This window comes from Corella eumyota, chromosome 5, assembly GCF_963082875.1.
Source record: "Corella eumyota chromosome 5, kaCorEumy4.1, whole genome shotgun sequence".
Classification (NCBI taxonomy): Eukaryota; Metazoa; Chordata; class Ascidiacea; order Phlebobranchia; family Corellidae; genus Corella; species Corella eumyota.
Window position 1 is genome coordinate 917 of NC_137494.1, and position 243793 is coordinate 244709.

The window sequence follows — 243793 nt, forward strand, 5'->3', positions numbered from 1 at the left end:
TAACCCTAACCCTAACCCTAACCCTAACCCTAACCCTAACCCTAACCCTAACCCTAACCCTAACCCTAACCCTAACCCTAACCCTAACCCTAACCCTAACCCTAACCCTAACCCTAACCCTAACCCTAACCCTAACCCTAACCCTAACCCTAACCCTAACCCTAACCCTAACCCTAACCCTAACCCTAACCCTAACCCTAACCCTAACCCTAACCCTAACCCTAACCCTAACCCTAACCCTAACCCTAACCCTAACCCTAACCCTAACCCTAACCCTAACCCTAACCCTAACCCTAACCCTAACCCTAACCCTAACCCTAACCCTAACCCTAACCCTAACCCTAACCCTAACCCTAACCCTAACCCTAACCCTAACCCTAACCCTAACCCTAACCCTAACCCTAACCCTAACCCTAACCCTAACCCTAACCCTAACCCTAACCCTAACCCTAACCCTAACCCTAACCCTAACCCTAACCCTAACCCTAACCCTAACCCTAACCCTAACCCTAACCCTAACCCTAACCCTAACCCTAACCCTAACCCTAACCCTAACCCTAACCCTAACCCTAACCCTAACCCTAACCCTAACCCTAACCCTAACCCTAACCCTAACCCTAACCCTAACCCTAACCCTAACCCTAACCCTAACCCTAACCCTAACCCTAACCCTAACCCTAACCCTAACCCTAACCCTAACCCTAACCCTAACCCTAACCCTAACCCTAACCCTAACCCTAACCCTAACCCTAACCCTAACCCTAACCCTAACCCTAACCCTAACCCTAACCCTAACCCTAACCCTAACCCTAACCCTAACCCTAACCCTAACCCTAACCCTAACCCTAACCCTAACCCTAACCCTAACCCTAACCCTAACCCTAACCCTAACCCTAACCCTAACCCTAACCCTAACCCTAACCCTAACCCTAACCCTAACCCTAACCCTAACCCTAACCCTAACCCTAACCCTAACCCTAACCCTAACCCTAACCCTAACCCTAACCCTAACCCTAACCCTAACCCTAACCCTAACCCTAACCCTAACCCTAACCCTAACCCTAACCCTAACCCTAACCCTAACCCTAACCCTAACCCTAACCCTAACCCTAACCCTAACCCTAACCCTAACCCTAACCCTAACCCTAACCCTAACCCTAACCCTAACCCTAACCCTAACCCTAACCCTAACCCTAACCCTAACCCTAACCCTAACCCTAACCCTAACCCTAACCCTAACCCTAACCCTAACCCTAACCCTAACCCTAACCCTAACCCTAACCCTAACCCTAACCCTAACCCTAACCCTAACCCTAACCCTAACCCTAACCCTAACCCTAACCCTAACCCTAACCCTAACCCTAACCCTAACCCTAACCCTAACCCTAACCCTAACCCTAACCCTAACCCTAACCCTAACCCTAACCCTAACCCTAACCCTAACCCTAACCCTAACCCTAACCCTAACCCTAACCCTAACCCTAACCCTAACCCTAACCCTAACCCTAACCCTAACCCTAACCCTAACCCTAACCCTAACCCTAACCCTAACCCTAACCCTAACCCTAACCCTAACCCTAACCCTAACCCTAACCCTAACCCTAACCCTAACCCTAACCCTAACCCTAACCCTAACCCTAACCCTAACCCTAACCCTAACCCTAACCCTAACCCTAACCCTAACCCTAACCCTAACCCTAACCCTAACCCTAACCCTAACCCTAACCCTAACCCTAACCCTAACCCTAACCCTAACCCTAACCCTAACCCTAACCCTAACCCTAACCCTAACCCTAACCCTAACCCTAACCCTAACCCTAACCCTAACCCTAACCCTAACCCTAACCCTAACCCTAACCCTAACCCTAACCCTAACCCTAACCCTAACCCTAACCCTAACCCTAACCCTAACCCTAACCCTAACCCTAACCCTAACCCTAACCCTAACCCTAACCCTAACCCTAACCCTAACCCTAACCCTAACCCTAACCCTAACCCTAACCCTAACCCTAACCCTAACCCTAACCCTAACCCTAACCCTAACCCTAACCCTAACCCTAACCCTAACCCTAACCCTAACCCTAACCCTAACCCTAACCCTAACCCTAACCCTAACCCTAACCCTAACCCTAACCCTAACCCTAACCCTAACCCTAACCCTAACCCTAACCCTAACCCTAACCCTAACCCTAACCCTAACCCTAACCCTAACCCTAACCCTAACCCTAACCCTAACCCTAACCCTAACCCTAACCCTAACCCTAACCCTAACCCTAACCCTAACCCTAACCCTAACCCTAACCCTAACCCTAACCCTAACCCTAACCCTAACCCTAACCCTAACCCTAACCCTAACCCTAACCCTAACCCTAACCCTAACCCTAACCCTAACCCTAACCCTAACCCTAACCCTAACCCTAACCCTAACCCTAACCCTAACCCTAACCCTAACCCTAACCCTAACCCTAACCCTAACCCTAACCCTAACCCTAACCCTAACCCTAACCCTAACCCTAACCCTAACCCTAACCCTAACCCTAACCCTAACCCTAACCCTAACCCTAACCCTAACCCTAACCCTAACCCTAACCCTAACCCTAGCCCTAGCCCTAGCCCTAGCCCTAGCCCTAGCCCTAGCCCTAGCCCTAGCCCTAGCCCTAGCCCTAGCCCTAGCCCTAGCCCTAGCCCTAGCCCTAGCCCTAGCCCTAGCCCTAGCCCTAGCCCTAGCCCTAGCCCTAGCCCTAGCCCTAGCCCTAGCCCTAGCCCTAGCCCTAGCCCTAGCCCTAGCCCTAGCCCTAGCCCTAGCCCTAGCCCTAGCCCTAGCCCTAGCCCTAGCCCTAGCCCTAGCCCTAGCCCTAGCCCTAGCCCTAGCCCTAGCCCTAGCCCTAGCCCTAGCCCTAGCCCTAGCCCTAGCCCTAGCCCTAGCCCTAGCCCTAGCCCTAGCCCTAGCCCTAGCCCTAGCCCTAGCCCTAGCCCTAGCCCTAGCCCTAGCCCTAGCCCTAGCCCTAGCCCTAGCCCTAGCCCTAGCCCTAGCCCTAGCCCTAGCCCTAGCCCTAGCCCTAGCCCTAGCCCTAGCCCTAGCCCTAGCCCTAGCCCTAGCCCTAGCCCTAGCCCTAGCCCTAGCCCTAGCCCTAGCCCTAGCCCTAGCCCTAGCCCTAGCCCTAGCCCTAGCCCTAGCCCTAGCCCTAGCCCTAGCCCTAGCCCTAGCCCTAGCCCTAGCCCTAGCCCTAGCCCTAGCCCTAGCCCTAGCCCTAGCCCTAGCCCTAGCCCTAGCCCTAGCCCTAGCCCTAGCCCTAGCCCTAGCCCTAGCCCTAGCCCTAGCCCTAGCCCTAGCCCTAGCCCTAGCCCTAGCCCTAGCCCTAGCCCTAGCCCTAGCCCTAGCCCTAGCCCTAGCCCTAGCCCTAGCCCTAGCCCTAGCCCTAGCCCTAGCCCTAGCCCTAGCCCTAGCCCTAGCCCTAGCCCTAGCCCTAGCCCTAGCCCTAGCCCTAGCCCTAGCCCTAGCCCTAGCCCTAGCCCTAGCCCTAGCCCTAGCCCTAGCCCTAGCCCTAGCCCTAGCCCTAGCCCTAGCCCTAGCCCTAGCCCTAGCCCTAGCCCTAGCCCTAGCCCTAGCCCTAGCCCTAGCCCTAGCCCTAGCCCTAGCCCTAGCCCTAGCCCTAGCCCTAGCCCTAGCCCTAGCCCTAGCCCTAGCCCTAGCCCTAGCCCTAGCCCTAGCCCTAGCCCTAGCCCTAGCCCTAGCCCTAGCCCTAGCCCTAGCCCTAGCCCTAGCCCTAGCCCTAGCCCTAGCCCTAGCCCTAGCCCTAGCCCTAGCCCTAGCCCTAGCCCTAGCCCTAGCCCTAGCCCTAGCCCTAGCCCTAGCCCTAGCCCTAGCCCTAGCCCTAGCCCTAGCCCTAGCCCTAGCCCTAGCCCTAGCCCTAGCCCTAGCCCTAGCCCTAGCCCTAGCCCTAGCCCTAGCCCTAGCCCTAGCCCTAGCCCTAGCCCTAGCCCTAGCCCTAGCCCTAGCCCTAGCCCTAGCCCTAGCCCTAGCCCTAGCCCTAAGCCCTAGCCCTAGCCCTAGCCCTAGCCCTAGCCCTAGCCCTAGCCCTAAGCCCTAGCCCTAGCCCTAGCCCTAACCCTAACCACTTTAAAGACAACCAAACCTGTAATTGACGGCTTAAAGCCACGCCACTTTAAAGACAACTAACTCATTAATTGACGGCTTAAGGCCACGCCACTTTAAAGACAACTAATCCATTAATTGACGGCTTAAGGACACCCTTTTTAAATGCAAGTTACCCACTGATTGACGGCTTAAGGACACCCTTTTTAAATGCAAGTTACCCACTGATTGACGGCTTAAGGCGAGGCAAATTCGAAGAAAACTAACCCGTTAAACGATGGCTTACAGCTAGGCCACTTTAAAGACAACTAACCCATTAATCGACGGCTTAAGGCCGCGCCCCTTTAAAGGAAAGTTTCTCCCTGATTGACGGCTCAAGGCCACGCCATTTTGAATTCAAGTTACCCACTGATCGACAACTTAAGGCCAGGCCATTTTGAATGCAATTTACCCACTGATTGACGGCTTAAGGCCAGGCCACTTTGAAGACAACTAAACCATTAATCGACGACTTAAGGCCGCGCCCCTTTAAAGGCAAGTTTCTCCCTGATTGACGGCTCAAGGCCACGCCATTTTGAATTCAAGTTACCCACTGATTGACAACTTAAGGCCAGGCCATTTTGAATGAAAGTTACCCACTGATTGACAACTCAAGGCCAGGCCACTTTGAAGACAACTAACCCATTAATCGACGGCTTAAAGCAGCGCCCGTTTAAAGGCAAGTTACCCCCTGATTGACGGCTTAAGGCCAGGCCACTTTGAAGACAACTAACCCGTTCATTGACGGCTTAAGGCCAGGCCACTTTGAAGACAACTAACCCGTTCATTGACGGCTTAAGGCCAGGCCACTTTGAGGACAAATACAAATGGTCCCGTTGAGTTTGATTCACTTAACACGCACTGGTGGGTAGTCCACCTACCCACCGATAACAATGTTATATTATATGCGAAACAACACAAAAAAATCAATAAATAACGAGTATAAATTTGCTTCGCGGTATACCGCATTTTTTGCGCCCGCACGTGGGCGCAACGACACCAGTCGCACGTAGACAAAACGACGTAAGCCAAGCGCCGGCGGTGAAACGACCGACTTCGGTTTTGCAGGAAACTACTCCCGCTTTGGTTTGGCGGAAAAGACCCAATTCGTCCAATTTTTCTTACTTCACCCGTTCTCGACTATCACCCGCGCCAAAAATACGCCAACATCTCAATCGTAGTATTCATCCACAAATCACTGCTTCCGTTTACCTCTTTCCCAACAGATAAACACCTCGTAAACATAAAAAAAGCGTAGGAATATTAAATTTTATTTTTTAACACTTTTAACATCAACTGTCGAACCATAAATCCAAAAAAGCAAATTTAAAAACTACGAATCAATATAGCTATCTATTTTTATATTTTTCCACTTTATTTACACAAACTGTTACTATGAACAGTGTAATCTTTATTCGAATAAATATAAATCAAAATTAACGTACCTTGCCATTTTCTACGGCTTTCCGCATTTTTTCAACAATATTTCCTCGTAAACTCTTAATAAAAACACACTAATTAATTGGCTGAAGCTAACATTAAAGCATTAGTTTTAAGTTAAAAATCAATAAATTTAACAAAATAACGTTTGAAAACCAACAAACAAACATTAAACTATATTTAAACATTTAATATACTAAAACACTTTAGTTAACCACTACATTTATTTAACACTGCGATCACTGCTTAAAATTAGCTTAAATTTACTAAATATAAGTTAAAATAACTTGAAATAACGCCAAAAAATGAACTTATCTTAGAAAAGCTGCTTTCTTGTCGGACTTGTCCAAAAAATGATCAAATCCGCCATTAAACAGCTCACGTGAGCTTTCTGCCTAATTTAATTGGATAAAAACCTTCTACAGTTCGTGCCGTAAAAGAGAATAAAAGAAAGACAAAGCGAGCGATCCGCCACCTCACTCCCGCCTATAACGCATGCGAAAAGAGAAAGAAAGAGAGAAATCAATTACAAAGGTCAATTTTAGTCGAACGCTTATTATGAGAGATGTATAAAACGAGAAAGCGAAAACAACTTGTGCGGAACGAAGGCAAATCCAAAACGGCACTTCTCCATTATATTGTAGAATCAATTGTAATAAGCCTATTACAATCAATTCTAAGTTCAAGCTAGTTCAATGTCATTGACCGGACACGTACAACAATTATTCTCGTTACAACGGGCGTCAACTTCAAACAATGCACTCTAAAATCGCCCTTAACGAGAATTAGCCACGTAACCTGTCGTAGAAGGCCAGCGGCTTTACAACGAACGAACTTTTATTGCCTTTCGGTTGTGCTATAAATACTGGAACAATTTAAACATTCTTCACCAATCTACCGATAGTTGGTCATCGTTACATCGTCGGGCCAATCTAGCGATAGTTGGCCACCGTCGCATCTCGCAATAACTGGACCTACAAACCGTACTTTAACTTTAACGTCAGTCTAGCAATCTAGCTGATCTTATAACGTAACTTTTAATCAAACCGTGTAAGTGTTTTGCCGTATTACAATAAAAGTATTACTGTTAACGTCTTGTCGTTTATAACTAAAACTTAAACAAAATACCAAACCAAATATAACTAGATTTATTTGATAAATAAAATATGGTTCGAAATTGTTTGATTCTTTTTAATGAATATAATTTATTTAGTAGGTTTATTAATTAAATTATAAATTTAAATATGAACTTTTTTATATTTAAACCTAATTTTAACAAGCGAACACGCACTCATTGATATTGTAATATAAAAGTAAACTAAATTTAAAAGCAAAATACCGATCTTAATTTTTAGTAATCAAACAAGTATTAAAATATAATAATAACAAAACAATTGAAACAAAAATTTTACACATTTTTTACTTATATTTTAACATTTTACTTAAATTTTCAACCAATATTTTTTACTTTAATGGACAGCGAAAAGGACGATTTTTGACGGCGACCAGAACGCTATTAAATTATTCAAGCGTTAAACTCACACTGATTCATTATTTTATAATTAGACTCCCTTAATGTAGGAAACCTGATGGAGTCACCACACTTTTTCTTGATCCTTAAAAACCCACACTCTGACTCAATGGAGTAGGAAGATTGACAATCATTAGACTCCCTTAATGTAGGAAACCTGATGGAGTCACCACACTTTTTCTTAATCCTTAAAATCCCACACTCTGACTCAATGGAGTAGGAAGATTGACAATCATTAGACTCCCTTAATGTAGGAAACCTGATGGAGTCACCACACTTTTTCTTGATCCTTAAAAACCCACACTTTGACTCAATGGAGTAGGAAGATTGACAATCATTAGACTCCCTTAATGTAGGAAACCTGATGGAGTCACCACACTTTTTCTTGATCCTTAAAAACCCACACTCTGACTCAATGGAGTAGGAAGATTGACAATCATTAGACTCCCTTAATGTAGGAAACCTGATGGAGTCACCACACTTTTTCTTGATCCTTAAAAACCCACACTCTGACTCAATGGAGTAGGAAGATTGACAATCATTAGACTCCCTTAATGTAGGAAACCTGATAGAGTCACCACACTTTTTCTTGATCCTTAAAAACCCACACTCTGACTCAATGGAGTAGGAAGATTGACAATCATTAGACTCCCTTAATGTAGGAAACCTGATGGAGTCACCACACTTTTTCTTAATCCTTAAAAACCCACACTCTGACTCAATGGAGTAGGAAGATTGACAATCATTAGACTCCCTTAATGTAGGAAACCTGATGGAGTCACCACACTTTTTCTTAATCCTTAAAAACCCACACTCTGACTCAATGGAGTAGGAAGATTGACAATCATTAGACTCCCTTAATGTAGGAAACCTGATGGAGTCACCACACTTTTTCTTGATCCTTAAAAACCCACACTCTGACTCAATGGAGTAGGAAGATTGACAATCATTAGACTCCCTTAATGTAGGAAACCTGATGGAGTCACCACACTTTTTCTTGATCCTTAAAAACCCACACTCTGACTCAATGGAGTAGGAAGATTGACAATCATTAGACTCCCTTAATGTAGGAAACCTGATGGAGTCACCACACTTTTTCTTGATCCTTAAAAACCCACACTCTGACTCAATGGAGTAGGAAGATTGACAATCATTAGACTCCCTTAATGTAGGAAACCTGATGGAGTCACCACACTTTTTCTTGATCCTTAAAAACCCACACTCTGACTCAATGGAGTAGGAAGATTGACAATCATTAGACTCCCTTAATGTAGGTAAACTCGATGGAGTCACAAGTTTATTGTTTAACAACAGATTCAACAAAATGGGATTGGGTCATTTCACCTGATGTCACAATTTTACTTGACCTACTGCTGCTTCTGGTGTTAGACAATGAGCTATGCTTATTGGTTCTGTTCTTGTTTCTTTGTGGTGCAAGAGAAACATTTGTCATCGAACAAAAATGAATAAGATACCTCTAAACATAAATTAAAATGATTTTAACTGAAGTAAGGAATGTTTAACACAAGTCAGTAAAATAATTACTCTGTAAAACAGATCTGGGTTTTAGCGACTATAGTAATAAAGTCAACACAGGCCAGACTTGACTGTTATCGCCGCATAGGGGTAAGTGTCTGAAAACTCCAAAGTTAAATGATGTTCTAAGCAATGGCAAATCTGTAATAAGAAAAAGAAAACAAGATGATGATCATGTTACCTCAACATACAAAATTGTGTAAGCTTCTTGTCCCACACAGTGCCGAAGTACATTTATAGTTGTTTGTGCATTATTTCTTACTATATACAATAATTATCCCATATATTTACAGATAACTTTATACAATTGTTATTTCAAATAATTACACTATATAACTTTCAGTTTTTTATCGATACTTCTCCAAAATATAAATATTACATAAAAAAACAGCTCTTAGCTTAATCAATGTGTTTACACTAATATGACATCAACATTTTTTATATTTACTTATGATAGTATTTATGCAAATTGATCATGTTTTAAATTTAAATAAATTTAAAATTAAACAAAATATTGAACAGTTGGCTAGTTAAAATACTACACACCACTACAATGAAATTAAAAGACACCAAAACATAAAAAAATTGCAAAATATTAAAAATATTACCCGAGATTATTAATTTCCACACTTTTCTCTAAATCAAAGCCATGACCCTGTCAATCCCACACCCTGACTCAATGGAGTAGAAAGATTAACAATCATTAGACTCCCTTAATGTAGGGAAACCCAATTGAGTCACAAGTTTATTGTTTAACATGATGGCCATGTCTCTGGGTTGCTTAGCAACAGATTCGATGCAATAGGATTGGGTCATTTCAGCTGATGATGTCACAAATTCACATGACCCACTGCTGCTTCTGGTGTTGGACAATGTGCTATCCTTTTTAGCTCTGTTCTTGTTTCCTTGTGGTGCAAGGAAAACATTTGTCACCGAACAAAAATGAATAAGGCAACTAACTCTAAACATAAATTAAAATGATTTTAACTGAAGTAAGGAATGTTTAACACAAGTCAGTAAATTAATTACTCTGTAAAACGAACTAGGTTTTAGAGGCTATAGTAATAAAGTCAACCTGGGCCAGACATAAGGCTGAGACAAAGAAGCCCAGTTTTAAGGTCTTATTACATCACACAAGTGATGATGATCAATGGTGGACCTTCCCCACAACTATTCCAATTTTTTTCTTACAGGCTGTGTATAATTATCATGCCATTTGTGGTGCCACAATACATTTCAAGGGCTAGTTAAACAATTGGTTAAGATAACTAACAAAAAATAATTTAGAAACTTGGTCTTGTTTAGCATAATTTATGACTTATTTTAATAAAATTTCTCAAGAGATGTGAGATAGTGCTGTACAGTTATTTTTTTGATTATGCTATCAGGTTGTGATCTAATTAATAATAAAAGATCACAACCGATTTCAATCATAAAAACAATAACAGGCACATCAATATAACATACATCATGATAACTGTATATACCAAAATTTGAAATTGAAAAATATTTGAAAAATTACCTGAGGTAATCAATTTCCATACTTTTCTCTAAATCAAAGCCATGATCCTGTCAATCTCACACTCTGACTCAGTAAGGAAAGAAGGTCAACAATCATTAGACTCCCTTAATTTAGGAAAACCCGATGGAGTCACAAGTTTATTGTTTAACATGATGGCCATGTCACTGGGTTGCTTAGCAACAAATTCGACCAAATGGCATGGGGTCATTTCAGCTGATGATGTCATAATCTGACTTGACCCACTACTGCATCTGGTGTTGGACAATGTGCTATTCTTTTTGTTACTGTTTCTTTGTGGTGCAAGGAAAACATTTGTCACCGAACAAAAATGAATAAGGCGACTCTAAACATAAATTAAAATGATTTTAACTGAAATAAGTAATGTTTAGCACAAGTCAGTAAATTAATCACTCTGTAAAACGAACTGGGTTATAGAGACTATAGTAATTAAGTCAACACAGGCCAGACATAAGGCTGAGGCAAAGAAGCCCAGTTTTAAGGTCTTATTACATCACACAAGTTATGATGATTAATGGTGGACCTTTCCAACAACTATTCCAATTTTTTCCTTACAGGCTGTGTATAATTACCATGCCATTTGTGGTGCCTAATACATTTCAAGGGCTAGTTAAAATTGTTGCAAAAACCTAACAAAAAATAACTTAATTACCTAGTCTTGATTAGCTTTTCAGTGTCAGAAAGCGTGTTTTTGAGTTTTATTCCTGCTTCTACAAGGAGCATACATTTGTCACCGAAGATAATCGGAAACTGTTCTTAAAATGGAAAGCTTTTATATAACAAATATAAACAAGAATTAAGTAGAATTTTAAACCAGTGTGTAGATTTAAAACACCTTCCATTAATTTAAGTTTAATTATAAACTAACTTACGCATAAAAATATATATTTTTACAAACTTACCAATATCACTCTTAAAACTCCAAACGTCAAAAAGCTCGCCATATCTTTTCACTACACCTCCAGTGTTTTCTTAAAAATATGTTGACTTGACAACTTCGGGTTCACTCAAGCAAATCAAAAATTATTGAATTTTAAACAAAGTCACGACTCGTCCAGTTTGGTGAGTCAGCGGTACTAAGTGACGAGCTGAATTGTTGCTGTTGTTGATATCATCCACAAAAATTATATTCTGAAAACATAAAGTAGTGATGTTTAACACGCTAGAATAGCTTGTTTAAGCTGGTTGTCAATATTGGGTTCTAAAGATGAAATATAATAGTTTTAAGATAAAGTAAAAATTTTAACATAAATAAGTAGATTGTATATTAAGGGCGTTGTCACTATTGGGTTTTTAACCCCAAATAAAATAGTTTAAGATAAGGAAGAAATGCTTAACATGCATTAGTAGCTAGTTTAAGGAATTGTCATTATTGGGTTTTTTAAAGAATTGTCATTATTGGTAAAATGGTTTTAACATAAAGTAGAAATGCCTAACATGCATTAGTAGCTTGTACATTTAAGAGGTTGTCATTAATGAGCAATAACCATGAATAAAAGCGGTTTAAGAAAAACACAACTCACTGGGTAGAAAGGATGGATTGTAAAGACTATTGTTTGAACCTTGTACAATGCCGCCACTTTTCTTTAAGAATTACAAGACAAATATTTTCCTGGGCATCAACATTGGTGTGAAAACATGGGGTTGAAAACGTGACTGTTATCACCTCATAGGGGTAAGTGTCTGAAAACTCCAAAGTTAAATGATGTTCTAAGCAATGGTAAACCTGTAATAAGAAAAAGAAAACAAGATGATGATCAAGTTACCTCAACATACAAAAAAAAAAAAAAAGCTACTTGTCCCACACAGTGCTGAAGTACATTTATAGTTGTTTGTGCATTATTCCTTACTATATACAATAATTATCTCAAATATTTACAGATAACTTTATACAATTGTTATTTCAAATAATTACACTATATAACTTTCAGTTTTTTATCGATAGTTCTCCAAAATATAAATATTACATGAAAAAACAGCTCTTAGCTTAATCAATGAGTTTACACTAATATGACATCAACATTTTTTATATTTACTTATGATAGCATTTATGCAAATTGATCATGTTTTAAATTTAAATAAATTTAAAATTGGACAAAATATTGAACAGTTGGCTAGTTGAAATACTACACACCACTACAATGAAATTAAAAGACACCAAAACATAAAAAAATTGCAAAATATTAAAAATATTACCCGAGATTATTAATTTCCACACCTTTCTCTAAATCAAAGCCATGACCCTGTCAATCCCACACTCTGACTCAATGGAGTAGGAAGATTAACAATCATTAGACTCCCTTAATGTAGAAAACCTAATGGAGTCACAAGTTTATTGTTTAACATGATGGCCATGTCACTGGGTTGCTTAGCAACAAATTCGACGAAATGGGATTGAGTCATTTCAGCTGATGTCACAAATTCACTTGACCCACTGCTGCTTCTGGTGTTGGACAATGTGTTATGCTTTTTAGCTCTGTTCTTGTTTCTTTGTGGTGCAAGGAAAACATTTGTCACTGAACAAAAATAAATAAGGCAACTCTAAACATAAATTAAAATGATTTTAACTGAAGTAAGAAATGTTTAACACAAGTCAGTAAAATAATTACTCTGTAAAACGAACTAGGTTTTAGAGGCTATAGTAATAAAGTCAACCTGGGCCAGACATAAGGCTGAGGCAAAGAAGCCCAGTTTTAAGGTCTTATTACATCACACAAGTTATGATAATTAATGGTGGACCTTCCCCACAACTATTCCAATATTTTCCTTACAGGCTGTGTTTAATTATCATGTCATTTGTGGTGCCTAATACATTTCAAAGGCTAGTTAAAATTGTTGCAAAAACTTAACAAAAAATAACTTAATTACCTAGTCTTGATTAGCTTTTCAGTGTCAGAAAGCATGTTTTTAAGTTCTATTCCTGCTTCTACAAGGTGCATACATTCGTCACTGATAATAATTGGAAACTGTTTAAAATGGAAATGCTTTTATATAACAAGTACAAACAAGAATTAAGTAGAATTTTAAACCAGTGTGTAGATTTAAAACACCTTCCATTAATTTGAGTTTAATTATAAACTCACTCACACATAAAAATATATATTTTTACAAACTTACCAATATCACCCTTAAAACTCCAAATGTCACAAGGCTCGCCATATCTTTTGACTGCACCTCCAGTATTCCCGTAAAAATATGAAGACTTGACAACTTAGAATGCAGCATATTGTAAAGTAAACACAAAAGTTTTACGCAACTTTTCCAAGCCAAGCAAATTAGAAATTAATGAATTTTAAACAAAATCACAACTTGTCTAGTTAAAGTGACTCAACGGTTCTAAGTAACAAAGTGAATGGTTGCTGTTGTTGATATCATCCATAAAAATTATATTCTGAATACATAAAAGAGTGATGTTTAACACGCAAGAATAGCTTGTTTAAGCTGGTTGTCATTATTGGGTTCTAAAGATATTATATAATAGTTTTAAGATAAAGTAAAAATGTTTAACATAAATAAGTAAATTGTATATTAGGGGTTGTCACTATTGGGTTCTTAACCCCAAATAAAATGGTTTTAAGATAAAGTAGAAATGCTTAACATGCATTAGTAGCTTGTACGTTTAAAAGGTTGTCATTATTGGGCCTTAAACATAAATAAAAATGGTTTAAGAACAACACAACTCACCGGGTAGAACGGATGGATTGTAATAAGTTTTGTTTGAACCTTGTACAATGCCGCCACTTTTCTTTAAGAATTACAAGACAAATATTTTCCTGGGCATCAACATTGGTGTGAGAACATGGGGTTGAAAACTTGACCGTTATCGCCTCATAGGAGTAAGTGTCTGAAAACTCCAAAGTTAAATGATGTTCTAAGCAATGGTAAACCTGTAATAAGAAAAAGAAAACAAGATGATGATCAAGTTACCTCAACATACAAAATTGTGTAAGCTACTTGTCCCACACAGTGCCGAAGTACATTTATAGTTGTTTGTGCATTATTCCTTACTATACATATGTTTTTTCAAATATTTACAGTATATAACTTTTAGTCTTTTTATCGTTCCAATTCTATAAAGCAAATTATTACCGCCTGAAAATCCCGATTTCCCTTCCTCTGGGTTTATCTGATCTGATTTTTGAGATTTTAGTTCATTATAATTAAATTTTAACATTAACTTCATTAATTCTTGCTAAAGTACGTTAAAATAAAAAAACAACTGAAAAATCAAAGTTTTAATTAAATTTAAATAAGTCGATAAATTTACCCTTTATTTAAATTATATGTAAATAAAGGAAACTTTTTCTGCAGTGATTAAAATATGAAAACCTTAGTGTTTAAAAAATAATCCTCGGCCGAAACAAATGACAGCTTTTCTAATAATACTATCTGACGAAATATTTTTGTTGCTAAAGGAAATAACAAACAAAATAAAGCAAATATTTTAAACCGCTGTCAGTCCAACTAACTGTCGTTTAAACACAAAAAAGCACAATCTGCTAATTAATACGCATAACCAGCTAACTAAAATTTTACAATCGTTAAATTGGAATGTAATCCTGGGAGCTCTATTAGCGTCGTTCGCCAAGTTTATAAAATGCGAAATAGGCAAAATTTTTATAACCTCACCCTAATCTTCTTTTGTACATTTCGCCCTTTTTGCATTCATCTAAGTACTACTCGTTAAACAGGCGGACGACGGTAATAAAGCTCCAAAATTTTAATTCAACTGTTCGAATACCAACCACAAACAAACAATGTCAATAAATATAACAAAGTCTAACAAAACCTTCTTTTCATTGCTTAAGTTCGATTATATCTTACAATAAATGCTTCTTTAAACAATTGAAAAGAAGTAAATTAATTCTAAAACAACGATGCTACAAAAAATAAGGTTAAAAATAGGATTAAACAGTTTTTTAAATTTTTTTAGTTAAAAAAACATGGCCTCTTAATCAAAACAATTCAAATTACGAACCAGATGCAGTAAACACTTTTTCTATTCCAACACAGAAAAAGTGTTCACCTTTAAACTATATCGAATTTACGATCTGTTTTGTTTATCATCAGTTAATAAATTATTACAAATATAGCACTAATTTAAACAAACTTACTTAATATATAAATAAATATTTTACTCATGTTAAAACAAACAATATAACCATAATAATAAGCTTTAATAATGTTACTACTAGCAGTAAACACTTTTTTCTAGTTCAACACCGAAAAAGTGTTCACCTTCAAACTATTTTCAAATTTACGGTCTGTTTTAGTTTATCCTCAGTTAATATATATTTAGAAATATATATTAATTTAAACTACTTTACCTGATCTACGAATAAATATTTTACTCATGTTAAAACAAGCAATATAGCCATAATAAAAAGCTTTAATAAAGTTAAATATAAGCTCCGCCTATTTCCGACTTATCACCGCTACGCGAATTTGATTGGCTAATTATTTGCTCTTATTTTAGCCAAGATCACAGTTGAAAACATACTATGAAGAATAAGGGCAGCGAATTTAAATCAATATTAATTTATCCTCGATTGTTTTAGTAGTTTAGAAGCACTAAAGGCCCCTGTCACCACCATACGCCCATTAATGATGCTATGGCCCTTGATAAATACCTTCGGCCTACACACTTCATGGTTTTCTCAAATACCCAGTCTTTTTTTTTAAAGCAGGAGTTACCAATAAATATAACCATTTGATTAGCATTTTACATCTGTTATTTTGGGTTTGGTGACCATGCCATAACATACTTAAAATCTTTATGTAAACATTAATACTTTTGGCATGTTTTAAATTATTAAATTAATTTTGTCATTTTTTCCCGTCGCATTGTTGTAATATTAATTGTATATCGTATTTATTATGGTTCGAAATCTTAGATTTCGAAACATATTGTTATTGTCATTATATTTATTATGGTTCGAAATCTTAGATTTCGAAACATATTGTTATTGTCCGTATATTTATTCTTATTTTTATTCTTACTAATCCGAATTTTGAAATCGAATAACTTTTGATTTTGTGTATATTAATTTTTAAAATTTTAGTATGTTGTTTATTATCATATTGTGTTTCAATCCTCCTATTTTGATAATTTAAATATTATTAATTAGTAATTAATAGGTGTTTGTTTATTAAAATTTAGAGATCGTTATTAAGTTTTCAAATTTTAGTCAGTTATATATCATAATATTAATAACTCGAAAATGGATTAAAAATTTAATTTTTGTTTGTTTTTTATATTTAAATTCTTGTTTGTTTATTAAAAATTAAAGTTTGATATTAAGCATTTAAAATTTAATATAATGTATTTTATGATATTAGTAATTAAAATACATGTTTAAAAAATAATTTTTGTTTGTTTATTTTATTTAAATGCTTGTTTATTTATTAAAAATCAAAAATCAATTTTGGGAATTTAAAATTTAGTAAAATGTATATCTTGATATTAACAACATAGAACTGGGTTAAAAAATTAATTTTTTTTGTATAATATATATAAATGCTTGTTTGTTTATTAAAAATTAAAGATATGTAAAATTCTTAGTTAAGGTGTAAGTATATTTTTTTTGTTTATAAAAATTTATGCTAAACATAATCAAATAATTTCGAACCATATTTTATTTATCAAATAAATCTAGTTTTTATTTTTATTCTTACTAATCCGAATTTTGAAATCGAATAACTTTTGATTTTGTGTATATTAATTTTTAAAATTTTAGTATGTTGTTTATTATCATATTGTGTTTCAATCCTCCTATTTTGATAATTTAAATATTATTAATTAGTAATTAATAGGTGTGTGTTTATTAAAATTTAGAGATCGTTATTAAGTTTTCAAATTTTAGTCAGTTATATATCATAATATTAATAACTCGAAAATGGATTAAAAATTTAATTTTTGTTTGTTTTTTATATTTAAATTCTTGTTTGTTTATTAAAAATTAAAGTTTGATATTAAGCATTTAAAATTTAATATAATGTATTTTATGATATTAGTAATTAAAATACATGTTTAAAAAATAATTTTTGTTTGTTTATTTTATTTAAATGCTTGTTTATTTATTAAAAATCAAAAATCAATTTTGGGAATTTAAAATTTAGTAAAATGTATATCTTGATATTAACAACATAAAACTGGGTTAAAAAATTAATTTTATTTGTATAATATATATAAATGCTTGTTTGTTTATTAAAAATCAAAGATATGTAATATTCTTAGATAAGGTGTAATTATTTTTTTTTTTATAAAATAACGAATCAGTGTGAGTTTAACGCTTGAATAATTTAATAGCGTTCTGGTCGCCGTCAAAAATCGTCCTTTTCGCTGTCCATTAAAGTAAAAAATATTGGTTGAAAATTTAAGTAAAATGTTAAAATATAAGTAAAAAATGTGTAAAATTTTTGTTTTAATTGTTTTGTTATTATTATATTTTAATACTTGTTTGATTACTAAAAAATTAAGATCGGTATTTTGCTTTTAAATTTAGTTTACTTTTATATTACAATATCAATGAGTGCGTGTTCGCTTGTTAAAATTAGGTTTAAATATAAAAAAGTTCATATTTAAATTTATAATTTAATTAATAAACCTACTAAATAAATTATATTTATAAAAAAAATCAAACAATTTCGAACCATATTTTATTTATCAAATAAATCTAGTTATTTACTTTTATCAATGTGCGAAAAAACCAAAATAAATAAATAAATAAAAAAACTCCATTATTTTTATGTAAACCATACGCCCAGTACAAACTTTAAACAACCCGGTCCCTCATTAACACCCAATGCTTATATATACATAATGAACAGCTTTAATAAAACCCAATCTCTTTTAAATAACCCAGACCATTCAAAACATCCCTGATCTTTTATTTCTAAGTCAACCAACTTGCTGGAGTCTTATGCTTGTAACAAACCTTTTGCAACTACACCGACTGTATTTCAGTAAAACCTTACACTAAGTCACCTTTGCAGTTTAAAATGCAAGTAAATAAAATCAAAAAATCTGTTTCGAAGAATCAAAAGAAATGATAAAAATTGTAACAATAAATATAAGCAAAGATTTCAATAGATTCAACCACATAAAATATAAATAAATACGACACTGACAAACAAATTTACATTATTAGATACTTTAAATTATTGTCATTTAAGTTTAATTTAACTAATTTTTTCATTTTACAAGAGCATTTAGACCCCACTTTTGCTTACCAAACCCAGTACAAATAATCTTCACGTACATTAATATGGTTTTTGTAACATTTTGCAAAACAAGTTATCACAAATAACACTTTTTAAACAACCTAACATACTCGACTTTTTATAAGAAAAATTACTTAATTTGATTTATTAAGTTACCGGTATATAATGAAAACACATCAAGATTATAACCCCAATTCTTCAAAAAATGTATCATAGTAATTAACTGTGCCTAATTCTTTCCCTTCATGTTAAGAAAGTTTAAGAAATGGTCATATGCACTGTCAAAATAAAATCAAGAAAACTAAAATTAATACAGTTTATATAAAAAAGTTGAAAATACTTTTTAAATCAGAAAATTTAATTCCAATATGCCCCGAGTTTATAAACGTTTTTTAAATAAATAAACCTTTTATTTTATATAGTCATTAGCTTAAATGCAATAAAATAAAAGTTTGTTGCCTATAGACCAAATTTTTGTTTTAAAACTGTGTTTAAGTTTCAAAACCAACATACTCGAACGCATTTAAAATTAGGATTTAAAATGTATTAGCTATTTTACAAATACGGCTAAAACAGGGGAACTTATTTTCCACATAGATACCCTTTTTTTCACATAATAAAAACAAGAGAACTAAATCCAAACCTGGTTTGTAGCACAGTTTAAGCAGTTATGTAATCAGGTTTGTGCTAGTACAAAATATCCTTAAAGTCTTATTAACCTGTAGATGCAGATTATCACAGAGCTCGTAAAGTCAATTGTGGACTTGATCTTTACCTGCTCTCCAGCTTGCTTCGCAATTATTTGTCTACACTTTACCCTGACATAAACAACATGCATTAAACAAACAGTATAACAAAAGGACATACCATTAAACAAACAGGTAAGCTGAGTGGTAGATGATGTCGAAGGATACATAATTCTTGGCTCAGTGCCACCCTTCTTAAGAATCAACATTAGAAACCCCTAGTTGGTTGGCAGACTTAAACTCTGTCATAGTTGACACTCCCCAGAGTTGACATTAGGCTAAGTTGTCGCCTCATCTTGACATCACAGATCATTGTTTGGCCTTAACTTACAACCGGGGTTGTTAAACAATGCTGCAAAAATAGACTCCGTATTTTGGAATGGTCAAATTCGATTGGTGTGTTCAGTCACAGTTAAGCGATCATCAGGGCTCTGTAACAACAAGATTAAACAATTACAACACTTTAGCCACAAAATGTTAGAAAGCAAGGTTAAAGTAGAACAAAAATAAGATCCATTTAGATAAAAATGCCAAAGCTAAGTACAAACTAAAACATAAACAACAAATTGTCCTGGAAAAATACAAATCAACTGTTATTTAATGACAAAAAATTTTTTGTAAATTTGATAACAAAATTTCTAATATAAAATAGACGTTAAACATGTGTTTAATAATAGTAACAAGCTCAGTATTCAAAAAAGTTTCCACTAAATAATTTACCTCATTGTAAAAACAACATAAAAACCAACAGACAAGAATACCAAAACAAAAATATATTTTAATCGAATATTGAATGTAAGAATTTTTGGTTAGACAACGTTACAAGGGGATTAACCTTGGGGATTTCCCATAATATGTTTATCATAATGTAAATTAATTATTTGATATTAAATAACCACAAATTATACTAACATACACCCAGAGGGGCCAATGTACCCCCAGTGAGCACCTATAACTTCTAAAAGTGGGTACAGAAAGCCTGATGAAAACCGACAAGTTTATAAGCAATTCCTGTTTAAAAGTTAACCTATTATAAACAGGTTTCTAAAGTGATATTAAAAGTAAAACTTACTTATATCCAGTGAATAAATCCTGTCTTTAACTTTGTTCTTTACTTAATATAAAGACCACTGACCCATGCAGGCAACTAGTTTAAGTCCTTCTAAATCAAAGCCATGACTCTTGTCAATCTCATACCCTGACCCAATGTCCGAAGATTGTCCATTCAACATGGCGTACTAAAAGAAAAAATCAGACACAAAAATTAGTAGCTTACATGATTAAGGGGTTTTATTAAATGACCTTGGAGTGGTTAGAACCTATAAAAAGAGAATTGTTGTTTAAGTTGAATATAAATATCCCGCTTCAAAGAATTAGTAATAAAAACTGACAAGTATCCAGTAAAATTTAAGAAGCTCTATTAGCGTCGTTCGCCAAGTTCATAAAATCTTTGCTTATATTTATTGTTACAATTTTTATCATTTCTTTTGATTCTTCGAAACAGATTTTTTGATTTTATTTACTTGCATTTTAAACTGCAAAGGTGACTTAGTGTAAGGTTTTACTTAAATACAGTCGGTGTAGTTGCAAAAGGTTTGTTACAAGCATAAGACTCCAGCAAGTTGGTTGGCTTAGAAATAAAAGATCAGGGATGTTTTGAATGGTCTGGGTTATTTAAAAGGTGGTGTTAGACAATGAGCTATGCCTTTTGGTTCTGTTTCTGTTTCTTTGTGGTGCAATGGAAACATTCACCGAAGATAAATGAATAAGGCGACTCTAAACATAAATTAAAATAATTTTAACTGAAATTACAAATGTTTAACACAAGTCAGTAAATTAATTATTCTGTTAAACTGACTGGGTTATAGAGACTATAGTAAAAAAGTCAACATAGGTCAGATAAAGACTGAGGTAAAGAAGCCCAGTTCTAAGGTATTATTACATCACACAAGTGATGATGATCAATGGTGGACCGTGCCCACAGCTATTCCAATTTTCCCCTTACACCCTGTATATAATTATCATGCCATTTATGGTGCCTAATACTTTTAAAAGACTTAGGAAAAAATTGTTGCAAAACCTAACAAAAAATAACTTAATTACCTAGTCTTGTTCAGCTTTTCAGTGTCAGACACCAAGCATGTTTTTGAGTTCTATTCCCACTTCTACAAAGTGCATACATTCGTCACGGAAGATAGTTTGAAACCGTCCTTGAAATAAAAAGCTTTTATATGACAAATTTTATAAATAACAGATATATTAAGTTGTATAAAAGAACTTAGCAACACAATGTAGAAATCAAAGGTAAACACAAAAAATGCAAGAAGCCTACCTAAGTTGCAAGCTATAAATCTGTCAGGGTCACAAAAAATAAGGTTGAGTAACCTGGGTCCTGGAGACTAAAGGAAGAAACATGTGGACATCCTCCCAATTTTTACCAGAATAAAATGAGTAGTCAAGCTTCAGCCTTTTTTATAAGGCAATCGTCAGAGAACCTGTGAGTAGGAATTTAGAATAAATAAGATAAATTAAGTAAAGACAGATAAAAATGACAAATATCCAGTAGAAGTTTAGAAGCTCTATTAGCATTGTTCGCCGGTTCATAAAAATGTGAAAAAAATTGCGGAGTTTTTATAACCATACCCCAATCTTTTTATGTACATTCTGCCCTTTCTGCATTTGTTTTAGGACTACTTGTTTCAACCTGCGGACCAAGCTAATAGAGATTCGAATTTTAAACCAGTGTGTATGTTTAAAACATTTTTAACCTTCCATCAATTCAAGCTTAGTTATTAAACTAACTTACACATGAAAATATATATATTTTCACAAACTTACCAATATCACCCTCTAAACTCTAAGTTCATAAGGCTCGCTATAACTTTTAACTACACCTCAAGTGTTCCCTTAAAAATATATAGTCTCAAGAACTTCGAGTGCAGCATATTGTAAGGTAAACTCCAGAGTTTTAAGCAAAATTTCGGAACCAGGTTTCGCAAAGCAAAAGTTGATAAGTTTTAAATAAAGCCACGACTCGTCCAGTGAAAGTGAGTCAGCAGTACTAAGTGACGAGCAGCTCCGTTGCTGTTGTAGATATCAATTACAAAAGTGTTATTCTGAAAACATAAAGTAGTGATGTTTAACACGCTAGAATAGCTTGTTTAAGCTGGTTGTCATTATTGGGTTCTAAAGATGAGATATAATGGTTTTAAGATAAAGTAAAAATGTTTAACATAAATAAGTAGATTGTATATTAAGAGAGTTGTCTCTATTGGGTTCTTAACCCCAAATAAAATGGTTTTAAGATAAAGTAGAAATGCCTAACATGCCTAACACAAGTAGCTTGTACATTTAAGAGATTGTCATTATTGGACCTTAAACATAAATAAAAATGGTTTAAGAAAAACACAACTCACCGGGTAGAAAGGATGGATTGTAAAGACTATTGTTCAAAACTCGTACAATGCCGCCACTTTTTTTTAAGAGTTACAAGACAAATATTTTCCTGGGCATCAACATTGGTGTGAAAACATGGGGTTGAAAACGTGACTGTTATCGTCTCATAGGAGTAAGTGTCTGAAAACTCCATAGTTAAATGATGTTCTAAGCAATGCTAAACCTGTAATAAGAAAAAGAAAACAAGATGATGATCAAGTTACCTCAACATACAAAATTGTGTAAGCTACTTGTCCCACACAGTGCTGAAGTACATTTATAGTTGTTTGTGCATTATTCCTTACTATATACAATAATTATCCCATATATATACAGATAACTTTATACAATTGTTATTTCAAATAATTACACTATATAACTTTTAGTCTTTTTATCGTTCCAATTCAATAAAACAAATTATTACCGCCTGAAAATGCCGACTTCCCCTCCTCTGGGTTTATCTGATCTGATTTTTGAGATTTTAGTAAAAACAAGTTTTCATTATAATTAAATCTTAACATTAACTTCATTAATTCTTGCTAAAGGACGTTAAAATAAAAAAACAACTGAAAAATCAAAGGTTTAATTGAATTTAAATAGGTGGATAAATTTACCTTTTATTTAAATTGTACGTAAATACATGAAAACTTTTTCTGCAGTGATTAAAATATAAAAACCTTAGTGTTTAAAGAAGAATCCTTGGCCGAAACAAATGACAGCTTTTCTAATAATACCATCTGACAAAATATTTTTGTTTCTAAAGGAAATAACAAACAAAATAAAACAAATAGTTTGGACCACTGTCAGTCTAACAAATTGTTGTTTAAACACAAAAAAGCACAATCTGCTAATTAATAGGCATAGCCAGCTAACTAAAATTAAACAATCGTTAATTTGGAATGTAATCTTGGGAGCTCTATTAGTTCGCCAAGTTTATAAAATGCGGAATAGGCAAAATTTTGATAATCTCACTCTAATCTTCTTTTGTACATTTTGCATTTATTTTGGTACTACCCGTTTACTACCCAGGGAGCAGGAAATACTGACAGACTGACGCCGAATAAAAACGTTAACAAACAGTCGCTGAATGCGAAAAAGAACGAGATTTTTATACACTTAGCCTAATCTTCTTCTGCGATTTATAGTCCATCCCGCATCATTCCTTGACTTTTAAAGTCAATTCCGCATCATTCCATACCCCCTAAGGTAAATTTTTTCTGTAGAAAAGTACAAAAATTCCATCCCTTTCCGCATTCCGCAAAATTAACATTTACATACGGTCCCGCACTATCCCGCATCCCTTACTTTAGTATTGTCCTTTTAATTCAACTGTTTGAATACCAACCACAAACAAACAATAAATATAACCTATAACGAAGTCTAACAAAACCTTCTTTTCATTGCTCAAGTTCGATTATTTCTTACAATAAATGCTCCTTTAGACAATCGAAAAAAAGTCAATCAATTCTAAAACTCCGGTGCTACATGAAATAGGTTAAAAATGGGATTAAACGTTTTTTTAAACTTTTTTTAGTTAAAAAAAACATGGCCTCTTAATCAAAACTATTCAAATTACGAACCACATGCAGTAAACACTTTTTTTTATTCCAACACAGAAAAAGTGTTCACCTTCAAACTATTTCCGAACCCACGGTCTTTTTTTGTTTATCCTCAGTTAATAAATATTTAGAAATACAGCATTAATTTAAACAACTTTACCTAATTTATAAATAAATATTTTACTCATGTTAAAAAAACAAAATAACTATAATAAAAACCTTTAATAATATTAAATATAAGCTCCGCCCATTTCTGACTTATTAATGCGCTAATTTTGATTGGCTAATTATTTGCACTTATTTTAGCCAAGATCACAGTTAAAAACATACTATGAAGAATAAGGGCAGCGGATTTAAACTATTTATTAACTTATCCTCAATTGTTTTAGTAATTTATATATCTAAATTTTTGTATTAGAATAAGCACGAATATATGTGTCATTAAATAATTATAGTAAATATTAAAATTACATCAAATATCTAAAATTTGTTTGTCAAAAATTATTTTTCAATTTGTCCTCAATCAAAAAACACTCAAAGCTGTTGTCACTTCGGGGATTTTTGAATGACCTACTTTTAAAAAATCAATAATTAGTAAAAGCTAACATTTTAAACTTTTCTGCTACGACATTAAGTTAAATTAAAGACATGTCCGCGTATTTTAAAAGTTTTTATAACATTTTAATTAGCGGAGAAGACGAAAAGAAGCGAATTGACTTATTTGCTGGGATTTTAATTGGAATTTCACCAATTATTCATATTTTACTAACTCAAGGTTACAAAGCCGCATATGGAAGATATTCATCCGCCAATTGGGGCTACTTAATTAATGCCAAAGCCGCTTGGCTTTTTCAGGTATTTGTTGTAAAAATATTTTAGTTTTTAGATTGTCTATTGGTTGTTAGTCGGTTTGTCTGTTTGTGTAAAAAAACTTTTTTTTCTAACTTTTTATTTGCAAACCAGAGAAATGAATATAACAAATATTAAAGATTTGAAATAAATTTTGGGGTAAATATTTTTAGGAGTTGCCGTCGTTTATGATCCCAACTTACATGTTGCTAACTAATCATGATTCCCTTTCTGTTCCTGCCACCATCTTACTACTTTTATTCATCGCCCATTATTTCAACCGAACTTTTGTCTACCCTGCTTCAATAAAGGGGGGCAAACCTACCCCCATGTCTATCTTCTTAATGGCAACATTCTTCACTTCGTTTAATGGATATATGCAGGTAACATTCTAAAGTTGATAATACAAATTTTATATAAGATTTCAACTCAACTTTATTATTTCAGGCAATATTTTTGGTGAGATTTTCAAACTACGACATTGAGTATTTGCTGGAATGGAACTTTGTTGTCGGGGTATCTTTGTTTTTTATAGGAAGCTATATAAATCGAAAATGTGACAACATTCTTCGAAATTTGAGAAACCCAGGGGAGAGTGGGTACAAAATACCACATGGGTCGATGTTTGAATATGTTAGTGGGGGTAACTTGTTGGGTGAAGCATTAGAATGGGTGGGTTGGGGTTTAGCGTGTTGGTCGTTGCAGGGTTTTGCTTTTGCTGTTTTTGCCATCATGTATTTGTCAGGACGAAGTTATTCCCATCATGTTTGGTATTTAAAGAAATTTGAAGATTACCCAAAAGAACGTTGTATTTTTATTCCATTTATTTTGTAAACAAATACCTTTTAAATATAGATTACTTATTCTAAATTTTTAAATTAGTATTTAAATTTGGTGTTCTCTTGCAAATTAATAACACAGTTTTCTTTTGTTTATATTTTTAAAGTGTTTATTACTTTAATAATGCTGTTGAATTTGTTCCTAGTTGCAGTACGATGTTCTACATTATGTGTGCTGTTAAAAATCATAATTCAAATTAAAACGCTGAATAAAATTATTTACAACAAATGAATGACAATGTCAAGTAACAGGAGGGTTAACAACATACATGTTCAAAGTTGTGTGGCCATTAATGGACTCCTTTATTAAGTAGAAAATTTAAAAAAATTTTCAGTACGAAAACTAAACATGGGTAAAATATAAAAGTTTAATTGCGTTGGGAGAGTAAATTGTTGAGGCTATGCCTTCTGTACAGTTTAACAAGATCCACTTTTGCGTAAGTGAGGTCGACACTTTTAATACCGTGCACAAATGTCGGTGAACTATGAAGTTGGTATAATAAACTCTTAAAATTTGCGATCCTTAGGTCTGAAATGATAAAGTTCAACCCGATATCAAACTTGTTGTTACAAGTCCTGTTGTTCAAACCACAAGTTTACTGCACAATTGGTCAAGTTAAACAACCAGTTTTCCCGTACTGCAACAACAAGACAATAAATGTCACAAACCAGAAATTAACTTATAAACTTTTCATTAAATTTCAATTTTGAAGCGCAATTTTCACTCAAACCTGACTTGCACAAGTGCCACTAATGCTAAGTCACATGACATACTGGTCACATTTAGTGTTAACATCTTCTAGATTTGTTTAAACTCGCTGTATTGGGGACTTCAAAACTAATGTCAAACATTTTGGAAAAGTTTTGTCCAGTATGATGTGATGTCCCACCTTGAAAAAAGTGTTTTAAGAAGGTTTATAATATAAGTTTTCATCTTAAATATTTCTAGATAAAACAAGACCAACTTATAAACCATTACCTAAAGTTGCATTTGTCCTGGCTCATCTTGTAGGTCACTTTTAGACTCTTGAGGACCCATATTATTTGGGGAATCGTTCAATCAAATCTGCTTAAAAAGTAACAATCTTGCTCAGCTGAGTTGATCTTTAAGATCATTGGCCCCCAGGTTATTTAACTCGGTTGCTAGTCAATCTGTAATCAGGTTGATGCACACAAGAAAATCCATACTCGGGCGCATATAAGTGTCAAATTGGTTTATTAAACATGACTTGTCATAAATAGTTGTAAAATGCGATAAGTCTTACATCTGGCACATTGCTTTGAATCAACTGACATTTTGTTGTCAGTTAGTTGGTCTTAAACTAAAAATAAAATTCATTGCATATATATAACTTTTTAACTAGAGGTAATCTATTAACATAATTTAAAAAAACTAAAAACAAAAGCTTTTTTTTAAACTCAAGTTCGTTTCATTAAAATATCAACAAAGATCTGAAAATATAAACTAATGTTTTTGTAAAAAAAAATAGGAAATAGAGCTGTCTTTTTGCTTGTTTTATTTAAATTTTAACTCTAATTTTATTATTAAATATCGGTAAAATATGGTCTTACGCTGACTTAAAGTGACTTTATACAAGGAAATTTTGTCGCCAACCAGTCTGGAAAGTAGGGCAGTTTTCGACGAAATCTCGTGTGTGCAAGCGTAAAAAAATGCGTGACCGCGCGTGCACGCGTACCAAAATTTCCGGTCTAGGCGTGCACGCGTGATTTATGTTAACGTGTTTTAGGCATTAGTACTGCGCGTGCACATTTTTTTTTAAAAACCAGGCGTGCATTTTTTTTAATAAAAAAAATCTCGTGCGTGCACAGTGCCGTACTTTCCAGACTGGGTCGCCGACTTTCTGCCGTTTTTTTGCAGGCCGAATCTTCTCACGACCAAATCTTTTGGTTCCCCTGGAAGTGAGGCAGTTTTTGACAAGATTTACGTACAGACTGTCAGTCTGTCTTAACTATCTGTACTGCGAGACTGTATACGCAGCCACCTTTGTTTTTTACCCTGTTCTGACAGTTAAATAGACCAGTTTTAATAAGCCCACAAGCAGACCAGTCACAAACAACTTAAACTAATTATATAATAGTAAGTTTAAAACCAAAAATTTAAGTTAAATTGTAAACAAATACCTCTAATATATTTTTAATGTGAGCAAGTGTTGTTGCAGAAACAGGAACAATGTCATTTCAAATAACAAGAAAAAGTAAACTTTTAAAGTTATCCTCAATTACTCTCTTTCATATCTTAATAAAATAAAATCCACCAGGCAACCTTAAAAAATAAGTTTAAAAATTTTTCTTGTATCAAATATCTAAAAATTTAATAAGAATATATAAAACAAACATTATTATAAAGATTTTAAAGTAAGTTAAATATCATGGGGTGTTAAATTAAAAGTTTAATATAATTTTACCCTAATTGTTTTAAAAATTGAAAATATATATTAACAAATATGCCTGTTCTAAAAATGATTTTCATATTGACAATACAACTTGCATATTTCACTAAAACATCGGCTTTCATGTAAATGTATCCATAATAAAATATCATAAAATATTAAACTAATTAGTTGCTTTGGTGAACCTAAACCCACTTTAAATTTTTTTGTTTTATTTAAAACAATAAATTTATTGAAAAAAGCAGAATTTGCTCTTAGTAATAGAAAAATATCTTAAGCAGAAAATGTACAAAAATAAAAGATAAATAAACGAGATTTTGAAATAAAAGCATAAGTGCCATATCTTAAATTTAAAAACCCCATTACGTCATATGATTGACAAAGATGACGTCACAAGTTGGCAATTTCTGGTGACGACTTTTTGATGCGACCCGCGCCCAATATGACGTCATAACCAAATACAGAATTACATTATCTGCAAATTTTGCAACATTGTTTTTTGTAAAATCTGCAAAGTTTTCTTTGTCTTATAAGAATGCACCTCGATCTGCTTGCACATGCCAATCCTTAACATAAAATCAAATTAAAATCACTTTAATGAAGTTTGACTTTTAAACTAAAACTTGTGACTCACTTTGTGTTCTTGCAGGAGTCACTGTCGCTGATTTATTCGCGCATGAACTTCGGTTGCACGGCATCGAAACTGGAGGTCTGCGTCGAGCATTGCATTGATTTCCCGCCGACTGCCTTCTTCTGCCCCGATAGACGCAGTTTAGAATTCGGGTTCGAATCCCGCTGTTGCCACACGAGTTCGAACAAACTGACCATTTGCTGGCCCTCCAAACCGGCTCACAACGTCTGTTCGGACAATAGGATCGCCTGCAATATAAATATATTTAGCTCTATGCTAGCTTGAAATTGATCGGTTTCGTGCAAAACATATTCAACAACTGATTACCGTTTCGGTCTTGGAAGATGTTGACACGAGGTCCTAGGTTCGATTCTGGACCCATTCCCAGAAACGCAAAAAGCTTTTCGTGTTTTGACTCCGACACCGCGGCCAGCACATCGACGTGTGCACTGCAAGAAACAAGTTTTGTCGTTAAAGCATGATTTGTAAACAATCGAGTTCAAAAGTTTTAACCAATAGAGATGTGCCTCACTTTCTGCCAAGTTCCAAGCTTCCACCAGGGACAACTTTGTTCGTGGCATTTTTCAACCTTTGTTAGAATACTGTCTTGGCACTCCTCTGCTGCCACCTCGCGTACGCTTCCGTCAGACATCAATATCGAACAAGAGGTGCTCCTAGTTCTGGTTCCGTTCCCGCAGGTGACCGAACATTGGCCCCAAGGTCCCGGCATATATCTTAAGAATATTAGGTAAAAAAACTTTTAATAAATACAGAACACAACCGCACAAAATCTGATCAAAGTTTTTAATGTACCTAGGTGGACAATCGACTCGGTTGCACGGTTGAATAATCACAAATGGTTTGTTGACCCCAATGCAATACCATTCATCTACTTCTTTAGCGCCATCTTCCAGACAAATTAAATTCCTGTACTGTGTCCCAGAGTCCCCACACAAGCTGCTACACTCTCTCATTTCGCCATATTGGTAGGAGTAAACTGCAACAAGAAAGTGGTTTAAAATAGTCAACCAAAAAAAAACAATTGTTAATTAGTAGCTTACCGATTAAGCCCAAATCTAGACTCGTGTTTAAGGTCCCTCCTTCGTTCGTAGCTATACAAGAATAACGACCTTTTGTTTCAGGGTCAGCGTTAGCCAGTTGTAGAACTTTATTATTTAAAAGTAATTGGTAATCTGGAGCGTTTTCTAACATTGTCAGCAGTTCGTTGTTGAAATACCATTTAATATCTGGCTCTGGAAAGCCCGTCACAGGACAACCTAAACCATATATTGGAGTTATAGCAAGAATACAACAAGTATCTGATTATCGCCAATCTATTTATAACACATTAAATATTGAAAAAGTTACCGATTCATTGTTGCACTTAGAGCAAACATAAGTTTATTGCTAAATAAATATTGCTTTAAAAGCTTTTAAAAAGCTAAAATCGGCGTGATGTCTTAGTTAAACTCTTGAATTTACTATATGAGGTCAATTAAAATCCAAACGGCAACTCAGTTATATAATCTTTAACAAGCAAAGTTGTTTTAAAATAAGAGACTTCGATCTTTTGAATTAAAAAAAAAATCAAAGCATTAAAGTTTACCCATCATAACACTTGAGTTCACTTTAACTTTGTAATTCTCGATATCCAATCCAGTCATTAAAAGTTCAGGTAATCCAATAACCCCCTCAATGTTTGGAACAACGTTTAGCTCCTCGGATACGCGCGGTGGCTCTATTAGTTAAATACAGTTGTTACCTTTACAAATGAAAGCCCAATATTTATCAAACTTTAAACTATGCCATCAACTTACCGATAAGAACGAGCGACGAGGCTTGGTAATAAGTCCCAGCTGGATTGGAGGCTTCACAACCGAACAAACCTTGATCTGCTTCAGTTGTTGGAAATATTTCGATGGAATTGTCTGGAAGAAGTTTGCTGTTTTGTCGCAAGCCTGTACTGTCCTTGTGCCACAACACATAGGGGTCGGGAAAACCTAGAACAACATTTAAATTATTAATGTTTTGTTCGGTATTAACCAAAGTAGAGAATGTGTTAGAACCAACCTTCTGTTGGGCATTGGATGGTCACCTTAGATCCAAGTTTTGCCCGAATTTTCCCGCCCACTGTTGCTACCACGTGGTCGGAAGTAAAATTCTCCAAAACAGCAGTTGTTGCTAAAATGCGAGGTGCTTGTGCCACACTAAGTGACGTCACTTGGGAGTCGTTGCCATGGAGATTAGAGGCAACGCACATGTAATTTCCAGAATCAGTTGTTTGTGGGTAAAGCAGCCTCAAAGATCCATCTTGAAGAACAAATTGCCTGAAAATATAAAATTAAATTTAGAATACAAAGCAAGAAGTTTTACTTCTGCCAACAACGAGCTCCCACCTTCGATTTTCTGGCAATCTGACGTCATCACGGAACCATGCATACGTAGGAGGCGGGGAGCCTTTTGCCTCACAAAGAATCGTAATTCTGTCAGCTTCCGCAACAATAAGACTTCCCCCTACGTAGACATCCACCACGCGGCCAAGCTGAAGAGGAGCCAGAGTGGGGTGAGGGGTGATACGGGGTCGAAGATCGGATGAAGTCGTTGTTTTCAAGGAGTTTCCATTTAATATTCCGAGTAAATTATGAATGTCCGAATCGCTCGGAGAGTGAATATCAATTTCCTCGGGGATTCCCCCAATAGAATTTACTTGGTCAATCAAATCCTCGTATCCTTCACTATGGACCAACTGCGACTTCTAAATAATAAACATGTATGACGTAACGATTTGTAAACAGACATAACATAGAGAAGCCAAATTAAACAAACCTCCGTTTCATCTTGATTGTTGTTTTCGAACCTTGGGATATAATTATTTATGTCGTCATAATCCTCTTGTTTAGTGATGAACACAGGCCTTTGTTCAGTGTAGGAGATCTCATAAGGATCAAACCTGGGAATCGGTTCAGGTCTGGGCGCCATGGAAACGACCTTCCTGGTTTGAAGACTTGATCTCGAGGTCGGCAATCTAGAATTCGGTCCAATCACCTGGTGAGCGCCAACTGGTGGGAAGTTATTTTGAAGAGGAGAATCAGGGATTGACATCGAAGGTTCAGGAATGTTAGCTCCTGAAGTAAAAAGTTATTTAATTATCAAAGTTCTTAAAGTATTGCAAATAAGTTCAAACTCACTGGAAGTATTGTTAGTCACAGTCAGATAGAAGTTCGCCCGAGATGAGCCAGCTAAGCAAGTGTAGGTTCCACTATCAGATGATTGGCTGTGCAACAAGCGAAGTGAACCATCTGGCATGACTGAAACTCGCTCATCAGAGATCGGCTGGTCGTTGCGTTTCCATTGAATTAAATCCTTGCGAAATCTGAAAATTATTTATCGTTATTTTGATGCAAACTTTAAAATGGATAATTAAAATATTTTTACCTTTCCACCCTGCACTTTACGATAATAGTGGTCCGCGGATGAATATATGCGTTATTCCCAACTTGAAGTTGTATTTTTCTTTGCCTTCTTTTTTGAATAAAAACGTCGTCAGATGAGTGTATAAGTGGGGCTAAACAAAAAAAGATTTTTAAACAAAAGTTAACCCAAAGTTAACCCAAAGTTGACCCAAAGTTGACCCAGTTCTTAACAACAAATCAAACTTACGGCATTTTCCAAGATAGCAGCTCTTTTGTGACGTAGGCCGCATTAACTGATGACACCTCACACGAGAAACCTTCTGGGGTTTGTATTTGCCAGCCAATACTTGAACGCAGTGGCTGAAACGAGTTTGCGTCCCTTTACCACAAGTAACGTTGCACTGTAAACAAAAACAAAAACATATTCAATGCTTGTTCAACAAAACATATTCAATGCTTGTTCAACAAAACATATTCAATGCTTGTTCAACAAAACATATTCAATGCTTGTTCAACAAAACATATTTAGTAGTTGTTCAACAAAACATTTTTAATATAGTAGTGGTTCAACAAAACATATTCAATACAGTAATAATGGTTCAACAAAACATATTTAATACAATGCTTGTTCAACAAAACATATTTAGTAGTTGTTCAACAAAACATATTTAATACAGTAGTGGTGGTTCAACAAAAACATATTTAATACAATAGTGCTTGTTCGTTCAAGGCCAAATTCTTTGTCTTCTAACATACCCAACAAAATTGTTGGTAATCGATAAAAAATGTGACAAAATATTAACAAGGCCATGCGCTTATTGACTGAACGTGACTTTTAACTTAGTTGCGAAAAAGTAAACTTTAACATTATCAAAGCACCTTTCTGTCCAATTGTGTTTAAACAAAGGGCAGTACTTTGACGTCACATGCAAACATCATAAATCATTTGAACTTGTGATTAATTGTCGCAAAAACAATGCCCTATTATGAACGAAAGGGATGTTGGTTTTGCAATTCTTAAAGTGGTTTAATTTTAACAATAATATGACATGCGCGATAGTTTCCTCTTATTACTAAACAAAGGGCTAACAATCAGCATTGTTATACGATGCAGCATTTCTCCAAATCAGAAGAAACTTCGCGCATATTTCGTCCTTATTTGTCGAGCGCAAATTATGTCTGGCAGACGCCTTTGTGTTGGGTGGAAAAATTAAAGGATTAAAAACTGTTGGGTTTTGCTAAAATTGTGCAGACTTTAAAATTACTTTAGTCAATAAACTTAATATTAAGCAAACATTTTAAGTCGATGCCATAAACTCAAATTGACAATTGGAAACAATGACGGACAATGGTTTCGGCGCCACTGTAATATTAACTTGTTTACGCAAACCAAAACAAACACATAAAGTGCCATTGTTAAAAACTCGACTAACAATAAAGAGATTAGTACCTCGGACCACTTCTTTGTGACGTATCTAGCCGGACAATTACGGACGTTGCACGGGCTTCTGGTCATGGGGGTCTCTTTGGGGCAAAAGTGGGACGGAACCTCGACAGTCTCACCTGACCCCAACTTCTGGAAACAGCGAAGTTTTCTGGATTGAAATCCGCGTCCGCACGGCCTCGAACACTAAACATTAAAGTTGCAATTGTGACGTCGTGTAGATACAACAATGTGTAAAATATAAAGAAAAGTCTTACCTTCCCCCACAGCTGAGGCACCCACTTGGGGGGGCACTCCACCTGGGAGCAAATCATTTTGTCGGTGGGTTTGGGAGCCGGGCACATGACGTCAGGCATTCTCCTCCCGTTGACCCTTCGCGAGGAATTCGAGTAATCTTCACCTTCCGGCATCTGACGACAAACGACCGATCTTACTTGTAAGCCACGTCCACATGTCACATTGCAGTCGCGATACGGCGTTAGATCCCATCTGTGACGTAATAATAGGATTACTATATGACGTAACAAGCTCCTTAAAAAGGATTTACCCCTTTTCGTGGTTGGGTAAACGTGATTTTATTAAGCTTTACAAGATTACAACGACACACCGCAAAGTTACGTCACGCATTATGACATCATAGACCAAACAAACAGCGTTTTGTTAATACATCGTACACGGAAATCCTATTGTTTATTTAAGTGACGTCACAAACGTTTTGTGTATTCCCAATTATGATCCAATGATCCGAGGAATGAAATTTCATCGGATTGAAGCTGAGAACAATAATTCTTTGTCTTCAAGTGCAAAACCACTTCAAACAACAACAACAATGCGCGTTTGTTATGTGACGTCACAACCCAATTAACCCAGGGCCCCACTTTGTCCGAATACCGAGATCGCATGGCGTGAAAAGTGGACGGAAACCGAAATAGTTTCATTTCAATAAAATATCTTATTATAGCCCTCTATGATGTCACAATCCGAAAATAATATACGTCTCGGCGTCGAATCGTTTAGAACCGATTAAAGTTTCGTCTTACACATATTTACGGGCCGATGATCTCACAAATCAAATTGTTTACGAACAATGCCTCAACAATTCATGTTTGATGTTCAAGTTAATTGGGATCGCGTTAAAACAACAATGCTTAATTATCCGTCACAATGCTCAGTCACGTGGTTCAAGACAAAAATATTTGCTCTTGTCATGATTAATTAAACTTCAATTTTTACTATCAACAACGTAGTATTCGACAATATGATGACGTAGTGTCGACATTATTATGACGTTATCATTTCACATATTGGAATGTTTGACTCTGATAATAATTTATTATTTGATATTTCGCGACATTATCTGAAGTGAATTGTGGTCGAATATTTTGAATATTTCAAATCTAATAACTTTGCTACGTTTGACAAAAATATTCCCTTATTTCAATCACTTTTAACCACTAATGTTTGCTTACCGTATGGGTAAACCATCCACAGCTCGGGGTTGTAAAGAGGAAAACAAAATTGCGACAAGAAAAAAACTTCGAATATTTTTCCCCCAACCGCCTCGACTTAAATTAAATTTAAATTTTTCCAGCCCGAACATTTCCGGAAAGTGAAAAGTTTGGTGATTGCGGCAATACAGTCTTGAAGGTGCCAGCGAGGTTTGATTTGTTTTATTAGAAAGTCGATAACGAAAAGAACTTTCCTCCAAGGTGTCATTTAAAAGCTCGTAGCTGGTTGTTTTATGTTGAAGAATAGGTGAGAGCCCTTTAGTTGTTGAACAGACAGGTTCAATGGGGTTGAATGGTTTGTTGTCGCATGTTCCAGTATAATTAGCTAACTTAGTTTCCATTGAATATTTCTGCCCAATCTCGTTTACTTTAATGCTGCGGTAATGTTTTTCAGTTGGTGGCATTTTTAAAGAAAAACTTAATCCTCAAGAATTTTGTTACTTTTAAACATTTTAAAGTCTTTGATCTGATCTGTAAACTGCAAAATAAGTTTTAGATTACATTCCTCATATATTAAAACAACTTTGAACTTAGCAACTTTAGATGCAACGCTCAGCTGCTTGGCCCAATTAGGCCCTGAACTGAAACACTTCGACGTTCTAAGCTTCTTATATAAACCCCCTTACGTATTTAGGGATCAATCGATGTGAGAATTACGCGAGCTTCCGTATTGACATTCAGGGATGCAAACAAGCAACTTTTATTTGTCGAACGTGGCATTCTACTACGTCACAAAGGAATCGATTGTCCACACAACAATGATCCTTATGATCCGCATGTAAACAATATCCATAAATGCGAGCATTGTTGTGCAGCTAATTTACACAAGTCGAAATCAAATAAAAGATAAGAGCTAATATCGATTAGCGAATTCTCCCCAAACTTATTTTAAGTGATTGGCAAACTAGCAACAACTTCCTCAATCAACCACAAAGTCCTTTTAGACACAATTATTATCACTGCGTATTAAGCGACAATTACGACAAATGTTAAAGCGGCAATTAATAAAAGTCAAGCATGTGGTTCACGTCATCTATGATTATGATGTCATACAGGTAGTGGAAACGATGACGTATCAACTAGCCACAAGTTTTATTTTTGGTAAATTTCTAAAACCTTAAACTTATCTTTCGAAGTATCTGGGATCGAGACCGAGCATAAAAATAAATTATGACATCACACTGGACCTTTCTTTCATCTTTAAATAACTCAATAGTAAAGCGCTAGAACATATTGTTACATAAATTCCCCAAATATTTGAAGAGAAACAAATTTGTGCTCAGAACTAACTTAGGGTTGGGGTGACCAACTCGTTCATCAACCTTTTAACAAGGAGCGGGGTTTAGAAACGCTCAATTAGCTCATGTTCGTTTTGGGGTCATTTCAACCGTAACGACACCTCATGACGTCATCACTCTTTGTTACAACTCATCATATACGTCATACGAAACATGTACGTCACCTAAAATTTACTGATATTTCGACTAAGTTTATTTACTCGCAAACTTGTAAAATCGAATAAAAAACTTAAAAAAGTGTTTTTGGTTGTTTTGTCAAATGAGGAAATATTAGGTCCTTTCATCTACTAATCGTTATACGAGTGCTTTTCGTTACGCTCTGTTGAAAGCAAAAACCGTAAATTAACTTGTTGATTTACTTGCAAAAAGGGGGCACGTGACTCAACAAACCAGGGGATTAAGAAAACTTATAAACCCCATTTAAGGAAAGAGTTTTATCAAAAGTTGATTAACAACATCGGAAATACGATCCGGTTAATAAGGCAGATTTGCCCACTTCAAACGCTGCCAATTGTTTTGCCTAGAAAGTTAACCGCAAAATAAAGAAACAATTCTATAGTAGAATGTGCTAATACCAATGGGAGTTAAGGAACGTTGAAACATTATTAAGGTTCGCAATATACAAGAAAAATGTTTCGCGAAGAAAAATCGAAAATTGCCTAAAATAACCAGGTAAGGCCTATAAGTTGAGCGATTTAGATCTAAGGATAAACTTTAATAAATTTTAGCTTTCATTCAACGAATTCAAAAATAACACCAAATTGAAAAGGAAATAAGACCGAAAATAAAAATAATAGAGCCTGCCAAAATCCACTAAGCCAATAAAATTTCGGGCTTTAGTGAGCTTGTGATTTACTTTAAAGTTCCGACCCTTCTAGTGAAGAGTAAACATCCATACACGCCAGCTAAAAGCATTTCAACAAAGTGGTAGCGATATAGCATTAAAAAACCAATATAACGGAGGAATAACAGTTATAATGAAAACCACGAAATAAAACAATTTACTTGCGCGCTCTGACCACAAATTATTCGCTAAATTTAACTTCATTTTCACTCACAAATTTAACAATCACACGCTTTCAGTATGTAGGCAGGAATACTGGATATAAATCAGGCCACGAACCAAACAAATATTGACTTAAACTTTAATATGTTAAACCTTTAACTTGTATTGGCTTCACATATTCGCGGTTCAAAACCTATTTACACAACTATCAACGATCAGACAACTAAAACTTTTTAGTAAAACTGATTCTGCTCACAACTCATCTACGTTTCTAAATTGTTGGCAACTTTAAGTCTTATTCTCGTTTTATACAAGACTCTCGTACCGCCAACTTTTTTCTTTCGTCAACAATCGTCGTCGCGATTGGTTGATGTTAAATGACGTCACAAAAAGCCGGCGTTTAATAAAGTGACAATCTAAATCTTTTAACGAGTTCTTAAACAATTTCTACGAAATTAAGTTGAAGTCTCTTACATTGCTTAAGTTAGTGATAAAAAAACTTAAAAAATACTTTAGAAAAATTTATGAATAAAATAAACTATAAAAAAATTCTATGTAACAACGAATAAAATTATTAAATAATACGAAGTGCCATCAGTTTATTAGGAAATTGTGAGATTTACGACCAATATATTTCATAGCAATAAGACATTAAAGTTATAGAGAAATTGATTGGTTTGCACAGCTAACAATAAAACCTGAGCAAGTTGAACAATTCGCAATAAACTTGTTAACCCAACAAAGCAGGCACGATATGAGACCCACGCGAAGTTTAAGGTCATCACCACTTTTAGGGTTAATTCAACGAACTGGGGAACTTAAAACATTTTCTCCCCAGATGACGTCATTAAACAGTCGAAAACACGAGCGTATTGTGACGTCATATCCAATTTGTCCAACAAGTGGCTGAGAACAAAGCACCATTATTGAAACTTGACTTCAATGCTTAGGCCTGATTAAACATAAAGCAACCACCTAGGACCAGACAGCCCTGGGACCAAGCCCTTTGCACCAAAACAACACCAGCCCATCCCTACATGACAATTAGAACCACAACTTAAACAGGTTTCACAACAGACAATAAGTTTTCCTTGTCGAGGTTTAATACACAACAACGCCTGTGTTCGAGCCCCTACAAGGGCCTTAACAGCGCGGGAGACAACCCCACACAATTACAAAGGTAGAATACAATTTACGACCACATCGTGATTTTATGACTTTTGGTAACCAGACCTCCTACAAAGAAGTGACGTCATCAAGTACTCAAAACGTAATTTTTGTTAATAATTAATAAAATTTCCCTGACATCATAACTATGACGTCATAAAAAGAATAGTTTTAATAAAACCAACTTATAATTAAAATAACATCTAACAGCTTTTTCATAAACCTTAATTGCGTTTGATCATTTTGTGGTTTTGGGTAATTTAAATTAAATTAACAATATTTAATTAAATTAACAATATTTAATTTAAGCAATAAAACAAAGCTAGCAAACAGTTTATGTTTGCGAACTTGCGCAAATTCACAGGTGAACAAATTAATAAGTTGGCCTGATTACAATTCGACAACTTCAAATATACGACAACACAAAAGCAAATACAATTCATCGCTCTTAGTTTAGAATTAAGCGAGAAATCTCACAGAGTTTCTACAGCTTTTATATAAACCAAGTAGTTCCATTAAATCAATTCACAACTTAAACAATCCGGAAAATTTACAAAAACTTGTATTAATTGAAGAACCGTTATCCAAACTTTAAGAAGCAAAAACAACAAATTTAGAACTAAGTTGTCTTAAAACAGGAAACTCTTTTATTAAACGACTTTCGGTATTAATTAAACGAACAAATAACAAAAATTTATCAGATATAATTTGACCTTTAAGTATTTTGACAACCACGTGACAACAAAAGCCCACAATGCAATGTGGACAAAGTATTAATGTGACGTAACAATAGTAAGGACAACAACACTTCAAATACTTCCTCAATTTGTAACAATTTTTGTAAATTGAACAAAAAAATTTCATATCAGTAGATTCGGTGTTTACTTTGCGACAATTTAACTTAAAATCACGTGACCTGTCAATCAACAACGTAATCACGTGACAAAACTTACTGAACACTGAAGTTTGCTTCGACAACGAACAAAAGCGCAGTAGCGACACTTTGTGACCGAACATTCAGTTGATTCGTGTACGCTGGAGGGTGGTGTTCACATGTTACCAATAACAACCACGAAAAAACAAGAAAAAAAATTGATTTCCACATTTAAAAAAATTCTAAAATAAAAAAAGCTCAGAGTCAGACTCCTTTACTTAAGCGTAACTAATTATCAACGTAATTTTCCGCCTGCCAATCAAATTTCTAGAATAAATTTCAACCCAGTTTTTACTTCTAACCACTGACATTAAATTTGACAATTTAATTTTTTTAACTTTTTTTGCAAACAAACTTTACCTGAACGCCCTGAAAATTAAACCAAAAAAGTTAACTAAAATAAGTATCACGCAAACCTTTCATTAAATCTCGCATACTTTGTCTAATTATTACCTTAAAACCTATCTTTAAACATCCAGTTATTTTCCTTTAGCCGAAATTGACATTTTTTAAGATTTAAACAACTTTCCACAAAACCTATCCCTGTACAATAATCCTAAAGCCCCTCTGTCAGCGAACCTTACGTCATGCTACCCTGCACAAAAAACTATTTTACAATTTAAAAAAAACATTTGTAATTCATCAAATATTTGGTCATTGAAGCGTAAACAATCCTGTTTCCTATCAAGTAATTTACCGAAACAAAATCTTTAAATTTGAGTTAATCTGAGGATGTAATCTTCGATTGAAACATGAAACCTCGCCTTTAAAAAGGAATAACCTCAAGTTATTGCCAACTAAAACTTTAAATCATTTTTTAAATAATATCACCAACTTTCCTGCACTAAAAACTAAAATAAAGTCGACCAAAGTTAATAATTTTACCCCAATTTAAACTAAGGCCTCTTGAGAATTTAAAACCATGACTCAAACATGGACACGGGAAAATATTTTCGGTCTACGGCTTAACGAATTTTGATTGTTTTAAACACGATTATCGCGTTTAATAACTTAATATTCGCGGTCTAATCTTGTTAAAAAATATGCTGAAATATTGTGACGTCATAACAATCATGACGTCATGTGCAACCCTCCAATCACCAGGGTTTAAAATTAAAAATGTTGACCTTTTTAATGACCCCTACCTTGTGCGGTTCTGGGTAATTGGGCCGAATTGGCAAGGTCCTCCAAAACATTTCTCGACACGCGACGCGGGTCTAGCTATTACGTCACAATGATCAGAAGATGCTAAAGCGTTTGTTGCTTTGTGACGACATAAAGGAATAGAAGTTCGGGATCCTGGAACAATATTAAAGTTGAAATCTGCAATGTTTTTGTTTAAACAACGAAGTTTCTGGTAAACCGACAGGAATGTAACTTAAAAACAAATTTGTTTTACCGTTGCCGCAAGATGGTACACAAGAGCTAAAATTTCCAAATCTCCAACCAAACTCTGAAGATTCTAAAAACTCGTATTTATCCACCTCCTCTTCGTCAGTGACGTAATAATCGTCGTATGCAACATCATAATTAACTCTAGTGACATCATTATCCGGACACAAGCCAACTGAACAAGCCTTAAACAAAACAAAAATTAAACAAAAGTCAATTGATCAACAACAACAATGACTTACTTGTGACGTAACCGGTTTATCTCCGTCGCAAATGACGTCATCAAGATCTTGTATAGTCCCAGTTTCGAGAACAACTTTTTTACATCTAACCTCCCTCACGGTGATTCCCCTTCCACAAGTTGTCGAACATCCGCCCCAGTTTCCAGATACCCAGCTGTATACATGTATTGTTAAAGGATTGTTACGTCATAATAATAAATACAAAGTACCTTGGTTCGGGCGAGATTGAGGTCACGGTGTTGCCATGTTGAGCCAAATAATTGTGATGGCGAACAACTAAAAATAAACGACAAAGATTTTATTTAGGTTTAAATGTGAGGTTGAAACCAATCAACTGGGGACTCTACCTCGGCACACCATTTAACTGAGGGCTTTATCTCGGTACACCATTTAACTGAGGGCTTTATCTCGGTACACCATTTAACTGGGGGCTCTATCTCGGCACACCATTTAACTGGGGGCTCTATCTCGGCACAGCATTTAACTGGGGGCTTTATCTCGGCACACCATTTAACTGGGGGCTTTATCTCGGCACACCATTTAACTGGGGGCTCTATCTCGGCACAGCATTTAACTGGGGGCTTTATCTCGGCACACCATCTAACTGGGGGCTTTATCTCGGCACACCATTTAACTGGGGGCTCTATCTCGGCACACCATTTAACTGGGGGCTCTATCTCGGCACACCATTTAACTGGGGGTTTATCTCGGCACACCATTTAACTGGGGGCTTTATCTCGGCACACCATTTAACTGGGGGCTTTATCTCGGCACAGCATTCAACTGGGGGCTCTATCTCGGCACACCATTTAACTGGGGGTTTTATCTCGGCACAGCATTTAACTGGGGGCTTTATCTCGGCACACCATTTAACTGGGGGCTCTATCTCGGCACACCATTTAACTGGGGGCTTTATCTCGGCACACCATTTAACCGGGGGCTTTATCTCGGCACACCATTTAACTGGGGGTTTATCTCGGCACAGCATTTAACTGGGGGTTTATCTCGGCACACCATTTAACTGGGGGCTTTATCTCGGCACACCATTTAACTGGGGGCTTTATCTCGGCACACCATTTAACTGGGGGCTTTATCTCGGCACACCATCTAACTGGGGGCTCTATCTCGGCACAGCATTTAACTGGGGGCTTTATCTCGGCACACCATCTAACTGGGGGCTTTATCTCGGCACACCATCTAACTGGGGGCTTTATCTCGGCACACCATTTAACTGGGGGCTTTATCTCGGCACACCATCTAACTGGGGGCTTTATCTCGGCACACCATTTAACTGGGGGCTCTATCTCGGCACACCATTTAACTGGGGGCTCTATCTCGGCACACCATTTAACTGGGGGTTTATCTCGGCACACCATTTAACTGGGGGCTTTATCTCGGCACACCATTTAACTGGGGGCTTTATCTCGGCACAGCATTCAACTGGGGGCTCTATCTCGGCACACCATTTAACTGGGGGTTTTATCTCGGCACAGCATTTAACTGGGGGCTTTATCTCGGCACACCATTTAACTGGGGGCTCTATCTCGGCACACCATTTAACTGGGGGCTTTATCTCGGCACACCATTTAACCGGGGGCTTTATCTCGGCACACCATTTAACTGGGGGTTTATCTCGGCACAGCATTTAACTGGGGGTTTATCTCGGCACACCATTTAACTGGGGGCTTTATCTCGGCACACCATTTAACTGGGGGCTTTATCTCGGCACACCATTTAACTGGGGGCTTTATCTCGGCACACCATTTAACTGGGGCTTTATCTCGGCACACCATTTAACTGGGGGCTTTATCTCGGCACACCATTTAACTGGGGGCTTTATCTCGGCACACCATTTAACTGGGGGCTCTACCTCGGCACACCATTTAACTGGGGGCTTTACCTCAACACACCATTTAACTGGGGGCTTTATCTCGGCACACCATCTAACTGGGGACTTTATCTCGGCACACCATTTAACTGGGGGCTCTACCTCGGCACACCATTTAACTGGGGGCTTTACCTCAACACACCATTTAACTGGGGGTTTTATCTCGGCACAGCATTCAACTGGGGGCTTTATCTCGGCACACCATTTAACTGGGGGCTTTATCTCGGCACACCATTTAACTGGGGGCTTTATCTCGGCACACCATTTAACTGGGGACTTTATCTCGGCACACCATTTAACTGGGGGCTTTACCTCAACACACCATTTAACTGGGGGCTTTATCTCGGCACACCATTTAACTGGGGGCTTTATCTCGGCACACCATTTAACTGGGGGCTTTATCTCGGCACACCATTTAACTGGGGGCTTTACCTCAACACACCATTTAACTGGGGGTTTTATCTCGGCACACCATTTAACTGAGGGCTCTATCTCGGCACACCATTTAACTGGGGGCTTTATCTCGGCACACCATTTAACTGGGGGTTTATCTCGGCACACCATTTAACCGGGGGTTTATCTCGGCACCCCATTTAACTGGGGGCTCTACCTCGGCACACCATTTAACTGGGGCTTTATCTCGGCACACCATTAAACTGGGGGCTTTATCTCGGCACACCATCTAACTGGGGGCTTTATCTCGGCACACCATTTAACTGGGGGCTCTATCTCGGCACACCATTTAACTGGGGGCTTTATCTCGGCACACCATTTAACTTGGGGCTTTATCTCGGCACACCATTTAACTGGGGGCTTTATCTCGGCACACCATTTAACTGGGGGTTTTATCTCGGCACACCATTTAACTGAGGGCTCTATCTCGGCACACCATTAAACTGGGGGCTTTATCTCGGCACACCATCTAACTGGGGGCTTTATCTCGGCACACCATTTAACTTGGGGCTTTATCTCGGCACACCATTAAACTGGGGGCTTTATCTCGGCACACCATCTAACTGGGGGCTTTATCTCGGCACACCATTTAACTGGGGGCTCTATCTCGGCACACCATTTAACTGGGGGCTTTATCTCGGCACACCATTTAACTTGGGGCTTTATCTCGGCACACCATTTAACTGAGGGCTTTATCTCGGCACACCATTTAACTGGGGGTTTATCTCGGCACACCATTTAACTGGGGGCTTTATCTCGGCACACCATTTAACTGGGGGCTTTATCTCGGCACACCATTTAACTTGGGGCTTTATCTCGGCACACCATTTAACTGGGGGCTCTATCTCGGCACACCATTTAACTGGGGGCTTTATCTCGGCACACCATTTAACTTGGGGCTTTATCTCGGCACACCATTAAACTGGGGGCTTTATCTCGGCACACCATCTAACTGGGGGCTCTATCTCGGCACACCATTTAACTGGGGGTTTATCTCGGCACACCATTTAACTGGGGGCTTTATCTCGGCACACCATTTAACTGGGGGCTTTATCTCGGCACACCATTCAACTGGGGGCTTTATCTCGGCACACCATTTAACTGAGGGCTTTATCTCGGTACACCATTTAACTGGGGGCTCTATCTCGGCACACCATTTAACTGGGGGCTTTATCTCGGCACACCATTTAACTTGGGGCTTTATCTCGGCACACCATTTAACTGGGGGCTCTATCTCGGCACACCATCTAACTGGGGGCTCTATCTCGGCACACCATTTAACTGGGGGTTTATCTCGGCACACCATTTAACTGGGGGCTTTATCTCGGCACACCATTTAACTGGGGGCTTTATCTCGGCACACCATTTAACTGTGGGCTCTATCTCGGCACACCATTTAACTGGGGGCTTTATCTCGGCACACCATTTAACTGGGGGCTTTATCTCGGCACACCATTTAACTGGGGACTTTATCTCGGCACACCATTTAACTGGGGGCTTTATCTCGGCACACCATTTAACTGGGGGTTTATCTCGGCACACCATTTAACTGGGGGCTTTATCTCGGCACACCATTTAACTGGGGGCTTTATCTCGGCACACCATTTAACTGGGGGCTTTATCTCGGCACACCATTTAACTGGGGGCTTTATCTCGGCACACCATTTAACTGGGGGCTCTATCTCGGCACACCATTTAACTGGGGGCTTTATCTCGGCACACCATTTAACTGGGGGCTTTATCTCGGCACACCATTTAACTGGGGGCTTTATCTCGGCACACCATTTAACTGGGGGCTCTATCTCGGCACACCATTTAACTGGGGGCTCTATCTCGGCACACCATTTAACTGGGGGCTTTATCTCGGCACACCATTTAACTGGGGCTTTATCTCGGCACACCATTTAACTGGGGGTTTATCTCGGCACACCATTTAACTGGGGGTTTATCTCGGCACACCATTTAACTGGGGGTTTATCTCGGCACACCATTTAACTGGGGGTTTATCTCGGCACACCATTTAACTGGGGGCTCTATCTCGGCACACCATCTAACTGGGGGCTTTATCTCGGCACACCATTTAACTGGGGGCTTTATCTCGGCACACCATTTAACTGGGGGCTTTATCTCGGCACACCATTTAACTGGGGGTTTATCTCGGCACACCATTTAACTGGGGGTTTATCTCGGCACACCATTTAACTGGGGGTTTATCTCGGCACACCATTTAACTGGGGGCTTTATCTCGGCACACCATTTAACTGGGGGCTCTATCTCGGCACACCATTTAACTGGGGGCTTTATCTCGGCACACCATTTAACTGGGGGCTTTATCTCGGCACACCATTTAACTGGGGGTTTATCTCGGCACACCATTTAACTGGGGGCTTTATCTCGGCACACCATTTAACTGGGGGTTTATCTCGGCACACCATTTAACTGGGGGCTTTATCTCGGCACACCATTTAACTGGGGGCTTTATCTCGGCACACCATTTAACTGGGGGCTTTATCTCGGCACACCATTTAATTGGGGGCTTTATCTCGGCACAGCATTTAACTTGGGGCTTTATCTCGGCACACCATTTAATTGGGGGCTTTATCTCGGCACACCATTTAACTTGGGGCTTTATCTCGGCACACCATTAAACTGGGGGCTTTATCTCGGCACACCATTTAACTGGGGGCTCTATCTCGGCACACCATTTAACTGGGGGCTTTATCTCGGCACAGCATTTAACTTGGGGCTTTATCTCGGCACACCATTAAACTGGGGGCTTTATCTCGGCACACCATTTAACTGGGGGCTTTATCTCGGCACACCATTCAACTGGGGGCTTTATCTCGGCACACCATTTAACTGAGGGCTTTATCTCGGTACACCATTTAACTGGGGGCTCTATCTCGGCACACCATTTAACTGGGGGTTTATCTCGGCACAGCATTTAACTGGGGGCTTTATCTCGGCACACCATTTAACTGGGGACTCTACCTCGGCACACCATCTAACTGGGGGCTTTATCTCGGCACACCATTTAACTGGGGGCTTTATCTCGGCACACCATTTAACTGGGGGCTTTATCTCGGCACACCATTTAACCGGGGGCTTTATCTCGGCACACCATTTAACTGGGGGCTTTATCTCGGCACACCATTTAACCGGGGGCTCTATCTCGGCACAGCATTTAACTGGGGGCTCTATCTCGGCACACCATTTAACTGGGGGCTTTATCTCGGCACACCATTTAACTGGGGGCTTTATCTCGGCACACCATTTAACCGGGGGCTTTATCTCGGCACACCATTTAACTGGGGGCTTTATCTCGGCACACCATTTAACCGGGGGCTCTATCTCGGCACAGCATTTAACTGGGGGCTCTATCTCGGCACACCATTTAACTAAGAATTTTACCTCGAGACATTTAAGAGAATCAAATTCTCATTTTGTTCAAAAACATTAAATAAATCCTTTATTGGAAAACAATTTTAACTCACTTCGTTTAAGCGCACAACTTCGCACGTTTATCGGTTTTGTTGTGACGTCACAATCATATGCAGGGGCGCCTTCTGGTGTCTGACATTGAACTATTCTGTTTTGATATCCAAGACCTTTCGATTCTAGACACTGTTCAACAAACATTATTAACATCACATAATTTAAGAATAATTAGCCTTGTTACGTCATATAAGTTTACCTTGTTCCACGGTTGAGCGACCCAGACGGGACAAAGATGTTCGTTACATTTTCTCCAAGTTTCTGGGGCTTGGATTCCAACACAAAGTTTTTCATCCGATGGTAAATATTCTCCGTTTAAAGTTTCTTTCGCGCACGAAATTGTCCGTATTTGATATCCGCCCGAGCACTCCGCCGAACATAAAGTCCACGGATCCTCAATCCACAAATGTCGTTGATAAAACTCAAAACTTGGTTCGATTCGTTTGAACACCGTTGAACTGTGCTGACAATAAGCATAACTTTGTGACGTCACAATTAATTAAACATAAATTAACGACTTCCATACCGACGTTTACGATTAACACCAATATTTAATGACGTCATAGCGTACCTTGCAGGGCACTTGATGTCGTTACAGCGATGAACTTGGGGAGAGGGTGGAATCAAACCCTGAGCCTCGCAGACTTGATCTTCAACCACTTCATTGCTTGAAACATCCACACAGATCGGCCGAATAAACATTAAACCTAAAAGGTTGGTTAATTACGTCACAGTGGCATTGTTTTATCATTATTACTCTATTGTGTCGCAAGGTTAACAGTTATGCTTCTTACCACCGCCACAAGTGCTTGAACACGTGACCTCGGCTGTGTTGTGTTTCCACGTGGCCGTCAGTGGGCGGTAGAACTCGTATCTTAGGTACTTTCGTAGCTCGCTCTTGTCAACTGCCTAGGTCGTTAATAATACACTTATTACGTCATAATAATTTATTAAATAAATTAACTTACCATAACTTCAATGTCACTAGCAATTGGTCCTTTTATGACGAATTTTAATTTTCCATTGTAACCATATGTGACGTCATAATTGAATGATGTTATGTGGTTATTATCAAAATCATTTAATTTGAGCAATTCTGATGATTGATTGATTTTTAAACCTAAAAAATTAAATCTGTAAGTACCTACAATTTTAATTACTATAATTAATTAAACTGACCGATGTGTCCGACTCCCGATCCTGACAAACTGACAAACTGACTGTTTTTGGGAATCGTAATCACGTGATCTTGTCCTAAAAAAAAACAAAGTTATTAAATATTCAAAATCAGAGTTTGTTAAGTTTGTTACCTTGTATTTTGTTTTTGTTGAAAACATAAATTCCTGTCACTAGGTGGCACAAGAATCCACATTTACCGCAAACTTTAGACGACTCTTCAATGCAGCCTAGTGGCTAAAAGTTTAATTGTAAATAAATTTAAATTTTGCAAAAAATCCATCAACAGAGGTTGAGCTAAAAGAATATTCTTTATTTTCTCTAAAAACGCTGAAAAGTAATTCCAAAAATTTTAAAAGTTTCAGGTTTTTACGATGTCTTGAAATTTAAGCCCGTTGTGTTAACGATTTACCTTATTAGGTGACATAACAATGATAACTGTGACGTAACAAAGCCCATATTTGGTTAAATGTTTTTTCTAAACTTTGCAAGTTCCTCGAAAAATTAATTTTAAACATTTTAAAGTCGGCCGCGATTATTGTTTATAAAACACGAAATTATTGGATCAAATGACATTTAGGATTCGCGCAACACTGATTTCACAATAAACTTACTATTACGTCATAAGTAAACTCTTTGTTTTCTAGAATTCTTATCAATTGTTTCCGATTGTTTTAAAAATAAATGCTCTGTGATGAGATCATTATTACGTCATATTCTGTTTATTGTCACACGACACACTTTATCAGTGCAACCAATTGTTACCATAGCAACCGAAGTTGTGTTACCATAGCAACCTATTGCTAGGTTAGCGTAGAAACTGTGACGTAACAAGGGTAACATCAATTTGTATCACTTTAAATGCAAAAAAACTCAAAATTTGATTATTACGTCACAAAATCAACTTATAAGATATTCTACGTAAAAGGACTTCGGACCCAACAATCAAATAATTATGGCAAACAAAAAACAATGCCCCATTATAAACAAACAAACGACCATTGTCTTACCTCGCATTTTCCTTTCGCACAAATATCATTAACTCCACATCTAGTACCGTCTGTAACGTCCATTATACGGACCTTGTCCAAAATAGGGGCGGATGTTTGACAACGTATCACACAGGGGGAACTACCTTCAGGGAATTCCCCGGGGACCCATGATATATTGTTTGTGACGTCATTTAACGATGAACATTGTAATTGTGCTTGACTTTTAATTTCTGTTTTAATGTCAGGTAAAAGCTAGAAAAAAAAAAAATTTTGCTTTGAGCTCTTATTATGACGTAATAACAAACAAGACTTAATTAAAACAAAAGTGATTAATGTTAAAGCTTTTAACTGTATGACGTAACAATCATCGTGTGAGTTCCACTTACCTCTAAGTTTTCTGACTTTTCGAACTTGAGAAAAATCTGAACAAAAAAAACAAATATTTGTTTTCTGATAAAAAATTTTTGCGATTCGGAAATTGTTTGAAATTATTGTCATTCGATCCCACGTGACAATACTGGAGCTATTATAGATCGCAAACAATTATGACGTCACTATAAAAATATTTTCATTTTAATTCTGACATTCTTTATTAACCTTGGCACGCTTATAAAGATTTGTAGTGACGCGCGTGCCAATAAACAAGGCTTAATGACGTCATAAAAAGATTTGGCGCCTTAAAAATGATAAACATGCAATCGCACGCATGACCAATCACGACCTTATAGGTATGTGACGTCACAAACTTGGAACCTTATAGGACACACCCACGTGTGATAATCTCTTAATCACGGAATAATACACCCTTGTTACGTCACACATGAAAGATTAAAAGCTGCGATGTGCATGTGGTTTGCAAGCCAGAAATAAACCGACAACAACCCTCCCTGCGAACAAACGATTAACCGCATCTTAATTACACTGCGACCGAGCCCTTTGTGGTGAAAGAGTTGTGTGTTAACATGGGTTAGTTCCTTGTTATAGGAAGTCAGATTAGCAGTGAATTAATGATTCTACGTCACAGAAACTAACAAACCACAATTAATTAACACAATGCCCCATTGTCTTTTTAATTAATTGTTTTCGCGTTTGTTTTTAACTTGTTAACTATTTATTTACATTTCCGAGGGAGATTCTTCGTATAATAATATTCATCACAGTCGACCCACTCTGAAACAAACAGCACGCGTCGCTGATTATGACGTAACAGAAGCGTGTCATTGAGGGGCAAATATAATTGTGCGAATATTTTGATAAATGAGGGGCGGAAAGTCAAACAAAAAATGAAAGCAAATAAAAAATAATTAAGAAAACGAAACTCAGTCTTTCATAAAAATTTGTTTTTAAGAAAATAGAAACATTTAAAAAATATTTTAATAATTTTGTTTACACTAAATCGATAACGTCATGTGACTCACAGGTGTAGTAAGGCCTTTATTTGCGCTATAGTGACGTCATAGTTACCCATTGTTGTCCGTGGCACGCAATGCTTATTGTAGGAAGCTACCTGGCCAAACAATTCGCTAAAAACTTGAAAACTTTAACAAACTGTAACTTTCTCGCAGTTACCGTCACCATAAAATATCTAGTTCAGCTAAAATATTTCTCTTTAAACAAAACTAGAACTTACCAGTTGTAATATCCAAGCTATTCGAACCAACTTCATTGTAAAACTTTTAACTAACAAATGTGCAGGCCTAGGTTAAAGCTGCTGTTTGCTGGAGGTCTTTTTCGCCTTTGCGCGCATCGAGGCTCTCGTCTCGCTTTTATATCAAATTTTTGCCCGCTCTTGGTGAACTTGTTTGCTTTTACGAGAGAAGCAAATCTATAAAATATTCCGTGTTGCTCGATAAAACTTAAACTGGAATTTGGGCGTTGTTATAATAGTCTACACTTGACCTTTGAAATATATATTTTGGGTAAACAAATGTCCTTGTGACGTCAGAACTATCTGGTGACGTAACGTGGGTTCGGTGAGAAAATTAATGGTATTTTACAGCGGCGCCATAGTGACATGTTTATGACGTCATAAGCAAGTAAAAGTGATAAAACAAACTTAAACCTTACTTATACGTGGTTCGGTTGAAAATTCTTTAAAAATTGGGCTTTTAACTCAAATTAAAGCTAATTAAATTAAACTTTATTAAACTTCGAGGTTTTCGCGCTCCTAAATTTATTCTTAGCCTCGAATTCCCACAAATTAAAAAACAAACAACATTAAAAGTCAAACTTTGAAGGTCAAAAATTTCTGAAAAAAACAAATATTTGGGAATTCCCCCTTCAATATTTAGTTATTATGACGTCATCTGTTCTTTATAACGCCATTGAAGCGATTCTAAATATTTTATTTAAAATAATTTTTGTTTTCGTAGAAATTTTGCGGCGGGCAAGATGGTCACGTGATTAATATCCGCCGATTAATTAACCACGAGGAAACAATTTAAACCCTTAATTGATTATGACGTCACTTTGCATTGATAATGACAAACCACGAGGTATGACGTAACAAAGGTGGGAAGAAACCTCGGTAACAAATAAGGATGACACTTTCTCTTATTCTAGTTTTTTTGTAATTAAAGAGAATAGTTTAATTTAGTTTTTGATAACCTTTGTGACGTCAAAAAACAAAAAATTTACAGAATTTTAATTAAAAAAACTTTAAACCATCGCTCCATGAAAACCTAATGACGTCATACGTCCACGTGATTTGAAAACAACCATTGACCTTTAATATTATGACGTCACACATATCATATTTAAGATACTTGTTGAGATTGTGACGTCACACAGGTTGGTAAGTAGAAGCACTTGACATTTATAGATTTTGCAAGTTTTAACAATGAGATATTCTAGAACATCTTTCAACGACCGCTCAAGTACAACTTGAAATTTCTTCAAAGCCAAGTTTGTGCAACGTCATAATTACTTGCTGGTCACGTGACACTCCGGGAGTATTGGCCCCTGTTAAACACGATCATTGTGACATAACAAAACTTGCATCGATTGTCATCTTATTGTCATAAACAACCTCGTCGAATAATAAGGTAAATCCCCCGACGTGATAATTTGCACGAACGCAAATTAAAAGCTTTCCAGATCAAGATTCGCGGTTTGGCAGCTTACCTTGTTTTCATCAGTCGCGTGCTTACCTCTATTACGTCACAAAGAAATTCGAAATTAAACGAGCTACAACTTCCGGCGGTCAATTCCAGAATCGATAATAAATCGGTCACGTGGCACCCAGGCGCCAGTGTTTTCACAACGATTCAAACATGACCTCGAGGTCAACTCCGCCGGTGTCAACTGTTACGTCACAAATCTTGGACAAACTGTCATTTAATCGAATAAACTTTCTTGCGGAAACAATTCAATGTCTACGTCACAATAGGTTAACAATCACTTAAAGACGAAGTGGTTACTTGAAACGCTTTTCCACTCCAGGATATTTCAAATCATGCAAAAATATTTATTAACAAAAAAATAAAAACTACAACAATAAATATTTATCCGCAGAATATGGAACTACAACAATAAATATTCATCCGCGGAATATGCTTCAAATTATTTTACATAACCATGTGGTCGATAACACTGCTGGCAAAGACGTCCAAATACGGCAGATTATAACATTCCTCGTAAGACAACTGTATAGTGGCCTTATTGGAACACACAACGTCACAACTAATGACGTCATCATAGTGGAACGTTAGGCGTGGGGACAGGAACGAGATTGTTTGCATTTTTCGTCGACTTCTTTCGCAGTCGGTTCTTGGGTCTAATCGTACAAAAGTTGTGCTCATTGTCCACCATGCGGTTCCTTTTAACATAACTATCGTCCACACTGCGGCGCCCAAACGTTCCCAACACAGGTCGTTGTAAGTCGTTGCTGTATTCTATCTCCTCCCAACCTTCCACCTGAGGGACAACTGGATCTTCATCGTACGCAGGACTTATAAAGCTTTCCTCATCCACAATAACCCCCTGCGTCATAATATCCTTTCTTCTTTTTCGCTTGAAGAACGTTTTTTTCTCCTTTAACGAAGTTTGTTCTTCTTCAGAAGAAGATGCTGATCCAGGAGTAGCTGGGAAGTTGCGAAGTTGTTCCTCGAAGTCCTCATCTGAGCTCTCTTCGACTTGTGACGTCATAACAGGAGAGGTCACGTGCAAAGTTTGCTCAAACACGTCATCAGCAAAGTTTTGAGAGATAATGCAAGAAATCTTTTTCTTTTTTGACCCAACGATCGACTGAGCCGACAAAATTCCTTTCGCGACGATAAAAGCGTTCTTTCGCGATCCTCCTTTGTCTTTTGATTGTTTAAAACTCGACTGTGACGAACTCTTTGAACAACTCACAAATCCACTTGTCGTCGAATCTCCCGATGTCGACTCTTTAACGCTCTTTAGTGGCGTTTTTTCATTGGTCGGCGGTACAAGCATTGTGACGTCAGTGTCTGGTGGAGAAGGACGCCATGACGTATTAGCAAAAGAAGATAAATTTTGTTCACTTGAAGGCGATATTGCACAAGAAGGCGGCGGGGGAAACCCCATTGAATCACTTTCATTTATTGAGCAAAGGAAATCCCCACCTGGTTCATTCCCGGGAAGCAGGTTAAAGGAGGATTCGTCGTCTGGGGAAAAAGTTTCCATTTTGGGGAAAACGAAATTCTCGTTTTCGACTAAGAAAGGAGAAATCGGAAGATAATTCGGGTTCGTCATAATCCGGGATGACGTCATTGGTGTGCTATTACGCAGCTCGGTCTGGTGGTTGGAATTTATCGAACCGTAACTCGACTGTCCCATCATCGGTTCCACGATTTGGGACAACTTTCCCGGATGTCGGTGTCCCGGATGTTTGATCGGATGGGCAACTCCAATTGTTTTATTGTTGTTTGAGTTGTGCGCGCCACCTAGCAGATCAAAGTTAGGTAGGTTGTTAGGCTCGCTAGGTGTCCCAGTTTCAAAAATATCATCACTCCACGTTGTCTCTTCGCTACTTAAATGTTGTACAACGTGGCGCGTGGAGTTTGCCACATTGTGGTTACTATTGTTGTTCTCGGTGCGCAGTGAGGCCTCTAGTGGCAAAGTTGCCTCGACCGAGACCCTGAGAGGAGGTGGACAATCTCGCGATTGGGTCAGCAAGACTTCGTTGTTTTTAGCATTTCTCGAAGTTCTCTGAAAAATTACAAAAAAAAACAATTTTAAAATTATCGTTAAAAGTTTAAAAACAATTTTAATTTCATCTACCTCTTCTTCTCTGCTAGTGAAAAGCCAAGAACATCTTCTAAACAAAACAAAACTTAATTCAGCAAAAACGTAAAAGTAATAATTTAATTACGCTTAAATTCACAACTCACCCGTTTTTAGTCCCATATCTCACAGCAATACAGAAGATCAACAACACTAGAGTAAATGATCCAATTAACCCGAGTGTTAAAGGAAGGACGATGTTGGTAGAATATGAACAAGCCTCGTCTACAATAGATGACTCTAAACATTAAAATCGTTACACAGGAATCTTTAAAACTTTTTAATCGACTTTAAAATTTGTTTTACCTTTCGAAGACAAACAAGCATCTCTATCGCCATCCTCTGTTGAAAACAAGTCTTGTTCGATGACGTCACGATTGTATGACGTCACTGGAACACATTTTCCATCCAGCCAGCCACAGTAAGGATTGCCGGAACTGACGCAAGAACTTAATAAGACAAAGTTAGTTTTATCAATTTTTAACAAACATTTTTGGGTTGTGTTTAATTCTCTTACCTCTTACAAGCGTAACTCTGACAAACTTGCTTGGGGAGACTGATGACGCAATATTTAAACGTCACCAACATTGCGTCACTGCCGTCAACCAACGTCACTTTGCGAACCCGTTTGGCACCTAAAGGTTCTTTCCCAGACCCAATCGTGCACCGACCAGGTTGAAAAACGTTCCATTCCTCGGTGAAAGAAATCTGAGGTTTCTTTGATTGATCGGAAACAACTTTCAACAACTTTCCGTCGGTCGTGCCTGGAATATTTCAGTGTTACTTTATAAAACTTAAAAAGTTGTCATTAATCCAATATTTAAACCTACCGTAAAGTTATTATTTATTATTACAGAAACACCAAACTACTGAAACGCCCTGTTAAACCAATAGTACCGCCCCACTAAGCCTACATTGACGTTTTACAGTAAAGTCAATCTCATGCTTGTTTACACCCCTCACCAATATAAAGGACCGTGACGTTCTGTTTTCCCGCAGTTAAAATATTTGTCTCAGCGGTGAGTGCCGTAAACCTCGAAGTTCCTTGAGTCTGGGTGAAGATTGGGTTTCCAGTCAGCATTTGCACAGCTTCGTCCATGATCGGATGTTCTTCGATGAACTGAAGAGTCCGAGTTGAGGGTTCTATAATACAACAGGGTTAAGTAGTTGGAAAACAGTTGATCAACATATAATTTGGTGCAATCCTAGATTTTAAATAATCATAGAATAACAAATTCTCACGATTTTGCGGGTAGCTTCCACAAACAGTTGGATGGGGTGAAATATTGCTCGAAACTTTATTATTCCAGCACCAAGAAGTTTTGCTTTGTTCTTTAAAGCTGCCCGCCATCGCTATTGCAATGTCAAACATGGTGTAAGCGCAAACAGCGGATCCTGCGATGCTATTCCTGAAACAACCAAATATTAGTGACAACACACTTGACTTATGTTTACCACCTAGCTATACCAAATTATCTAGTTCTCATTAAAGAATAATTCGGTTAAAAAATAACTTAAATTATTCAAAGTTAACCTCGGGGTTGTAAACGTAGCAAACACGGTCAACTTTCCGTTCAACTCCAAGGTTTCGGTCACATCTTGTATTTCATTAAAGTAAAAGGGGCGACTTCCAGGAATTGAACAATTTAGCCTAAAATTCAACAAATTGAGTTAATTTCGAAGCCACTCGACAGTTTATTAGGACAATAGCACAATGAAACAGCTTTATTGCTACATTGTTATCTAATTTATGTTAATATGGAACCTGGCTTTAAAAAACGAAGTCCACTGGCTTTTAAGTAAACTGGAGCTTCCCCCTTCGTCTTTCTTGCATACTTGGGCCACCCGGGAGTAGACCACCTTTAAAGTTGTTGGTTTCAACAAAACGTTAAACATTTTAACCGAGATATAAAAGTTACATAAATACAAAAAAACTACTTTGTCTGTCGTATCTGAAGCCTCGATCGCCTCTTCGCGGAAGAATATAAACATTTTTTCGGATGTCTCCGCCATCCCAACAAAATAAGGATTAGTGTTGGACATTGTTGTTGAACTTGTTAAAGTGGGAAGAGGAGGATTTGAACCCACGACGGCTGGCTTCGGGATTTTTTGTTGCGTCACTGGGGTCCGAATTATTGCGGGATTTTTAACCAATCTAATGCTCGTTGCAGTAAACATATAGCCCCCTAAATATTAAAAATACAGCCCCCTGAATAATAAACATACAGCCCCCTAAATATTGAACATATAGCCCCCTAAACAATAAACATATAGCCCCTCTAAATATTGAACATATAGCCCCCTAAACAATAAACATGTAACCCCCTAAACAATAAACATGTAGCCCCCTAAACAATAAACATGTAGACCCCTAAACAATAAACATGTAGCCCCCTAAACAATAAACATATAGCCTCCTAAGTATTAAACATGTAGCCCCCTAAACAATAAACATATAGCCTCCTAAGTATTAAACATGTAGCCCCCTAAACAATAAACATATAGCCCCCTAAACAATAAACATATAGCCCCCTAAACAATAAACATATAGCCCCCTAAATATTAAACATATAGCCTCCTAAATATTAAACATGTAGCCCCCTAAACAATAAACATGTAACCCTAAACAATAAACATGTAGCCCCCTAAACAATAAACATATAGCCCCCTAAACAATAAACATGTAGCCCCCTAAATATTAAACATATAGCCTCCTAAATATTAAACATGTAGCCCCCTAAACAATAAACAAATAGCCCCCTAAACAATAAACATATAGCCCCCTGAATAATAAACATACAGCCCCCTAAATAATAAACATACAGCCCCCTAAATATTAAACATATAGCCTCCTAAATATTAAACATGTAGCCCCCTAAACAATAAACATATAGCCCCCTAAACAATAAACATGTAGCCCCCTAAATATTAAACATATAGCCTCCTAAATATTGAACATATAGCCCCCTAAACAATAAACATGTAGCCCCCTAAACAATAAACATGTAGCCCCCTAAACAATAAACATGTAGCCCCCTAAACAATAAACATGTAGCCCCCTAAACAATAAACATATAGCCTCCTAAGTATTAAACATATAGCCCCCTAAACAATAAACATATAACCCCCTAAATAATAAACATACAGCCCCCTAAATATTGAACATACAGCCCCTTAAATATTAAACATATAGCCCCCTAAATATTGAACATATAGCCCCCTAAACAATAAACATATAACCCCCTAAATATTGAACATATAGCCCCCTAAACAATAAACATGTAGCCCCCTAAACAATAAACATGTAGCCCCCTAAACAATAAACATATAGCCTCCTAAACAATAAACATGTAGCCCCCTAAACAATAAACATATAGCCTCCTAAACAATAAACATGTAGCCCCCTAAACAATAAACATATAGCCCCCTAAACAATAAACATATAGCCCCCTAAACATTGAACATATAACCTCCTAAGTATTAAATATGTAGCCCCCTAAACAATAAACATGTAGCCCCCTAAACAATAAACATGTAGCCCCCTAAACATTGAACATATAGCCTCCTAACTATTAAACATGTAGCCCCCTAAACAATAAACATGTAGCCCCCTAAACATTGAACATATAGCCTCCTAAGTATTAAACATGTAGCCCCCTAAACATTGAACATATAGCCTCCTAAGTATTAAACATGTAGCCCCCTAAACAATAAACATATAGCCTCCTAAGTATTAAACATGTACTTCTTAAGTATTGATACTACTTTCACTCTTAGACACCCTAAAACTGGTGAAAATAAAACGTATACACAAAACTGTTTCGAACCTGAATATTTGTAAACCAAGGATGGAACTTGATCGGATGGAACTTTATATCTTTCCAACTTTCCCGAATCTTCGAACTTTCCTGTGAACGTTGAACCGTCCCACTAAAAATAAAACAAAATTGTTAAAAAGAACAAAGATAAAGAAATAAAAACAAAACAATTTTAAAACACAAAAGTAACCTCATATTCTCGGCAATTTGGCCTCGCTGCATTTGTCCCACACAACAGAATTGAAGTTGGACTCAATGGCGCCACCACACGGATGTAATTTTGGCAAGTTAATTCGGAACCAATTATTTCGTCGCATCGAGTTTCATTTTGTTGAAACCAATACAAGATCTTTAAATAACAATAAATCAATTAAATATTTAACTCGTGATAAATGATATTAGCTGGAAACAAATATAAGAATGATTAACAATCACTGAATCTTTTTTTCTAGTTTTACAAACTTTAAACCTGTTCAAACGGAATTTGTCCGGTTTTTCGTTCTAACGAATAACGACTTAATACGTAAACAGCATTCCTGCAAAATAATTCACCCAGTTAATATTGGTCAAGTTTAAGACAAAATTATAAACGCAAGAGATCGATCCACATATGCCGTGCGTTCTTTAATCGATATTCGAATTTAAAAGTAAAGGAAGCGCACGCGGAAGTTGTACATTATTACGTCATAATAACAACAATGAGAACAAACCTTGCAGTTATTAATAATTTGTTTCCAACGAAAGTCAAATCCTGGACGTCGATTAACTTTCCGATCCCTTCATTATTCTGACCGCTAAATACTGGAAACTCGGACGTTTCTGCGTCATAAAAGTTCGGTTATGACGTCATTAAAAAAAGGAAAAACAACTTGAACTTACCTTGCTCGGTCAAATATAATTTTGGTTTCAAATTTTCAGGAAAACTAAAAGAATTTCCAACAAATAAAAACAATAAAAACAACTTCACTGTAAGTCCTATAATACACATTTTCAACTAAAAGTAAAAATATTATTTTTTCCAAACTAACTTGCTGTTATAACACAGGAAACATAATACCAGGAAATGACGTCATTTGAGTGACGTGTTCCGGGTAAAAAGTTTTCCATAGAAGCCATTATGGCAACATTGTAGGTAATTGTTACCGAATAAAAGCAAATTACTCAATCTATTATCTCAATAACTGTTTTGCATTAACACAATTAAAACAATTGCTGATTGTTTAAATTCTTTTCCTCAAAATCTAAAAAAGCTTTTCTAGAATCGACTTCAAACTTTCTTGCCCGTCGCGACGCTGTGCACTGCAAGCATTGTGACGTCACGAAGGCACGCCAGCTGGCATGTGCAAATCAATTATTGATGTTTTGGTCCTCAAAAGATCTCGCGCGACAACGAGGTTGTGACGTCATAATAGCATAAAGTATTTATTAAAATATGTCGTTTATGTTACTAATTAGAAACTAATTATTTTTAATTAACTTGTGAGTTTAATTAAGTTTACAAAAAACAAAGACATTTACATATTATGACGTATTCGTTGTGTTACGTATAAGAGTTATGACGTATAGGAGTTATGACGTATACGGGTATAACGTATGGGAGTTATGACGTATTCATTTGACGCTTAGCAAGATCGGTCACGTGATCAAGAACGCGCATGGAAACAAAAGCTGGTTCGTTGCTTAGCAACAAAATGGAACTTGGCGAAAGTTGGCGACGTTTCCGCTTCAGTCGTTTCCACTTGTCACCCACTGATAACGTCATATCATGACGTAACAACCCTCTATAATCCTCCATCTTCCTGAGGAAAAACAACCTAGTATCCCCCTCCTTGAGGAAAGTTCCACAAAGTTTGGAGTTCCACAAACCGTGAAGTTTCAGCACTTTACCGCCACCTTGCGTCGTCCGTGCCAGCTTCACATTTTCTCGGGTGAGGAACTTCACCTGCTTGGAGGCGCCTTCTAGTGACCGAATAACAACTTTCTTCTCCTTTTTTCTTCCACCTGTGAGCAATTAACATTTTTAATTAACTACACGGAATTTTTAAATAAAATTTGTGGTCGGAAGTGACGTCAGCTTCCTATGTAAAAATATCAACCGCGTCGTTCATTAAAACCCGAACATGTAAGTATGACGTCATTGGCTCAAGCAATTGTAATAAATATAGCATAATGACGTCATAAATTACCCCGAGTTTGTCTTCGTAATTTCTTGCTTTCCAGTTTTGCGCTCAAAACGCCCTCTAGCGAACCTTTCATCACCCGCCATGGTTTCACGTGAGCTGTGATCGTGATGTTTTCGTGAACTAGATCTCGTGATGAACCCACATGAACCTCGGGAACCAACTTCACGATTGTTCCTGTCACTATGACGTCACTTTTGTAATAATTCGACTCAACCAGATCTAAAATTTGCCGGGTTGAAATATTTTGGGTAAAACTGAAAACTTTAAGAATTTCAAACTTACCGATTTCGTTCTGTTCGCTGCATTGTTGGTTTTCAAAGCTGTATTGTGACGTAACATGTCTTTTTTGTTTTATAGATTCAACAAGCAGGGACGTCAGAGCAATAAAAGTTAAAATACGAAGAAACATCTGAGCAACAAATTGTGATTTAAACTAAAGTCTGCTCTGAGAACAATTAAGGTTCCTTACTCTAAAAACTTTTATTTATTTAAAAAACATTTACACAAGGGAACCTTAACATACTGAACATATAACTTTAATAATAATAAAAACAGGTTCTAACTTTTATTTCCTGCTGTTTTTCCAATAAAATCATAAAGCGCGTGGGATTAACTCCTACTGGTTAAACTCCTGCTGATATTTAACTTCACTGTGATTTAACCATGTTGTTCTTATTACGTCACAATATCCACTTGTTTGCCCGCGACAAACAGACGTATTAGACACGTAAGGTCCAAATTACGGGAGAAATTTAAACAAAATGTTAATAAGGGAAACACGAGGTTTAAACAATCAATTCAAAACTTATTAAAAAGTTCAAAATTTATTATTTCAAAACAAAACGAATTTTTGGCCTTTTAACTGTTTTAAATATTAATGACGTCATAAATATTTACGTCACAGTCTCAAGACTTTTTATAACCGAGTCGATGTAAAGGTTTTTGGTTTCTAACATCTCTGATTTTAAATTATTAAATTTTTGAATTTGTTGGTCACGTGACATCTCGCTCCACTTGAGTGATTTTACATCCTCGAGAAATTGTTGGATTTTAATTTCTCCTTCCTTAAAAAAAATAAAATTTAAAATTAAATAAAAAGAAAAATATTTGAAATATTCACTTTTTTAATCTTTTTCTTTTTTTCAAACTCGTTTTTGTCTTCTTCTTGTGACGTCATAAAGTAATGCTCCAGTTCATCGGCCTTTCGTTTGGCTGATTTGATCACGTGAGGGGGAAATCCCACGCACTCGGCGACGTGAATTCCAAAACTTCGATCACAAGAACCTATGACGTCATAATTAAACATTTAATACAGGCTGGTGTAATGCCAATATTGAATACGTCATTATTGATGACATCATAACAAACGATGACGTCACTTACCAGGTTGAACTTGATAAAGCATCGTTAAATTAGTTTCACCATTGTCGTCCTCATCAGTTAAAGCGGTCACGTGATAATTAACTGCTGACGTCACCTCGTTGATCAGTGACGTCATCTCGTGAAAGTGAGTGGCAAACAAACAGGCTGCTTTGAGATTAAGGGCGATGTGACGTGAAATCGACCAAGCGAGACCGAACCCATCGTACGTTGATGTTCCCCGACCTGTGACGTCATATAAGAATTAGTGACGTCATAATGGCATCGAAAATAAAAAAACAAACCAAGTTCGTCGACGATGATCAAAGAATTCGAAGTCGACGATCTCAAAATCGAAGCAGTCTCCAACATTTCAGCCATAAACGTCGACACTCCTTGCCCCTGTGACGTCATACTTATAAGCAATGTGACGTCATATACAAAACCACACACGTACCTGTGAGTCCCCGGCGCCCACCCTCGCAAGAATTGCATCAACCAGTGTGATTTCAGCAGATTGGCAAGGAACAAAACAACCAATCTGTGCCATAAGGATACAGACCCCAACTTGTCGAATATAAGTCGATTTGCCGCCCATATTTGGACCTAAACAAACAATGTTTGTTTCAAATTGTTCAAAACAACACACAAAACAGTTTACAGCTTACCAGTTACTATAATAAAGTTGTGGTGTTCCTTCTCGAAAGTGACGTCATTCGGAATAAACGAAACGTTGTCCTGTCTTTCCACACACGGGTGCCTGCTTTGAACCAGTTTGATCTGGTTTGAACCGGTTTTAAAAAGTTTTGGCCGCACATAAGGCTCTGGAGCAGACAAGCTAGCCTGTAATAAAGAAGTTAGTTATATACCTTAACATATATATTGGGTTAAACAGTTGTTTAATGTATCCTTCACCCTCGCAAAGCTAACAATAACATCAAGTTTTGCGATCAATTCTCCCACGATGTGCATGCTCTCCACATATCCTGCTGCTATGGCAACAATCTCCATGACAACCGCATCTTGTTGTTGCTCGTAGTTACTTTTACAATCTTCTAATTCTTGGTTTAAACTTTCGATTTCGCTCGTCACAAATCTACATGGAATCCAACAAAAGTCTAGTTCAGCCCAGTTGTATTTTAAATGACCCGACATGCAAGAATTTCTTACAAGAATTAACTTTTATATCGACCTGGGGCAATATTTAATGAACTCACCTGACTCCAGCCTTGTTCGTGTCCAAATGTCGATATTTTTTGTTGTTTCTCAAACTTTTTTCCTCTTTGCAGGTAATCCTGAAGACCAAACCAAACGGACTCTGCTCCAACTTTAAACAATTTTTGTTTCAATAAAATTTTTACAAAAAAAATGCGGCGAAAAAGAAAAATACAATTAACAAAAAAAAGATAAAAAATGCCAAAATTGTTGAATATTTAGCAAAAGATTTTACATTAAGGTCAATGCACCACAATGGTAACTATAAAAGAGTACTGTGCTCAATAAGTGGCAAAAGTAACAATATATTAAGACAAACTAACAGTGGAATTGCTATAAAGTGTAAAACACAAAAAGTTAATATTTTACCGTACCTTGATTGTTTTTCCCATCTCCAAGTTAAGATCTTGAGCAGCTATCTCAAAACAATTTTCAATTTCATTTTCAATTTTGTTCATTTTAGTTTTTAATCTTTGAAGTTCGGGATCGAAATCACATTTCACCAAGAATTCATGTTTTTCCAGCTAGAACAATCCACAGTAAAATCAAAATAAATTAAACCCAATTAAAAAAACTAAATAATGTTTTGTAAGAATAAATAAACTTTAAAGTAAAAAATATCAGTTTTTACAAAACAAAATTTAAACCATTTCAAAATCGAGCGTGGTTTCCATCATTTCAACAAAATTGCTGAACTCGGCAATAATTTCGTGGAGAGGACTCGTGAAAACTTGAGTCAAGACAGGAGTTGGATGTTTCTCGATAGTTTCACAAATATAAGGCAAATGCTTGATGGCCTAAACATAACATGTTCGTTATTTGAACTAAAACTTAATTTATAAATTACAAAAAATAAATTGAATTTAGTTTACCCTCAAATTGTTTAATAAAAGTAGGAACCTGATAAACTTTGTAGCAGTCTTGTAAACTTGCTTTCTTGCGCTGAAACTTCTGAGACAACCTGTTAAAATCTGGGAGTTTTTTGAGTTGTTCTTCGGCAAGTGAGTGTCGTAACTCTGTTGTGTCCACAAATGCCTCAACGAGTGATAACCTCTCCTCCAAGTGGTTGAGGTCAATTAAAGGTTGTTTGATCCAGCGTGAAAGCAACCTTTCCCCCTAGTGGTAACAACTGTTATTTCTCTTTAAAATTTATATTTAAAACATATATAAATATAAAATAAATCTAAGTTGACCTCTATGTTATAAACTTAATTAAAATTCCAACCTGTGAGGTTTGACAAAGATTCAGGATCGAAAAGAGTGAGTCAGCAGAACTGTTGTCAACGGCAACCAACGTTGATCGCTCAGGAAACAAATTTAATGCTGAGTAAGCAGCTGAGTCAAGTTTCATAAATTGTTTCAAGTTGTAGTCGCTCACACGGAACTGATTAAAGTTATCCTCGTTCTCGAGAAGTTGAGCGTAACTGATAATTGAGGACAAACAGGAACATGACATTGTGTGATCACTCACCCATGAAAATATTTCCTCATTGTTGCTAAAATATTTAAATAATCAAAAAAAATTTTAAATCATTAAAAAAAATTTAAAAAAGTGTAATTTTGCACGAGTTTTTCTACCTTTTATCTATTTTGACCAATCTTTTAAGATCTTGTTCGATATTCTTTGAGTTAAAATCTTGTCTCGGTCGCTCGGTAAGTAAAACTCCGCTTCGGTTCAACAAATTCTTTAATTGCTCACTCACATGGTTTGAGTCCTTTTAGTAAAAAGTAAATAAATTAAAAAATGTACTGACTATAAATTCTGGACAAAACTAATTAAATAAAATATTCGAACCAGTTTAGGTAGCAAACACTCCTTGGGCCCGAGTTGGACGATGAGGGATTCAAGATTTGAGAAATGTTCGTTGTCTACAAACTCCGAGTAGAATATTTCATAAGTTGTGATATCCACACAGCTCGTACCAACCATGTACTGACCATCTGCAACATTTAATATTAACTCAGTGCATCATTACTTTCTGTTTATGTTCCTTTGTTATACAGTTTACAATATTAATTATATTTTTAAAGATGTACCAGCCTTTTGGCTTAAGTTACTTAAAAGGTTAGTTAGTATAACCATTTTACAATAATTGTTAAAAAATAAACAAAAGTATTTTCAATAACCTTCCAATTTAAACTTGATCGCTAAAATCACTGACGATCTTGAAAATAAATCTAAATCTTTAAACAAAAGATCTTCAACCTAAAATAAAAAAAGAGTTTATTGGTTATTAATTAGGATGTGATTATTTCACCTTACTAAAAACTAATGAAGAAATTATACCCAATTAAACAAACTTAGAGCAAGTTATTTTTAATAAAATTGAACAAGGTTAGACCCAAAAAGGTTTACAGGAAGTTATTTTTACCTCAATAAGATTCCCGGGCGAAGCCTTAAACGAAATTGTCCATTTATTATTTTGTTTTTGTTCAAATATTTCAACTTTGTATCCAAGAACCAACAACAAATCTCGCGATAAACGAACAAATTCCTTTTTATTTAGAAACAAGGTTTCCACTTTATCATCTAAACCAAATTTAATTTTCAAATAACAATACCTATATTTAAAATATTATTTAACAAGCTTTAGATCTCAAACATTTACCTTCTTTTCCAATTTTAACAATTCCCGAACTGGTCTGAAACAATTGATTCGAACCTAAGTGGGCATCTTTGTTGTGGATTGTATAAAACTCTCCGTGGTTGTAAATATGAAAAGTTGTGTCGGACTTTGCTGGCTCATTCTTCAAATATTTCACGAACGAAGTTTCATTCACTATTTTCCACTTGCTTGGTTCAGTTAAACTCATGTTTTATTATTAATTGTTCAAATACTTATTTAATTTTATTCATACATGTATTTTAGTGAAAACAACAACACTATCGATTCGCGGGTAAAAATGTGGTAACCTGTCAAACAAATTTAATTTTAATTTATCCAAAATATTACTGTTCTAAAGGATTAGTTTTATAACTTATGGTAAAAAAATTAACTTTGTCACAAAACCAATTTTTTATGAATTACAATTTAATTAATTTGTAAAAAAGGAGTTTTTCCTAAAAATGCCATGTCATTAATAACAGTTTAGGTGGTTTCCCATGTTTTGTTGATTTAAAAACAAAATGAGTTTAATAATTGTGACGATTGTTATTGCTTTTATTGGATATTTGTTGGTAAGAAATTATGTTCGTTATTTTGAGAAATTGGATAACATCAAAAACAGAAGAGTTGTCGTAACAGGTCAGTCGAAATAAATCTATTACCTAGGAATTAATAAAAACCCTAAAATTTGTTTTCTTTTAGGATGTGACAGCGGTTTAGGAAAACTTTTGGTCGAATATCTTGACTTACAGGTAACCCAAATCTTATTTGTGTAAAATCAATATCACTAGGTTAATAATATACACTTAACAGGCAGGTTAGCGGAAAATTCTAACTTAATACTCAAAACTAACAAATATTACTTCATGATTAGGTTGAGAAGTTGCCCTTTTTACGGCATCAGTTAATCTGTTAAAAACTTTACACAATTTTGCAGGGAATTAAAGTTTACGCTGGATGTTTGTTGGAGAGTTCGGTTCAAAATTTTAACTCGAAACAAAGCAAAAATTTTAAAGCTTTTCAAGTTGATATTTCAAGTGAGGAAAGTGTTCAAAAAGCTTTCAACTTTGTTGACAAAGATCTTAATGGGGAAGGTGAAGTTTAAACAATATTGATGTAAACTTTTGTCTTTAACACTGCATGTTATAACATAGCTGTACATATTATTTAAGATTTAATCCATTGTTTTGCAGCTTTATGGGCAATAGTCAACAATGCTGGCATACTAGGAAAGTACATGCCACTTGAGTGGCACACCAAAAAGGTTTTTAAGCAAGTCTTTGATGTAAATGTGTTTGGAACGATCGATTTCACTTTTAAGTTCATCCCACTTTTAAGGAGGGGAAAGGAAGGTAAAAGTTCGTGCTAATTTACCAATGTTAACTTAAAATCTTCCAATGACAGTGGGTTAATTCTATTAATTATTTTTCAGGTCGTATCATCAACATGGCAAGTATCAATGCCAGGTTAATTGGAGATGGGAATGCCTACTGCATCTCAAAAGTTGCTGTCGAGGGCTTCTCTGATGCTTTAAGGTTGGTGGATCAATAGTGAGTATTAAGTTCATGACACTAATTTGCTTATTGTTTCAGTTTCACAATGGACCAATTTAACATCACTGCTCACACCATTGAGCCAAGTGCATTTAAAACCAATATGCTCAACACCAAACAAGCAAGAATTGACATCAATCTGCGCTGGAAAACTTTAAGTGATCATCTGAAGCTAAATTATGGCAGAGATTTTGCAACAAAATGTAAACTGTTTTTTTCTAACACTTTATTTTTTTACCTAAACTTAATCAATAAAATCAAAAGTGGTTAAATATTAAATAATTCCAGCTTGTGACTTCTTGGAGAAAGTAACAGAAGAATTTGCATCCGAAAAATGGGAGAATATTCTAGAAAGTTTCGAACATGCATTGTTCTCCAAATACCCCAAGAATCGCTACCAGGTCAACAACGATGCCAAGTATTTGTATCTTCCTCTCTCCTACCTGACAATACCATGGCAGGTATAAAGTAGGCTTGCAAGTTAATATTAAATCTAAAACTTAAAACAAGAATTTTTAAACTAAACCAAAAACTTTTTAGATAAAAGTTTTAAAGATTTTATTGAAATATTCAAAGATGGAAAGACCAACACCAGATGGGGCAATATTAAATTAATTTTTTCAAATAATTGTCTGATTCAAAATTGTTTAAATTTTGTTTTTAATTTGAAGTAAAATTCTGTTTTCTTTCTTGAATAAAAATTATTTCTAAGAGCAGCAAAAACATTTCTAAAATATGTGATGTCATAATAACGAGCCTATGACATCATATAGTTTGTTTAATGCATCGGAACATCCTTCTTTAATGAGATTCGCCAGCTTTGCCAGCAACCTTTAACAAAAAACATTTTGTCCTTGATTATACCTACCAACAAAAATGACAAAACCCCCAAAAATAAAATTTTAAAACACTTTGCACAAACCCGTTTAAAATCCTCCATATTCGTTGTTGAGACCGGCTTCCCATAAAATATAATTCTCTGGATTTTGGTCGTTTCCTCGTCGGCCTGGTTGTCCGGGAAAAATAACTGAAAACATTTAATAATTAGAATAAAATTTGATGAAAAGTTCAAAGTTAGAAAGTGTTGAGGTAACATCAACTTTTAACCAGAGTCTATACTTACAGTTAGGTTGTCCACTGCCTGGAGTTTAACAAATTTTAAGTTGATTATATTTCCTTCACTGGTTTGCTCCGGACTTAAACTAAACATAAAAGAACCCCAATAAATTATGGGGTTAAGCTTAAAGAACACCAAATAAATTATGGGTTTAATATAACCATAATAAAACACTATTAAATAATAAATTATAACCATAATAAAACACTATTAAATAATAAATTATAACCATAATAAAACACTATTAAATAATAAATTATAACCATAAAAACACCAATAAATTATTAGTAACCACAAAATAAACCATTAAACCCTCACATAATTTCCTGCAGAGCTTTCCCATCTCGTGCTGAATCAAAATCCATCATGTTCGGTTGATTGATAAAAAGTTTCAGAGTTTTGGGACCATGGCCACTAGAGGGGGCCTCGACCATCAGTGAATGAAGTTTTACTTTCTGGTTGAAGGAGACTGATAGAAGGATCTGTGACATCATAACAATGATAAATAAAATTAGAACAAATAGGTTAACAAGAAACACTTATGGCATCACCTCTGGATCACAGTCGGACTCAAGATAAAGATCTTTGTTGTCCTCGAAAACCCATTTTGCTGGATGATCGTCGCTTTCATTCAAACAATTTCGTTCAACGATAAACTGCTCCAAGTCAACCTGTATGGTGCAAGTGTTAAGGTCTAAAACTAAATCATAATATTTAGGTTCACAGAAAGAAATGTAGTTGAATTTTGTCATCATAGCTTTTATAAATGATTGTGTATAAAAAGGTGTTTAAAATTGAACCTGTAACATTTAAAGTTCATTTTAAACTTAATGACAACTGAATTTTTAAATATCGTTCAAAATTAGACCTACTATGTAAAATGCCTTGTAGTTATAAAACCTATTATTATTGTGTTTTAAGGCTAAATAATGATATTATTCTTAAAGACCTAGCTTACCATTCCTGGCACTGGGGAACTCCCCACAGTAGAAGCTTGGGTAATATTTTGAAAATGTTCCTGGATTTTGTTTTCCAGTTTATTTGGGTCGGCTCCTTTGATCGTCTCTAAAACTTTACCGTTGTGCACGAACTTAAAAGTTGGCATGGCCGATACACTGTAAGTCTGTGCAGTTTCCTAAAATGTTTACAATAATACTCACAGTAGTAAAACACAATTGTTAAATATAACACCCGTTCAAGTGTACTAAGTTTAATTCTTATTGCTGGCAAGGTTAAATATAAGGATACAAAACAAAAAGTTGTATGACTTACTTAAAATAACATCCTTAATAATAAGTATGACATCACAAAAGCAACATCTTGCGACATAATAATAGGTATCCTGTAACAAAAAAAAACAATGGAACAAAAAAAACCTGACAAATGTCGACATCAACTTTGATGAAAACAACGTCGGAATATTGCTGGGAGAGTTGTTTAAACTTTGGTGCGATGGCTTTACAAGGTCCACACCTGGAACAACCACTTAATTAATTAGAATAGTTTGTTATGTTAAGATTAATTCAAGATAGCTGGGTTAACTTGCATTAAAATAATAAGCATAGCAAACCAAACATTGTTGCACTGAATTATTTTACCTGACAGTGCGCTATTTAAGTTATGACAAAAACTAGTTATAAAAATAATACATTAGAAAATGAAGTTTAAAGAAAAGGAAAATAAATTTGCTGCTGAGTTAAAACAACTTTGTGTAGAAACACAAGATGAAAAGTGGAAGGAAAATAAACCACAAGAATCAGCAAAAATTCTTCACAAAATGGGGTTGCTTTATAAGGAGAAAAGTCCTGATAAATTGAGCTTGATAAGAAGTTGTGCACTTTTAAATTCAGCTATAGTGAGAAATCCTTCAAATGTTGCAACAATTAAGAAAGATCTGGATAATCTTTGCTCACATTTGCTTAAAATACCAAAAGCAGATCAACCTTTGGCAAATTTAAGAAATATATCCTCAAAAATTACTGAAAAGGTTAAAAAACTGAGAGAAAATACTGAAAATAAATTGTCACAGCTAGAACATATTCCTTATGGAATATCAGAAGCAAAATTAAAACAACTAGAAAGTGCTAAAATACAAACAGTTTGTGCTATACAAGATAATATAGCCAGTCAATACACTTTTATCATGCAATTTATAGCTGAAAAGTGTGAAGAAATCATGGGAAAACCTCCATGTAAATTTGCCATAGCTGGAATGGGGTCTCTTGCACAGAAAGAAATAACTCCTTACTCTGATTTTGAGCACATTATTTTGTTGGATGACAATGTAAAGAATAATGATAATATCACAGAATTTTTTAGATTGTTTTCTGTAGTTTTTCATTTTATTGTCATTAATTTAGGAGAAACTATTATTCCATGTGTTGCAATTCCATCCTTAAATGATTATTACAATAAAAGTAGAATTGACTGGTTTTTTGATGGTTTTACAAAACGAGGAATTTCTTTTGATGGAATGATGCCACATGCTTGTATTTTTCCACTAGGAAGACAAGAAGGTACCACAAACAAGCCATGGTCAACAGAACTAATTCAATCTGTCAGTGAAATGATCAAGTATCTTGACTCTGATGAGGACTTAAAGAATGGTTATCACTTAGCTGATGTGTTGAAACGAACATGTTTTGTTTATGGAGATGAAGAAATTCACAACCAATATTGTGATCTGATTAAACAAAAAGTAAAAAAAAAACATTTATAAAAAACAAATCAACTTTAATCCAGGAATTAAATAAAATCAATTTCCTATCAAGTGCTGAGGCATTACACACTGACAATCAAAAATTTAACATTAAACAAATTTTTTATAGGACTATATCGCTATTCCTAACAACTATTTGTGATTTCCACAAAGTTTTTACCACTGGATTTGAAGCAATTAATGAGTTAGAAAAACAAAAAATAATTAATTTTACAACTTCCCATCATCTTAAATATGTTTTGTCTGTTGTTTGTGAAGTTAGACTAAAACTTTATGCGAAAAACAAGGTCAAGATGATTATATTGATAAAGGAAAAACTTTTAATGGTTTAGATTTAAATCCTGCTCAGGAATTAATTCAAGCTGTTGGAGCTGCGAGTCTGGTTAGATATTTTGAAATTTTACAAAATTTAAAAGATTTATTTTTTCAAAATTTGGAAGCTATACAGATTTTAAGTTCACAAATTTTATCACAATCTGAAAAAAGCCAATTAGAAAATGAATTCTTAAACAACATTCACATTCCAGAACACCAAGCTTCAAGTTTTAAATATTGGGCAAGTTTATTTAGCTTTCGACAAGGAAAACAAATTATATTAGAATGGGAGAAAAGAAAATCTTTAAACTGGTTAAAAAATGATAGAGTTGGAATTTATATTAAACTAATTGTTGGCAATGCCTATTTTGGAAAAAAAAACATTGAAGCATCATTAAAGATACTTAAACAAATAGAACCTCATGTCCAACCTGAAGATAACAAACATATTTATTGTCTTCATTTGAAAATACATTGTCTTTATTCATTAAAAGAATATGAGCAAATAGAAACAACATTTCAACCATTTCTTCAACAATTTCCAATACCAAACCAGGATATCGGATCACAACTAAGAATACTTTATAAATGTGCTAGTTCACAAGTTAAACTTTAAAATATAGAACTTAGCCTTTCAATTTATTTAAAACATTTAAAGATTGATCAAAACTTTATTTTGGAATATCCAAATGAATATTTGCTAATATATCGAACTATGGGTGTTTGTTATAAAGAACTTGGAAAATATGAAGTAGCAATATTTAACCTTGAAAAAGCTCATACCTTATTTAACAAACTATCGGTTAAAACAACTATCGTACAATATGATATTTATGATAACTTAAAGTTATGCTACCTAACAATTGGCAAAAAAAACAAAGCTTTAAAATATGCCAAACTAGCTAATGAATTATTACAACAATTTACTGTACATGAAATACTTAATTTATAAAAACCTAATACGTGACTTAAAAAGTTAATGGTTTTCAAAAACAAATATTAAAAACAAACTTTAAACAAAAATTCAAAGTAGTGTTCATTTTGCCGTGAAAGAAACATATTCGTAGTTATTTTAAGTTGTGTGTAAAAAAAAGCTATAAAGTGATTTAAAAAACATTCAGCCAGTTTAAACGCCAACTGCCCAACGTCAGTGAAAACAACTTTAAAGCTTACCATGTGGCGTGAAAGTCGATAACAGTCAACTTGTTTCCACTTTGAGCTAACTTGGAAGAGAAGTCTTCATCGTCAGCGCATTCGTAAACGTTTGACATTTTTGCTACTTAAACTAAAATTAAACAATATTTCAATATCGTAAACCAAAACTTATTGTTTAACAACTAAATTTACAAAGTGCTTACTCACAACGCATTGCTATTACACAGCTTTTTCTGACGTCATAAAATTTTTATTAAATTTTAGTTTATCCTCGATGTGAGATTACGTATTTGCCGAAATACCAGCACCTTTGTTATTATTGACTTTTTAAAATACTTAATATTAACACAAATCTAGTTTAAAAAATATTTATTTCAAACTAAGCCCCACACCCCTGTCCGAAACACATTTATTTGTCAGTGCTCACCTACGTTAAAAATAAGAAAAAAGTAATTGTAACAAGATTAAAACATAACAGCTCAAATTTATCAGAATCTCAATAAAAGTTTTTACAAACCTATTTGTAATGTTTGATTTTTAATCATTATAGTGAATTGAAGCACACTAAAGCTAAATTCTTATATTAGATTGAATAAACGGATCTCGTTTTTTGTTTCGAATCCATAAACTGCTTAGTTTTGCTTTTTAAAATTACTCTAATTGCTCATCATATGATATACAGCAATACCATCCACAACATTTGAAATATTTGGTGTAAAATAAACATTTTGACGCACGCTACATGGAGCTAAAGATCAGCTGCTTGTGCTTAGTCTCAAGTTTGCAAAAAAGTGCTCGAAAATCACTTGAAAGCTGCGATAATTTGGCGTTCATTAGACCAAGACCGACACAACAAAAGTAGGAGAATACTATAAGCAAGTCAGGGAAATGAAGTTTTATTGGGGAAATATTTTTGGATTCTTCTCGGTTTGTTCGGCAATTCAAGCTCACCCCGGGGGCGAACTTGAACACCAGGTACGTCATTAATTAAGTATTAGTGACGTCATTATATTAACTTGTTATGCCAACCTACATGTAAACGAAGTCAGTTTTGCAAAAATTTAATATTCATGAAAACTTTTTTCTCTGCCAAAGATTAGAATCTTGAATAAATATTTATTTTAAAAATATTCGCTTCAGTGAATTCAAGATTAAAGTGAAAATATTTTTTAATTTTTGTTTCCTTTTCATGTGAAAGTCAAAAATAAATCAGTTCCCAAATTAGAAGCCGTAAATATGTCAACAACTTCCCTTATTGTCACGTGATTAAATCTTTAATTCGGGTTTAATTGCAGACGGTTTAGGAAGTCAAAAGGTCACGTGACTGCCTAGTTTAACAATTTTAAACCTTGGTCATAATGACGTAATTATCACCATAGTAACGCTAAATGACGTAATAACTTCGCAGGAAGCGACGATCGTGAAGTTGAAGAACAACATTCACTCGATGGAAAGTTTGCTCTCCCGCCAAGAACGCCGCCTAGTGGTGGGATTCGAGTATTTGAAGAAAAAAATTGTTTCCATGAACAAGATGGCGAATCAAGCGGAAAAAGATTTCCATAAAAACCATAGAAGCGGTAAATAATCGAGGCAATAATGACGTCACAATATCTTTGGTATTGATGGCTATTACGTGACAATCAATTGCAAGCAATAAGATGTCGCACAATTGTTTAAAAATGACGTTTAATAACTATAATGACGTCACAACGTCACCTTAAAAGTAAAAGCGATCAAAAAGGCATTATCTTGGCATAAACAGCATTGTAAACGTTATTATTAAATTAAGTTCAACTTAGACTCGCGAATAACTCAGCTTTGGGAAACTTTTAACGCTCCGTTGGGTCGGGGTTGGATTACAAAATTGGGGTTGAGAATAAAACGATTAGATCGAAAACAACTTTGATTAACTCAAGTATTGCAAGTATTTCTACCCATAACAACTTATTTGTTACAGATATTAATTGTACTGTGCCTTCATCGCCACCTAATGGTCACATCCTGGGCGTTCACTTCGACACCAACGGCGCCCTTCTTCCCCTCACACAAGAAATTTATTTTGTTTGTGACGAAGGCTTCCATTTAAGTGGGTCAGAGGTCAGGTCATGTCAGGAGAACGGAACTTGGTCTGGAGAAATGACGTCATGTGAAGGTAAGAGTGACGTAGTAGAAGTGATTGATGTAACATATAAGTTTCCATTTAGATATTACTCCGCGACTAAAAGCTTGCGCAAAATTAAATTGCTTGAACGAGGGAGTTTGCAGCAAAGACGAGAACTCTAACGCCATCTACCGGTGCCAATGTCCACACGGATTTTACGGAAAAAGATGCCAGAAAGGTAAACAACAATAAAGTGTTAGGTAGGAACTTTTTATTAGCAAAAATTTTTTAATTGTAGAACGTTCAAGAGTAAAAGGCCAAGTTAAACAAACTAAGTGCACGAACCGAGGTGAAAATATCAATTGTTCTTGTGACAATGGATACAAAAAAGGATTAAACAATGCCCTTTGTTTTGGTAATTATTTTATTCACTCATTACTTAATATGACGTCACAAATATAACAAAGGATTTTCTTTAGATATCGACGAATGCGCCGACAACAATCATCCACAAACTGACGTCATACCCGATGACGTAGGCAAGTATTATGACGTATTTAGTTACAGCTTTATATTCTAACATTTAATGTTTAATAAAAACAGGTTTTACGAAGCGAAACACAGTGTCACGTCACAACCAATTGTGTCGTCATCAATGCATGAACACACCAGGGTCGTACAAGTGCATCTGTCCACAAGGATATATTGTTGACGTCACAAACCAAAGAGAATGCGTCGACGTCGACGAATGTTCTTTGGGTGAGTCCAGTGTTTCCATTAAATAATCGCCAGTGTTTCCATTAACTTAAATACCATTGTTTGTAATAAAGAGACGCACAGTTGCAACGAGGAACAACAATGTTTCAACACTGGAGGGAGCTTTCAATGCGTCACGGTCACGTGCCCGAAAAATTACAAAAAAATTTCGACTTTGTGAGTTTTCGGTTAATTTTAAATATTGCAAGGTCTGGGATAAATATTTGGTTTCGACCCAAAGTTAAAAAGTTGATTCTCTATTTTAATAACATATTTTAAGCATCTGCCAACGTCGAAAATGCGCAAAGATCGACAAGAAATGTCGTCGGGAACCGGTAACTTACACGTTCAGTTACATCGATCTTCCATCGAGTATCGCTTACCCCGCCGACATATTTCAACTACAAGCGGACCAGGGGTGAGTGTGACGTAATCTTTTGATACGTCACAAAGCTATATCGCAATACACCATTACACATTTAATATTTATTCACTTAATGCCCACAAGGAAATTATGACGTCATTACTAAAACATACACTAACAATACTATTTAATGACGTCATACTTATTAACTGTTTAGATCAGCTGTAAACGTAAACAAATTCGCGATTGGAATCGGAAACGAACCCAAGATCTTTATAGCAAAAAAACAGGACAAGTTACACGGGACTCTTATTATGACGCAACCATTACAAAACGTGACGTCATGGCAGGTTGACTTCGAAGTTCGAGAGGTGACGTTGGGTAAACGAAGGTCCCTGATTGGTCGATATGTTCACAGAATTTTGATATTTTTGTCCCCGTTCGATTTTTAATTTTTAATTGAAGGTACCACGTGATCACGTGACCACGTGACCATGGTTATGCTCAGTCAAGAAAACTTCAGGAATAAATGTTTTTGTAAATTTTCATCACTTTGTTGTTTATTGCATTTGAAGGGCTTGAGAATAAAACCAAACTTTATTGAAAGTTAAATCATTTTTAATAACTCTGAAATTCTGCCCTGAGAGTTTTTTATTTTGGGGAGAAATTTTGATTTTAAATCCTTGACATCGCCTTCACCTTTAGCTAACAAATACTTGGATGACCTCTTGTAACCTTGAAATGTTTTGCTTCCAACTTTCAAGGTCATAAGTTGAAGGACTTTTGTCCACTCAAGTTGAAAGTCAAGATTTAATATTTTAGAGTTTCCCAAATGAACTACTACGTCATCAGTGCTGACGTATTCTCCTTTTAACCCAAATGAGCCTATTTTGTTAATGTTGTTGTGTCCGAGTTTTTCTCTTAATATTCCGTTGATGTAAACGTCCTCCAGAAAGAATTCGTTCCTGTTCGTAATTTCACTCATCCGGTAGATGTCGCGCATGAGCTCATACGTCATCACTACCAGTCCTCCGTGGCAGAAAGTGGGATAAAAATCAAGATCGTAAACTTGCTTGGAAACCAAATATTTGCTACTTTTGTTTCTGTTGATGATAAAATTTGTTTTAATTAAGGATTAATTTGTTTATTTAATTAAATTTACCTGTGAGGTTGAGCGTGGTCGTTATAACGAAAACCACAATTTACACTTTGGTTTTGCACCAAAAAATCCCGATTTGTGATGTAATAATCAAACAGGGCTGGTAGCTTGATGAGACAGTCGTCATCGGTCGTGGCATAGAACACTACATGTGACAACCCTTCCTCGGTCGCCCACTGATACCCGGACAAAACCTTGGAGGGAAGAGCTTTGTAATGATCCGATGTGTTCGGCTGCAAGATGTCGCCAAACTTCAAACTTTCGTGTAGTATCTGGGTTTCCAAGTTTGGGTTCTCACATCTTCCGATCAGGAATATTACAACAATTCTGTTAAAACAACAAATCTTTAAAATATAATTACTAACCAATAAATAAATAAAAACCAACCTATGCCCGTTGATTGAACGAATCATTCCCCAAGTTCTTCTCACATTTTCCCTTCTTTTATATCCCCCACAACTGGATTTAACAAAGAAAAGAAGAAATATTTCGCCCTTCTCTGATGACGTCATATCGCTGGATGGTCTACCTCAAAACATAAAATTATTTAAACTTAACTTCATAAGATTTTCACATTGTCAATAATTTTACCTGATAATAAAATTTTCGGTTTCTTTGGTTGGTTTTCTGTTAACTGAAAAACTTTTCGGTAAAACCACAAATTTTGTTTGATTTGTGACGTAGGATCTGTTTGTGACGTCTTGATAGAAGCTAAAAAAAACTTAAAATTAGTTTCTTGTGTTAAATCTTTATAAATTTCCACTGTAAAAGGTGCTTACCTTTTATAAGTAGTTTGTGTGTTAGTAGAGGCTATGGTAATTCCTTCAAAGTTAACTGAATTACCTTGATAAAGATAAATATTTATTCTGATCATTAAATATATCATCAAAAGAACTCCGTAACTTATTCTCCTCAACTTTGCCATTCTGTCTTTCTATTAATTTAAACTAAAAACAATTGTATAAGTTTAGTTTTAGTTTAATTTAATGACAAATAAAATTTTCTTTGTTTTTTATTTGTTATAGCCTTTGGGGATTGCATTGTTCAAAGGTGCAGTGATCGCTCTTAGAAGTATGACGTCACAATAGAAACAATTAACATCTCGAATTAAATTTGAAGACAAAGAGTTGTTTTAAGGTTGAATAATAAGAACACGATAAAATTATACGAACAACCAAAAAATAAGTTTCTATTAAGTTGGACTTTTATAGGTAAGTTTTATTTTCTTAATCAAATTGCTTATTTATGTTTTACTTTTAATTATGATGAATATTTTTGTAGTCATATTAACAACACTCGAGGATAAATAAAATAAATAGCGACACCGCGTGGTTAACATCGTCATGGCAACAACAGCTTAAAAATTTTAATGGAAATAACAAAAAGATTTTGAATCGCTTGAGTTGATTAATAGCTTAATGTAAGCTAAAACCAGCGATAATACGTGTAACTCATTCCAATAGTTGATGTAATATATATTAGTCCTGTTTAGTGTCATTTAAACCTTTAATTAATCTTTAAAGAAAATCAGGCCTTTAATTAATAAATTAGAAATCTTAAAAAATGTTGGCCACGCAAAGAACACGGCGAACAAGGGAGCATACAGGCCCCACGCCACATTCAGTTTCAATTGTAAGTTGGCTGTGAGTTTTATAATTTATCTGGTAAAGTATTACAACATAAAAATCATGGATCAGCAACTTAATTCCTATAATCGAAAGGTTTCGTAATTTGTGTTTTGTTGTATAAATGGTTTGGTTATGACAAATTCATAAATGTTTATTTTTTCAGCGAGCAAAAATGCCGTCAGCAAAGTTGCCGGAACATCTTGTTCTTGAGCGAAGAAGACAGGAGGATCTCAGAGAAGAAGCGATTCACATTACTAAATATAACAAAACATTTGACCTGAAAGTTAGTGCATTTGTGATGCTTTCTTAATATGACGATAAGAATTTTGATTTTAAGTTGAACAACAATATGATAATTTTAACAAGTAGGTAACAGAATTTGTTTTTAACAGAATGATTGGGAAAGAACCACTGACAAAATGATCCAAAAGAACACAGTTAATCGGAAAGTTAACGCTTTGATGGAACAACGTAATTTGGAACTCGATGAAAGGAGGCAAAAGTAAGTTCTTAAAACATTTTTTTATACAAATCTCACGTTGATCCACAATTAAGTTTACAATGTTTAATAAACCACATAGCTATAAGTTTTTTTTGGTTAATTAACATTTAGTTTGTCTTCTAATGAACAATGTTTTGTATTGCTAAAGTTCACCGAACAGACCCAAGGTTAAGGCCACCCTTTAATCCTGTTTCACTTTATTTGAACTCTATTTCTGTGCAGACTCCGTGAGGTTTTGGCAGCTGAGGATGAAAAATACTTGGCTGAGATGGAGGCTAAACATGAAACCATAGAAGAGAGGCAAGCTAAGATGCTTACTAGAGCGAAACAACTCAAGGAAAAAAGGGAAAGTGAGAGACTAGTGGTGGTGCAAGAGAAGCTGGACCAACAATGGAGGTAAGTTGATCAGATAAAAAAGTTAGAATACCAAAATAAAGTTATTTTAATTTTTAAGAAACCAGTGCGAGGAGTTAAGATCTGTGTTGTCACGACGACACCAAGATGAAGTTTGTGTCGATCGGATGCAGCAACTTGTAATCAAGGCTGACATCGAGCGGACAAGACAGGAAGAGGAGAGAATGTACGCCACCTTGTGGGAGAAGGATCGACTTGCCAAAGCTGCGAGGGAGGAGGCCGAAGCTCAACAACAAATTGAACGAAACAGGTTTGTTGTTAATTGCTGAAGATTTAATTAAAGGATTTTCCTCCAGTCATTGAGAATTTCAGTGAAAGTGGTTTACCTACATCTTTGTTTCAGTTAGTTATTAAAAAAAGATTCATTTACAATTTATACCAACAATTGCCGCCCCCAAATTAAATACAATTACAAAATAATTGTAACTTGAAACCAACAGAGCCATGGTCGACACTCTTCGCACCCAGAAAGCTTCACTGGAGGCCAAGAAGGAGGAAGAGAAAAGGTTGATTTCTGAGGAGGCTATGCTCCTCCAGGAGGAAAGAGAATTAAGGAAGTTGGAGGAGGACCGAGCCATGCAACAGAAGAAGATGCAACAACAGCATCACAAGTAGGTTGTTAGGCGCCAATGACCAAAACACAAAGTTGTTGCAATCTTTAAGCTTTAAGTTTTTAAATAAATAAAATTTTTATCCTTTAAATTCTAAATATTTTTTAGAGCCTCTCTTGAAAAATCGATGAAGATTAAGATGCGACGAGCAGCTCAGGAGCAACAAGAGGAACTTGCTCTTGACATGAAGATCTTGGAGCAACTTCTTGAGGAATCCAGAAACGAGGCCCAGGAAGTCATCCAAAGGAAAGTCCAGAGGAAAGATGAAGAGAGAAAGTACAGAGAATATTTGCAAGCTCAGGTTGGTTGTGCATGATAAATTTACAACATTATAATGTTCACCATACTGTCATACTTTATGACATTAAACTGTCCACAATATCAATATTGGAGCTGACTTTAATCCTTCTTAAAACTCCCGCAGATGCTGGAAGAAGCTCGTCGGGAGAAGGAGCTAGATCGATTAGTTGATGCGGATGTTGCTAAGATGTGGGCCAAGAGGATCCAACAATGGAGGTTGGAGAAGGAAGCAAGGAACCGGCTCATGCAAGATGTCATGGAAACAAGGAGAAGACAATTAAAAGAGAAACGTAAGTATAACGTCACTGTAGTTGTTTATTTTACGCATTAATTACAATTATGACGTTACAGTTGAATCGTTGGCACGTGACCGTGAGATCTTGAGGCGCGATAGAGCGGAGGTTGCAAGATCGATCGAGGAGCACAACAAACTGGAGGAGGAGCGGATTGCCAGGTTTGATGTTTGAGGATAAAACCTTAAGTTGTGGTGTTGGGGTAGTTCCCCATTGTTTAAACTTTGACGTAACAATATAGAACAAAGATGATCAACAAGAACTTCGAGGCCGACTTATTGGCGCAGATGAAGCACCAACAAGATGAGAGGTCAGCTCTGAAGGTCGAGCAACAACGAGAATATGAACGAGGTTTGACCACTGAGGTTCAATATCAACAAAAACTTAAGAAGGTAATTTGAAGATGTTTAAACAAAAGGTGTTTTATTACGTCATAGTCGGTCGTTGGTTTACATTTTTGTTTCCAGGTTCTGACGTCAGCATCTGCCCACCAACAAACTCATCCAATGCGACGACAACAGCTTGAAATAGTGGGCTCACAAGTGAAGTAACCATGGAAACAATCTTATTTATGTCTTAGTTCGTTTTAATAAAATATGTAAATACAAAACTTTTTATTGCACGCAGTAAATATGGCAAGCATTATGACGTCAAACATACATGCGATTATGACGTTAAATGACCTTTATATGACGTTACGTGACGTCACACATACTTTCTTACGTCACGAAGTTATTACTCTAGGCTTACTAGAAGGAAGCGATTTTTGGTTAATTATGACGTCAGAATGAACTTTATCGTTCGTAGTTCGACGTAACTTTGGGTGCTTTCTCCGTTGTGACGTAACAATAGCGGTAGTCACGTGGGATGGAGGCGGCGTGGTCAAAGAAGAATCGATCGTCGAAAAATCGGAGAAATCTTCGTAAACGAATGACGCGTTTTCAGCTGCTGACGTCATTCCGTTTTGCGACTTTTTCGCACTCGATTGTCGTTTTTTTGGTTTAGTGACGTCATCAACGTCACAAGCTTCTGACCTTTGAACCCGAGTTTTTTGGGAAACATTTATTTCTTTCGAATCTGAAATAAAAAAAACGAAATTAAATTTGTTTTCGATAAATAAATTAAAAAGTTCTTACTTTTATTCGCTGAAAGTTGTTGGAATTTAATTTGAAGATTTGTCCTCCACGATTTCCCGGTACTTTCCCTCGTGGTAATTCCCCCGTCTTGAAAGTTGTTCGTTTTGTCCGAGGTGCTGGTTTCGTAAATCCTCGTTCGATTTAAATTTGGTTTTGAAACAAATAATTCCCTGAAATAACAAATAATATTTAAGTCATTCGAGAACCGATGCAATCACTTTTTATTACGTCATAATCTAACCTTAAATGTTTCTTAAAATTTTGCGTAAAAGCTCCGTACAAAAGGGGATCCACCAAACACGTGCTCAGGGACAACCACGTGACCACAAACTCCACCCATTTGAGTTGGTTTGTTTTGATGAGAACACCGTGCGAGAAAGCCGAGAAGAGCGCAAAACAGAAAAACGGGGCCCATGACGTAATAAACAAACTAACAACAAGAACAATTGTGTTTGTTGCTCGATTGTCTGCATTGCTTGTTTTCGGTTGCGGGGATTTTAAAGAATTTTTCTTTGATTCAACGATTTCTGTCGAGTTCAGTCGCACCCCATTGTTTATTCGTGACGTCAGTGCGCTCACGTGTGACGTCAGCTGATTGATACTTTTCCCGCGCGATATGGTTGAGCGATTATGCTTCTGAGCTTGCACTTTGGTTACCTAAAAAAATAAAAATTAATTAAAAATAAATTTAATTAAAATAAACAAATTACTTACCTGATAAATAAGTCGATAAGAACACGTGATCGTTATGAGAGTGATGACGTAAACGGATGTGACGTAGAAGACGGTGTACACGAGAGCCGACCCCCCTAGCAACCAACTTAGGCCACACATTTGGTTGCCAGGCGAGTATCTGTAACAAACAAGTGATTATGACGTCATTTTGATACATAAGATTGGGTTCATTGAAACACTAATGACGTCACTAGGTCATATTTGTGACGTTACCTGTATCGACCGATCCCGGACAATGGTGGAACGCAAAGAACAATGGCCGACCACCACGTAAAAACAATGAGCAAACGCGCCGAACTTCGATGCATTCTCTTGCTGAATGGACGACTGATGACGTGGTATCTGTCCAGCGCGATCCCAGCCACGGATAAGATGGAGACGGTTCGAAACCTGGGTTAAAATGTTTGTTAACATAAACTCAAACTCTCACAAACGTCAACAACTTACACAAAAGTATAAAACCCATATATCTGGCAGAACACCCCCCCTAGTTGCCACCCTCCAGAAATCGTGGCAGAGATGGAGAACGGGAGGGAGAAGAGGCAGGTGAGTAATTGAGTTGTGCACAAAGATGCCACCCACAAATTCGTGACCGTTTGAAGCGACCTTTTCTTATAAATCAACCACAAGATTGCGCTGTTAAAAATGACCCCCAATATCAGGAGAACTAGAAACAAAATATGACATCATTATATGTGACGTCACTTCGTATCTGATGACGTATCGGAAAACTTACCGAAACAAAGCAAAGTTTGGATAACGACTGAAGTTGTGTTTCCTTCAAACGTTTGATTCATTTTGCAACAAAATTTACATTTTAAGAAACTTCATCGAAGTTCTAACTAATTCTGTTTAAATTCAAATATTAAAACTTATTTGTTGTTACCTAATAATTGCTATTGTTATATCAATAATAACCTGATTGTTTATTCTGACTGTTGGACCATTATTCTGCTAATAATTTCTCTAATACTACAAACTGTCGTACAACAATGTTCATTTAAAATCCATTGTGATGAGACAAGAGCCCTTGTTACAAGTACTCAACAAACTCTTACTCAATACTGTGACAAATTTTTTTTTTCGCAAATAAAATTAATTTAACTCATTATGACGTCAGAATAAACTTTTGTGTATTCGGATATAACAACTACGCGACAATTTCTATTTCTACGTCACAATAAGTCTTGTTTAAAATTAACTTAAAAGTTTAACTTTCAATTTTGACTAAAAATCTTTTCACCATGAACCGATGTGATTATAAGAAACTAAACTCCGAAGTTCAAGAAATTCGAGATTTTTAATCCAATAAAAAAATCTTTAACTTTCAATTATTCGGCAACATTAGTTCATTACTACCCGCGATTTCGTAACAATCAGAATCGAGCAAGCGTTACTAATGCAGCAATCAAAATCAATAAAGCGTAACCTGGGTTAAATTAGGGGGTTGGCAATAATTATTATGACGTCATAATATTGAAATAAGTACCGCGCGCGATCTAAGCTCGACTTCGCTTCAGCTTCCCCTCACAAACTAATTCTAAAACTTTAAATTCTTGAATTTTAAGAATAAAAAACTTTTTTCGGATTAACTAAATAGTTGCTTAAACTAATTGAATATTGGATGTGAATTCTCTTTGTTTCATAAACAAACAACTGCTTTATGACGTCAGAGCTTGAACAAACACGGATCTTTAAAGTTATGGTAGCGATTACCGAATTATCTTCGACCTAAAAAAACTTTTAAAAATTTGTCGACAAAAAGTTTTTGTTAAAAAGGTTTTTTATTAAAGGTGGAAAATAACTCGTGGATACCTCAATGTCGCCCTCTTGTGGCAGCTTTATATTTTTAAAATTAAAAAATTGTAAAAAAAACATTAAATAAAGGTAACAAGTTTACTATTATTAAAACAATTATGACGTCATGTATAGGATGACGTCACCGACCCTTTTGGCAACAACTGTTCTTAAAGCCACCTACTACTGTTCCCATGACAACTAGAACCGCTCCGGCGAGACTGACGTAGTTAGGAACGAGGTGTAGCAAAGTGACGTCAGCCACGTAAGCGATGACGACCTGTATCATGAATAGCATGGTTACCGTGGAAACGCGTTCGTATTTGACGGCGAATATTGACGTCATTCTCTCACATCCCATGAATAAAGTGCACAACACAAGAACACCGCAGTCGTTGAGACATGGAATATAAAAACTTCCTCGTTTTACGAACATCCCGATTCCTACGAAGATGAAACCCAACAAGTTCGTGCTTAAACTTAATTGAGTGAACGAGGATCTCTCTTTCAATATTCGAGCGATTGTAAATCGAATTGAAACGGCCAAAGATGCGCCCAAAGCAAATATTATTCCCAATGTTCGAGTCCCGCTAGATGGTGTACTAGAGTCAAAGTTTCCAAATATAAACTCGGGTTGAGCTACCAGGACAGCGCCACCTATTGTCACAATTGCTGAAACAATTTCCAACTTTTCACATTTTTCTGAATCAAACAAAAATCAAGAAATTAAAAAATGAGAAAAAATTCATCAAAAACTCAAATAAATAAAATTTCACCTTTTAGAAATATTCTTCCAAACACCAGACTTGGGACGACATACGTATTACTTAAAGCTGATACGTCACCCAAGTTTGAATTATCCAGAGAAGCATAAACTAACATGGTTTCCAAAACTGACGCTAAACCGTAAAACAACACCAATAAAATAGTTTTTTTCTGATTTAAAACTGGTCCTTTTTTCTGGTAAGTTTCAGTTGTTAAGAGCGGCAACGTGAAGATGTAAGTGAGCGAATACTTGGTAAGCATAAGTTGAAATGAAGTCACTCCACTTGCAAGTTTGTAGCAGATTGGAGCCAAACTACAAAACAGCCCTGAAGTTAAAGCTAATATTTTACCTAACAACCTTCCACTATTCGCAAACATGATTATAATAATGTAAACAAAAATTCTTCAAAATTTTAAGCAGTTTCCGGTAGTTATATAATAAAGTAACAACAAACATATTTCGACAAATTTATGTTTGGTGTTTGGCTCAGAATTAAAAGCAAAACAATAAAAATTAACTTACAGTTTTAACAGAGAAAAAATGTTATATAATTAGAGGCAAAAAAATTTATTAATTGTAGACAAAATATTAAAATATTGATTCGCAAATATTTGCTTAAATATTTTTGTTTGGACAAAAAATAAAAAAATGTTAATTATGAAAACTATTTTAATTATTTTCGACGTCATAATCAAATTCCGCGGCTGAATCTTTGAAATATTCAAGAGGCGAAATAATATAACTCGAACACTTCATCGCTTTCTTTAACACTTCTCTCCTTTTTAAACTTCTTTGGATAATTCTCTCGGATTAAGGTTTATAAAAAGAGCGAAATTTTGATAAAATTAATTTTGGACTTTAAGAAAAATATCAAAAAAAATGAAATTCACGAAAGTTTTAGTTTTTATGCTCGTTCTTAACTTGCTCTGTTTGGGAATTGAGGGGAAAAAGAATAAAGGAAAGAAATGTCGGAAGAACAAAAATGCTCCAGGATGTGCAAAGAAGAAGACCCGCGGAAGAATACAAGAAGATGAATTTGATGTTAACTCGCCGACCACTACGTCACACTTAAACTCATCGAAACCGCTTCATTGTAATTGTTCTTACATCAAATGCACGGTGCGACGACGTCATCTGAATTGCGCGGGAAATATCGTGATGGGGGTTTGTGGGTGCTGCCCCACCTGCGCCAAACAATTGGGGGAGAAATGTGGGGGCGAGATGTCGTACAAAGGGGTCTGTGACGTAAACATGACGTGTAGGGTCGAGGGGTCAAACAACAGAAGGTCGACGGTGAACGTTCAAGCTTTTCGGCCAAATAATTCGACGGAGGAGGACACAGTTTGTGTGGGTGAGTTAAAAGTGTTTACCATTAAAGTGTTTACCATGTTTGCGTGAAAATGTTAAAGTGTTTACCATTGAAGTGTTTACCATATTTGCGTTAGTGAGTAAAAGCGTTTACCATATATGCGTAAATAAGTTAAAGTGTTTACCATGAAGGAGTTTACCATTAAAGTGTTTACCATATTTGCGTGAGTGAATTAAAGTGTTTACCGTTAAAGTGTTTACCGTTAAAGTGTTATGTTAATTTAATTTAAATCGCCGAAAATTTTAAGTAAGAAAAATCTTGAAATATTTGAAACAATATTTGTTTGGAGATCGTTAAAATTTAACAACTTTTATCAAAATATTAAAAAGTGATCACGATTGTCCCTTATCGTGACGTAACAAAGAGGGTGAGGTGGGTGGGGCGATCTCACCCACTCTTTATTTAAGTGACCGGGAACGCTCTATCCTACGTAATAATACCTTGTCACAATGACTTGGTGGTGAAATATTTAAAAGTTTACACGTTCTTAAAACAATGGACGCGATATTTTTAACTGATAATGACGTCACAATGCTTGATCTATACCGCGCGGGTTTAAAAATGTTTGTTCACCGATAATATCTCTCATTAATTTTAAATTAATCACCAAAATTATCTTAACCATCACCCGAGCTTCCGTTTGCTCTTGTGATGTCATATTATGCGCGTGACGTCATATGTTTGTTTCGAAACTCTTAAATTAAATTCGACGTGCAGACGATGACGTCATGTAATGATGACGTATTGCTGGTTTAAGTGGATGTCGGAAGTTTAAAAATCTTCGCTGAAACAACATCGACAATTTCCCACCGAACTTAAGACAACATACAATTCGGTTTCTATGACGTAGAAATACGCAACAATTCAAATTCGTGTAAAACGCAAAATGGCGAAACTTTTGTCCCAGGAGTTAATGATGTTTAATATTGACCCCGCCCAACTGTCAATCAAACTAAAACTCTTGACATTGGTCATAACCTGTGACGTAACAATCGGCTTTGTTTTGGGCGTGGTTTGTCATAAAAGGTTGTGAAAAATTATAAACTTGCAAAAAATGGGGTCAAAAACTTGGGAAAAAAAATGACGTAGAAGTTACCCACGTTTAACTCAGTTACCCACGTTTAACCCAGTTACCTACGAAGCTAACCCCCAACGCTTAACCCAGTTACCCCAACGCTTAACCCAGTTACCTACGAAGCTACCCCTAGTAACCCACGTTTAACCCAGTTACCCCAACGCTTAACGCAGTTACCCACGAAGCTACCCCTAGTAACCCACGTTTAACCCAGTTACCCCAACGCCTAACCCAGTTACCCACGAGACTAAACCCGGTTACCCACGCTAACTTGTTTTAACTTTTTAGCCACGACAGCGCCTGTGATTCCGGAAATTCCCGCAACCGAAACTTGCCAACCCGAGTGCTCACCTGAGTTTTGCTCCCAGAAGAAAAACAAAAACGCGTTCTGTTCGGCAAGGTGAGTCACTTCACTTGAGACGTAATAAATGTCTGTTTGTGACACTATATAAACATTTTTATTCGGAGTTTTGTTTTTCAAAACTAATTCCAAAATAGAATTTAATTTTTAATATAAATATTGAGATCAAATAAATTTCCAATTTGAGTCAATAATCTTTAATTAGAAGCAAGTTTACCAAGATATTAATAAATTTTAATCTTATTAACCCTTGAACGTAATTAAACATGACAACATCAGGTCAAACAAACTTAAATATTTACAAAATAATTTAAAAAATATTTTTATTCCATGACCCGGTTTCATTGAAACTCAGACCAAATGTAACAACTTATTTAGAATCATTTGTTACGCATTCTAAACGTCAATACGAGGGCTTTTGACGTCAATATTAATAAACGCCGTTAACATTAAAAAATTAACCCCAAAAACAAAAAAGCGGAATCTAGCGAAAATAAATAAAGTTTAGGTAGTTTCAAGGTATTTGTTTAAAGTCAATAAAAGTAGTTTCAGGCACGCGATTTAAGTTGACTTTTGATGGGGGTCTCAGGAATAACAAAACGTTTTTAAAACAAGAGGTCGCTCAATTCTGTCCAAACTTATTTTGATTCAAGACAAAATGTAAACTTATTACTAAAAAGGCCGGGTGGTAAATAGGATGACAAGTTCGACGAATTATTTTTACAGTTTCTCGCGATTAGTTAATTAATGTTCATCAGTAATAGGTGCCAAATATTTTGAATGTTTGTTATTTTAATTTAACCAAAAATGATTCATTGTGGCATCGGTAAATATTGGAGTATTTAGCCTACAAAAGAGGCCAACTTTGCCGCTGATGTAATCTCCACTTACGATGTTTGTTTTATTTTATTTGCACATTAAAGTTGGGACTGATTAAATTTCTCTTTTGTCTTAACCATCGAGAACACTTGTTTGGTTTTGGCGGTGTTTTAAGAGCATAAATGTCGCTTAAATAAACCATAAATAACTGGGTGATAAACAATTTATGGCATCCATGTTATGACTACTTCAAAGTTATTTAATGAGATATTAAAAGGTCAAACAACCTCGCTAAGAAAACAACAAAAATAAATTTTAAAATACAAAACAATCTTAAACCCCAAAACAATAAAAGTTATAATTCACCCAATATTATTCAAAAAACAAAATAATTTCATTGATTTTATGTCAAATTTAATAACTCTTAACAATTTTTGACAACAAAATTATTTACAGAAACACAGCGATGGAAGTTCAAGGCTATCAGGGAAGTTGCCAACATACAAACTGTAAAGCCTGCTTCTACCAAGCCAGACCTCCTTGTAAGAAATGTAAATCCAACGACTTTGACTGCATCGAATCGTTCGCTAACTGCGCGCGGAAGAAAACTATCTGCAAGAAGGATACCACTTGCAAGAAGAAAAAGGTAAGCTCTTGTACACCAGCTAGCGGTAGTGTATTCGCCAGATAAATTGTTTGAATAAAGTGACAATGAGATAATTCAAATTTTATTTTTTTAGCCAAAGAAACAAAAAGGAGAATTTAAATGCTGGGTCCCACAATGCAAATGAACACCACGTGACCATCTTTACACTGTGACGAACGTTACATCTCTTGTGACGTCATGGAAGAGGTTAAAATTGACCTCGAATTTGCAAAAAATTCATTTTCGACGATTTGCAAACAAGACCGGATCGACTATGCAATGCTGTCGCCCGTCGTATATATAAGCTTCATTGTGACGTAATTGCTGTAGTGACGTAGTTATTTGTAGAATTATTAACAAACGACTTCGCTGAAGGTACATCCTTCCAATAAAATAAAATTATTTTAAAATGCGTAAATTTATTTAAGAAAAAATAAACAAACAAAGATGTTAACGCCGATTATTGACGTCACAAGAAAAAGTTCTAGAAAGATCTCAAGTTACCCGATCAAAAGAAGTAGAATAGTTGAAGTAGCCTGTGCACACATCGCTAAGATAACAAAGATATTAACAGCTACACAAGGTGTTAGGTTACCTCAGTTTGCATGACGGACTCGTTTTATTTGAAGACAGATGGCCAGACTTGCAAACTAATTGGTTACAAAAATCAAGAAACCTTTGAACGCCATTTATTTTACACGAATTTTATTTTTAAAAAATCTTTAAAAAATGTAACCTGCTCAATATCTAAATTTAGCCCCGAACACAATAATCATTGCGATCAAAATAACACATTTATTCACCACACCCACAGAGGCTTAGAGGCAAGGGTAATAATACGGTAGCAACAATATCGCGGATCGAAAATTATTTTATATTAGGGCGGGGCGGAGTAATATGTGTTTTTATCTTATTTTGTCGAATTCTTTAATTTGGGGCTCAAGTTGTTTTCAATGCAGACCTCGGCATATTTGGAATGAGAATAAAATAGTTTTTCGTGATTTTTTTCGCCATTCTACAACAAAATGTTTTGCAACGAACGAGCGCTTGGCAGGTGGAACATTTGCGCCCACTTGCGGTCGAACAATTTCAAATAAAAAATTCAAAATTATGACAAAAACTGAAACCCGGTTCCAAGTTGAGACGAAATCAAAAAAGGGTAAAATTTGATGGTTTTACTTTTGATTTATTTTAACCATCTATTAAACCAGATTTGGACCACATCAAAACACCAATCTTTTAACCAGACCACCTACAAAATAAAAACAAAATTTTAACCCATCACCAACAAAAACCAAATTTGTAAAACAACCAACTTACCCATATCACTATCTGGTTCAAGTTTCCGTTTGATTCCCAGTTTCAAGTTTTTGCTTTCCTTTAATTTAGCGCAAGTTGAAGGAAGAGGGAGATTTGATGCATGAGTTGGATGAGGAGGATTGGTGAAGTAGGAAAGTTGGAGAGCCTGGTTGAAAAAGGTTTTATAGTTTAATTTGGCACAAAATTTTATGAGAAAATTATAATGTTGTAAACTATACCCTCTTATATGGTACAAAAACCACTAAGCATACCACCAGCACCAGACCAACAAGAAAAAAGGTTCAACTGGGAAATAGGAGTAAAAAGAGTTACCTAAAGTAGTTATAGACACAATAAAGAGACAATTTTGTTCACCTGTCCAGCTTTGAGCCTCCTGGTTGGATTGTATCGAAGCAATCCTGAAATCAATTCCAGTAAATCATCACAAGCTGCACTGAAGCATTGGTTTAGGGGAATACCCGGGAAAGTTTTGAAGTTGATGTAATCAGGAAGTGATGTCATACCCTGGGTAAATATTAGGTTACTTACATATTAAAAAATAACATTCAAAACCCAAAAGTTACTTACCGGCCACTCAGCCTCGGATGGAGTACCCAAAGTTTCAAATATTTTGCTCAATTGATCGAGATCTGAGTCCCCCGGTAAGAAAGGAACCCTTAATAACAACTCGGCCAGTATGCACCCCACTGCCCATATATCAACCCCAACCCCGTACAACCTTGATCCATACAACAACTCGGGGCATCGGTACCATCTAGTGGTAATAAAAATTAAATTGCACAAAATATCAAATAGTTGAACTTCTAAGTGCAATAACAGTTGAAGAAGCCGCAAACCCCAAGTCAAACTGGGTGTGATTTTGTTATTTTTATGTTTTTCAACACACAAAGGTTAACTTGTCATTAATAGTAAAGCAAGGACCATCGAACAATAACTTATCTCAAGTCAAAGTATAAACAAACCTTGTAACAACCTGATGGGTATATTCCCTGCTTGGACTTCCAAAACATTTAGCAAGCCCAAAATCCCCTATCTTGAGAACACCACTTTTATCCAGTAACAAATTATTTGGTTTTAAATCCTAAACAAATTAAAAAAACTTATTTATTGGTTTTCAATAAATTGATATGACTTAAAATACTTTTTAAAAACCCTTTCTATATTATGCATAGTACATTATTGACCAAAATTTCTGATATAAATAAACTTTCAACTTACCCTGTGCAGTATCCACAATGAGTGAAGATAATCCAACCCTTGCAGAGTCATAATAAGATAAGATTTAATGTGAGCTTGGGTTAAAACAATGTTGTTGTCCTTGATTATTACCTCAAGGTCGGTTTCCATGAAATCAAACACCAAACTTATGTTCGACTTTTGACCAAAAACATCAAGAAGCTAAATTCACAAAAATTATTATTTGCCACCTTTCCAATAATAAACAAATACTTAATTTGTAGATGAACAAGTTTAAGAAAAAACGGTATTTTTGCACTTTTACTAACAACTAAAAGTTACTAACAACTTAAAATATGCCAGCAATAGACGGTTGTCGACAGGATCACGTGTGTGCAAGCGTAAAAAATGGGGTCCCTGCGCATGCATGCATACCAAAACTATTGGTCTATGCTCGCACGCATGATTTATGTTTGTGTATTTGGTTGAGTTTTTTAGACACCAGGCGTGCAAAGCACTAATTTCAGCGAGCATTTTTTAATACAAAAAAATCTTGTGCATGCACACGGCCTTACTTTCCACAGTGAGCAATGGATACCACACTTTTAACTTTATTTAAACAACGCTACAAACAAACTGTCCCTTAAGACTGAATTAATGATATCTTACCCCGATGATATTTTCGTGTTTAAGTTCCTGCAGAAGTTTAATTTCCCTCAACGCAGTTCGATTAATTCCATCTTTTGCTTCAGCTCGATTCCCAAGTTTAATTTTCTTCACAGCAACAATGTCATCGTTGTTCTTCTTGTCTTTTGCTTTGTAAACGGTCGCAAATTGTCCTTCGCCTAAGAATTCAATCTTTTCATACCTAGAACTTTTACTCGACATTTTCACATTTCTAAAAACAATCGAAATAACTTAAAATAATCAATCAAACATTAAAAAATCTTAGCATAAAAACACACGTGCAACTTGGAGATTGTAACTTAATCCACTTGACGAGAATATATTTTCGGATCGTATGGATTGATTGACTATTAGATGGATAGAAGGATCGAAAGGGTCGGATGTGTTAATGGGTAATCTGAATAGGTGAGGGTTAGGGTAAGGGTTTAATTTATGAAAACTTTTTGTTTAATTAAATATCCGTCAAATATGCATTTGAATTATGTAATATCTATTTAATATATATTCGATTCAGTTAATAAAACTTGATCCATTAATCCGTTCGATCCGTTGATCCGTCAAATATATATTTTCGTCAGGTAGATTAAGTCAGATTCTAACTTTGGAATATTTACAAGTCGATTAATTTCAGGGTTGCCATTTTATTTTATCAATATTAACGAATAGTAATTTTCTAAAGAACATTTTAGTTTATCCTCATAATAAAATTTTAAAAGGCAATTTGTACACTATATATTTACAACAGGACCTGTTTTAAATTAAACACATTAGTTTATAATTAAAATTAAACTACATTATTAATTCAGGCAGTGTTGTGTAATAGTTAAAATCTTTAACTTTGCTAAATAAGGTCCACGGCTCGATCCCAACAGCTTTCATATTGTACCACTATATACCAAGCCACCATACCTAAAATAAATTGAGCAAATTTTATTTTCCAACAACTTTAAACAAAAACTTATTTTCATTGTCATAAAAATATTGCTTATCATCGCTCACAACCTTAAATGAATCAACTTCTTTTATAAATTCATCAAAATCTTTTTTTAATTGTTCGCTATAATTTAAAGTTTTATCTTCAGAGTGTTGGTCAAACAAATCATCATTGTTATCAAATGAAGCATCCTCATCTTTAAATAATTCTGGATTGTCAATAAAAAGGTTACCATTGTTATGAAATAATGACTTGTTGTCACTTATTACTTGTTCATTATCATTAAACAATTCATCATCATCTAACAAATCATCATCCACTTTATTTTCATCCTCAGAATATTGGAAATCATCAAAATGATCGTCTTCTTCATGCTCCAACAATTCTGACTCAATCTCCGGTTTGTACTCCACATAAAAGTTATCCTCAGTGCGCTCATGCTTGAAACTTTTAAACCAATCACTAGGCTCCACTTGTTGCTGTTGTTGTTGGGGTAAGGCGGGGGCCAATTGGGTTCCTTGTTCTAATTGTTTAAAATTGATGTTGGGTTCAGATTGTTGTTTGTGAGGACAAGATTTTGATCGCAAGATTTTTCTGATCACCTAAAAAATAAAAACTTTGAGTGAGATTTAATTTATTTGCTTGTTACAATTAAAAATTATGCAAACAAACCTCAGGACTTGTTCCGAAGGCTTGAGCGAGATGATTTGAGTTCCATTCCTCAGGATTCCCCTTATGTAAGTCCCTGATCTGATCAGTTTGGTTCCATGTAAACTGACGAGGAGTAGAGTCCTTGATTCCGGTCAACTTTCTTAACTTTTTTTGCTCGTAATAATTCCTCCTTCGGTGAGCCTCACTACAAACAAAAAGTTAAAGAAATTATAAAGTACATTAAAGTTTTGACAAAAATGCATAAAAAAGACAGGAAAGTGATTTTGTAAAAATAAAAAATTTCCAAATTAAATACAACCAAAAAGTTCTATAAAGAAGATTAAGTTAAGTTTTACAAAAAAATAAAAAATGGACAAAAAACTAAGGGGCCTAAAAAAGACAGGAAAATGATTTAGTAACATATTAAAAAGTTCCTAGTTATCAACTTACTGGCCAAGTTCAAGTTGGAAATCAGGTTCCTGACCCTGAAAATCATTTTCAAATCTCTCACTAACTTTTCCCAAAGTTTCGGCCACAAACCCTTCGTACATCGTTCGTTTACGGAACCTTTGTCTCAGTTTGGTTGAACTTAAATACAAACTTCTTGTGGACGGGTGCTGAGTTATAATGAGTCGGCATATTCGAGAAAACATTGTTTATAAAAGTTAAAACTATTTGTCTGCGGAAACAAGAAAAAATGTTAAAAGTTTTTCTAAAAATGTTGAATTTAAAACTGAATAAAACAATTAAATAAAAAGCTGGATATTGGAAGAAAATTTTTGTGACTTAATTATAACAATAAATGCTAAACAAAATATCAATAACTTAAAAAAATAAAAATTTAAATAAATACAAACACGTAGTGCACTATTCTAACATAACTGTTAATATGTGGCACAAGTTCTAACATAAAAATATAAACAAAAAAGAGAACCCAAACGAAATCGACAATAAATATAATAAATACGAGTGTTATTGAATTTAAAAATTTGCAATATTTTGGCCTTTTGTTAAAAGTCAAATTCTACTGAAATTAAATTAACTAAGATTCTGCATTATTGCACTTTTAAACATTAATTATCTGACTTAAGTATAAATGTAACTTAGAAAAACAAAAAAATAACATGAAAAAATAATTTCCAAAACTAAAAAAGAACAATAAGTAACAATAGCATCAGTGATTATAAAGTATGACATCACAAGTTCACTATTATGAGATTAAATTCCAGAAGTTTTAACAAGTTTGTAGAACATGGAGTCAATATTTTGAAGAAGTTTTTGAGGAGAATCAAACTCTGATATTTTCCCCTCGTTCATGACAATCACTCGATCACTTTGCATCACCGTTTCTATCCTGGTGGAAAAAGTTAAAGATTAAATATGGCGTTGAACTGATTTAAACAAACAGGGATTTTTAGGATTTTGCATGGTGGTAGAAAGTTTACTTTACAACCTAAACATAACATTTGTTCCCTCTAACCCAGTCTCGAGTTGATTTTGCTAGTATGGCCTAACCCAGTCTCGAGTTTTGCTAGTTTGGCATATTATGATTTTTGTTTGCTTGATAATTTAACTGCCAATTGCTTTTCAGCTCAGCAAAGGTGCAACCAGTCTACAGCAACTTAAACTTAAAAGCAGTTAGGATTCCATGAACCTATGCAGTAAACTCATTAATTTAACCAACTACACCACATAGCTGAACAAACCTGTGAGCAATTGTGATCACAGTACATCGCGAGAAATGTTTTTTGATCGTTTCTTGGATTAAATGATCAGATTGTTGGTCCACGTTTGCTGTGGCTTCATCCAGGCACACAATCTGGGATATAAAAGATTTAATAAATTTAACAATACAAACTAATTAAAAAATTTAAACAATCTTAAAAAATGTTGAAGCACTAAAAACTAAATTATTTAAACTCACTTTCACATTCTTAAGTAAAGCTCTTGCCAGACAAATAAGTTGTCGTTGACCTACAGATAACCTTGACCCCCGCTCACCCACTTGACCTTGTAACCCTCCTAACCTTTCGACCTTCAACCCACAACTAGTGAGGGCCCAGTTCAGAGTGGTGTTAGATTGGGTACTTTCCCCCAGCTTGTTGGTGGGGTCCAGATTTTCTCTGATAGTTCCACTGAACAGGAACGGATCTTGTGGAATGATTGCAATCCTGGATCTGTGGAAAGTTAAATTAAATAAATAACCAGTAACTAATATGGTCTTATTATTTGAACCATTTAAATCACCATTAATTAAACCATTACCTTAAAGTTTGGAGTTGGACCCTCTTAATGTTGGCACCATCTATCAATATGGTTCCACTATTAATTGGAACCATTCCAAACAATGTGGATAAAATGGTTGATTTTCCACTGCCAGTACGACCAACAACACCAATTTTTTCACCACTTTCTTTAAATAATTGGTGCAGGATTTTAATATAAAAATATTTAATTTTCTTTATAAATTTATACAAAACTTTTTCAAAAATTTAATAAATTTAAACCACCACCAGGTCACAAACTTACTTATATTAAAACTGATATTCTTGAGTGCAAACAGCAAATTCTCTCGGTATCTTAACGACACTTGTTTGTACTCAATGTTGCCCTCTTGTGGCCAACTTCCACGAACTTCTATCTCATTAAAAGGAATAAGTCGTTCCTAAATTCAAATGTGATTTAAAAACTACACAGAGCTTGTAACTATGTAATCCAATCAAGATTCACAATCTTAACCAACCTGTGCAACTTGGTTGATGTAATAAGACTGTCTCTCTACTGCCACCATCTGTTTTTCAGTCTCGGTGAATGAGGTTATAACTCCTGATAACCGACTGGTGACTGACAGGGCATAAGATAAGGCCAAGCCAACCATGCCTAGCATTAGAAGGTAACATTTAAACATCAGTTACCCCTGAAACAATTGAACACAGTTTGTTAAACTCACCAGCACTCCCAGCTTGGAAATGATGTTCCAACACCGCGGTGATGGCAACCCCCGTTACCATGACAACACCCATCATCTGTAACCTGATGGCTAACCACTCCTGAGCAGCAAGAGTGGAGAAGTTGCAACGTTGGTTGATGTCGACCAATTTGTTGTTGTTAGTTCTAAAAAATGGAGGTTTCATGTAAGTTTTAAAATAGAAAACCACCATAAGTTTAAATAGCAACAGACCATACACCAGGCAATAATAGTTCACTTAAATCTTAATATCTTCTCAACAATTACCTGAACATTTGGTCTTTGTTAAAAGCTCTGATTGTCTCCATGCCAACCAAACTTTCACTAAAATGGACGTAGATCGGGGATAAACTGACACTGCTCAACCTCTTCAACTCTCGTGAGCTTAACCGGTAATATTGCTATGGAAAAAAATAAGAACTCACAAATAACTGTTTTATGTCATTTTGAGTTATTTTATTTGCAAAATAAATTTAATAGTCAAAAATTATTTAAGCATGATAACAATTATTAGATTATTAAAACCTGACAAAAAACGAATATTTAGTTTACAAATAAATAAAAAATGATAAATAGTTAAAAAAGTCAAGTTTAAAACCCAACCTGAGTATAATAATAGAAAACCCCCAATGGAATGAGCACCAAAGTGAAGTAGGGTAAACCATAACAAGTGACCACAAGAGTGGCAACAAGACCAACAAACTGGGCAAGAAATATGTTAAGCATGAAGGGCAGGGAATCATCTACGGTGTACATATCGCTCGTGAACCTGTTTATTATTCGTCCAACAGGGGTGGTGTCAAAAAATGTCACAGGAGCCTGCAATAAGTTACTTATGATTAATTTGTGTTTGCAGAGAAGATAAGATATAACACTCAAAAATATGCAAATATTTATAGGTGCAGCATATTAACCCATAAACCCAAGGTCTTATAATAAAGTTAAACTAACCTGCAAAATAGATTTTAGCAACTTTATATGTAAAACCTTGGCAGCTTTAACACCACCATAGGCAAACAAAAATGCACGGAACAGTGTGAAAATACTGTTTATCCCCGCGATTATTCCATAAATCATTAAATACCAACTTGGATCATGACTGGGATGCCTAGGGTTGTGGTGCGCTGTACAAAAGTAAATAAAAGTTAAAAAGAACACTTGAATTCACTACATAAGGTCACAAGATCGATTCCCACTGCTTTCTATAAACAGCACAAAATTCAGATAAATTGTCGACCAATTCTGTTCAAGTCTATTTCAAACTTTCAATTCTAATCAATTATAATCTCAAAAGTCAACTTAAGATTGGATCGGTGTAACAAATGTTGTTTTATGTTAAGGTCGTGAAATCGTCTTTTTCACAGAGGATAAAAAAAAAAAATTAAAAATAAACTTTGATATTGTTAGAACAAAAATCCCTTTTTGTTGTTTATAAAACCCAAACCAACTTACCTCCCAGCAAGACAGTGTATGAGGTATCAGTGATGAATATTGGTTGTTGTAGAACATAAGTGAAATTGTGTGATTGGTCGGTTTGAAGGTTTACTGGCTTGTGATTGGTTGAATTGCTGTTGACCCATTCTGCCAACCACCAATCAGAGATCACTTTGGAAGCTGGTTAAAAACAAATTACCTTAGCCCAAAATATTGACCAAAATTATTGAAGCCAAAATCCAATTTTAATTTATTTGGATTGATAATAAATAATATATATAAATAGGTTTTGAATATTAAAATAAAGCAATGGACATCTTATAGAATCAGTAACAACATGAACCCACCTTGCATAAGGAACAAAAACACGAGAACCAATGAAGCCAGACACGCCCCCACAGCCAACCAATAAGATTTGTAAACAGAGATGTTAACCGTTCCAACAGCTCTGTCTTCAACTTGGATTAATTTACTCTCGTTTAATTTGGTTTTAGATTGGGTTTGGTTGGTGGGTTGCTCTGTTAAAAAAAGTTTAAAAAAAAGGAAAATTTTATTTAAGTTTTGAAAATATTCGTAAAGAAGTTTTAAATTAAGACTCACCGATGTTAGCTTGTTTTTTGTTAAAATTCTCCCCCAATATTTCTGATGGTTTTCCAACTGCTTTAATCTTTCCATCTTCCATTTCAAATATAACATCAGCATGTTGTAGGTATCTTTGATGTAATATTATTTTAAAACTGAAGTATTATCTTATTATAAACTATTGGAAAATTGTGTAAATGGTTGCTTAAAAAATGAAAGCATCAGCAAAACATCAAAAGTCAACAACTTGCCAGCAAAAAGAAACAAACCCTGGATCTCAGGTCCTAAGTTTAAGGGTGCTTTAACATTTTAGCATCTGAGTCAAACCCTCTTAAAATCAAGGATATTATGACAACAACTCACCTAACATGATGGGTGACTAATACCCTGGTCTTCTCCCTTAGAATCCCTGTTATACATTGGTGATATAAGTGGCTTGCAACATGTTGGTCCACTGCTGATATTGGGTCATCTAGGAGGTAGATTGATTTGTCCTGTAAGGCATGTTGTTAAGTTACTGGTTGGTTAAGAAGTCAAAAAATTTAATATTTTTTAAATTCTATTCACCTGATAAATAGCTCTAGCAAGTGTTACCCTTGACCTTTGGCCCCCACTTAAGGTGACCCCATTTTCTCCGACCTCTGTTAGGTCACCACTAGGTAGCGCCATTAAATCACGATTCAGTGCACAGCACTCTAACACAGTCTCGTACAAATCTTGCTCATAATCCAAGCCCCATAAAATATTCTCTCTGTGAGTTTGAATTATTTATTTTAGGAACTTTTTTTATTTATTTACAGATAACAAAATATTAAAAGTTGTGACCTGATTGTGGCATGTTGAAGCCATGGCTCTTGTGCCACATAAGCGACCTCATTCTGCGACCCTTGCACCATGACATGACCCCTGACCTTCCGAGTTGAACCTAATATCCCCGATAGCAACGAACTTTTACCTGAACCAACAGGGCCAATAATTCCAATGAATTGACCCTAAGACAAATAAAGTTAATTTGTTTTTTAAGCCATAATAAATGTTAAAGTTAAACCATTAACTTGGTTAAGCAAGTAAACAAAACCTTTTTAATATCCAGGCTGATATCCCTCAACAATAAATTACTTTCCTCAGGTGAAAACACAAAAGAATTCCACGAAAACGTTCCATCAATAATTTTCACTGCTTCCTCTAAAACAAGAGAAAACATATTTCATTAAATGTCATTAATTTATAACAGGGTTTTAACCTGGATTTTAACTAATTTGTGTTTCAGTTGATGTTAAAAGTTTCGCTCACCACTTGATGGAGCAGATACAATTGCATCGAAATAAAGATTGGGATCTCGGTCGGGAATCGAGATGAAACGCTCGAGTCTCTCCAGTGAGATCCAAGCCTCCATTAAACCATTGATCACCCATGGGAAGGCATTTAAGGGGGAGATCAGCATATTGATCAGGGCTATCACTGTGAACACCTACAACAAATATTCAAACAATTCATTTTTAGGCAAAAATAAAAAAGATTTATTTTGTGAAACAAACTAACCTTAGCAGCAGTAAGATCATGACCCAAGGATGAATAAATTGCGAAGGTCAAAAGTGAGATTAAAACAGGGGTTGTAGCCCATAAATAAACACAACCGGCATCGAAATATTTGATCCCTCGCAAACTTTTAAGTTCCTCGCTCCTGATGCTAAAAAGTTAAATAAAAAAAAGGTTAAAAATAAAGTTTGGTAAATTTTAATTATTTTAATGCAACATTAGCTGCTAGATTTATGTGAGTAGCATAAAATATATTAAAAATAATAAACAAACCAACACCGCAGATTATTCACTTCTTACTTGTTTATTTTCTCGGTTAGAAATCCCTCCCACACGTTAAACTTTACAACTCTGATCCCAAGCAAAACCTCGGTCATAACCTGAACAAAAGTTAAGTTAGTAAATATTAAAACAACTTCAGCACTACAAAAAATTACGTAAAGAATATCCTTTATAATAAAAACATTTTAATGTAGATTTTTTTAATTAGTTTTTAACCTTAATTCTTGAATCTTTTTGCTCCATCATTTTAACATTATATTGTCCAATCTTTTTGGCTAAATAATGGTTAAAAAATATCATAATCACAGCAAGACCCAAGCCAGCTAGAAACACTATTCCAACCTGAAACATAGAAACTAGTTTAAAATAGTGTTAAATTAAATATTCTTTATCAGGCCATTTTATTAAAAAACCCAAATAGAACAAACCTGTAAATAAAGTAGAGCAAGAGTTACAGCAACTTGAAACGGCAAACTCCAAAGTTGATGAAAACTCGGACAAAAGTTCACAATTCGGTTACAATCCGTGCTCATAAAGTTGGTCACCTCCCCTGTTGTATACTTGGACATGTAAACATGTTTCGAGGTCGTTGTTTTTGAGTAAATTGCTCCGATTAAACAACTTTTCATTCCAATCGCAATTTTGTTGACCTAGAAATTTTTTTTTTAAATTCGAAGATATTTATGAAGGCCAAATCAAAATCAAATATAAAACATTTGTTACCTGGTATTCAAAGTGTGTTGATAACAAAGAACCAACCAAAGTTGAACCAAATAAGGCAGAAGCATAATACCAACCATTAGATAATGGTTCATCTGAGTCCACATAATTTACCAACAAGTTTAAAACTATGGGACCCACAAAAGCCAACGAGTCGCCCCCAAATTTAAGCAAACCCAGTGAAAAATATAATTTTCCAAATTTTTTGTTCAAAGTTTTTAAAACAAAGTGAGATTTTTTGTCCTGGTTTTGAGTTTCGTATTCAAAGTCAGTTTGTTGGTTGGGTTCAACATTTTTCTCGAATGTTTCACTTAATTCTACAGTGTTTAAATCCTGAGGTAAATAATAAACAGAATTCTCGTTGTTCAACAACTTTTCTGACCCTTTCTTCATTAACGGTTGAACCCAGCAGAAGAAGAGTTTTGACAAACAAGATGCAGAATCAACTGGACAGATTGGTTGTAGTTCTGTCGGAAAATCACTTGATCCGACTGCGTAATATCGATCTCCTAAACTACTTGAAGACCCTGAATTAATGACCACATTTTCGTCATAATTTGGACTTAATATTGAAACAGTTCTGTACTTGGAATTGCCTTGAATTGTCACCACAAGATAAATAAGTTGACAAGCTGCTGATATTGAAATACAAAATAACTCAATAATCCAATTAACATCAATTTTTCCGTTCATTTCCTTGATCAAAATTAACACAATTCTCCATATTTCAACTCCATAAAAAGGCAGAGTTAGAGCCCAGGTTAATATTACAATCATTGGACCTCGTTTGTACTGAAAATGCACCAGACAAAGTCTCCATAAAAACAATAAATGCACCAACAAAGAAACAAACCTAACACCGTACGATAACCCAACAACCGGAGGAATTGGTTCTTTTGTAATCACATCTTTAAGAAGCTGGGTGATTAGAACCAGAATTGAAATGGTTGTGCAAAGTTTTCTAATGTTAAAAGTTGACGGGACAGTAAGCCTGACATCTGGTGGTCGTAATCTCCCGATATAAAATGCAGAAGTGATTGCAAATAAAGTGAACGGCCCCAGCACAAAAACATAAGTTTCAAAACATTGTGAAAACAATTTTGGTGTTGAAAATATTTTGAATTCCCCCTCACAAAATTCTGTTAAAGGTTCGTTCAAAGACATTGTTTTATTATGGACCTAAATAGTTTAAATAAATGTAATTTTATTATGGTACTCCTTTGAGGTCTGTCAGTTAAAATTGCAAACATTTAACTAATTTAGACACAAAAGACAGTAAAAGTGACAAAAACAGTAACACAGTTATAACCTATCTGCCTATACACAATTTAAAAACACGAAGTTTTTGATTATCACAGCATTTTTAATAAAAGTATTAAGATAATAATAACATTTTAAAAAAGCTTACTTTTTGAATTATGACGTTGTTGATTGTTTATATCACGTGCTTTCTGTACAAGAGTTATGATCCATTTGTGACATACATAAGTGATGTAACCAAAATGTTTGTGGCACCTGCCAAACAATAATATACAGAGCATAAAATATTTAGGTAACTCGTTTTTATGTTAAAGAAATTATTTAAGTATAAATTTACTGTTATATATAGTCGTCAAATATTTTAAAAATTTTGGGATTGAAACTTTTTTTCGATTTTTAAAATTGTTTACAATTTTAAAAATTGTTGTGAAAAAAGATTTATTTGTAAATGATTAATTTGTTGCAGAAAACATAAAATGATGTTTAACACTTATCGGAACACAAGTCAATTAAGATAAAACTTGTTTGTGATTCGGTCACAAAATCAACAAAAGTTGATAAGTTTGCTGGGGTAAATATTATCATCAAATGCTGATCCAACAATCTGAAATAATATAAAAAGATTTATTGAAATATTATTTTATGTTTTAAGGTTTTAAAAGTGTTATCATGAAGTTGTATTTAATATTCTTAGTGTTAGCTGTGACAGTTTATTACAGCGAGACTAACTCAGGTAACTTATAGCGTAGAATTTAAGTTTTGTTATAATAACTAAAGTTGAAATATTTCTTTTTAGTATTCTTGGACAAAGAGTCAGCCTCTGAATACTTGCACCGAGCGAAGCGAAATCCATTTGAGGAGCTTCTTGCTGGAAATGCTGAGCGGGAATGTTATGAGGAGGTTTGCGACCAGGAGGAAGCTTACGAAGTGTACGATAACGACGTTCAAGGGGTAATGTTAAATTATCCCACAATGAACAACCCTAACTATAGATTATTATTTTGTTACCCAATTAGCAAAGGTGGGCACTAAACCGTTAATGCGTTAATCGTTAAATAACGAAGTTAAATTTTGCGATAAAATTTAACTTTTAAGTTAACTTTAAAAATCGTCAACGGACCTGTTAACTTTCGTTAAATTGTGCTTCCGTTAAATTAAGTCCGTTAATTTAATATTTTTACAAGTTTACCATGGTAATATAAAAGTATATATGTTTTATTTTGCCGTTTATTGGGTTTATTTGTTTCAATTTTAAACGATGAAGGCCACTACCATCTGGCTGCTGTTATTCGGGCATTCTTTAAGTTTAAAAACGTCTTTTAAACTTACATTCGTGTAGTTAAAATATCAACTAAGATTAAAACTGCTGTTTTTTTTAAATAGCGTCGTTTCTTTGTTTGTTTTATTTAAGTTTTAACGTTAACAGTTATCGATAACTACCGTTACATTTTGTTTAATTTAACTTATTAACGTTAACGAAGTTAATGTACTATGTAACGAATTATCACTTAACGAAGTTACTTTCTCGTTTAACTGTGCCCACCTATGCTAATTAGGTTGTTTATTGCCGTTTATTACGTAGGAAATTGCAACTGAAAATATGAATATGAAAATAAATTCGATAAAATATTAAATTTAAGCCGCACAAGTTAAATAAAAATAAGAATTGCGATGGTTTAAGTTGGGGCAATTATTTTTTATTATTTTATTAAAGTTTGATTTGTAAGAAGTCAAAAGTCGAGTTTTAATAAACATTTTTATCAAAATTATTGTTTCAAACTTATTAACAGGTTCGTAGTACTTTAAACTTTTAATATTTATTTATTAATAAGCAATCTTGCAACAGTATTATTTGTTTTTCAGGCTCAATTCTGGAGCGAACTGACAGGTAAGCAACTTTAATGTTTGGCAACATTTAAACATTAATCTGCTATTTACAACTTAAATTATTGACAGAACCTGATAAGACAGGTTTTAAATAAAGTAGTTTAAATCTTATTTGTTTAACTCATGTTAACTCCGCTGACTTGTTTTTGTAATCTATTAAACCTATGTAATTTCTAGGTTAACATTGGGTTATACAAGCACAAAACTAAAAGATACTAAAAGTTAACGTGAATTATTATTTTATTTAAGCTCAATGCGAGATCCTGATCCCGTGCTACGCAGTTGGAACGTTCCAATGTGTGAATTCCTACAACAGTTTTACTTGCGAGTGCAATGATGGCTACGGGGGACAATATTGCGAGATCGGTTCGTTAAAGTTTAAATATTTAAAAAACAGTTCCTGCCTTGAATAAACACGTGACTTATGTTTAAGATATCAACGAATGCGACGAGGAACCTTGCTACTTCGGCAACTGCACGAACACTTACGGAGGTTTCAGTTGCGAGTGCGAACAAGGCTACGTAGGCCAATTCTGCGAAGTCGGTATGTATGACGTCATAATTAAACAACAAAACATTTACTGCATTTAAGGTAGTAAGGGGCGCCATAGGGGTGTGGTTATTAAGAATGACGTAATAATGGTATACCGGTGTCCGGTAGTGTGGCAGCCTGGTCATGGCGTTAAACAACTAGTCTAAAGGTCCAGGTTTAAGCAGCACCAATGTCGCCCTTGAGCCCGGCGTTAGCTCAAACACTTCACTTTAAGATGGATTTAACAAAACTAAATAAAACCTTTGACAGATTTTGATGATTGCTCGCTTGGATATTGTCCCGAGGGTTCCACGTGCGAAGATCAAGTAAACGCTTTTCTTTGTCTTTGTCCTCCTGCTGGTTGTGACGTAACAGACCATTCCACTCAGCAACAACAGGTGACAACAAATACGCGTATTCTAAAATAATAAAAAAAATTAAAAACAATTTTTTTTGCAGACAACCATACCACGATAGAAGAAGAAAGTTTGAAAAAAAATATTTTAATTTTGTAAAATTTTAATTAATTTTGCAACTAAAACTTTATTTGTAAATTTAAATTGTGAAATAAAAATTATTTGCAAAAATTGTGACTATTTAATTTTCCCTAACTTTTAAAAACCAATAAAAACTAAATTTACGGTCAACAACTTTTAATAGTTAGGGACCTACTAGTGTAAACATAGGTAAACTATAAGAATATATTGGACTATAACATTAACGTGATTCATAATAATATGTTTATAATAAAACAAAATGGACGAACCAGTAATAATAAATTATGATTTTAAAATATAGTGTTGAGGTTCGCAATGTTTTAGGCAACAGCAGTTGTTTTAGCAGTAAGAAAACAGTAGTTATTTCAGCAGTAAGAAAACAGTAGTTATTTTAGCAGTAAAAAAACAGCAGTTGTTTCAGCAGTAAGAAAACAGCAGTTGTTTCAGCAGTAAGAAAAAACAGCAGTTGTTTCAGCAGTAAAAAAACGGCAGAAATTTCAGCAGTTAAAAAACGGCAGTTGTTTTAGCAATAAGAAAACAGTAATTGTTTTAACAGTAAGAAAACAGTAGTTATTTCAGCAGTAAGAAAACAGTAGTTATTTTAGCAGTAAGAAAACAGCAGTAGTTGTTTCAGCAGTAAGAAAACAGCAGTTGTTTCAGCAGTAAGAAAAAACAGCAGTTGTTTCAGCAGTAAAAAAACGGCAGTAATTTCAGCAGTTAGAAAACGGCAGTTGTTTTAGCAATAAGAAAACAGTAATTGTTTTAGCAGTAAGAAAAAACAGCAGTTGTTTCTGCGGTAAAAAAACAGTAGTTATTTTAGCAGTAAAAAAACAGCAGTTGTTTCAGCAGTAAGAAAACAGCAGTTGTTTCAGCAGTAAGAAAACAGTAGTTATTTTAGCAGTAAGAAAACAGTAGTTATTTTAGCAGTAAAAAAACAGCAGTTGTTTCAGCAGTAAGAAAACAGCAGTTGTTTTAGCAGTAAGAAAACAGTAGTTATTTCAGCAGTAAGAAAACAGTATTTATTTTAGCAGTAAAAAAACAGCAGTTGTTTCAGCAGTAAGAAAACAGCAGTTGTTTTAGCAGTAAGAAAACAGTAGTTATTTCAGCAGTAAGAAAACAGTAGTTGTTTCAGCAGTAAGAAAACAGCAGTTGTTTCAGCAGTAAGAAAACAGCAGTTGTTTCAGCAGTAAGAAAACAGTAGTTATTTCAGCAGTAAGAAAACAGTAGTTATTTTAGCAGTAAAAAATCAGCAGTTGTTTTAGGAGTAAGAGAACAGTAGTTGTTTCAGCAGTAAGAAAACAGCAGTAGTTTCAGCAGTAAGAAAATGAAGCAATTGTTTCAGCATTAAGAAAACAGCGATAATTTCAGTAGTAAGAAAACGGCAGTTGTTTCAGTAGTAAAAAAACAGCAGTTGTTTCAGCAGTAAGAAAACAGCAGTTGTTTCAGCAGTAAGAAAACAGTAGTTGTTTCAGCAGTAAGAATACAACAGTAGTTTCAGCAGTAAGAAAACAGCAGTAATTTTAGCAGTAAGAAAACGGCAGTTGTTTTAGCAGTAAGAAAACAATAGTTGTTTCAGCAGCAAGAAACAGTAGTTATTTCAGCAGTAAGAAAACAGCAGTTGTTTCAGCAGTAAGAAAACAGTAGTTGTTTCAGCAGTAAGAATACAACAGTAGTTTCAGCAGCAAGAAAACAGCAGTAATTTTAGCAGTAAGAAAACGGCAGTTGTTTTAGCAGTAAGAAAACAGTAGTTGTTTCAGCAGCAAGAAACAGTAGTTATTTCAGCAGTAAGAAAACAGTAATAATTTTAGCAGTAAAAAAACAGCAGTTGTTTCAGCAGTAAGAAAACAGCAGTTGTTTTAGCAGTAAGAAAACAGTAGTTATTTCAGCAGTAAGAAAACAGTAGTCATTTTAGCAGTAAAAAAACAGCAGTTGTTTCAGCAGTAAGAAAACAGCAGTTGTTTCAGCAGTAAGAAAACAGTAGTTATTTCAGCAGTAAGAAAACAATAGTTATTTTAGCAGTAAAAAAACAGCAGTTGTTTCAGCAGTAAGAAAACAGCAGTTGTTTCAGCAGTAAGAAAACAGTAGTTATTTCAGCAGTAAGAAAACAGCAGTAATTTCAGCAGTAACAAAACAGAAGTTGTTTTAGCAGTAAGAAAACAGCAGTAGTTTCAGCAGTAAGAAAACAGCAGTAATTTTAGCAGTAAAAAACAGCAGTAATTTCAGCAGTAAGGAAACAGCAGTAGTTGTTTCAGCAACAAAAATACAGCAGTAATTACAGTAGTAAGAAAACAGCAGTTGTTTTAGCAGTAAAAAACAGCAGTAGTTTCAGCAGTAAGAAAACAGCAGTAATTTTAGCAGTAAAAAACAGCAGTAATTTCAGCAGTAAGAAAACAGCAGATGTTTTAGCAGTAAGAAAACAGCAGTAGTTTCAGCAGTAAGAAAACAGCAGTAATTTCAGCAGTAGAAAAACAGCAGTTGTTTCAGCAGTAAGAAAACAGCAGTTGTTTTAGCAGCTAGGGAAAACTGCAGTTGTTTTAGCATTTAGGGTTAGGGTTAGGGTTAGGGTTAGGGTTAGGGTTAAAACTGCAGTTGTTTTAACAGTAAGAAAACAGCGGTAGTTGTTTCAGCAGCAAAAGAACAGCAGTATTTTCAGCAGTAAGAAAACAGCAGTAGTTTCAGCAGTAAGAAAACAGCAGTAATTTCAGCAGTAAGAAAACAGCAGTTGTTTCAGCAGTAAGAAAACAGCAGTAATTTCAGCAGTAAGAAAACCGCAGTTGTTTTAGCAGTAAGAAAACAGCAGTAGTTTCAGCAGTAAGAAAACAGCAGTAATTTCAGCAGTAGGAAAACAGCAGTTGTTTTAGCAGCTAGGGAAAACTGCAGTTGTTTTAGCAGTAAGAAAACAGCAGTAGTTTCAGCAGTAAGAAAACAGCAGTAATTTCAGCAGTAAGAAAACAGCAGTTGTTTTAGCAGTAAGAAAACAGCAGTAATTTCAGCAGTAAGAAAACAGCAGTAATTTCAGCAGTAAGAAAACAGCAGTAATTTCAGCAGTAAGAAAACAGCAGTTGTTTTAGCAGCACGAAAACAGCAGTAATTTCAGCAGTAAGAAAACAGCAGTTGTTTTAGCAGTAAGAAAACAGCAGTAATTTCAGTAGTAAGAAAACAGCAGTAATTTCAGCAGTAAGAAAACAGCAGTAGTTTCAGCAGTAAGAAAACAGCAGTATTTAAGCAGTAAGAAAACAGCAGTTGTTTTAGCAGTAAGAAAACAGCAGTAATTTCAGCAGTAAGAAAACAGCAGTTGTTTTAGCAGTAAGAAAACAGCAGTAATTTTAGCAGTAAGAAAACAGCAGTAATTTCAGCAGTAAGAAAACAGCAGTAATTTCAGCAGTAAGAAAACAGCAGTTGTTTTAGCAGTAAGAAAACAGCAGTAATTTCAGCAGTAAGAAAACAGCAGTTGTTTTAGCAGTAAGAAAACAGCAGTATTTTCAGCAGTAAGAAAACAGCAGTTGTTTTAGCAGTAAGAAAACAGCAGTAATTTTAGCAGTAAGAAAACAGCAGTAGTTTCAGCAGTAAGAAAACAGCAGTAATTTCAGCAGTAAGAAAACAGCAGTTGTTTTAGCAGTAAGAAAACAGCAGTAGTTTCAGCAGTAAGAAAACAGAAGTTGTTTTAGCAGTAAGAAAACAGCAGTAGTTTCAGCAGTAAAAAAACAGCAGTAATTTTAGCAGTAAAAAAACAGCAGTTGTTTTAGCAGTAAGAAAACAGCAGTATTTTCAGCAGTAAGAAAACAGCAGTTGTTTTAGCAGTAAGAAAACAGCAGTAGTTTCAGCAGTAAGAAAACAGAAGTTGTTTCAGCAGTAAGAAAACAGTAGTTATTTTAGCAGTAAGAAAACAGTAGTTATTTCAGCAGTAAGAAAACAGTAGTTATTTTAGCAGTAAGAAAACAGCAGTAATTTCAGCAGTAAGAAAACAGCAGTAATTTCAGCAGTAAGAAAACAGCAGTTGTTTTAGCAGTAAGAAAACAGCAGTAGTTTCAGCAGTAAGAAAACAGAAGTTGTTTTAGCAGTAAGAAAACAGCAGTAGTTTCAGCAGTAAAAAAACAGCAGTAATTTTAGCAGTAAAAAAACAGCAGTTGTTTTAGCAGTAAGAAAACAGCAGTATTTTCAGCAGTAAGAAAACAGCAGCTGTTTTAGCAGTAAGAAAACAGCAGTAATTTTAGCAGAAAGAAAACAGCAGTAGTTTCAGCAGTAAGAAAACAGCAGTAATTTCAGCAGTAAGAAAACAGCAGTAATTTCAGCAGTAAGAAAACAGCAGTAATTTCAGCAGTAAGAAAACAGCAGTACTTTCAGCAGTAAGAAAACAGCAGTAATTTCAGCAGTAAGAAAACAGCAGTAATTTCAGCAATAAGAAAACAGCAGTTGTTTTAGCAGTAAGAAAACAGCAGTAGTTTCAGCAGTAAGAAAACAGAAGTTGTTTTAGCAGTAAGAAAACAGCAGTAGTTTCAGCAGTAAGAAAACAGCAGTAGTTGTTTCAGCAGCAAAAATACAGCAGTAATTACGGTAGTAAGAAAACAGAAGCAGTTGTTTTAGCAGTAAAAAACAGCAGTAATTTTAGCAGTAAAAAACAGCAGTAATTTCAGCAGTAAGAAAACAGCAGTAAGAAAACAGCAGTTGTTTTAGCAGTAAGAAAACAGCAGTAGTTTCAGCAGTAAGAAAACAGCAGTAATTTCAGCAGTAGAAAAACAGCAGTTGTTTTAGCATTTAGGGAAAACTGCAGTTGTTTTAACAGTAAGAAAACAGCGGTAGTTGTTTCAGCAGCAAAAGAACAGCAGTATTTTCAGCAGTAAGAAAACAGCAGTAGTTTCAGCAGTAAGAAAACAGCAGTAATTTCAGCAGTAAGAAAACAGCAGTTGTTTCAGCAGTAAGAAAACAGCAGTAATTTCAGCAGTAAGAAAACCGCAGTTGTTTTAGCAGTAAGAAAACAGCAGTAATTCTAGCAGTAAAAAAACAGCAGTTGTTTTAGCAGTAAGAAAACAGCAGTATTTTCAGCAGTAAGAAAACAGCAGTTGTTTTAGCAGTAAGAAAACAGCAGTAATTTTAGCAGAAAGAAAACAGCAGTTGTTTTAGCAGTAAGAAAACAGCAGTAATTTCAGCAGTAAGAAAACAGCAGTAATTTCAGCAGTAAGAAAACAGCAGTACTTTCAGCAGTAAGAAAACAGCAGTAATTTCAGCAGTAAGAAAACAGCAGTAATTTCAGCAATAAGAAAACATCAGTTGTTTTAGCAGTAAGAAAACAGCAGTAGTTTCAGCAGTAAGAAAACAGAAGTTGTTTTAGCAGTAAGAAAACAGCAGTAGTTTCAGCAGTAAGAAAACAGCAGTAATTTTAGCAGTAAAAAACAGCAGTAATTTCAGCAGTAAGAAAACAGCAGTAGTTGTTTCAGCAGCAAAAATACAGCAGTAATTACGGTAGTAAGAAAACAGCAGTTGTTTTAGCAGTAAAAAACAGCAGTAATTTTAGCAGTAAAAAACAGCAGTAATTTCAGCAGTAAGAAAACAGCAGTTGTTTTAGCAGTAAGAAAACAGCAGTAGTTTCAGCAGTAAGAAAACAGCAGTAATTTCAGCAGTAGAAAAACAGCAGTTGTTTTAGCATTTAGGGAAAACTGCAGTTGTTTTAACAGTAAGAAAAGAGCGGTAGTTGTTTCAGCAGCAAAAGAACAGCAGTATTTTCAGCAGTAAGAAAACAGCAGTAGTTTCAGCAGTAAGAAAACAGCAGTAATTTCAGCAGTAAGAAAACAGCAGTTGTTTCAGCAGTAAGAAAACAGCAGTAATTTCAGCAGTAAGAAAACCGCAGTTGTTTTAGCAGTAAGAAAACAGCAGTAGTTTCAGCAGTAAGAAAACAGCAGTAATTTCAGCAGTAGGAAAACAGCAGTTGTTTTAGCAGCTAGGAAAAACTGCAGTTGTTTTAGCAGTAAGAAAACAGCAGTAGTTTCAGCAGTAAGAAAACAGCAGTAATTTCAGCAGTAAGAAAACAGCAGTTGTTTTAGCAGTAAGAAAACAGCAGTAATTTCAGCAGTAAGAAAACAGCAGTAATTTCAGCAGTAAGAAAACAGCAGTAATTTCAGCAGTAAGAAAACAGCAGTTGTTTTAGCAGCACGAAAACAGCAGTAATTTCAGCAGTAAGAAAACAGCAGTTGTTTTAGCAGTAAGAAAACAGCAGTAATTTCAGTAGTAAGAAAACAGCAGTAATTTCAGCAATAAGAAAACAGCAGTTGTTTCAGCAGTAAGAAAACAGCAGTTATTTCAGCAGTAAGAAAACCGCAGTTGTTTTAGCAGTAAGAAAACAGCAGTAGTTTCAGCAGTAAGAAAACAGCAGTAATTTCAACAGTAGGAAAACAGCAGTTGTTTTAGCAGCTAGGGAAAACTGCAGTTGTTTTAGCAGTAAGAAAACAGCAGTAGTTTGAGCAGTAAGAAAACAGCAGTAATTTTAGCAGTAAGAAAACAGCAGTTGTTTTAGCAGTAAGAAAACAGCAGTAATTTCAGCAGTAAGAAAACAGCAGTAATTTCAGCAGTAAGAAAACAGCAGTTGTTTTAGCAGCACAAAAACAGCAGTAATTTCAGCAGTAAGAAAACAGCAGTTGTTTTAGCAGTAAGAAAACAGCAGTAATTTCAGTAGTAAGAAAACAGCAGTAATTTCAGCAATAAGAAAACAGCAGTTGTTTTAGCAGTAAGAAAACAGCAGTAATTTCAGCAGTAAGAAAACAGCAGTAGTTTCAGCAGTAAGAAAACAGCAGTATTTAAGCAGTAAGAAAACAGCAGTTGTTTTAGCAGTAAGAAAACAGCAGTAATTTCAGCAGTAAGAAAACAGCAGTTGTTTTAGCAGTAAGAAAACAGCAGTAATTTTAGCAGTAAGAAAACAGCAGTAATTTCAGCAGTAAGAAAACAGCAGTTGTTTTAGCAGTAAGAAAACAGCAGTAATTTCAGCAGTAAGAAAACAGCAGTTGTTTTAGCAGTAAGAAAACAGCAGTATTTTCAGCAGTAGAAAAACAGCAGTTGTTTTAGCATTTAGGGAAAACTGCAGTTGTTTTAACAGTAAGAAAACAGCGGTAGTTGTTTCAGCAGCAAAAGAACAGCAGTATTTTCAGCAGTAAGAAAACAGCAGTAGTTTCAGCAGTAAGAAAACAGCAGTAATTTCAGCAGTAAGAAAACAGCAGTTGTTTCAGCAGTAAGAAAACAGCAGTAATTTCAGCAGTAAGAAAACCGCAGTTGTTTTAGCAGTAAGAAAACAGCAGTAGTTTCAGCAGTAAGAAAACAGCAGTAATTTCAGCAGTAGGAAAACAGCAGTTGTTTTAGCAGCTAGGGAAAACTGCAGTTGTTTTAGCAGTAAGAAAACAGCAGTAGTTTCAGCAGTAAGAAAACAGCAGTAATTTCAGCAGTAAGAAAACAGCAGTTGTTTTAGCAGTAAGAAAACAGCAGTAATTTCAGCAGTAAGAAAACAGCAGTAATTTCAGCAGTAAGAAAACAGCAGTAATTTCAGCAGTAAGAAAACAGCAGTTGTTTTAGCAGCACGAAAACAGCAGTAATTTCAGCAGTAAGAAAACAGCAGTTGTTTTAGCAGTAAGAAAACAGCAGTAATTTCAGTAGTAAGAAAACAGCAGTAATTTCAGCAATAAGAAAACAGCAGTTGTTTCAGCAGTAAGAAAACAGCAGTTATTTCAGCAGTAAGAAAACCGCAGTTGTTTTAGCAGTAAGAAAACAGCAGTAGTTTCAGCAGTAAGAAAACAGCAGTAATTTCAACAGTAGGAAAACAGCAGTTGTTTTAGCAGCTAGGGAAAACTGCAGTTGTTTTAGCAGTAAGAAAACAGCAGTAGTTTCAGCAGTAAGAAAACAGCAGTAATTTCAGCAGTAAGAAAACAGCAGTTGTTTTAGCAGTAATTTCAGCAGTAAGAAAACAGCAGTAATTTCAGCAGTAAGAAAACAGCAGTTGTTTTAGCAGCACAAAAACAGCAGTAATTTCAGCAGTAAGAAAACAGCAGTTGTTTTAGCAGTAAGAAAACAGCAGTAATTTCAGTAGTAAGAAAACAGCAGTAATTTCAGCAATAAGAAAACAGCAGTTGTTTTAGCAGTAAGAAAACAGCAGTAATTTCAGCAGTAAGAAAACAGCAGTAGTTTCAGCAGTAAGAAAACAGCAGTATTTAAGCAGTAAGAAAACAGCAGTTGTTTTAGCAGTAAGAAAACAGCAGTAATTTCAGCAGTAAGAAAACAGCAGTTGTTTTAGCAGTAAGAAAACAGCAGTAATTTTAGCAGTAAGAAAACAGCAGTAATTTCAGCAGTAAGAAAACAGCAGTTGTTTTAGCAGTAAGAAAACAGCAGTAATTTCAGCAGTAAGTAAACAGCAGTTGTTTTAGCAGTAAGAAAACAACAGTATTTTCAGCAGTAAGAAAACAGCAGTTGTTTTAGCAGTAAGAAAACAGCAGTAATTTTAGCAGTAAGAAAACAGCAGTAGTTTCAGCAGTAAGAAAACAGCAGTAATTTCAGCAGTAAGAAAACAGCAGTAATTTCAGCAGTAAGAAAACAGCAGTAATTTCAGCAGTAAGAAAACAGCAGTACTTTCAGCAGTAAGAAAACAGCAGTAATTTCAGCAGTAAGAAAACAGCAGTAATTTCAGCAGTAAGAAAACAGCAGTTGTTTCAGCAGTAAGAAAACAGCAGTAGTTTCAGCAGTAAGAAAACAGCAGTAATTTCAGCAGTAAGAAAACAGCAGTTGTTTTAGCAGTAAGAAAACAGCAGTTGTTTTAGCAGTAAGAAAACAGCAGTAATTTTAGCAGTAAGAAAACAGCAGTAGTTGTTTCAGCAGTAAGAAAACAGCAGTAATTGCAGCAGTAAAAAAACAGCAGTTGTTTTAGCAGTAAGAAATTAGCAGTAATTTCAGCAGTAAGAAAACAGCAGTTGTTTTAGCAGTAAGAAAACAGTAGTTATTTCAGCAGTAAGAAAACAGCAGTTGTTTCAGCAGTAAGAAAACAGCAGTAATTTCAGCAGTAAGAAAACAGCAGTTGTTTCAGCAGTAAGAAAACAGCAGTAATTTCAGCAGTAATTTCAGCAGTAAGAAAACAGCAGTTGTTTTAGCAGTAAGAAAACAGCAGTAGTTTCAGCAGTAAGAAAACAGCAGTAATTTCAGCAGTAAGAAAACAGCAGTTGTTTTAGCAGTAAGAAAACAGCAGTAGTTTCAGTAGTAAGAAAACAGCAGTAATTTCAGCAGTAAGAAAACAGCGGTTGTTTCAGCAGTAAGAAAACAGCAGTAATTTCAGCAGTAAGAAAACAGCAGTTGTTTTAGCAGTAAGAAAACAGCAGTAATTTCAGCAGTAAGAAAACAGCAGTTGTTTTAGCAGTAAGAAAACAGCAGTAATTTTAGCAGTAAGAAAACAGCAGTAGTTTCAGCAGTAAGAAAACAGCAGTAATTTCAGCAGTAAGAAAACAGCAGTTGTTTTAGCAGTAAGAAAACAGCAGTATTTTCAGCAGGAAGAAAACAGCAGTTGTTTTAGCAGTAACAAAACAGCAGTTGTTTTAGCAGTAAGAAAACAGCAGTAGTTTCAGCAGTAAGAAAACAGCAGTAATTTCAGCAGTAAGAAAACAGCAGTTGTTTTAGCAGTAAGAAAACAGCAGTATTTTCAGCAATAAGAAAACAGCAGTTGTTTTAGCAGTAAGAAAACAGCAGTATTTTCAGCAGTAAGAAAACAGCAGTAGTTTCAGCAGTAAGAAAACAGCAGTAATTTCAGCAGTAAGAAAACAGCAGTTGTTTTAGCAGTAAGAAAACAGCAGTAATTTCAGCAGTAAGAAAACAGCAGTTGTTTTAGCAGTAAGAAAACAGCAGTATTTTCAGCAGGAAGAAAACAGCAGTAATTTCAGCAGTAACAAAACAGCAGTTGTTTTAGCAGTAAGAAAACAGCAGTAATTTCAGCAGTAAGAAAACAGCAGTTGTTTTAGCAGTAAGAAAACAGCAGTAATTTCAGCAGTAAGAAAACAGCAGTTGTTTTAGCAATAAGAAAACAGCAGTATTTTCAGCAGTAAGAAAACAGCAGTAGTTTCAGCAGTAAGAAAACAGCAGTAATTTCAGCAGTAAGAAAACAGCAGTTGTTTTAGCAGTAAGAAAACAGCAGTAATTTCAGCAGTAAGAAAACAGCAGTTGTTTTAGCAGTAAGAAAACAGCAGTATTTTCAGCAGGAAGAAAACAGCAGTAATTTCAGCAGTAACAAAACAGCAGTTGTTTTAGCAGTAAGAAAACAGCAGTAATTTCAGCAGGAAGAAAACAGCAGTTGTTTTAGCAGTAAGAAAACAGCAGTAGTTTCAGCAGTAAGAAAACAGCAGTTGTTTCAGCAGTAAGAAAACAGCAGTAATTTCAGCAGTAAGAAAACAGCAGTTGTTTTAGCAGTAAGAAAACAGCAGTAGTTTCAGCAGTAAGAAAACAGCAGTAATTTCAGCAGTAAGAAAACAGCAGTTGTTTTAGCAGTAAGAAAACAGCAGTAGTTTCAGTAGTAAGAAAACAGCAGTAATTTCAGCAGTAAGAAAACAGCGGTTGTTTCAGCAGTAAGAAAACAGCAGTAATTTCAGCAGTAAGAAAACAGCAGTTGTTTTAGCAGTAAGAAAACAGCAGTAATTTCAGCAGTAAGAAAACAGCAGTTGTTTTAGCAGTAAGAAAACAGCAGTAATTTTAGCAGTAAGAAAACAGCAGTAGTTTCAGCAGTAAGAAAACAGCAGTAATTTCAGCAGTAAGAAAACAGCAGTTGTTTCAGCAGTAAGAAAACAGCAGTAATTTCAGCAGTAAGAAAACAGCAGTAATTTCAGCAGTAAGAAAACAGCAGTAATTTCAGCAGTAAGAAAACAGCAGTTGTTTTAGCAGTAAGAAAACAGCAGTAGTTTCAGTAGTAAGAAAACAGCAGTAATTTCAGCAGTAAGAAAACAGCGGTTGTTTCAGCAGTAAGAAAACAGCAGTAATTTCAGCAGTAAGAAAACAGCAGTTGTTTTAGCAGTAAGAAAACAGCAGTAATTTCAGCAGTAAGAAAACAGCAGTTGTTTTAGCAGTAAGAAAACAGCAGTAATTTTAGCAGTAAGAAAACAGCAGTAGTTTCAGCAGTAAGAAAACAGCAGTAATTTCAGCAGTAAGAAAACAGCAGTAATTTCAGCAGGAAGAAAACAGCAGTTGTTTTAGCAGTAAGAAAACAGCAGTAGTTTCAGCAGTAAGAAAACAGCAGTAATTTCAGCAGTAAGAAAACAGCGATAGTTTCAGCAGTAAGAAAACAGCAGTTGTTTCAGCAATTTAAAACATTCATGGTTTCAACATGTTACTAGTATTTTTTTAACATGTAACTTACACTGAAAATATCAACGAATGCCACAAGGAATCTTGCTACTTCGGCAACTTCACAAACACTTACGGAGGCTTCAGCTGCAAGTGCAAATCAAACTACATAGGCCAAGTTTAATGTTATCTAACATGAGTTTAATGTTATTTAACATAACGTAATAATCAAGAATAATGCGGTAATGTGCCTTCTATGGCATCGATATATCTGACGAAAGGTTTTGGGTTCAAGCCTCACCGATGCCAAACTGTTCGATGTTAAGTTTAATGCAACAGCACACCCACCCAAAAATATTAATTTAAATAAATAAAACCTTTTTATATTTCTTAAATATTGTCCCGCGGAATCCACTCGTGAAGATCAGGTAAACGGTTCGTCTTTGTCCTCCTGCTGGTTGTGACGTAACAGACCATTCCACTCAGCAACAACAGGTGAAAAATAAAAAAAATTAAAAAATATTTTTTTTTGCAGACAAGACAACCATACCACGCTAAAAAGAAAAAGTTTGAAAGACGATATTTTAATTTTGTAAAATTTTAATTAATTTTGCAACTAAAACTTTATTTTGTAAATTTAAGTTCAAATTGTGAAATAAAAATTACTTACAAAAATTGTGAGTATTTTATGGAAAATAATTTTTTCAGTTTTTAAATTAAAAATAGCTTGATATTTAAAACAATAACTTATAAAAACTAATATAAATAAGCAAAGAAATACAATAGTATAAGCTTTTACCATCATACAATAACAACTCGTTTAACAATATACATAGCGTATATATTAAACCACTTTACATATACCTTAGTTATATAGATGTAGTAATATTCACGAATGACGTTAAACGGAAATGATAAAATAAATCGATTCGACTCTTTAACAAATTGTGCGCTTGCTATATGTGGGTTTAATAGAGCCCTGTTATTTGTATTTGCTTAAGTTTTGTTTAGTGTAAACAATCATATATTGGTGTGTACAAAGGTTTGTAGCAATAAAAGTTAAGTTTAGTTTTACCGTTATAACTTTGTCAGTGTTTTGAGAAATGCATTTAAAACAAATGCAACAAAAACTGAGAACGAACTAAAATTTAAACCAAATATCTAAGCAGATGAATTTAAATTAAAGGAAATACAGAAGTGTTTAAAAACACAAGGTAAGGATACATGCAAGACTACACATGGTTTAAAGCACTAGTTTATATCTCAATCGTATAAACTCTGATTTATTCACGCAGTCGTTAATTTAATAGTCGTCATTAAACTCTACGTGGGTCAGGATTTAGTTAAAAACATAAATCTTAGCTTTAGGTCTTCAGTCAGATCGTTTTAATTCAATAAAATCTTTTCTATTTTTAAAACCCAAAAATTCTGCGTTAATGAAATTTAAAAATATTGTTTACTAGACACGACGGGCATCGAACCATGGACCTTAATCACAGGTTATAGCCAGATAATAACCAGTTAGCGAAACGTGAGCTGCAGTAGAAGCGGAAATATTTCGTTTGTTTTGGTTTGTGCAGCTTTAAAATAGAAAGCAAAAACATTAATTAATTAATAATATTAAATTATCAACAGTAAAAGTTTATGTTTTGAGTAGTTTTAACGCATTTAGTCGCAGTCTTAAAGATAGGAGAAATTATTTTATTAAACTTAATTTAAACATCATTTAAACAACACCGTAAACACCAAGTTAGTGAACCAAGTTGTTTTTAAGATTAACTTTGATCCAAAATCCTCGAAATAGGTCAATCTGCTGCTAATGCGGAATGTGAAGTGTTTAGTTATATGACGTCATAGAGGAGGTAAATGGTCAAGTCGCGTAACACAAATAAGTCTCTGTGACGAAACAATGCTGCCTTGTTTCAGACAATTAAAGTTAAGACTATAAAAGTAAAGTTTTATAGATGATGACATCATAAATGTGACGTCACACGATCAAGGTTAAGTCGAAGGTCGAAGGTTTAGAATTTGCTGACTCTGACTACGAACTACTTTAAATGATCGACTTTTAATTACAACGTATTTGCTTTCCTGCCGCGATGTCGAAATATTAAAGTTGTGATTATAAAGTTGAGCTAAAGCTATGGTTAAAACAAAAGTTGTATTCGTGCTAAGAAACCTGTTAAAGTAGAAACAAACAAGTATGAAACTTGCAGGTTTAATTCACTTTAAAAGTTCTTGTTCTAGTGCGGGTTTAGGTGAAGTCAAGCATTAAACCGTAAACACACAAGCTGTGAATAATGTTAAAAGGGTTAATATTAACTTTAAGTAAAGTTTAAAGATTTGTTTGCGAGTTTGCGAAGATCCTAAGTTCGATAAAATACTCGATTTGTAACGCTAAGGTTTTAAGCCAAGTTGTTTTTTTTATGAGGTTGTGTTATTAATAATTCAGGGCACTAGAGGTTGTTAAACTGTAAGATTTAAGTTAGAAATGTAAAGTTTGTGCAATTGTTTATTTAATTAAAGCCCGTTAAGTTGTTTATTGCCAATAAAACTGGAATGTGAAGAAAGATTAACGACAAAAGTTTTGTTAAAAAACAAATTTCAACTTTTATAAATCCGTATTTTACTTAAAACTTATTCAGCAAAAATTGGTTATTATAAAGTTGCAACAATTTCAAAACAGAGAAAATAATTCCCCGAACGCTCGAGTCAGCAACCATGGATTCAAAGTCCGCTTTATGACGTCATAAAAACAAACACTGCTTGTTGTGCAATTGGTCGCAATTTTAGATTTTTTTAGGTTTTTTTAAATTTTTTTGGTTAAAATTTTAGGTTTTGTGAATTTTTAGACATTCCTAAATATTAATTTTGCATTTATCTTAAAATTTAGGTTCAATTTGTCAAAATTCGTTAAAAATCAACGTAAATGTAGATTTGTAAACAAAACATATTTTATTCTTTAATAACCTCTGGAAGCTGTTACGTCACAGAAGGTTATTGTCGGTCATATTATCCGAATTTGCAAACTTGGATTTTTGTACGAGCTAATAAAACGAGAGAGACCACGTGACCTCATTCTTATTGTGACGTCGTTTTCCTTTATTACGACATACACGGTACACATGATTAAACTACAGGTGAGCGATGTGGTTGAAATTTTATGATTTTTGCCAAATATGAATTTTATTTGATTTAATTAAATCTTTTGAAGTATTTAAACTGGGTCAAGATACGAAAGTTTAATTGTTTTGTAAGTGCTCTCAAGTAGGAATTAAAGGAAATTTAAAGTTGAGTCAGCGATAAAAACAAAGTTTTAAATCTGTTTTTCAACTTATAAAAAGCTTGTTTATTATCGCCCGTTACAGTCGAGTAACCTTTTATTGCTCTTCGTTTATTTCCCTCTAGTCTATGGTGGTTTTAATAAGCTTTAAAATAGAGATATTATAGTAGACAGTTTTCAATAAGCTAAGGTTATCGTTTATTCGCAACAATTAGCATTGTCAGGATTGTTTCTTAAATTCAATTGTTAATAACAATGCGGTTTATCAATGCCCATTGTTCGTTAATTGTTTATAAAGATAGACGTTATTTTAATTGGATAAAATAGATTAATGTTTATTTTTCCAGGTTTTAAGGTACATGGGAATACTGACCATTATGAAATTAAGCGTTTTTGCTGTGTCAGCACTTTCCCTTTTATTTGCCCTGACATGGGTTCTTATATATTGCCCAATAGGTGAGAATTAATCAAGTATTTAAAACCTGTTCGTTACTGGAATTATTTGAAATATTTTCGGTTAAATATTAACAAACTTTTATCTTTGTTTTAAGTTTGGCTGATTAAACAATTTGTAACAACCACGTGATTGTTCTAAAACAATTTAATTTATGACGTCAATATTGTTTTTGGCGGAGCTCTTTATTTGTTTAAATGACGTCATAACCAAATTTAGAAATAAGTTGAATTTATTTTTCTTACATTTCAGGTAATTCGCCTTCGCATATTCCTCAAGGAAACGTACACAATACAAAGTAAGTGTGACGTCATATCAATAACTGTATTACGTCATATTTGAGTGGTTAATTTGAAAAAGTTAATTTTAAATTGTTAAATAAAAGTTAACGCAGAATAGGAGTTTAGAATAAGCATGGTTTAGCATTGTTATTAGCATTTTTATAGCATTGTTATTAGCATTGTTATAGCATTGTTGTAGCATTGTTGTTAGTATTGTTATAGCATTGTTGTTAGCATTGTTACTAGCATTGTTATAGCATTGTTGTTAGCATTGTTATAGCATTGTTGTTAGCATTGTTACTAGCATTGTTATAGCATTGTTGTTAGCATTGTTATAGCATTGTTATAGCATTGTTGTTAGCATTGTTACTAGCATTGTTATAGCATTGTTATTAGCATTTTTATAGCATTGTTATTAGCATTGTTATAGCATTGTTATAGCATTGTTGTTAGCATTGTTATAGCATTGTTGTTAGCATTGTTACTAGCATTGTTACTAGCATTGTTATAGCATTGTTGTTAGCATTGTTATAGCATTGTTGTAAGCGTTGTTTTGTCCCTAGGAACCGAATGGAAATGTCAGATTACTTCGATCACTACGAGGACGAACTTGAACGAGATTTGGAAAACTTCAAAGAAGAAAGAAACGAGATTTCGATGGACAAGAAAACAACCAAGAAGAAAAGCAACGTAAATATTATATGACGTCATAAAAAAGAGCGCCCCCTATTAAATTGAGGATAAACTTTCAGGTTAAAATCCCCTTAAACTTGTTTACGGACGAAGCATTCGAGGAGATGATCAAACAAGTTAACTCAAAAGATGTCAAAAACTACGAGTTCCTCGCCGAGTCAATGAACGTCACAATATATAGAACCCCAAAAGGCGTAAGTTTTTATGACGTCACTATAGTTTTGTTAGCAAATAAAATTAATTTTTGTTTGTAGGACGCAGGTTTGTACAAATACAAGTTATACGCAACCCTCCCCGATGCGCCACCTAGCGAGATTGCTGGCGTCTTCCTTGACAACGAATATCGAGTCGTTTGGGATACTTACGTCACAAGTAAGTATTTGTTTGTTAGCGTTTTGGATTATTACGTCATAGACGAAATCAATTGTAAGTTGTGTGCGGTCTTTGTGATTTAATTACAAAAATAATTTTTATTTCGTAATTTCACGAGTTATTGGCAATAAACTTAAGACTGGCGTTTACTTTTAACTTGTTGTTACTAGTTTTAATATTTACCGATGGTTTGACTTTTGGACTTTAAACTAAATATTTGAGCGAGGTTGCAATTTAATAATTAAACGAATATTTTTCCTGTTGTGTACCAATCATAACCAAGCATTTGTTACGTATTAATAACCAAACTGTTAACAGAGTTATACGTTGTGGAAGCACACGAGAAAGGACCTGACGTCATATATTTCAACGTCGACTTTCCTTGGCCTCTCGCTAACAGAGATGTATCCTTTAATTAACATTTTTGTGTTTTGTAAAGATTTATTTTCGTATTTTTTAATTTTTTTCGTGAATTTTTTCTTAACTTTTCGTGAACAGTATGTTTACGCTCGTGAGGTTCGTGAGGAAACACGTGACGGGGTCGACTACACCGTGATCGTGATGCACAGTGTGTTACGTCACAATATCCCGGAGGTCAAAGGTGCGATACGGGTCAGTGATTACCACCAATCGTTAGCTTTAACCAAATATAAAGATCACGGAACGAGAGGTAAAAAATATTAACTTTGTGTTTTTTTTATTTTTTTATCCTCGATGTTGGAAGATCGACTTCACGACCTAAACATTGAGTAACATCAGTTACTTCAACCCAGGTATAAACAAGAGAGCAGTGGGAATCAAACTCGTGACCACATGTAGTTTTGCCAAATGTTCTGACTACTACACCTATGCTCTCGATATGCAAATGTGACTTGTACAACTTTTAACACAGTCAACTTTTAATTAAACCTAACCTATGTGCGACCTTGTGCGATTATCGAAACACAACTAAACTTTAACTTTTAGCCTACATCGAATATTACGACAACCCTAAAGGTTCGATCCCATCCTGGCTAGTTAACTGGGCAGCTAAGGTGAGTGTTTAATATAAGGGTGAGTGTTTAAAATAAGTCCAATTACTTAGCTATAATATATAAGTGGGACAACCTTATATAAATACAATCAGCTAGGACTAACACATAATAACGTCACATGCAGATTACTAATGAGGTCACTTGTACATAACTTATGACGTCATAATTATTTAGACTGGCGTTCCTGCGTTTATGAAAGATTTACAGCGCGCCTGCAGCGGGTTCCAGGCTTTTAAGAACAAACACAAGAAGACAGTTAACTGATGACGTCACAATATGATGACATCATTTCGCATCGGTGCTACATTGAACACTCATACGTAATTCGCAGAATCCGTCGATGAATTACACTGTGACAAGTGCCTTATTACGTCACAATGGTTTTTATATTACACCATAATTTGTTGACACGCGAACATTCGTTTTTGTTTATTTTTAAAAGTATTAAAGTCTTGAAATCTTGATTTTTTTTTTTTTTTTCGTATTTTTAATTACTGTCACGTGATTTCAATGCAATTCTCGCCGTTCTATGCATTATAATAAAAACCAATAAAAATGTTCAAACCTTGATTTAAGATTTTGGCTGAATATTCGAACAGAAGTTTATTGTCTTGTTAGCTTCAATATTCATATTATTTAACAAACAAACTAACTTGTTCTTAGATAATGGTCATTATCAATCCATTGTTGTAAAACTTGTTTTTGTTAACATACAATTAAGTTAAACAACATAATCCACATAATGCTAAAAACAAAGATAAGACAATTACTAAGCTTTTTGCTATTATAAACTATCCATATCTTGACGGAGAAGCCAATTTATATTATTAAAACTAGACAACTCTTAACTTAACACAGCCTCATTTAACTAAAGCTTAACTAAGCCTTTTCCTACTTTGTGCCCAAATAAAAAAACGTTTTTTCTACGTTGTTATAAATTCTGCGTCCCCTAAGGTTACCTCAGGTCAAATATTTTATTGAGGAAACGAGTGATATCATGGTTATAGCTTGTAAGGGCTTAAAACACAACATATTATATTCTGTTCGTTTATTACATTGGTTAAATTAAATATTAGTAACACAAATAATATTTTTTTACAATAACAATATTTTTACATTAACTGTATACAGCTTCTATATATAGAAGCAGTGAAACCAAATAATTCCATAAGTTTCACAAAAGTTTTATCCTTTATCCATAATAAGAAGTTCTGGTGGCTGCAAAATCAAAAAAAAACAAGATTAATATCAAGATATTATATTTAAAATACTAACAATTAACTTTTACAGCGACCAAGTAAAAAATAAAAATTTAACAAGTTTCACTCAAATACTTACTTGATGTTTTGCAGCAGTATTGGACCTTATAGTCCTTGCATTTATAATTTCCATTCACGTAATTCTCACACGAGAAACCTCGACTTAATCTTATTCTGTAAGCCTGGCCACTCTCTCTGAACGAGACCCCCCCGACAGTTTGAACCCTCATGGCTTCGGGGTAGTCGCACGCCTTCCCATAATCTCGGAGTCTGCTCAGGTATTCGTAATCTCCGTTTCCGTCGTTGTCATCCTGGTTGTACCACGAAGTCCAGGAGTAATAGGAGGAGCTGCAGTCTCCTCCAAATGTTCCGTCATCCGCTGTGAAAGAAGATGAAAAATTAAATCTCAATATTTAAAACATTTTACATACATATTACTAGTGTGATTTATTGGATACAAAACAAAGCATAAACATTTCTAATTTAATTATAATTCCACATCAACCTAAAATAATATTTTATTATCTAGGAAACAATGTGCTGTTGTGACGTTTTTAAGCTATCCGTAAACGCCAGGCTTAAGAGCGATAATGTGACATTGGTGCGACTTGAACCCCAAACCTTTCGGCTTATAATCCGACGCCATGACCGTTTCGCCACAACCCATATTAAAAGTTTAAGATAATCTACCTGTAGATGGCGCTGCAGTGGTGGTAACAACGACAGGTTTGTCCTCGCAGCAGTATTGGACCTTGTAGTCCTTACATAACCCGTTCCCGTTCGAATAACTCACGCATTTGAAACCCCGTGTAAGACTTATGCGCACATATTGACCGGTGGTTTTATACGATTCACCTGGGAATTAATATTGGGTTTATTGTGGGTAGTAAACAACAAAGTTGAACTTAAAAAACTGGGGTAAAAAGCATTAAAAATTACACAAAATAGTGTACTTTAATAAATATCTCAAGTACGATTGGTATTTTATTTAAGCCGTTATAGTAACCTTACCTCTGTAAGCAGTCTGTGCCCTCATAGCCTTAGGGCTGGTACAAGCTTTCCCCTTGTTATTAAGTTGGTACAAACTCTCCAAATCCCCAGTTCCTCCGTTCCCATCCTCATTAAACCACTCCGTCCACGTGTATCCGCTTTGTGGACATGTTCCGTACGATCCGTCATCTAAAAAGATGGATATTGTTATAAGAGAAACAGTTAAGAAAAACCATTCTTTAAACAAACAAAAGTTATTTGATGTTGGCTACTAACATAGAAAATGTTAAGTTAAATTAAAATGTGCTTACCTATAGTTGACGGAGTTGTGGATGCGGAAGCAAAAGGACCTGAAATTAGAAAATATTTTTTATCCCCAATTATTTACAAAGATGTCAACAAAATTATCCCAACATTAAGACTAATTTAAAAGTTACAACAGCACCAACCTTGCGATGAACAAATGGCGGTGATGATTCTCTCCACAACTTTATCCCCCTCCAAGTCCGAGAAGGAAGGGATGTTCATGGAGTAAGATGAGGAGGAAGCGATCGTGTCAAGCTCCTCCTGCACCGCTCCCTCGATCCCGAACGCGATCACCGTCGATATTTGCTGCAGGGTCCTTGATGCGTCACTGTGACGTAATAATAACGTGGTTAGATCAAGGTTTGTATGTAAACAACAGTAAAAACATTTTATTTAACTTACGTGACGTCATCTTTCGATTTCCCGTCGGTGATGACGACAACAACAGGTTTGACGTCATTTCTCATCCCAGCTGACATCTTGAGTTGATCACTCACGACTAACTCGAGGGCGGATGAGGTGTAAGTGTAACCACTTCGATATCTGAAAGAAGAAGGTTTTTTATTCAGTTTTTTTGGTGGATTTTAATATATAGAAAACATATTGCATTGATGCAACGGAAAAATGACAAAATTTATTTAATAATTTAAAACATGCTATAAGTTATAAAGTTTACAAAAAGAATTTAAGTATGTAATGGTATGGTCATCATACCCAGCAGGTTAACAATCATATATAAATGTAACTTATCACTATAGCTTAAGGTTTGCCAGTTAAGCTAGCGCTTTGTCTTAAAACAAAAAACAAAAGAAAAAAAAATTCTTACCCGACGCTTTTAATGGCTTGAACGAGATAATATTTGCTCGAATATCGATTGAGGGTCCACTTGTTACGGGGGTAGGTGCTGTACCTAACCAGCCCCACTTGTACATTGTTGGGTCCAATAATAAACTTCTTCACAATATTGGCGACAAAGTATCGAAGTTTAACGAAGTTATCGTAACCGACCGAACCGCTGGAATCGAGGACAAATACGATGTCAGTGACGGCTTCTTTCATGCAAACGTCGTTGCCAACAGCTGTAAGATAAAGATGTTTAGAATGGTCACAACTAATTACAGTTACTATACAATACACACAGTTGTACATTTAACATAATGAGTAGCATCTTATAACTTAACATTAGTTTAGTTTTACAGAAGTTTTATCGAACCTGTAGCGCAGTTATCTCCTACATATCCATCTGCGCATGTGCAAGTATAAGTTCCGTTCTTGAGGTCGTTGCAAGTCCCTCCATTGAAACAAGGACCACTCGTGCACGGACTATCTGTTGATGGAAGTTGAAGAGTTAAGAGTAAGATAGAAAAGATACAAGATTACAAAATGGTCGTAGTGTATGAGTAAGAACTTACCATTTACACTGCAAATTATATCAAACAACAAGTTAACGAATCCATCAAGTTCAGTGAAACTCGGGATCTCTTTGGAGAAAGTTTCGGGCGGATATGACGCAATCTGGTCCAATTGTGACTTCACAGCGTTCATTAAACCGAGCGCAACTACGTAAGCTTTCTTCCTTAAGTTAATACCAGGAACTCTGACCTCATCGTAAGATTTTCCGTCAGTCATCACTATAGCAACCGATTTGACCCCGTCTCTCTTCCCCGCTCTAGCGGTGAACTTAATCTCCGCGGTTTTGTTTACCGCCTTGCCAGTAAGAGTACCACCTCGTGGATATCTGATATTCCTGATAGCCTCAACCAAGCTATACTTGCTTGTGTATTCGTTAAGTTGCCACAAATCGGTGAACTCCTTCGTATATCTCGCCACACCAACTTGAACACCATCAGGTCCAATATTGAACCCGTTGACAACATTCTCAACGAATTTCTTCATCAATTGGAAGTTCTCGCTTCCCACAGATCCACTCGCATCCAGTAGGAAGACGAGATCAAGTTTACCGTTCGCTTTGCAGTCTTCGATACTAGAGGGAGCTAAAGATACAAAATAGTTTTAAAAATTTTAATTAAGCATCAATAATTAGCCAAATAAACAATAGTTTTAATACGCACCAGTTTCACAGTTGGTTCCAGTAAACTTCCCCAAACAAACGCACTGATAAGTTGAGTCAGCAAGGTCGGTGCACGATCCTCCGTTTAAACAAGGACTGCTCAGACATGCGCCCTCTGTAGAACGCAAAAAGGTAAGAATACTATGTATTTCTAGTATGTCATTACGCTTTATAAAACAAAAACTATGAAAATTGGTTTACTAAAAAATGTTTATTATAACGTGTTTAAGCTATCCATGAACACCCTGCTCAAGAACGAATAGTGCGGAATTAGTGCGGCTCGAACCCGAAACCTTTCGGCTCGTAGTCCAACGCCATGGCCACCACACAACCATCAGACAACTCCAAACCAAGTAACTTTAACTTTAAGCTACGTTTAACCTTGCTACTCACCAGTAACATAACAAACTGCGTTGATGATCGTGTTAACAATCCCATCCAGAAGATTAAAGTCGTCGACCTTCAGTGCAAAAGTGTCACTAGGTTCGCTCGCGATCACTTTAAGTTGTCTCAACTCCGCGTTCTTTACCCCCAGTGCCAACACGATCGACTGATTACGTAGGATCAATGATGGGTATGTGACGTCATCAATGGAGATTCCATCCGTCATAATCAAGGTTACGACCGTGGCCCCTTCTCTCGCGCCTTAGAAGAAAAATAAATTTTAAAATAAATTCTGTTTTATTTTTTATATTTCTGACGTCATAATTACCTCTTTCTTTCGTAAACTTCTTAGTCGCGATCTCATGTATTGCTCCGCCAGTGTAAGTAGTTCCTCCTGGGTATCCGATTTGCTTCACTGCGTTTACTAATTCCGTCGAGGTCACGTGATCGTTCAAGTCCCACAAATCGCTGACGTAACGACTGTACGTTGCCATGGATACCATGACGTCGTTGGGGCCGATGTTGAAGCGATCGATGACGTCACTTATGAACGTACGGATGAGGTTAAAGTTAAAAGTTCCGATGGAGGAGCTGGTGTCGATTAAAAAGTGAAGATCGATCATTTTCGAACTCGAGTCCTTGCACGTCACTATTACAAACAATAGCAAGTTGGTGACGTCACAATTAAAACCAATTTATATTAATTTTAACACAAATATTTTGTTCTACAAAATTAATTTAATTAAACAAAAATGTTGGTGTTTAAAAAACAGTGTTTCCAAAAAAGTAATTGTTTACAGTGTTTCCAAATAACTCACCTTGATCTATCGATCTAGGATCTGAAACAAAAAAGTTTCGTAAATATTTTGAAGTTTAACTTTTAACCAAACACCATTCACCAATTACCAGTTTTAGAAACACCATTTTTGATTAAACACCATTTCAAAAGCATGCACAATTTAAGTGTTAGTCTTTGTAAGAAAACGAAAACAAAAAAGTAAAAAATAAAACAAATTAAATTCAAAAAAGGTTTTTAAAAAAGCAACAGTGAAACAACAACACATGCAGTTCTTTAAACATTAATTCAACTTAACAATCAGTTAGTGCATGCAATTTAAACAGAATATTTTTAAAGTTCATGCAGTGGAACTTACTTATATCAGAACAGCCATAAACTCCATCCACGTCCACTTCACAAGATTGCCCTTGAAGACAATTCACCGATCTACATTCAAGTTTGTTCATCCCAATACATTCACATTCAGTGCTGCAGTTGCTATTCATGTATTTGTAACCTGCAGGAAAAAACAAGTTATCATACACAACCTTAACATGAACCTCATCATAAGTTTAACAACTTGAGACCAACCTTTTGAGACGTAAGGTCCATCCGACAACTGGCATCCACATTCAGTTATTTTAACGCAGTCATCCCCGTCTTGGATGTAGCCTTCGTTACAAACATAATCCTCTACATAACCGTCCGTGCATCTTATATAAAATATTTAATTATTTCGGTGCTTTGGCAAGGTTTAAATACATTTGTGTAAAGTGGGAAGGGTATATACCCAAAAGTAAACTTTAATTTAAAAGAATTTTGGTTTAAACAAAACTCACTGATCCGATGCAGTTGGATCCGTGCAAGTGTCAGCACAAGAGGGCGCACAACCGTCAAAGTGACTGTTTTGTGGCGCCGGCCAGGAGTTAGTGAAATTGGTGACCACACGCCACGTACAAACTCTGGCATCATTCCTCTGACATTCGCGAGCATATGCCTCTAAAGCCTGTAAGAAATTAACAAATTTCAATTTGTTTTTTGAGTCTCTAATATTCTATTAAGGTTTATCATGTTAAACTTTCCATAACTGGCAATGCCTATGCCTTAATAAACACAATAAGTATTGTTACTTTATACAAACAAAACAAACCTCCTCCAGCACAGTCCTGTTTCCATCATAAACACAAACATCGAACACACAACTCGTGAAGTAATCGGTCGGGTCAACTTTGGAGTGGCAAGCAGCAAAGGGGCCGTCCACCTGGGTGATAACCCCGCATACACTGTTCGATGAACTAAATAAATAGGGGTATCAGTTAATCCTTTACTATATAAAAAAACTTTAATTTATGCCCTGGTTAGTTTAGTAATGCATTTGTTGTGGAACAAGTACTAATACTTTAAAGCTACATCACAATTGCCTACAAGATATTTAATATTAAGTTTACTTAATAGACTTATTTTTGCAACAATAACTTACTACAAAGCCTCTTTGACTGGATCACAAATAAAAGGTTCAGGAACTTGAGGATTGGCACAAGGACCAACTTGGTGGGAGATCCCAAACTCGCTGGATTTCCGAGTTATTCTTCCATCTGGGAGGGTGAAGTCATCATCTGGATTGTCGTTGAAGTTACCACAAAGTCCATATACCTATAACGTATAAGTATGTATAAAAATGGTATTACTTAAAGTAACTAGTCAATATCTTGTCTTACAGGATGAAATTGTATTTTTAAGGTCTTCACTAATATTTGCACAACGTTTTTTTAGAACTTAAAAATAAAACATACAAATATATGATCCAGCAAGCTTTATTATATATAGATCACAGATCAGATACAATTATTTAATATTTTACCTGGTTCTGATAAGTGCTTGGAATGGTGACTCTAACATTTGATCTGATATGTTCAACCTTGAGCCCAAAACTTGTGGTTAAAGAATAATATCGACCTTTACGTTGCACTGAAAATCCTTTTTCTTTGGAGATAAATCTTCGGTAAGTTACCCCGTTGACCTAAACATTAAACAGCTTAAGTTATTAAACAAAGGTCAATGAATAATTAAATAAATATTGATATAAATAAAGAAATGCAAGGTGGTAGAATCAATGTCAAACAAACCTGAGGTTTCATCTTGTTTTCAAACTTGACCACGTCTTGTCCATCATTGAAGTGAATTGTCGCACTCTTAGTATAAGCAACTCTAGGGTTGGATCTTTCCTCATGGACAACAATAATCTTGTACCATCTTGGATCAGATTGGGGCAACAATGTCTCGGATAACCTGTACACACACTTTCCCATGAAATGGTATTGTCTGGTGCGATCAAAACTGTAGTAATGTGGATCTCCATAAGCTCTGCACTTGCCCTCAGCTGCAGAAAAGTTTTAAAAATTACATCAAAACAAAAATACCCTAAAACAATAAAGAATAACAGTTTGTGCCTCTACACATTTATTTAACACTTTTACTTACACAAAGGCTGACATCCAAGCTTCCCATCCGCTCCAATATCACAACTACTTCCACTCAAACAAGTGTGAGGTTCACACAACATATCTCCCTCCGAGCAAACACATCGTTCACTGCAACTGTTCGTGTATATCTCATCTCCTAACTGGTGTACAACAATATCATTGAAATATGCTAGCTGACTTTAAGTGAATATAAATGTTAGTTAATTATTAAAATCTATAAGAGTGCCAACTTACCTGATAATAATTATCCTGATACAAACAACCACATTTGTCTTGCTCAACACATTCATTTCCCGACATCACAAAACCTTCATTGCACTGACAACCTATGAGATAAAACGCAAGTTTAACAAATGTTACTTAATAAAATAATAATTTAAGTAAAATTTAAATATTTAATTAAGTAATTGATTTCAAAAGTCAAATGTAACCAATGTGTATGTATGTTCAATAAAAATAAAAATGTACACTGGACAAGTTAACAAAGGCTGATTTAAAGGCAAAACAATATTATTTTAAATCTCACCAGGAACACATTCCCTCTTCTCACAATCCACGATGCTTGTCGTATTCCCAACATTGCAAGCATGTGGGCAGTTGGTGACACAAGTTTTAAACTCTGAGTTAGCTGGACATAACGGTTCTAAAACATGAAAAGTCATGGTTAGTTTATATTGTTGCTACAACTTATCAGAGGACTACATCAAAAAATATTTTACCAAGTCCACAGAGTTGTCTCCAGTTGCAGATTTCTTGTTTATTTTCCAGACAAGCTGCAGCATAACTCGCGATATTCGATAAAAGTGAAGTTTGGGATTCCTGAGTTAGGCATTCGTCCAATACACAGGACTGTAAAGTAGAATAAAAATATTATTAACAACAACAATAAGAATTGGTTGGTAAAGTTATCACATTAGAATATCTAACAGAAAGTTGCACTAAAGAAAATACAAAATAAATCTAAGAAATCTTACATCATAAAAAGGTTTAACGTCGACACTGCATCCAGTAAAGCATCCATCTTCATCTGTAAATATGGAGCAACTACATTCCCCTTTATCCAAGGGTTTGGACAACTGGCAACTATCATCGTACATAATTGTTCCTTCACAACTGGTAAAAAAGTTTTGAGAATTGTTAATAAATTTTTTCAGTAAGATTCAATATATCTTAAGTTAAATATATGCAAGTTACATCTAAATTTTAAATTACTTTTCATCGCTGTTTTGGGTCTTCCAAAGTTGTCCAAACTGAGCAGGATCTTTGTATTGTAAATCATTCAACGAGTTTCCATCATTATCACCACATAAACCTGAACAAATAGCAATATTTAATTACTAAATAAACTATGTAATTAAAAAGGTTAATACAAATATTTTATACCGCAGATATTGGTGTTTATTGGTTTAAACTTAAATTTTCTTCTTATTGGTTCCTCTTACCTTTTGTGCACTCTGCGTAAGCTTTAGGCAGGCCAACTTTAACATTGTTGTCAGAGTAGACCACAACTATAACACCGTAGCCAGTCTCCAATCTCAGGGAATCCCCTACTTTCCATATTTGAAGTTTCGTGTTTTCTCGAATGAAAGGAAGGTTTGTCTCAACATTGTCGACCTAGAAAGTAGAACAACAATAGATAAATTTAAATAGTTATTGTAAGAATATCAATATAAAGGCTTCTTTCTTAAAAAAACAAAATCTTAAAACCATTTTTATATACAATACAATAAATAAAAACTTACAAATAGTTTAAGTCCCCTTCTGAGCTCAATCTTCAGATAATTTATTTCAACGACAACTTTCTTAAAAGTTGAAATAGTTTGTCCATAACTTGCAGGTCCTTTAACCAACTAAATACAAAGAAATTGTTAAAATTAAAAGCCTAAACTCGAGATTTAAAAAGTTTAAACAAATGTTACCTCAACAGTCAATGGTGGAGCTGAACTGCACGAAGGTTCAACTAAAGTGTACGAACAACTTCCCATAAAGTCAAACTTTTTACCATCCAGACTCTCAAAGTGATATCCGTTACCAACATAACAGTAATCACTTGGTGCGTCGTCTAATAAAATCGTTGGGTTAAGGATGTTAATGTATAATAATACTAAACTATTTAATTATTAATTAAAAAGTGTATTCACTTAAATAAAGGTTTAATTGTAATAATCAGCCTTTAAATTAATTGTTTATTTTTTAGCTTTACTAAACAGACAATGAATATTTACCAGCTGGTGTCGGGGTAGGTGCTGGCGTTGTAGGAATTATAACTGAAAATAAACAAACAAGTGTTATACAACATTTCCTTGTTAGATTAACTTATGGATAAAATAAACATCAATAAGGATCTCACCATCGCAGTTGTTTACACCATCTCCAGTGAACCCATATTTACAATTACAAACAAAACTTCCCTCTGTGTTTGTACAACTTGCCTCACTATGGCAAACGCTGGGTGCAGCACTACATTCATCTATGTCTGCAAATTAAAACTCCAGTTAAAAACAAGTTTAAACTCAATATTAAATCTCAAATAACTCTACTTACCAACGCAGTTGTCCCCGTATTTGATGAATCCAGCCTTGCAATTGCAAGTAAAACTTCCAGGTGAGTTTGAACAGATTGAGTTCTCATCACAATTATCTTGGTTCAACTCACATTCATCAATATCTAAAAATTAAATTAAAGTATTGTTAGTCACTGCTTCAAATTTCATAGTTATAAACATAATATTACAACAACTAACCTTCGCAAACCAACCCAGTCCCAGTATATCCAGAATTACAAACACAAGAATAAGAACCAACTGAGTTTGCACAACTTGAATCTGGGTCGCAATTATTCAAATTATTATCACTGCATTCGTCTATGTCTGTGGAAAAAGGTTTTAAATTCAAAAAATTGCAATAATTTTGATTTGAAATAAAGCCTACTAAATAATACATTTTGTTCACTTAATATAGGTTAATAAAAACAAATCTAAAACATTAATTAACAGTTAAAGGCTTACCGATACAGTTATCTCCAACTCCAGTAAACCCGGTCAAACAATTACAATCATAACTTCCAACATTGTTCGAACAATTTGAGTTTTCCCCACAAATATCCAAAGTCTCACATTCATTAATATCTGTAAATCAATAATTATATTTTCTGTATAACTTTAACAAAATTACAATTATATTAAATTCAAACAGATATAGACAAAAAATTTAGTTTTTAAATTAATTTCAAGTTTTCACCTTCACATTTTTCCCCACTTCCAGTGTAACCAGTCAAGCATGAACACTCATAAGCTCCTTCCTGATTGGTGCACAAGGCTGTGATGTCACAGACGTTTAAAGATGGGTCCGAACATTCGTCAATATCTGAAATTTAAATAAAATAATTAAAAAAAATTAAAATACAGAAAAATAATAAACTAAATTTTTTTTAGTTTAAATTTTACCTTGACAAGTAACTCCATCTCCAGTATATCCATTATTACAATTACATTCATAACCACCATTGTTGTTAGAACAAATAGCATTGATGACATCACAATTATTTGTATCACTTGAGGCACATTCATCAATATCTGTAATATATAATCAAATTAATAAAAATTACTAAATTTCAGGTAAATTATAATAACACAACACTGATCCAAAAGTTGTAAAAATACAAAACAAAATCAATAAAGTTTAACAATTTTACAAAATTTAAATGAATACAAAATAGAAACTCTTACCAATACAAACTCCATCAACGAGTTCGAAACCATCTTTACAAATGCATTCAAAAGAGTTTTCGGTGTTTTTACAAATAGTTGAATCATCGCAATTGTGCGACCCAGTCCCACAAAAATCACTCGCTGTGGAAGTAAAGTTAAACATTTAACAACTTAATTAAGATTGTCCAACATCATGAGTGTGGAAATATATTATTATCTCACCTGTACAACTGTTGACCCCATCTCCAATATACCCGACCTTACATTTGCAAACATGACTTCCTGGTGTGTTAGAACAAGTTGTTAAACCTACCAAACAAACATCGCTTCCATCTGTGCATTCATCAATGTCTGGAAATATAATCAAAAGGGTTAAATTTAATGATAATTTTTACACATAACTGTTAAAATTGTAACAAAATTGTGTCGTTTTTAGTTATTATTTCTTTAAAGTTTTACTATTTACCTTTACAAACATCGAGTTTAAGTTGGTATCCAGTCTTACAAGGACAAGTGTAGCTCCCAGGATTGTTTAAACATTGAGCATTAACTTCACAGCTCGCCTGTCCAGTTGAACATTCATCAATGTCTGAAAAATTGGGGTCAAATCAAATTTAAAAATTAAACTAAAAAGAGTTATTTAAATACATTACATATAAACCAGTATAACAACCCAACAACTTTGACTTAGAACCTACCTATGCATGTAATTCCATCTCCCTTGTAGCCCTTGTTACACTCACAAACAAAGCTACCAGCAGTATTTTTACAAGTTGCTTCATCAGCACAATTTGAGACTCCATCGGCACATTCATCAACATCTGCTCGAAACAACAATTTTATTAACTTTTAGCTTATATTTAGTTATTGTTAAGGTTACAACTAATATAGTATGGTTTGTAAAAATTCAATAAGAGTTTTGAAGAATAAAATTTCTTTGTGATTTGAACTGACCATGACAGTATGAGCTTGGGTCTCCATAATATCCGCTCTTACATTCACATGACCATCCTCCCTCCTCGTTGATACAAAGTGAGTTGATCCCGCAATCGTCACTCCCTTCCACACATTCATCAACATCTGTAACGGGGTAAAAATTGATTAAAATTTTTTAGTTTTATTAAAATTCATCAATTCATAAAAAAGACATTTTAAACCCACCTTTGCATTCTTCCCTTCCAACCCCAACAAATCCATATGAACAAACACAAGAATAATTTCCCTTTGTGTTCACACAATCAGCATTGTCCGCACAATTAAAGGTATCAGCACTTAAACATTCATCAATGTCTGTAAAATATCAAAAAACAAAACTAATTTCAAGCCAAGCACAATAGGATAAGAAATTTAACTATTACTGATAATAAAGTCTGGGCTACAATAACTCACCAGTACAAGTGGCATCATCTCCTTTCCTCTCATACCCCTGTGAGCAATTACAAACAAAACTTCCTTCGGTGTTGAAACATTCGGTGTTGGATGGACATCTTGAAACTGACTTCGTACATTCATTCACATCTATATTAAGAACATGTTACAAGACTTTGCACACATTAATTTTAAATTTTTAACTTAGCTGTTGTAAGACAAATATAAGACTTAGTATTATGTATAAGCATTTATTCAGTTATTTAAACAAAAAAATACAGAAAATAAAAAGTTTATGTTATTTAAGATAACACTAATTAGAGACAAATACCTTCACAGCTGACCCCATCACCATAGTAACCAGGTTCACACAAACAAACAAAACCACCTCCAGTATTTTTACATTCAGCATTTGTTGAACAATTATCAGTTAGGTCGGTGCATTCATCAACGTCTGTAATCAAAATATAAGAACTTTAATAAACATATCACTTAAAAAAAACGATTCATATTTAATAAAAAAGGAAAAAAAGGGGAACTTACCAATACAAAGTCCTTCGTTCATGATATATCCATCAACACAATCACAACTAAAACTTCCAATATTGTTGGTGCAAGCTGAGTTATCAGGACAGTTGCTTGTATTGGTTGAACATTCGTTTATATCTAAAATTAACAATACATTAATAAGTTGTAGTGTAACATATTTAATAAAAAAGCCAAGTTCAAAAATGTTGGCCCAAACAATATAACCATTAATAACAATGGAGTTTTCAAAATAGTCTCACCAGTGCATCCATAATTTCCATCTGATTCCAAGCCGTCTCCACACAAACACTCATAACCTTCCAATAAGTTTACACAAGTTGAATCCTCACTGCACTTTGCATCACCGTTCAGACATTCGTTTACATCTGAGAATATTTAATTTAAAATTAGTTTTAAGTAATTTCAACCCAACTCAAAATCCTATAAGTTTAATAGCTTAATATTATCTCTATGCTCAATAACTTAAAATAAAACAAACCTGAAGCTAATGTAGGGGCAACTGTCGTTGTTGTTTCAACTAAAAAAGTTAAATATTTTAAGTAATAACATTATTATCCATTTAGAATTCACATAAATAAAGTACCAGTAATTTGTATATTAAAACTAAATAACAACACGTTAAAAAACCAAGCATTAATTTGCAATTAACAACTAATTTACTCACCATTGCAGTAATTATAACCATCTCCAGTATATCCCTTATTACAAAAACATTTGTAACTTCCCCCATTGTTTAAACAATCGGCATTGTTTGCACATACATCGTTCAAGCATTCGTTTATATCTAAAGACGAATAAAGTTAAAAATAAGTTAAAGTTTTAAAATTGAACAAGAAATGTTAAGTTAAACATACCAACACAGTTGTTGATGGCATCCCCAGTATATCCAGGCTTGCAAGCACATTCATAACTTCCAGGTAAGTTGGTGCACTCAGCTAGTTGGTGGCATTTGTCCAATAAACATTCATCAACATCTACATTTTATAAAACAATAGGTTAAAAGCATTTCATTTTTATAATATACAAACAAATATTAAAATAGTTATTTTAAAATTAACTGAAATACTGAACCCACCTTGGCAAGTATCTCCATTTAGTTTATATCCTTGGTTACAAGCACAAGCAAAACTACCAGCAGTGTTCTGGCAATAACTTGAGTTCTGACAGTTCACCAACTCAACTGCTTCCACACATTCATTTATATCTGAACAAATATTAGGTTGGATAAATATCACGAAATAGCAGTGTTAGTAATCTAGTATATCAAATCTAGCTTTAATGTATTAAAAAACATTAGTTTACACTTACCTTTGCAATTGAACCCATCTCCTGTATACCCAGTCTTACAAACACAAACATAAGATCCAACAGTGTTCGTACAAGTTGCATAATCATCACATTTGTCCGAACTATCACTACATTCATCAATGTCTAGAAATATAAGCAAGTTTTATAGGTTTTTACCATGTAAATTTACTACAATCTACATAGCATATATGTTGTAAACCTACCAGAACATTGTTGCTTAGCATCACCAGTAAACCCAGTATTACAAGTGCAAGTATAACCTCCAATAAGGTTGCTACATGTCGAGTTATCGGTGCAGTTGTCTGTTCCCAAGTCACATTCATTAACGTCTAAATAAAAAAAGAAATATGTTTAATAAATGTCCTAAGTAAAAGTAATTAAAACATAAACAAAATTTACACCGTTTAAGCACTATAAATTAAACAAGCTAAATAATTTTATGCAGCAGATATTGTTAATAAAAAAAGCTTTACTTTTAACCCAACAAATTACTATTAATTTAACTAAGTCTTACCTATACAACCAGTATCCTTCATGACATATCCCTCCTTGCACTCACATACAAAACTTCCATCAGTGTTTGAACAAAGTGAGTCAACACAATCTGATGTCCCTTCGACACATTCATCAACGTCTAAAAAAACAAAATAATTAAATTTTATGTTACATCAAATCACATTTACAATATTGTAAAATATTGTTAGTATTCAAGTCTTACCTGTGCAGTTCACTCCATCCCCCCTGTATCCTACATCACAGTCACAAACATAACTTCCAGCAGTGTTTGTACAAGTTGCATTGGACGAACAATTGTTTAACTCATTACACTCGTTCACATCTATGGGAAAAGCATGTGGCATTAAAGTATATGTTTAAGAAACTTATAATAACAATACTACAACTGGATGTATTTAAAGGCAATAATAAATTAATATCTAATTTAATATGTATATAGATTGAATAAACAAAAAATTTTAACAACAACCTACCAATACAAACAAGGTTAGAGTTCTCTACAAATCCAGGTTTGCATTCGCAAGCAAATCCTCCATCCTCATTCAAACAAACTTGGTTTAAATCACAATCATGGGTCCCATCTTGGCATTCATTTATATCTGTTCATAAGAATATTAACATAATTAGTAAAGATTACAACTTTAAATCTCTAGTTGGTCATAGTAAAAAATAGTTTAACAAAATTCGGTTTTGAATGGATTTAAATATCTTACCTTTACAAACTGAGCCATCTGATACAAAGCCTTCAACACATTGGCACTTGAAGGATCCAGGAACGTTGGTACAATTAGCATTCTCATAACAAGTGTAACTCAAACATTCGTCAATATCTGTGTAAAATAATAGTTTTAAGAAATTTTCCTAAGGTTAAAATGATATTTGATTATAATTTTTTCTTATAAATTTAACAATGTTAAATAAAACTGAACCTTGACAGAAAGCTTCCCCATCTCCAGTAAAACCTTGCAAGCAATCACAATTATAACTTCCCGCAGTGTTTGAACAAGTGGCAGTTCGTGCACATAACTGGTCACTTGTGGTGCATTCATCAATATCTGGAAAACAAATATAATGTTAAGGAAAAAACCCAACAGCAATTCTGTTAATTGAAACATTTATCTATGTTTAAATACATAACATTATGCAGTTAAAAATGTCATTCATTAATTTAAAGGTATGACTATATATCTTATTTAACCCCTATGTTAGTGTTAACTGTTATCTTACCAATGCACTGCCTAAAAGGATCACCAGTAAAGCCCTTAGAACAATCACAAGTATAAGATCCCGGGACGTTTGTACACAAAGTGTTGTTGGCACATTGGTCTGTTTCTTCTACACATTCATCAACATCTGCATTGGCAAACAGAAGTTTAAATGTAAATATAGTGCAAACGTTTATAAGTAAGGTTAAATAATAAAATATTAAATTATGGAAAAAAATTGTAATTTTGTAAATTCTTAATCTTTCAAACCATTTAAACACTAGGTGGAGTATAAGTAGGATTTAATATAACTTACCAATACAGTTTACTCCATCTCCTGTATATCCATCCTTACAAGAACAACTGAAACTACTGACAGTGTTCAAACATTCTCCAGTATCTGCACAATTGTGCATTCCTAACTCACATTCATCTAGGTCTGTAAGGCAATAACTCAGTTATATAAAATACCATGGTTCAACAAAAATATAATACATAACCATAACATGTAAGTAGAAATTATTAAACTAGAATTAACAAGCAATAGAACCAATGATTTATTGTCCTACCATCACAGTTGGTGACACCATCTCCAGTATATCCCGCTATACAATCACATTTATATTGGTCACCAGGAAGGTTTATACACTGAGATAAAAGGTCGATGCAGTTTGGAGTTCCTTCTTTACAGCTATCTGCCACTGCAAAACAAAGTTTAAAGATTAGTTTTGTTTAAATACAGATCAATTTTAAGATTCCACTTGGAGTATTTTATTAATGAAGTAACTATTACCTGAACAGTAAACTGCCCCATCTCCATTAAAACCACTTGAACATTCACAATTGTAACTTCCCTCTGTGTCGTAACAATCAGCATTATCGGCACACAATCCAGTGGAAACTTCACATTCGTTAATATCTGAAAAAAGATTTTTAGTTGTTTAAAAATTCCAATTTTTTAAGTAATTTAAAAAAAAATCATCTACAACAACTTACTGTCACATTGAATATTTCCAACTCCTGTGTAACCTTCCTTACAAGAACAAACAAAACTTCCGAGAGTGTTCGAACAATCTGCATTTTCAACACAAGGCTGCACCAGAGAGCACTCGTCAATGTCTGCAGAATTACAGTTTTTAATAAAAAAGATAAAAATGGCTAACATTTAATTATTTTCTAACACTATTTAAAATCAATATTATCTGTTCAATAATAACTTAACAGCATACATTTAATAATTTTTATTGTTACTTCAAAGTTTACCTGTGCAAAGTGAATCAATGAGGTTGTATCCAGGCTTACAAACACACTCGAAACTCCCTCTAGTGTTTAAACATTCCGAATTTTCCTGACAACCGTGGGTGTCCAGCGTACACTCGTTTACATCTGAAAACATCAAATATTATCAATAACTCAAAATTTTTATTTATAGCAAACATTAAATTAACAAACACTTTAAACTTTCAACCCACCATCGCAAGCCAATCCATCCCCCTTGTATCCCTGCTTACAAGTACAAGTAAAACTTCCAACATTGTCCTCACAAACTGAGTTGGAATCACAGAGTTCAGTTGTTGTACATTCATCCACATCTAAAATAATACAAATATTATTTATTTAATATAATAAAAACTAATCGGTACTAACAAATATTTAAGAGTATAGTTTAATTGAGGTGACTTACTTGTGCAGTTAGTGACCCCATCTCCTTGGAAGCCTTCATTGCAATCACATTTAAAACTTCCATCTGTGTTTGTGCAAGTTGAATCTTTCAAGCAATTACTTCGATGGACCGAACATTCATCAATATCTGGTAACAAAATTAAATAGTTGTTAATTTAATTAAACTAGGTATACATAACTACACAATTTACTTTTAGTTTGTCTGCTTGAAATTGCAATAAATAATCTGTAAAGTGTATATTTACCAACAACCAATGTATAAGAAATATATTTATATTTAAATAATATTAAATTAAACCTACCAGAACACTGAACTGTAGCCTGCCCCTCATATCCAGGCTTGCAAAAGCATTTAAAAGATCCGACCAAGTTCTCACATTTGCTGTTCACCACACAGTTGTCCGTGCATAAAACACATTCATCCAAGTCTGATAACGTTTAAAATATTTAATAAAACAGCATTTGATTAATAATAGTGCTTTATGACATCAATATTCATAGGTTTAGTGACATCACAATAGTAAGACAAACCTGTGCAAGAATCTTCCCCAATTCCAGTCCCAGTAAAACCTTCTTTACATTCACAACTAAAACTTCCAATCTTGTTCGTGCAATCAGCATTTGTGTCACATACACTAGGTGTCGCTAAACACTCGTCGATGTCTGAAAAAGTTAAAGTTTTTAGTATTTTATATCCTATGTTCAGTTAAAACAAAACAAGATACAAATGTTAAACTTACCATTACAAGCAGTGTAAGGATCACCAGCAAAACCATCCAAACATTCACAAGTATAACTTCCGATATTATTCAGACACTTGGTGTCGCTCAAACAAGGGGAGGGAGACTGAGAGCATTCATCAACATCTATCAAAATAACAAAGTTTAAAGGTTAGCTTACAAATTGTTAAATTATATCAACACAGAAACGTTTTTCCACCTTTGCAGATGTTGTTTCCCACGTCAGTGTAACCTTGGAGGCAGGAACAAACAAACGAACCAATCGTGTTCAAGCATTCTGAGTTTGATTGACAGTCCACCTCACCAAATGAACATTCATCTTTATCTGCAATTTAATATTAAAATAAACGTTGTATACACAGTAACTTATGTAACATAAATATTAACTAACAAGTAGTAGTAACTTACAACCCTGTAATATATTTATATTTAAAAATAAAAATTAACAAACAGTCCATGAATTAATTAGCTTAATTATTTGGTATACAAAAAATTAAATTTATAATATCTTACCTGAACAAGAAGTTGTCCCATCTCCAATATAACCTTCAAAGCACTCGCAAACAAAACTTCCAACGTTGTTGGAACATTTAGAGTTAGTGACACATTTGCTGACCTCACTTGTGCATTCATTAATATCTTAAAATATTTAAAAAATTAAATATTATGACAAATTACAGCCTCACCCCATTAATATTGTTATTGTAAGTAAAAAAATAAAAGTTAGATTTATCTAAAATCTCACCTTCACAAATTCCATTAACATCGACATAACCTTCCAAACAAGCACAAACAAAGGACCCTATTGTGTTCTCACAATTACTATCTCCCGAGCATCTTGTTGTGTTGCCTTCACATTCATTGATGTCTGTAAGAAATTTTTTAAATTTGTTTAAGAAAAAATATTTTTCCACTGGGTAAATACAAATATTGCTATAGAACACACTTACCAATACACTCCCCTGTAGTTTCATCTGGTGTGTAGCCATTGGTGCATTTACATTCAAATGAACCAATCAGATTCAAGCAAACTTGGTTGTCTGAGCATTTAGCCTCACCCAATCCACATTCATCTTTGTCTGCAAGTTTAAAATTTGATTATTTAAAGTCTTAGTTTTTTAACTGAATGTAATCCAGTGTTATTGTACTAACCTTCACAAGTAGTTTCAGGGCTTCCAATAAACCCATCTTTGCACTTGCAAGTAAAACTTCCAACATTGTTCAAACATTCTGTGTTGGCAACACTGCATTTGTCCACCTCATCACATTCGTTTATATCTAAAAATATTTAAATTTACCAAACTGAAAATTTACTCAAAAACTGATTTTAAATTCATAGTAAAGTATGTAAACCCTTACCTTCGCAGCCATTGTAACCATCATCAATGAACCCATTGTTACACGAACAAGAATAACTTCCATTGTTGTTCACACAAATTGCATCACCATCACAGATAGCTTCTCCATTCGAACATTCATCTATGTCTGTGAAGTAATGCAGTCATTAAAGAACAAATTCGTTTTTGCATTAAAAGACTAAATTCAGAGCATAAAATAAATGTTGACATTAAAGTTGTGTTTACCTAAACATGGATCTCCGGTATAACCTTGGCTGCAAACACATTCATAAGTCCCAGCTTTGTTGATACAATCTTGATTTATATCACATTTAGCCGAGCCATCAGCACATTCGTTGATGTCTGCAAATGGTTTAAATTAGAACTTTATACACTGATACTGTTTTACACTATTAAATATTTTAAATAATATTACAGTTTTTATTGGGCTTATTCATCAGGACAGTGTCAATACCACAGCCACAAGTAAATTTATATTTACAGAATACAAAATATAAAAATAAAAAACATTTAACCCACCATCACATGAAAGCTTTCCATCTCCAGTAAATCCAGCGTTACAACGACAAGTAAACGATCCAACCAAGTTCTTGCACATTGCTTCAGGAGCACAAGAATCAGGTTCATCACATTCATTTACATCTGGGATATAAATTTAGTGATAAGTACTGCATAGCATAATAAGTTTTATTTTTAATTTATTTAATGTCCTCTTTGCCTACCTGCACAGTTTCCATCTTGATCTAGGGTAAACCCATCATTACAAACACATTCAAAACTTCCAATTTTGTTCACACATTCAGAGTTCTTCTGGCAAGTTGCATCAGTTGTGAGACATTCGTTTACATCTAAAAATAAAGATTTAAATAACTGCTTTGTAAAACTACTATGTAGCAGTTATATTTAATTTTTAAGTCTTATGTTATTGTTTCTTCTGTATTGCAACACAAGTTTGTTTAAAGCATTAAAAATATAATGTACCTGAGCAAACTTGAGTAGGGATTCCTTGGTAACCTTGACTACAAACACAATCATAACTTCCATCTGTGTTTGAACAATCAGAGTTTTGTACACAGTTGGTTGTGTTTGGGTTCAAACATTCATCGATGTCTGTAAATAACAGTAGTTTTATTAAGACTAGTACCCTTTACATTAAAATAAACACAATTTAAATAAAAATAGAAAACTAATTCAAACTTTAAAAGCAACAAGTAAACGCTTTTAAATCCTAATGCCCACCTATACACTCTGTGTATCCATCTCCAGTGTACCCAGGTTTGCAAACACAAACGAAAGATCCAACATTGTCTTTACATTCAGAGTTCAATACACTGCAACTGGTCTCATTTAAGCATTCGTTTATATCTAGTAGAAAGTAAAGAAGTTAAAAAAATGCAACATTATTGCATGTTAAGCAAAAAAAAGATAAAATAATGTTTATTATTAAATAATAAGATTACATTATTCTTAAAGTCTTACTTTCACAACTGCCATCCACCATCTGAAAGCCAGGATCACAAATACATTCATATCCTCCCTCAGTGTTCAAACATTGAGAGTTTTCCACACATAATTGAGGTGTTTCACTGCATTCATCTATGTCTGTAATTTAAAAATAAAATTATAAAATAACTTAACAAAATTATAATTTATTCTAGGCTAATTTCGCGCCTTAAACACGGAGTAACTTTTATTGACCTTGTTTCGAGTGACTTTGACGGTTTGCGATCTTATAGTTTATATTTACCTAACAATTAATCTGCTAATTAATTTGAGTTTTACAGATATATTGCCTTGAATTTTACAGAGAACTCAAGGCCAATACTAATAAAAGCAGTGTGAATTGAACCCAGAACCTAATGAAGTAAGGCCAAGTGTTTACTACGCAACACAATACTCCCATTATATTATTTAAAGGGTAGAAGTAACAAACTTACCAGTACATTCACTAGCATAAGGATCTCCAATATAACCTTGTTCACATGTGCAAGTGAACTTTCCAACAGTGTTGTTGCAGAATGAGTTAACTTGACATGTGTCGATGCCCTCAGCACATTCATCAATGTCTGCAACATAACATGAGGGTTAAATATAAAATAATAATCAGCCTTTACCTAGTATAAATACTTGTGTTAATATTTTTAAAAGTTAAACCCACCTTGACATTCTTCAGTAGCAACTCCTCTGTACCCATTCCTACATTCACACTCATAACTCCCTCTAGTGTTCAAACATTTTGACCTTGCTACACAATCAAAGGTCGTTTTGTCTTCTAGGCATTCGTCAATATCTGCATCATATTAAATAAGAATGAAATTATTTCTACGCTTGATATTATAAGGTTTAAATTAAATGTAAAATAATATTATCAAATCATTAAACCCACCAGCACATTGATCTCCATCTTGTTCGAACCCAGTCTTACAAACACATTCGTAACTTCCAACAGTGTTTGTACATTCAGTTGGATCCGAACATAAGTTGCTCGTCTCTTTGCATTCATTTACATCTATTAAACAAATGTTAAATTACAACCAACAAAAAGGAAAAAATACTTTTATAGACAAAGTCATATTATTGCATAAATCTTAATTTAAATTTCGTAAAAACTTGATTACAAAAATTATTAAATTAATTTTACAAAAGATATATTAACAAATCTTAAGCCAGTATACAAGACTCACCAACGCAGCCTGAATGTCCATTGCCAGTGTACCCATCATTACAAACACAAATGTAACTTCCAATCGTGTTCTGACATGCAGCATCTTCACTACATTTTGCCTCACCTACTGCACACTCATCTATGTCTGTGGAGAGTTTAAATACATATTAAAACATATGTTAAACAAATACTCATAATGTAACATAACTTTAGATAATAACAAACATAATTTACAGACCTTACTTCTTACACTATATATTACAAAATAACATAACTTTAACAAATAAAAAATAAGAAAAGTAATGCCACACAAACTCATAACAAAAATTAAAAATTTAGATAAAAAGTTTTGATAAATGTGTCAAGTATAGGCCAATGTGCACTGGGTTTATGTGGCATTAGTTTTCCATTTTGGTAGTTACCAGCGCAGTTAAAAGGATCAATATTGTTGTAACCAGGTCTACATTTGCATTGAAAACTGCCATGTGTGTTTATACAAACTGCCAAAACATGACAACTATGTGTTCCCAGTGCACATTCGTCTATATCTACACATTTAAATTCAGTTTTACACACTTCTTCATATTATTTTTTGTTTACATTCAATGATTTCTTATTCCTAACATGAAATTACTAACTTAGCATGTTTTAACTGGCAACAGTACAATTTGTGACATGGTTAATACATTCCACAAAAACAACATAAACTATCAACTTTACCTGCTGGTGTAGTGGTTATTACATCATTGCGTTTGCTCACTAAAAATCAAAATAAGTTACAGTTAAAAAAAGTTTATATTCAAACTTACAATATCAAAATTAAATTAAAATATAAATTAAAAAAACAAAGCTTGATGGCTAAACTATATATATCTTACATATAAGCATATGTATTTTATTACTCTGTATCGATATATAACTTACATTCACAAATATAGTAGGGATCCCCCATATACCCCGACAAACACTGACATGTGAAGCTACCTCCTTCATTCAGACATTCTGTGTTCAATCCACAATTGTTCAAGCTTTCCAATGAGCATTCATCTATGTCTGTTAAAATTAAAAAATTCTTTTTTTTTAACGAATACAAAAGTTGGTACAGTAAAAAAATATTAAATTCCTACCTATTTGTGATTATATCAATCACCAAAGTTTTTATTTTTTTTTGTTAATTAAAAGTATTTTTATACAGAAATAAACCAGATATTTTACCTTGACATTGATCCAATCCATCACCAGTATACCCAGCATCACAAGGACAGGTATAACTCCCCCTAGTGTTAGTACATGTAGAGTGTGTGGCACATTCACTTTGGCCATTTGTGCATTCGTTAACATCTTCATAGGAACAGAATGGATTAATAATATTATTAAAAATAACTTTTTATTGTGGTTTATAAAACCCTGGCTTAAAACTTATAAAAAAATTAAAGACTAACCATCACAATTATATCCATTTCCAGTGAATCCAGGCAAGCAATTACATTTAAAAGAACCGACTGTGTTGATACAAACTCCATCCGTGTGGCATTGGGCGATGCCAAGCGCACATTCGTCCATGTCTAAATATAAAAATGTTAGTTAAATACGGTGATTTTGTTAAAAAATTATGACAAAAAAACAGTAAATTATTTAGTTTAAAAAATTCAATCTTTAAATAATCTGATCCCATAATTTTATTAAATTAAAAAAAATGGAATAACTATATATCACATTATTTAATAATTAACTTAGTATACATAAAGGTATATTAATACAAATCAAATCCTATATTCTCACCATCACATGAGGTTTGTGGAGTTCCAATGAAACCATTTAAACAAGAAGAACACTCATAACTCCCCTCTAAGTCTTTACATTTAGAGTTTGGGACACATTTGTGGGTTTTGTCAACACACTCATTGATGTCTGTTGTAGAATAAATTAAAATAAGTTTAGGTATGTTGTTGGGAAAGTAAATAATAATAAACGAAGACATACAAAAATATTGTTTAATTTTGAAACTTACTCTCGCAATAAAGATATCCAGACCCTGAATAACCTGCTTTGCAAGCACAAGTAAAACTCCCGTTGTTGTTTAAACAATCCGAGTTTAAAACACAATTCGAAGTTCCAATCTCACATTCGTTGATGTCTGCAAGGACAGAAGTAAGTGTTAAACCATAATTTACATTAACTAAGTAAAAAAGGTTTTCCATGCATTAATAAAAGTAATAGAAATATATACAACAAATATTACATTAATGCAATGAAAAAAGACAATTTAATGATTTAAAACATGTATTTTTGTTTACAAAAAGATTTTATATTATGTTATAGAATGGTCACCTAACCCATGAATATAAAGCCTTAACTTACCTTCACACTGATCGTAAGAGTTTAGTTCAAAGCCAGGTTTACAGTTACACTCATATCCATCAAACAAGTTTGAACAAACAGAGTTGGGAGGACAATAATAAGTTTTTTCAGCACATTCATCAATGTCTGGAAAATAAAGGAAAACGAATATTTAAATCAAGTAAATGAAATATATTTGACACTGTTTTTATATAACACATTTTAATTAAGATTTTATCACTTAATTAAAATCCACCAAAATTTTATAAAAAATTAAGCTAAAACACAATTAAATAAAGTTTTTACCAGCACAAGTTTGGTTCTGCAGCATCCTGAACCCATGAAAACAAGAACACGAAAAACTTCTGGGAAGATTTAAACATTCGGCATTTTCGTCACATGGATATTGCTCACATTCGTTTATATCTAATAAGCATCAAATTTAACAATCAAACTATGTCCAAACATAAAGTTCAATTGTTATTAGAGTTAAAAATATTGTTAACATTATGTTACCTGTGCAAGTTTGATCAAATTCATCGGTGAAGCCCTCTGAACATTTACAAACAAAACTTCCATCTGTGTTTGAACATTGGGTATTACCCTGACATACTGGATCAGCATTCAAACATTCATCAACATCTGAGAAAATATAAGTTACATTATAAATTGCTATATTCTGAAATATGAGTGTCAATACTATCAGTTGTATTATATATCCCTACCTTCACAGCTAGAAGATGTGGCGTTGAACAACAACCCAGGCTTGCAAGAGCAATTAAAAGATCCAGGGACATTTAAGCAAATTTGTTCGTTGTTGCAGTTATTCAAGTTTCCGGCACATTCGTCAATATCTGTTGTGGTCAAAATATCATTAAATAAATTGCTTAATATGTAGAATATATAATAACAATAAAATGTTTAAAAAGCAATGCAAATATGGGGGAATTTTTATGTTGTTTAAAGCATTTCTTTAAATTAAAGTTATATTTACCATTGCACTGTACAGTTGGATCCCCTTTGTACCCTTGCTCACATAAACATTCAGACCCTTGGTCCAAGTTTCGACATTCAGCATTTAAACCACATGGGTTTGAGAGACATTCGTTTATTTCTGTAAGTAAGAAAGAAATGTAATTACAATTTTTTTATATCACTATTACAAAACACAAAATAATTGATGATTATTCTGGGTTATATTTAGCTAAAATAATAATGAAGTTTTTATATGTTAACTGCTTGCAAGCAGGCTTAAAAATTAAGATAAAATATTAACTTTTATTTTTACCTGTGCAATTTACACTGGGATCTCCAGTATACCCTTTTTGGCATTTACAACTAAAACTTCCAATCAAGTTCGTACAAACTGCTGTAGTTGAACAATTATTATCGGGCAGTAGGCACTCATTGATGTCTGCAAATAAATTAGTATTAAACAGTTTAAAAATTGTGTAAAAAACTATTTTAAAAAAAAGGTTTTAATTGTTCACATGAAAATGAATTGTAACATTATTTAAAGTAGAATGACTTTTAAATTAATAAACCAACATTACTACCAGTGTGGTTTAGTGGTTGCAACACTTGGGTTCATAACATGATGTCCTAGGACCAATTACAATATTAATTATCAGGCAATTATATTCAATAATATCTTAAACTGGCAAAGTCAACTCCAGACTGGGTCGGGCAACAAATGTTACTTTATGTTTAAGCTTTAAAGTCAACCTTTCCACACTGCAAATAAATACAAAAAGTCATATTTACTACCAACCTGAACACCCAGTTATCTTTCCTTCCCCTTCAAAGCCATCTTTACAATCACAATCATAACTTCCAATTGTGTTCGAACAATCTGAGTTTTTGTCGCATTGTTCAACACCGGTCTCACACTCGTTTATATCTGTTAAAAAAAATTTAAATTAGAAATATAAAACTTAATAGTAAATGTAATTATTTAAAGAATTTTTAAATTTTAATAATTTGCGTTTTTTTACATAAATTGTTTAAAATTCTACTAGCCTAACTAACAAAAACCACAGTAAATAAAATAAAAATCAAGTCTTACCTTCACAGACTCCTTTGTTGTTGAGTTGAAACCCAGAATCACAAACACAACTAAAACTTCCCTTCTCGTTTAAACATTGTGAGTTTAATCCACAAGGTGGCGGTGTAGACTCACATTCATCAACATCTACGATTGGACAAATATGTAAAGTTTTAGGGTAAGCAGTTTGTTAATTAAGTACAAAAGAATATTACTATCTGATTAAATGTAAACTCAACTTTAAAGGGTAATTAAAAACAACACTAACCGAGACAATAAGTTTCCCCATCTCCAGTAAAACCTTCCAAACAATTACAATCAAACCCTCCCTCAGTGTTTGTGCAAGTTGCTTTAACATTACATGGACTTATAGGGTTCAAACATTCGTTTATATCTGTTACAAAGCACAGAAGTTAGTTTATACACAATATAATTTAACCCTTCTATTGTTAAAATTATAATTAATAATTAATTTAAGTTAATTAGCTTCTTTAGCACCCACCAACACAATTAACTCCGGCCTCTCCAGTATACCCAGGTTTGCATCCACACAAATAACTTCCAGGTGTGTTGAAACATTCAGATTTATTAGAACAAGTATCTTCAACATCACATTCGTTTATATCTAAAATAGGAATTTAAATTATTATTTGACCGCTAATTAATACTGTTTTGTCTTATTATGTTAAAAATATATGTAATAACAATTACCATCACAGATTAAAATTCCATCACCAGTAAAACCATTTTTACAACTGCAAGTGAATGACCCCATTGTGTTTGAACAATCAGCATTGTTGTCACAATTATGTGTTCCATGCGAGCATTCATCGATGTCTGTAAGTGAAATTATTAATAAACTGAAAAACTTAAACACAAGAATAACTTGAGGTATGGAAAAAATGCACAATAAATTAAGGTTTTATTAAGTTAGAGTAAAAGTGTTAATTTTACCTCTGCAAACAACTCCACTTCCAGTAAAACCTTGAATACACTCACAATGATAACTTCCAACCACATCAGTGCATGTGGCATTACTTGAACAGTTGTGAGAATTATCCAAACATTCATCAATATCTGAAAATAACACAATGGTGATTAAATTGTCCAATTATAAGATCATAATCAATTAAGTAAACTTACTGCTGCAACCACCATCCGAGTCAAGTTGAAATCCTTCCACACAAATACAAGAATAACTTCCTTCATCGTTCACACATTTACTGTTCAGTGTACAATCAAATGTTTTGCGGGTGCATTCGTTGATGTCTGAAAATAAATATGTTTTATTTATTGCTGTTGAACTTATCATAATGGTTGGTATCAATATTTAAGAACAATATTAACAAAATTTCAGAACCCCAAATATGTGAGGTTTAGACTTGGAAAGCAATACCTAAAACAATTAAGTTAGTTAGTCTTACCTTTACAACCACCAAAGGTGTCGGGTTCGAATCCTGGCTCACACAAACATTGGTAAGAGCCTAAAGTGTTGGAACACAATTTGTTTGGTTCTGTGCAGTTATTCTCAGCAAGACATTCATCAACATCTGAGATAAAAATATTTTAAATATTAGAAAATATTCAATAAATAACAACACAAAACCATGCATAAGGACCAAAATTAATAAGTAAAAGTTATTAAGTTTTAAATTAGACCCAGTACCTGTGCATTTTCCCTCAGCATTCAGTGCAAACCCATTACTACAATTACATTGGTAACCTCCGTCGTTATTTGTACAAGTGTAGTTAGTTCCACATATACCTCTGATGCTCTTGCATTCATTTATGTCTGTAGAAGATAATTGTCATTAATAAAATTAACTAAGATCATAATATTTGCACATGCAACTTTTAAATGAAAGCAAGGACTTTATTTTAACAATATTAGTTTATTACCTTTACAAATACTTCCTCCAAACTTGGAGTAACCAGAGGAACAGAAACATTTAAAACTTCCAGCTAAGTTGGCACATCGAGCATTATCTCCACATTTGTTTAAACTACATTCGTCTATGTCTGTAAAAGTTAAAAAAATTAATAAAAAATACCCAACAAAACTTCAATTATTTTGAGAATTGTAGAATAAACTCACCAACACAAATTCCTGCATCGTTTTTATTAAAGCCGGTCTTACAGTTACAAACATAACTTCCAACGTTGTTCACACAAACTTCATTGCTGGTGCATTGGGCTGTCAAGTATTTGCACTCATCAATGTCTGTAATAAAATATATTTGATGTAAAAAGAGAAGCAAAGAAATTTGTAGATTGATTTATTTCAATTAAAGCTGCTTTACCTTCACAGTTGTTTATTCCATCTCCACTGTACCCAGTTTTACATCGGCAAGAAAATGAGTTTGCGTTTGGAAAACAATTTGCTTGAACATGACATTTATCTTTACACACATCTTCAACTGTAAATACAAATATTGTTTAAAAAATGTCAATGAAAAGTCCAAATAAAAGACAGCTTAGTGTAGTGGTAAAAACACTTGCTACATCACCATGAGGTCGTGGGTTCAATCCCCACTGCTCTCATGCTGTAGCGCCCTTGAGTAAGGTGCTATAAACGGTGTGAACTCCTGCTGAGCCAGCACTTAATCAGCAGCATTATAACTGGGCAATTATAATCTATAATATCCCAAACTGCCACAGGCAACTCGAGACTGGGTCGGAGTAACTGATGTTACTCTATGTTTAGGTCGTGAAGTCGACTTTCCCACATCGAGGATAAAGATATATACAAAATATAAACAAAAAATAAAACTTGTAAAAGTGTGAGATACCTTCACAAGTTCCATTCTCATTGAGCACGTGCCCAGCTCTGCAATAACAAGCAAAACTTCCGACAGTGTTCGAGCATTCCTCGGTTTGTACGTCACAACTATCTGGGTCGGAACATTCATCAATGTCTGGTAAAAAAAATGGTTAAATTTATTAGGTTATTAAGAATTTACATATGAGTGCTATTGCAAAGTTTAAAATAATAGAAATAAAAACACAAAAAAGAATAAAAATATAAAATCAAAAAAGAATTAAACTTGAAATACGATTGAACACTACTTTTTCTTAAAACTAACAATAAAAAAGTGAACCCACCATCGCAATTATTAACTCCATCTCCAGTGTAACCTTCGTGGCAAACACAAGTTGGAAGGTCGTCAACAATCTCACAATTTGCTTTCCCAAAACAAACCAAGTTGCAGGGAACTAAAGAAATAAAGAAATATAAAGTCATTAAATACATAAAATATTAATCAAATTTACTAACTTTATTTTTACTTAAATTAAACCAAAATTGATCACTATAAAAATATATATATAATTTTTGTAACATAACCAACGCTTGGTTAAGTCAAATAGAAATAATGTTAAAACTTACTTGGAGTTGTAGTTACAGGCAATGTGGTTGGGACAACTAAAAAATAATAAAGTTTTTAAAAACCTTTTAGTTTACGAATTATTTTATAGATTTAAAACTACAACAATTTAAATAGGTTGGAATTTTACCCTCAAACAAACACCACAAATAAGGTAAAAACAAAATCCATAGCACAACTGTTACCTTCACACAGGGTAGCTCCATCACCAGCATAACCCTTTAAACATTCACAACTGAAACCTCCATCAGTATTCAAGCACGCAGCGTTGTCAGCACACAGGTAAAGGTTGTCAGAACATTCATCAAAGTCTAAAACACAAAAAACGTTGTTATGGTGGTATTACAACAATATAAACGATGTAATTATAACTTTCAGTAGAACTCACCAATACACTCTCCAGCCTCGTTTTGAGTGAATCCCATCTTACACTCACAATAGAAACCTCCCAATAAGTTGCCACAAACTGAAGCTAATCCACAACTGGTCACCTCCTCACATTCGTTTACATCGTTTGCCCATTCTAAAAACAACATCAAAAAAATGTTATTTAACAAAAAAAATTTATATTACCTTAAAAAGTCAAATATGTTATTCTAAATTATAAATTTCAATTATAAAATTTAATTATAAATTTCTTTTTTTTTAAATTTTCCTATTACCTTAAAAAGTCAAATATTTAATTTTAAATCCTACCTGGGTCGTTTAAAGGAATATCAGGAATGTCTCTGCAGCAAAACTGAAGTTCGTAGTTCTCACAAACTCCTTCACTTTGCTTGGAATCGCTGCAAATCAAGCCATAACTCGGATGTAAGGATAACACGTCGTCTGTTAAGGAGAAAACTGTTTTGTTTGCAACATCTCGAGCTCTCAGGGCAGGTGGAGAGAGGCAGAGGTCGTCTAAGAAACATATTTAAATAAAAATAAGAAAAAAATATAATTTAACATTTTAATAATTGTATTAAAAATATATATTCGAAATTTAACTTGGAAACCGATATTATTTATACTTGTTTATCTAAGTTTAATAATAAGTCACAAGACTCACCAGGGTATTTGTCGTAAAGCTCGGACAAAAGTTGGACATCTCCAGATCCTGAATATTCTGAGCTCACCCATTTGCTCCATTTAAAACCTTCTCCACAGTTGCCCAACATTCCTGCAAACATATATTACATTAAAAACTATTTAATAATATTTATACCTAGCCTAATAATTCTATTTTTGACTTTATTCAAATTAGTTTTTTGTTGATGTAAAAAGGTCGACTTCACGACCCAAACATAAAGTAACATCCCAGTCTTAAGTTGACTTTGCCACTTTGGATTATAATTGCCAAATAACTTTTATACCAAGTGGTTTTCGATTACAAAAAGTTTGTATTATAAAGTCTCACTCAAGAGCTATATAAAAAGTCTTTAATGATTAAATATGTAACATATTTTGTTTTAATTAATGACAATTCAGTATTTGATAACTAGACTTACCATTACAACAGAATCTAACTTTAAAATCCTTGCAAGTGTTGCCACTGGGTTGGTCGGCATTCGTACACAAGACCCCAACATCGATCCCCATCCTCAGTACATTTAAACTTAGTGGGTAGGGAAGGTCGGGGTTCACGGTTCGAATCTGGATGCCGGTAGGTTGTGAACAAACAAGATCTAAAAGAAATGATCTGATTTAATAAAAGTTATAGTTAATTATACAAAAATTGTCTTGAATTAAGTTTAGAAAAGCTTTAGAACAATTGAGAATCACCTAATAATGAAGGTTATTGATAAATTAAACTTACTTGGAAATTGGAGTTTGATTTGTGAGAATGATTCCATGTCCCCCATTCCTCCAGCATCGTCTCCATCAAACCAGGTCGTCCAAGAAGAATCAGAATCACAATCTCCCAGCACGTCATCGTCTGTTGTGGAATAAAAAATGTGATGTCATAAGTTAAAGATTTTAGTATCGTTCAGGATTGAAAAAAATATTATAACAAAAATCATCAAAAAAATTAATTAAATTTTATTCGAATTTTATTTAGTTAACCCACCTTCACAAGTGAATCCATCCCCCTTATATCCCAGTGTACAGGCGCAAGTATAACTTCCAGGTGTGTTTGTACATTCAGCGTTTTTGCTGCAATTATCAACAGCATAATCACATTCGTCCAAATCTACAAACAATCATTAGATAATCAATATTTTGTTAAAACTACATTATATATAAACCACTTTAAAGTTAAGTATACAAAAGTAAAGTATTGCGAAAATTGCAAGGGTTGTAAGCGTTAAGAATAAAAAAGTGCCCCTGTGAAATAAGATACAAGATAAGGTAACCTACCAACACATGTAACTCCATCACCAGTAAAACCTGATTTACAATCACAACCAAAAGTTGAATCCAAATTCGTACAAATCGCGTTTTCATCGCAGTTGTCCAACTCCAACTCACATTCGTCAAGATCTAAGAAAAATATAAAATTAGTAACATTTATGTGGCAGGTTTAACACGGTAAGTATTAGTTTGTGACATCACAGATAACTTTATGACGTAGGAATATAATGACATTTACCTTCGCAGTTGAACCCATCTCCGGTATAACCCTGCCAGCAGTGACAACTATAACTTCCCATCGCATTTTGACAACGACCGTCCATGCCGCACAAGAAGGGGTTGTCAGAACATTCGTTTATGTCTAAAACAATACAAAAAACATTTAGTAAAATTTACAAAAAATATAATTCTCTTATGGCAATAACGTTATTTATTAAGAGTACAAAGTTAACGAATTGGACAAGCGAAGTAGGTTAAATATTACTGGAAAACAGCACAAAAATGTGTTTTACCCTGACAAAGTTTCCCATTCCCCCTGAACCCTTCAAAGCAAACGCAGTCGAAACTTCCGGGTAAGTTTGTACAATTCGCGTTATCGTCACATCCTGGGCTGTCCCAACATTCGTTTATATCTGAGTTTAAATTGAGTTAATATTTGATTAAACATAATTAATTACTCAAAAAAAGTCAACACAAAGAAAGTTTTGAACCAATTATAGAAATTTTAAACCCAACATTAACTTAAAACAGGAATTCCAACCTTCGCAACTCTTTCCATCTCCAGTGAAGCCATCGATGCAAGTGCACGTAAAACCATCTTCTATGACGTCACATTCAGCAAATCGAGAACAATCCGCGACGCCGTTCAAACAAACATTTGTAGCTAAAAAAATTTCAGTTAATTTTTTATTTTAACAAAACTTTAGGAATTTTGAAACTTACAGATAGTTGTGGTTGGGGGTGCAGTCGTGGTTGATTGATTACACACGTAATAACCACCCTCAGTTACGTCACAAGTGATGCAGGTGTCGTTATTTAATTGACAGGTGATGATGTCCATTCCACCACAACTACAAACTTCATTGCAAGATTTGTTGAAGAAAATATCGTCTGAAAGTTAAAAATTAATAAATTTGGTGTGACTCGGATTTCAACGATTAAGTTAACAGTAATTATTAATTAATTAATTTTAATTAATGAGCTCTGATTTGCAAACTAACCATTCCACACAAAACATTCGGTTCGGCGGTTTTTATCTTCATTGCTCACAAATTATTACATGATAAAAAGTTAATATAGACAACACAAATAATCTTCCCGTTTGTGGTGACTAACAAAAATATTTACCTTTTTTAATGATGACGTCATTATCCAGAGTGCACTCATCCGTGACAAGTCCCAACTCGCAAACCAACTTGGCCACGTGACCTCCTTGTTCGTGCAGTCCGTTGTAGTCGGGGGAGAAGATGACGTATTTGTCGCTAGGTGGCGTGGCTATCTCGACGAGCAATTCCATTTCCTCATCCTCGATCCCGAGCGCGATCACGTGAGCTTTCTGCTTGAGTGCCTCCGCCGCGTCACTGACTTCGTCGAACGAGTGACCGGAAGTGACGACAATTACCACGGCCGGATGACCCGGTTTGTGACCCGCCTCAGCTGTGATGACGTAGTCGGCGACTGTGGTTAACCCTTGACCCAACCTACGTGGACCCGTTCCCTTGGTAACGCCCTGGAGGGCTCGTAGAAGGTCATCTTCGTTGTCATGGGCAACTAGGGTAAACACTGGCACTGCTGAGTCACCGTATCTGTAACAATGAGTCAGCTCTTTTAGAATTTTTTATTAAAGTCAAATTTATTTCTTGTATTATAACTTTTTTAGTGTAATTAAATTAAAGTCACTACCCAAAACGACCTTAAAGACATTATTAAATCATTTTTCCTGCAAAAATCCCGGTAAAAATAAATAAAGTAACATTACCTCACGAACGCCACCCGGACGCCGTTCTCTCCGATCTCAAACCGTCGCACGATGTCGCTGCTGAAGTGAAGAAATTGATCAAATTGTCGTTGTTGAACTTGGAGGGAGGAATCGACCAAGAAGACGAGGTCGATCACTGTGTTCGCTTTGCATTTGTCTGTAAAGAAAACGTTATTGAATTTAACATCATTATAACGTTATGTAATGCCATGATCTAAACGCTTGTAAGCTTAAATCAGATCACTTTCAAATTATTAATTTTTTTTGTATAAAAAATGAGCTCAGCAAAATAACTCAATCCACAGAAAACAAATTTTTTCAGAACGGCGAGTGAAAATTTTCATCAAAGCTCAAACAAAAAAACATAAATTTACGAAGTAGGTGGTAAGTAAAATAATCCCGTTTGTGGTGCGCACGTAAAATTTACCAAAATAACATAATTACGTTTTTGGCATTAAAAATAGAAAAAAAAAAATGATTTCAAAGTAAATAAATAAAAAAACTTTAGCCAAACATAATATAACCAGTAAATTTGCATATTGGCTCTCTATCATCATCTAACGGTAACAAATAATTTGACAATAAAACTTACAATCTTTCTGTGGAAAGCAATGCTGGTATCCGGTTAGTTGATCGTCCTCACAAATCTCGTCACTAGGGCACGCTGTTGGAATGCATTGTAGACCACGTGGTGGCGCACACATGCAGATACTTGAGCAACTGTCTTTCATAAACACTCCACCTATAAAAATAGTTTAGTTTAAATTTCCAAATAAAAACCTGATTTTTGGCCAATTTATAACAAGCTGCTGTGGAAGAATTACTTACATGTATTGATATATATTGACTTAATTAAGGTAAATATTGACTTGGTTAATAGTAAACCAAGGTCTATCTTTGTAATATAAAACACAATCAACCAAAAACCATTTAATTATTTCACCTTTCTCGATAACATTTCCACTCTCCGTGGTACAGAAACAATCTTTCCCGGTCAAACAAACATCCTCGGGTACAGCCTCCGAACACAGATATCTCAGGTTCGAATCCACGTGAGAGGAGAGTTCGTTAAACTTGTTGACCATTAAAACGTTTTCATCACTTGAAGCTAGCTCGGTTAACAAAGCTTCGTCGGCTCCCTACGTCATAAAGAACAATAAATTTATATTTAATCTTGTATTTTAGCCTTTAAACAAAAATTCTACAAATCTAAAAAATTTACCCTTATTCCAATTGCTACCACTGACGCATGAAGTTTGAGAAGTGTGACGTCATCAGTGACGTCATCTCGGGATGGTCCGTCAAGCATGACAACGACGACAGCCGGGACGTCGATTCTCCGACCAGAAATCGTGCTCAAAGACGTTCTGTAAATCAAATATTGTGACATCATAAAAATACATCGATTGAGCTTTTAGCAAAATCAGAAAAAAATAGATTTTTTTAGTAAAAATTTAATTTAAACTCACGTTAAAACAAACTGCATGGCAAGTCCAAGTTTGGTTCCGAATTGTTGTTGTTCTACGTTGTTTAAAGCTTGCAATAAATCAGTTTTATCTTGGTGGGAATTCAACTTTAATTCCTCGGTTGGATCCATTCCAGCTGACACCAAACCAACCTGAACAAAATAATTAAAATAAAATTCACTCTTTTTTAACCAGTTTCCACTAAAAGTTGATTTTTAAATATGTTATTTAGATATTCTTATTTACCTGCATAGCATCTTTGCCTACGTCAAAACGCTCGATGACGTCATTAATAAACTGAATGGATTGTTCAAACTCTTGTGATGTCATAGAAGAACTTGATTCGATCACAAAGATGACGTCGAGTCTCATCTTTAAAGGACATTTTTCTACGAAAACAAAAATTAAAAAATTTAAGATAAACCGAAAATTAAATTTGTTGTTTAATCCAAAAACAAAAGTCAATCTAAACCATTTAGTTTACCTTTGTTCTCTGTTGAAGATGTGTCGTTTATGTCAGTTCTAGTCGCCAAATCTAAACAAAAACAATCATAAACAACATAAATAAAAGTCTCAAGTCGTTCAAGTGGGTAATATAGAGTTGTTGACATGGGTAAGTACTCACCGTTGATGTCGATGCATTCATGAACCCCTGTGTTAAGTTTTGTGCAAGTTTCGTTCACTGCACAGTTGGTGTCCATACACTCGTATATTGGACGCCCCTGTGCGGTACTGGGAGGTTTGCAACTACATTCGACCGAGCAGTCCTCGTTCGCATATGTAAAACCTTTTAAAAAATATTATTAATACTGTATACTGAGTCCCTTACATATAGATCATGTTCAAACAATATAACATCGCATAAACACTTCACTAAAACAGTTTACATAACTTACCTTGTTCGACATATTGTCCAGATGGCAAGGTGCAACCGCATTGGTTGGTTGGGATACAATTTCCATCGATTTTGTCCAAAACAAACCCTTCATTACACTCACATCTATCTACAGTTGGCTGGTCACATCTTAAAGCAATAAGTCATGTTAATTAACTGCTTTGTAAATGTAAAAATTAACTCGATATATCCAATACTTACTCTATTTTCGTCCCCATATTGCTACAAGTGGTCACACAAGCTGGCACACATTGTTTAAAGTTAGAGTTCGGGTCACAACTCGGTGTCAACCCTGATTCGGATCTCCAACTACAAACCTGGACACTGGCGTTTAAGCATTCGTCAGCGTAGGTTTGTAAAACCTGGAAAATTTGAAATAATAAGTAATTGTAAAACGGGTAAGCCCCTTAACAGCATTTACACTTAACTTAAGTCTTAAACTAAAATTAAATCTGACTTTTATCTTTTATTTAAAACAAAAAGTACCATGTAAAAATTTTAAATATTTGGTCTGTAAAAGTTGATTTACGTAAAAAGTTATTATGTAAATTTAACAAAGCAATATTCTAACCTCCTCCACGACTTGTGGAGTAGCTGTGATGTCACAAACTTGCGAAATACAATTTGTTCTAGAAGGTTCTGGGTCTAAAACTTGGTTGCATTCGTTAAAAGCTCCAGCTTCGTCAGTTAACATGTTACAATACCTCGACAATGGACTGTAAAGTAATGAGGTCGTGTTATAGTACCGACATATATGACTATATTATACAAGTAAAATACTTAGTAGTAAAGAATAAGTAAAAACATTTCTATATAACTAAATGTAACAAACTTGCAACCCTACCTTGGGTACATATTAAATGGACAATCATTCACTGGTAGAGCAAAGTCCCTTCCCATATCACCACAACCTTGCACCTTGTAACTATCAACAAACAACTTCATGTCGTCGGTCACCTCTCCTGTTTCCCCGATGACGTAATCATCTTTCAATATATTGTTAAAGTTACCGCATATTCCATTCAACTATTGAAAAAATAAACAGATTAAATGTTAACTTATTTATACAATAATTCTATACTAAAGGAAGGGTATAATGTATATAGACTCACCTTTTCTTTATAGTTGCTTCTAAGTAAGACTTTGACTTCTATGCCATTGAACTCCACTTGAACGTTAAAGTTCGTGCTCAACAACAACTTTGAGCCAAGGTTTCTGACTTGGAACTCAGGTGAGTTATAATCTTCGTAAACTCGATCCCCGTTAATCTGAGTAATAGATAAAAATGTTAACTATTTATTGCCTAGTTTAAAAATCGACAAATATTCTTTTAACTGTTACTTTGCATAAGAAATATTTGTATAAATTCAAAAAAAAAATACATTGAGCTTGTATTTAAAAACTTATTAATTAATTATAATCACAACCAGACTTACCCTTAAACTGGTCCCAGGCCCCATCTTAACATTTAAACTTCCACCTTGGAGTAAAACTCGAACTTCTGAGACGTAAACTTCACCGATCTCCAAATCCTTCAAAGTCTTAACTTGAACCATGAACCAAGCGGGGTCAAGTTTGTAGAGGTCACTTCCGGTCAAGTTGTACGTGCACTCGTCCGTAAACTTAATGGAGAGATCACCTTCGTAGTTGCTATAGTTACCGCTTGGGGTCGGTCCACATGTCCCCAGTTCTAAAAATCAAAAAAAATAATTAATTTAATTTTTATTTTTTATTAAAACAAATATTTTTCAACTTACCAATCTCCTGACAACCAAGAGTTCCGTTAACATTAACCTCACATGTCTGGTTCGCGTTACAACCGCCTACGTCACAATAGGGTTCATTGTTCAAGCACCGACAAAGCTCACTGCAGTCCTCAGTGTAAAATGTTTCGTTGTACTAGAATTTGAAAGTTTAATTAAACAAAATCCAACAATTTGCAAAAAATCAACAATTAAAAAAAGATTAATATTGAACAAGTTGAAAGTACCAGGTAATATTTCCCATTCATCTCACATCCACATTCCGTCGATGGAACGCATTCAGTATTCGAGAACAACATTCCTTTGTCGCATACACAACCTAGTAAGAATATAATTCGGTTAAAAAAAGTTTTAGTTATAACAAAAAAATATTACGAAAAATTTTGTTCAACTTACCTGGAACGCAATCCGAACTCGGACATTTATCCTCAGCATTTGGGCCAAGGCAAGTGTTTGGACAACCGGAGGTACAGGGTTCGAATCTCGAGTTGGGCGGGCATCTTTCATCAACTAGACAGAAACATAAAATAAATAATGAAATTATTTAAATGTCGAGGTTACATTTAATTAGCCCAGCACAATAAGAAAATTAATTAGAAATTAAAATAATCACTGGTACAAAAAATATGATAAATAAATAGAATAAAAAAATAATTATATATTTAGAATTTAATGTTTTAGCCTACAATCCCAAGCACTTAAGTACAGCAAACTGTAACTACAACAAAGATTAACTCACCAACATCACATTCCAACCTCCAGTTGCAAGTAAACCCAACTTTACGACAAGCTTCAGCGTAGAGATCCAAGTTTCCCTCAATAGAGAACCGTTCGCCTCTGTTCATACAAGCATCAAACTTGCAATCCTACGTGGTAAAAATATACAAAATATTCGATTAATTATAAAAGTAGGCAAGATAAAAAAGGGTTACTTGGTTTCCAGTCGTTATTAGCACTTGGCTGGTAGAATTATGATAATTTAAAACATTTAAACATTACGTACCCCTATGTATGGTGTTGGGTCGATGACTGACTGACAATCCTTAAAACACGAGTTAGTATCCTCCATGACGTCACAACCACAGTTACCTACAGTGTAACCATCAGCTTCGCAGTTGGGGAAAGGATCGCCAGCGATACAACTGTGAATAAAATAAGTTGTTTAATAAAACTAAGCCTGGAATTTAAGGGTTTCCAAATAATTACCTGACAGGACTTCCAGTAACCCTGTAACCTTGTGCGAATTGTTCACCGGGAAACCCTTGCAAATCATCGTCAGGATCGCCGTTGAAGTTTCCCAGCAAACCTGAAATATTAAATATAAAGTTAAATAATAATTTTTTAGGACCATTATTTAATATTTAAGTAAGGTTGTTACCCACCTTTAGTGCATCCCTGGTAACTGCTTGGCATCCTTACGTTGAAGATATAAGCTCCATCATATTCGATAATTACTCCGTTCTTGGTCGTTATTTTAACAATTAACCCAGATAACCTCACTCGTACAAACTCGTCTAAGCTGGCATATGGCAAGTTCACCAAATTGTTGTTGATCTAAACAAAACATCAAAGTTAAAAATAGAGTTTCAGTACGACTTAGTAAAAAGATTAAACTTAACAGATATAACTTTATGAAACAACTAATATTTTGGCAAAATTAGAACTTACATAAACATTCGAGTTTCTTCCAATCTCAATTTCCAGTCCTCTCATCTTCACAACAGCTTTTGCGAACCAGTAGGGGGCGGGATGACCGTGCGGGTCGTTTATCATCTAAACAAAAATTGATTTAATAATGCATACTAAACAGTAAAAAAAAATGAAAAAAATTAATAGATTTTATTATTGAACTAATAATTTACACAATATAACGATGGAAGTGTATCTAAAAAGCATAAGTTTAACCCTTTAAAATTGCACAAAATTTAATATAACATATAATTGTTTAGATAACAAGACTTACAATAATTTCGACTCCTTCCAAGTGATCGCAAACCACATCCAGCAACAAATAAGAACAGGTTCCCACAAAGTTCAGTTGTTGCCCATCCAGGGTGGTGTACCTATATTCACCCTCAGAACCCCCATCTTCCTTGTTGTCGAGGTCTGCGGGGGTAAAAATAAATTAAAACTAGAATAAACGAATCAGCAGAAGAACTTGATAAACTTTAACATATTCTACTAAACTTATATGCACCAATCCTTAATATAACTGCGGTAAGTAATGGTTTACACACAAATCTTATGTGGAATAACAAACTAACCAATCGCTTTGCACAAATTCTCCGCCAACTCTCCGACGATATTTTCCAAATCATCGAACCCATTCACTTTAAACACAAACGAGTCACTCGGATCGCTCGCCATTGTCTCCAATTCATCCTTCTCTATGACGTCACCAACACCTACAGCCATCACCGCCGATCGTTCCCGCAGCAACGCCGACGCTTCAGTGACGTCATCGATCGAAGGACCGTCGGTGATCACCAAGGTAACGGCGGGAACGTCTAATCTCTTTCCCGAGCCCGGTGATTGGTCGAGAAGGTCACGTGATGCAGTAACGAGAGCCAATCCGGTTTTAGTTCCACCTCCACTGTACGGGATGTTGCGGATCATGTTGAAAAGATCCGTTTTTCCTCCGTGCTCCCCGATCCTCCATCCTATCGTCGGATTCCGGTTGTAAGTGATCAAACCGACTTGCACCGAGTCAGGGCCTACGTCATATCGGTCGATGACGTCACGGATGAAGTCACGAACGAGTTGGAAGTTGGTCGAACCGATGGAGGAACTGACGTCAACGACGACCACGAGGTCCATCGACATCGTCGATTTACAAGAAACTGAGTTGAAAAAAGAATAAAAATGATAATAAAATGAGAATTTATTTTAATTTTAATCAAATTTACAAAACTCTTAAGCTTACCTGGTGTTATTGGCTCTAAAGTTGTGGCAGCTGGGGTGGTGTCTAAAAACAATTTAAAAACAAGTTTTAAAGTCAAGTGCAACTTGTAAAATCAATTGAAACAAAGTAAATATACAATAAAACAAAGGTGATAAAATATTTAAACTTACAATCAGGTCCGGGAGCGCACTGGGAAACCCCGTTCCCTCTCTCCTCACAAACAAGTCCATCTTTGCAAGGATCATCTTCGCATTCGTAGACGTTAACATCAACACAGGTGCATCTCTGCTCACATCTGTGGGTGATTATCGAGTACCCTGCAGGAATATAACAACTTTAAACTTGTACAAAATACTTTTTTGAATTTTAAGTTAAATATTTTGGGACGTCATGACGTACCTCTTGTGACGTAGGCACCATCAGAAAGAATGCATCCACACTGTGAAGGAGGAACGCAGGAGTCTCCGTCTTTAACGAAACCGTAATCACAAGTACAACCTGAGATTGGAGGCAAGTCGCATCTGCAGGAAAGTTAAAAAGTTGAAAATATTAAATGTTTGGTTACCTCACAACTGCAATTAGTTAAACCCTTAAAAGTGAATTTTATTACAAACCTGTCAGATGCAAAGTTGTCCTGGCAGGTATCTGGACAAGCGGGGGCGCACCCGTAATAGTGGCTGTTGATTGGACAGTTCAGAGTCACGGTTGAGTTCACCGACCAATCACAATCAAGAGATTGAAATCGTTGACATTCCGAAGCATATTCGTTTAAAGCCTAAAAATTAATTAAAAAAAAATATAAAATTTCATTTACGTTTTGCAAGCGGGTATGAATAAAAATAAAATAAAAGACCAACCTCTTCGAGTACTATGACGTCACCATTACTTCCGCATACGTCAGTGACGCAATCATCGAAGTAGGTTTGGGGGTGAACATGATCGTGACATTCCCCAAAACTTTGTTCATTCAAACTTCCGCAAAATTCCGAACCTCCACTGTTGAGAAAAAAATTAAAGTTAATTAATTCTAAACTTTTATTTTTTTTACATTTATCCTCTATGTGAAAAGGTTGACTTCACAACCTAAACGTAGAGTAACATCTGTTACCCCGACCCAGTCTTGAGTTGCCTGTGGCAGTTTGGGATATTATAGATTATAATTGCCCGATAATTAAGCTGCTGATTTGGTGCTGGCTCAGCAGGAGTTTGTACCGTTTATAGCGCCTTACTCAAGGGTGCTACAGTATGAGAGCAGTGGAAATCGAACCCAGGACCTCATGTAGTAAAGCCATGTGTTCTGACCACTACACTTCCGGTCATCTGTTACATTTTAAAAATCTCCTTTTTTTCAACTTACTAAGTTTGCTGACTTGACATCGGGCAGTCATTCAACGGCGGGGGAAGTCCCATGGTGCATTCCCCTTGCTGGAACCTCATCCCATATTCGTCGCTGTCGATCACTTTACCGTTCTCGTCTGTGACGTCATCGCTCACGTCATCGTTGTAATTACCACACATACAACCCATCTGAAACGCAAGAATTATTAAAGCTAAAGTAAAAAAAAAATATTTTTTTAAATCAAATAATTGTCAATAATTTTTACCTTATTCTTATAGAAAGAAGGAACGTTCATGATCACTTTTCCCTTGTAATATTCGACGATCACTCCGCTAGATTTGATGATTAATCCCATGTTTATCCCATAAGGTTTAATGCTGAGGGTTTGGCTTTCGTATCCAATCACTTCCTCACTGTTTACCTGCAACAAAAAAAGGGTTTAAAATAAAAAAAATATTAGACGAAAACTGTCAAAAATAAAACAAAGAACATAAAAAAAAGTTGTTTGTTGTAATAAATAGTAATTTTTTACCTTGATTGTTCCATCATAATTAAACTCCACGATCGTCGGATCTGCGCCTCCAATATCAACAATCGCAGATCTTTGGACCGTTCTAGGGAAATCCCCTGTTGCTGGAAGAACCACGTGACTTATAGTGACCTTGAACCATTTGGGGTCGAGTTGAGTTAATTGTGACGTCAGAGCGAGACAATAGCGGCATTGTCCGTTGAATTGAAAGAGCGATGACGTATCGTTGTGATCGAGAGTGGAGTAGTGAGCCTCGCTCCAAACTTTGCAACTTTTAAGTTCTAAAGAATCACAAAAATGAAAATTATTTATGTAACACCAACATATTAAACATTCCTACTTTGTCATATATAACTGGACATTCTGCTGTAGTGGTCAACAAAATTGGGTTCACTACAGAAGGTTGTGTGTTCAATCCCCACTGCTCTCATGCTGTAGCGTCCCTAAGTAAGTCGCTATAAAGCTGGACATTCTGGATGTAATGTTACAACCAGCAGCATGATGTAGTGGTCAAAACACTTGACTTTACTACATGAGGTCCTTGGTTCGATTCCCAATGTTCTCATGCAGTAGCGTCCTTAAGTAAGTCACTATAAACAGTATAAACTCCTGCTGAGCCAGCACTTAATCAGCAGCATAATTAACAGGCAATTATAATTTATAATATCCCAAACTGCTAAAGTCGACTCGACACTGGGTCGGAGTAACTGATGTTAAGCTATAAGCCTAACAGCTGAACTCACCGTCAGGTCTACACCCGAGCACTCCGTTAGTATCAGGTTTGCAAACTTCTCCTTCAACACACGAGGTTTGCTCGCAGTAAAGTCGTTGGTTGAAACACTCGCAAATCTCCGTGCATCCACTTCGATAAAACGCAGAGTCAGCCTGCAATGAAAAAAAAATTAAATTAATTCACCTGTAAAATAAATTAATCAGCGCCAATATAAAATGAGGATAAAGTAACCTGATAGTAAGTTCCATTCTCATAACAACCACATTGACCGATCTCTACACAGTCCTGACCTGATAAGTAATAACCCTCCTTGCACTGGCAACCTGGAAGTTAATATTAGTTAAATAAAATTACAACTTAAACCAATTAAATACAATTAACTACAAACCTTCAACACATCTTGAAAGATTAACACAAGAGTTCGACAAATCTAGACCCACGCAGGTATTCTGACATTGATCGACACAAGGTTTGTACTCAGCGTTAGGTGGACAGGTTGGTTCTGTGGATTTATAATTTAAAGTTAAAGTTATAATACATAAAAAAAGGGCGTCAGCCAGATTCGAACCACCTACCCAAGATGCAGAGTTTTCTCCAGTCGCAGATTGAGGCTCCAGCCGCGTTACAAACTGAAGCATAATCAGCAATATTGGTCACAAGTGATTCTTGATTGCCTTTATAAGTGCACATATCAAACGTACAATCCTGCAATGTTAAAAGTTCCCGCTTTGTTAAAGTTATATTCTATACAATGACGTAACAATCACGAACAATGACGAACCTCCATGTAAGCGGTTGGGTCGATCCTGCTATGACAATCACTAAAACAACCATTCTTTTCAGTTATGATGTCACAATTACATTCTCCTGTGTCAAAGTCGGCAAGGTCACATGGTTCTTCAGGTTTTCCTTCCTTACAACTACAAAAAAATAAGTTTAAGTTATAAAGTTTAAATATACAAGAAGACATTAATGTTGGTAAAAAAAGTTGCAACTTACCCTCTACCGCCACCTTGCGTGACCCATTTATTCCCAAACTCAGCTTCGGTCAACCCCTGGAGGTCGTTGGTTTTGTCTCCGTTGAAATCTCCGCATAAACCTGGAATTAAAATAAAAATAAATTAATTTAATTTCCAACTTTTTTCAGCTGCAATTTTGAATCAAATATTTCACCTTCTACACATTCCATATACTCGCAAGGAACAAAAACGTCCAAGTTGTAAAACCCGTTGTACTTTATCTCGACGTTAAATGACGTCATAACGCGATAGGAGTTTCCTTTTGCGTAGATTCGAAGTCCAGAAATGGGTTCAGTGTAAGGAAGATTCACCCAATTATCGTTCACCTAAAGTTCAAAGAATGTTTTATAACATATTGTGTTAGTGCAATAGTTTTATATTTATTACTCAAGGGCGCTACAGCATGAGAGCAGTTGGAATCGAACCCCTGACCTCTTGTAGTAAAGTCCGACCACTACAGCAGGCTGCCAGTTAAATTATGTATAAAGAATCCATTTATTGGGTCAGTCAGATTCCACAACAAATAAAAACTTACCAAGAAAGTCGGTCCCCTCCCGATCTTAACAACTAAGCTGTCAGCAAATACCTGGGCCCGGAGGAACCAGGAGATTCCAGGAACGCCCAACTCGGAGTTCTCAACCTAAACAAAATAGTTTGTTTATTTAAACAATAAATTAAACTTTTTTTAAGAGTATTTAATTAATACAAACCAAAATTTTTACTAAATAATCCCCGAAAAAAGCTCGAACATCAGTTTATTGTGTATCATAAAAAACAACTCACCTCAACCCTAAAGTAGTCCAAATTCGGGCAAGTAACGTTGGTTAAAACGTAATTACACGTCCCCATGAAGTTGATCTTCGAACCATCGAAGGTATGGTAGTGGGGATCCCCCTTCGCTTTGCAATGATATTTCTGACGACGAGCTAGTAGGGGGTAATTCAAGGTCATTATTCCAAGGTCATATATTTAAACTTAATTTCAAGTTTTTAACACATAATGACGAAATTGTGACGTCATCACAACTTTAATTAATGCTTAACAACGTCATTGCATTATTATATGTATCCTTACGAACATAATTAGTAGTTATCCTTTTATTGACGTCATAAAACACTTAATTATCAGCACGATGACGTCATCTACGATACAATTAAAACCCTAACTACGTCATACTCACTGCATCTAAGACCGGAGTACCCACGCGGACATTCACACTGAGGTTCCCCGTTCGAATCCTCGCTGCAGATTCCTCCGTTCTGGCAATAATCGTTGTCCAAGCAAACCGATTCTGTAAAAAAAAAACAATTTTAAATTCGTATTTTAAATATATTTAAAGTGGAAAGTCGACTTCAAGACCTAATCTTAGAGTAACATCAGTTACCCCGACCCAGTATCCGATTGACCTTGGCAGTTTGGGATGTTATAGAGATTATAATTGCCCGATAATTATGCTGCTGATTAAGTGCTGGCTCAGCAGGAGTTTATACTGCTTATAGTGCCTTACTTAAGAGCGCTACAGCATAAGAGCAGTGGGGATTGAACCCACGACCTCATGTAGTAAAACCAAGTGTTATGATCACTACTCCACAACTACAAACTTAAACAGTAGCGTGTTAAACATCGATATAAAAGTCCTTTTTAACTGCTACAGAAATATGTTTAAGTTCTTATGTTAAAATGACTTACTGATCTCACAACGCTCCCCGCTCGCTCCTGGAGGACAAATACACGAGAACTCGAAACTATCTTCTAGAACACAAGTTCCACCGTTGTAGCATGGATCGTCAGCACAGCGGTTTAAACCTGGAAAGTTGCGAATAAAATTTTATTTATTGTTAGAACTTAAAAAGTGTCATTTTTTCATATCTCCTTAAGGTAATGTAATGAGTTTTATTTTTTTTTTTGAGTAAGGGTGTGCGATTGTGACTTGTTTGAGCTATCCGTGAACGCCGGGCTTAAGGGCGAATAATGTGGCTTTGATGCGGCTCGAACCCGAAACCTTTCGGTTAGTAGTCTTTGACCGGTATACCACAATGCCAAACTTGATTTTAATCTGAACCCGAACTTACTAATTTGGCAGAAGAAGGGCGACGTCCGGTGGCAAAACTTCGTTCTCCACGGTCCGGTGAGTATCATCGCTACACATTCTCGTGACGTCACTGGTTGTGTTGCGCGCCAATTGTTCCACGACAATGAAGCTCCGTCGACCCAAGTGTATTTATCCGCCACTAACTTAGCACCTAAAATATGACGTCATAATTTGTAAAAAAAATAAATTATGACGTCATTAAAGGTCATTCAAAAACAACAAAAAAATTCAAATAAAAGTTTTACCAAGTTGAATCTGTCCTCTTAAAATACTTTTATCCGGGACATTATTTTCAATATAATCGACCAGATAGTTGACAGCTTGAATGCTCTTCGGCTGCAGAAATAAACAAGTTAAACACAATGCCTTTGAGGTCACTTAAACTTAAATGACCCAACCCACCGTAGCAACTCTAGCTCCATCCTCTCTGCACTTGAGCGTGGCTTCATCAAAGTTGACGTTGTTTGTGTAAAGCTTGAAACATCGACTTCCGTCCGGGTAGTTTATATAACTTGAAGGGCATTGGACATCTGTGGAAATATAAAACATATTGTTAGGTGTTTCAATAAAAATAATTATATTTTGGGTGTTTTTAATAAAAAAAATGTAGTTTTAAAGTTTAATAATTTTGGGATTTTACCTTGCTGTGCAAAAGAATTGGAAAATCCAAAAACAAAGATAACGAAATTTAAAATATTAAACTTCATCTAAAAAAGTTATAAAAATACACTTTCCATTAAATATTAGATCACTTCAATACGCTAACTTCTACTATATTATAACTTAACTCCTGGCTTCGTCTATCTTACAAACTGCACAACTGATCTAACTTTCAACTGCATGGAAGACACCGGTTTAAATTCCAATTAACTTTTTTCTTTTTCTTTATAATTACATGTCCTAACATCCATTATACCTTGTATTTAATGCTTGTAATTAAGGTATTAGCGCTACTTAGTCATTAGATTGTTTAGAAAGCATTAATACCGAGCAATTATTTTCCGTGAACATTTAAATTTTGTTATTTTTTGAGATTATTTTATGATGGTTGTTGCACATTTTTCTTGAATTTAAATATTTTATTAACTGTTTATAAATGTTCTTGTTAATAAACAAAACAAGATAGTATAAGTATAGACAAATAACATTTTTCTTACCATCTTTTTCACCCTTAACTAACGTTACAACAAACATTACTTTAACCCATAAACTGTGTGCATAAGATGTAAAGTGATTTCAACATTTGAACTGGAAGATTTTAAAAAGTAATTTTGTTACAAATCTTGTTTTCTTATTTAATTTTTTTCGCCCCAAAAAAAATATTTTTAAAGGTTTTTCAACGTTTAATCCAGAACCGAAATGTTTATTTAAAGTATTACAAAAGCGAGTTACAATTTATAAGCAGGATGCAAGATGAAATGGCTTGCAAATAACAAGTATTTACTTAAGTTATAATTATAAAGAGTTAACTTGTTGTCATTTTTAGAAAATTTTGCGACTGCATTTTTACAATTTCTCTATCTTATTTACCAAAACTTTAGGTTATTTAAGTTCGTCAAAAATAAACGAATTTAAAACTCGCGTTTTTGTTGTTTTTCTATCGTCGTATTTTTATAATTTAACGATTTCTAAATTAACGTTATTTTATCAACATTAGCAACTTACTAAACGTGATTTATTAAATGTGTGAAATAAAATTAAAAATTGAACAAATTTTTATTTGTGAAAAATTCAACAAAAACAATTTTTTTTAACATCGGAATCAGCTTTTAATCGTTCTTTCATATTATCAGCAATCAGCTTCGCAGATCCATAAAAACCTTTGTTTATCCTCGTTGAGATCGACCTCTGTTTGCCTTTTTCTTGCTTCTCTTCTATCGAGTTCGTCTCTTCGTTCACTCCGAAGTGAACGATCCCGTTCTTGTACATTCCATGATACAACATCGAACCCAACTCCGCTTTATTGTCTTGTGACGTCACTCTTGATGTGACGTCATTGAGCATTTGTTTTAGAACCTCAGATTTCGCTGAGTGGTCGGTTAGTCTTTGCGTGAGCGAATCAGCGGCGAGCATCAACGCGTCCTCGTCCCAACGCCAACTGACGTCATCTTCCTCGTATGTGACGTCATGAAAGAGTAAATTTTCCGCTTTTAAGGTCCCGTAGTCGGGTTTTTTTAAAGTATTTTTTACATCCAACATTTCGTCGATCACCGAGGGCGGAATGTCTTTCATTCCAACTTTCAACAAGATTGACGTCATACAACGAATCTAAACACAATTGTGATGTCATTATTTCGTTAAAATATAACAATTAATACGAAATATGTCACATATGCTTACCTGTTTCAATATTCCAGTGATAAAGCCCAAAATCAGTTTTTTCTAACTTTTAACATTTACCCTTAACTTTAAATCTGAGTAATTTAAGTTTTTACATTTTTCTCGACATTAAAAGCTTAATAAAAATATAACTGAGCTGCTAAATAACTTGGAGATATTAAATTTTGCAAACAAGAAGCAAAGAAAAAACTAAAAGCACACGAAATAAAATTAAATTCTATTTATTAATTTAGAAATTAAATCACAAAAAATTAAATATTACAAATAATAATAAAAGTCACCAACCTGTTTGTAAGTAAAACTTTGCCCTTCTATCTCTGCCACACAAACATCATATTCAGGGTTATCATGGTTGCTTGTTATCACTTTAACTTTGAAACTTATCAGATCTCGAATTCGATGTTTAAAAAGATTTTGAGCTGAAACAGTGAAAAAAAATTAAATTTTGGACAAAACACTTGAGTTTACTACACGAGATCCTGAGTTTAATTTCCACTGTTTTCATGCTGTTTTGGTTTTGGGTAAGGCAGTATACCAAGCTTTTACTGAACCCAAAACTAATCAAAAGTATAATTATAAAAAAAATATTCCCAATAATATCCCAAACTGCGAAAGGCACCGCAAGACTGGGTAGGGGTAACAGTTGTTACTTTATGTTTAAGCTGTGAAGTCGACCTTTTTACATTGAGGAAAAATAAATACAAAATAAACAAATATTAACAAACCACAAGATTTGAAACTCAATCACCAAACAAGCAAAAACTTACAATGAGTTTTACAAAAGTGTTTAAAGTCATGATGCCCAACAAACTTCTTTGCACTTTCATTCATCAAATCAATGTCAGCCTTTCCTTTTAAGAACATGTACTTGTATAAACGTGATCTGATAACAACAATATTTAACAAAACATTATTTTGTGTGGACTCTCAAAACATAAATGTAAAAACAATATTAAAATAAACCAATATTAAAAAAATAAAAGTTTAAATATTTAATTTATGACTTGCAAGTAAAACCCAATACATCAAAATTAAACAACCGGCAGCATAGTGTAGTGGTAAGAACACTTCCTATACTACATAAGGTTTTGGGTTAGATCCCTACTGCTCTTATGCTGTTGCGCCCTTGAATAAGGCGCTATAAACAGTATGAGCTCCTGCTGAGCCAGCACTTAATCAGCAGTATATTTATCGGGCAATTATAATCTATTATATTCCAAACTGCCACAGGCAACTCGAGACTGGGTCAGAGTAACTAATGTTACTCTTTGTTTAAGTCGCACATTCGACTTTCCCACATTGAGGATAAAGATATATAAAAAAATTAAAAAAAGTTGATCACTTACTTGCATTGGTATCTTGCGCTAAAAGTTTTACGAACTGGAGACCACGCCAGCACTCTTATATCAAGAGGTAAAGCTTCGTTTAATAATTTAACATAAGGGATCTCACCTTGGTCCTTGCTCGTGTCTGAGATTGATCTGTTTATAAAAAATATTAAAAATATGTTAAAAATCCAGGGTTATTGTGTAGAAAAAATGATCTTTATATTTATTTATCCTCGATGTGGGAAGGTCGACTTCACGACCTAAACATAAAGTAAAATCAGTTACCCCAATCCAGTTTTAAGTTGACTTTGGCAGTTTGGGATATTATTGATTACAATTGCCCGATACCTAAGCTGCTGATTAATTTTTGGCTTAGCAGAAGTATATGCTGTTTATAGCACCTTCATTATGAAGGCTAAAGCATGTAAGGGGGCTTATGAGGGCTAAAAGCATATGATTTTCTGTAAGTGTTTCACCCCATACTTGCTGCAATAAATAACAATCTAAAAACTTACAACTGATTTTCATAATCTACATCTTCATCTTCATTCCAAACTCCATACCTTGAAAAAAGTTAAAACAAATTATAAAACACAACAAGTGAACACCTCTAAATAAACAATATTTACTATTAATTTATACATAACACCAACTCACCCATCCTTAACTTTACTCCTCACAACAGCGTTGATAACCTGTCCAACTCCACTAACGTGTTGGTCGGTCCGTCCAGCTCGATCCAGGTTGCATTTAGGTCCCGGGATGATTTGTTGACGCAACAAAGCTTCGAGAAAAACTCTTTCCACTGAGTTCGTGCCTTGGGTGCCTAGGTATAAAACAGTTAGGGTTAAAAAAAAGTCTTGCTTGAAATTCTACAAAAAATTTTTAATTTAAATAAGGTGCTATAAACGGTATAAACTCCTGCTGAGCCAGCACTTAATCAGCAGTATAACTATCAGGCAATTATAATTAATAATATCTCAAACTACCACAGGCAACTTGAGACTGGGTCGGGTCAACCTTCTTATTTTATTGCTTTAAAAAAAAACAACCAAATAATTACTACATTAAAATCTACAAATTTAATTCAAATATAATAAAAATTGTTACTTTGAAACGAGGCACTTGAATGTTTCCACTCAAAATTCTGGTATTCCCAGCCTACATACAAAACTTTAAAAGCAACTTTCCTCAACAATGTTCGCTCGGTTATTATCTCGTCTGTGCTGGGGTGGTCAACTCGAATCTGGAAACATAAATAAAAGTTTTATAAACAAAGTTAGAGAAGTGATGATGGTGATTTGTAAGTTTGAAGACAGAGAGTAAATGAATAGGGTTAAAAAAGTTAATGGAAAGTAGATAGGAGCCAAAAAGTAGATAGGAGTCTTTAGGTTATAACATTGTTTTAATAATCAATTTATTATATTAGAAGAAAGTAATATAATGTGATGTAAATAAAAAAAGCATGATGTGAATGCTTTTTTATTTTTATATTCTATTAAAGGAGATAGATTTTTGATATTTTTATCACGTGTGCAGTTGTAGCGGGTTAGAACTATCCGCGAATGCCACAAATATTGTGGCAATGGGGGGCCTTGAACCCAAAACCTTTGGGCTCATAGTCTAATGCCATGACATGAACACTACCCCCACAGAAGGGTAAACCTGCAATCCCTACACACATTTTAAATTTCTATTAGATACTGTATAAAATTATCCTTCCAATTGTGGTGCTTACTAACTTGATTGAGGTAAAGTTGAAGTGCAATTTTATAAATACCACAAACAGATTTATTTTTTTTTAACATAAAGAGCAAAATTTTACAAAGTTTTAATAAGATCAAACGCTTCTTTAGTTTGTACCTTTAAACTTTCCTGTTAGCTTTAACAGCTCCATTTAACAAAAGGTTAAGAGTTGTTATTGCTGGACAAGTGAAAAGAGCTCCTTCTAGTGGTTGGATGTCTCTTTTTACTTACAGAATGAAAGAGGTTAGGGGGTTAGGGTAAAGATGGGACAGATAGAGGTAAAGGGTATGGAGAATGGTAAAAGGGAACTAGATATAAGTATGTAGGGTTACGAAGTGGTAAACAAGGGGTTAAGAATTAGGGTGAAAGTGCATAAGTGTTGTTGGTTTAAAAAACAGTGAAGTTGACTAAAGAGTAAAACTTCTCTACTATAACATAAAACATTATGACCACGCTCAGTAATAATAAAAACATTAAAGTCCTACCTTATCTCTTCCATCAAACTGTGTTGGGTCATAGATTGAATGATAACTATCCACCACTCTTTGCAAGCGAACTACTCTAAACAAAATTGTTCAAGAAATGATATTAAGGCAATGTTTATATAATAACTAGAGTACAACACAGCATGGTAATACAACTGAAATAGAGTTAAGGATTTAATCATTTAATTTATTTATTTAAACTATTATCTACGACAATTTAATATATCCATTTTACCACAATTTTAAACGAATCCAACATTTTAAAATAATGTTAATTTTATTATTTCAAACCGACCTGTAAGCTAGATTATCTTTAGATTGGTTTCTCAGATAATTCAAATCATAATTCACTTTTCTTCCACGAAAGAAATTCTCATTAATTAACCTACAACAAGAAGTTGAAAAACTCCTTCTTAACACCAACAACGTGTTTATATTTCTCATTATATTTACCCTAGCATATCTGTAACAAGAATATATTATTAACTACTATAAGGTTAATAAAAGCATAAATTTTAAAGTTAAGGTTAACACAAGTAAGAAGTAATAACTGATATAAGTAAAACAATTTAATTAACTTTCAGTCATCTTTAAATAAAGTCAAAAAAAAAAGAATTCGTTTAAATGTGTTAAAAACAGATTCAAATATTTTTTAACTCTTGCCTTGATTATTTAAACTTTAAAAAAAATCACAAAAAGATTTAAACAACAAATAAACACGATTCCATATAAACTGCATAACAAAAACATTTAGGACCTAAAACACTTTGCATAAAACATCAAATTCTTGAAATACAAAATATTGTAAATTGATTTTAGCTTTATGCAAAATAATTATTTGTTTTAAATTGAAGAAATTTTGAAGAAAAAGTTGTGTAAAATATGTGAAAACATTGGCATAACTGTTTATCATATAGGTATATATAGAACATTTTAACATAATATTTCTACAAATATAAATTCTTAAAATTTTAGTACACTAAAGTTAAGCAAAATAATCTAAGCATAATAATGTAAACTTATTTGTTATAAATTAGTAAATTCAACACAATAATAAGTTTTATTATTTTCTGGCAGTTTCATAATTTTCTTTAAACCAATCACAGGTCTCCTTTAAAGCAACATCAATCGGCGTGAACTTAAAGCCAGGAAGATATTTTCGTAATTTTGAGTTGTCCGCCGTTTTCTTGTGTTGGCCGTCAGATTTGCTTGTATCAAATATTAATCCATTCTGTTAATTTGTGCAATGTTAAACTATTATATTAAATATTTAGAACTTAAATATTTATTGTTAATATAACATTCATGTAATTAAATATTACCTTAGAATATAAAATATATATATGCAAAAAAACAAGTTTTTTAAGACAATTTTTTGGTAATTTTACATTTAAATAAGCTTTTAACCCAATACCATTTTAACATGAGTATTAAAACATAAATTTTTATCTTACAACTCCTAATCGCATCGTTCTATGAAAAAATTACGAAAATCCCATTTTACACTTTTAAATAAGCAAATTTTTAAAATAAACAGGATTAAAATTAAATGCAATCAAGCCACCTTAAAATCCATAGCTTTGGCCACTTTTTCTGCAGCATCTTTGATCGAAATTTCATCTTTTTCCCCCACTGAAAGTATAATTGGTTCATTTTCTTTATATTCCCTTAACGTCCATATTATTAACCTCGCCAGATCTCGGGAGTAAATAAATTGTCGTAAAGGTTTTCCTGTTCCCCAAACTGTTAGAGGTTCACCTTCATAATATAAATATTTTAGCATTGTAGTGATGCTAATACAGAAACAACATTTATTTGTTGTATTTAATCAACTATCAGAGTAACAATACAGTTAATAAAAATAAACAAAAAAAAAATCAAACAGACTTTGCAACATTTATTAATTACAAAACTTAATATTAAATATTATCACCTAATAAAATTAAAAACACAAAATAATAATTTTTTGTTTAAACAAAAAAGAACAAATTTTTACCTTGTTTCTGTGCGTTATAAATCTTGTGAATCAACCCCGGTAAAACGTGGCCTTCCTTAACATTGAAGTTATCATGAGGTCCAAACACATTGGTTGGGATAACCGAGGTATAAAACCTTCCATGTTCAGTGTTGTATCCTTTGTTCATTATATCAATCAATCTCTTCGCATAACTGGGGGATGTTAAAAAACTTTTATCAAAAAACAATTTGGAAAAAATATTCACACTAATTAAATATAACAAGTAATAATACACAAAACCACAGGTTAAAATAGGAGTACAAATATATAAAATAAATAAAATCTATAATTGGTTTAGTGACCATGTTATAACATAATATAAAATCTTTATGTAAACATTAATATTTATGGCATGTTTTAAATCATTTAATTGATTTTGTCATTTTTTCCTGTTGCATATAAATGTAATATTTATTGTATATCTTTTGATGACTTTTATTAATGTGCAAAAAATCTAAAAAAATTAACAAATCTGATACTTGCCTGTAGCCATAGTTGGAATCATGAGGAGGCCCTTTATGGATCATTGTCTCATTGATTGGATATGTTGTTTTATCAGGAAATATGCAAGTTGATAAACAGGATACAACATGTTGAACGTTGTGTTCGTGAGCTGTTTGTAAAATATGGTCGTTCATCAAAAGGTTCTTACGTAAGTATTCCAAGTTGGCCTGAAATATAAAGATTTAGAATTTTTGTAAAAGTAAAATAATATGTTTAAAAAAATGAGTTAATATTGTATTAGAACAATATACAATCGGTGTATTTTTGATTTAAAACATAATAAAAGATGCAGGCCCAACAATACAAATTTTGTATAATCAATTATTATAATAAGTTAATGCCATCTGGCAAACTACTTAAAAAACATAGGAAACAAAAACAGTGGCTCTAACACATTTAAAAACATTGTCACATTATAATAAGTGATAAGAATTTGTTTAAATCAACATTTTAGTTTATTCTCCCATAAAATTTGTAGAAACTAAAATTTATTTAAAAAATATAATGTTCAGCATAATCATAAATGTATTTCATCATTCTACTTTAAAAGATTTTAACTTACATTCAAGTTTCCGAACAATCCACCAACTTTTGCAGCAAGGTGAATGACGTGAGTGGGTTTATGTTTAGCAAACAACTTTCTTGTGCTTTCCCGGTCACATAGGTCACCATCCTTGCTTGACGCAAACACCCAGGTCTCATCTTTGTCACAAGCCCCGCTTTCGACAATATATTGGATTCCTTTTCCAACTAAACCAGTTCCACCAGTCACTAAGATTGTTTGGGCAACCATTTCTCAGTTTTTATTCTAAAAATTTAAACTTTTAGTTTTAATGGTGAGTTTTATATAATTTAAGATTACCTAATATAGATTTGCTATGTTAAACTTCATATTTGCACATATTCGTACAGTTTTATAAACTGACAAGCAACCTGACAGGGTCAGAAACTGACAAACAAATCAATAAATGCCAAAATATTTTCTAACATAAACATTTGCTTAACAATTTAAATTCTTTATTTTTATAAAAGTTGCCAGTTTAAATAACAATTACCTTTTGCACAATTTAGCAATTTCTGTTTCTTTCAGAAAATTTCTTTCTTAAAAATCCAAATAAATTGTTGTTTGTAAATTTCTGATGACACTTGATACGCATGACAAATTTTGTCAACATCACCACGTGTGCGTGTTTTATATTATATCTATGTCGCAATTTTAATATAATTAACGCCCTTTCAATTAATATTAATAAAAAAAAAAAAAAAAAAAGTTTTGCAAAATTAAAATAATTTTTATTATCATAATACACAGTTGTAACAATAATTTATAATTCAACCATGAGCAAAATACATAAAAAAACACAAAATAATTTGATGCAAATTAGAATTACCTAAATTTGAATAAAGTCAATCAATAACAACATTGTTGTTACTTCAAAAACCTTTAAACACGAAACTTAATAAACCCCAGGTAGTAACCTATAAGGGACTTTTTTAATATATTCGTTCCAATACGCCCCATATTTGGTTGAACATCTATGCTCGTCCCTGTACAATCTATGGACTAACAATATTACCATGTAGATTATATAGAAGTATGGTAGAATGTGTTCGCCTCCACAACATAAGCAATAAGCCAACGACTGTAAAACAAATATAAGTTCAAAATATTCAATAAACTAACACAATTGCCTTTATATTAAAGTGTTAACGACCTAAACATAGAGTTACATCAGTTACTTAGACCCAGTCTCGAATTGCCTTCGACAGTTTGGGATATTATAGATTATAATTGCCTGATAATTATGCTACTGATTAAGTGCTGGCTCAGCAGGAGTTCATATCATTTATAGCGCCTTACCCAAGGGTGCTACAGAATGAGAGCAGTAAGAATCGAACCCATAACCTCATGTGGTAAAGCCAAATGTTTTGACCCCTACACCACGCTGCTGATTTGTTAAAAACCCTTTTATAAACTCATCTTACCCCAAGCAGGTCCCCAGTGTAGTTCATGTGTCTTGCTATCCCCCACCATCCTGACGTTAACAATGTACTCTTATGACGTAATCCATCAGCTGATTGAAACTCACACGTTACGTATGTCGGCTTCTTTCCTGTGACATCATCAAAACGTTACGTCATAATTAATTTTTTTAAAATGACATAACAAATGCCTTAAACACTTAAATAAATTTGTAAAACTCAATGGTAGACACTTACCCCAAATAAGATCGTTTTTGTTGGTCCTAAACCGATCTTTCTGCAAGTTAGTGGACCGGAAAATGTAATAACCAATCAAACCCATGGATAAAATGGCGGCAAATTTAAAAGTTCCTAGCTCCACAGGATTGTAGGCGAGATAGTATCCCTGCAGATAGGTAATTCAACGTTACATTGTAAATAAACAACTCTTTTGTTGCCTATTTAAGAATTGAAATGTTAGACACGGTTAAAGTGTTCAGTTTAAGGACTACCAACAGTAAACCAAATATCCATTTTCTCAAGGGTAACTTAACAAACCTGCAAAGTATAAGTAAAAGGCAACCAAACTAAATCCCCCCATGCTAAGTAGAACCCAAAATGATCATGACAAATATCGATCGTTTTGAGATACCAGGCCTCGTTCCAGAAAAAGTCGGTGACGTAGATAGCCTGGACAAGATTCAGTAAGATCATTGAGTCGCTCACGTGACCAAAAGTTTCATATTGATGGGAAGCGAAAGACAAGTTAATCAAAGTCCAACAAACGATGCCTTTAAATAAGTTGTTTAAATGTAAATAAGAACTTATATAACTTTACAAAGTTTTTTTAGTTTTTAATATGACTCACTTTTACCTAAAACAGACTTTATTTGCTAATTAAATAAAGGTAAGCGCGTATACATTTTAAATAACAAAGTAAAAAATAACTAAAAGTATTTTATCTTATAAAAACTTATATTATATAGTTTTATGCACTTAAATAGGCTTAAGCCGTTAACAGTTAAAAATACACCGCCATAATATGCTTTGTATAAAGTACGTACAATAAAATATTTTATTCCATAATAAAACCCCAATTATGACGTCATACCTGGTCTACCGTTAAAAAACAATTTAAAGTCGAAAAGTTGCCCCAGGCGGGGATTGAACTCGACACCCATCAGAAAATCGTAGAAAATGTTTCCACTGAGTTTGCAGTCACTTGAATCGGTCGGGAAAAATTTACCTGGAAAAAATAAATTTACCTTTTTATGTTATAGACTTATACCTTTTTATGTTATAGACTTACTAACAATTATATTAAGAATTATAAGTTTTTTTGTACCACCTATTAGTTAATGGGTTTTTATATTTTATTGGGAAAAGAGTGTTAAGTTGTAAAGTGTTTAAACTATCTGAAAACACCGGGCTTAAGGGTGAATAGTGTCGCTTTAGTGCGGTTCAAACACAAAACCCATTAGCTTGTAATCCGATACCATAAGCGGTATAACATACTACGAATAATTTTTCGAATAAGTAACAAATAAAATGATTATTTTAATTACAAATCTTACCTTTTACAAACGCGAACAGCGCTAGAGAGTAGCCGCAGATATTCGCTAGAACGAGAAAAGATCCAAGGTTGTCGAAAATAATGGAAGGTGAAAATAATTTGAAGTAAAAAATATTCGCAAACCAAAACAAATGACAAACCACCCAAGCCTGTAAAATAAATATAATATTATTTACGATGAAAACTTACCCCCTTTACAAAATAGCAAAAAACTAACTAAATCGTTTAATTGTCGGTCCTATAACAAGATTTTCAATGGGGTATAAATATGTTAAATAGGCAATTTTAACAATATTACAAAGTCAATAACATACTTAACATTCTCCTTCTTAACAAGTTGACTAACAAGAGGTCCTTGAAACTTAAACCAGCATTTTAAATGTTTTAGAAATATAAAACTGGGTTTGGGCAACAAAACTGACTTTACAGACCCTTAATAACATGTTAACCTGTTTAAATAAAATCATAAATACCTGCAAACCGTTGATGTTATATTCATTAACCTTCCCAGCTGGAGTGATCGCCCCTTTACAAATCCCCCCAACATAGGAGGGTAAAATAAAGTGAAGGAGGTCAGGAATAATCGCAAGTATCACCTACAATATAATGTCAAGTTATTAGGATGTAATACTTACAACATATAACATCTGCTAAGCGCTGGGACATTTACTTATTTGCAAAACACACCAGAGCAAACATTTAAATTGTGCAACAAGTAGTGCCACTTTAAAAACAAATAAACATTTCCCAATCTATATGACGTCACAAAGTCAACAAACCAACGTTAACACTTTAACGAGGTTTACATTAGACCACGACCGACCGATGTTGGAACGATTCGTCGAAAAGCTGTTGTTTATTGCAGCTGTAGGTTTTACATCAGCGAATAATTAACAAAATTTCCGAAAATTTATTTTTGTGATTATTTATAACCGAGCTCGACAACGCGTTGCGTATTATGACGTCATATAACATACAAGTACCAAGTACATTGTGACCACATACTTGACACATTATTGGTTTTATTATGACGTAACAACGATTTACCTGCAAAGCCAACCAACCAAAATACAAGTAAATCGAATTTGTTGAAACTTTTGGAATAAGTTGAAAAATGTCGCTTATTTTTGGCGGGAAATTTCGCTTTATGACGTCAAGTGTCGTTGTGATCGAACAATTATGTGAAGCACACGTATGGTAGAAAAACAAAGGCAGTATTGGACAAACTGTTAATATAAAAAGGCATCCCATAACGGTTTTAAAATCCGTTGTCCTAGAAACAGAAAAAATTATTTTATTTTAAACAAAACACAATAATGTATAAAGTTATAACTATGTTAAACATGAATAAATTTACAACTTTTTAATATAAATTACAGTTGTATCAGTTTTCTGTGTTTTAAATCATATTTTAAACAACTTACCAAGCTCTGCCCCATTGTACTTTAACATTTCCATTACTAGTAACATGCTTTCCATTTGACACCTTACGTCCGTTGCTAGCTTTTCCTGTATTTCTACCATTAATACTTCTACTACGTAAATCCATACTAAACTTAACTAAACGGAAAACTTAATGTCAGTTACTTAGGCTGCCATTTAAAATTAGAAGTCTCGTAGCCGATAGCACTTTACAGATCGTATCCACGTTTAAGCGCAAGTTTATTTCCACAAGTTTAAAATTACAGCCTTCAACTAAACTCTTAAGAAATGTAAAGGTTTTTAAATTGGAATTTTCTTGAGGAATTGCCATTTTTAGATTTAAAAACTTTCTACTAGAATTGTTAACCAATTTATTACCAGCTAACTAACCACCATTAATATTTATGACTTTACAAAATAATTCTATGACGTCATATACATAAGCTTATTACGATCGAATTTAAAAAATAAACAAAGTTGAGTGGACCCAACTGGCAGACTGGTCCTACTTTTTTTAAACTGGTTTAGCCTAATTATTGATCAATAAATATGGCGTGATTTTTGTTTAATGACGCATGGCGGTACAATATCAAATTGCTGACTAGCTCAAATTAAATAAACGACAAGTTTTTAACTAAGCTGATAGACTAACTTTTTATGCATATGGCGCACATTTGGCGGATATGGCAAAGTGTTTAAATTTAATTTGTAATATTTGCTTAAATTTGCACACTTTAAAGTCTAGCCAGTTGTAACAAGATATGAGGCCAACACAGACCAGGTCAAAGTTTAAAGCTTTGTTAAAATATTCCAAACCACATACAAAACCCCTGCTAAATAAAACATGACCAAAACTAACTAAAAAGCTTGATTTTAATAATTAATAAGATTCAAAATTACTGAATATTATGCTAACATAGTTTATTGATAAAATACACAAACTGATGTACAATTTAAAGCGACTTACAAATGTAAATTTATATTTACACAAGTTAACTTAGAGTAAAACGTACTGAAAATACTTATTAATTATTGATTATAAGTTTAAATTGTAAGAGTAATCGTTAAAAAATTCCATTTATAGATATAAAAACAAAAATACTTTAAATTACAAACTACATCAAATTGCTGATGCAACTGGAATCCTTTCTGGCAGAAGATATTCGTACGGAATACTTGAGCTTCCGTTTCTGGCCCTTATTGTGGCAGAATGTTGCTGAAGTTCATCCCTTAATTCAGTGATTGCTTGTTGAGCTTGGTCTTCGTTAAACAGATTAGCTGGGTAGTCAACCAAGTAAACCTAAAGGTAAACATAGTTAGAATATGTTAAAAGTAATAAAAATGGACAAAATCTTTTAAATCAATTCAAACTACCTCTTCTTCAACCGGTTTCGAAAGCAAATGAACAACTGAAACTTGTATACAACTTAGAGATTTGTCTGGGAGAGTTTGAAGAATTGTGTCGTTTGTAGACTGTAACATATTAGAGTAAAAGTTAAATTAAACAAGTTCATTTCTTTAGTCCATTACGCTATAAAGTATAATCAATTTTGTGTAAATCTAATAGGTTGACAGTGTTAGGGTTAATATGGAAAATTGACAAGTAAACAAAGTTACAAAAATTAAGTTTACATTTACAAACAATTGAACAATATTTAATGTCGTTATTTGACTTGGACCAGTCGAAATTTTAGTCAGAATTACGAAGAACTTCATCTTGTAAATCGTTGATTGACTAATTAAGTAAAAAAATTCCAATGCAATGCGAGCAAATATACGTGTTGTGAACACAATAATAATGTTCAAAATATAACAATAACTCATTTAAATTACAAAAAATTACTTGGATTTTTTAATGTAAAAAAGATTTAAAATATATGTAAAACAAAAATCGAATAAAACACGGTTTGGATAATTTTCGTCCTAAAAACTTTAAGTCAAATATAATTGATCAAAATATCTTACTTTTCCTTTCTCGACAGGTGGCGGTAGAGAGGTGTTAAGAGGAGCGTTTGGAACGTTCATCATTATATCAAACATTCCGTTGCTCACCGAAGCATAACGACATGATGACGTAAATATTATACACGTCACAAACTCCACTAATTGTTCAATTGAGCGAATCACGTCGGGAATTCCTGAGATCGAAAAGATGGAATAAAAAGTGATTCATAGTACAAAAAAAGTACAACTTACTATAAAGTTATTGGGTTAAAAATATTATTTGTCCAATGTTTATTTGTTTTTAATGTGGTAAGATCAACTTCACGTCTTAAACATAGATAAACTACAGTTACCCCGACCCAGTCTTGAGTTGCCTGTGGTAGTTTGGAATATTATAGATTATAATTGCCCGATAATTATGCTGCTGATTAAGTGCTGGCTCAGCAGGAGTTTATACCGTTTATAGCGCCTTACTCAAGGGCGCTACAGCATGAGAGCAGTGGAGATTGAACCCAGAACTCCATGCGGTGAACCCAAGTGTCCCACTACACTATGATGCCAGTAAAATGGCAAAATATATCAAGTTTTGGTCAATAACAAACAAAATCTATTTTAAAGTCTTTCTACCTCTAGCGTTTCCATCCTCCCATAAGAATCCCTCTTTTCTTATTTCTTGAATGAAACTGATCAGTTCAGCGTCTCTTTCCACGTCCTAATAATCAAGATTAAGAGGTTAAGTGTTTGTTACGTTTAAGATATAGTTTAATCACTAAAATTATCGAAAGCAAAACAAAAAAAAAGTTTTTAATAAAATTTACATCGAAAATTTAAAAAAATTAAATAATATCTTTTTAAAGGTGGTTGGGGTAAATAGGGACTAATAGAGGGTATCTTAAACGACCATTCGGTAAAATTTTTTGGTAATGTATCAGTAATATATTAAATCGTATTTAACTTTAAATAAATAGAACCTGGTCAGCGTCGTAATAAATTTTCAAAATTTTTCGCGCGAATTTTTCCAACGAATCCCACAACAAGAAAGCGTCATCCCGGAAGTGGTAACCCGGTAGTTTCTTACGCTCTCCAGTGCCGTTAGCGGTAAGTTGTTTTCGGATATGGAGTTGGTCAAGGTTGAACGATTTAAAAGCCATGCAAATCAAATACTGAAGCGAACCTCCTCCTAGAAAAGTTAAATTAAATTTTAAACAAGTTGCAGGTATTTTCATAAATGGGTTTTAATCGTTGCAGGTAAAAGAAATCTTTAACAAGAAGATTCAAAGTAAAGCAGGCGAAATCTTTAATTGAATTTTGTTAAAAGTAAAGGTTATTTAAGAACGATGACCACTTTAAAAAAACACGATTCTTTACTCATGTTTAGATGAACACTTACCGTAGGAAAGCAATTTGTCGACCGGTCCTCCGTTCTTCAACAAGTTTTTCTTTATGACGACATTTCCGGCGCAAGTGTACCGGAAGTGAGGTTGCAGGAGTTTGTAAACCGGATGTGACGTAAACAGACATCGATTGAGGGCGACAGCAAATGGTTCCAACACTATGTGACAGTAGAACATCTTTTCAACAATCTGGAAATAATAACGAATAAAAAGCTAGTGTGGTGAACCGGTCATAGCGTCGGACTACGAGCCAAAAGGTTTCGAGTACGAGCCGCACTAATGCCGCATTTCGCTCTTAGTATTGGTCGGTGGTGTAAAGACGAAAAGTTTCGGGTTCGATCAAGTCATTAGAAAATAAAATAAATTTTTTTTCTCACCATTTGAAAATTACTCTCCGCATTCCTTAAATAAATCTTCGCCAGCAACCAATCAGAGTCGGAATCGTCCGGTCTCCAAACCGGGTTATTCGGTCCCGGTTGCTGCCACAACTGGATCGCTATCGGAACCAGATCTTTCTTTCCATTCAAGTACAACAAACACATAGGGGCGCAAGAGAAGTAGGCAGTGTTGTCCAAGGGGTTTTTCCCACATGGGAGACCCTCCAAAAGTTGTATATCAACCAAGTAGATGTTGCCTTCCTGAATGATAAATAATTTTAATATTTTAAATAATTTTTAATATTTTAAAATTTTTTTCACGAACTCACCGCTACTTCTTGCTCCAAAGTGAGACCACGTGTTAACTGTGACGTCACCATCTCATTAGTGACGGGGAATTTATCGGGTATGACGTCACAACGTTTAAGAAGAAGAGGATTACAACCGTTCATGACTTGTCGTCCAAACTCCTCGTCTCGTTCCCAACTGAAAAGTTTAATTGTGACGTCATTTATGCAAAAAATTAAAACTCGATTTATTTTATTCATTGTTTTTTTATTTGATGAAAACTACAAGATATTGTTGCAAAACAATTAACAAATATTACTTCGCTTGAAAGTCTGGAATCTTGGGCATTTTAGGATGGTAGAAGATGTTTTTGATATCGGTCAAGTTGTCCCATTTATCCAACACATCTGAAGGCAAAACAAAACAACATTTTAAGCCTAGATCGGCTATTTAGAAGTGAAAAGTTACAAGTCTTGTTAAAATTAAAAACAGTTTAAAAACAACAACTAAGTGTTACTTTATTTGTTCATTTAGTAAATAAACGAGTGTCATAAGAACTAGATAAAATAGTTAATGTTTAAATATCATTTAAAGCTTTATAAATAGTTAAAAACTAATTTAAAACGTAAGTAATTATACCTAGTTACACAAAATGTTTTAAAGTTTTGTAGCCAGTGAATATAATTGTGTTAATTTGTTTTAAAATCACCGAACAAACAGAGTTGAGACTCACCATGGAACTTATCGAACAAGTGAGTTGACGGTTTGGGCAACTTCCTGACCTCGTCGAAATCCTTGCTCATTCCTTCATCTAACCTCAAATTACGAGGCAAATCATCTTGTGTTTCAGCGAGGATATAACCTAAATGTTGTAAGTTTTATTTCTTATATAAATATCTCTTTATACCATTTAAAAACTGGGGCAGAATTTAAGAAGGTTTTCTAAATTTGAACTCTGAATTGAAAAGGTCAATTGACATCACGAATATCAAAAACTTTTGGCATAAAAGTGTAACAAAAAATAACTTAAAACTATCAACAAGTTATACCTGGCATTCCTCTTGCATTGACGTCATCTTTCGGTCTCCATTTAATCTCGTTCTGACGTTTCTCTAGCTCCTTCTTGCGGAAAGCGATCAAAACTGGGTTGTCCTCCTGGTGGGGAAGTTTGGCTAAAAACAAAATATGTTACAACTATGAGTATAAAAAAAAATGGTAGTGTAAGATACCGATCATGATAACGGACTACTAACCAAAAGGTTTTAAGTTTGAGCCGCACCAAGAGTAAGAAATATTCAAAAACAAATCAAATAATTTTCACAATTGTTTAACGCCAAAAAAAACAAAACCTACCAGTCCCAATCGGAACGTCCACTGTCCCTGTCACCCACATATTAACAGGAAACCTGTAGGTGTCGCCATCCTTTTCTATGGTAACCAAACTAGCAAACCAATCAGCGAACATTCCATGTTCTTCGTGTTCTAAAACAATAAAAATTAATGATTAATTGAAATTGTAAAAATTAAAATAGTAGACACAAGTTAAAAATTAAACTCACTTATCGTTAAAATAACAGGTTTCCCCACGTTCTCCATCTTGACCTTAAACTTATCAACACTACCCCGTTCAAAGTCATCGTGGAAGGAGCGATCCAACTTCACCAACCCACTCTTCTCCCCTCCTGCTCCGGTTAAACCGATGAAGACTGTAGAGTCAGTCCCAGCAAACTTCATCGCTCCTGTCTGTAATGAAAATGTCATAGTTTATTACATTGTAAGATTGGTGCCTGTTATTTTAAATGTTTTTTACTATTTAAATATTTAATTAATTTTTTAACTGATTAGCTAACTTATATACTAATGCCAAACCATTCTTGGATGGCACTTTTACTATCTGTAGATAGAAACTAATGTGATAAGAAATAAGACAACCACTTTTAGAAGTATATATGGGCAATTAGATGCAAGCAACATACCGTGACAGTGACGTTGTAGTTGACTTTATTCCCAGAGTTTTCCTCCTTGAAAGGATTGGGAAGATGGACGTTAGTTGGAAGATGAACCTTTTGCATCGCACTGGACTTCATTTGTCGAAAGTTTTCCATCATTTTGAAAGTTTAAAGTTTGAAAGTTTTTCTTAAAAGATAATTTTAAATTGTAAGCTGCAAAAAATATGTTATTTTAAATTATTTATATAGCTTTATGTTAAACTGTCAATAATGCTGAATATGTTCATAATTTCTAACATTTATTAACGTCTGCATAATTATAAAATCTGAACCAAAATTGTTCTAAAATTTTAGGCTAAAACTTTTCCGGTTATATCTTGCAAGTGTTTTACTCTTATAGTTGAATTGCTTTGTAAACATTGCAACTATTTTGCTTGTATTTATATAAAATGCAAACCTTAATCTCATATATTTTTGGTAAATCCCCTTTGTTTTTTACGTCAGCGTTACTTAAGAATCGATGTATTAATGACGTCACAAAAGTAAACACGTTTAAACAACCTCAGTGTAACATGTGCGCTTTTGTGTTAAGTAATTATGTTTTAATCCTAATTATGTAACAGTTTGGGATAATATTTTTATAAACATAAGGTAAATCTATTTTAACAAGTTCTTAAAATTCTTTTTATTGAGAATATAACCTAATCTTTTAAACGGTTGCTATTTAAAACCTTAAGTTGTGCCTATAAGCTTTAAAAATAAATTATGCTAATTCTAAAAACTTAAAGTAAAAATAGGAAACTTTTAAGCTGATACAACAAATAAAATATTGGGTAATTAGTTGTCTAATTATTAAAATTAATAAAAAAACTTTCTTACCTTTTGTAGAACCTTTATCAATGTTTTAAATTCACTTCAGCCTTCATTATTAAAGTATTAGGACTCTAACTAAATGTTGTTTAGAAATTTTTACAAGTTTAGATTATTTGAAAATATTACAAAATGGCGCGTGACATCTGCCACAAATCAGTAAAACGTCTGTTTCGCGCCCAAGCAAAAATAAACAAAACCCGAAAACAATTTTGTTTGTAGATGACATTAGCGAGTTTAGTAAACTCTAACAAACTGCATTTGGCACAAGCATGGCTAACACGTACTAGATATTCGTTTTATCACAATATTTAGTTTTAACTCATAAAAATGACAAAATATTTTAATTTTATAGATTTTATTAAAACCAAAAAATGCCGAAACGAAGAAGCCCGTGGGTCGACGACATTCCGCTACAAATGAAAACTCATATTAGCCCAAAAGAAGTCGCATTCGGAGTGGATGGCTTCAAATACAAAAACCAAATTCATGGTAATTTTTTCTAATTTTCACTTAAGTATTTGTTTCAATAACATCCTAAACTTTTCGCTTAGATTAATTTATGAAATTATTTTTGATACAATTAAGAATTTTTTTTTCAAAACTTTAAAAATAAAAACTTTTAACTTTTAGGCAACACCAAAGATTTGATGCTGAAAGGAGCCAAGCAATATTACTCTAAACCCCAAGAACAAGAAAACAAAGAAATAATTGAGCAGGAAAATATTGCAAACAACAACAGACCCCATAAAACTATAACCTCATTTTTTCCATCAACAAAACCATGCAGTGAAAAACGTATGAAAGCTAAGCTAGGTGACTGCATGCTTAATTAATTGGTTGTTAACTTAATGTCAAATATTGTTTGCCTTATTTACTTCGTATTATCATTTGGTGTAGTAGTTACATGAGGTCATGGGTTTGATCCCAACTGCTCTTATGCTATATCGCTTTTAAGTTAGGAAGCCAGCACCTAATTATTGGGCAAATATGAAACAGCTGTTACTCTATGTTTAGGTTGTGAATTCGATCTTTCCACACCGAGGCTAAAGATATATATATAAATAGGCCATTCAGAATAATGGCTGTAGTAAATTTAAATGATTGTTAGCATGATATTTGAATTGTTTGTAAAACAAAACTATTTTTGGAGCACGGTTTTTATCGAATGTTTTTTTTGAATTTTAGGTACGAATGTTTGCTCACATACGAATGGCAAAGTAAAATGTTATTTTTGTGAAAGTTTAACTTGCTCATATTGTGGAAATATCTGTGATATTTGCGACCAACATTTCTGCTCACTCTGTTCAATTAGAAGGTAAATATTAAACACTTGGTAAAATGTATTTAATTTGACTTTAGGTTAACATTTGTATTAAATCGTTTACTCTGCTTTTTTTTAAAAACCTTTCTTTTATTACAGTTACGACTCTCACAACGATATTTCAATTTGTTTGAGCTGCAAAACGTGAAGATTAAATCTACGACAAATTATGTTTATAAATCTACTTCATTATAGTTAAGTGTGCTGTATATTGTTTTGTGTTATTGAAACTGTTTTCTATTTTTGATATTTGTTTTTTTTTCACTGCCTCGATAAAAAGACCTTTATAATATTATGGTTGTGGTTTTGCAGCAAGCATTAAGTGTAAGAGAGTTTTAAATCCTGGACCAATGGACTTTAAAATGGCAAAAATTAGGCAATATTTTAATATATTTCAAGTCATTCTGGATTTTGTAATCAATGCAAATTTCAAGAACTTAATGGCCTTGTCCTAGGAAATGTGTGCCTTAATCAAAATTTTGTACCTCAAGCATCTATATTATTAATGTGAGAATAACTATATAAATTAACCAAAATAGCCGTTAAGGAGTACGCATAAAATATACCGGATCAAGGTATTTTAAAATTCATTTATTTTGTACATTTTGTAAGTGAGAGCCCTTAAGCCTAGTTTAGTGTTTTAAAATAATACAACCAAAACCTGTGCTGCTTAACTTAAAAGTGCCACTAAACTTCCTCACAAACTAACCACAAAGTTTCAGGTGAAATTATTTATTCGTCCTCAGCTTTAAAGACATAAGTGAGCGAACATTTTCCACAATATTGTCGGTTGAAGTGGGATGCCATAAACACTCCCGCTCCACACTCTGGGGTGGGACACTCACGTCGGAGGCGGGTGATCTTTCCATTTTCATCAACCTATTAAAAAGGGGGATTGGTTTAAATTAAACACCTGAAGGAGTGGTTTGTTTAGTTCAGTTTTTTAAACCAGTAAAATATTGGTTCATAATTTAAAGTATTGATATCATGGTTTATCATACGGACATGCAAATACTTTTTATGTAATCACAACCAACTTGAAATCAAGTTAAACAACTTAATGTTATTCATAAAAATTAAAAATCAACAAAAGTCTTCCTAAATAAACCCTAAAATGTATATAATCTTACCTTGTAGTACTTGAGTGTAGCAAGCTTCACTTTTACTCTCTTATGTTTGATTTTCTTGGGAGTCGTGTAATTCTTCTTCTTCCTCTTCTTACCTCCTCCTCTCAACCTTAACACCAAGTGCAAAGTGGATTCCTTCTGGATGTTGTAGTCGCTCAATGTTCGTCCATCTTCGAGTTGTTTTCCAGCAAAGATCAAACGTTGTTGGTCAGGGGGAATGCCTGGTGGAAAATAAACTTATTCACAAATTGTTGCATAATTCAAAACACAGAAAAACTTTTAAATAATTAGAAAGTTAAGCTTTTATATTCATGACTCATAAAAACCCTATTTTTTTTTTTAAAAAAACAATTTTATTTTTTATGACATTATATCTGATAAAGAAGTTGCTCAGTAAAGGTGATAAAGGTTTTGAATCATTATCTTCATATGGTGTCCTAAGTTTAACATCATCGCAACTTCTTTAAACACTTTGTTCAATTACAGAATTACAAATGAGTTTAAAATATTTAAGCAATAAACAAATGATTTTTACCTTCCTTGTCCTGAATTTTTGCTTTTACATTTTCAATAGAATCTGAGGATTCAACCTAAATTTATGAAAACCACAATTTAAAAAACGATTAAATATGAGTTTAAGTAACTTAGTTAAAATGTTTGCAAAACAGTCAACATTAACCAAACTAATAAGTTATAATAAATACAAGACTTAAAAAATGCCATACAAAACTTAACAGTGTATAACTGCTTTATTTATCATATCATGAAGAAGAATTAAACACAAAACAGATAAAATAAGGGTTGTAACTAAATGTGACCAATGTTTTAACAAATTTAATCTCCAAAGTTTTTACTTTTTCATAAACAATATAAATCATTGTGACAAATGGCAATAAAAAACACAATTTTAAAAATTTTAAACGGTGTGGACTAAATTGCAAATGATCAGACGATTTATTAAAATATTCGGTCCCGTATAATACCTCTAAAGTGATCGTTTTTCCAGTGAGTGTTTTGACAAAGATCTGCATATTGCTGGTCTGTAAAACATATCATCCTTAGTAACCATGGTTATGGTTGCCTAGACATGAGAACAGACTACAATATGGCCGATATTTAAAACGGGAAAAAATTAAAAATCGAACGAATTTGTTCGGTTAAAATGATTTTATTCGGTTGTGTAAAGAGGTAATTATAGTTCAGATGGCATACCGATAATATAACACAATATATGGGTAATTAAGTATGGGGAAATAAATTAAATTAGGTCTTAAAAACAAACAAAATTTAACTCACCAGTTCGAACCGCGACAAAACAAAAAAAGGAAACCTCGTGCCAATTAATCTCGGTCCACAAAGTGAAACTTTATTTTCACATCGAGCCAATCATATAACTTTATCCTCGATTTAAACCCAGAATTTTAGTATTTAATTATTTTTATTTAGAAATAATATAAAAACAATATTTTATTTAAATAACATATTTTGTTATTTTATAAATTGATTATTAATTACTACTTGGATTATAAAAAATATATTAAATAAGTTCTTTTTTAATTTTTCTAATAGTAAATATTTAGTATATCTTTACATAGAAATTGACTTTTAAGTGGGTTTTTAATTCAAAGAATATTTCTACGTCATACGCAGGAAAAGAGAAAAAGTTAAAACCTCAAATACGGGCATTAACATTTGAAGTTATGTAGAAGTCGTAGGTAGATTTATTTATAGTTTTAACATTAAAGGAAATGGAAAATAAACTTGTAACAGATTCTTCATATTTTTATGAATATTGTAAGTTCTAGAAAAGTAGTTAATAACTTTTTTTATTGTATTAACTTTATTTATTAATATATATAAAGTTTTTTTAAATTGAAATGTAATTTATGTAAATTTTTTTTTTCATTTATTAAATGTCATAAGCTATATGGCAAAATTTAATTAGTTTTATTAGTGAAATGCAAGAATTATCTAATTAAAAGAAGGTTGGGTTAGTTTCTAAGATAATATTTTGTCAAAATTTAATTTAATAAGCATGTAATTGAATATAAAATTAGATTAAAACTCGTAACAAGACATTAACGTAAGCGTTAAGTGTTACCGCCTTTGGCCATGTGAGTTAAAATTTTACATGTTTTAGTAGTAAGCTTTCAAAACAAAAGTTGGAACAATTAAATTTGATTTAAACTATTTGAAAGTATTACAAATATTTTCAAATAGTTTAACTTAATGGACTTACATTATTCATTATAGTACATAAACGACAGTATTTTTTTCGTTATGAAAAATATCGTTGTACAATTAACTTACTATGCATTTTTTTAAATGTTTTCCCATGAATAATTTTAAAACGTTATATTTCTTCAGCTGTTGAGCATACAACCAAATACGTTACCCCAACCACAAAGATCGCAGTTTCTTTGTTAATCTGTGTGCTTGGACTTATTGGGAACTTGGTCGTTATTTCAATTATTCTTACTTTAAGGGAGTACAAGAAGTCCACAGCGCCATGGTATATGTTTGTAGTATTGACATTTTTACTTTAATTATATCAAAAATGGTTTTCTTAGGAAAAAACTCACAGATTAAGCAGCCAGTGGAACTTTAAAATTTTCTATACAGGTATGTCCTCCAGCTGGCCATAGCTGATTCCCTGTTTCTTCTAACTCTTCCCTTCCAAGTTGTTGAAGATCTGAAGGGAAAATGGATCTTCCCGGAGTGGTTATGTAAAATGAAGGAGACAATTCTTTTCCTCAACTATTACGCGTCGATCATCTTCCTAATGGTAAGATCTGTTCGGTAGCAAAACAAAATAAATATTTTCAATGTTTAAAATCTGTTTAAGATAATGACGATCGATCGCTACGTAGCAATCTGTCATCCAATCAAAAGCAAGCTCTACAAAGCTCCAACGCTATTGGTCACTTTAATCACGTGGTCAGTATCGTTGTTGATTTGTGTTCCTGTGATGTTGTATAGCTCCAAAACCGACTCATCTCAGAATTGTATTTGTGCGTAAGTATGACGCCATCATTGTAATTGTTCTTTAGTATGACGTCATCACTATAAGTATATAAAAATTAAAAGTTGTCGCCTGTTAATTTTTATCTTTCAGATTTTTGGACAAAATTCCTCAAAATTTTACTGAGATTTGCATCTTTGAAAACTTAACCAAAGAAGATTGTGATGAAGTCACGATGGCTGGCCAGAAAAACTCGTGTTCGTAAGTTTAACATCTACTAAAGACATACTCCTTAACCAACTCAAATAATCCTAATTATTTTGTCTAAATCTTGTAGTGCAAGCGTTCCTGTCAAGACGTTTACCAATAAAACCGAATACGAGGCATATAACTCCACTTATGACATCATAGAGTTTAGTGGTTCAGATTCACTTTATGACGACACAAATTACCTGGTCGATAACTTCCACAACAACCAAACCAATATAACGTTTATGTATGCACTTGAGGACCCAAAGATAACTTGCTCCTACGATGACCATGGGAATGGATTTAAAGGATTTATTATCTTCAACTCTGTGGCAATGTTTATCATTCCATTTGTGGTAAGAACTTTAATATTTATCATTCCATTTGTGGTAAGAACTTTGATATTTATCATTCCATTTGTGGTAAGAACTTTAATATTTATCATTCCATTTGTGGTAAGAACTTTGATATTTATCATTCCATTTGTGGTAAGAACTTTAATATTCATCATTCCATTTGTGGTAAGAACTTTAATATTTACCATTCCATTTGTGGTAAGAACTTTAATATTTATCATTCCATTTGTGGTAAGAACTTTAATATTTATCATTCCATTTGTGGTAAGAACTTTGATATTTATCATTCCATTTGTGGTAAGAACTTTAATATTCATCATTCCATTTGTGGTAAGAACTTTAATATTCATCATTCCATTTGTGGTAAAAACTTTAATATTTATCATTCCATTTGTGGTAAGAACTTTAATATTTATCATTCCATTTGTGGTAAGAACTTTGATATTTATCATTCCATTTGTGGTAAGAACTTTGATATTTATCATTCCATTTGTGGTAAGAACTTTAATATTTATCATTCCATTTGTGGTAAGAACTTTGATATTTATCATTCCATTTGTGGTAAGAACTTTAATATTTATCATTCCATTTGTGGTAAGAACTTTAATATTTATCATTCCATTTGTGGTAAGAACTTTGATATTTATCATTCCATTTGTGGTAAGAACTTTAATATTTATCATTCCATTTGTGGTAAGAACTTTGATATTTATCATTCCATTTGTGGTAAGAACTTTAATATTCATCATTCCATTTGTGGTAAGAACTTTAATATTTATCATTCCATTTGTGGTAAGAACTTTAATATTTATCATTCCATTTGTGGTAAGAACTTTAATATTTATCATTCCATTTGTGGTAAGAACTTTGATATTTATCATTCCATTTGTGGTAAGAACTTTAATATTTATCATTCCATTTGTGGTAAGAACTTTGATATTTATCATTCCATTTGTGGTAAGAACTTTAATATTTAACATTCCATTTGTGGTAAGAACTTTAATATTTATTATTCCATTTGTGGTAAGAACTTTAAAATTTATTATTTCATTTGTGGTAAGAACTTTCATATTTATCATTCCATTTGTGGTAAGAACTTTAATATTTATCATTCCATTTGTGGTAAGAACTTTAATATTTATCATTCCATTTGTGGTAAGAACTTTAATATTTATCATTCCATTTGTGGTAAGAACTTTAATATTTATTATTTCATTTGTGGTAAGAACTTTAATATTTATCATTCCATTTGTGGTAAGAACTTTAATATTGACAAGGTATTATTGGGTATTAAGAACAACTCTACATCTTATCATAATTGTTAAATTCGTTGGTTAAAATAATGGAATAGCTATAGTTGGGTTTATGACTGGCCTGGTGATGCTGACCGCAAAATATGAAGTAACATGAAAGTCTTTTTGTTAAAAATTATTTAATAAAGTATCTTACAGATAATGACGTCATGTTACACGGCAATTATCATCCAATTAACGCGAGGAATCAAAATGACAAAGGATTCTAGAGTTCACAACAAATCGAGTAGAAAACGAAGGAGCGAACGACATAGCAACACCAGTCATAGTAACTATAGCAACCAACATTGTAACTCTGCCAACAATAACTATGGCAACCATCACGTCAACCAGCGCAACCACAACGACAACAAACGACGTAAATCGTCGACGACGACGGATAAGGATTTAACGCGGATCACTGTTATGTTTATAGCCTTGGTTGTGGTGTTCGGACTGTGTTGGATTCCGTTCCACGGATTTCATATTGCGAGGATCGTCGGATTTTCTCTTCCGCCGGACAGTGTAAGTTACTTGTTAAACCTATAAGCAATTACCACAGACTGTCATTATTTTGTTAAGTGAGTCTTGTTGATAAACACAAATGTAGGTAAAACTTGTTTTTTAATAGTCCTTAACGTGGGGCAATACAGCTGCGGCCTTAATAAGAAGCCGGTTTGTTGCATGCTTAAAAGTTAGGTTTGATTTCCGTTGTTTGAATCCTATAAGGTCATTGAGTAAGGTTTACTAAATTAGATTTAGTATATTTAAATTACTTGAACTGTTGGTTAGTTTTAACTGCTCCAATTACCCTAGCAGGGTTGTTAAGCACTATTGCTTCCGCCTACACCTGTTTCTATTGTGTTACACAACTTAAAATTTTCTAGTAAAGCTGTCAACTTGATTCAAAACTAAAATATTTAAAAAAACAAAGATGGCCGACGTATTTTTAAACAAACAAACTATTCTAATTATTCAATCGATTGTTTGTTTACATCATAAAAAACTAATTATGACAAACAATCTCAATTAACCTGGATTTAAATTTTCGCAGACATTTTGTGAAACTTTTCCAGTGATTGCGACATTGCTTGGATATTCAAATTCGGCCATTAATCCTTTTCTATATACTTTTATGCTTAAAAACTTCGTCAAAAGATTAAGGTAAATCTGATTTTGTTTCGTTTAACTCTTTTGTTAATTTTTTAATGTTAAAATGTTAAAAAAATTTCAAAAACTTTTGAATTTTTGTGAAAATGTTAAATTATTATTTTTTACAAAAAAGGGAAACTTCAAAAGTGATCAGATTTTCCACCAAAACTTCGCGCCAAATTTCAGCCATGGGTTTACCTAGGTTATGACCTCATAATGTCCGTAACAAGAAGGCGAAGATGACGTCACATGTACAGGGGGCACAATTACATAAGTCGTAAAAAGAAGCATTATTATGACATCACAAACTTGTGAACAAATAATGAGATTTTGTCGTTACAAGAATCATAAAAATACACATCAGATGACGTCACATATAAACAAAATAATGACGTAACAAAGCACACTAATGACTTCATAAACCGAATAATAAATTCAGATGTAATTTTGCACCTTTTGTATTTTAATAAAAGTTTACCCAGAATAATGATGACGTCATATATATATTAATCACGTGATAATTTTAACTTGAACTTTTCTAGATTTAGTCGCCTGAAAAAAAATTAGAAGTTTGATTTCAAGAAACCTAAATAAATTAAAATTTCTGTTACCTGAACCAGATACTGGTTGATTGCAATTTTCATCGTCAGAATTAACGCAATCGTTGACCCCTGACCCCGACTCAACTTCGTCATCACCACTTACGTCACCACTACTGACGTTACCGAAGCTGACGTCATTAATGCCTACGTCACCTGCAGCATAATGATCTTATTATTAAGTTGAAAAAAAATAAAAAAAATAAAAAGTTGAAATCTTTAAAAAAATAAACAAAATATTATTCTAAATATTGGAACATTTCAACACAACCTTAAGAAAGTGTAAGTTTAAGTTGTTTTGAGTAAACACCAAGTATGCAAATTAAATAAAAGGTTTGTACAAAGATTTCTTAACAACTTCCTGTACTCTTAAGTGATTCATTTTTAAACGATTTCGCAATTTTACATTTTTCTTGGGGGTGTTGTTATTTTACATAAGTTTGGAAGTCAGTTCAAGGTACGAATCTTATTTTAAAAACATTTTCTTATTATTAAGTTTACACAAGTTAGTTAATAAAACTTAAAAAGCACAGTTGTTAAAACCTTTTTTAAATAAATGTTGTTTTTTAAAAATCAAAACTCGTAAATATTTTTGGAAACACTGACCTCCGCCGGATCCAAGTTTGCAATCTTCGTCGTCTGAGTTTGGATCACATCCTCCGCTTCCCGATCCGATCTGTTCTCCGCCTAATTCTCCGGATCCGCTTGGAACATTAACAGAACCGGAGCCATCAACTAGAAATTGTCAAAAATGTTTAAAAACTTTATTTTCATTTTTTAGTTTTAGTTTTTATTGCAAATTTAGATAAACTATGTTTTATTGTAGCTAGAATATCACAAAAAACGTTTAATCCTCGAGGTTCTGGGTTTAAATACCATTGCTAAATGTTGTTTTTTAAAAATCAAAACTCGTAAATATTTTTGGAAACACTGACCTCCACCGGATTCAAGTTTGCAATCTTCGTCGTCTGAATTTGGATCACATCCTCCGCTTCCCGATCCGATCTGTTCTCCGCCTAATTCTCCGGATCCGCTTGGAACATTAACTGGACCGGAGCCATCAACTAAAAATTGTCAAAAAATGATTAAAAACTTTATTTTCATTTTTTAGTTTTAGTTTTTATTGCAAATTTAGATGAACTATGTTTTAATGTAGCTAGAATATCACAAAAAACGTTTAATCCTCGAGGTTCTGGGTTTAAATACCATTGCTAAATGTTGTTTTTTAAAAATCAAAACTCGTAAATATTTTTGGAAACACTGACCTCCACCGGATTCAAGTTTGCAATCTTCGTCGTCTGAGTTTGGATCACATCCTCCGCTTCCCGATCCGATCTGTTCTCCGCCTAATTCTCCGGATCCGCTTGGAACATTAACTGGACCGGAGCCATCAACTAAAAATTGTCAAAAAATGATTAAAAACTTTATTTTCATTTTTTAGTTTTAGTTTTTATTGCAAATTTAGATGAACTATGTTTTAATGTAGCTAGAATATCACAAAAAACGTTTAATCCTCGAGGTTCTGGGTTTAAATACCATTGCTAAATGTTGTTTTTTAAAAATCAAAACTCGTAAATATTTTTGGAAACACTGACCTCCACCGGATTCAAGTTTGCAATCTTCGTCGTCTGAGTTTGGATCACATCCTCCGCTTCCCGATCCGATCTGTTCTCCGCCTAATTCTCCGGATCCGCTTGGAACATTAACTGGACCGGAGCCATCAACTAAAAATTGTCAAAAAATGATTAAAAACTTTATTTTCATTTTTTAGTTTTAGTTTTTATTGCAAATTTAGATGAACTATGTTTTAATGTAGCTAGAATATCACAAAAAACGTTTAATCCTCAAGGTTCTGGGTTTAAATTCCATTGCTGCCAAGTTGTGACAATCTTAGGTAAAAAAATAGCAAATTACCTTTTGGTTAATTTAGGCAGTTTTATGTTATATAATTTTAAGGCGTGGTTTTAAGTAATATTCCAACTAGTAATATTTCCACTTCTACTAGCAGTAGTGGAGATTAGAATAGACTAAACTTGAATCTAAAGATTTTAAAGTAAATTTGAAATAAATCAATTTGTGAAACACTGACCTCCACTGGAACCAAGTTGACAGTCTTCGTCATCAGAGTTGGGGTCACAGGGTCTACCCCCGCCCCCACTTTGACCCCCGGATCCAACTTGGTCCACACCAACATCGGATCCCCCGGAGTTTGCTTGGTTCCCGGATCCCACTGCTCCGTTTCCAGATCCTAAAAAATATAAAAACATTTTTTCCTAAAAAATTTTTTTAAATAAAACTAAATTTTATAATATTGACAAAATTTTAGCTTATGTTAAAATTACGTCATTATAGCAGTTTTCTTTTATAAAAAGTTTTAAAAAACCACAAATACTTTAATTTAAATTTAAAACAAGAAGTTAAAAGTTTAACCCCACCAGCAGCTTGTCTTTTTAATCGATGAAATCTTGTTTTGATCGATTTACTTTCACACAGAACAACTAAAAACGAAATAAATCTTGTTAATTACTATTTACTAATTAATAAAAACTAATAAACCTTCACCTACCTAGAGACAAAATCACAAAACTCAAAATTTTCAACTTCATATTTTTCTTGTTGACCAACTTTTAACTGAATGAATTGTTTCGAATGTTTTTAGTTTAAAAACTTTTTATTTTAATCGAAATTCAAATAGTTCCGGAATTCGCCCAATTTTGTTTCCGTGTTTTTTTTTCTCTCAAAATTTTTTTCATTTTTGAAAATTTCAAACAAATAATGAAATTTTAAATTTAAATTCTCCTTACTTTAATATCGGTTATTAAACTAATTTGTTAAAAACAAGCAATTTAATCATACAAAAGTTTAAATTTTGTTGATTAAATTTGTATCAATCTTTATTAAAAAACCATGACTAAAAATGTGAACAACTTTTTAAATAAATTAAAACGTTATTTTTTTTCAAACAAATAAATACCAATCATTAACAGAAACGTACCAACGAAATGATTTTTATTTATTTAAAATCATAATTGGCATCATGTTATAAATATTACACAGACGAGTTCACTTACGATCAAAGTTGTCTCATGTAAGAAAAAGTTTAGAAAAGAGAATTTTAAACAGTTTAAATCTGAAGCTATCATGTTGTAGTTGACAACAGGTCGAGTTACCATTCAGACCAAGTCATAGTCTCAGCTTTAGTTCCTTTAAAGGTGTATTTAATATGGAAGACTATTTGACTTTCAGTTTTACTCCAGATGGTAAGTAAAAGTTTTTACTTTTTTATGATATTGATGACGTAATATATTGGATGACGTCATAGTTTTAAATAAAGTCAAAGCATGCAAAAAGTGTCAAAATGTACAAGTTTTTTGTTAAACTATTTTTAGGCAAGTTACATGACTTTTACTTGTATTTTAAAGTTCAAAATCGAAGTTAGTTAAATATTTATTGCACAAGCTGTAAACAGGCTTCGGTGCCTACGGCAGATTTAAATGGAATTACCAATTTGCGTCGCAATTTCGTTGAATTTAAAATTTTTTCCACTTTCAATAATAACCGCGATATGTTACATTGGTTTTAAGTTGCAAGCTTTAACAAATTGCGACTTAAATTTAAAAAATAAATAATAGAACATGCACTAGGACAAATTGTTAAATTAGGGGAAATTTAAACGTGTTTGAAATGTTTTTTTAAAGATATTAATAGTTTAACATTTTCAATATAATCTTAACATTTCAAACCAAAATTTTTATTATAAGATCAACTGTGTCTCATACAAAATCAAAACAACGATATTTAAAATTGCTAACCTTTTTTATTGAATAAAATTTCCCAAAAACTCAGCAAAATAATTTAACTTTAATCTTTACAAACGTTAACATAAACAAACAATTATTTAAATCCCCCGCACAACTTTATATAAACAAAAGTGTTGTATTTGAAGTGATTCATATTATTTGTAATAGTTTAAAAATGTCTTAAAACCAATCCATAAACTTAGGTTGTTTCAATGTTGTTGATCAAGATAAAATATTTATCACCATACAACAATGTTATCTGATCAAATAACATATAGGCTGTGAATGTCTGGGTGTAAATATGTAACTTATTTCACTAATATATAATTAAGACAAAATTATAACCTAGCAAGCCTTGGTCGACCTTAAAAACCAAACCAAAACTTATTTAAAAACAGTCAAAAAGCATGTACTTTAAAAACTCTATTAAATTACAATCTCAGCATTTTTAAAACCCAAGTATAAAACGCAAATTATCAAGTTTTTCTTAACTAGCATAACAAAATTGCATGACAAATGCCAAAATCACAAAACATTTAATTTTACCAGATAATTTGACTCAGCCTTACGTTACCCCAACCACAAAGATCGCAGTTTCTTTGTTAATCTGTGTGTTTGGACTAATTGGAAACTTGGTCGTTATTTTAATTATCCTTACATTAAGAGAGTACAAGAAGTCAAGTGCCCACTGGTGAGTGCTTTAACCTTAATATGTAAGACTTAAACCTTTAATTAATTCTACATATTGACTTATAATAAAGCATAAATTATTTTCAAAGCTTTACTAACCCAACATTAAGTTTTTTGGCAGATTTATAAAATATTATTAAAATTTGATCTAATAAATTGTCTAAAACCAAATTTATTGTTTTGAATCCCATTTTAAAGACATCAATAGACATTTAAAAACATCAAATTAAATTTCTACTACAACTTTTCAGTAGCTTGTACTCTTAAAAGTCTAGCCCAGGTTCTTAGGTGTATTAATTACATCACTAGAATTTAAAACTTTGCTTAGGTACGTTCTCCAACTAGCCATAGCTGACTCCCTGTTTCTTCTTACTCTTCCCTTCCAAGTTGTTGAAGATTTGGAGGGAAAATGGATCTTTCCGGAGTGGTTATGTAAAATGAAAGAGACAATTCTCTTCCTCAACTACTACGCGTCGATCATCTTCCTAATGGTAAGATCTGTTCGGTAAAAACAAAATAAATATTTTTAATGTTTAAAATCTGTTTTAGATAATGACAATCGATCGCTACGTAGCAATTTGTCATCCAATCAAAGCCAAGCTCCACAAAGCTCCAACGCTATTGGTCACTTTAATCACGTGGTCAGTGTCGTTGTTGGTTTGTATTCCTGTGATGTTGTTGAGCGTCAAAGTCGGGACTTCCCCACACTGCATTTGTGCGTAAGTATGACGTCATCATTGTATGTAATTGTGACATCATCATTGTATATAAGAATGTGTGTAAACACTAAATAACAAATCCTAAAACAATATACTTTATTTTTTTCTTTCTATGTTGTTTGTAGCTTCGTACATTTGAAAGCTGTCAATCAGTCTGAGATATGTATTCTAGATGGACTGGATCCATTGTTTTGTCATAATGTTTACGGACCGTTGGATAGCCAATCCTATTGCAGGTAAGTCTGTTTATTAAAGAAACATCCACATTTAAGTATCTACAACAAAGCTAGGCTATATTCCGACAATTAAAATTAATAATTGGGCAACTTTAAAGTTAATTAGTAATCACCATGTAATTTAAAGTCTTATTACTAAAAATACAAGGTTAAACTAATTTTAATTCGTTAAAAACTTAACAATTTTCCTTCCAAAAGCTGCCCTGAAATTTAAAACAAAAAATTTAAAACTTCTGGTCTTAAATCATCAAATTTTTGAATATTTTAGGCAACCTACGCAGGAACTTCTGGAAGGAGTTGACATTCCATTCCCCAACTACGCAGCTTACCACAGTGGCGAAGTCCCAGACTATAACTACTACTATAATGAAGCTAACTCAACTCAAAGCTTGGATAAAACTTGTTCTTATGAGGACCAGGGAGTTGGGTTTAAAGCTTACCTCATTTTCAACTTCGTGGCGATGTTTATTTTACCTTTCATTGTAAGTTAATTAAACTACTTGTAATTAACGATTTACCTTTAATAAAAAAGCAAAAAAACTTCAAGTTTTATTTTCTTGTCTAGTTTAAATTTATGACGAGTATATTTTTACGTCATGTTTTTACAGTTAATGACGTCATGTTATACGCTGATAATTGTTCGCTTAAGTCGAGGTCAACATAATCTTCCAATCCATCATTCAATCGAACGTAAAAACGTCCAACAAAACCATAGCAACCAGCATGGTAACCATAACAACCAACATGGTAACCATAACAACCACCAGGGTAACCATAACAACCAACATGGTAACCATACCAACCAACATGGTAACAACGTTGGTCACCATGCCAACAAACGACGTAAATCGTCGACGACGACGGATAAGGATTTAACTCGGATCACTGTTATGTTTATAGCCTTGGTTGTGGTGTTCGGACTTTGTTGGATTCCGTTCCACGGATTTCATATTGCGAGGATCGTCGGATTTTCTCTTCCGCCGGACAGTGTAAGTTAAACAACGACCCAGCAGATCGGTCCAACAAATATTTTAACTTATATTAAACTGGGCATGCTGTTTATTAAAACAATTTTGTTTCGCAGACTTTTTGTGAAACATTTCCAGTGATTGCGACATTGCTTGGGTATTCAAATGCGGCCATCAACCCTTTTCTATACACTTTTATGCTCAAAAACTTTGTAAAAAGATTAAGGTAAATATAAATGTGTTAAGTTGTTTAGAAAGTTTTAAATCAACTTATTTAAAAACCGTATTATCTACATTGTACAAAGCAACATAACCGTTATGTTTATGTAATAACTCGTAGCAAGCCTATTTCTTATTGCAAACGAATGCTGACTTGAACTTTGTATTTAGAAATACATCAAGAGTAATACGAGTTTCTTTCGTGGGGTCTTCAGCGTTTAAGTTAAACAAACAAAACTCTAGGGAGCTGAAAGTTAGCGAAACTTCACTCAACAGGCATCAAAGGTAAGGTTGCTTAAATGTTGCGCGTTGTTAAACAATTTAAGACCAAGATAAAATGGGTTTGAAACATGTTATTATATACTAGAACTAAATTTAAGTTTTATGTAATTACAAAACTGCATTTTTGGTAATTGCACTGAAAAAAAACTTTAAAAAATGCTTCTTTTTTACAAAAAAAATATGTTTTTAACAGAACTGAAAATTCGACGGTGAGATAAATATGATCAAAGTAAGAATATTGATTTTAAATTGGCCAAGTGGAGAGAAATGTTAAAGTTAATTAGTCTGACCTGCATGAGTTCATCATTACAAGAACACGAGTACTCAGGTTGTTCATAGAATATGGAGAAATTATATGCAGTGTTATGTTAAGTATTTCTTTTAAACCACGTTCTTTTAGACGTTAATTATTCATTTATATTTTTCTATCAATGCACAAAACAGTTCTAACCGGTACAAATTATTTTCCTTCAATTATTAATGTCGCTGTAAAGAGAAACAAATTTTTATCAAGTGCTCGACTGAAACTTAAATTATGAAAAAGTTGAAATATTTCAGCCAACGGCCAAAAGTTTTGATTTCATTACGTAATGTTTATTGGTAAAAACCTAGCGTTTCACTTTGCCCACGTTGCAATAAATAATCCGAATGCGTTTTGTTATTTTTAAACTTTTTTATTAAAAGAAAGAAATTGAAAATTTTTTTTTTATTTTAAAACAGAAAAGAGATTGAATAATATTATTATCTATATTCTATAAAATCCAGCGTAAAAAGATTCCGTTTTATCGATTCACCGAAAAAGAAAAAAAGAAAAGTTAAAATCTACGAAAGAACAGCAACTAAAACTCGTGAGTGATGGTAAGATCGGATAAAGTTGGTTTTCCTTCGATTTTGAGTCCTTTCTCATTGGCTAGATGCAACAAACAAGTAAAAGCCAGAGGAACCGACAAACTCCCCGCCATTTTTTCCGACATTTTTAGCGGTAATTGTTTATAAACATCCGAGAACAATATTCCGTTGTTTTCTTTTGTGACGTCATCTTTAGTGGTTACGTCATCGGTATTAGTGGGATCAACTTTTACGTCATCAGTGATTGTGACGTCATTGTCAGGGTTTGTTATGGTTTCATCCGTTTCTTTAGGTTCGGGCTAAAAAAGGATTTTTGTTTAGAAGATGAAAAAAGTTTAAAAATTTAATTTGTTCCAACTTACCTCTATTAATTAACTGATTTTAATAAAATTCTCCCCAACTTATTTCCCTACATTCTCTACTGCCAACTTACAACTTAACTAGCTTGGTTATAACAGTTTATAAAGCTTGTTTATTAATAACCTTTTTAAAACTTAACATCTGGTATTAATACAAGTTCATCCAACTTTGATTTTAACAAAACTTCAAAACATCAAATCCCTTTCACAGGTATTTAGCAATTATTTACATTTTAATGTTGCAAATCAAAATATAAACAACTAAGTCAACAATCGTTCTGATGTTAATCAAATAACATTTAATATTAAACCATAAACCTTTAAGTTAACCTAAACCCTCACCAAATGAAAAACTCAAAATAATGTGCTCAACTACACAACTTATAATAAACTTATGTATGTGACACCTTCTTACCTTACTCCCTGCCAGTTTAAGTAACCCCCACATTGTAGTTTTCAACTTCTTGACATCGATGTGTTTGGCTCTCTTTGCAAACGTTACATGAATCTTCTCAATCTGGAAGATATAATTTAAACATTAGGTGAAAACTTTTTAATAACTTCATCAGTTAGGTTCAAACAAACAAACTTTGGCATCTAATTGCAAGTTTTCTAAATATATAGAAATCTTTATTATAATAAAACAATGACTTTAATACATGAGGTCCTGGGTTCTATCCCCACAGCTCTTATGCTGCAGCACTTAATCAGCAGTTGAATTATCGAGCAATTATAATCTATAATATCCCAAACTGTCAAAGGCAACTCGGGAATGGGTCGGGGTAATTGATGTTACTCTATGTTAAAGTCGACCTTTCCACATCAAGGACAAATAAATATGAAATAAAGTATATATACTTATATCCCAAACATAATACAAAACACTTATAATATACCCAAACAAGCTAGTGTGTCACTTACCTTTCTAGGTTGTGATACGAGGTGATCTCCCTCTAACAAATTATTGTAACCATCCTCTCCGTTGTCATGGTCACCAAGGTCGGTGTCCTGGGTTTGGAAGAAAGATTTCGTGACATTTGTCAAGTTAGGGAACTCAGTGTTTTCAAATACATTATCATCTATGAAAAAAGTTACAAAAAATATCAAAATTAAATATATTACAATGTGGATATTTATTGCTTCTAGGACAGTTTTATAAATTAAATTAACTTTTTAAAGCGTCACAAGTTTATTAAATTTGTTCTCATGAAACAATTTCATTATTCCTACCTCCAGCTTCATAGTTGTCCTCATGATCGGATTGAACGATTGCCGGGCAATAATCATCGTTGTTGTACTCAAAGTTATCGGTTTCATAATCTTGAATGTGGGTTTGGAGTAACTCTGTGGTTAGGGGTTCGATTCTCACTTTTACTGAGGTGGCTCTGAGGTGGAAAAGTTATAAAGTGAATAAATTTGCCAACAATATTCTATAGGCAAAATAGGTTTTAAATAATCAAATAACTCCGTATAAAGATGGAAAAAGTTTTAAATTTTTCATAAAAAATAAATGACATTTTTTTATTGGAAAAATAAATTGATTTTTTTAAGCTTACTAAACAACCAATTCCCAAAATATACTAACTATAAACTAACCCAATTATATTGTGCTGCAATTATTTTTAAATGTAACCAACAAAGTAACAACATAAAACCTGTTACCTTGTGTAAGATTTACGATCCATTCCTGATCCTTGCAAAACCCGATTATTTTTCCTTTCAGATTTAAGTGCCATCAACTTCTGTCGCGACATCTTCTGAGGTTGAAGTTTCTTGTCTGTTGTAAGGGGGTCTAACTCAAACATGTCCTTGGTCGATTTCTTGCGTTTCTTGGCCTGACTTGGAGCTTCTGATAACTGGTCAGTATCTAAATTAGTTAAAATTGAAACGAAATATATTTTTAGTTAAAATAAAATTTAATGGGCAGCATGGTGTAGTGGTCAGAACACTTAGCTTCACTATATGAGGTCCAGAGTTTGATTCCATTGCTATCATTGTATAGTGCTCGTGAGTAAGAATGATATGAACTCCTGCTAAGCCAATGCTTAATCAACAGCTTTATTATCAGGCAACTATGATCTAAAATATCCCAAACTCTCAAAGTCAACTCGAGACTGGGTTAGGGTAATAAATGTGACTATGTTTGGGTCGTTAAAAAGTGTTAACTGTTATGATGAACTTACCAGGTAGATTGGGATCTGCAGTAACTAGAGCAGGTTTTCCAACCTTGCTTCGTTTCCAATGTTTATTTCCATCAAACACGGCCAAAATATTCGGTTTAAAATAAGAATATTCACCGGGGGAACTCGCTAAACACATTGACAACATTCGCTCGTCGTGCGACTTGGTTTGCTGTTGTTGTTGTTGTTGAACAGAGAACACCTCTTCAGTGATCGCTACGACATTGCCATCATCTGAAAAAATTAAAAAAACGATTCAAAGAAAATAGCAATATTTTACTTCTGCTCAACCCCACTAAAAATTAACCCAATTCAAATGATCAGCAAAAATTTAATTAAAAAAACGGAAAATAAAAAATTAGTTAATTTTTGCATTATTTAAAAACCAAATTCTTTTATTTAAAAACCAAATTCTAGTGTCAAGAGTAGCCTTTGTATTTCTAGGCCTAAAATTTTGGTTTAGGTCAGCTTTATAACAAAAAGACAATTTTCTGAATACCTTCATCGTGATGGTCTGCTCCATCATCCTCAAATATAAAATCCCCTTCAGGTGTATCCCCACTAGGTAGTTCCCCATCCGTGGACCTTACTTCAGGAAAATCATCTTGAGAAGAAACATCCAAGTCGGCCTGAATAATAAATGTTAAAATAAACTCGCTTTTAAGAAATGTAGGAAACTGCAAAGAACTTTCAAGTAATGTATGGGCAACTTTACTTTTGTCATAATTTGCCTGTGCACAAAAAACAACTTTTTTTGAAGCATATAAATACGACAAACTTATAAATATATAAAAACGTTGTCTTCTCTATCATATATATATATATAAATAACACCTTAAAAATATGATAATTTGGTAGTAGTTTTAGTTCTAAAAAATATTAAAGACAGCCAACTTACAATATCAAAACTTAGTTCTTTAAAAGTATCGGCAAATTGTTGGTGTTCATTCGTTAGAAAGTTTTTTGAATTTGATTTTGTCGATTCATCGTAAATATTAACTGAGTTTTCTTCTGAGATCGAATCTTAAAAAAGGTAAATAATATTTAAAAATTTATACAAATTAGTTTAATAACTTTTATTTGAATCTTAGTAATTTTAGTTAAAGAAAATGTTAAATATTTAAAATAAAAGGAACTACCTTGTTGGCTGCTGATTTGTTGAACCTGGTGGTCGAACAACAAAGTTTCGACATTTTCTACGACATTCAAATTGTTGAGCTTCAGACTGTCGCAACTTGCGGCATCGATAATATTGTGAACTCGATCCATAACATCAACGTTGGTTGGCATCAAAATATTTGCCAACAATAAGTTACTAACATTCGTTTCAAGGATCTAAAAAGTAATAAACAGTTAGTAATATTATTTACAATTGTTTAGTTGTTTGATATACTGATCAAGCATCTGACTACGCTTAAAGGTTTCGGGTTCGAGCCGCATCAATGCTACACTATTCGCCCTTGAGCCTGACATTTACGGAAACCTTAAAACATGTTACAACAGCAGAGCTATTATTACACCATATAAAATTTAGCTTTTAAAAGCTATATGGAAAAAAATTCTATATAATACTCAATTGTAAGTGTACTGACTAAAAAAAATTCTACACTTTATTGTAATACCAAAAAAATAAATTTAAAAATCGAATTTAAACTGCATAAAGAAATAAATCCAGCATAAACTCAACCTTAGAATTTTTCTTCCTTCTTTTAGTTTTTTGCTCCACTTCGCCATCTTGTGACAGGGAATTACTAAACTCCTCCCCTTCCTCTTTATCTGCCCCTCCAAGACTGTTCATTACTCTTTTTATAAAAATAAGAAGTTAAATATATCACAAAGACAGTCAAATCAACTAGATTTCTAAGTTGTTTATTATTCTAAACCATTGTATCAAATCAAACATCGAATAAAGTAAGAATTTTGACTTAATTAATAAAAATCAATCACTTGGAACATTACTAGAACTTTAATGCAATGAAAACATGATTTTAACAAACCTGTAAATCTCAGAATAAATTGCATCCACCCTCCCCGCATAAATCTTTGCTCCCGCATAAATTGTTCCTCCAGCGGTTCTGAAGTTCAAATCCCCGTCCTTCCTGATCATCTCACTCATATGCTCAATTAACTGGAGTTCAAACGCATTTTTGTGCTACGGAAACAAATTAAATTTAATTAAAAAATGATTGTGTTGTTTGTAATATTAAGCCCAGTTATTTTTGTATGGAATGTATCAAAACTAAAAGGAGTTTTTATAAAATGGTATAAAATATTGAAAGTGTTTAAAATGAATGTTTTATTATCAAAAGAGTTTACTTAAAACTGATAAAGTCATGCTGAGATCCTTTAATGGAAAACTTCTTAAATTTCAAGAAATAATAGGATCTTATGAAACCTACTGTGCCACTGAAGCTTTTAAGTGAAACAAAACAGTAGGAGATACCATTTTCTTTAAATTTAACTGTCAAGATTTATTCTTACAACAGAAAGAAATGACATACAATCTTCTATTCAGAACTTCACAGCAAACATTACAATATCAAGTAGAATATGGGACAACAAAATTAACTTTAAACTTACATTAATTTTGTTTTCCTGGGACAGCTTCATGCATTGTGAGTAATGTTGTTTAAGTTGATCTTGGGACCAAGGAAGATGTGGTCGTGTTTCCACTGCCTAGAATTTAAAATTAACAATGATTTAAAAACAACTTAAAGCAGTTATTTTATAAACAACTTTAAAAAATATGTAATTTGTGTATATACTTGTTTTCTTTTTTAAAAAAAGAAAATAATAAAAAGGCAGAAAATCACGTGGAAAGATAAAAATTTAACAAATACTAATTAGACAAAACATAAATTTGTTAACGGTTTAAACCAATACAACTGATAAAAATACATCATTCACAAATACAGTTTCTTGCGTAGAAAAACAAAATTTAAGCGAAAAAGTATTTTTTACAAATACCAACAAAACTTACTGCTGGGTCTTTATTAAGATTGATGACTCGACTGAAACCCCTGGAATGTCTTCGTTGCCGTGCCGACCTCACATCCTCTTCTTCTTCTTCCTGGAGGTGAGGGGATGGAAGAATCAAACTCCTCCGGTTAGCTCGATGTGGTTGGGGTTGAGGAGAGAGGATTGTGCGAGAGATGTGGACACTTGGGGCCGGACTCTCCATTTTTTAATAATCCAAATGTTGGAAAAATAATTTTACTTTATGTCAGATCCAACTTTAGGAAATTTTGTTTTAAATTTAATATTTTTAAATTTTTTAACCTAATTTAAACATCTTTGAAAAAAAAATTAAAAAGCGTTGATTAAAAATTCATTTGAAAAATAAAATAAAACTGCAATCATAAAATTACAGATTGTTAAAGTGGGTTTTTGAGGGATGCGACCATAACCAAATTCACATGAGCCTAGAGTTTTAGAACCAGACATGTTTTATTTAAATTCCTTTGCTGCCATTTGACTGATTACAGCATTTACAAATGTACAAACATTTAATTCATCATCTGATATTTTATACAACTTTTGCAAACAATTTTTATCACAAATTTCTTCCAAATTTGATAAGTTTGTTAAATTTCCATCAACGAAATCATGATTCAATTTATTTTCAAGTTCAGTGATTACAACAATATCTGTGGTGGAATCAGTGATTCCAAATAATTTAAAACATTCCGTGATTTTATTCGAAGGTGAAAGTTGAAATAAAATCTCGGTGAAAACATTTCTCGTTTTCATTTTTTGATCTTTTTGAAGAAGAAATGCTTTAGTTGAGGCAACCACAACTTGAAATGAGTTAACCAACATCTCTGCTTTGATAATAGCTCCCTTTATTTTCCCATTTTTCACAAATTCTTTCAGTTCGTTGGAGTTTTTTACATCCCGATATAATCCCACACAAATTTCTATATCTCCAACCACTGGATCTAATTTAAACAATTCCATTTTCTTTCAAATTACTTTTTTTAAAACGCAATTGAATGTCAGAATATTGCCCTGCTTAATTAAAATAAAAAAAATTAATTTTAATAAACAACAAAATCAAAAATATTATAAACCTTCTGACCTTTGACAACCAGATAATGTATAACAAAACAACTAGGCTACCAAACCTGAAAAACTGTCGACCTGACTTTACCAAATAAGTTGATCTTATGTTCAGTTTAGCTGCCCAGTCAGCCAGTACTTTATAATTTATTATAAGCAGCCTGTTTGTAAACAAAAACACGTGGTCCGTCGGTCTACGCCAATTTTAACTAAATCCGATCTTACAACCTTTATATTTCACAATTCATGCAAATATTAGCAAGAACTATATTTTATGTCACTTTTTATAGTTTAAATTATTTTAAAAAGCCTTAACCTTCAGATTTATTTAATAAATATTTTTCTTACTTTCCCAAAACACGGAAAAAAATCTGACAAAAAATTTCCCGCTTTTTCACGAAACAGAAGTTGTAACCGAAAAAAAACAATTTCTTTTTTATAACCAAACTAGAAAAGCTTTTCGTTGTAATTTTAGAATTAAGTTTTTATAACTAAAAACTTTTTAAACTGTTAAAGACATTAAAATTACTTTAAACTTTATTTGGTATTAATTCTACTAAACAAACATTTTTTTTTATACTTAGTCATAATTAAAAGAACACACAATTTATTTATTAGCAAAATCACAGAAAACACGAAATTAAGATCGCTTTGCGACCGACATCAGGGACTTGATTGCTCTGGCTCTCATCTCAAGTTCAAGGACTTCAAGTTGGGTCAATTTTTTATCCTCAATTTGGGGTTTTGGGGCTAAAGTTTCTTCTAACATTGCATCAACCATTTCCGTGTATTCAACATCTTCCTCAACCTCGATTATTTCTTCTTCCTCGGTTACCACGACAACCTCATCTTGTTTGTCCTCGATTACAATAACGTCAGAATCACTTAGGTTTATGACATCATCATTGGGGTCAAACTTGGAGGTCGTTTTTTTGACCAGGACTTTTCTTCTGTTGAGTTTGTCTTTGGTTTCAGGTTTCGATGAACTTACGACCTCACAATCAGGTGATATTCTTTCAGGGGGGTCCTTGGAGGGGGTCATTATGACATCACAAACTGATGACGAGGTTGTAGAGTCAACAAAATTTGTCTGTATTTAAAACAAAAAATTAAAAAAAAAACAATAAAAAAAAAATTTAAAAAGCAATTTCTGAATACTTTTTAAATACTCTTTGTAAAAAGCATAACACACTAAAAAAGTAAAAAAAAACAAAATTCTTAAACAAAATGAAACATTTGTTTAAAACAGTGTGAATAAAAGCTAAAGAACTTACTTGCAAACTGTTCTCCTTGACTTTTATTTTACTTTCATCATCGCTTGAATCTGTCCCCGATGAAAAATTCAGATTTTCCCCGGAAATAACTTTCAGAATTCTCTTGGATGACATTACCTGGAATACAATGTAGTATGGGTTGGTTTAAATATGATTATGCAAAATTGTAAATATTTGTACCTTTAAAAGCCAACCCAAGTTTAATAAAAAGGAAAGAATAATACTAGAGAGTATAAATATCATAGAGCTTACATAAGTAGCTTTTATAATAATTGGAAGTATACTAATTAGATAATAAACCAACCTCAAGTTGTGCCAGACATTTTTGTTTCATATCTTCCACATTTTGATTATTATCGGGAAACATTGACAACAACTTTGGACCTTTAATTATGGAGAAGATTTGATCAATTAACGCTGGTCGATCTTTCACATAAAAACCTAAAGAATGAATTTCTTTTTTGAGATCCAATCCATTTTCTTCCATATCTGAAATATCCGTCAAATTTTCATCTTGTTCCGACTTTTTTTGTTGTTTTTCTTTTGATTTTTGCCGGTCTCTTGATGATTTTCGTTTCCGATCTTTACTTGAAGATGATTTATGTTTGGAAGAAGAACTTGAAGATTTCTAGAAAGAATTTTTAAGATAAATTAACAGTTTATTTATTTTTTTTATCTTTATCCTTGATGTGAAAAGGTCGAATGCGCGAACTTAAACATAGAGTAACATCAGTTACTCCGACCCAGTCTCGAGTTGCTGGTGGCAATTTGGGATATTATAAAAAATAATTGCCCAATAATTAAGCTGCTGATTAAGTGCTGGCTCAGCAGGAGTTCATACTGTTTATAGCACCTTACTCAAAACCACTACAGCGTGAGAGCCATGAGGGATGAACCAACGACCTCATGTGTGGTGTAGCAAGTGTTCTTACCACTTCACCTTGCTGCTCGTAAGTTGTTCCTTCGCTAGTTAATAGTAAAAAGAAAATATTAAAAATTTAAAAAAAATTTTTAAATTTTGAGAGCAGTAGAAGACTAAAAAACGAGCAAAAAAGTAAAATACCAAAGTATCAATATTTATTTTATTTTTGATACCAATTCTAAGTTTTTTAAAACCAATTTTTATTGCAAAAAATTTAAATAATAAAATTTTACCGAAGACTTCTTGGGTTTTCTTGAGCTAGAGTTTCTTGAGCTGGTGTGTTTGGATTTTTTCTTTTTATCTTTGTCGTTTATATCTTGTTTCATTAAAATTGAGAATTGTTCCAATCTTTCAGGAGCAACTGACAGCATAGCTTGACGGTACGCTGACATTTCTAAATATTAGAAAAAAATAAGAAACCTGCAAAATACTTAAAACTTTTACATACCAAAAAATTGAAAAATATTAAGGACAGAAACTTACTTAAATTAACTTTCCGTATTTATTTTCAAGAAAAAAGGTTCCTTTATCGAGTTGTTTTTGTTTATCCTCAATGGTGGTCAAATACTTGTTTTTCTTAAACTCTTCTTGAACAAGATTTCGGTAATAATCCTTGTCTGTGAACCTTAGATCTTTGTAACCACGACGGAGCAGGGATTTATACAGTTGGAGGACTGCAACGCGTGACCACTGAACCATGGCAAGTTGAAATAAAATTTATCCTCAATTTGGAAAAAAATTTTGACAAAAAAATCAAAAATTCTTTAATTTGAAATTATTCAGAAAACTTGATTAGTTTAATTTGTTCTGTAACAATGCTTGTTTGTTTTACACTTTTCTCGATCGCATCAAGTTGGTAACCAAGGTGACTGGTGAGCGCCAACAACTTCCTGAAAGTCTCGAAACTATTCTCGATCGTTCCCTCGTTTGATGCAAAAGATTTCTGAGTTTTTTGTAAAGTTTCCCCACTTTTGCTCCCCTTAAATAAAATTCCAGATTTAAATAAATAAAATTATTGTTCTTGTTTCACATTAAAACTAAAATGGAAATTTATAGTTTGTCCTCAATGTATAAAATTTAAAACCTAATTTTAAGACTTTGAATTAGTTTTTTATTTAACAAACAGTTTTAAAAATGTGGTAAGATCAACCAAACCGGCAGCGTGGTGTAGTGGTAAGAACACTTGCTACATCACACATAAGGTCGTGGGTTTCCAGTCTGGAAAGTAGAACAGTTTTCGACAAGATCTCGTGCGTGCAAGCGTAAAAAAATGCATGACCGCGCATACATGCGTATCAAAATTTCCGGTCTAGGCGTGCACGCGTGATTTATGTTAGCGTGTTTTAGGCGTCAGTCTTGCGCGTGCACATTTTTTTAACACACCAGGCGTGCAAAACGTTAATTCCAGGCGTGCATTTTTTTTAATAAAAAAAATCTTGTGCGTGCACGCTGCCCTATTTTCCAGACTGGGTGGGTTTAATCCCCACTGAGCTCATGCTGTAGCGCCCCTGAGTAATGCGGTATAAACGGTATGAACTCTTGCTGAGTCAGCACTTAATCAGCAACTTAATTATCGAGCAATTATAATCTATAACATCCCAAACTGCCACAGGCAACTCGAGACTGGGTTGGGTAACTAATGTTACTCAATGTTTAAGTCGCGCATTCGACCTTCCCACATCGAAGATAAAGATATACAGAGAAAAAAAACGATTTTTAATTAGCAAAAGTAAAACAAAATCTATGAGTCTTACCTTTTCAATCTGATTGACCAAGTTAACAATATCGCTAACGTTCGTATGAGCACTATTACTAAGATGCAAGGTCGTCTGCGCGTTTGGTTTTAATGGAAGATTTATCCCTGTTTGTGACGTCATTTCCACACTGTTAACTACGTAAAACTAAGGTTGTAACTGGAATGTGTATTCAAACAAATAAACAAGCGTAGTTGCCAAATTAATTAGTTGTTATTAAAAATAGTTTTAATTTTTCAATTGGTTTTTAACTAATCTTAAATTATTTAATTAAAAACACAACTTTTTATAATTTAAAATTAATCTTATCATAATAAAAATCTTATAATAATTCCAACCTATTTTTTGAAAATGGTTGGTTCCCCTTCTGCGTCTATTTCCATGGCTACATGCGGGAACTAATTAACAAGATTAATTTAAAGTTTTGTCCTTATACAAAGATTGTGTAGCCATTTTATTAACTTAAATACATTGTTTAAAGGTGTATGTTAAAAGTATATAACTTTAATTATTTAAAATGATCAAAAATAACTAAAAACTAAGCGTACTTTGATAAAGGTTTTGCAACATTTTGTACAAACCGAAAAATAAACAATAAAGCTTTTATAATTAAGTTGTTTAATAATTAACCCAACACATAAATGTTCACATATTTTGTGTTAATGATCCACAATATATAATAAGGGGTTGGGCTATTAAGTTTATTATTTATGCAGTTTTATAAACCATTTTAAACTAAACTTTTTTACGTTTAGAATTTTTATTAATAACTATTTAAAATAAGATGATTGTGATGTCATAGGGACTTAGCATTGTGATGTCATCATCGAGTGCATTACCTCCACTTGGTAATCTTCCGTCATGGTCCAGAGTTTCCACGCTTGACCGATCACGATACCCAAAACCATTTCTCAGAGATCGACTCCAAACACTGCCCCCCGCTGGCAACCTGGATCGCCACGGCGATGCCCCCATAGACATCCAGATTCTGGATAAGTTGTCACCCTCGAACCAACATCGAGTTGTTTATTACAACAAGAATATAAGTTTCCTGCAGCAACAACATGCCGACACTTTACAGAAACTCCACGAAGAAATTGATCGGCTTAAACAAGAAAATAAAGGTGATTGCTAGATTGCTGTCCTTACTGTAGAATCTATGGGTGTTGCTGGATTTATCCATCATAAATTAAAATTGGCACAAAATGACTTGAAATTTAATGAAATTGTCAAGTTGTTCGGATGTTTAAAGTTTTGTAAACTATTCAGTAAAAACTATAAATTAAAATATTTGAGTTCTGCAGTATAGATTGTTGTTGGGTGGAACCAAACCCTAAACCTTCAAATTGTTATGGCTAAACATTCATAATTTAAATTTCCCCTTTCTCTAAATATAAAAATATTATTATTTAGATTTGCAGTTTAAACTTGTGATGAGAAAGAACCAACATTCATCTCATGGTAAAAGAACTCAATCAGCTGTGGTCAACCAGCAAGGTAACTAACATGGTCAACATCCATAATTTATGGTTTATATTCCATAAATTGAATGTTTAAAAATAGCACAAAACCCCTATTGTTTCATGTTTGTTTTAAATTATACAGGCTTATTTGTGTAAATATGTTTCAAGTTAATATAAAAAATTGTAAATTAAAAAATACAATGAAATTGAAAGTAGCATCGAACGAAGTCTAAATGTAGAACAACTGTTGTTAATTGTTTAAGTGGGCCGTGTAGTGGGTTTGTAGTGCCAGAAAGTGGTTGTCCTTAGCTTTAATCCACATTCAAGTGAAGCCTATTAAACTAGGTGGTTGTTACAACAATTAAATCTCAATTCTTACCAATTTTAAATTATTTTACTTATTGTTTGGCCACACATTTTTTGTTATATTGTAAAAACATCCGTAAAAAAATGTGTTAAAAATGATTAAACCCTAAAAATTTTCTAGAAACCCCGGATCTTCAAAACTTGTTGCTTCAGGAGGAGATAAAAGATTTAAAACAAGCTCTCAAGAATGCACAAGGAAGAAATTCAGTTCTACAGAGTGCTATACATGGAAGAAAGAGGAAAAGGTTTTGATTTGTTAAATATAGTGTGCAGGCTTTTAAAACATCATTAAATTTAAAAAAGGGCAAATTTGAACAAAAATCTTTTTATATTTAGTTTAAAAACTCGGAAGTCGAATGTTGAACTGGTTGAGCCTTTGTCGATCGACAACGTTGATTCCTCTCCTGATGTTAACTCTTATGTTGAAGAGGAATATCTTAGTTCCAGTTCGTTTGATCTTAATCTTCCTTATGGAGCAACTCTTTCTCCTTTAAAGGTAGGACTTGGTACTGGGGTTAGATAACTCTTAATATAATTAACTTTTTATCAACCCTGATTTGGAATTTTTCATGTATTGGTTTTTAATGCAAAGCCCACTTTTTACCTGTGCTTATTAGAAGACTTCTTTAGCACTCGATAAAGTGCTTATAAGTTTAACTTAGATATCCCTTTTTTTTGCAGGTGAACAAAAGTCCTTCAAAACCACCTCGCGTTCCTTCTTTGGAGGAATGTGAAACGATAATTGAATATTTACATAAGGTGAGTTAGCATAAGACCAAAACATTATTGAAGTTTAAGCTTAATCTTACTTTATTTTCAGTTGAACCTTCAGCAAAGTGAGGAAAACTCGAGGTTGAAAGCTGACTTGGTTGGAATCGTTGCTTTTAACAAAAGTCACAGAAATTCAAGCAAATCTACCGACTACAGGTTTAACTTAAGTCCTTGTGAGACTTATTCAATTAAAGTTTGGTTAAAAACTTGAATATTTTCTCTCATATTTAGATCTGAAGAAGCTATGATGCTGCCTAAAGTTACCTTAAAGCAAACTGCAAAGCATCACTCAGCTATGTAAGTAAAATATACGATAAAATAAACTATTTAAACCTTGTAAGCAGGTATAGTAATATTCAGCTATGCGCTGTACAATATCTACATGCCTTTACCTACAATGGCATTAATCCCAAAAAAAATGAAATATTTTATAAATTAAATGTTTTTAGATCGTCGACAAGTTCGACTGACAAAGTTAGTCTCCCTGCTCTGAAGCAGACTCTTAACACAAACGTGGCAGATCGTCGAAAACGACAACAGGCTGTACAGAAAGCAAGAAGGGAGGGATCGCATCATATTTAATATTTTGTTTGTTCTGGAGTAAAACGTACATTTCGTAGAAAACTTTTGTGTTTTGTTCATAGGTTAAATAGTAAGCTTATAAAACACCATTATATGATCCTTAAGACAGAGTTGCAATGGTAGAAAAAGGGCTTTAGTAAGATGAAAATAAAACAAAGAATAGTTAGGTGTCTTTATTAATCAACGTTGGGGATCCTATTTACAATGAAATGCAATATCTGAATATACAATAAGCCAACTATATGAACATTAGCCACATTTAAGCAAGGCAATCACCTTCAAAATGTTAATAACATGAGCACCAAGCTGTTAACCAAAACTTTTAGGTTAGTTTGGTACCGTAACATTAATATATTACAAAAAACATTAAAATCGATAAAATCAACATGAGTGGTAGTGTTGGTTGTTGTTCAACTTATTTTGCTCCTGGTACTTGTCGCAGAACCTAAAAACAACAAAGTTTTAATTAAAAGTTTGACGGCGATCAATTGATTTTTAACCTTTTTATAATTGCGTGGATCCTTTTCTGCTATAACCGATGAACGGTGACTTCACTTTCTAAATGTTAAATTTCAACTAACTTCAATTTAAATAAATAATTTGCTGAGCTAAAAATTAACTGTATTCCACCTAAGTAAATCTTCATTTGCACAGTCTTTTAACTCCTTATATGCTAATTTCACTATTATAAGGATAACTTATATTAACTTTTCTCCTTGAACGTTCTAAAACTCTGCTGACCTCATATAGGTCACGTTAAGATATTCACCTTGGAAAGATCAACTCCAGTGATGGCTTGCACTGCGGGTGGAAGCTCGGCCAAAAGTTTTGTGATCTCCGACGTCGTTCGATCTCCGTCTCCTCCCAATAAAACAATCTCATCAACTCTGGATAGAGGAGCAGCCACCTCAGCTGCAATCTGTGGAAATAAGGGGTTGAAAAAGTGGAAATTAGAAACAAAATTCAAGTTAAGTCAAACTTGATTCAAACTTAAAACTTAGGTCTCTCCTAAACCTTAAGTCAAATGAATAACTTGGGTCAAACCTTAAACTTGGATCAAATTTAAAACTTAAGCCAAATTTAAAAGTCAAGTCAAATTTATCAAACTTAAAACTTAAGTCCACTTAAAACTTAAGTCAAACTTAATTTAAATTCAAAACTTGGGTCAAATTAAAAACTTAAGTTAAACTTTAAATGAAAAACTTTTAATAAAAATGAACTTCAATCCAACCTTAGGCAAGCTCTCGAGCACCAGAGACATGAGAGCGGCATCCCCGTATTGTTTGTAAGCTGACGCCTTCTGTCTCATCGACTCTGCCTCCGCTTTTCCAATAGCTTCGATGGCGCTCGCTTCCGCTCCTCCGACTCTTCTGATCCTCTCTGCATCTGCTCTTGCAGCCTCCACTGTTTTGGTTCTAAAAAAAACGGAATTTGTATATTTAAAAGTTTTTCGCTAAGACAACAGTTTAAATTATTGCTGTTTATAGAAAAATATAAATTAGTTTTTAGTTTAAAAACAACAGTTTCTTGAAGACCTTTTTATTAAAAATTTCAGTCATCTATTATAAATTGTATGACTTTTTATTGCCAAAATTTTTATCTAATCCTACAAAACAAAATATTTACTTTAAAAATACCAAACTATGAAAAAAAAAGTTTTTTTCATTTTTTCACCTTTTTCCTTCTGCCAATGTTTTGACTTTGTAAGCTTCAGCTTCAGTTGGTCTTCTTACAGTTGCCTCCAACTCTTTATCCTTCCTCTGGATCTCTTTTGCCTCAACATCGATTTCCTTCCTCCTCTGAACAACCTCGATCTCGATTTCCTCCTTCCGGATCTGTTGCTTCTCCTTGGCTGCTTGGAGCTGGTACGCAAGTTGAGCTTCTGCTTGCTAAAAAATATAAACACAAAATAGAAGTTTTTATTCATTGTTTTTTGCCAGGAGGTAAAACCAATATAAATTTCACAAGTTAAGTTTAAATAAAAATCATTCTTTTTATATTAAATAGAAAGTTAGACAACAGAAAATGCAAGATTGTGCAACCATTTAAAATAAACACAGTCGTTCACATGTACGAAGGTTTGCGAAAGTTCTTTGTCAATATTTCGTAATGTTTTGTGGCTGGGGCGAAATTTACGCAAGATTTCGTAAGCAGCATACTTTTATTAAATATTTTGTATTTGTTAATCCCTAGAATCCGTAAAGTTACGTAACGCAAGCTTGTCGTGTGAACAAGCCTTTATTCTTATTTTTAAACTAACTAATATGTAATAAGTTAAGATAAAACTTGGTTTTATAAACAAAAAAAGTAAAGAAATTAAAAACTTCCTTACAAAAACAAAAGTTAGTGAAGCAATCTCTTATAACAACAAAACTCCCACTTACAAACTGGTTAAAATATATTCAAGCATTATAAGCAAGTATTATATATTATAACCTGCAACAATTAAACTGTGTAATACTACCCATATCCTGTCTTTAACGTAGCATAATAACAAGCGAATTCATAAACTACTTACTTTTAGTTTAACAAAATAAATATTCAGTTTATTAAGTTTAATTTAAATTTACTATTGCCAAATTTTGAACAGCTAAAAATAAATGAAAAATAATTCGCTAGATTGAGTTCATTAATAAAAATTAGTTTATAATTGTTGAAAAAAATAAAACCAAACTTACGGCAGTGTTAACTTCTTTCTGGAATGAGGCTTGGTACATTTTGAAAGCTCGCTCTGAGTCAGCAACTTTTGTGTCAGCATCAAACTTCACGTCCATTAAATTCTTCTCACATTGAGCTTCCTAAATTAAAATATAATCCCAGTGTTAAAATCAATAACTTACTAATAAATTTTATCCTACAAGTTCAATGCATGTAACATATACATTAATCAAATAGTTTTTTTTTGTATTATTTAACTATAATGTTAGAAGGTCGACTTCACAACCTAAACATAGAGTAACATTTGTTACCCCGACCCAGTCTTAAGTTGCCTTTGCCAGTATAGGATATAATAGATTGTTGATACCGTTTATAATTCCCTTGTTAACAGTATGGAGAAAGTGGGGATTGAACCTAGGACCTTATTATAAAAGAGCAACTAATATAATCCGAACTTACCACAATGCCAGAATCTCTCTGTGCTTCTGCTACACCGATGGCGGCATCCTTCTTCACGATCGCAGTCTGTGCTCTTCCGATGGAAGTCAGGTAATCAACTGAGTCCACAACATCCTTGATCACAAAACTGAGGACCTCGATTCCCATTCTTCCAACATCCGGAGCAGCAACCTCTCGGACCAGTCTTGCAAATGTTTCACGATCTTTATAAATCTGCTCCACTGTGAGGGTTCCTAAGAAAAAAAAAATTTACATAACATTCCCTTAAATATATAGATATATATATTTGCCGATAATTCGCCTGTTAATATGTTTTAGGCTTTAAAGGTGTGCGTTTTATAATCATTAATATACTTTAAGGGTTTATGTTATGTAAGCAGTGGGGATCGAGCCCTTGACCTCATGTAGTAAAACCAAGTGTACTTATCACTACACTACCAACCCAGTCATAGCCATTTTATTATTAATTAAAGTTTTCATTAAAATAAGCAAACATACTTACCTAGAATAGCTCTCAGATGTCCCTCTAGTGTTTGAAGTAACACCATCTCAATATCACTGACACTTTTGCCAAGAAACTGTTCACAAGCTGACGATAAAAGATCCTTCTCTGTTATCACTTTAACCTGTAATTACCACAATATAAAAATTGAATAGAAAGCAGAAAAAACATAGAAAATAAAGTTTTCTTAAATTTTTTATGACTTGTTTTTAGAATTAAAAAAAAAAACAAAGCAAGCTCTAGGGGACTCTGTTTAAAAATAATTTAAAAAAAAATTAAATCCTTCCAAACCTGAGCTACCCCAGTTACAGTTAGGGGAACTCCCTGGGCTGTCTCAACATTTTCACATTTTGGGTTCAGGGTCATAACTTCGAGGGATAACCTAAAATATTCAAAACATAAAAATATGATAAAACATTTTGGTTTATGTTGATGTTCTTATAAAAATGTGAAACCTTTGAACTTCTGAGACGCAACACCACGCCCAAGCCCAGCCCCCGATCACATATTTCTTTCCATCTGCACCACAGCATCCACCTTTAATAAAAAAACAATAGCTTCATTTTTTATATACTTCATGGCCTTAATTTAAAGTAAAAGTAATTGGTTACTGCAACCCAGTCTTAAGTTGCCTTTGCCAGTTTTGGATATTATTAAATATTTAAAAGCAGTGGGGAATGAACCCAAGACCTTTTGCCACTAAACCATGCTGCTGAATTGAAATGCTGCAAACGGTCAACTGCAACTATATTTAATGCAAATTAAAGACTAGATAAATAATTAGCAAACATAACATTAAAAGGGACAATTCTCAAGTATGCGATGCATGACAGTGCGGGACCATATGTAAACGTTAACAAAAGTTTGCGGAATACAGGACGGAACGGCATTTTTTTTACTTTACTGTGGCATGAAAGCAGCATTTACCTGAAGGGATAAGGGATAATAAGGAATATAATACAAGGAAAAGTTAGGGAATGCTAAAAGGGTAGAAATTCCACCATTTCCAAATTCAGCGATATTTTGTTAACGTTTACTTATGGCCTCAAAATTTTCAGCATCCCGTATTTTAGTACTTCCCCATTGAAAGTAAAATATATTCAGTTAAACCTACCAGAAACAACTAAAGCTTCATTGGGACCAGTTGTGTGACAATTTCCCATAATCAGGTAGTTTAAATATTTTTACAAAATCTATCTTAAAATCTAAAAAAAAAATAAATTTGTTATCAGTTGCTAACAAAATCAAATTTCCAAATGTGAAATAACCATGACTGTCAGACTGTAGACTGTTTTTTCTAACAAGAATGGAAAATTACTTTAAAAAATTCTAGATGCATTAGTCATACTTTCAGTAAGTTAAATAAGTCACGTGCAATTTATAAAACTTTGTAAACGTGATTTTGTTTTTGGTCACACAAACAACTCCAAAAATCAAGATATTTCATTCCGTTTGTTAGTAAATACACACTTTTAAAAAGTTAAATTTAAATTTAAACAAGACAAAAACAAAACTCAGAATTCTAAAACCACAAAAACATAAATATTTTATTGATACCGTGAACAACATGTTACGCTCTGTTGCACAAATATACAATCTAGAATGCGGTGACGCCCAATTTCCAAACTTAATTATTTCTCCAAACTTTTAATAAAAAACACATTTATCTGGTAATGAACGAACTGCACCAAAGTACAATACTTAACTGTATATTAACTACCAATGTTGTCGCCTAACTTTGCCTAAAAATGTTGAATTTAAAATATTACGAATAGTCACGAGTTTTAAGTTTTGCGTAAAATTTGTGGAATTTTTTTACTTTCACAGCCCCATCTAGCGACAAATGATTTTTAGATTAAGTTGATCGCTGTGGGCGCTAAAATAATTCATTTTTTAGTTGCTTATTTGAGCTAAATAAATATTCCATTAATTTTATTTAAACAACAAAATACTACACGGAAATCTTTGTAAAAAATGTTTTTTTAGTTTTTTTAATAATTTAAAACTGGGATTTTACGTTTTCACATTTTTTAAATTTATAAAATATTTAGGACGTAAGTCTGTCTTTAAAAATGTATAAAATCAAAAATTTAAACAAAACTACAATAAAATCTAACATGAATCCACGTGAAATGCAAAAATTTTTTGTTTACAAATAAACATAAATTCTTGTTTTGTAAATTTTTCCAAATATTTAACTAATCCCGGAACCAGGAGTGATGTTAAAGAGATTATCTTTTAATTTTATTGACTCAGGTAAGTTAGGTAAAAGATTCCACATCTTTATCAAAACCTTGAGATAAATAAACTTTGCAAAAAAAAATAAAGTTGCAAAAAAAAAGTTATTTTAATAAAACTTGAATCTTAACAAAATTTTAAAGAATTAATTAAATTTAAAAAGTGTCATATTAGGATCTTAAATGTTTATGTTGTAATAGTAAATTTGTATTTAAAAAACACTATTTGATCTGGTCCCTATTTTATGTGTGCAAATTATAAATTGTTAAATTTTAAACATGTTTTTATATCTTCATTATTGTTTATATTTTTTTAATTATTAATTACCTTTAAGGACAGATTATAATACAAAAGTCATCAGTATTTTGATCGAGAATTAAGACAATAACCATGTTTATGATGTCATCAAACCGTTCTGTTTATCGATTGTTACGAGAGCGAGAAGTCGCGAAAAAAGAGAAAGGGGGCAAAGTAGCGAAATGGTCGTCATTACAGTCGACATTCAAGCATACAAGATTGCAGATCGAGCTACTGGGGTTAAGCCTGCTAGATATTTTAGGTTCAGAAAATAGGGATTTAAAAAAAAGTTCAAACGTTTAAGTTAAAAAAGTTTAAATTTCCAAAGTTGCACTTTTTTAGACTGAGAATAGAAGGTTTTAATTTATATTAATTGCAATTTAGGGAAAAAATAGACTAAAATTTCTTAAAATTGCGGATTATTTAAGTTTTTACTATTAATGACGTAACAATGGAGGAAGAATTAAAATGCCCGGTTTGTCATTGTTTGTTTGTTGAACCAATTATTCTACCGTGCTCCCACAACGTTTGCTTCAAATGCGCCGAGACCCTGATCATTAAAGTAAGGGCAAGTTTATTGCTACATTAAAGTCAATTACCCGACGTCAATTAAATATGGTAAACAAGGGCGTGCCTACGTCACGGGGTTTTGGTGACGTCACGGGCTTTTAAAGAAGTTTTTAAACAAACTTTTGCCTAAATACCAAAAATCTTGACCCGTTAAAAAACAGTTTTTTTGTTAGAATTAAAATTACTTGAATAATATTTGTTTATCTCAGCTATAAACCAATAAACCTTTAATCCAATATATTAAACTTAATCCATTGTTGGAGACAATATATATTATTTACAACAATGCAATAAAAGTAATTGTTAACAACAATTGCTTGTTTGTTATTCACACAAGTATTAACAAGAAGACAAACAAACCTAAATCCTTGTTTTAGAGTGAATAAATTAACCATTTTAACCATTTTTTAAATATTTTACAGTCTCGAAGCACCAGTAATGACCAACCACAATCCTACCAAACAAAACCATTAAAAGAACCATCAAATTTAAACCCAGAATCGGACAAAATCAGCATTATTAGTGAAGCTGTTTTAAGTGATTCTGACAGCGGTTATTCGGCCGGGTCGGGGAGCAGCAACGGCGGGAATGAGAAGCTAAATTCCCCGCAAGCCGATGCCGTTCCCCCGATGTCAAAACTTGGGTCTTTTCATTCGTTTCCGCGTAGTTTGACGCCTACGTCACCGCTTAACGCTGTTACCATGCCAACGTTGCCCGATTCTGTGTCGTGTTTAACCTGCCCGATTTGTCACCGAACTTTATTCCTGGACGATCGCGGCGCTCTCGGATTGGACAAAAATAAATTGATGACGTCAATTGTTACCAGGTTTATGCAAACCAAGGACGAAACCACGAAACCGGTGAACCGAAACCCAATGACGTCACTAAAGAAGCCGGCAGAGGACATTATATCGTGCGAGTTATGCGATGTTAAAAACCCGGTAAAAGCGAGCGTGAAATGTCTCCAATGCGAGATCCATTATTGCAGGTCGTGCAGGGATAAGTGTCACCCCTCAAGAGGCCCCCTAGCCAAACATTCCTTAATCGAGGTCAACAAGGAACAAACCAAACATGACGTCATCACTCCCAGTGTTGCTAAGCGACCAATGTACCCAGTACTGCCGAGTAAACCGATGATAAAGAACGGTTTAAGGCTGGCCCATTGTTTAAACCACCCGACCGAGAGCACAAGTCTTCACTGCGAAACTTGCCGAATATCGATGTGTGTTCAGTGCCAGGAAGATGGGAAACATAAATCTCATTCGGTGAGACCGATCGGGGCGCTCTACAAAGCACAAAAGGTAAGTTGTGACGTCATAATTAGTAAACTAATGTTGTTTTCTAGTTTTGATTTTAGTAATTGAATATTTTCGACATTTTGAACCCTGTACTTTGTATTTAAGATCGACCTTTAGATTTGTTTTGGTAAAGAACAAAATGTGCGATATATTGTGACGTCAGGGGTTTGTCAGATTCTTTAATTAAGATTTAAGTAGAATAATAAATCCCTATTACATAACATAAGGCTCAAAAATGTATAATGACATCACAATACCGTTGTGGGGTCAAAATCAAAGAAAATAAAACAAACCGAAAATTGGATTAAATTTCGATTTCGGTTAAATTTGATCTTTTACGCAGCTGGTTTGTTTGTTTTGTTTCATAAATAAGTTTTAATTATCATCTCCTTATAAGGGGGTTCTATTTAAAAATGAAATTGATACTAGTGACGTCACTGAGCGTCAATAAAGGCTTAATTGTGTTTTTTTGTTGTAAAACCGCGACAACCGCCTTCATTAGTTGCCACACATGAAGTTTAAATTTTGAGATAAAATCTTTTGTTTTTGAGTGAAATGTTTAAAGGTTGTTAACTTATAAGGATGGAAACTTGAAGGTTGAAACTCATATCTACATTTGTGTTCCTAGTTTGCTTATAAAGATAAATGTTAAAATATTATATAATGCTTGATTCTAATACAGTTGTATTGAAACCTGTGGGTTTGCTGGGAATTTGTATAATTTGGCGTTTTAAACATCGCCAAAATAATTCCTTTTAACAGACAAAATTTGTAGAATTAATTTGTTTAAATTTTTATTAAACTGTTGAAGGATTATATTTTTTTATTTGTTAAAACCCAAGGTATTTGTTAAAAAAAAACCTTAAAATGTTCCTAATTAAGCGCGAAATATTCATCGAATGTTTCTTGGATCAGCTGCATTCAAGCAACTGGGGCTAATTAAAATAATAAAGTTGTTAATTAATTCGATAAATTCACATTTTATCTCATTGTCAATTTTAATTAACTTAAATTTATAAATTATGAGATTTTTGTCTTAAAGCACAATTATATACTTGTGACGTAATAATGAGAGATTTTAATTTAATTGTTAAATTAACAATAAGACTTTTTGATTTAATAAGTGTGTATTGTGACATCACAAAAGTTATAAACTCATGCGTATTCAACAATTATCGATTATGACGTCACAACAACCTCGTATCGATCGAATAATCGCAGATAGTTACAAAATAATCGAAGTCAAACTCGAATTTATAAGAACGTCCAGCGGGAAAATATCACAAACATTATGACGTCATCGTGTGGCATTATATTTATCACAATAAGCATTGTGAGATAAAGAGGCCGAGTCAATAAGAGGCGAGGAAATGAAATGTTAGTTTTGCAATAAAAACGCTTAAAGTTGAATCTTTTAGTTTGAGTGATTGTCGTCATGTAATCCTCTGTAATGAAACTTTTATGTTTGTTGTCCAATTTAATTATTTATTGAGGGGTATATTGGAGGTAGAGGGAGGTAGAGGGTGGCAAATAGGTCTTTAAATTACTTATTCTAATTTCTAACATTTCCTAATGAATTAGTTATTTTTTCATGCAACAAAACATGTACAAAATTACATTTTTATCTTCTAAATTCTCCTTTAAATCCTGCATAACTGGTTTGAGTTAAAATCTTGAGTAAATAACATTTGGTTGATGATAAAATCGAGTTGGCGCCTCTGATAAACCTTCCAGCATTTCTCTCTTAACTTTAAACTAACATAAACGAGAATAAATTACAAGGAAATTACAAAACTTTAATTTAATCAAATTTAATATTTTTAAATTGCAAAAAGAGATTTTATTTTCGTAACTTTAAAAGATGAATAAAAGTGATTTTTGACCAAAAATTAAAAAAATTTTTGTTTGTTTTTTATTAATTAAAATATTTTAATAATAATCGTTGTTTATTGATCTGTGATTGGTCAATATTATGTCACGTGTTGTCGTAATAAAGAACATGTGTTTAGGTCATTGTTTCGTCATAATAGAAACGCGCAAGTGGTCATTAAATATGCATCAACCTCTGTTACGTAACAAATGTTACTTTTCTAGTAAACGGACGATGGGCATTCTAAACTCGAGTTAATAAACTAAATATTGATTTTATTCGAGAATTTTTTTAAGGTTAAAAAAATAAATTTTTTTAAATTTACAAAACTCAAATCGCGTTTAAACTCGGCAACAACTTTAAAGCGTTTAAACTGCAATGATTATGACGTCATAATGCGGAGATGACACTAATTAGCGATCGCGTGTGCATTGATTCGATTTGGTTTACTTAATGTAACGATTTCTCACCAATTGTGACGTCACGCTAATTTAAAAAGTTTGAATTTTACGCCCCCTAATGTTTGTTGTTACAACGTTTAAAGTGAATCAAACGGGATTCAAATCAAAATTAAACGAAATATTGTTTTAAATCATTAAATTGATTTTGTCATTTTTTTCCGTCGCATTGTTGTAATATTAATTGTATATCATATTTATTATTTACTTTTATCAATGCGCGAAAAACCAAATTAAAAAAATAAAAAATTAAATTTATCCTCAAGTTCATAATATTTACTTCACTAATCATTAGTATAGGACATGTTACGACAAGTTCACATCCTTATTTGTTGAAAAACAATAAATATACAAAATATTCGAAAGGTTAATTGCACAACAAACATTAAGTTTTACCATTAGTCCTCAATGTTAAGGTGGCGAACTTAAACTAAACAAATAATATCTTAATATACTAAGTAGTAGGAGTGCACCTGAAAGTTGATATGTCGTTAAATATATAAAAATAAAACGATATTATTTAGGTTAAATATCTTAAATTAACTTTTTAGTTCGTTTATCCCGTATTATTTAAAATCACTTTTGTAGATCTGTGACATTACAATTTGTTTCTTTATAGAAAGACCAACATATTATGACGTAATAAGGTCAATTTATGAACAATTAAAAGTTATTGTTAAAATAAATCGATTTATTGTTAACGAGAGATTTATCGTTAAAGACAACTCTGTCATAAAACAAACTGACAATGCCTATTATGCTTAAAATTATGACATCACAATAAATATTGTCTACGTGGAGGTTTAATAAAACTTGCCTGTGACGTCATAGATATTTTATTCGTTCGTTTGTTACATGTTCGGTTTAACAATAAAGATTTTGTTTTGGCTAAATTAAAATTGAACAATCGAGGAAATCTTTGATTGTTGTTTAAACAATGACCAAGTCTCGAATTTATTCGTTTCATTGTCATTTAACGATCATGTAACAAACACCTGATTGTTACAATAGAACATTTCCATTGTTCTGTCACAAACCCAATCCAATATCGTCACAATCACTGGGCAACAAATAATTGGAGCGATCTGATTGGCTGGTTTAAATTTACATTAAACATAGACATTACAATTATAGAATTCTCTAAAATTAAATTTAAGTTAAAATAGACTAAAAATAACTTTAAATAAATTATTTTTTACCAAATTACTTTTTGAGTCATTTTTTCTTAATTGCTTTAAAGTCTGTTTACAATTTGTAGTCCTTTTATTCGGTAGAATAACATTTAAGTTTGCCACAAAAGCAAGGTTTTAAACAAAGAGTTTCAAATAACATTTAGACGCCGACTTGCCTGGTCGTTTCCCGCCCTTTTGTACAAGTTTTAGTTGGTTTAATTAACTGGTTTTATAGTTCAATAAATAATTGGTGTTTCTGGTTCGGTATAACATTACATTGGCACGCGAATTGTGTTTTAACGGTTTTTATTATATGTAAAAATGGTTTTTATACAAACCATTAATACCATTTAGATTATGTTTTAAATTATTGGACAAAAAACGTGTTTTAAAATGATATAATTTATAACAAACGCAATTCGTTAAAATTTAGTAAATTTATTGTTTGACCAACTTTTACAATACCTGCAAAATGAGTTATGGAAGCCATAAAGTTAAAGCTTTAGTGTTGTTGTTTATAGTGTGACCTGTTAATTGCACTAATTACAAACTTAACACTCTTCGTGTGAAAACGCTGACACGCGCTGACATGTTATTGATATATTGGACTAACTATTAAGCTGCTCTAATATCATTACAATAACAACATCTTTAAATATTACCGGTATCTTCATTAAAAAATCTTCTACATATATTGTTTACAGGAACAAAATAAAATACTTAGCACCATTTAATAACCATTAGTGGAATAAATAATCTGCCACAACATAGGCAATTGCAATACCTTAAAATGCCTAACATTATTTAAAAGAAACCATTGTAACCATTAAACAAATAAAAACAAAACAAGTTGTTTTGTTAACGTTAATTAATATATATTTAAATATTTTTATTGTTTGGCTTGAATCTGTTTTGTTAAATATTTATTACTAGAGTTGGATTAAATATATATAAATATAAATATAAGTTTTTTTTATTCGTTTTATTTACTGTATTAAACCCTGTTGATCTTTTATATATATTGGAATGGATTAAAATGTTTACAAATCCTCATATTTGGAATATTGATCAAATGACAACTATTAAAGCTTAACAACAAATATGTGGATTTAAATCCCATGTTACACAAGCTCTTAATAAAAAGATTAGCTTGCTATTTTGCATTGTGATGTAACAAATGTTAACTCAATATTATTTTACTCAGACTGAGTTGAGTCAGAGCATGAGTGCACTCTCCAACAAAGCGAGGCAAGCCAAGGACCTTGTGATGGCATTAAGGGGAACTCAAACCGATATTGAGGTAAAATTTTAAAGTTTTTAGGGGTAAAACAAACACATATTAGAAACTATAAAGCATTGCCCAAACACGTGACCCTACACAACACTATATTACCAACATTACAGCTTTAAAATTCACCCCAAACAATTTTAAAATAGTAAAAAAATATTAGAAGTTCAAACCACACACAAGTTGATGACGACAATATCCTGTCTACCAGCTGCCATTATTAAACAAACAATCATTCTTACGTCACAATATATTCATTGTTATCTCATTAAAGGGTCAGACTTATAAGTTTATTCCAACTTTGATTGGTTTTAAAATAAACACGTCATAATCATTAAAGAAATCACGTGACTACGCATAACTTTTACTTAAAAAGGCTAAAAAACAATAAATTTACTGAAAAATTTGTATTTTTGCCAAAAAGAATGAATATTTATAATAATTTAAAACGAATTACGTTCACACCGGTTGATGGATTAGGTTGATAAATAGAAAAACAAACAACATGAAGCGTTGTGAATTTAATTAAGCGTGGCCTCTTATGTCAAAAGATATTTGCCCAAATTTAATGTATCGATGGTTTAAAGATTAATTATTTATTAGTTCCACCAACTCTAACCTCAAGGTGTTAAGTTCGGGCGGAAGTAGCAATTCTAAAATTTTGATCAAATACGTAACAGAACAATAAGTTTTACGTCACAATAAAACTAAACAATTTTAACAAGTCATTTATTTGTATTGAAAACCATTTTATATTTTCTTAAACAATTAGCAAGTTTTTCGGCATTTAACTTCACCAAAACATTAATTTATGCTTAATTAACAATTACAAACAAGACTTTTTTATCAAATAATCGTCAAGTTTTGCAATAAATTCGACAAAAAACATAAATTCATGAATAAAAAAACAGCAAATTTAATTAAAATACCAACACACGAGCCTCTATATTAAAATTTAATTAAATTAAATTCCGAATATTAATTTCAACTTGACATCTTTAAATAATTAATAGAAGCTCAGTTATGACGTAGAACAACGAACAATGGCTCAGTGTGACCTCATAATACAAGCGATGGAACGAAAGAGGGACGAACTTTGTCAAACAATTCAACGCGAGAAGGAACTTAAATGCAAGGTATTATGACGTAACATTAAGTGAAGCCATTTCTATGTATGACGTCACAAAATCACTTACTAAACTAAAAATTATGACGAAATAATATAAAGTACGACATTGGCGAGAAGGAACTTAAATGCAAGGTATTATGACGTAACACTTAATAACGCTATTCCTATGGTGACGTCACAGAATGTTTCCTAAACTAGATCGAATTATGACGAAATAATATAAAGTACGACATTGGTTCCGTTTGGATTACTTTATGGCACGTGACTTTACATGAACCAATGAGATTACATGAATCTAACGACACAGTTGAACCCCAAACATTCGAGAACAATTTCAAAAGAATTTTAATCCCTTAAACCCAACACCTCGGCATCATATTTCATCCTACTTTGAAATCTTAACAAAAGAAATATTTCAAACCTTATTTAAATCCACTCAATTTTACCCCAACATTTATTTAAAATATCAAGCGGAGGGGAATATTTATTTAACGTGATTTTAACCGGGAACCTTAAGTTAGGGACGGCCGATTTAACTTCTTTAATGGATCGCTTAATAACATGGTTTTAAACCAGCGAGAAATATCCGGAGTTTGCACAAAAATAGAAAGAGTAAACATTGAACTGTTGTCGATCAAATCGTTAATTTACGATTCTACAATTTATTTGAAGATGATTCCGCGTCACGGGACATGCCCACGTGGTATTCATCCGCGAAAATAATTAGTATTCATCCGCTTAATTAATAAAGGAGTTATTTTCTCACGAATTATTAGAATTGTCGTTATATTTAAAAAAATAAAAAAAGCGTTTAATATTAAGAATATAATTTCAAGCCCACAATAACTTTAAAGCTCTGCAAAGAAGCTTAACCCTTATATCATTATGACGTCACAGTAGAGAGATCAAACGAGTATTATTGCGGTCACAATTACTTTGATATAATGCGAATAATGCACTGAAAGTAAACCTTAATATGACATCATGAATGTATCTGTGACGTAACAAAGTAGCCCCTTAAACACACGTTTTAAAGATTGAATATCGCTACATCGAGTGTTTCAATTGTTTTAAGTCGTGGTTGAGTGTTCTAGAATTATTTATTTAACGCAGCTGTAACTTGAAACTTTGAGTTGGATAAATTTCGATTCTCAGACCTCGAAGCTTGAACAAAATATCAACAACTAAGTCTTAAAACATTAATATTTTCATGCATATTAATGTTGTTTAATGTTCTATGTACGCCTATATGTGCGTATAATAAATAATATGTTACATAATATTTTAAACAAACATCCAACGTTAATGTGGGTCAATTCAAATTCGTGTTATGTTAAGCTATTCTATCGTTGCATCTACTCTTTCGCTTATATAATAATAATAATAGTGGATGTAACTTAAAACTAGTTCGATGATAAATTATTTAAATTCTATTAAAACTGATATTTAATATATAAATTATTCGATTGTTTAACAAACAATTGTTTAAATATTAATGAACAATCAAGTATTGTTAAGCCCATTATTGTATTGCAATTAATCGTAAAAACAACAATCGTTGTTTGTTTCAATGCTTGCAACTTTGCTAATTGTGACGTCATAATGTTGTTATTATTCCAGAGCGTGCGTGAACAGTTACAACAATGTACAATGAAGTTAAAACAAACAACAGGTTTGCTTGAGTATTGCATCGAAGTTATGAAGGACAACGACGCTTCGGCTTTCTTGCAGGTATCTAGCGCCAACGTGCGGTTGACAAAGAACAAAAATATTCGACAAAAAATACCAGCAAAAAAAATAAAAATTTTTTGCGCATTTTAAAGTCGTAACCAACCAAATCCTTGTATTTAAATATTTTTAATTAAATCCCCAGATATCCCAGAGTTTAACTGAGCGAGTTACAGCGAATGAAAAGCAGTGGTCGTCGAAGAATTTGCAACCAAAAGTGAAAAAGGGTTTTCATCTGGATCTTCAAACTTCCAACATTGCTCTCATGGTGGATCAGATCGAGTTCTCGCAAGTTAAAGGTGGGTTGGGGTGAACTGGGTCCTCAGGTGGGGGTTGTTAGCAGCTTAAATATATTTAAGGTTACATTGGCCGGTCAAAACTAAAGTTAACAAAAAAAAAGTTGATTTAAAAAAATGGGGAATTTAAAGCTGTCCATTTTGACTAAGTTGGACTGTTTATTGTGACGTAATTCAACTGCTATTTGTGAAGTAATACAACTATTATTGTGACGTAGTGCCTGATAAACCGATGATCAAAGTAGAAGAATGTGGAAGCAAGAACAACACAGTGACGTTGGCGTGGACTTGCAACTCGGTGGTGGATGGATTCAAACTCGAGATGGATGATGGAAGTAACGGAGCTTTCAGGGTAAGTTGGAGACGAAACAACTAAAATGTCTTTTTAGTATTAAGTTGATCATATTTGACCTTTCAACTCTTATACGAGTCCAAAGTCGATTAGAATGGTTTAACTGGGAGTGTAGGAGACGGATTTTATGAAAAATCAGTTTAATAATAAGTCCATCTCTTTTGACCTTCATAATCCTATTTAAGAAAGTTCAAGAGTCAATTTAAAGGGTCCACCTGACTTAATAAAAGTATTATAATAAAGCCCCTTGTGTCACAAAGTTCAAGTTTGTCACCAATGAGCTTTAAATTAAGTTTTCCCCACAGGAAGTATACTCGGGAAAGGAAACGGTTTGCACGGTGGATGGCCTCCACTTTAACAGTGTATACAGGGCAAGAGTTCGAGCTTACAACAAAGCTGGACAATCCCAACACAGCGATCTACTTCATCTACAAACATCTGAAGGTACGTGTGATGTCATATATTATTTTTATGACGTCATTATTGGGGTGTTTAAGTTCAAAATAAAACATTTTTTTTTTATTTTTTAGTTGCTAGTTTTCAGTTAGATGACAAACACGTTCATTCTGACGTCACTTTATCAAACAATAACACGACTGTGACGTCATCAAACGTAGAAGATCGCGTTGTTCTTGGAAACGTTGGATTTTCGCGGGTAAATCAAATTTTCAATAAAAAAAGAAATGAAAGTTGAAGTTGTACTAACAATATTATGACGTCACAGGGTATCCATTATTGGGAGTTCTCGATCGACGCATACGATGCCAGAGGTGAACCCTCGTTTGGTGTGGCACGTGGTGACGTCAGCAGGTTGGGTCAACTGGGGGAGGATGGTAAGGGGTGGTCAATGTTGGTAGAGGGGGAGTTGAAAGGAAACCATGACAACCAACATATTAAAAGGTAAAAACAAAAAATAAACTTTTTGGAATTGTTAAACTGTAATTTCAACAACAGTGACACTAACGAAATAAAACTAACCAAGAATGCTTTTAAAAAATATACCTATACAACCAAGTTAACATATTCAGAAAAACTAAAATTTTTGGAGGGTTAGGGTAACAGGGGGTAAATGGAGAATGTCTTATTGCCAGTAAAAAAAGTTTTTGAGCATATAGGGTTGGAAAAAGGTGTTTTCGAAAATATGTCATCTATACATTTAAACCCAACATAATTTTCACAAATTCTAATTTCTTCCAGATGTGAATCTCAAATTAAAGTTGGGTCGAGAGTCGGAGTTCTACTTGACCTGGCACGTAAAGTTGTTACTTTCTTTGTTGATGGCATGGCACAGGGCACATCACTGTCACTTACTTCGTCCAATAACTTCCACCCAATTTACTATCCAGCCATCAGCTTTAACCAATATGTACAAGTAAGTTAAATAATTAGTTTAATTAATACTTAAAATTAACATAACATATCAATACGGTGGTGCAGTAGTCACAATTTGGCTTTACCACATGAGGTCCTGAGTTCAATCCCCACAGCTTTCATCCTGTAACGCTCTTGAGTGAGGTGCTATAAACAGTATGAATTCCTGCTGAGCTAGCTTTAAATCTATTATAATCTTTAATAAATCTATTATATTCTTTAATACTGGGTTGGGGTAACAAATTTTACTCTATGTTAAGTGAAGTTAACCTTCCCGCATCGAGGATAAATAAATACAAAAAAACTTAAAAAAAGTTTTGTGTTAAAGACTTAATTTAACCCAAACTTTACCTTTCAAGGTCACACTTCACACTGGTCTCCGATCCCCCATCACCCACCAACCCCAACTTTACAGGAACCGTATACAGAGTTTACCCAACCAAGCCCCCTTTAAAAAGAAGGGAATTCCCCCACCTCCACCCCTGAGGAAGGGAGGATCATCGGGGAATGTAAGCATGAAAAGTGATTGCTCCAACGAGGGGTCAACTACAAAGTCGTTTCGATCGTTTTTCCAGAAAAGATGATTCTGGTGATGATGTCATAAAGAATGTGATAATGATGTCACAGTATTATAGCATGTAATCTGATGTCACAGCAGCGGGCATTTGTCATTGATGATGTCATAATAAGATGTTTTGTGAAACCAAATTGAAAATAATTTCAGATATTTTTAAGTGGTGGTTGAGCAGCGGTTGTAACAAATACATGACACAACAGACAATGGCATGCCACAAATGTTTTAGTGCCGCAGAATATTTAACCATATTGGTCGCAAATTGTTTATTTTTCTGTAAAGCAAAAAAGTTTATGATAAAAATACAAAAATTGAAATTATCAGTAGTGCTAATTACTCAAAGTTTTTAATAAAATGAAACATTAATAAGAAGATAAGTAGATTCATTAATAACAGTCAGAAATAAATTTAAATAAAAAATGTAACTAACCAATACTTTAATTTTTAAATTCATGCTAAAAAGAGTTAAATTTAAACAAAACTAATCAAAAAAAACCCGATAATTATACTGCTGATTAAGTGTTGGCTTAGCAGGAATTCACACTGTTTATAGCACCTTACTCAAGGGCGTTACAGCATGAGAGCAGTGAGGATCAAACCCACGACCTCATGTGTGGTGTAGCAAGTGTTCTTACCACTACACCACGATGCCGGTACTTATACATAATCATACCTAATTTACAAATAAAACTTACCTAAAAACTTATTTATCTCCAAAATTGTCCTCTATATTTAATGGAAATGTGAAATACAAAATATCTGAAGTCCTGAGTAAACAATTTTGTTGAACTCCACTCGGAGTGTTGAGTTGTTGAACATGAACATGGAGTGAGTTGTAATCACAAGCTTTCAGTATTCCATTTACTTTGGTTTTATTCACAAGATGAAATGTAACTGGTTTGTCTGTGGAATAATTGTAATTATATTTAAACATTTAAATAATTACAAAATAGTAAAATAATAATAAAAAGTATTCCCACTGCTTTAAAGCTGTAATGCTTTTAAGTTAATTAAAGTTTGATTATTTCACAATTATAATTTATATAATATCCTAAACCTGTAAACTATTAAGGGCAATTAGAGACTGGGTCAGCAGGTTGGGGTAACGAATGTTACTCTATGTTTAGGTTGTGAATTAGACCTTTTCACAATCTGACAATAAAGATACAAATAAATAAAACTTACTAAATTACAAACATGGCCACTATTAAAAGTAAAGTAATAAACCCACTAAGACTAACAACTGTCTGACTTTAACTGACTAATAGTATTATTATTATTTTTTTTGTAAATATCTTTATCCTCGATGTGGGAAAGTCAAATGCGCGACTTAAACATAGAGTAACATCAGTTACTCCGACCCAGTCTCGAGTTGCCTGTGGCTGTTTGAGATATTATAGATTATAATTGCCCGATAATTATTCTGCTAATTAAGTGCTGTTTTACCGTTCATAGCACCTTACTCAAAGGCGCTACAACATGAGATCAGTGGAGATTAAACCCATGACCTCATGTGTGGTGTAGCAAGTGTTCTTACCACTACACCACGCTGCCGGTATATCAAAACAAAATATATCAATAAAAAAAAATATCAAACAAATATATCAATAAATCAACAATTAAAAATAAAATTAACAAAAGCACAACTTACCAATAGCATGTAGAAGAACTTTCAGATATTTTTCCCTTAAATTTGATCTAATTTCCTGACTCTTTTCGTTGTTTATTTCCATATTTTAGTTTTTACAATTCTATTTAAAACCACGTGCTAACCATAACAACAAAAATGTTGGAAAGTTGGGTTCGGTTCCCGGTTCGATATTGGGCACCTGGTTAGTTTTTATTTTTATATATTTTTATCCTCGATCTTGCGCGACCTTAACATAGAGTAACATCAGTTACCCCGACCCAGTCTTAAGTTGACTACAGCAGTTGAGAATATTATAGCACATTACTTGAAAGTGCTACACCGTGACAACACTGGGGATCGAACCAGAACCTTATGTATTGTAGGAAGTGTTATATTTGACTTCTGGTTTTGTACATTTATTATAATGTAACCCATTATATACTACATACTGATAGTTAACTAACAAAGTAAATATATCTTTGTGCAGTTCATAGGCTAATATTCGGCATCCAACTTTAAAATTTTTTTCAAATAAAACAGTAATAAAATTGCAAAGATTTATGTATTAAACACTTACAACACGAACAATAAAAACAACGTACATAAAATTCTATAAAACAGATAACTGTTTAAAAATTACGTTTAATATAACCCAGTATGGCTCTAGTAGGAAAGCACGAACTGGTCACGATAAATTGCATGTGATAAAGGGACTAACCGAAAATAAACCTACCGAAAGAAAGAACGTCCCAACTCGGCCTTTCAAAATAACGTTTGTCACATACAATGCAAAAATATATTAAACGATAAAGTATTTGATATGTAAAAATATATGTAAAAAACAAAATATAACTATACAAATATCATACAATAAAACTACAATAAACAATAACAAATAAAACACACACAAAATATTAAAGGGTCAAATGATGAAGATAGAAAAGATTGTGCGGCACCTTTATAAGGCTGTGCACATTTTAAACACCAAGATGGAAAAAAACGCGCCACGCATGGCGGAATAATATTTGAAGATGGTAGTTTAAAGTTGACTACCAAATATATTGTTGAGGACAAAACAACAAACGTTCATGTAGGCAACAATATTTGATTTGCCACATTGGAACATTAAAAGTAATAGTGAGTGACATCATTAAATAGTGACGTCATTGAAAAGTAGCATCACTGAATAGTGACGTCATTGAAAAGTAGCATCACCGAAAAGAAACGTCATTGAAAAGTAGCATCACCGAAAAGAAACGTCATTGAAAAGTAGCATCATCAGTTGGTGACGTCATGGAAAAGTAGCCTCATCAGTTGGTGACGCCATGAAAAAGTAGCCTCATCAGTTGATGACGTCATGGAAAAGTAGCATCATCGAATAGTGACGCCATGAAAAAGTAGCCTCATCAGTTGGTGACGTCATGGAAAAGTAGCCTCATCAGTTGATGACGTCATGGAAAAGTAGTCTCATCAGTTGGTGACGCCATGGAAAAGTAGTCTCATCGAATAGTGACGCCATGGAAAAGTAGCCTCATCAGTTGATGACGTCATGGAAAAGTAGTCTCATCGAATAGTGACGCCATGGAAAAGTAGCCTCATCAGTTGGTGACGTCATGGAAAAGTAGTCTCATCAGTTGGTGACGTCATGGAAAAGTAGTCTCATCGAATAGTGACGCCATGGAAAAGTAGC

General features: G+C 33.9%; 36 protein-coding genes across 43 annotated transcripts; 12 read left to right on the forward strand and 24 right to left on the reverse strand.

The window, feature by feature from the left end:
- The first annotated feature begins 24720 nt into the window (after positions 1-24720).
- On the forward strand, positions 24721-26057 carry LOC145753926 (3-oxo-5-alpha-steroid 4-dehydrogenase 1-like). The gene is made up of 3 exons (XM_082570466.1): positions 24721-25000; positions 25168-25377; positions 25442-26057. The coding sequence occupies exons 1-3, from the start codon at positions 24794-24796 to the stop codon at positions 25826-25828; spliced, it is 804 nt and encodes a 267-aa protein (XP_082426592.1). The 5' UTR covers positions 24721-24793; the 3' UTR covers positions 25829-26057.
- On the reverse strand, positions 25944-51050 carry LOC145753925 (ADAMTS-like protein 1). 2 transcript variants are annotated; one of them, XM_082570465.1, is made up of 33 exons: positions 50914-51050; positions 49670-49705; positions 49302-49535; positions 48426-48528; positions 48295-48369; positions 48084-48235; positions 47910-48024; positions 47687-47822; positions 47315-47573; positions 47115-47244; positions 41489-41555; positions 41280-41433; positions 41045-41222; positions 40791-40944; positions 33990-34221; positions 33739-33918; positions 32536-32689; positions 32311-32440; positions 32064-32248; positions 31702-32000; positions 31272-31630; positions 30946-31202; positions 30693-30875; positions 30482-30613; positions 29937-30152; positions 29689-29872; positions 29408-29609; positions 29203-29324; positions 28879-29123; positions 27976-28810; positions 26813-27155; positions 26565-26723; positions 25944-26471 (listed from the first exon to the last, which is right to left on the reverse strand). In XM_082570465.1, exons 1-30 carry the CDS (start codon positions 50947-50949, stop codon positions 28716-28718), a joined length of 5004 nt encoding a protein of 1667 aa, XP_082426591.1. In that variant the 5' UTR covers positions 50950-51050; the 3' UTR covers positions 25944-26471; positions 26565-26723; positions 26813-27155; positions 27976-28715. The 2 variants fall into 2 exon arrangements, with proteins under 2 accessions (XP_082426591.1, XP_082426590.1); XM_082570464.1 differs by having other exon boundaries at positions 25944-26723.
- Positions 51051-52720: 1670 nt separating this feature from the next.
- Positions 52721-59370, reverse strand: LOC145752073 (semaphorin-6C-like). Of its 3 annotated transcripts, XM_082568276.1 has the most exons (15): positions 59228-59370; positions 59059-59167; positions 58818-58884; positions 58539-58697; positions 58358-58460; positions 56469-56716; positions 56296-56390; positions 56065-56181; positions 55773-55939; positions 55494-55673; positions 55048-55294; positions 54837-54979; positions 54638-54770; positions 54528-54564; positions 52721-54455 (listed from the first exon to the last, which is right to left on the reverse strand). In XM_082568276.1, exons 1-15 carry the CDS (start codon positions 59334-59336, stop codon positions 52977-52979), a joined length of 3393 nt encoding a protein of 1130 aa, XP_082424402.1. In that variant the 5' UTR covers positions 59337-59370; the 3' UTR covers positions 52721-52976. The 3 variants fall into 3 exon arrangements, with proteins under 3 accessions (XP_082424402.1, XP_082424401.1, XP_082424400.1); XM_082568275.1 differs by having other exon boundaries at positions 54528-54561; positions 56296-56716; XM_082568274.1 differs by having other exon boundaries at positions 56296-56716.
- Positions 59371-59702: 332 nt separating this feature from the next.
- On the reverse strand, positions 59703-61230 carry LOC145753002 (uncharacterized). The gene is made up of 4 exons (XM_082569380.1): positions 61095-61230; positions 60814-60940; positions 60535-60750; positions 59703-60349 (listed from the first exon to the last, which is right to left on the reverse strand). Exons 1-4 carry the CDS (start codon positions 61125-61127, stop codon positions 59949-59951), a joined length of 777 nt encoding a protein of 258 aa, XP_082425506.1. The 5' UTR covers positions 61128-61230; the 3' UTR covers positions 59703-59948.
- Positions 61231-61389: 159 nt separating this feature from the next.
- LOC145753693 (DNA mismatch repair protein Msh2-like) lies at positions 61390-65310 on the reverse strand. Its single transcript, XM_082570116.1, has 15 exons — positions 65233-65310; positions 64901-65046; positions 64684-64820; positions 64331-64601; positions 64006-64221; positions 63753-63902; positions 63480-63629; positions 63108-63217; positions 62806-62986; positions 62559-62733; positions 62348-62496; positions 62196-62292; positions 61915-62136; positions 61652-61815; positions 61390-61595 (listed from the first exon to the last, which is right to left on the reverse strand). Exons 2-15 carry the CDS (start codon positions 65033-65035, stop codon positions 61425-61427), a joined length of 2328 nt encoding a protein of 775 aa, XP_082426242.1. The 5' UTR covers positions 65036-65046; positions 65233-65310; the 3' UTR covers positions 61390-61424.
- LOC145752424 (DNA mismatch repair protein Msh2-like) lies at positions 65307-65919 on the reverse strand. The gene is made up of 3 exons (XM_082568711.1): positions 65715-65919; positions 65462-65635; positions 65307-65311 (listed from the first exon to the last, which is right to left on the reverse strand). The coding sequence occupies exons 1-3, from the start codon at positions 65917-65919 to the stop codon at positions 65307-65309; spliced, it is 384 nt and encodes a 127-aa protein (XP_082424837.1).
- Positions 65920-66232: 313 nt separating this feature from the next.
- LOC145752592 (retinol dehydrogenase 7-like) lies at positions 66233-67976 on the forward strand. The gene is made up of 8 exons (XM_082568899.1): positions 66233-66350; positions 66414-66463; positions 66649-66805; positions 66905-67063; positions 67144-67246; positions 67304-67467; positions 67553-67725; positions 67805-67976. Exons 1-8 carry the CDS (start codon positions 66233-66235, stop codon positions 67877-67879), a joined length of 999 nt encoding a protein of 332 aa, XP_082425025.1. The 3' UTR covers positions 67880-67976.
- LOC145752593 (thioredoxin-like protein 1) lies at positions 67593-72768 on the reverse strand. Its single transcript, XM_082568900.1, has 8 exons — positions 72589-72768; positions 69758-69854; positions 69340-69516; positions 68933-69052; positions 68700-68863; positions 68388-68466; positions 68187-68291; positions 67593-68095 (listed from the first exon to the last, which is right to left on the reverse strand). Exons 1-8 carry the CDS (start codon positions 72684-72686, stop codon positions 68066-68068), a joined length of 870 nt encoding a protein of 289 aa, XP_082425026.1. The 5' UTR covers positions 72687-72768; the 3' UTR covers positions 67593-68065.
- A 652-nt stretch (positions 72769-73420) lies between these two features.
- On the forward strand, positions 73421-76363 carry LOC145753083 (fibulin-7-like). Its single transcript, XM_082569473.1, has 10 exons — positions 73421-73545; positions 73979-74147; positions 74528-74722; positions 74775-74909; positions 74970-75086; positions 75151-75210; positions 75275-75430; positions 75502-75604; positions 75708-75845; positions 76009-76363. Exons 1-10 carry the CDS (start codon positions 73459-73461, stop codon positions 76241-76243), a joined length of 1395 nt encoding a protein of 464 aa, XP_082425599.1. The 5' UTR covers positions 73421-73458; the 3' UTR covers positions 76244-76363.
- Positions 76364-78343: 1980 nt separating this feature from the next.
- LOC145751896 (cilia- and flagella-associated protein 53-like) lies at positions 78344-83082 on the forward strand. Its single transcript, XM_082568026.1, has 11 exons — positions 78344-78582; positions 78742-78861; positions 78971-79080; positions 79303-79476; positions 79535-79744; positions 79935-80105; positions 80214-80406; positions 80530-80695; positions 80757-80859; positions 80940-81090; positions 81166-83082. The coding sequence occupies exons 1-11, from the start codon at positions 78514-78516 to the stop codon at positions 81247-81249; spliced, it is 1551 nt and encodes a 516-aa protein (XP_082424152.1). The 5' UTR covers positions 78344-78513; the 3' UTR covers positions 81250-83082.
- Positions 81141-83366, reverse strand: LOC145752426 (5-hydroxytryptamine receptor 1E-like). The gene is made up of 7 exons (XM_082568712.1): positions 83306-83366; positions 83017-83236; positions 82783-82959; positions 82549-82687; positions 82076-82491; positions 81835-82004; positions 81141-81775 (listed from the first exon to the last, which is right to left on the reverse strand). The coding sequence occupies exons 1-7, from the start codon at positions 83364-83366 to the stop codon at positions 81423-81425; spliced, it is 1536 nt and encodes a 511-aa protein (XP_082424838.1). The 3' UTR covers positions 81141-81422.
- Positions 83367-84508: 1142 nt separating this feature from the next.
- On the reverse strand, positions 84509-85509 carry LOC145752428 (solute carrier family 35 member G1-like). The gene is made up of 2 exons (XM_082568714.1): positions 85143-85509; positions 84509-85068 (listed from the first exon to the last, which is right to left on the reverse strand). The coding sequence occupies exons 1-2, from the start codon at positions 85507-85509 to the stop codon at positions 84509-84511; spliced, it is 927 nt and encodes a 308-aa protein (XP_082424840.1).
- Positions 85510-86038: 529 nt separating this feature from the next.
- LOC145752429 (uncharacterized) lies at positions 86039-89620 on the forward strand. The gene is made up of 4 exons (XM_082568716.1): positions 86039-86483; positions 87865-87976; positions 89213-89402; positions 89497-89620. Exons 1-4 carry the CDS (start codon positions 86039-86041, stop codon positions 89545-89547), a joined length of 798 nt encoding a protein of 265 aa, XP_082424842.1. The 3' UTR covers positions 89548-89620.
- A 270-nt stretch (positions 89621-89890) lies between these two features.
- Positions 89891-92810, reverse strand: LOC145753176 (cyclin-dependent kinase 7-like). The gene is made up of 7 exons (XM_082569577.1): positions 92568-92810; positions 91941-92120; positions 91685-91803; positions 91290-91476; positions 91077-91226; positions 90723-90867; positions 89891-90654 (listed from the first exon to the last, which is right to left on the reverse strand). Exons 1-7 carry the CDS (start codon positions 92784-92786, stop codon positions 90626-90628), a joined length of 1029 nt encoding a protein of 342 aa, XP_082425703.1. The 5' UTR covers positions 92787-92810; the 3' UTR covers positions 89891-90625.
- Positions 92811-93326: 516 nt separating this feature from the next.
- Positions 93327-94842, reverse strand: LOC145753156 (uncharacterized). Of its 2 annotated transcripts, XM_082569552.1 has the most exons (4): positions 94621-94842; positions 94192-94375; positions 93588-94121; positions 93327-93494 (listed from the first exon to the last, which is right to left on the reverse strand). In XM_082569552.1, exons 1-4 carry the CDS (start codon positions 94821-94823, stop codon positions 93474-93476), a joined length of 942 nt encoding a protein of 313 aa, XP_082425678.1. In that variant the 5' UTR covers positions 94824-94842; the 3' UTR covers positions 93327-93473. The 2 variants fall into 2 exon arrangements, with proteins under 2 accessions (XP_082425678.1, XP_082425677.1); XM_082569551.1 differs by having other exon boundaries at positions 93327-94121.
- Positions 94843-95067: 225 nt separating this feature from the next.
- LOC145753175 (ATP-binding cassette sub-family C member 10-like) lies at positions 95068-102621 on the reverse strand. Its single transcript, XM_082569576.1, has 23 exons — positions 101699-102621; positions 101404-101625; positions 101192-101317; positions 100994-101073; positions 100697-100844; positions 100448-100625; positions 100233-100339; positions 99980-100146; positions 99722-99905; positions 99518-99648; positions 99173-99285; positions 98920-99090; positions 98591-98752; positions 98090-98262; positions 97742-97957; positions 97406-97539; positions 97121-97284; positions 96914-97050; positions 96700-96835; positions 96436-96583; positions 96095-96347; positions 95877-95989; positions 95068-95524 (listed from the first exon to the last, which is right to left on the reverse strand). The coding sequence occupies exons 1-23, from the start codon at positions 102470-102472 to the stop codon at positions 95389-95391; spliced, it is 4173 nt and encodes a 1390-aa protein (XP_082425702.1). The 5' UTR covers positions 102473-102621; the 3' UTR covers positions 95068-95388.
- A 998-nt stretch (positions 102622-103619) lies between these two features.
- On the forward strand, positions 103620-105851 carry LOC145752430 (vitamin K-dependent protein Z-like). The gene is made up of 7 exons (XM_082568717.1): positions 103620-103688; positions 103752-103906; positions 104819-104843; positions 105092-105208; positions 105276-105386; positions 105645-105772; positions 105834-105851. The coding sequence occupies exons 1-7, from the start codon at positions 103625-103627 to the stop codon at positions 105849-105851; spliced, it is 618 nt and encodes a 205-aa protein (XP_082424843.1). The 5' UTR covers positions 103620-103624.
- Positions 105852-120054: 14203 nt separating this feature from the next.
- LOC145752056 (phosphatidylcholine transfer protein-like) lies at positions 120055-123843 on the forward strand. The gene is made up of 10 exons (XM_082568251.1): positions 120055-120297; positions 120788-120896; positions 121147-121192; positions 121739-121865; positions 121928-122062; positions 122123-122240; positions 122559-122644; positions 122739-122910; positions 123207-123274; positions 123449-123843. Exons 1-10 carry the CDS (start codon positions 120283-120285, stop codon positions 123536-123538), a joined length of 966 nt encoding a protein of 321 aa, XP_082424377.1. The 5' UTR covers positions 120055-120282; the 3' UTR covers positions 123539-123843.
- Positions 123844-124441: 598 nt separating this feature from the next.
- On the reverse strand, positions 124442-172371 carry LOC145752431 (uncharacterized). Its single transcript, XM_082568718.1, has 167 exons — positions 172356-172371; positions 171863-171990; positions 171706-171796; positions 171441-171611; positions 171058-171174; positions 170549-170659; positions 170152-170294; positions 169904-170008; positions 169523-169694; positions 169349-169448; positions 169131-169269; positions 168925-169054; positions 168738-168851; positions 168581-168672; positions 168360-168501; positions 167620-167897; positions 167353-167508; positions 167106-167275; positions 166606-166744; positions 166363-166523; positions 166148-166269; positions 165919-166065; positions 165770-165811; positions 165111-165686; positions 164810-164952; positions 164515-164619; positions 164229-164400; positions 164053-164152; positions 163850-163988; positions 163586-163712; positions 163243-163356; positions 163074-163165; positions 162841-162982; positions 162520-162773; positions 162196-162351; positions 161928-162109; positions 161655-161799; positions 161285-161445; positions 161085-161212; positions 160814-160975; positions 160673-160723; positions 160435-160577; positions 160192-160340; positions 159945-160089; positions 159666-159861; positions 159315-159464; positions 158723-158879; positions 158092-158549; positions 157687-157854; positions 157505-157627; positions 157257-157376; positions 156983-157105; positions 156751-156873; positions 156461-156583; positions 156209-156328; positions 155901-156077; positions 155453-155572; positions 155110-155313; positions 154802-154936; positions 154599-154724; positions 154416-154451; positions 154133-154243; positions 153820-153945; positions 153331-153447; positions 153126-153251; positions 152930-153049; positions 152697-152822; positions 152455-152580; positions 152174-152299; positions 151985-152107; positions 151742-151867; positions 151533-151655; positions 151299-151424; positions 151052-151177; positions 150758-150886; positions 150275-150400; positions 149981-150100; positions 149712-149840; positions 149503-149628; positions 149293-149412; positions 149008-149133; positions 148658-148783; positions 148429-148557; positions 148089-148211; positions 147862-147987; positions 147571-147699; positions 147367-147405; positions 146666-146791; positions 146368-146490; positions 146140-146271; positions 145919-146047; positions 145461-145583; positions 145221-145346; positions 144963-145091; positions 144704-144829; positions 144501-144623; positions 144207-144323; positions 143983-144108; positions 143776-143901; positions 143574-143702; positions 143369-143491; positions 143137-143262; positions 142823-142948; positions 142624-142749; positions 142415-142546; positions 142186-142311; positions 141885-142010; positions 141673-141792; positions 141464-141586; positions 141197-141319; positions 140994-141119; positions 140770-140901; positions 140517-140639; positions 140223-140348; positions 139925-140050; positions 139709-139825; positions 139469-139594; positions 139198-139317; positions 138994-139113; positions 138683-138808; positions 138480-138602; positions 138247-138375; positions 138026-138145; positions 137836-137955; positions 137650-137688; positions 137411-137536; positions 137166-137288; positions 136954-137076; positions 136644-136772; positions 136416-136544; positions 136209-136334; positions 135953-136075; positions 135721-135843; positions 135477-135605; positions 135273-135395; positions 134785-134910; positions 134553-134672; positions 134289-134414; positions 134090-134212; positions 133896-134021; positions 133771-133812; positions 133465-133607; positions 133288-133395; positions 132988-133159; positions 132758-132857; positions 132520-132658; positions 132265-132394; positions 132072-132188; positions 131780-131871; positions 131544-131685; positions 131189-131442; positions 130924-131082; positions 130543-130715; positions 130213-130357; positions 129902-130068; positions 129654-129775; positions 129439-129579; positions 129103-129123; positions 128613-128933; positions 128294-128545; positions 127902-128015; positions 127242-127823; positions 127043-127156; positions 125545-125712; positions 125224-125388; positions 124613-124912; positions 124442-124492 (listed from the first exon to the last, which is right to left on the reverse strand). The coding sequence occupies exons 1-167, from the start codon at positions 172369-172371 to the stop codon at positions 124467-124469; spliced, it is 23124 nt and encodes a 7707-aa protein (XP_082424844.1). The 3' UTR covers positions 124442-124466.
- Positions 172372-172941: 570 nt separating this feature from the next.
- LOC145752768 (putative tRNA pseudouridine synthase tag-124) lies at positions 172942-177818 on the reverse strand. Its single transcript, XM_082569101.1, has 9 exons — positions 177655-177818; positions 177360-177435; positions 176239-176374; positions 175786-175954; positions 175644-175691; positions 175147-175281; positions 174568-174683; positions 174086-174219; positions 172942-173728 (listed from the first exon to the last, which is right to left on the reverse strand). Exons 1-9 carry the CDS (start codon positions 177801-177803, stop codon positions 173192-173194), a joined length of 1500 nt encoding a protein of 499 aa, XP_082425227.1. The 5' UTR covers positions 177804-177818; the 3' UTR covers positions 172942-173191.
- A 264-nt stretch (positions 177819-178082) lies between these two features.
- Positions 178083-181036, reverse strand: LOC145751986 (GDP-L-fucose synthase-like). The gene is made up of 6 exons (XM_082568164.1): positions 180936-181036; positions 180443-180688; positions 179860-180047; positions 179356-179528; positions 178924-179117; positions 178083-178590 (listed from the first exon to the last, which is right to left on the reverse strand). Exons 2-6 carry the CDS (start codon positions 180671-180673, stop codon positions 178423-178425), a joined length of 954 nt encoding a protein of 317 aa, XP_082424290.1. The 5' UTR covers positions 180674-180688; positions 180936-181036; the 3' UTR covers positions 178083-178422.
- Positions 181037-181221: 185 nt separating this feature from the next.
- LOC145751805 (7-dehydrocholesterol reductase-like) lies at positions 181222-185378 on the reverse strand. Its single transcript, XM_082567909.1, has 9 exons — positions 184840-185378; positions 184463-184688; positions 183889-184011; positions 183417-183564; positions 182954-183088; positions 182401-182633; positions 182101-182248; positions 181867-181994; positions 181222-181523 (listed from the first exon to the last, which is right to left on the reverse strand). Exons 1-9 carry the CDS (start codon positions 184962-184964, stop codon positions 181338-181340), a joined length of 1452 nt encoding a protein of 483 aa, XP_082424035.1. The 5' UTR covers positions 184965-185378; the 3' UTR covers positions 181222-181337.
- A 579-nt stretch (positions 185379-185957) lies between these two features.
- On the reverse strand, positions 185958-190948 carry LOC145752905 (polyunsaturated fatty acid 5-lipoxygenase-like). The gene is made up of 14 exons (XM_082569270.1): positions 190817-190948; positions 190400-190583; positions 190194-190322; positions 189890-190012; positions 189574-189702; positions 189160-189247; positions 188882-189038; positions 188553-188813; positions 188172-188364; positions 187753-187961; positions 187409-187493; positions 186803-186975; positions 186212-186310; positions 185958-186137 (listed from the first exon to the last, which is right to left on the reverse strand). The coding sequence occupies exons 1-14, from the start codon at positions 190946-190948 to the stop codon at positions 185958-185960; spliced, it is 2142 nt and encodes a 713-aa protein (XP_082425396.1).
- Positions 190949-192013: 1065 nt separating this feature from the next.
- On the forward strand, positions 192014-193247 carry LOC145753193 (apoptosis regulatory protein Siva-like). Of its 2 annotated transcripts, none has more exons than XM_082569593.1 (4): positions 192014-192151; positions 192293-192475; positions 192848-192977; positions 193083-193247. In XM_082569593.1, the coding sequence occupies exons 1-4, from the start codon at positions 192034-192036 to the stop codon at positions 193129-193131; spliced, it is 480 nt and encodes a 159-aa protein (XP_082425719.1). In that variant the 5' UTR covers positions 192014-192033; the 3' UTR covers positions 193132-193247. The 2 variants fall into 2 exon arrangements, with proteins under 2 accessions (XP_082425719.1, XP_082425720.1); XM_082569594.1 differs by having other exon boundaries at positions 192293-192457.
- A 452-nt stretch (positions 193248-193699) lies between these two features.
- Positions 193700-195451, reverse strand: LOC145752098 (ubiquitin-ribosomal protein eS31 fusion protein). The gene is made up of 5 exons (XM_082568309.1): positions 195407-195451; positions 195094-195150; positions 194646-194700; positions 194114-194331; positions 193700-193862 (listed from the first exon to the last, which is right to left on the reverse strand). The coding sequence occupies exons 2-5, from the start codon at positions 195139-195141 to the stop codon at positions 193716-193718; spliced, it is 468 nt and encodes a 155-aa protein (XP_082424435.1). The 5' UTR covers positions 195142-195150; positions 195407-195451; the 3' UTR covers positions 193700-193715.
- Positions 195452-195836: 385 nt separating this feature from the next.
- On the forward strand, positions 195837-200602 carry LOC145752535 (somatostatin receptor type 2-like). 3 transcript variants are annotated; one of them, XM_082568833.1, is made up of 9 exons: positions 195837-195904; positions 196478-196622; positions 196733-196895; positions 196956-197125; positions 197226-197333; positions 197410-197677; positions 199129-199494; positions 200024-200133; positions 200255-200602. In XM_082568833.1, the coding sequence occupies exons 1-9, from the start codon at positions 195859-195861 to the stop codon at positions 200328-200330; spliced, it is 1452 nt and encodes a 483-aa protein (XP_082424959.1). In that variant the 5' UTR covers positions 195837-195858; the 3' UTR covers positions 200331-200602. The 3 variants fall into 3 exon arrangements, with proteins under 3 accessions (XP_082424959.1, XP_082424962.1, XP_082424963.1); XM_082568837.1 differs by lacking the exon at positions 195837-195904 and adding an exon at positions 196092-196224; XM_082568836.1 differs by lacking the exon at positions 200255-200602 and having other exon boundaries at positions 200024-200137.
- On the reverse strand, positions 200165-203380 carry LOC145752536 (uncharacterized). Its single transcript, XM_082568838.1, has 9 exons — positions 203287-203380; positions 203156-203218; positions 202810-202968; positions 202316-202444; positions 201986-202114; positions 201656-201784; positions 201327-201455; positions 200733-200876; positions 200165-200673 (listed from the first exon to the last, which is right to left on the reverse strand). Exons 1-9 carry the CDS (start codon positions 203324-203326, stop codon positions 200666-200668), a joined length of 930 nt encoding a protein of 309 aa, XP_082424964.1. The 5' UTR covers positions 203327-203380; the 3' UTR covers positions 200165-200665.
- A 476-nt stretch (positions 203381-203856) lies between these two features.
- On the forward strand, positions 203857-208278 carry LOC145752432 (somatostatin receptor type 2-like). The gene is made up of 10 exons (XM_082568719.1): positions 203857-203980; positions 205070-205211; positions 205539-205701; positions 205760-205929; positions 206055-206165; positions 206434-206647; positions 206774-207154; positions 207250-207359; positions 207524-207637; positions 207828-208278. The coding sequence occupies exons 1-10, from the start codon at positions 203944-203946 to the stop codon at positions 207850-207852; spliced, it is 1467 nt and encodes a 488-aa protein (XP_082424845.1). The 5' UTR covers positions 203857-203943; the 3' UTR covers positions 207853-208278.
- Positions 208279-208401: 123 nt separating this feature from the next.
- LOC145752433 (condensin complex subunit 2-like) lies at positions 208402-214203 on the reverse strand. The gene is made up of 13 exons (XM_082568720.1): positions 214003-214203; positions 213603-213698; positions 213020-213174; positions 212710-212824; positions 212162-212357; positions 211921-212045; positions 211522-211651; positions 211026-211256; positions 210505-210709; positions 210073-210227; positions 209764-209921; positions 209258-209359; positions 208402-208782 (listed from the first exon to the last, which is right to left on the reverse strand). The coding sequence occupies exons 1-13, from the start codon at positions 214201-214203 to the stop codon at positions 208474-208476; spliced, it is 2178 nt and encodes a 725-aa protein (XP_082424846.1). The 3' UTR covers positions 208402-208473.
- A 204-nt stretch (positions 214204-214407) lies between these two features.
- On the reverse strand, positions 214408-214979 carry LOC145753043 (EKC/KEOPS complex subunit TPRKB-like). The gene has a single exon (XM_082569427.1). It carries the CDS (start codon positions 214977-214979, stop codon positions 214470-214472), a length of 510 nt encoding a protein of 169 aa, XP_082425553.1. The 3' UTR covers positions 214408-214469.
- Positions 214980-215636: 657 nt separating this feature from the next.
- Positions 215637-217903, reverse strand: LOC145752438 (uncharacterized). Its single transcript, XM_082568725.1, has 5 exons — positions 217761-217903; positions 217511-217671; positions 216660-216983; positions 216356-216472; positions 215637-216171 (listed from the first exon to the last, which is right to left on the reverse strand). The coding sequence occupies exons 2-5, from the start codon at positions 217667-217669 to the stop codon at positions 215722-215724; spliced, it is 1050 nt and encodes a 349-aa protein (XP_082424851.1). The 5' UTR covers positions 217670-217671; positions 217761-217903; the 3' UTR covers positions 215637-215721.
- A 5-nt stretch (positions 217904-217908) lies between these two features.
- On the reverse strand, positions 217909-219154 carry LOC145752439 (BLOC-1-related complex subunit 7-like). Its single transcript, XM_082568726.1, has 2 exons — positions 219032-219154; positions 217909-218256 (listed from the first exon to the last, which is right to left on the reverse strand). The coding sequence occupies exons 1-2, from the start codon at positions 219152-219154 to the stop codon at positions 218053-218055; spliced, it is 327 nt and encodes a 108-aa protein (XP_082424852.1). The 3' UTR covers positions 217909-218052.
- A 639-nt stretch (positions 219155-219793) lies between these two features.
- On the forward strand, positions 219794-222249 carry LOC145752126 (coiled-coil domain-containing protein 74A-like). The gene is made up of 8 exons (XM_082568341.1): positions 219794-220155; positions 220445-220528; positions 220982-221105; positions 221197-221356; positions 221542-221619; positions 221681-221787; positions 221863-221928; positions 222081-222249. Exons 1-8 carry the CDS (start codon positions 219849-219851, stop codon positions 222211-222213), a joined length of 1059 nt encoding a protein of 352 aa, XP_082424467.1. The 5' UTR covers positions 219794-219848; the 3' UTR covers positions 222214-222249.
- Positions 222250-222371: 122 nt separating this feature from the next.
- LOC145752125 (flotillin-2-like) lies at positions 222372-227094 on the reverse strand. Its single transcript, XM_082568339.1, has 10 exons — positions 226947-227094; positions 226288-226369; positions 226124-226214; positions 225833-225956; positions 225331-225563; positions 224892-225011; positions 223888-224102; positions 223445-223628; positions 222983-223132; positions 222372-222658 (listed from the first exon to the last, which is right to left on the reverse strand). Exons 1-10 carry the CDS (start codon positions 226993-226995, stop codon positions 222629-222631), a joined length of 1278 nt encoding a protein of 425 aa, XP_082424465.1. The 5' UTR covers positions 226996-227094; the 3' UTR covers positions 222372-222628.
- A 1652-nt stretch (positions 227095-228746) lies between these two features.
- Positions 228747-240789, forward strand: LOC145753264 (E3 ubiquitin-protein ligase TRIM9-like). The gene is made up of 12 exons (XM_082569672.1): positions 228747-228929; positions 229360-230238; positions 234940-235035; positions 236037-236159; positions 237773-237883; positions 238026-238179; positions 238395-238528; positions 238834-238972; positions 239059-239183; positions 239253-239428; positions 239726-239900; positions 240259-240789. Exons 1-12 carry the CDS (start codon positions 228819-228821, stop codon positions 240481-240483), a joined length of 2448 nt encoding a protein of 815 aa, XP_082425798.1. The 5' UTR covers positions 228747-228818; the 3' UTR covers positions 240484-240789.
- Positions 240324-242246, reverse strand: LOC145753265 (gem-associated protein 7-like). The gene is made up of 3 exons (XM_082569673.1): positions 242125-242246; positions 241169-241376; positions 240324-240747 (listed from the first exon to the last, which is right to left on the reverse strand). The coding sequence occupies exons 1-2, from the start codon at positions 242204-242206 to the stop codon at positions 241177-241179; spliced, it is 282 nt and encodes a 93-aa protein (XP_082425799.1). The 5' UTR covers positions 242207-242246; the 3' UTR covers positions 240324-240747; positions 241169-241176.
- Between the last annotated feature and the right edge of the window lie 1547 nt (positions 242247-243793).

What these genes read in the sequence shown, in the direction of transcription:
- LOC145753926 (XM_082570466.1), top strand. Translation starts at nt 24,794, where the DNA reads ATGTCCGCGTATTTTAAAAGTTTTTATAACATTTTAATTAGCGGAGAA. An exon ending in AAGCCGCTTGGCTTTTTCAG is followed by an intron (nt 25,001 to 25,167) that starts GTATTTGTTGTA and finishes AAATATTTTTAG; the next exon opens with GAGTTGCCGTCGTTTATGAT. An exon ending in CGTTTAATGGATATATGCAG is followed by an intron (nt 25,378 to 25,441) that starts GTAACATTCTAA and finishes TTATTATTTCAG; the next exon opens with GCAATATTTTTGGTGAGATT.
- LOC145753925 (XM_082570465.1), bottom strand. Translation starts at nt 50,949, where the DNA reads ATGAAGTTGGTTCGAATAGCTTGGATATTACAACTG. An exon ending in TTCAAGCACTTGTGGCGGTG is followed by an intron (nt 47,823 to 47,909) that starts GTAAGAAGCATA and finishes CCAACCTTTTAG; the next exon opens with GTTTAATGTTTATTCGGCCG. An exon ending in CATCCAATGCCCAACAGAAG is followed by an intron (nt 30,876 to 30,945) that starts GTTGGTTCTAAC and finishes ATGTTGTTCTAG; the next exon opens with GTTTTCCCGACCCCTATGTG.
- LOC145752073 (XM_082568274.1), bottom strand. Translation starts at nt 59,336, where the DNA reads ATGTGTATTATAGGACTTACAGTGAAGTTGTTTTTATTGTTTTTATTT. An exon ending in GACAAATTCCGTTTGAACAG is followed by an intron (nt 58,698 to 58,817) that starts GTTTAAAGTTTG and finishes TGTTATTTAAAG; the next exon opens with ATCTTGTATTGGTTTCAACA. An exon ending in CAGAGTTACGCTTGTAAGAG is followed by an intron (nt 54,980 to 55,047) that starts GTAAGAGAATTA and finishes TGTCTTATTAAG; the next exon opens with TTCTTGCGTCAGTTCCGGCA.
- LOC145753002 (XM_082569380.1), bottom strand. Translation starts at nt 61,127, where the DNA reads ATGATTTTATTGGAAAAACAGCAGGAAATAAAA. An exon ending in AAAAACAGCAGGAAATAAAA is followed by an intron (nt 60,941 to 61,094) that starts GTTAGAACCTGT and finishes TTTGTTGCTCAG; the next exon opens with ATGTTTCTTCGTATTTTAAC. An exon ending in ATTACGAAGACAAACTCGGG is followed by an intron (nt 60,350 to 60,534) that starts GTAATTTATGAC and finishes AATTGCTCACAG; the next exon opens with GTGGAAGAAAAAAGGAGAAG.
- LOC145753693 (XM_082570116.1), bottom strand. Translation starts at nt 65,035, where the DNA reads ATGGTTGGTACGAGCTGTGTGGATATCACAACTTATGAAATATTCTAC. An exon ending in ATCTTTGTCAAACCTCACAG is followed by an intron (nt 64,222 to 64,330) that starts GTTGGAATTTTA and finishes TGTTACCACTAG; the next exon opens with GGGGAAAGGTTGCTTTCACG. An exon ending in AGATGGGAAAAACAATCAAG is followed by an intron (nt 63,218 to 63,479) that starts GTACGGTAAAAT and finishes AATTGTTTAAAG; the next exon opens with TTGGAGCAGAGTCCGTTTGG.
- LOC145752424 (XM_082568711.1), bottom strand. Translation starts at nt 65,919, where the DNA reads ATGAGTTTAACTGAACCAAGCAAGTGGAAAATAGTGAATGAAACTTCG. An exon ending in TGTTAAAATTGGAAAAGAAG is followed by an intron (nt 65,636 to 65,714) that starts GTAAATGTTTGA and finishes AATTTGGTTTAG; the next exon opens with ATGATAAAGTGGAAACCTTG.
- LOC145752592 (XM_082568899.1), top strand. Translation starts at nt 66,233, where the DNA reads ATGAGTTTAATAATTGTGACGATTGTTATTGCTTTTATTGGATATTTG. An exon ending in CAAAGATCTTAATGGGGAAG is followed by an intron (nt 66,806 to 66,904) that starts GTGAAGTTTAAA and finishes ATTGTTTTGCAG; the next exon opens with CTTTATGGGCAATAGTCAAC. An exon ending in TTTAAGGAGGGGAAAGGAAG is followed by an intron (nt 67,064 to 67,143) that starts GTAAAAGTTCGT and finishes ATTATTTTTCAG; the next exon opens with GTCGTATCATCAACATGGCA.
- LOC145752593 (XM_082568900.1), bottom strand. Translation starts at nt 72,686, where the DNA reads ATGTCAAACGTTTACGAATGCGCTGACGATGAAGACTTCTCTTCCAAG. An exon ending in GTTCCCCAGTGCCAGGAATG is followed by an intron (nt 69,053 to 69,339) that starts GTAAGCTAGGTC and finishes TGCACCATACAG; the next exon opens with GTTGACTTGGAGCAGTTTAT. An exon ending in AGGCAGTGGACAACCTAACT is followed by an intron (nt 68,292 to 68,387) that starts GTAAGTATAGAC and finishes AAATGTTTTCAG; the next exon opens with TTATTTTTCCCGGACAACCA.
- LOC145753083 (XM_082569473.1), top strand. Translation starts at nt 73,459, where the DNA reads ATGAAGTTTTATTGGGGAAATATTTTTGGATTCTTCTCGGTTTGTTCG. An exon ending in CGTCATACCCGATGACGTAG is followed by an intron (nt 75,211 to 75,274) that starts GCAAGTATTATG and finishes TAATAAAAACAG; the next exon opens with GTTTTACGAAGCGAAACACA. An exon ending in CAACTACAAGCGGACCAGGG is followed by an intron (nt 75,846 to 76,008) that starts GTGAGTGTGACG and finishes TTAACTGTTTAG; the next exon opens with ATCAGCTGTAAACGTAAACA.
- LOC145751896 (XM_082568026.1), top strand. Translation starts at nt 78,514, where the DNA reads ATGTTGGCCACGCAAAGAACACGGCGAACAAGGGAGCATACAGGCCCC. An exon ending in AAGCTGGACCAACAATGGAG is followed by an intron (nt 79,477 to 79,534) that starts GTAAGTTGATCA and finishes TTAATTTTTAAG; the next exon opens with AAACCAGTGCGAGGAGTTAA. An exon ending in ATCAACAAAAACTTAAGAAG is followed by an intron (nt 81,091 to 81,165) that starts GTAATTTGAAGA and finishes TTTTGTTTCCAG; the next exon opens with GTTCTGACGTCAGCATCTGC.
- LOC145752426 (XM_082568712.1), bottom strand. Translation starts at nt 83,366, where the DNA reads ATGAATCAAACGTTTGAAGGAAACACAACTTCAGTCGTTATCCAAACT. An exon ending in CCAAACTTTGCTTTGTTTCG is followed by an intron (nt 83,237 to 83,305) that starts GTAAGTTTTCCG and finishes TTTTGTTTCTAG; the next exon opens with TTCTCCTGATATTGGGGGTC. An exon ending in AATTTTAAGAAACATTTAAG is followed by an intron (nt 82,005 to 82,075) that starts GTTAGATTATGA and finishes TTGTTATTTCAG; the next exon opens with GGAATTATTTGTTTCAAAAC.
- LOC145752428 (XM_082568714.1), bottom strand. Translation starts at nt 85,509, where the DNA reads ATGTTTGCGAATAGTGGAAGGTTGTTAGGTAAAATATTAGCTTTAACT. An exon ending in TGGAAGAATATTTCTAAAAG is followed by an intron (nt 85,069 to 85,142) that starts GTGAAATTTTAT and finishes TGTTTGATTCAG; the next exon opens with AAAAATGTGAAAAGTTGGAA.
- LOC145752429 (XM_082568716.1), top strand. Translation starts at nt 86,039, where the DNA reads ATGCTCGTTCTTAACTTGCTCTGTTTGGGAATTGAGGGGAAAAAGAAT. An exon ending in AACGCGTTCTGTTCGGCAAG is followed by an intron (nt 87,977 to 89,212) that starts GTGAGTCACTTC and finishes AATTATTTACAG; the next exon opens with AAACACAGCGATGGAAGTTC. An exon ending in CCACTTGCAAGAAGAAAAAG is followed by an intron (nt 89,403 to 89,496) that starts GTAAGCTCTTGT and finishes TTATTTTTTTAG; the next exon opens with CCAAAGAAACAAAAAGGAGA.
- LOC145753176 (XM_082569577.1), bottom strand. Translation starts at nt 92,786, where the DNA reads ATGTCGAGTAAAAGTTCTAGGTATGAAAAGATTGAATTCTTAGGCGAA. An exon ending in AACACGAAAATATCATCGGG is followed by an intron (nt 92,121 to 92,567) that starts GTAAGATATCAT and finishes TTGTGAATTTAG; the next exon opens with CTTCTTGATGTTTTTGGTCA. An exon ending in GGAGGCTCAAAGCTGGACAG is followed by an intron (nt 90,868 to 91,076) that starts GTGAACAAAATT and finishes TTTTTCAACCAG; the next exon opens with GCTCTCCAACTTTCCTACTT.
- LOC145753156 (XM_082569551.1), bottom strand. Translation starts at nt 94,823, where the DNA reads ATGTTTTCTCGAATATGCCGACTCATTATAACTCAGCACCCGTCCACA. An exon ending in TTCCAACTTGAACTTGGCCA is followed by an intron (nt 94,376 to 94,620) that starts GTAAGTTGATAA and finishes TTTTGTTTGTAG; the next exon opens with TGAGGCTCACCGAAGGAGGA. An exon ending in CCTTCGGAACAAGTCCTGAG is followed by an intron (nt 94,122 to 94,191) that starts GTTTGTTTGCAT and finishes TTTATTTTTTAG; the next exon opens with GTGATCAGAAAAATCTTGCG.
- LOC145753175 (XM_082569576.1), bottom strand. Translation starts at nt 102,472, where the DNA reads ATGATTGTAATATTAACCTGGGCTCTAACTCTGCCTTTTTATGGAGTT. An exon ending in TTGCTCTACTTTATTTACAG is followed by an intron (nt 101,318 to 101,403) that starts GTTTGTTCTATT and finishes TCTATGTTTCAG; the next exon opens with GTTGGAATAGTGTTTCTAGC. An exon ending in CTAACCGAGAAAATAAACAA is followed by an intron (nt 100,845 to 100,993) that starts GTAAGAAGTGAA and finishes TTAACTTTTTAG; the next exon opens with CATCAGGAGCGAGGAACTTA.
- LOC145752430 (XM_082568717.1), top strand. Translation starts at nt 103,625, where the DNA reads ATGAAGTTGTATTTAATATTCTTAGTGTTAGCTGTGACAGTTTATTAC. An exon ending in TTACAGCGAGACTAACTCAG is followed by an intron (nt 103,689 to 103,751) that starts GTAACTTATAGC and finishes ATTTCTTTTTAG; the next exon opens with TATTCTTGGACAAAGAGTCA. An exon ending in AGGCCAATTCTGCGAAGTCG is followed by an intron (nt 105,387 to 105,644) that starts GTATGTATGACG and finishes AACCTTTGACAG; the next exon opens with ATTTTGATGATTGCTCGCTT.
- LOC145752056 (XM_082568251.1), top strand. An exon ending in TCTTATATATTGCCCAATAG is followed by an intron (nt 120,897 to 121,146) that starts GTGAGAATTAAT and finishes CTTACATTTCAG; the next exon opens with GTAATTCGCCTTCGCATATT. An exon ending in TATATAGAACCCCAAAAGGC is followed by an intron (nt 122,063 to 122,122) that starts GTAAGTTTTTAT and finishes TTTTGTTTGTAG; the next exon opens with GACGCAGGTTTGTACAAATA.
- LOC145752431 (XM_082568718.1), bottom strand. An exon ending in TGGAATAAACAACTGTGAAG is followed by an intron (nt 153,252 to 153,330) that starts GTAAAGCAGCTT and finishes ATTTTATTACAG; the next exon opens with ACATTGATGAGTGCAAATAC. An exon ending in GAAGGATACTGGTTGTATAG is followed by an intron (nt 138,809 to 138,993) that starts GTAAGACTTAGT and finishes TTTTTTATTTAG; the next exon opens with ACGTTAATGAATGTGACTTG.
- LOC145752768 (XM_082569101.1), bottom strand. Translation starts at nt 177,803, where the DNA reads ATGAGAAATATAAACACGTTGTTGGTGTTAAGAAGGAGTTTTTCAACT. An exon ending in AGTTTGATGGAAGAGATAAG is followed by an intron (nt 176,375 to 177,359) that starts GTAGGACTTTAA and finishes TTATGTTTCCAG; the next exon opens with ATTCGAGTTGACCACCCCAG. An exon ending in AGGAGTAAAGTTAAGGATGG is followed by an intron (nt 175,692 to 175,785) that starts GTGAGTTGGTGT and finishes ACTTTTTTCAAG; the next exon opens with GTATGGAGTTTGGAATGAAG.
- LOC145751986 (XM_082568164.1), bottom strand. Translation starts at nt 180,673, where the DNA reads ATGGTTGCCCAAACAATCTTAGTGACTGGTGGAACTGGTTTAGTTGGA. An exon ending in GATTGTTCGGAAACTTGAAT is followed by an intron (nt 180,048 to 180,442) that starts GTAAGTTAAAAT and finishes TTTATATTTCAG; the next exon opens with GCCAACTTGGAATACTTACG. An exon ending in CCAAAGCTATGGATTTTAAG is followed by an intron (nt 178,591 to 178,923) that starts GTGGCTTGATTG and finishes ACAAATTAACAG; the next exon opens with AATGGATTAATATTTGATAC.
- LOC145751805 (XM_082567909.1), bottom strand. Translation starts at nt 184,964, where the DNA reads ATGGATTTACGTAGTAGAAGTATTAATGGTAGAAATACAGGAAAAGCT. An exon ending in GTTTTTTAACGGTAGACCAG is followed by an intron (nt 182,634 to 182,953) that starts GTATGACGTCAT and finishes ACTTATTTAAAG; the next exon opens with GCATCGTTTGTTGGACTTTG. An exon ending in CAAAAACGATCTTATTTGGG is followed by an intron (nt 181,995 to 182,100) that starts GTAAGTGTCTAC and finishes ATGATGTCACAG; the next exon opens with GAAAGAAGCCGACATACGTA.
- LOC145752905 (XM_082569270.1), bottom strand. Translation starts at nt 190,948, where the DNA reads ATGATGGAAAACTTTCGACAAATGAAGTCCAGTGCGATGCAAAAGGTT. An exon ending in ACTACAACGTCACTGTCACG is followed by an intron (nt 190,584 to 190,816) that starts GTATGTTGCTTG and finishes TTTTCATTACAG; the next exon opens with ACAGGAGCGATGAAGTTTGC. An exon ending in CGAAACCGGTTGAAGAAGAG is followed by an intron (nt 186,138 to 186,211) that starts GTAGTTTGAATT and finishes GTTTACCTTTAG; the next exon opens with GTTTACTTGGTTGACTACCC.
- LOC145753193 (XM_082569593.1), top strand. Translation starts at nt 192,034, where the DNA reads ATGCCGAAACGAAGAAGCCCGTGGGTCGACGACATTCCGCTACAAATG. An exon ending in ATACAAAAACCAAATTCATG is followed by an intron (nt 192,152 to 192,292) that starts GTAATTTTTTCT and finishes TTTAACTTTTAG; the next exon opens with GCAACACCAAAGATTTGATG. An exon ending in TCACTCTGTTCAATTAGAAG is followed by an intron (nt 192,978 to 193,082) that starts GTAAATATTAAA and finishes CTTTTATTACAG; the next exon opens with TTACGACTCTCACAACGATA.
- LOC145752098 (XM_082568309.1), bottom strand. Translation starts at nt 195,141, where the DNA reads ATGCAGATCTTTGTCAAAACACTCACTGGAAAAACGATCACTTTAGAG. An exon ending in AAAAATTCAGGACAAGGAAG is followed by an intron (nt 194,332 to 194,645) that starts GTAAAAATCATT and finishes ATTTTCCACCAG; the next exon opens with GCATTCCCCCTGACCAACAA. An exon ending in CTACACTCAAGTACTACAAG is followed by an intron (nt 193,863 to 194,113) that starts GTAAGATTATAT and finishes CCTTTTTAATAG; the next exon opens with GTTGATGAAAATGGAAAGAT.
- LOC145752535 (XM_082568833.1), top strand. Translation starts at nt 195,859, where the DNA reads ATGGAAAATAAACTTGTAACAGATTCTTCATATTTTTATGAATATT. An exon ending in TTCATATTTTTATGAATATT is followed by an intron (nt 195,905 to 196,477) that starts GTAAGTTCTAGA and finishes ATATTTCTTCAG; the next exon opens with CTGTTGAGCATACAACCAAA. An exon ending in TCTCAGAATTGTATTTGTGC is followed by an intron (nt 197,126 to 197,225) that starts GTAAGTATGACG and finishes TTTATCTTTCAG; the next exon opens with ATTTTTGGACAAAATTCCTC.
- LOC145752536 (XM_082568838.1), bottom strand. Translation starts at nt 203,326, where the DNA reads ATGAAGTTGAAAATTTTGAGTTTTGTGATTTTGTCTCTAG. An exon ending in ATTAAAAAGACAAGCTGCTG is followed by an intron (nt 202,969 to 203,155) that starts GTGGGGTTAAAC and finishes TATATTTTTTAG; the next exon opens with GATCTGGAAACGGAGCAGTG. An exon ending in CAAACTTGAATCCGGTGGAG is followed by an intron (nt 201,456 to 201,655) that starts GTCAGTGTTTCC and finishes GACAATTTCTAG; the next exon opens with TTGATGGCTCCGGTTCTGTT.
- LOC145752432 (XM_082568719.1), top strand. Translation starts at nt 203,944, where the DNA reads ATGGAAGACTATTTGACTTTCAGTTTTACTCCAGATG. An exon ending in AAGAAGTCAAGTGCCCACTG is followed by an intron (nt 205,212 to 205,538) that starts GTGAGTGCTTTA and finishes AACTTTGCTTAG; the next exon opens with GTACGTTCTCCAACTAGCCA. An exon ending in GATAGCCAATCCTATTGCAG is followed by an intron (nt 206,166 to 206,433) that starts GTAAGTCTGTTT and finishes TGAATATTTTAG; the next exon opens with GCAACCTACGCAGGAACTTC.
- LOC145752433 (XM_082568720.1), bottom strand. Translation starts at nt 214,203, where the DNA reads ATGGAGAGTCCGGCCCCAAGTGTCCACATCTCTCGCACAATCCTCTCT. An exon ending in ATCTTAATAAAGACCCAGCA is followed by an intron (nt 213,699 to 214,002) that starts GTAAGTTTTGTT and finishes TTTAAATTCTAG; the next exon opens with GCAGTGGAAACACGACCACA. An exon ending in GATCGTAAATCTTACACAAG is followed by an intron (nt 210,228 to 210,504) that starts GTAACAGGTTTT and finishes TTTCCACCTCAG; the next exon opens with AGCCACCTCAGTAAAAGTGA.
- LOC145753043 (XM_082569427.1), bottom strand. Translation starts at nt 214,979, where the DNA reads ATGGAATTGTTTAAATTAGATCCAGTGGTTGGAGATATAGAAATTTGT.
- LOC145752438 (XM_082568725.1), bottom strand. Translation starts at nt 217,669, where the DNA reads ATGTCAGCGTACCGTCAAGCTATGCTGTCAGTTGCTCCTGAAAGATTG. An exon ending in AATGTCTGGCACAACTTGAG is followed by an intron (nt 216,473 to 216,659) that starts GTTGGTTTATTA and finishes ATTGTATTCCAG; the next exon opens with GTAATGTCATCCAAGAGAAT. An exon ending in TCAAGGAGAACAGTTTGCAA is followed by an intron (nt 216,172 to 216,355) that starts GTAAGTTCTTTA and finishes TTTTAAATACAG; the next exon opens with ACAAATTTTGTTGACTCTAC.
- LOC145752439 (XM_082568726.1), bottom strand. Translation starts at nt 219,154, where the DNA reads ATGACGTCACAAACAGGGATAAATCTTCCATTAAAACCAAACGCGCAG. An exon ending in TGGTCAATCAGATTGAAAAG is followed by an intron (nt 218,257 to 219,031) that starts GTAAGACTCATA and finishes ATTTTATTTAAG; the next exon opens with GGGAGCAAAAGTGGGGAAAC.
- LOC145752126 (XM_082568341.1), top strand. Translation starts at nt 219,849, where the DNA reads ATGTCATCATCGAGTGCATTACCTCCACTTGGTAATCTTCCGTCATGG. An exon ending in AGCAAATCTACCGACTACAG is followed by an intron (nt 221,788 to 221,862) that starts GTTTAACTTAAG and finishes TCTCATATTTAG; the next exon opens with ATCTGAAGAAGCTATGATGC. An exon ending in GCAAAGCATCACTCAGCTAT is followed by an intron (nt 221,929 to 222,080) that starts GTAAGTAAAATA and finishes AAATGTTTTTAG; the next exon opens with ATCGTCGACAAGTTCGACTG.
- LOC145752125 (XM_082568339.1), bottom strand. Translation starts at nt 226,995, where the DNA reads ATGGGAAATTGTCACACAACTGGTCCCAATGAAGCTTTAGTTGTTTCT. An exon ending in AGAGAGATTCTGGCATTGTG is followed by an intron (nt 225,012 to 225,330) that starts GTAAGTTCGGAT and finishes ATTTTAATTTAG; the next exon opens with GAAGCTCAATGTGAGAAGAA. An exon ending in CTGGAGTTGATCTTTCCAAG is followed by an intron (nt 222,659 to 222,982) that starts GTGAATATCTTA and finishes TGTTGTTTTTAG; the next exon opens with GTTCTGCGACAAGTACCAGG.
- LOC145753264 (XM_082569672.1), top strand. Translation starts at nt 228,819, where the DNA reads ATGGAGGAAGAATTAAAATGCCCGGTTTGTCATTGTTTGTTTGTTGAA. An exon ending in AGAAGGAACTTAAATGCAAG is followed by an intron (nt 236,160 to 237,772) that starts GTATTATGACGT and finishes TTATTATTCCAG; the next exon opens with AGCGTGCGTGAACAGTTACA. An exon ending in GACAACCAACATATTAAAAG is followed by an intron (nt 239,429 to 239,725) that starts GTAAAAACAAAA and finishes AATTTCTTCCAG; the next exon opens with ATGTGAATCTCAAATTAAAG.
- LOC145753265 (XM_082569673.1), bottom strand. Translation starts at nt 242,206, where the DNA reads ATGGAAATAAACAACGAAAAGAGTCAGGAAATTAGATCAAATTTAAGG. An exon ending in AGTTCTTCTACATGCTATTG is followed by an intron (nt 241,377 to 242,124) that starts GTAAGTTGTGCT and finishes ATTATTCCACAG; the next exon opens with ACAAACCAGTTACATTTCAT.